Source organism: Accipiter gentilis, chromosome 17 (assembly GCF_929443795.1).
Source record: "Accipiter gentilis chromosome 17, bAccGen1.1, whole genome shotgun sequence".
Lineage (NCBI taxonomy): Eukaryota > Metazoa > Chordata > Aves > Accipitriformes > Accipitridae > Astur > Astur gentilis.
In genome coordinates, this window is record NC_064896.1 from 1656608 (window position 1) to 1933599 (window position 276992).

Here is a 276992-nt window from a genome sequence, read left to right on the forward strand (position 1 = left end):
TTAATTAGTCCTGGGTTTAACTTAACCTGCTTTATCCCCAGCTATGACCGTAGCAGTTGGGAAGGCTCTCCTCGATCGGTTCCTGCCCTGGGAACCATCAGGTGTGCGGTTTGTTCCTCCCCTCATGGTACGACTCAGGGCTCCTCAGCCTGGGGGAAAATCTGCCTTAAGTCTCAGTTTGAAAACTGTAAACAAAGTCTGAAACTGCTTTAAATCCAAAGCAGTTCTGCTGGCAATTTTCTCTTGGCCTGGCTTTAGGACTGGGCTGTAGGTGGGGAAATAGGAAGGTTTCCTGTGTATTTGCCTGTCAAAACCAGCTGATAAATCCAGGTACAGCCAGCGATCCAACTCCCTGCCCTCTGCTGCTCACGCCTCTGGTTCCTGCATTGATGAGGCTTTTGCTCTTTCTTCTCAGTTTTTCAGTTGGAACAAATTCCTGGAGCACGTCAGGATTTCACTATGGGTTTTTAAAGAACAAAACAAAATAAAATTGCACATGACTTGGCTTCCTGCATCCACGATTTAAAAAAAAAAAAAAAAAAAAAAAAAAAAAGGGCAAAACCTAAAAGCCATCAACCTGGCTTATTTTCTCAATCTCATTACGTCCATTAGAGTTGTTTTCTTCTTAAATTCTTTAAATCTTCTTTTTTGTCTTTTCTTTGTTTGCTTTATGAGTTTCATCCCAAGTTCAAATGTAGCAGTACAGAAACAGTGCACTGTATCATCTTTCCCCCCCAGTGCTATCTATCACGACCGGGGAAAGCTCCCACCAGGGAGAGGGAGGGAGACAGCACGTTATTTCCGATGCTTCACTTCTTTTTCTGACGCTTTGGAGTCTCCGGCCGTGTGCCCGTTCCCTGTGCTGTTCATGAACATTTTATCCAGCCCCTTGAGGGACTCCACCAGGTAGTTCTGGAAGGCTGTGAGCGCTGCACAGATGGCTGGGCCCCCAAAGCCGTGGGTTATCAAGCTGAAATGAGTCAAACAGCTCTGGACACCAGGCTCTAAGATGAGTGAGGGGCGGCTGTTCCCCAGCGGCGAGCGATCCTGGGCTATCAAGTCTGCAAACTCTTTACAAATTTGCCTGAAAGGGAGAGGTTTGTGTTACTATAAATGCTGTTGGAAAGCTGCAGGGATGTAGGTGTGTTTGGGGTCGTTTTTCCCGCTCCCCGCCCGAGCAGCGCTGTCCCCTCTGGGAGTTTTTGGCTCCAGCCTGGGGAAAAACCCTGGGTGCAGAGTCGGAGCTGGTGCGGCTGCTGCTGCTCTTCGAAGGGGCACGTGTGGCAGTGCCAAAATGCTCCCTGGGGTGAGGTTAACCTCTCCCGTGTAGGAGCAAGCCCTTCCATCCATGCCAATTATTCACCTTGCTGCACATCTTTCAGACCTGCGTGCAGCCTATGAGGCCATCTCTTCCCCACAGAAGAGTAAGCTTTTGGGGCTAACACTGCCCTTCCAGGCTGTGGGTACCTAACGCAGCGGTGGCTCGTTGCCATCTGTACTCACTTGGTAGCCAGCAGCATGTTTTTCCTGGTGTGGAGCTCCGTGGGGTCGGAGTGCTGTCGGCACAGGTACTCTGCCGCCGCCTTGGCTGGGAACTCTGTTTCACACACGTACCCAAAATCGCGAGCCAGGTGAACGGCTTCACCTACGAGCAGGAGAGATGAACAAGCTGTGTCAACGCCTGCGTGGAAGGGGAGCGCTTTCTGTAGCAACTTCAGCCGTCTCACTGATGTGGCTTGGGCCACTTAGGCACTTCCCTTGCTGCATCTTTCTCTCCCTCCTTCTTCCAAAATTTCCTGCTTGGCCTCCCCAAAATGAGCAGAGATTTAAACAGGGGCTGGAGGGTGAAAAAGTGACCTTAACCCTGTGACCGCTAGACAAAATAGGGATGTGAGAAACGGACAGAAGGAAGGGGTTTACATCCTCCCGCGGTGAGCAGGAGCCCTCGGGCTGGACGCGCAGGCAGCGTATCCATCACCCCGTGGAAATGCCCACCCATTGATGGAATTGATCCATCTCCAGGCGTCCCCGTGGAAATAATCAGAGCTGATGGCAATTGATCATGCCCAACACCCGAAATCCTGGTCGGGCAGGCAGAGCTAATTTGACTTGCCCCCCTGCTGCTCATACGTATTAGGCCATCCATCCTAATAGCATTAACCTAGATCCCATCACAGTCTTCCCAGCTCCCGGAGCTCAGTCTGTGAAGCCATGTTACGGTCAAAGTGTCTGTGCTTCCCATACAACGATAATACTTTCCACTTCATCTCCTCCTCCAAAGAAGGAGCAAATAAGGTAAACCTAGAGAATCAGAACTGCAGTTGGTTGTATGTTAAAAAGCAATCAGAAAGGAATAGCTGCAGAAAAAACAGTTGTTGTGAGAATAAAAAAGGGCTGTGTGACCTCATGGTGGGAGCCAAGGCTGGAGCCAGGATTTATTTCCTCCATGAATGTGTGTGAGTGGCTACACAGCTGAATGCTTTAAAGGCAGTTTGAATGCTGGCTTCGAGAGGTTTCAGCAGAGGGGAGAAGGCAGTCCAGCTTCTGAAAGTGGTGTTAAATCTACCCCAAGCCAGAGCCCAGGGTAGGAGAGAACTCGTGGGGCAGGAGGACACAGCAGGCAAAGGGGCCGCAGGAGCCTGTCTGAATGCACACCACTTTCTGAGAGCTTAAGGATGTTTCTGGAGTTGAACTATAGCCCTGCTGCTCCCTGGGGTCCGTGCTGGAGCTACTCTCACGGAGCAGGTGCCCAGGAGCGGGCAAGTGCTCGGTGTACGTGGCAAAGGCTCCCAAAGAAAGCTGTGTTTCTACCTGCAGCCCTCGTAGTGCTCCCTGGGTTCCCCGGTACCCATTCTCCCCATCTATACAAATGGCTGTGGGTCAGTGTAAGAAAAAGTATATCATTAGCACTCAGAAAAATATCCAGTGGTTTTTTTTTAAAGGAACAGATATTGGGAAGGCAGAGGGGAGAAAACAAATTAAACCAAGACAGCGAATGTCCAAGAAAGGGGATGCCTGGGGCATAGGGGCACAAGCCAGTTTCTGCGTGCTGAGTAATGACGATGCAATAGCACCTTCCTCTGGGTGAAACATCTCCCAATACCATAACACTTATGTGCAGGAGGAAATTATATCTATCAAGCACACATGGCACCGCTCTTTTATTTACTATGAGCTGGTAAGCAGTAACTGAAACATCAGCAGCCACCTGAAATCAAAATGTACATTTCTTCCTTCCTTTCTTTCTTTCATTCTTTTCTTTCTTTTCTTTTAATGGAAATCAGCCTTTCATTCAGCACGAACCAACTGCCCTCAGTAACAACCTCCGCCTAATGAAGCGGGTCATTTAATTTGCTGGCAACAATGGAGATGATTTTCTATTCAGAAACTGCAGGCAGCTGCCTCCAACACGCTGGGTGCAAACACAATGGATTCCAAAGCTCGAAGGGAGTCGGAGCTGTCATTGCATTTGTTTGCGTCCCGTGTCCTTTTCTCCCAAGATGCGGTGGCAACATCATCATTTCCATAGTGCAAAAAGTAGGAGGGAAGCAAATAAACAAGCGGCTTTTAAGCCGGGGCACCTCACACGTCAAGGCAGGTCGCACGCTGCCTGCCAAGGCTGTGCTGCCCGCAGCACATTTTCCATAGCTTAGCCCTTAATGCCACGCTCCGAGGACTGCTACTACGAACTTTACCTCCACCTGCAAGACCTCAGAGCTGTGCCGCATCTCCTTGATGTCTCGCTTGTCCCCTGCTGTCCCGGGGGAGAAGGGCAGGACTCAGATACGGGGCATTGCCTTCGCACGGGAGACAGGACACGGACCTGAGCGCGGTGATGGAGCCTCGACAGAACGGTCGGCAGCACCTGAGTTGTGTCCTAACCTTGCCTACAGTGCTACAGAACAGCTGCTGAATACTTGGCAGCTTTATTCGAGCTTTGTTGTATTTGGTTTCTGTGAACCTGACTAAGAGTTATTAGAACTAGTTCACAGAAATGAACGGTACGCTTAGCTGTAGCCAAAAGGAAAGCTCGCAGCCCCGTTCAGGCTGTGGATGCCTTTTCCCCATGGGCTATGACTGGTCTACAGAAATGTCTCGGTTTCCGAAGACAGACGTGCTTGAATCAGCATGGAGGCTTACACGGGGATAATTCCAGCCTCAGTCGGTGGTGACTGCTGCATACTTGGTTTTAAGTGTTCTCGTTTGTGGAAAGCTGCAAATGAAGGGTATTGAAGTTTCGGCCCTCCTATCCTCCGCAGGAGTGCAGAGCGACTCTTACCTTCCACGAGGGACGTCAGCAGGGTGACGTTGGCAGCTTTGCGCCTTCCCGCAGGTAGATTTAGTCCGATTTTCTCTAACCTTTCCCTTAAACACCGACCCCCGTTTTTTGATTTTGCTCTGAAAAGAGAAAACACGGAGAGGAAAAAAATTATAATTAATGTTAAAATAACTATAACTAATTCCAGTTTAAGCTTTTAGGTTTGAAAGGAAAGAAGAAAAAGCAACAAAAATGCTATTCCCCAATATACCACACACCAGAATTTCTCGTCTCCATTAATCTGAGAGGTAAGAGCTGGTGGTGAAGACAACGCTTGCTTCGGCATTACCCCCTGCATTTCAGCACACAGCACAGCCCTGCGTCCTTGGGCTGTCCCAGGGCTCTTAGGAGCAGCTTACCTGCGGAGGACTCCTCCGAGGAGAGAGGCGTTGAGACACTCAGGGGGCGAGAGTCGCCTCTGCACCTCCCCGACAGTCACCTTGTACTTGGAAGTGGAGCTGAGAAGAGAGAGGCGGCCAGGCACGGAGCAGAAGACCTCGTTGGGATTCGTCACCCCTCCAATCAGGCCATCTTTGTTCATTGACAGGGTGGAAATGGTGGTGCCGTTGGCCTTCGAGGGGATGGGCACTGGGAGAAAAGGAAGGGAGAGAGAAGAGGAGACCATGGCTGAGAGACTCCGGAGCCAGGGATGCTGCTCAGCGACTCTCCTGGAGCTTTCTAGCCCCCAGCACCCGTGCACTGCCGTCTGCAGACATCAGCATGGCTGGCTGGGATATCAGTTAGTTCCTTATTTTCCTCAATAAAAGAAGAGAGGTGGGGTGATGAAACTAAACTAAATAAAGAAAAAAAGAATGGAAGAGGCCTGGACTCTGCTCTCGCCTGCTTTCCCACGCCTCCCAGCTCTACTGTAATTAAACTCAAGGTTTTGGGCTGGTCTCCGGGAAGGCTAAGGACTGTCCGCAGCATCGCTGTCTGGACCTGTGACCAGCTTCCCCTCCCTGTCTGCTCTGGGCATTCTGTGGAGGTGGGGTGGCAGGGCGAAGCGCCGGCTCATCGCGCTGGTCCGGGTGCCATTCCTCTCCTGGCTTTGGGACGGGACCGCAGCTGCAGCCCAGCTCCGCGCAGGCGCACGGCTGCGTCCCGCTGGACAGGATCAGCAGGGCTGAGCCACCACCTTCATACCCTGCATAAAACCCAGGGGATGCTGGAGTGGCCGAGAGCTGCGTTTGCCAGTATGCGCCCACAGGAACCAGTGGAAAGAGTTTCTTTGACTTCAGCTTTGGGATTAGCCCCACAACAAGCCCCAGCCCTGAACTTTCATCATCCCTGGCTTAAAGGAAGCTTGAGGAGATCAAACCCAATTAATCCAGCACAGACTTCCTTTCACTTAATGGGCAAAAGTCAGTTAACACAAGAGGTTAGACAGGCAATGGTGACTGCAGCATCGCATCGGGCCCATGGCATCACAACCAGGGTGAAATGGGCACGGTTTTCCCATACGTCATTCCGGTAAGAAATGTTCTTAGACGCAATAAAGGTTTATAGGTTAAAACTGTGGCTGAAACTTGTGCCAAATCTCTTTGGCTTTTATGTTCTGAAATTAATAACCAATTTAACCCTGGAAAAAAGCAGGTTTTGAAAGAATCCAAAGAGGACTGCAAATGCCATCGCTCCAGATCATTTCAGCCCTGGCATTCTTTGTGGTTCCTCAGTAATGACCATTCCACAAGGCACGTTCAGATGGTTCCTGCAAGTAACGCAGCAACGAATACCAGGGCGAGATGCAGGTTTTATAAAGGAAATACACATGCCCAAAATGAAACAGAAAACCCGAAAATTAATTGGGGAGGGTACATAGACTGGACCTATTAGGGGGCGCTTACAATCAGCATATTGTAAATACAGCTCAACAACTTGTTAGAGTGGCAATAAAAAAGTAGCACATGTTACATAAAAATGGCTAATGTTTTAAGACTAAAAGATTAATGGAAAGGAGCTAAGGTACATTAAGTTTCCTCTCAGCATGAAACTTGTACAAAGTCAGGGGACTGAAGGGCAAGATGCACTGGTGCCAGGCTGGAGTCGGCAGCTGCGGTGTTGGTGTTTGCCACGACTGTAACTGGTTGAGGGATGTTCAGGAAAGAATAAATACGGGAACATCACCGTGAGACGTAGGAAACCAGAGCTATTTCCAGGAAGCAGCAACTTCAAAGCTTTCTTCCACAGTCCCAGAACAGGTTATATTTGTCTCTAGGGGACAGCCTTAAAATAAAAAGTCAGAGCATGTTTTACAAATATCCGTGCATTGCTGCCAAGGTGCGTGTCACTTCGGGGCCAGGTACCCAGCGGATGTGGGTTCTGCTGCACCAAGGGCCACCCCCAAACCAGACACCCCTGGAGAGCAGGTGTTGCTTGTAGTATCATAGCCTTTGTCTGTCCTTGAAGAGCTCTGCGTAATTTATATACTTGCTTATTTGTGCATGCCTGAAATCATGCGGTGGCGTGCATTCAAGCCGCATGCGTGGCTGGGGACACACGAGGGACGGAACAGCCATGCAGGAGAGAGGGGAATCGTGCCTCACCACACAGCTCCATGAAACACGGCGTCTGGGGACGAGGCAAACCCAGCTGGCACCAGCGTGAGTTAACACCGGAGCCTACGGGAAACTGGGCTGGAGATCGGTCCGATACAGCTCTGGCGTGTCTGCGAGTCGCCCCGCACACACCGGCAGCGGGCGGGGAGGGACAGGGCAGGGCGGAGGGAAGGCACGGATGGATGCCGATGCACAGCACGGAGACACCACAACACTTTCGAAACACGTACTAGCGTTTTTAGGAATGATGCTACTGTCAGAAATAAATCCCCTTGAAAGCTGTAAACCCGGAGCCTACTGCTGCGAAGGTTAATGCCCAGAGCAGTCAGGTCAGCCCTGCTGCGTGCCACAAGCAAACCATGCAGGCACCGGGCGCCCGTAACAAAACTTGAATATTGGCATCGCTCTTCCGCCTCGAGGCCTCAGCCGAGGCCAGAGCCCCGTCACATTCGGCACGTGCAGGCGTGGGACGGGGCCGCCCGCGTCGCGGGGAGCTTGTACCCTCAGCAGCGGGGCACCCAGAGTGCGAAGGGAGAAACAGAACGGGTGGCTGGCCCAGCATCACGCAGAGGTTAGCGGCAGCGCTGGAAGCTGAGCCGGTCTCTTGAGTCCTGTAACAGTGCTTCATCCATTAGACAACGTTGCCTCAATACAACAAGAATAAACATAGCCACAATCGCCATTAATCATTAATTATTGTTATTTGGCCTCACCTGCTGCTGTTTGCCTGGTCTGATCTGCAGCTTGTTTGCCCATAAACATGCTGCAGGAAGGAGACAAGCTACCATTAAAGCCTGACAGCTTTGTTTCCTTGGCTTTTGGGGAACCAAAATTGTCTCTTGTCATCTGAGTAAACCAAAAGTCCCCCTCGATCTTCAGTTGCTGCTTTCCTGTTCCCGCAAGCAGCAGGTGATCGGAGCACCTGAGCCAGCCTGCAGACAAGAAGGAAGCATGAGACCATTGCGGCTCGGCACGGCACGCAGCCGACAGCCCAACGCCCCGGCGCGCGAGCACGCCGACCCCCTGCGTCCGCTGCCGCCGCGGGCAGGAGCCGCGGGACCCTTCCAAACCAAGACGGGTGCATGCAGGCGCCCGGCCCCGCTGGGAAGCGCTACGTGCTGCTTCGCACAGCTTCGTGTCGAGGGTTCGTCCGAGCTACGGGGCAGAGACGGGGGTTTCACAACGAGGTTTCTGGGCACCGGGTGCTGAACAGCCGCAATGCGAGTGGGAGGCATTCGGTGCCACCGTGCCCGAGCGGAGGAGCGGCCGGGCAAGCACGGACCTGAGCCCCACACGGCGCTTTGTAGCTGGGAATAAAAATGTCACACCGGTGTCACTGCGCTGGTCACCCCTTCTGAGGTTTCCTGGGTTTGGCCATAGCGGATTCCTGTCCTTGGCACGGGGGCAAGACATTGCCTTTTGCTCACTGAGCCGGCTCTCGCCCTGCTCATCCCCGTGGCAGGGACTTGGGCAAGCTCAGCTCCCACTCATGACCGTGAAGGACGGAGTTTTCAGCAGAAACACACCCCAGAGATGCTCGTTCATACAGTGATGGACCGACGCATTACCAAGGTTGATGAGGAAAGGATTAGATGCTGGTACCCCAATGGCCGGGTGCCCAGGTGCTTGGCCCCCTCCCTCCAGGCCCTGCCTGATGAGTGGGACAGGGCTCAGCTGGGTCACCCCACCCCAGGGAGCTATAAAGGACAGGACACAAGCTGCGTTTTCCTCTGCGAGGCTGTGTTTGCGTTGATTCAGCCAAAGAAAGGGGAGGAAGGGGGCGTTAGGCTTTTAGCAACTGCTCAGAAAACTGGGGAGTGTGAGGTCTTTTTTTTCCTCTTATGCCCATCTTTGCTCTCTGCTCTTATTATTTCCTAACTGGCCCTGCGTGAGCTCTGCAAGCTGCGTGGTAGATGGGTGTAATGGGGGGTGAGCTGGGGAGCCTGCAGCAGTGCTGGGGAAAGGCTGTTCCCAAAAGCTGGGAGCTGCAGCCAGCCCCACGGGTGCTGGTGGCCGCTGATCAGGACCCTCCTGGCAAAGACACAGCTGAATCTGGGGGAGCAAGAGGCTGAATATCCGTGCTGTGCTTCTGGCAGACTTGTTCTCAAGCAAGAAATGCTGTGAGTGCGGGGGACTTTTGAGAAAACGAGCTGCCAAGTGGGTTAGTGTCGCCCAGGGAGCTGGGGCTGGTGGGAGAGGGACCAAAGCCCTGGGCACGGTCCCAGCAGGGTGAGTTACTGGAGAGAATGTAGGTGTGTCTATATGGGGGGGGGGGGGGGGGGGGGGGAAGTAATCTTAGTCTGCTCCCTGAAACCCCTCAGTCATTGAGGCTCAGTTGCTTCACTTTGTCCCCCTAAAGTTTTTTTGCCCTTTCCTTTAGCTGCTAGGTGCTCCTGAGAAGTTTTTTTCCCCTGCGGGAGGGTTGCTTAGTTCAGATTAATCCTGCTACTTCTAATTCAGCAAATCCAAAAGGTCTTGACTGGTTTGGCTGATACTCAGCTTCTCATGCAGAGGTAAGCTTGGCTGCGGATTTCACAAACTAAAGCCCCAGTGAAGCGTTTTGCCCTGGTGAGCCTCCAGTCCTGGGGATGCTGCCGCTGGGCTAGGGAGCAGCAGGGCTGGATGCAGGTAAGCACTGCGGGGCTGTGCAGCACGAGCGTCGGAGGGATCTGATTTGAAAGGGAAAACTGATTTTGAAATAAGGTTATGCTGACAGACCTCAGAGAGCTTCACACGCTGCTAATCCTCAGCCCAGTGCTGGTACACGACCGGCCCCTTAAGTCATTAACTCACTCCCAGTGCCTGTGTGAGCTGGATCATTATTGCAGCTGGGGAGAATCAAGGCACAGAACAAGTTAAATGATTTACCAAAGATCAGGCATCTGGGCATGATCTGAATGCAGGCACTTCTGGTCTGTGGGAATGCTTTTATAAGCAAGCTGGGCTTTACAGCACTTCCTAACACTTGGGCAACAGCTATAGAGAACTGATTAAGTATGGCCTCTGCTTTTATAACTCCAGACTTTTTTTAATGCGGTGAAACATTTGTCACTGCATCGTCTTGTCTCATGATGCTTCTGTATTTTGAAGTTAGCTGTTGAGAACAGCAGCATGTCAATAATAGCCATACGATGTCTTCCTGAAGGTGGGGAGGGAAGCTGTCCTCATTTCTTCTGTATAATGTCACAGGAAGCATTTCCATGAGGCTCAGCATCTCGCTGCCTCCTTTAATGTTGCAGAGCAGGTACCACTTGCAATACATTATACATTTTGCAAGTGCATTGAGCAGCAGTGCAGAGTGACACAAACTCCCATACAAGCCGCCTGTCCTGGTGCTATGCAGCAGGTACATGCGGCTTCGTCTTCCCTTTGAACCCGGGATGCTTGTGATCTCCCATCAGAGATGCTCCTTTTTTTGTGCCGAGTCAGATCTACTTTGTCTTTTAAACATACCTTGGATGTAACTGTCAGATGGCGAAACTCGCACAACTCCATTTGCTGTGGCGTGAAAACCCCTGATTCCGAGAGAGCGAGTGATTTCCAAGCGGGTCCTGGTTTCCAAGAACACCAAAGCCTTTCTCCCTTGACTTTCCTGAGCTGGAGAGCACCCTGCCTGTGTGCCGTTGTCTCCCCATGTCCTGCGCAGCCAGCAGCCCGGGGATAGCGGGGAGCCCGCAGGCTGGGATGGCTGCAGCCGGCTCCCTGGTCTGCTGGGGAATTGTTCTATGACAGTGGGCAGGTCACCTCCCCAGTTTGGGCTTGACTGTCCCTATCAATAAAATGGAGATAATATCTACCTGGGAGGGATGCTGCCGTACCCAATTAAAACTTGCCAAGTGATCCCTGGATGAAAGATTTCTCCAGGTGAGAAGTCCCCAGGAGTTGGTCCAGTGTCTAAGGACAGGACACGGTGATGCTCCTTGGAGAGGCAGACAGGCATGGAAAGGCAATGCCCATGAATGTGATGTCCTGATACCTCCAGTGACGCTGCAGGTGTGATGGGATGCCGTGGCCTTGTTTCTGTGAGGGCTTTTCAGGAGATACCAGGCATCGGAGTGAAAAAGGAGAAACGCCACTGAACTGATGATCGCTCAGTTGTGAATCCAGTGGATGGAGTAAGGAGCCTTGTGCCTTCAAGGTGTCCCAACATAAAGCATCGATTTTCTGACACTTTTGTTCTGGTTTGCAGAGGTGGGTCCCTTGGCTTTTAAGTTCCAGATACAAAGGAGAAGGAGCAAAAGAAACCCATTCTTCAAAGGCTTTTACCCAGGGAGCTAGAAAGCCTTGGAGAGTTTCCTGCTTTTCCCCAGTGAGTTTCAGCCTGGACGGCTCTGCAGCCCTACACCTCTGCTTCTTCTTCATCCCTCTCCTGTTGCGTGGTCCAGGGTGGCGATGCTGCATCCCCAAGCTCCTGCACTCCCTCTCTTTCCTCGCCTGTGTTCACAGACATTTGTGTCTGAAATCACCACTGTGATTCCTGGAAACAGCCACTTTTACGTGCAAATATTCAGTGCAAAAGGCACGTCTGCAGCCCGGGCTTAGGCTCTGTGTGTGGGTGCTGCTGGGAGCAGCTGCCCGTGCTCGGGGGCTGACTGCACACCATCAACTTTTGGTTTGAAGGGAAAAGAGACCTTACCTAGAAAAAGAGAAAAAGTACTGACTCATTTCCATACAAGAAATGCGCTACCTGCTTGCAAAATGATTTGTAAGCAGGAAAATTTGTGGTACTTGGAAACTGAATTGCTTATCGTGGTGTTATTTGTTCAGTTCCATTTCCAGCTGGAGCTCAGGGTACTGCGAGGGGAAAAACAAGTCCAGAGGGAACATGCAAATCGCTGCCCGTCTTACAAGTCTGTTTTCTTCTCTCCTTAGATACATTACAGGTAAACCCTCCTCCTCAGCAGCACCGAATCCCTGGATATTGGAGCTTTTGTTGCAACATCTCTTTCAAAAGTGGGAGTGTGCTACAGCTTAGATCGCATTTTAAAGGGGTATCAGTTAATCCTTGTAGGAGACTACCTGGGACAAAGCAATCTCTCATCTTCAGGCACAGGGCTGTCTCCAGCCACCCCAAAAGCATCTCAGCCCCTGGTCCCTCTCCAGGGCCATGCACCGGTCAGCTCGGCTGCGTCGGGCACCGCTGCAAATCCAGCGCAGCCCAAAAAAAGGCCGCGGGAGGCCCGAGTCAAGCTGCCCTGCAAGGGGACACCTGCACTGTGCAAACCTATTTCGGCCGCTCCTCGCTGCAGCTGCTGAAGTTTTGCTTCTGTGCTCTCGCAGGTCCGGCGACGAGAGCCCTGAGCCCCCTCCCCGGGTTTTGTTCCCTGCAGTAGATGGGGTTTTCCTGCGGCTCTGTCCCGGTCTGGGCAGGCAGCGGTGGGAAGCTCCGGCTGATGGATGTTTGTGCGTAGCCCCTGATGAAAGGTGCTTCGGCAAGGGAAGGGATTACTGCTGTCTTTCAGGAAGAGTGAACTAATCTAACCTTCGTTTGAATGTCTCTGATGTAAATTATAAGACAGAGATACATATATAAAGAAGTATCTGCATGTGGGTGTGAGCCAGAGGCAACTGCTCCTACCATCCCTTTAAAAGCTCTTTTTCACTGAGGAGGTGCTGCAGAGTTCAGCTGCTTCAATTTCCTGGTGTTTCAGCAGAGAGGTATTTATTGATGGGCCAGGGAAGGAGGTCAGTGCCATCAGCTATATTTCAAACCCGCAGTCTGTAATTATCCTTTCTTCCCAGAGGGGTTTATACAGGTATTTTCTTTATCTTGAATGCACAACCTGAACCAAGTCCCCATGTCAAAGAGCCTCTCTAGGAAACGCCGTAATCGGCTCAAAGGCCTTTTCAAATGGAAGGATGGAAAGAATCTCGGTTTTATCTCTGGGCTTTCCAGATTGCTGAGTCCCGATAGGGAATGAATCTCGGACCCTCGGAAGAAGAGAGGGAGCAGGGATACAACTCGGCAGCCTCAAACTATTCCCATGAGAAAGCTAATCAGGAGAGGTCCCATGCCTATGCAAAGCTCCCATACTTAACATTTGGTTTCCCATGCAAATCAATACATTAGGTTACAAGCTAAATGTTAAGGTGCCATGTGATATTAATTGCATTTTTCTTTCTGTGCCTCTCTTTTACCCAGCAAAGTACCTGCCATGTGTCACTGCAGGTGTCTCCTGGGGAGCTTTGGGATGGATCGATGGGGCAGGAAGGTTCAGCCTCCCCGAGACCAGCAGATACAACATCTCGGTTAAGGACAGTACCCTCTTAGTACATTGTGTCTTGATAGGAATGGCCAATCAATGTAATAACAAAATTTACTCAGATCACTGCAAAAGCACCCTGTGCTCCTTCAGGACTGGGAAGGGGATTAGTAAATGGTTTGCAATTAATAATTTCAGCTAATGTGTTTCTCTACCATTTAGGAATGAGTCGGCCTCAAATGAGCTGCTTGCTTAGAATATTTTGCGAATTTTTTTGGAAACTGCTCACAAACAATTTGTTGTGAGTTCCCACGCACTTCCCTGCTGTACTTCATTTAACGGATTGGGCCGTGCTGCCTGGGAAGCCTCTGATGTAGCAGCCTGAACAGTAACCTCAAGAACACCCTGCTGGAAAGCAGCAAATATTAATGATTAAAATGTCCCCCTAACGAGTGACATCCAAGTGCTCGAACCTTTGCAGGAAATGAATGAAAATGGATTTGGATTCTGCTTTTGAACGTCCAAGTGTATTTGCAGCTATTTACTGCGTGGGGTTTTGCTATTCATTGAATGAGCTGCTCAGATAGAGCAGTGCCCCCGTCCCCTCCCCTGACGCTGCCCTTCTCACCCGTACCTCTGCAACTTCATTTCAAAAGTCAATTTAGTGTGGTAATCCAGATTATTTCACTCCCCTTGATTCAAAATTATTTTTTTCTGAATCTGCAGCTAAGCCCCTTCATATTTACATTAGAAAAATAATAACTAATTACATTTCAGTTCAATTACTAATTGCTCTGGATGGACCTATGCAGCTCTGCCTCTGCTTGTACAGAATATGTGTGTTTCGCAGCACAAAACACGCAGGTGTCGGCAAGGCAAGAAACTGAAACGGGAGGCTGGAGAGCCCAAGGATTTAAGCCAAAGGAACTGGAAATCTGCGTTGCTCCGTGCTGACGCCAAGGAAAGTTTCTCATCCAATGTCACCCCCAGCCTGGTTGAGCCGTGCCGCGCGGCAGCGAGCGCTCCCGGACCTGCACACGCTCCACGGCTCTGCCCTGTAGTGTTAACCATCACAGGTTGATTCATTTAGCAGCACAAACTCCCATTACATTTTGGCAACCAGTCTACGGGATCTTTATGTGTTTAAACAGTATAATCCATTTTACAGTAACATGCTTGAGAGGTTTTCCCTGTATTCCCTATAGAAGCGCCTGAATTTGTGTGGCTTGGATCTACATAATCTAAAAAGGGAGAACAAAGATGCAGTGTCTTTTGCGAACGGCGGCGGATCCCGTGTAAGCCATGGTAATGTTGCTATCAATTTGTTAAAATGTATTTAGATTATTGAAGGGCAAAAGACCCTTCAGCGAAGATTAGACATGAATAATAATAGAAAAATACTTCTCTTCATATGGAATTTGCTGCCAATCTGCAGAGCGTGCGGGAGGGTTTCGATCTGAGCCTCAGACCGCAGCAATGTAAATCTGTCGGTTCACCTGCCGTTCTGGAGTCGCCGGCTCGCCCGGGGATCGCTCCGGGGATCGGCACCGCTTGCTCACTATCACAGCGAAACCACTTTTACTTTTCCTTGCTCAGAAGACGCCCTGGGTTTCTAACACCCAAGTATCGGCGGGACATCCAGCAAAGCAGACGTGTCACAGCCCGGCCAGCGCCGTACCCCTGCCAGGGCACACACCGGGCAACGCCTCTGCAGCGGCACGGGACCTGCCCCGGTGCCAGGGAGAAGCCGCGGGGAAGGAGCAAGGTCCACATCTTCCCGCGGGGAAAACATCTCCGACAGCCACAGAAACAGCGTCGGGAGAACCCCGCCAGCTGTGCGGGATGGGGCACATCTGCACACGGGTGACTGCGGCGCAGCTCTTGCAGCGTCTACAAACCCTCTGAAGATGTTTCTTCAGTGACTGCCCCCATCTCTGGCTAACCTGGATCTTGCGCTTGGAGCAACCCTGAATACCCTTGGTCAGATCCTCCGCTCCCACCTCCCCAGCCCCAGGACTGCGGCCCCGCTTTCCCCGGCGCATGGGGCCATCTCGGGGCTCCTAGGGAGCCCTGGGGACGCGCCGTCCCCACGCAGCCACCTTGCTGGGGACACCGCTTGCTCCCTGGGACCTGTCCAACCAGTCCGGAGGGAATAGGGCCTGACCCGATCCCTCGCTCCCTGGCGCCTCGGCAGTTGGGTGACTGATGCCAGATAAATGCCTGAGATAGAGGGTGGGGAGACTCAGCCTGGCTGGAATCCCAAGCACGCACCGCAGAAGCTGTGATGGCTTTTTAGGCTGCAAAGGTGAACCTGCTTGCAGCCCCCCTCGTCCCGCTCCAGAGCCCCTCGCTCCTGAGCTGCAGGCATGCTGTGTTCCGGGATATCCAGCTGCAATGGGTAGCGTGGGTTCAATTCTAGCAATTCCTTCTCACTCCCTTGTGCTTCTCTGCTCTTTTCCACCAAGCCACAACACTTAAAGTCTCTCCAAACCAAAGATGACACCTAGACATGGTAGAGCTGGGTCTGGGACAGGGCATGGAGATGAGAGCTGAGCATGCAGCAGCTCCAAGCATTATATCCACATTTGCTAATTAGTTCTTCCATTAAGAATTAAAATAAACAAACAAATGGAAGGACAGCAAGAATGAGTAATTCCCTAGGATCACACAGGAAAGGGTGGGATAGCTTAGTGGTTAGGGTGCTAGTCTAGGACTTCAGAGAACCTCATTTAGGCTCTTCAAATAATTAAGACAGATTGCAAACATATTTTTTTCTGAAATCACGTATCTTGGAATATTACTAAACAGGGAGGAATGGTCGACGTTTACCTCTGCTCTACGGCAGATTTGGTGTGACGCTGGGCACGTCCCTAGGCTGGAGACGCATGAACAGGTCCCCGTGGGTCTTACCGGCGTCTGCGCTGCTGTGGGTGGGTGCCCCGTGGGACCCCAGGGAGGTACGTGCCTATTGCGTGGCACTGCCTACAAAATTAAGGTCTCGGTGCCGCTTCCTTCATGGGGCTGAACACCGTGGGGTGTATGTCACCTGGCCGAGGCTGCTCCTGCTGGCCCCCCTGCCAACCCACTGGTGGACGAAGCAGCCCCTGTGGGAGCTGGGGCTGTGGCGTGGCAGCGACCTGCTACCCGGGAGGGTGGGAGCACGTGCTGTGCTCTTCCCCGCAAGTTTTCATGCCTTTACACAGTTCTTCAAATTACGGAGGGAGCACACGGGGTGGCTGGGGACAGCCAGCCCCTGGTGACGCTTTCGCCCACGAGCACGGACGGCTGCAGCCCTGCCTGCCCAACGAGCCGGGTCTGCGGCCGCTGAGCACCGGCCGAGCCACCAAGCTGCGAAAGCATCTCACGGCCCCAGAAATGGAGGAAAAGGTGCTCCGGAGCCAGGCCAGCACGTCCATGGTGCCTCGCTCGGTGCTGTCCCATGGAGAAGCCTCACCTGGGGTCCATCTCCTGGAGGAGAAGGGCTGTTGGTTTGACTCACAAGCCACATGCCAAAAAGCAACCCAAGCTGGCTTTTCTGAACCTACCCTTTAAGAAGTGCTTTTTACTTCTAACAAAGAAAAAAATTCATTTAAAAACATCTAATTAAACAGTAAGTCATGACAAGGTACATGAAACTTGGAGATAACACATGCCTGGGAGGCACCAGGGAGGTTGAGACAAAGCCCAGCGCCTTCACCGGTACCCGCGTGTGTTATCTCGCATGAACACACACCTGGTTTTATCCTGGTGCAATTATAGGACATTAAAAATATAATTTTAATGGAGGAATGGTGATCTGGATGCAGTTCAGAGTAAAAACTTTCTTTTAAGTTTCACTGTTTGATTAGTAGGTGTTCCTGCCGCGCACGCGTGTGTGCGTGAGGGAGAAGCGCCCGGATCGGGAGGTGTGACTGTGTTTTGATGAACGCTGTATCTCGTGGTGTGTGCGAGGGCTTGTCTAAACTTTAAAGCCTTTGTGAGCAGCGCTAAGGCAGCAAAGCCTCCAGTCAAGACCCGGCTTGTCCCAGGTGAGCCCCTTTTCCCACTCAGGCAAACTACCGCAGCAGATAAAGCTGCCGAAAGCCAGGAGGGCTCTGCCAGCCGAGCTCAGCACCCTGCAGCTGACTGGAGTCCAAGCACCTCCACCCACGTCCGTGGACAGTCTCATAAAAGACGTGTCTTCGCAGCCCCGGGTGTTTTACAGGATGACCTCATTTATTACCTTGCCCGTCACAGGAAATGATGTTTATCTAATCTACCGTTCTTTCAGGATTTTTTTTCCGGCCACATCTGGCTTCATGCGGCATTTCTTACAGCTCGATCCCTCTCTGCGCTGAAACAAAGGAGAAATGGCACCGCTGCCGCCACGCCAGCACCCCGGTCCCACCGGCAGTCCCACACACGAAGCCCACGGGGAAGATTTTGCTTCAAAACCTGGAGCTCGCGTGCGGTGGCGAGTGGATCTAAGGATCTCGGTCTTAATCTCCCTCCTCTGCTGCATTCTTTAGTAGTGACAGCTACTACTTGCAATATTTCTAAAAGTGGGCTCGGAGCACTCTGAGGCACAGCTTTCCATCCGTCTGTCCAGCATCCAGCCAAACAGGTCCACATTCCTGAGCAGAAACGCTAGCACTGCCACTCGGGAGCAGCTGAAAAGCCTCGGATGGAAATTTAAGCAAGTCACAAACACGCAGGAGAGCACAGCGGCCAAATCCTGCTGCCTCAATGCGAAGCCAGGGGACTTCAGTCCCCACCAGCCATCCAGCACCCATGTGCCACGCACGCCTGGGTGCCAGCGTGAGCCCACGCTGGCTACACCCTGCTCCGTCTGTACTCCGGCTCGTAAAACGCTGCAGCCAAAACGCTTGCCCGCGAGCGGGGTGTGCAGGCCCCTGCGGTTCTCGCCGCTCCCGCGGCTCGCAGGGCCCCGACTCACCCCGGCCCACCGCCGGCAGGACCCCGGGCCGCTCCTGCACCCCAGCCTGCACCCCCAGGTTCCGGGTGCCAGGGAAAGAGATTTGTATTTTTCCTTTGTAATAAAAAGGCTCTATCAGAAGCTTTCCACTGATCCTGAAAGGATGTCAAAGCAGTAAAACCCCTCCTTATTTTACGACCAAGCCGCAGGATTTTTTGCTACCGAGTGCAACGGCGTAATGCTTGATTTCATAAACAGAAAATCACGCTCTCCTTGCCCAGCCGAGGGAAGAACCCGCAGCAGGAGCAACGGCTGCTCGCTGGGTCTCCAGCCGTTTGTCTGGGGGGTTCCACGTCCGGACGTGAGTAGCTGTCCCGGGCATCCAAACACCAGGGCAGCAGGTGAACAGGGCAGAAAATGCCTGTAGCTGCTGTAGCCTAAAGCAGCCAAAGCCCTTGACTAAACTTTTTCGGAATTAATTTTACTGTTCTCAAGCCAAATATCTTCCTGGTCTTATATAAATGCTTGGGAGGAAAAAGGGAAAAAAACCACCCAAACAACCCGAACAAATAAAACAACAACAACTAAAAAAAAAAAAAAAAAAAAGGCAGAGAAACCCATTTCTGAAGTACTTTTGAAAAAGAGGAAGAAGGAACAAACATGAATATAAAAGATATTCCTAAAATCTCTGCTGCCCAATCCAAGATTTTATCCATTAAATTCCCAAACTAAATATCTCCCCTATCTATCACACCAGTACGGGGGGAAGCTCATCCTTCGTTTCTCAGTGCTATTCACGAGGGAAATCCCAGCTCTACCTCCAGCACACACACCATCCCTGCAGCCGAACCGGACCCCCCCCCTCCGCTTCTGTTCCCCCCCCCCCCCCCCCGGGACCCCCGCATCGCCCGGCGGCTGCTCCTCCAGCCTGAGGGGCCGCCCCCGGGAATAACGAACCGGAGCCGATCCCGAGAGCCACGGTGGAAATTGAGCTCTGATCGCCTCTTTTCAGCCCAAATTTGCCTCCCGGTGCTGTCCCCGCCGGTGGGACCCGGCTCCCCCCCCCCGCCTCCCCCGCCTTGCGGGAACCGCTCAGCCCCCACCGGGGCTGCGGGACGGGAACCCCGGGGCCGCCCCCGCCCCGTAATGCTAAAACCGTTAAAGTTTATTTAAGGAAAAAAAGGGGGAAAAAGCAAACTCGCAGCCGGGGTTACTCGGGCACGGGGCTGCGGGGGCCCGTTTTTGCGGGTGGGGGGGACACACACGACATCTGCAATTACAGCCCCTGCGATGGGGACGGGCCCCGGGGCCCCCCCGGGGATGCGGGAGGTGAGAGGCTGCGGGGGCACCGCCGGGGGCTGCGGGCGCTTCCCCCCCCCCTCCTTCCCCGTTTCGTGCTATTTTTGACTGGGGGTCCCTGCGCTTGGCTGGAATTAAAAGCTCCTTCAAGTACAGGAGTTAAAAGGTGGCTTTAGGGATTTGGGGCAGGTGATTAATATTTTGTTGAAGCAGGACAACAGTATCTCGGCAACTAATTAAGGAGAGATTTATCTGTTTTCACATGCACAGATTTATATCAGGTTTCTGTCCGAGGGCCATACCGTGAGGAATTCAAGGATTAATCACCCCCGGTGCGGTATTTGAGATCTCGGCGCGATTTATGCCAAAACTGCGCTTTTTAACGTTTACCCTCACTCCCCACGGAGAGAGGCACCCCGAGAAACCCCCGCTGTCCAGCTGCACACCCCCTCCCCTTCACCGCCTGCCTGGAAAGCGCTCGGGATTTGTCTCTGATATTTTAAATTTTTTTTTTTTTTTTCCTAGGGTGTAATTCGTTCCGCCCGCGGGGTCCGGGGCTTCGCCTCGGGCTCACCTCTTCCCCCCCCCCGCGTCGTGCTCCAAGCAGACAGAACCAGCGAAGTCAGAACGACGCCGTATTACAGATATTTGCAAAAAAAATAAAATTAAATAAAGCAGACTGCCCAGTAACTAATTCGCCCGCTTCGAGCGGAGGACAGCCCCAGCGCCCAGCTTTTCCCCCGACGCGGGGACAAAGCGCCCGGTTACTCGGGGACCCGCACGGCATCGACCACCGCTCCCGGCTGCCGCCCGGGACCTGGTCCGGGGATCCGGGACCCCCCCACCCCGGCTACAGCTTCCATAATTCCCCAGTTTGCTTTTGAGCCGAACTCGCCCCTTTCGGGACATCTCTTCCAGGGCCGCCCCGCAGAGAAGGGCGAGCGCGGCCATCGAAATACGGGCGAACGGGGGACCGGGAGCCCGCTCCGAGCCCCCGACACCGGGTGCAGGATGCGGCCCCGCGGTGCAGCCGTCGCCTCTGCCCCGGGAGGGAACCGCGGTCCCGGTGGAAGACACCCCCCCCCCCTCCCGGCGCCTCTGTCCCGGCCGGTGCCGGGGTCACTGCTGGCCGCTTTGGGGGGGGCCGCCCGCGTCCGTGTGTCCCGTCCCCCCCCCCCCCAACACGCACTTTGCTTTGGATTTTATCGATTTCTCAGCTGCTCCAGCAAATTGGGGGCTTCGAGCTGCCGAGAGGAGACGGGGCCACCCGAGCAGCGCATCGCCCTCACGGCTGCGGGCAAATGGGCGATTCCCCAAAACGTACTTTTGCGTCTTTATTCCAAAGACAGGAGGGAAAAAAATAAGAGAACCGGAGTGGGGAGAGCAAGGGGCCGGAGGCGCAGGCGACCTGCGCCCACAGGCCCCGTTTTTCAGCCAGGGTTCTTTTCTTTTTTTTTTGCTTTTCTTTCTTTTATTTTTTTCCCCCAAGGAGAGACTAGAGGATCTCCGGGCACAAATCTGGCACTAAACAACAACAAATCCTCCCGACGGGAGACGAAAATTTCTAAGTCATGGCGCGTTTTGGAAAAAAAAAAAAAAAAAAAAAAGAGGAAAAAAAATTTAAAAAAAACCCCAAACAAACAAAAAAAAAAAAACCCAACCAAACCACCGTAACTTCAACCGAAGTTCCAGACAAATATTCTGGCTGCAGAGGGGTTTGTGAAGGTACCTCGAGTGCTGCTGGCACCCAGAGAAGAGCGAAGGCGCTGCCGGAGCTGCTGCCCAGCCGGAGCGCACACGCACCCCGCAGCTTGTTGCAACCATTTCTCATGCAAGGCTATTTAATGAAACGCCTCTCGTGTTCTAATTAAAGCTAAAATAATTACGGTCATTAATGCTCCACTGAAATGCCGCGTGTAATAAAGCTGTGTTCTTAGAATGACAATTTTCATGGAAAAGGGGGCTGTAACGCACCGTGAACGCTGCTCCCCCCCCGTGTAACGACCGCCACCGCCCATGGCGGCGGGGAAAGAGCCGCACCATCGGGATATTTTTCCCGAATTGCCGGAGCTGGACAGTTACCGGGGCTTCGGCTGCTGCCGGGCCCCCGGGACACGTCCCCCGAGCCGGGACCGGGGCCGGCACCGAAGCTCGCTGCAGCCCCGAAAGCAGCCGACGACCTAAAAATCTCCCGGTTTTAGCGGCGTTTTGCCCGGGCCCGGGCCGGCCGGAGCCAGCCCCCCCCCCCCCTCTCTGCCCCCGGGGTTCTCGGCGTTTCACCCCACAACCCCGCACCCCGCTGGGCTGCGGGCACCGGCCCGGCCCGGCTTCCCCCCCCCGGCGAGCCCGCACGGACGGCAGCGGTCTCGTTTGCCCGACCGTACCGGGGAGCAGCAGTTAAACACCTCCTTTCCATCGGCATATTTTTGTTTTTAAAAAAAAATAATCGCGGGGAGAAACCAAGAGCAGCGCTTGAATACGGCACCGGAGTTATCGCCCCGAGCGGCCGCACGATCGGCTCCCGTCCCGTCCCGTCCCCCCCCCCCCCCGCTCCCGGCAATGCGCCGGTAAAGTTTTTTAATTCGAAAAATATTTTACGGAGTTGAGCTGTTCTAACCACGGGGCTTTGTTTGGAGGCGGAGGGGCTGTTTAGCAAGTGGGGGAGAATCGGCGGTTAAATTAGGAGAGGCGGCGGGGGACCCCGGGGGCCGTGCGGGGTCCCTGCCCGCAGCCCCGCTTCCCCGCTCCGGCCCCGGGAGGGAACGGCTGTGGCCTCCCCGCCGCTCCCCGGGGCAAAGCCCCGTTTCTGGAGCCGCAGACGGGGAGTCCCCGCGGGCCCCGGCTTGCTGCCGAGGCGGGGGGGGACACCGGCGGCTGCGGTTGCCCGGGGGTCTGCGGGATGTCCCCGGGATGCCCCGGTTCTTACGGCCGCGCCATCTCCTCGCCCCCGTTAAAAGCGTTCTCCCCCATCCCCGCCACTCCCCGGTACGAGCCCCGCCGAACGGGCCCGCTCCGCCGTGGCCCAGCGCTTTCCCCGCCCGAGGCGGTGCGCGGCCCGGGCTGCCTCCCCCGCCGCCGGGCTCAGGGCTCCGGCCCGGGGCGGCTGGACCGGGAGCGGTGGAAGTTGCCGCCGAGCCCCTCCGGGGCAGCCCCGGGGCTTCCCACGCAAACCCTCCGAGGCCCCCGGGGCTCCCCGATAGCCGTGTCCGCCTGTGTCCCGGGCCCCTCGGTTCCCGGTACCGGGAAGAAGCGGCGGCGCCGGTACCGCCCGAGGGAACCCAGCGGGTCGGCGGGCGGACGGACGGACGGACGCGGTGGCCAGCCGGGACCCGCCGCTTTCGTTTTCAGCCTCGGCGGGGACGGCAGCGAGCCCTTCCCGACGGGAGCGGCCCCGCGGGGCGGCTGTCCCGGGTGGCGGGGGGGGACGGGGACCCGACGCGGCGGAGCCCCGAGGGCAGGAGCGGGGTGCGGAGCCCGGCCCGGTGCCGCGTCCCGCGGTGCCGCCGCGTTCTTACCTTTCTTGATCACGGACTGATCGAGCAGGTTCATCCCGCCGTCGTCCACGGCCTGAAAGCACCGAAGCAAGAGCCGTCAGCTCCCGCTGGGGACGGGCACCGGCCCCCCGGGGCGTGGGGGGACAAGACAGCGCGGCCGGGGACCGGTCGACCCGTTGCCGCCGGCCGGGAGGGATCGCTCGGGCACGGACGAGCCCGGGTAACGGGCTTCCCGCTCCGGCGGCCCTCCTCGCCCGGGGGGTACGGAGACCGCGGGGCCCGACCCGGCCCGGCCGGGCCGCCCTCCCCCCCCCCGGCCCGGGGCGCAGAGGCGGCGGGACGGGTCCCCGCCGTGCCGCTCCCTTGTCGTGCGTGTGTTCCCCCCCGTCCCCCCCCGTCCCCGGGCACCCTCCCCGGCCTCCCCTCCGTCCCCCCGGTACCTGGATGTCCTCGATGCCGTGGTGGCCGAGGCCGTGGAGGCCCAGCGGGCCGTCGGCGAGGCCGTGTCCGCCGTCGGGCAGCCCGTGGAGCAGACGGGGCACGGCGGGGTATTCGCGTCGGGGGTCGAGCCCCAGGGCGCGGTGGGTCTGCGAGAGCAGCCCCGCGTCGTCCTGCCGGCCTCGCTGCGGGGGCCAGGCGGGCTGCTGGTGCTGGTGCAGGGGGCTGAGAGCCGCGTAGGGGTCCCCCAGGTGCGGGTAAGCGGGCTCCTGGCCCTGCGGGTAGGGCAGCGGCGGCTGCGGGTACGGCGGGGGGAAGTAGGGCGGCTGGAAGTCGGCGGCGGGCGTGTGGCAGAGCGGCGGGGCCGAGCCGTAGGGCGCCTGGTTGAGAGCGGGCAGCTGCGGCAGGCGGGCCCCGGCCGGCGCCCCGGGCAGCCCCTCGGCGCGGTCCTGCGGCGGCGGGAGACGGGCGAGCCGGTGAGGCGGGGAGCGGACCCCCGGCCCCCTCTACCCACCACCACCACCACCACCAACCAACCACCCCCCCCAACCGGGGCCCCCCCCGCCCCCCCCAACCGCCCCGGCCCGGCCCCGCCCGCGCCCCGGCCCGCACTCACCATGCCCGGGTAGCTGTGCACTAGCATCTGTGCGGGCCCGCGGCGAGCCCCGGGCGGGCCGGGCCCCGGGGGTGCCCCCGTCTCCGCCCCTCTATCCCGCCGGAGCGGCGTCTCCCATCGCCCGCCCGCTCCTCTGCGCCGGCCCCGACTCCATGCACGCCAGTTATAGCGGCGGGGGCGCGCCCGCCGCGCCGGGAGCGCGCGTCAGAGCGCGGGGGACGGGGACGCGCCGCCCGCTCCCGCGGGGCCCCCGACGGCTCCCGACGGCGGCGGCGGCGGCGGCGGCGGGGGGCGGCGGGGGGCGGCCGGGGCTGGGGGGTCAGGGGCGATCGTCGCCCCCCGGGAGCGCGGCCCCGCGCCGTCGGGCGGCCCCGCTCCCGTCGTGTCGCACGGTGCCGCACGCCTCCCCCTCACCCTCCGCCTCCCCCCCCCCCCTCCTCGCCCCGGTACCCGGGACCACCCCCGGATCCCCCCCCCCCCGCCCCACTGCCTGAGAGCCCTGTTGGGGAGCGACCCTCGCCGCACCGGGGACCGAGCCCCCGAGGGCCGGGAGGGCCCGGGGGAGCGGGCGGGCTGCGGGACGGCGGCGATGCCCTACGGTTCGACTTTATTAGCCCGAGCAGGGGAGCGGGCTTCCCCGGCCGGGAGCACGGCGAGGGCTCCGGCGGCAGCTGCCACCTCCGCCCGACGGCGGCCGGAGCGGGACCCGGGGCCGGTGCTGCCGGGAGAGCCCGGGGCTTCTCCCCGGGGTTCTTCCCCCCTCCTCCGCGGTGGGGAGCGGGGAACCCCAGCCCGGGCTCGGGGAGAAAGAGAATTGTCGGGGGGTGCTCCGGGCACCTGGCTCCCTGCCCGAGGGGACGGGCGGGAGGGCGGGCGCCGGCTGAGACAGAGCCGGGGGAAACCGGGGAGCAACGACAGGCAGCGTGCCTGCCTCCCCGCCCTGCCGGCCCTCCTCCTCCCCATCCCTCCCTCCTCCTCCTCCCCATCCCTCCCTCCTCCTCCCCATCCCTCCCTCGCCCTCTGTTTGGATCCTCCCTCCGGGGCCGGGCGGGGCGGGCCCGCAGCACCGGGTCCCTGAGCACGGCACCGGGCACCGGGCACCACCGGCGGGTCGAGCCGGTCGGACGGGGCGGTCCTGCCACCCCCCCCCCCCGCCCCAATCCCCCCCCCTCCCGCCGGTAACCCGCCCACGCAAGCGGCTGCACACGCCCACGCCGGTGCAGTGATGCACCCGCACGGTGATGCACGGGGGTGCGCACCCGCACCGGCACCCACCCACCCCCACCCCCCATACACGCTCGCCGGACACCCCCCACGGACACGGGCGCGTATTCCCACAGCCCCCCCACCCCCCACCCCACGCCCCCCCACGGTGGCCCACGGGCGCCGTGACCGGGCTCGGGGGCGGCCGTGTCCCCGCGGGGTCCCCGCGGTCTCACCGTGCCACCCGGCGGGAGCTGCCCATGGCCGCGCAGGAGTTTCCATGGGTGGCAGCGTGTAATTTGTGTGCGAGCGGAGAACAAACCCTTTACCCCCAACTGTAATACACCGTGATGTGTGATCGACATTAACAAACACAATCCCACATTGCATTTAATTTAATTCCACTCTTCCTGCCCCGAGCTACAGCTCCCTTCATTTTCATTTTTCCTCCGAATTCCCACAACTCAGACCTCTTTGATTTCCAGGTTTAATTAACAATGCTCATTAAATGAATTTTTATTCATTTCTTTTAATATTACCCTGCCACCTGTCTTTAGGAGGCAAGGGCTGATCGTTTATTCTAATGTATTTCTATTAAAGATGGTATTTAAGGGAGGGAGGAGGGATGTGCAGAGGTGTAAGGGGCTGATCTATTCAAATCTCTTCATCCCCCTCAAATGCTGTTCAAGGACGCTGCTCCTGAAAGTTCTGTATTTATTTTCCACCAGATCCGTTTCATTCGCTAGGAAAAATTGGATTGGACATGCTGTATTTTGCAGTTATGTTCCAGTTCATTCTTAACATCCCTTGCTCGTCTAGTCCGTATAATGTCAAGTCTTTATTCGTCTGAAAGAGGTGAAACTGTGCAAAATCCGGGCGCGAAGGGCCGCGAGCCGGCCTGCGTGTGGGACCGCGGGGCGAACGGGAGGATGCTCCCCGGCAGCAGCTCGGAGGGAAGCCGTGGTTCCACCCAAAAATGAGACCGAGCGGAGAAAACCTGCAACACTGACAGACAAAGGGAAGGAAAAACAAAAGGCAAAGCTGCCCCGCTGCCACCAAGCGTGCCAGGCAAACTGGGCTCCTGGCAACGCGGTGGACTGGGGCAGGGGGCCGGGGCAGCCCCAGCCCGGTGGGGCTGCCAGGGGGTGGGCTCGGGGCTTCTCACCCCCCCCCAGCCCAGCGGTGCCCAGGAAGGGGACAAAGGACCTCGCAGGTGACGAGAGCGAGCGGCTGCGACCGCTGCTGGGGGCTGCGTGTGCCCGTGCCAAAGGCGAGCTCCGACCCTTCCTTTGTGCAGCCCCCAGCAGCTCCTCTGCCCTGGCACCCTCTCCGCTGGGAGCACCAGCAGCACCTTCCCAGCCTTTGGGTCCTGCCCAGCAACACAGTCCGAGCCCTGCAAGCACCCGAACGGTCCCTGCAAGATGCCTGAGACCTGCTCGAGTCCCTCACTGCCCCGTCCCCTCCATCCAGCGTTGCTAAGAGTGTTTTTACCCACCTGGTGATGAGGGCGAGCTAAAGCCATGGGCCTCCCATGGGCAGGGAGCAGGCGGTAAGCCACTAATGGTAACGATGAACAATTATTCGCTTTAACCCGCTGTGCTGAGGTCCCAAGCAGGGCCAAGGACTCTCACACCGGGTGCTGCACACATGCTGTCCCAGCAGCTGCCCGGTCCCGTTACTGGTTCAGCATGGCCAGAGCAACTGCTGGGGGTCATCTGAATACAGGATGCTAAAACACAGCTCTCCACTACCTGCTCTTTAGCCCCGCAGTTGAAGGACCACGTGCACATCCAGCTGTGCTCACGTTTTGCTCTGCCAAGTGTCCTTCATGTCTGCTAACAGAATGCCACAATCGTGCGAGGGGCTCAACATGACAGCTGCCCGCTCGCCCCCCAGCTATGGGGAGCGTTCGCTGTCAGTCTGGGCCACCACGTCTCCACCCCAGGGACCACTTGTTGCGTTCACACCCAAGCCAGAAATCTCTGAAAAACTGGTTTTGTAACAAAGGTCCCAGTACTCCTTCCCAGGGAGATCAGTGTCTGTCGGCTCTTCCAGGAGCGTGCGAGGGGCTTGAGGCAGCAACCTCTGCTTTCGGAGGTCAGCCACGAAAATACCGACGGAGCAGGGCAGTAGGGGCATGGAAACAAAAGTATGTGAGCACAGGTCCCTGCCCGAGCCGAAGATGGACTGGTTCTTCCCCAGAAGCCCGGCTCCCATCGACACCTCAGAGAAATGCTGGCTGCTCCTATCATTTCTCACATCTCCCCCCCGCCAGCTATCCAGGTGGGGAAGGAAGCTCCCTGCCGTGGGGCTGGAGAGCCAGGCAGAGCTTTGGGGAGAAGGACAAGGGCCCCGTCGAGGGGTGGGCAGGGAACGGGGCAGCCCCCCCCCCCCCCCGCTGCTCAGGCATCCCACCCTCACCAGCCCTGCTACATCTCGAAGCAAGAGGTTTGTGGGAGGGGGCTGCGCTTGGCTCCTGCAGTGCAGCAGCCGAATAACAACCTTATGAAATATTTAATTTTATTGCCAGTGCTTTTGGGGTGATATGAATAAATGCCGTAAGAAAACGCATGCCATGGTCGGGTTTGCAAAGGCATTATGACATTTAAGCTGTCAAAGCGAAACAGAATGTACGTCTGCTCCTCTGGGGCCTTATTCATCTTGTCCAAGCCATGGTGAATGATCATCTTGTTCCTGGAGAGCTCGCTCTGGTGTTGAAAATGCACTGGGAGATAAAGCACTGTTTGCTCTGGGTGTTGCTGGCTGCAATCCCACTCCATGCTGGGATCTCAAAGCGCTGTGGAAGACGTTAGCTGATGCCATCATCCACCTTTCTTGCGCTAGCGGATCAATGCCCACAGATGCCAGCTGCCGACGGCAGAACCTGCGGTTGGGCTTCCAAAGCTCGTGGTGGCCGAGGAGTCACCCTGCAGCCTTTGAAGCCTCGGCCAGGCTGCTGGGGCACCATCTCCCTCGCGCTGGGCTGAGCCGCCTCGGGCACGCCAGGACCTGCAGACCGGCACAAGCAGAGCCAACGGAGACAGCCGCAAGGCAGGAGGCCTCCGCCAGCTCCTGTGCTCTCCCCTCCTGAAGGTGCTGTGCTCCCTGTTGTCAGAGCCCAGGGGTCTCGGGGAGGAGAACCAACCTTTTAGGGGTGCTCTGTCCAAGAACGTGTTTGGAAGGTGGTGTCGAGGGACAAGAGAGCAGTGATACTTCTCAAGGAGCCCCGGCATCTACACAGAGCATCCCCTCTGGCGTTCAGCCCGGTAACATCCCAGAGCAAGGCTGGTGTCTCACCCCGTCCTCTGTCAGCCCACGGGCAGCCAAGAGGAACGTGTTTCGTGTTGTGCAAAGAAACAAGTATATGATGAGCCATCGGGGTCTCTGGGAGGGTGCAGCTCTGGCAAGGCATGGCTGGTCCTTCTCACACTTGACGGGACTTTCCACCGAAGAGTGAGAGAATGAGGGACAGGTGCTCCTCCCCAGGCACCTGCTGGCGGCCAAAATCCACTGCCCTGGGATGTGGTGAAGGATAAACTGGAGGACTTCCCTGGGTTTGCTCCCAGGTAGCCTGCCTGGGAATTAAACACCGGCAGCCAAAGGCCTGCGGGTCTAGGACTGCTCTGGTCTTGGATGGGGTCCTGCAGGTCCGGACGGGATCTCCGGTCAGGTGTTGTGGAAGCTCCTACCACTGCCCGTGGGGATGAACGACGGCCAAGCCGGTGCCGATAACCACAGTGAGCCCAGTGCAGCGCTGGGGGAGAGAGGAGAGCGCTCTCCTGCTGATACAGGTGCCTATCTCTCATTAGCACTAATGATAGCCTTTCATTAATGGAAAGCCCACACCCTTTGACCAGAGGCAGAAGAGCTTATGAGACTGGGAACAGTCGAAGGTAAAGCATTTGAGTGTTTGGATGTTTTTTCTGACAATCTGAAATGCGTTTCTGACTCGTCCAATGCATTGAAGTTTCCCCGCGGTGCAGGGATGAGGTGTTCTTGGCAGGACGGGGAGACTCTCCCAGCCCACGCTCGAGCAGAGTTATGCTCTTTTCCAAGGCCAGGAGGCTCATTTGCTTGTTTGGCTTGCATCGCTTTCTTCTGGTAGCACCTACCTTTGTTCCAACTTGCATTAACTTTTCAGGGCTGAGCTGGAAAGATCAGAAAGATACTTTTCCTGAGCAACAGCAGACGCCTCCTCTGCAGTTGTGTAAGGCGTTTGCTTTGATAAAGCAGCGAGCTAAAAATATGGTATAGAGCAGGAATACAGCCAGACTCAGCCCTCCTTTTGAGACAGCTCCTCGCTTGATTTTTCCCTCAATCAGACGATTCCCCAGCATGAGTTCTGAGGGCAGCCAGGATCCCTGCCTTGGTCTGGCAGGAGAGCCGCTCCCCGGCGAGGCTGCGGCTCCCAACGAGCTCCTCGGCTGACACCTGGTGGAAAACCCTTCCCGGGCCCGGCTGCAGCCCGAGCAGGGAGCTCTGCTCCGGCCGCAGCCATCCTCCGTCAGAAAAACTCTGGAATACCACCCTGTCCCGGCTGCTCTTTGTGGGAGTTTTTAGGCTCAGGCTCACAGGATACCCGAGAGCTGGCAGCCTAGGCTGCAAAGCCAGTGGTACAAGTGATTTATTCTCACTGTACGTGTGGCCTTTCTCTTCCGAAAAGCAAACTACTCCTTGGTCTGCAGGGAGTCAGCGAGGTGTAATTCACTTATTTCTGCTTTCACAGTCTGTACCCAAAGGCTCTAAAGAGCCCAGGCCTTTGCAGGTTGAATCCCTCGCCTTGCAAGAGTGGAAAAATCCCCTCCATACCTCCCATCCCTGCAGCGAGAGGGAGCCCAAGCAAATAAACATCTCCGTGGCTGTGCCTTGTGTAGGTGTGTCACAGGGCAAAACAGGCAACAGCAAGCGGTGCTGTGATGGGTTTCTAGGCATGAATTTGGGATGGTACCAGTCGTGGAAATGAGCCGGGAGGGGGGGGGGGGGTGTGTGTCATACCACAGCACGGCAAAAGGGCCTTTGTGCATCTTCATACCAGAAGGGGACAGGTCTGTGCCAAGTTACAGAGTTATTCTCACTGCTATCGGTAAATATTAAAGCTTTTCCTGTTCCTGCTTTTTGCAGGCTTCTATGTGTAGTGCCAAGTTACTTTACTAACATGTGCAGGTCTCTGACATAAAATAAGGTGACATCCTAAAGGGCTTACTGTGACAAAATTGGGAGACCATGTTAAAGGGAGAAGCTGGCAACCTCTCAGGGCCCTCGGCAGAAATAAATCCCAACACTCCAGAAGTTTGAAAAACAAAGCAACAGAAAACATCTTTAATAATAAAACAGTCTGGTTTTAAAAAGAAATACTGACAGAAGGTCAAGCAGGTGTACATTGAAATGTTCTGAGGCAGCAATAGTTCTGCACATCAGGTTGTGGACAGTTCAAATCCCGCTGAGCTCTGCTGCATCACTCCAGTTTTATAAAGTTTGGTCATTCAAACGCTTTTTGTCCCCACCTGGCACCAAAGGGCACGTGAGAAATGTTGAACGGATCTTGTGCAGGAGCCTGGCTTCATTTCCCACACCAGGGTGCCGCTAGCTCTTCACTGCTCAGACAGACACTGTTCCAAAGCTGCCATACCATAAAGGTTGGCCCACTCCCTGCCGTGGTGTGACAGGATCACGTCCCTGCATGGCTTGCTGGCTCTGGCCAGCTCTACTAACACGCCCTGGAAAGCAGCAATGAGCTCAAAATCCACTGAGGCTGGAGCAACGCGAGCCAGTAACTCCGAGAGGCCTTCCAGCCACCGTGCCTGGAGGACAGCTTGTGGCAGCCAGGGAAAAAGTGGCACGCAGCCGGCCAAGGCCTGCATCCCCAGGAACCAGAGCTCACTGATGTCAGCCCAGGCACTCGCATAGGCAGGTGACACGGCCGCAGCCAAGCCCTCCCTACCAGGGTCTGCTTGGGCGGTGTGGGCCTGTGATAGGAAGCAAATGGCAGCTCCGAAAAACTCCTTGGCAGACTGCGTCCCCTGAAGAGCTGAAAGGAAAAGGAAATGAATGACTCAATACAGAGCTCGCCTGGCAAAGGAAGGACCCTTTGGTGGGCCCTGCTGAATTTTCTGCATATTCCTTGTTCCTCCAGGTTTTTGGTTTGGTCACTTTTCCAATGACAGAAACTGGACCCGTTTCCCTTGCGTTTGCTTTCTCCAGCCCAACCACGCAGACCTCAGTCTCTGCCCGGGCAGAGCAATGCGCAACTTTGCCAGGGGGAGCTCTTCTTACCTGCTGAACTTGCAAGGATCCTGGCCATCATCAGGCCCAGAGTGGCAATGTTGGCTGCTAGAACCAGGTGATCTTTCTGGGGCAGCAGAAGCGGAAGAGATTTCAGCAACATGTCCATCAAGGACGAAAAGGTTTTGTCTCGCCTAGAGAGAAAGCAAACCCTGAGACACGTTTCCTGAGCAGGGCCAGAAGCACCTGAAAACGTCAAGGTTAAATGCAGCACCAAAAAAGTAATGTAACTGGTGTTGAAAAAGGGATATCCCTTTTTCAGCACAGTGTCTTAAAACATCCTGCAAGCTCATTGCACAATGCGCCCTCTTTCTTTCCACTGACAATCTTAAAGCAAGCTCCTGCAGCTCTGTTACCTGATGAGGTCTGGCGCAGTCACTACCAGGTTAAGGAAAATCCCACACGCAGTCTGTAGACTCATTTCAGTGTTTGTCAGGGGAGTCAGGGACCCGGGCTTGGAGGTCAGCACCTCCCACTGATAGAGGAAGTACTCAGACAGCAGTGCTGGTGCCCCTTCTGAGATGAGGATGTCCCGGGGCCTGTCCTCTGCTGTTAAATGGCAAAAGCCAGGTAGCAGAAATCTGGAAGGGGAAAGAAATTGGGAACATGAGGCAGAACGGGTCTAAGCCCTGCATTTACATCCAACTGGGGGTGGGGGAAAGAGTCACGGAATTGGCACTGCAGGGAGAACAGAAAATAGAAGAAGATTTGAGCAGGTTTGCGCTAAAATGAATCAACTCTGTGCTTAAAATACATACCTCAGGGCATCCTGGGGTACGCCAGAGCCCTCGGTGCTGACCAGCTCTGGCTGGGGAAGACTCACAGCTGGGCTACCCTCTTTGAAAAGCTTCTTGGCATAATGAACAAGGAAAGGCAAAAGTTCACAGATTTCCTGCTTGAGGGAGGACGTCTCTTCTGCCATCCAGGCTCCAAGGATTCGAACAGAAGCAAATATGAAAGGATCTTGTAGCTCCTCCTGTTTAACCTGCATGAATAAGAAAGCAGACAGAAAATGACACGTTAGGGCTGCTGTCCTATTGAGCTACTGCAGGTATGAAAAACACAGTGGGCCAAGAGGCACATGTTGCTCTACACAGCTATGGCCATGAGCTGCTGAGCACCCATGAAGCGTCCCAGAGAACAGCAACCAAAGTCTCCCAGAAAAATCCACAAAAACATGCTCTTTGCTTGAGAGCCCTGCATTACCTGTTTCAAATAGAATATTACAGCTCCAAATGCCTCCTCCATGATCCTCATGAGCTGCATTTTCTGCACCTCTTCTAGCAGCGGTTTCTCTTCTCTCAGGCACTCCTGGATCCCCATCTCAATAAGGACATAGCAGGCCGTTACCACTTCTTTCTTCCCCTCCACCTCCAAGGGGTCTGGCTCCTCTAGGGTCAGGCGGACCTCCACACAAGCCAAGTTCACCAGCAAGGCCAGGAACTTACTTCCAGCACTCCCTGCTGGGATCCACTCTGACCCACAGGCCTGCACAAGGCAGGCAGCAAGCTTCAGAGCAGGGTCCCGCTGTGACTGGCCAAGTTTACTGCCCAAGATGTTAGCCAGCCCTTTGTAAAGTTTATGGAGGCACTCAGAGCCCTGTGAGTCCTGTGCGAGCGGTGGCGACAGGGGGATGAAGCGAGGCAGAACCTCACACAACTCAAATTTGGTCATGTCTTCAGCCTTGAGAAAATCATCAGAGAGCTTGCTCAGCACGGCCAGGAGGTGTGGAGCATCTCTCTGCCAGCACTTCACCTCTGCTACGGCCAACAGCCCCAAGAGCAGCGTCAAGGCACGGTCAGAGCCGTAACTGCAATTCACGTAGGCCTGGCACAGGGCAGACACCGTCCCTTTGGTCACCAACTCTCTGGGGCCCCTGGCAGTGGCCATGACAGCGCTCAGGCACTGGTATACATCATCGATCATGGACGTGCTGTCTGGATTGCAGGGGGAAACCAGGATGTCATTGAAGGTTGGGATTTTGTTCAAGATCTGGGAGTGACCAGCTAACTCTGGATCGGTGCAGAAACATGCCAACAGAGTAAGGCCCAGCGCCCGGAAGGTGTGCTCGGGGCAGCCTGCCGGGGGCTGCCTGGAGGTGAGCAGGCGATTCGGAAACGTGAATCCAATTGCGTCAAAGATCTGGCGACGGGTCTTGGCGTCTACTTCTCCAGCTCTGACCGCTTTGGTCACCTGTAGGGCAAACCAGAGGTGAGCGCGCAGCACAGCAAGGGGCTTTGCTAAATTTACAGAACGGAATGGGGAAAATCAGAAGCCTAAACAACTTCCATGAGTACGGAAAAGTGAACCCCTGACCACTGAGCTGGACACTCAGTCTAAGCGCTAATCCAGAGCTTTACCAGAGTGCTTCAAGCGTGCGGCAACGCCGACTAACCCTCAGCACACCCGAGCCAAGGCCAGGCTCCCTCCATTTGCTGACGGGAACACCGAGGCATCGCAGCACCTTGCCCCGAAGCTCCCAACGCCAGCCAGCCCAGCTACAAACGCCGCTCGGGCTCTCTCCTTTCCAGAAGCGGGTCTCGCCTTCCCCCTCCCCGGCCCGTTCCTGAGGCGATGGCGCCGGCGGCTCCATCCCGCAGCCATTCCTCACCAGGAGCAGGGCTGCGAACTGCTCGCTGTCGTTTCTCGCCTCTCTGAGGACGGCGAGGCACTTCTTCAGCGTCGGGTTTCTGTCTCCGGAGTCCGAGGCCATGGCCGGGCGGGTCGGTTTGGCGGATAGACGCCGCCCCCCCCCTCACTCACTCACTCACTCACTCACTCCCCAGCAACTACCCCGGGTTCTCTCAGGCCCCTTCCCCTCACCGCTGTTCCGCCCGGGGTGGCCTCTCAACCAATCAGCGCGCCGCCACCGCACGGCACGGCCAATAGCCTGCCGCCTTGTTGGGAAGTCCCCGAAGCCACCGCCTCCGCGCGGCTTTACGGGAAAATCACCTGTAGCTGCGAAGCCTCCTCGCTCCGCCGGCTGTGGGGAGGGCGGTGCCGCCCCGCCCCGCCGTGATCCGGGACAGCCGGCTCCGGAGCCCCGGCACTGATCGGAGGGTGTCCGCAGAGCCCGGTCCCGGTTCCGGTCCCGGTGAGGCCGGCCGTTCAGCTTCCGGGTGAGGGGTGAGCGGCTGCCCGCCGAGGCGCCGCCGCCATGGCCGCGGGGCAGGAGGCCGCGCTGCCCCCCGCCCCGCCGCGCTGGAGGCCCGGCCCGGCCCCGCCGCCCGCCTGAGGCCGCCCAGGAGCCGCCGAGCTCGCCTCGCCATGAGCCCCTGGTAGGTACCGGCCGGCGGCCCGCCGCTTCTCCCGCCCGGCCCGGCGGGGCCCTCTCCCGGCCTCGGGGGTACTGACGGGCTGTGGGCCGCTCCGCGCCGGGGCCTGCGCCCTCGGTGTCTCCTCTGCCAAGCCGGGCAGGTGCGGGGAGAGCCCGGCCGGTCGGCGCCCACGGCCCGGCCCCGAGTCACGGCGGTCAGCGTGGAGCGAGGCCGGTCCTCGTCCCGTGTGGACGCCCCCCCCCCCCACTCGCCCTCCGTGGGAGCGAGGGAACGGCGGAGCGGAGACCTGGAGTGGGACGGAAAAGTTTCCTTAAGGACCTGCGGGGTGAAGAACCGCCGTTTTACACCTGCCGCCGTCCAGCTGACCCCCTGCGCCCGTCCCTTCCCGTGCTCCTGCGGCTCGGGGGTCTTGGCTGCCCGGGGGGGGGTCGGGTGGAATCCCCGCCAGGTTTAGGTCAGACAGATCTGTGATGATATTCCTTTTTGGTTCTTCAGAAATGGCAGGTTTAACTCCTTGTGCCTGATGGCGCTTCGTTCCTCTTTGAAAATAGATAGTATTTATTACGTGTGCTATGAAAACATTAATTATCTCACGTCACTTAGAGCTAATTTAAATTTCAGTAACACATGAGGCTGTAAAAGAGCCTTTGGCGTTAGAAAGGCTGAGAAGGAGCATCGGTGCTTTCGTGATCTCTGCTCCACGGAGCAAAACATGAGGCAAAAACGGATCTTTAGCTCCACGTTTCTTAGCACTGTTGTGTTCTCGTTTCTCTTTGTTTCTGGCTGGTACCAGCCAGCACCAACATCTAAGCAATGACATTGTCAGGCAGATGTGCTGGGCTTATCAGTGCCAGTGTTATGCTCGTTGTGCTGGCTGGGCATCCGTTCTCCACGGCATACTTGAAACTGAAATTTCCTCAAACGCTTCTTTGGAGTCCAAAAGACTGTGGTATTAGATACTTTGCCACTGAAACCGGTGGGGTCTGGAGGAGGAAATCACAAGGGTGATGGGAAAGGCCATCGTGGTGGCCCGCTGCAGTTCAGCACTGGAAACTTTGCTACCACAGGTTTTACTTCAGTATCATATATCGATAGTTACTTAGCAGCAGCTGGACTAAGTCACAGCAGATAAGATAAGACATTCCTTTTCCTCCACAAATGCTCCATGCTCTTCATAATGTCAGCTGAATCCATGCAAGAACACATCAATTGCCAGTGGATGTTTTGTGTTTCATATCTTATATGTTTCTAGAACCCCACTGCTGCCCACAAAGGCCATGGAGAAGAGGCTGGAAGCCAAGTTCAGCATTAGCGCCCAATTTCTGTCACGATACTGCCTGGGAAAACCTGCAAGAGAGCTGAGAAGTCTGCAGCTGTTCTACCTGTGCGCTTGCCTGTGTGCCTTGTGCTCCTCAGCAGGTGATTCTTCGGTTCTCTCTGGGACTGTGTCTGAATTTTTTTATGATATTTATCCCTCTCGCTTGTTTAAAATATTCTGAGAGGAAAGTGAAATTATTTGTGGCTAGACATTGTAGCTGGTTTAAAAAACAAACCAACCCTCACCTTTTAATAGTTACTAAATGAGCTGTCAAAAGGGTAGGAGAGATGTGGGGTACAAGAGGGTCCCTTCTTATAACACTGTATTGCTCTGATAACCAGCTGCTATTTTGAGTAAGGAAGTGGTCAGCAGCAGGGTGTCTGTCTGTCCCACAGCTACTGTTGTGCATCTTCACATGCGGTGCTGGCTTTTAGGCGCTTGCCTGTATCTCATAGAGAGCCTTCTCTGAGCTGAGAATCTTTTTTTGTTCTTTTTTTTTTTCCAAAAGGAACAAGTGATAATCTGCAAAATAATTTCATCTAAAGAATACTCAAAGCAAGTTGGGAAGGCAGGGATGTGTTTTTAGCCCTCAGATGTTTAACACTTTCCCCAAATGTGGTATGTCAATAATCTGTTTGCCTACAGGCAATTGTTATGTTTGGTTTTTTATTTCCTGTTCAAACTTGAGTAACCAACCTCCTGCTCAAGGAAATAACCAAGTTAGGTGTTTGTATGGAAGTTTTCATGTAATGGATTGTGTGGGTGGTTTTTTTGTTTTGTTTTTTTTTTAAAGTTCAGATTCTGACTTTTCAGAAAGACTTGTTAAGTTCCTCTGAGTGTTTTGAGGCCACATCTTCGTTTTTTCCCATGCATGCATGTAGCTTTCACCAGATCCTAGTTAAGAAAGTTTATGTGCCTTTTTTCCCCCTCTTTGTTCAAGTTGCAGTAAATTATAGGTTCGAGGCAGTGGTGACCTCAGTATATATCAACCCGTGTGACAGCTGCCAGCAGCTTTCTTTTTGCCGGAAGGTTGCTATGCCTTAATGGTAGCAAGATTTGAGAAGGGGGTTGTTTTGCTTTGTTTCTCGGTTATGTGGACATGTTCGCTAGGCTGCTGCAGCATCTCTGTTGTTTCACTGGGCCTTTCTGGACACTTACTGAATGACAGATTTGATTAAGCTAACGAGCTCTGTGACCTTAATCAGCTAATTTAGAACCAGGAAAGACATATTTGTATTCTTAGTCCTAGCAAAGGGTTCTCAGCACTGTGTGTTTGGATGGTGTGTCAGGTGGATCGCGTGTTTTCTTGTAGACTGGGTTTCCTGCATGGTGTTTCCTGTCTTTAGTAATATCTTAGAAGTCTAGAGCTGGTGCTGTGAATCCTATGTTGCTCTTGGAGGGTGTTCTGGGCAGTGCTGCTGTGTTTGAGGGCTGGTCTGCTTGGGAGAGTTAAAACCACAAAGGCTGATGCATGTGCGGAAATAATTATATGAGACATAGTTATCCTGATGTGGACGCTTTTTCCACTGCAGAGTTTTTGTTCCTCTGGTCTTGTTTGTGTCACTTAGGCAGCAGTTTGTTAAACTGAGGAGGAATTACGGCTGTCTAGAAATTAGTGTGATCCTGCAGAGTTACGTAAGAGGAACTATGTTGACATAATTGCTTACATGTGAGAGATTTTAAAAGTCTATAGAGTCAAGTCTTTAATCATTAATCTGATATCAGGAGGGATTAACTGCCTGAGCAAGTCTGTGAACCTGAGCTTATTAATAGAAACTGTTCTTGTCCCTTCCCTTCCATTCCCCTGCTGTTCAGCAAAGCTGTGAGCTGCATGGCTGGGACAGGAACTCCTGAGAAGAGCAGCGGTTTTTATACTGATATACTAGGGAAGAAAAATATGACAAAAACAATATTGAGAGGTGACTAAGCACACCCACTGTGCAGGCGTCTTGTGATTTGTGTTGTGCTAGGCTGGCTGGGCTGCTGGGGCTTAGGAGGGAACTCGTCCTCAGGGACGTTCCTGCTGACGGGTTTCTCGTGCTTTTCTCTGAAACTGCTGGCATTGATGCTATCAGTGACCAGATCTACTGGCTTGCTGGTCTGACCCACCTACAAGTTCCTGTATACGACTGCTGCATGTGGTTGCGTAGGGTCCAGCACAAGGAACTGGAAGGGACTGAACAGGCTGCTCTCCCAGTAAGCAGGAGTTAGTAGCTCTGCTGGTACTCACAGCTGCCTTCTCTTGTTTGGTGCAGATCCAGGTGCTGCACCAGATTCTGTGGAGGTCCCCATTTGCAAGACTGCGAATAGCAATACGTGGCTTCTCATCACAACAATTTGTTTGGCCCATAGTGTGTTCCTGCAGGACTTGCAGGAAGGAAGTGTTTTATGAACAGGCCGGGTGGATTTTTCCTGGCAGAAAAGTCTTTCCTCTTTCCAGAGATGAAATGCAAGGTAGACCGAGGAGCTCTGCTTTCTGCCATGGCACTTAAGTTGTCTGAATGTGTGATGTCCACCAAAGACCAGGGAACTTGCTTAGATGAAAATCAGTATGGTTCTGTGGAAAATGTACGTCTAGAACGCTGGGCTGGCATGTTGAGTTGCCTGTACGCTATCATTCCTGAGAGTTAACCAAGTTTTAAGCTATTCATGTACAGCAGTTCAGACACCATATTAGCTAATTTCAAATAAACATGTCCTAGGTGGGCATTAGCAGAGTTCTGGAAATGAAATCTGGCCAAAATGTAATTCAGATCTCTGCATCTTGGTTTAGCAGTGGGTTAAAAGGGAAGCAGAATTCTCTCAGCATGGTAGTGTTGTGTCATCTGGGCTAAGTCATGGCTCTGTCATACCTAGGAGGTGTTTATGGGGATTCAGGTTTTACATTTTAGATAAATAAATGTAATACTTGTGTTATGTAGTGATTTTTCACAAGGGATATCTTCCCTGTGAACACTTTTCTCTTAAATATGCCCCATTCTGTTTGTGCCCCAGTTCTAAGCCTGCTACTAGAAAGTTGCTGCTGAATTTCACTGGGTCCTATATCAAGACTTAATTTGAGTGGTATGTATGAGCCAGGGCTGACATCTGGGGAGAGGTGCATGAACACTGGTCGAGGAAGAGGAGGGATTTTAGGGATGTGGGAAGCAGCATGTTTCCCTTTTGCACAGGATGTATTAGGGACAGTGCTTCACCTTTAACATAAAGTTAATTTCTTTTTTTAGGCTAAACTGAGCCTGAATGGATAAGATTCTCTTGAAATTCACAGCAGTAGCGTTATTCTTCCATTTGTTACTTGTTTCCCTAAGTCTGGAGAGTGTGTGTGTACATATGTGCACCTTTTGTGCGTATATGCCTGCCACACCGCATACTCTGTCCTAATTCCAGGTCCATCAGGTTAGTGCCAGGTGCTTGTCCCTGCTTGTGCGCACAGTCGTGTCAGGGTGACTGTCAGTCCAAGCACTTTGGAGTGTAATGAGGTCAGTTGTTGCCCCGGGCAGACAGGCTGCCCGTCTGCTTGCTCTCGAAGGAAGTGCCATGTGTTGATGAAGTGTGACAAGGATGGTGATGATTTTAAAGGTGCTGATGTCAACTTCTCTGTTGAACATATGCAAAGTTTCATTTACACGTTACAAGTGGACATTGCTTGAGTGAAGAGCTGCTTCACCTTCTGCACAGTTGTGGGTTCAGACACCCACAGGGAGCTCTGGTCCCCCATGGCTTGGTCACAGATCTCGAGTGCTTTCTGTTGCAGCTGATGCTAGCTTTCTGGAGCCTCGACTTCAAACTGCCTTTGCTGAGCTTGTTTCACAATAAGCTATAAATAACACCTTTGCTTCCAGCTTTTTGATGTCTCAAAAATAAACCTTTCCTTGTGGTGGTGGGAGTTCCCTTTTTGGATTGAAATTCTTGGTGTAGCAAGAGATTCCACACAAAAGGCGCGTGAATATGGCCATCGTCCTTCGTTTTAAACAAGTGGCTAATCCATTCTGGGTGAGAAAATCATCATATGTGGATAACTTTAATGATCAGGAGTAATAAAGCTGTTACACCTACTGTGCTGTTTGGGATAACTCAATTACAACAAAATATGTTCTCCATCTTCCCCGCTTGCTTTCTTTGGTCATACAAGGTTATAGAAGTGCTGTGATTTTCCCCCTCCTCCTGCACCATCCCCCTGGTGCGGGAGGAAGGGGAAAATCATAGCACTTTGATATCACTAACCTTGTGTATTAGCTGTGATTCAGAGAGTCAGAGTTCCTTGCCATCTCAGTAGTGTGAGGTTAAGTGTCTTTGTGGCAGGAGTTTAAAGTCCTGAAGTCAAATGCTTCAAGTAGCCTAAAACAGCCAGGGTGGAAGACAGCTGCATCTGCCTGTACTGTTCTAGTCTTACAGTTTTCCAGGATTGGTGGTGCTTCAGGAGGTTGAGCCTGACCACTGCTAGTGAGCTCCAGACTTGATCAGAAAAATACTTTCCCCTCCGCACTTCTGTCTGTGTCATGGTTGGCACTTGGAAAGCTTCCTGTGGCTATGTGAGCCTGCTGTGGCTCAGGGCTGTTGGAGTTGTGCTGGGCAGTGGGGACCTCACGTGACTTCTTCCAAGAATCATAAAACGTACTGCTGTGCCATCACCAAATTACTTTTATTTGGTGGATGAGACATGGAGATCTGTGTGGTCTTTTTCCTGTGCCTCAACATATTCGATCTTCAATGTGTTTGTAACTTGGAAGTGACAGGAGAAGTGGTGTGAGAATTCTTCCCAGGGGAGGCAGATAGATGGAGCAGTAGCCTCTACATCCATGCTTATTAATTTTAGTTCCCACTCTAGTGAATTGTGGGTATAATGCAACATGAAGTCTGTATTCATTCAGAGTTACTGAAATAGTAATATGTTACTGAACTGTTTTTTATATGCTGTCAAGAAACGGGGATCAGGGTATTATAATTTAAATTCAGACTTCTTTATTTTAATGGAGAAAAAAGTTTCCCATTTGTGTTGTGTTCAAGAACTGCATTCTTGACACACAGGAAGCCAGATCTGGAGCATATTCTCCAGCTGGACTACTCAGAGTCCAGTGACATAGTTTGTAAAGTTATCTTCCAGTGACCTATTATCCCTTGGATGCTGAACACAGCACAGTGTAACAGTCCCATAGGTCATTAGTCTATTTTTAGGGAGTCCTTAATCTGCAGAGCTCTGAATTTTGGAAGCCTTTAATCCATTGATCCCTGCAAGCACTCTAATTTTTCATGCTAGGAAAAAAAAAAAAATCTATATGCAGAGCAGTTGCTGCTTTACTGCTGATCTGAGATCTGAAGTAACTTGACTTTAAAAAACAAACAAACAAAAAAACCCAACCATGTTTGACACAATTTCTGTTATAGAAAGCACTACAGTGGAGCTGGTGGCGAGGACAGGCGTTGCAAACCTCTGTTCTAGAAGATGTAACAACTTCTCAAGCAGAGCAGTTTCAGTCAAAATAAGTGACTGAACTCAAACATCAGTTTGGAAGAGGAAAAATGCCTTTGTACTATGAACCAAGCCAGTGTCACTGTTTCCAGAATTCTCCTTCAAGGCAAACTATGGGCAGAGAGGCAATGCTGTTTACTGGTTAGAGTAAGAAGCTGCACTCAGGATTCCTGGGCTCAATTTCTGGCTCTTAACTTGCTGTATAACCTTGCTTTCACTGTTCAGTCTGTGCCATAGTCTTTTCTGAAACAGGAACATTTCTGTTTTCACTTATTTTGTTGTAGATGGCTTTAGCTCTATTATTATATAAAAAGAATGGTGGTCCCTTTGGTAGGAGGTGCAGATTGTTGCTAAAAATCTTGTGTAAGTACTGCATACCAAGGCTAGGTATAGATTCTGAGAAGCCCCCATTTTACTGCCCTGTACCCACTCTCCCACATTACTCCTGTGCCCTAAATTAATCTTGACAATAGTGATGAGGATCTGTTGTCCACTGCTTTAAAGGATTGAGAATTGTCTTTATTTGTCTTCCTCCCCTTTTCCAGATGCAAACTGGAACAGATCTAAATGTGAGCCGGGGAAGATCCTATTTGGTGGCCATTTGAGATCGTGGGAAGATCACCATTTACAGCTTCTGGAAGGATTTCATACTCTACGGTCCTGTCAGACTGCTTGCTGCCAGAGCCCCACCTGTGATGCTTTTTGGTTCTTGAAAAAAAGGTGCATCCAGGTGAATTGCACTATGCCTGGCATGTGTCAGGCAAACAGGACTGGCTTTTTTGACTCTGTTTTGGTGTTTTTAAAGAAATCAAGAAGCACAGAGCACTTAAAGTTTCAAGTGGAAGGTGACGTGAAGACCTGGTTTCACAAGTGGTTGGACTGGGGCATTCCTGTCCAGAGGAAAAAAAGACTGCGGAGGTCATTCCAGAATTGGAGCTTGGCGGGTAACAAGGTGGAACTCCTGAAAAGGGATATAGCAGCGAACCCCAGTGGTGAGGCTGCAGCCAGAGCATCAGACAGCAAATCTAGAAGCAGCCGAAGCGAAACAGAGCGCTTGAAGGATCAAGTACTGAGGCTCTTAGTGGCTGACAGGCCTGTTCCTGAAGGCCATCCAAATCAAAAGAAAGACTCACTGAAAAATGGACAGAATCCAAGAGAGCAGAAAACCAAAAGCCTGTTCCCTCCTGAAAGCAATAATGTGAACAGATCAAGTGATGCAGGTGGTGTTGGCTTGTCACAGGTAAGTGTGATTGCTGGAACTGAAATGGGGCTGCCTTGGACAGCTGTCACGCTCCTGCTCAATCTTGCTTTATGTAGACTTTGACTTAAAACTGCCTAAGTGATAGGATACCTTTCTGGATGCCTGTTTTCAGCCTCCTGTTGACAAGGCAAGGCCAAGGGTTGGGTTTTTTGTTTGTTTTTTGGGGGGTAGAGTTTTTCCCTTCCTCCTCCTAGCTGGGATAAACTGTCTTTGCGAAGGTGAGGGGAGATGGAGGTCATGATAATGCTTATCCTCTGTATAATCATACAATGTACTTGCCAGATGAGAAGGAAAGGTGAGATGTGATGTCAGTGGGAAGTGCCTGGGAGTTGAAAACTGTTACCTGTAAAAGTACCTTTAGAACCACAAAAGAAAATAAGCTGTTTTCCTTTGGGTGCTGAATTGAGGCAGTTAAATACATTATTTTATAGACTCATGCATAGAGTTTTCCAGTGTACTTTCAGGTCAGCCTGCTTGCTTGAGTTGGCACCCTAATGCCAGCTTTTTTGTTCTGTTTTTGAAGACTGCTTCAGTTCCTCAAATCCACAAAAGCTTACATTGGCATTGGTTGAATGAAACCAGTTTAGTCTACTCCAAACACGTACAATGTTAAGCTAGTAAATCTAGGTGTTAAAGAGAAATTGACACATTTGAATTGTTAAATAATGTTTGTATTTTTAAATCTGCAAGTAGTTTTTTGAGCCTTATCATACAAAAAAGCCCATGCACTTGGGATGGTGAAATAGAAAGAATTCTACTTGGTGAAACTGTTCCTTAAATACCTTTTGCCTTGTTTCTGGGATTTGGCACTGTTGAAGCCTGATGCCTTTTCCTGTAGTTACGGTCTTGTTCTGGAAACTTGACTGAATTTGTTTCTCTCCCTTGTATTCAAATCTTGGTTCCAGGTAGGGCTGTGACTGGTCTGAGCCACCACCCTGCAGAGCAGGATATGGAGAGCAGCCAAGGGACACTGCTGAGAGTTCTAGGGCAGCCTGGGTGGTGTGTGAAATCATGCACTAAAACTTTACAAATGTTTGATTTTTCCAGAACCCCACAGCATTTAGGGCTGACTCAAGATCTTAGCTTTCTCTCTTCCCTGCAGTATTGCAACGTTTCTACCCTGCCTGTTCTTTCCTTCTCCTAATATTTGAGATCTATACAGTGACCCCATTCTCCCAGTTGTTATGCATGTAGTGTCTGGGGAGACTTCTTCGCAGCCAGTCTTAAATGTCTTCTGTTGTTCTTGGGTAATAGTTGTTGTTATCTCCCTGCTTGCTCAGTTTGCAGCATTGCATTCTGACTTGTCATATTATTACCGTTCGGTGCCTATCCAGTAAACTGGTTGCAAGTATTAAATTCCATGGATTAATCAGCTTCTGAATATTGCCGAGTATCCAGGATTTCCCATCTTTAGGAAGTGCTCCCATTGTCATTAAGGTACACTGTTGGATGTGTGCTGGGGAACATTTTTTTCTTTTCCTTACTGGTTTTTGCTAGTAAGAAAGTCAGTATGTCTTGACAAAATGCAGGTTCATCAAAATAAAAACTTCTTACTAAATATATTGGCTGTGATGTAATTCCTGGCAGTCATGTTTCTGAGGTTTAGGATAGAGTTTTGAGGAGGAGAAAGAATTAAAAAATCCACCTTAACAGGAGTATTGAGCTGAAGCTGATTCTACTCAGCCCTAGGCTAATTCCTTGATTATTGAACCATCCAACTTTCACCTGCAAAATATAAGGCAAGCTATGCAGCTGTCCTTGCATTTCTGATCTTAGAGCAGTTTAATTTAGGCCAAGGATATAACATTCAAGGCTGTGTACCTGGGACATGGCCAGCCTTTCCAGGAGGGAGATGCTAAAGCAGGGAATTTTCCAAGTTGGGTTGGTTATGGGCCAAAAATAAGTAAAGTTACACACATGCTGAAATCAGTAGAATTTCACCTGGGCTAGATTTGGTCCAGTACCTGGAGCGTGTGGCTTCAGTGGGTGAATGCTGGGCATTTAATACTGTATTCTTTAAGAAGGTTTGGCAGGTGGGCTGGAAGGTGGGGAGAATACTGGATCATTTCTGCATACAAAGCAGTTCATACTGGGACCATCAAACATCTGAAGTGAGAAAGGATGTCTGAGGTCAAAGTGGCTCTTAACTCCTTTCTAAAAGGGGAGAAAGAAATTAATGTGCCTATTTTTCTCTTCTGTTGATGAGCACTGAATGTGTGGGAGGCAAATCTTTTCCTTTGCTCCTAGAGACTCAGGGAGAAGTCAAGGGACAGTTTTAGGAAAACATTGCCTCACTGAGTTTTTATTTTCCTCTTGCAGTTCTGATAGCTCCATAGCCATCTGCAATGTCATTTGCTAATGTGCAGCTAGCATTAATTTGTGGTTTTACTGTATTCATGCTATGGAACCAGAGATGGGTGAAGTAGAATGTACCAGGATAAACCACAGTGCACCCTGCTCATCAGTCCTCACCTAAGGAAGAGAAATATGTTTTTCCATTAAAGTGGGTGACATTTTCCAGGCACCAATTTTTTTCTGCCTTGTAGAAATACTTGTCAATTTTAAAATATAGCAGTGCATTTAATAGCCAATCAGGAGAAGTATTTAAGCGCAGCACTGCTGATGAGACGGGCTGCTGCAGCACTGCAGGAGCTCTGCAGGCAGACTGGAAAAGGCTGCAGCCTTTAAAGTGAAGTTGTTAAAACAGAGCCAGAGACCTCATTCCTGCACTCACAATTCTGGCTACTGTTGGCCTTAGCAACCCCAATGTTTGACTCTTGCTGTCATGCTTCCTGCTATTGCTGGGTGCTTTTTACTCTACGAGGAGGGAGGAAAGGTCTTTCTTCACAGCCAGCACTAACTCTGCAATGGTTTGTGACATTACCCACATTTTTGTGTCTTAAGGAACTTCACAGACGTGGCACCTAGTGTGAACAATTAAGGACACAGTCTAAGCTGAAAAGAGCCTATTTTGTAAATTCAGACCAGGCTTAGCAAAGTAGGGCCCATTTAAATTAAAAAAGAAAAGAAAATTCCGGAACACAGGTATTTTTCTTTGAAGTAACTTAGGTTCAGTGCAGATTCTGATGCACATAGTTGTTCTAGTTCCATCTTACAGACATAGGACTCTCAGACAGGGAGACCAGGTCCCTTGTCCCAGGCCAAAGGTGGTTAGGGGTTGGAATCAAAAGTGTCTGACACTTCTACATTCACTCAGGCCAATATGCCACTTCTCTCTATTTTCTAAACTAATCAGATAGGACAGCTGGCAAACTTCTAGTCTCTTCCTCGTTTATCCCCAAGAATGAAATCTTCTGTTTAAAGAATTCAGGGTTATGGAGTAAAGATAAGAAATGTCTCAGCTTGCAAGCATTAGAGGCATTTTTGACTGTTATGTTGCCTCGGGCAAAGCTTATCTAATTCGTGCTCTCCACAGACATTTGGCTGTCAATTCATCCTGAAGACTTCTGGGAGGAAGAGGATCTCTCTTAACTGTAAAGGGGGTTTTTAGGCATTAAAAAGGGAGTCAAGGAAGCATCTGGCTCACTGAAAATATCACCAAGCAAAGTGGAGGCTCGGCTGCTGTGTCCAGCGGGCAGATGCTGGTCTCCTGCATGTTGTTTGTGACAGCTGTTCCTGTGACCTGTCTGCATTGATTTTTTGCTAAGCAAAAAGTGGTTTCCCATAGTGGTGTGAAGTCACGGAGACTTTCTGCTCCTATGCCTTTCCTAAAAAGTCTGTCTCCTGCCTAGCTGTTTCCCTCTCGTGCCAGCATTTTTAACTTTATCTTATTGGCATACTTGGTAAAAGGAAGTCGGTATCTTGAGTTGACCAGAGTTATGAATGGGTGTAAGATGATACTGCCTGGGACAGCCAGCTGTCCTGAGGCCACCGATGAAGAGCAGCACAGAGCAGTACGCCAGATTTTGCGTGCATCTTTGTTCCAAAGAATCTGTAGTTTTGTTAAAGATAAAGGGAGCCCATCAACAAGCAAGCAAATAGAGGAAAACCAACTTGCGTCTGTAACAGTAACAAATAGTGCTTGGTTCTTTGGTCCATAAAGCTCAGATGTTAATCAAACACACAAATTAATTGAGATGTCTTACATTCTGTGATTGAGGGGAAGTTAGCTGAGATATGCAGAGAGGAAACGATTTGCCCAAGATTGCAAAAAAGCCTTCTTGCAGAGGAGCCTTCAATGCCTTCATTGCTACTCCTGGCCTGGCTGGCTGTTGCAGTACGTGCAGGGTGGCTTTATTTTTACAATCGGCATTCAATGTTTTCTGAAGCCCAGCCCACTTACTGACTAGGATGTTGCCCACCATGGTCTAGAGTGTTTTTCCAGTTCTGTTTCCTGGACTGAATGCCAACAGCATAGTATAAAAGCTTGAGAATATTTCCTCCAATATGAGATTTTGATCAGCTCCTCTGGTGGGGAGTAGTGGTGGGCATTTCAGCTCCAAGTCAAAGATGGTAAATTGCTCCATTTTAAATATTTAGCAGATGTTCTCAAAATAGACTTAGCTCAACAAAATGTGCTATACATATGTACTTCACGGTGGAAGGTAAGTTGTCAAGAGTATTGCTTGGCAGGCTAAGAACTGGAATGGGGCTAGGTACTGTAAAAGGAATTTTCTGATGAAAGAAAGGAAATTGTTCTTGCCACTTTGATTATTTTCAATAAAGCAGCTCATCCTACATGGATGTGAGCAAACTTTCTGCCCGCAAGCTCAGCTCCCTGCCCCAGCAGCATCTCCTGTGGCATGCACGCAGGGAGCTGTTTGTGTCAGGTCACTGTGCTTTGAAGAGTGATTCTGAAATAAATTTCCTCTTGCTGCAATGATTTGATTATTACATAAAAATGCCATTGCAATCCTCCAGCTTTGTGCTTGCCAACTGCATGGCTTTAGAAAAAGGAATATGCGGCCAAAATAAATGTCCCAAATGAACCCCAGTTCCCGGTACCTGTTTTATTTTTGCTTCTGTCTTATCCCATCTCTCAGTTCTTTTAGCTCTGCTCACTGAAACTTTGAACCTAGATCGTCTGTCACGTTTGCCACATCAACAGCCATGGTACTTAAGATGCTGTAGTTAAAGCTATGGTCTTAACCAGTGTTAACTGAGCTAGAAATGGCCTATCTGCTGTGGAGTAAGAACATGGAGAAACAATTCAGAAGAGAGAACAGGAAGCAGTAAAATGTCCTGCTTTTGGGAAAAACAAACCAGGGACTTTTCAGCCTCCCAAACTGAAGGATGTGAAGTGCAACTTAAACACAGTAAAACAAAACTGACATTCAATATTCAAGTCAAAGTAAGACAACCTTTTCCTTTACAGATCCACACGGGAACATCTGCACCAGAACCATCAGCGTTGGCTACATTCTCCAGTCCAGTGGCACAGGGCTTGACAGCTACAGGGAAGACTGAGAAGTCTGGGCAGCCAGATGATGCTTTGATCCATCCTCACTCCTCAGATGTGTTGCCCACAGTCAGCCCCATGCTGGCAAAAAGCACAATGAAGATGCAGACAGCTACTTCTGTGCCTAGTGGAGTTCCCACAAATGGCAGTGTTTCTACAATCCAGACTAACACTGCTGCATCACCAAGTACTACTGCCACCACGCCAGGTGAGAACATGCAGTGCTCCAGCAAATGCCATCTATTCAGGTTTTGGTGACAAGTCATTGCAGCATTGAAAAATATGAGATAATTTCAGAAATTATGGTACCCTTGAAAAAATGCTTAGATACATGCTTCAGCACACGTGCCGGTTGGACCCCATTAACTCATGAGGTCTGAGAATGGGACTTTGGCATCATAAATCTGCATGTGACTATTGGATCTATTTCCAAGAACAGCTTGAAAGTAATGGTGGTATCTTAATTCCCAAAGTGAAAGTTGAGATGTGAGGTAAGGCATAATCCCATGAAACATTCTTACAGTAGTCTTGACACACTGCTGTCTATCAAGTTGAGCAGGAATCTTAATGTCAGCTCAAAATGGGGTGTAACTGTTTGGGTTTTTTTTCTTTTCTGTCACTGAAATGTCAATGCACAATTCAACCACGGAGAGCAGTGTACTTGGCTGTTAGCCCGTGCTTTGTTTTGCAGTAAAAAGATGTTTGTATTCACACTGGTATTTCTTAAAACAAACTATTGAAAATGTATAAAAGCCAAAATGCACTTTGGACAGCTTTGTTAACTCACCCAGGCCATTAGCTCACCCTGTAAGGATGCGTACGTACAGTGAACGGTGTATACTGGTTGTGTGATGTCTCAGAATTCAGTTAATCCAGTTTGCTGAAGTATTCACAGCTGAATTTCTTTTGAATTTAGGGTTCCTTTCCCTTACAAGGGAACAAATGGGAAGTGTAAAGGAAATGTTGCATCCAAAGACGTTTTTGGCTGGAAGTTCATTGGATGCTTGTGCTAACAAGCTAGTGTTCTTTTTAAGGGCTTACCCCAGCTGAAACTGAAAAATATATTTTAAACATCTTCAGTGGCTTGTGTTGGAAAAGTAACATAGTCAGGGCCTCCTCGTTTTGCTAAATAATACAAAGATGATGTGAAGGGAAGTTTTTCCAAGCGGTGTTCTGTGGTTTTGTCTGTTTGTTTTTTTTGTTGGGTTTTTTTTTTTTTCCCCTACTGAGATCAGATCCCTTTTGCCTTGGAACTCTTTGCAGCTGAAAGACCAATGGAGTTGTTATATCCCAAGATCAGCAGTAATTGAGAGGGGAAAAAAAATTTGACAAATTTCTTTTCTTTTAGTTAACTGGTTAATTCCAGTAGCTAATAAACAGATGGAAGAAAGGCTAAATGTTTAATGATATTTTCCCATCTTTTTTAACTTGGGATTTTTTGCACATCTCTGAAACACTGTCTTTGACAGGGTCAAACTAAGGTGAAGCAACTTTACTTCTTGTTTTCTATGCATAATTCCCAAGCCCAATAATAAAAAGACAAAAATAAAGCAAATGAGAAGGGAAGAGGAAGATGAGGAGGCCGAGAGGTACTCTTAAGAAACGTGGTCAACTTTCTGGTTACCTTAATGCTAATAACAAGCAGAAAAAAAAGTCACTGGCCATAGTTTTCAAGTCTTTACCCTGTTGTCTTTAACAACAAACTACCTGTCAATTTATATGAAATGGAGTGGCAAGAAAATTCTTAAGCAGAGGTTTAAGAGAAAATATAAATAGAAGGAACAGATTTGTATTTCGAGTTTCCATCAGTGTGGTAGCTATGTGTTGGTTTTTTTAAAAAAAAAAAAATCTCTTAGCCCCCAAGCAGTTTTTCAAAAAGAAATACCGCAGATTCTTCATATATTTGTGAAGATCTGGAATTGCAGTTTGGTAAATAACAGTGTTTGTCTTGCTGTGCCATGAGACTGCAGCTGGGTTCTCTGCCGAATACCTGTCAGGTAAAACCCTTCCCACCCTGCTGGACCTGGATGAATAAATTCCCCTGTACAGGGCCTGAGGGTCACTTTTCAGCTCTTCAGAAAAGGAGTAGAAACTGCATAGTACCTGCAAAGAGGTGACTGAGTGATTTTGGGCTTGCCTTAAAATTGTAAAACCCCATTAGTGCTTTTGCATTAACAATGAGGGCGAAACCTGAAACGGGAGCTATATTGAATGATGGTATGTTTACAAAATACAGCCATTTATAGCTGGTTTTTAGTCAACAGACTGTGAAACCAAGGTGGTTTTTATGTATGTGTATAACTTTTTTCTGTTCCTCTTTTGATTCTGTGTTTCTCCCTCTCAGTTGTGAAGGAGCTGGTAGTTTCTGCTGGAGACAGTGTCGAAGTGACCCTGCCAAAGAATGAAGTTCAGCTGAATGCGTTTGTGCTTCCTGAACCACCACCTCGTAAGGCTTCCCTGGGGTTTTTGCTAAGGGCTTGTGATGGTGAAATGGCAAATAGACATTATATGTTGCATTAATTAAGGACAATCTTGAAAATGTCTTTTGTCACAGAACACTTTCCTGTAGAAATTTTTCATTCTGTGCTATTACTTCATGCTGCCTCTCAGAGAAAATAGCAAGACACAAAAAACATCAAAAGTGCTACAAAGTCATTGGAATTGGGGGATGGCGTATTCTCAAAGTGGTATCTGAGGAAGCAGTGGATCATCAGCATCTATTCGTGGTATTTGCTGATAGGTGACGAGCTGTCTTAGCAAGTGATGTCTCCTTTGGTGGATTGAAATCTGATTTGGGGGGTCGACATGCTGAGAAACACATTTCTATACACTCCTTGTTTCATCATGCAAATTTTCTCAGGTGTTTGTAAAGTTTTTATCTATAGCTCTGTCCACAGTGGTAGTGGGAGACTGCAGAGGAGAGGCAACCATGTTACATGTTATGCAGCAACAAGGATAGATGTGTTCCTGTTCAAAAACTGGCATTATGTTGTGTCTGCAGGATTTGAGGGCATGATAAGACTTTTCTCTATTATTATCCTGGAGCTGTGATTGTTCCAAAGCTCTTTAATGCCTTAGAGGTTGAAGGATGGGTTTTGGCTCCAGAGTAAATGTGTTTAGAAGCACAGATTGTCTCTCTTCCTGGGTATATTCCCAAAAAGCTGCAGCCCAAATTCCAAGCTGTCTCATTTCTCCATAGTGCAGCAGAATGTGCCTTGTAAATGTTTAATACCTTTGCTTTTCTTTAGCATGACAGAAAGGCAGTCTTCTAAAAACAAATGTCTGGACTAATTTTTTTTTTTTAAAGGAACCACTTATTCCTATGAGTGGGAATTGATTACTCATCCAAAAGACTACAGTGGAGAAATGGAAGGGAAACACTCCCAGACCCTTAAGTTATCTAAGGTAAAGCTTTTGCTGCTTCGTATCCTGTTGTGTTAAATCCCAAGTGGAGAAGACGGGGACCCTGGCAGCCAGGAAAGACTTGTATGTGATTTCAGGATGAATAGGAAATTGCATGATGGGCAGGCAGCCAACATTTGACTGCAAGCCTTCTTCTGAGTCTCTTATAAGAAGGAGATTGATCTGGCATGAGGGAAAGAAGAAATTGATTTCAGGATCTAAAAGCTGCCTACAAGCAGTGTGTCAAGCCATACAAATGGCACAATTTAACACTAACAATGGGTTGTGAATATTTCTGCTACTGAAACAGTGTGGTGGTCTGTTTGGGTCTGAAGCCTTCTACTACTCACAGAAAAAGGGACTTGCTGATTCCATTAATGAGAGCTGTGGAGTACCTTGGAGCATGTTCCTGGCCTGCTGCTTTTAGACAAGCTCTAACAGTGAAAGAATTGCCAGTTTCTGCACATGGGGATTCTTAACAAGGAAATGGCTTTAAATATTGCGTGAATATACAGTTTGTATTTGAGACATTCCTCTGAGCATCTTGGATTCTGCTGCACTCGGAAAAAATCTACGGGCTTTTGTCACAATATCATGCAGAGAAAAGCCCTTCGAAAGGAGTGTGTCTATCTCTGTCAGGGTTTCAGCCTTTTGGATATCATGATTGTTGTCCAGCACCTAGTCCTTCGCCCTCTCATCTTGGCTCAGCAGTGAATGATGAGGGGGTGACTTGCCCGACTCATGTCATACTTAGAAGGAAGAGAAGAAATACTTTCCTTTGTAAAAACACACAAGAAGATATTTTTCTTCTCTTACATGCAGCCTTTCTCATCTCAAATGCAATCTGCTAGTACAGATTCCTGTGGCCAGACAACCTGAACTAATCTCTGTTATCTCTGTTCTGTTTGCCTATTGTTGCTAGAAAATAAATCTTGACTGACAATCCTGTGGTAGAAAGAAATATTAGTCTTTGGTTTCAGCATAGCCATTGTAAACTAAAAGATGTAATACCATTTTGTCATGGAAACCCTCCTTTGCTGTGTATGCGTAGGTTGAAGCATAATTGCCTGTGTTTTATGCTGCTAATGTGCTACTGTGCCAAAGCATGGTAACTTGACCTTCTAATAGCTCCTGACAAGGTGCTACCATCCTGAAGGTAAATCTTTTGTGTTTACTTCCAGCTTACTGTTGGTCTGTATGAATTCAAAGTCGTCGTTGATGGGGAAAATGCACATGGAGAGGGTTACGTGAATGTAACAGTGAATCCAAGTGAGTTGGTGGAATTGTCTTTTCTTAACTTCATCTGTCTCTGACAAGCCATGATACCTGTGTCATGGTGTTTTGCTTATTTGACTGGAGCTTCGTTTAACGTAGTGAAAAATTTGTTGTGCTGTGAACTCGGTATATATGTATGTGTATTAAGTCATTTCCTGAGATGTGAAACTATTGCTAATACACATAGCTATTTCTGCTATACTGCATACAGGCCAACCACTCAATAAAAGAGCTGGAATGCTGATACAAAAGTGCTTGGCAAATGCCTCACCCTGGAAGGCCACTGCTTCAATAAAAACTAGCTGTAACCTGGTAAAATGCTTATAGCAGTGTGAGCAAAAAATGAAAGGAAGCCAGGGCTTTGAAGCTCCTTTAGAGGTTCTTTTCTTCCCTGTCCAGTAAAGAATATCATTCCCAACCACGGGCAGGTAAAATCAAATCTCATTCCTTACTGTAAGACAGGGTTTGCAGATGAGCTGGTGTAGATACAGTAGCTTGTGGTGACTGTCTCACCAAGTCTCACTTTTTAGATGCCCTGTATAAAGAGGCAACCACAGATTCTGCATTTCCTTTTATGCAAAAAACCCTTTATTTTGCACACTCCAGCAAGACTCTTTCTACAACCTTGGTGGGCAAGGAAGTGCTCTTGCACTCCCTAAATTAGCAAGGGTGTGTGGCTGGCCTTCTGGATGCTGTTGCCGATCGTTTCCTTATAAGCAGTGAATCTGCAGCTGGCAGCATGCAACAAAATCATTCATTTTTCAGAGCAGCAGCCAAATTTCGGCAAGAAGCTGTAGGTGCTGTGCTGTTAGAATGGTCTGTGCTTGAATGCTTGACCCAGTATGGGACAACTGATGCAGTGCAGACATTTCCAGAGTACTAGTGTGGTGGCAGTTCACCTCCTTTCTTTTTTAAATCCCTTTGGTTAGCACTGTTGCCCCAAATTGGTGCATAACTTGCTGAAAGCATGGATCACTGTTGTTGACTGTGCAGTTATCTGCAGTCAGTCTGATCGGTGGCTGTTTTGGAGCTGTGTGGCGCAGCAATTCCACACTTTGGACTCCTCTCCTGGACTTGATAACTGCAGGGCTGAGGGGGTAGATAGGGCTGGGAAGAGGATGTGCAATATGTATTCTGTTTGCTACTCCAGGCGCACAAAGGCAGAGTAGTTTTGCAGAGTTCCTTGGCCAGGGCTTTTTGTCGTGATCTGCCTGTAGATGTCATTGTAACAGCTCGGTTATTGTTGCAGAGCCTCGGGTGAATCAGCCTCCTGTTGCCATCGTGTCCCCACAGTTCCAGGAGATTTCACTGCCAACCATTTCAACTGTTATTGATGGCAGCCGTGAGTACCTGCAGTTTTATATGCAGTAGTCTAGCAAGCCTGGTTTCTGTGTGTTTGGTTCTGGGCTGGCCCTTTGGATAAAGTTTAAGAGGAACTGGCTGTGATGCTGTCAAACACACTTCAGTGAAAAGAATCAGCCTCTCCTGCCAGGAGAGGGGAATATGCACATGACAGCACCTCTCCATGTTTCCTTCTGAAGGGCACTGGCCTGAGCCAATCTCCTAAAAAAGGAAAAGCTCTAGAGGTTGCTGCTTAGAATAAAAAAAATTACTGTCAGTCAAAATTACGGGCCTCTTGTGTTAAGCTTCAAATGTATTAGTTAGCTAACGTACCACCTTTACTGATCCTGGCCTGCACTAGAGTTTTTCAGGAGTTTCTTTAAATATATTCAGGTTGTCTTACTCCCAACTAGTATTATTTTGTTAGTGTTTTGTTTTGGGTTTTTTTGTCTTCTCCCAGCAAACCTGGGATTAAGGGTGTTTGAGTATGCTTATGAACAGGGTAGAAGAGAACATACAGTTTATGTATCTAAGCATGATGGAGACCTCTGAGCTTGGACCAAAAATGCCTTTGCCCACTAAGCCCAGTACTGAAGTAGGGGACTGAATGTCTGGGGTTTGTGAAGCGGCATTTTCCAACTCCTTGTATGTGCATTTTCTTGTGTGATTGAAACAGAAAGCACTGATGATGATAAAATTGTCAGCTATCACTGGGAAGAACTGAAGGGTCCTTTGCGGGAGGAGAAGGTTTCTAGCGATACTGCCATATTGACGCTGACCAACCTGGTACCTGGGAATTACACATTCAGGTAGGTTACACCTGGAGGAGTTGATCAGTTCTCATCCATTAAGAGTAAAATGTACAAGATTTCTGGATTCCTGAAGTGTTAGTCTGGTTTTAAAAAAACAACAACAAAACACAAACCAAACAAAAACAAACAACAGGGAGAGAACTCTTATTGTGTGATACACTCTTTCTCTCCACTCCTACACTTTCAGGTAGTTTCATAGCTTTTCACTTCAGAAGAGATAAGCTATCAAGCTACTTTTTATTCTTAAGTTGTAGCACTGCTTTAAGATGATGGTTGAAGGGAACAAATCGTCTGCCAGCGCTACAAAATGTCTCTTGAAATGTCAAATCTAAACTGTTTGGGTAAAGGCTTAGGAAGAAATGCAGTCTTTAAATCCAGTTTTTAAATGCAATGTGTTTGTCCCAGATAAGTGAATGAGGTCTAATGGTTTTACGCACATACCTGAGTAATAGATAGTAGCTCATTTTACTTTCATGTTACTTCTATGTTTTTCCTTTTGTATGCCTTTTGGTGTGATGTCCATGCACTGCCTCAGCAGATCTATTTAAAATAAAATGAACCTGAGTACCTATAACTGAACAGTTTTCGTCTTAAGCAGTTGGTATATGAACTAATCTGATCAATCTTCAGATCTAGATTTAGCAAAAAGCAGTTCTATTTTGTGGTCCTAGCCTACCTGAAGAGGCATACTGTGTTCAGGCCACTTGTGGATTAGTAATGAACTTCTGTGTCCATGTTAATGAATGCCTCCTATTGGGAGGCAGTGTCATACTCGGGGAGGTCTTTTCCATACTGTGTACGTGAAAGCTGATGATCTTTCACTAGCTTTATCTTGGAACTAGTTGGTAGATGGATGTTACTATTTAATTTCTTGCATCGCTTTGAGGCTGATAATTGGGCATTTGGGGGGAGATTCTATTCAGGAAGAGGACAGTTGCCTCAAACAATAGGTATTTTTCACTCTGAAAAAAAATTACTATCCTGTCCTTAAAAGTATCTTTATTTTCTAACTCTACTTTTGCATTTCAGTTAACTCCAGTCAGTGTTTTGTATTCAGCTCTGATAATCATGACTCATCACTGCTTTCACTTTTTTTTTTTCCCTTCTTCAGTCTAACAGTAGTGGACTCAGATGGTGCCAGCAACTCAACCACTGCAAACTTGACTGTGAACAAAGCAGTGGATTATCCTCCAGTGGCAAATGCGGGCCCAAACCAAGTGATCACCCTGCCTCAGAACTCCATCACCCTCTACGGGAATCAGAGCACTGATGATCACAGCATTGTCAGCTATGAGTGGCTGCTCAGCCCCAACAGCAAAGGGAAGGTGATGGAGATGCAGGTCAGTGCAGGTGGCTGGTACTTAACCTGGATTACTCTCTAGCTGTTTTTTTTCTATAATCAAACAATTTTTAATTGACTGTTAGCAAATGTTGCCTATAATCGTACAGAGCAAGCACGCGATAACTAAATATATACTTACAACTAAATCCCCATGAAGCTGGTATTGGCTTAGTGGCTGAGCTGGTGCACCGATCTAGCCATAGGTTTTCACTGGCATCCTGTTTTCTTTCTTGAGCAATGCAGTTTTAAATACTGCTGAAGAACAGATGATTGAGAGAGATGGGAACTTCATGGCTTTGGGTTCTGATGTCCCATACAACAGGTCTCAGTACAGCGTGGTCACACCCATGTATCTCACTTTAACTTATGTGGCTGCTAGGGAAGTGTGTTCTTTCTCTGTTCAGTTGCTGACTTCTCAGAACATCAGTGATAGCTAAATCAATGATGATATAGTAGGGATGCTTAAGTGCTATCAGCAGGTATGGAAGCCAGACTGTGTGATCTTTTAGGTAACTATCAGTCAGGATGGCATTTAGATGCACAGGATAACCCATTGTGCCAGGTTGTGCGTTTCCTAAGCTGGGCGGACACAATGGTCTGGATCTTTTGAGTTGGACCTTGGAGTCTAAACTTTGATACTGGCCAGACTCTCCTCAGTCCTAAACAGTAAAAGCTGGAACTTGCTTTCTTTTAAAGATTATTACTACTGTCGCATTTATGGAATAAGAAAGGCCATGAATCAGATTCACAATGTGTACGATTTGCACAGCATTCCCCAGAGGTTTTGCTTGAGTTGCTAATTATTGAATCTCAGAAGGTCTGAACACCTATATGGCATTACGCTTGTTACGTTCCAAAACAGTGTCCTTGTTGCTGTGCATAAATTTAGCTGTAAGTGTCTTGCATGCTTAAGTGGCACAGGCTTCTGGCCCCATAGCAAGAGTTAGTAATAAGCCCCTAGCATCTGCTGATAATACTTGTTTTAGAAGCAGAGTCTTCTGGTTTATCATCATCTGTGTAAGGATGGTTTTTAATACATGAATATGTTTTTCCTCTAAGGGGGTGAGGACACCAGTCTTGCAGCTCTCTGCAATGCAAGAAGGTGATTATACTTACCAGCTAATAGTGACTGATTCTGCTGGGCACCAGTCCACTGCAGAGGTCACTGTGATAGTCCAGCCAGGTAAGCTGCCTTTAGCTGCTTTTGCCACTTCTATTCCAGGGGTTAGAGGTGAGCATCAATCTGTTGACATACTCTAGCCCTTATGGTAGCTGTGTGCTGCTTTCAGAAAAGCTGTTTTAATTTAGGACCGTTCTGGGCTGGTATATTACTGATAAATGAACATAAGAAAGTTTCTAGGCATATTACCTTTCTAGGCTGTTCTCTTATTTTACACAATGTAGTCTAACTGAAGTTATCTCACCATAATGGCAGGATTGTATTTCCAAGCAGCTGTCTCTACCCACAGTGCTAGGTCATGGGACAGGAGCAGGAAAAGCGGAGTAGTACTTAGAGAACAAGAGCAAAAATCAGAACTTCTAGATTTCATTCTCATTTTATTGCAGATGTCTGAATGAAACACTGATCTGAACTCTTAACTGCTTTTAACCTTACTTTGTCTGAGTACAAGGTTGAGACAGTGGGCAAGAAATATAATAGGGACCATGGGGAAAATTCTTCATGCTGGGGTTTTAAGCTCAACCTTTTATGGCATGTGTATAAAAAAATATTGCATCCTTTTTCAGAGAACAATAAACCCCCAAAGGCAGATGCTGGTCCAGATAAAGAGTTAACTCTTCCTGTGGACAGCACCACTCTAGATGGCAGCAAGAGCTCAGATGACCAGAAGATAGTCTCTTTTCTTTGGGAAAAAACACGGTATGTAGCATCTTCCGGACTGTTCTTACGCAAGTATCTGGGTCTTTCATTTAAAACAAGACACACCCCCACATACCTCCCTTGTGTTAAATCCTGGTCACATTGGGCCTGATAAGCTTTACCAGTGACTACAATGAGAGAAGGATTTATGATTTACTAGGGAGATGTGGAGTTTTGTTTGAGCATTAGAAATAGCTTTACCTTCATCGCTAGGCCTGATTCCCATTCTTAGGATGGTTGTAGCTTGTAAAGGAGACCAACCATGTTTGATTCACACGTGGTCTTGGTCTTATGAAGAGAGTGACTCTTGTAATCAAACAACAGCAGGGTCTTCTAACTTGACGTTTTTTCAGTATGTTTGAATGAGGCAGTGTTCTTCTCATTGTCATGCTTCCCTTCAGATTCTAAATTCCCTGAAGTGGTTTAGGGAATTCAGGAAAAAGCCTATGAGCAACTTGCAGTAGCTTTTTCTGTTTGCTAATGCAAAGTCTGTGCAAAGCTCTTATAAATGAAGGAACTATTTTTGCTGTATACCTGTTCTTAAAAAAAATTGGCTTATTGTGCAGTTCACAAGCCAATTTTGCTGAAAGTACCACTTTTTGTAAACCCTACTTAAATGCTGGTATCAGTGCTCCCCTGGTTTAAAAGTAACCAAAATACTAAACCACCAGAAATTATGCTTTTTGTTCTGGATGTTGCACTTCCTCTTCTGATTATCTTGCCATAACTGGAGAAAATTACAATCTTTAAGGTCCCTTCCAACCCAAACCATTCTATGATTCTATGAAAATAATTTTGCTTTTTGTCATGGACTCTGTATTTCCAGGCAACTGTCTGTTTGCATCCCCGTAAACTCTGCTTGAGCTTGAGCCTCCTGTTCGGTGTGAGGCTAGCTCCCATGGTCTATGCAAAATTTAAACTGATCCTCTTGTGCTTTGGTTAGGGGCCCAGGTGGTGTCAAGCTGGAGAATGCCAACAGCAGCATTGCCACTGTAACAGGCCTTCAAGTTGGGACATACGAGTTTACTCTAACAGTTAAAGATGAAAGGAACTTGCAGAGCCAAAGCTCGGTCAACGTCATTGTCAAAGAAGGTATGTCCAGCCATGAGCAGAGTGGCCCGAGACAGGTTATCTCTGAGCAGTTCAGCAAAACCTGTGTTCAGAGGCACAATAAGAGTAAGGAATGGGTGAAAAATAATGTCGATAGCACCAAAATGGCCCTCCTTAAGTCGGGGTTTTAACCTTTTCTGGGGGAACAGTATCTTCAGCTGAATCCCACAGTATGTGATTTCCCTTCTCATCCCCCAGGGTTAGATAGGGATTTCTGGGTTACAGTGGAGACCTAATGCAGTAGTTTTTGATTGGGTGTTACCAGATCTTTCTCCAACTGCTTTCTTTCTGTTTGATTAGAGATAAACAAGCCACCAGTTGCAAAGATTGCTGGTAATGTTGTAATCACCTTGCCCACAAATACAGCTGAGTTGGATGGATCGAAGTCCTCTGATGATAAGGGAATTGTCAGCTACATGTGGACCCGGGATGAGGGGAGCCCTGCAGCTGGGGTGAGGTTTTTTTTTTAAATGGTAGTCTGCAGCATCACAAAAATCAGTGAGAGGTAGCATTGGCAGCTCCTGAGGAAATGTAAAGCTGATCATTGCACCTGTTACCTTTTAGTGATAACCTTAAGTATGATGATATATCGTGCTAGTTTGATCCTTTTGTTTCCTGATACTTATTTTCCTCTGCCTTCCAGGAAGTCTTAAATAATTCAGACCATCATCCTGTACTTCTCCTGTCCAATCTGGTAGAAGGGACCTACACATTCCACCTCAGAGTAACAGATGCTAAAGGAGAGAGTGATGTGGAAAGGACCACAGTGGAAGTCAAACCTGGTGAGGCTGGGTTTTGTGCTGTACCACATTCGCCTACAGTGCACTAGCAAACCGTCTGTTCGTTTGGATACAGTGTACTGAGATAAAGTGTGTAGTCTAGTCCAGCTCAGAACTATAAAAGGTCAAAGGTTTTGGAGGATGTGATCGTGTTTTCATGTGGTTCTGGGGGGCTGACTCTTACTGCTTGCCATTACCTGTGAAAGTCGAGATTCTGTAATTTTGTGTTCAAAGCAGAAACATTCTGAAAGGATACTAGAAACCTGACTCGTACCCAGACTGTTAAAAAGAATTGCTAAAGATCTGCATTATCTACATTCTCACTAGATCCTAGGAAAAATAACCTTGTGGAGATAATTCTGGATGTTAATGTCAGCCAGCTGACTGAGAGGCAGAAGGGTATGTTCATCCGACAAATAGGCGTTCTGTTGGGGGTCCTCGACTCGGACATTACTGTGCAGAAGATCCAGCCGTACACTGAACAAAGGTAGGGTTCTTCTGTGAGTGTACATGGAGGGGGATTGCTTGAGGCTTTAGTAAACCAAGGGCTGTTTTCTTTTGGGAAGCAGATTGGATAATCGGAATGTGTGGAGATGTTGCTTAAAATTGATATTCCTGCTTGCTCGGGTAGGCGAAGGTGTGTTGCCAAGCAGGTCTTGGGTATCTTTCCCCTCTGGAGATGGTGCATTGTCCTCAAAAGCTGTTTGCTGCTGCAAATGTTTTTGCCCCCCAAATCTGTGAAATAAGAACTAATCTTACTTGGTTTTGAAAATTGTGAAGACTATCTGAAGGATGTTCTACAGCTGTCATTTATAACTGGAGAAATAATGGGGCTTGGTACGGGAGTGGTTTGGTAAAACACTGATGCCACACCAAGGGTGGTGCTGTAGCAATCCCCTTAGCAGTAGCCCTGCATGCCAACTTTGTAGTTTTATATTAGCTTTACTGCCTACACAACTGCTTCAATTTAATGTAAAATAAAATGTTGAAAACCAATGTAATTTTTTGTTCGAAGAGATAAGGAGAACTTGGGTTTGATTGCTAGTTAGCTGGTCTCTTCTAAACAAGTGGAAGTTTGCTTATAGGAAGGGCTGTAGGCCAGGGTCATGTTGCCTGCCTGGACAATGTTGCTCAGCTCCAAGTACAGTAATCGGCAAGTCACACAAGGGGTGGTTCAGCCCAGCTGGATCCTGGCCATGCTGCTTTGTCATGAAAGTACCTGGTCGAGTTCAGCTTTCCACCTCTGCAGAAATGGCTGGTCTGGGAAATTCACTGTTCTGCAGAAAACTTCAGTGGCTGGTGCTGTAGCACTGTCACAGCAACAGCTGCACATATCTCCATACTAACAGCAGTCCATCGTTACTGTAGGTGTGTTTGAGGATGCCTGAACATGCATGTGAGTGGCATAGCATGAAGCTTCCCAAGGGCAGAGTAGTAATCTGTTGAAATAAGTGCAATATTGCACTTAATTTTTACTAAAAGTGGAGTAGTTTTAAGGTAGATTAAGCATGTCCCTTAAATCTTTTTCCGTGCTTTAAGTCAGGCAGCAAGTCAGCAATAAATCTGCAGTTATACTTTAGACTTCCCTGAGTTCAGTAATGTATCGATTCCTTCATGTCCATGTTGCCTGCTGTAGCAGTAAAATCAGAATTCATTGTCCGTGCAAACCTAAAGAGCTCAGAACAGAAGAGCCAGCACTTTCTGTTGTAATACCTTTCTATCTCTGCCATGGCCAGGCCAGTTGCCACTGTTCTTCACTGAGTAAGGCAAGTAAAGGATTCTTGTAATTACTGCTTCATCTGTTTATATGTTTATTAAGTAGACAAAAGAGTGGGAAGTGTTATAAAAGAGCAGAGATTATTTTCTGACAGATGGCTTTAAGATCCCATTTTTGCCTCAACTATCAAAGTAACTTGTACTGTTTAAAAAAAGATCTTTTTCCCCCAGCTGCTGGTTTTTTTCCACATACTCTGAGGGCTTCACTAATATGCTGTTGACTCATAGGCTCACTGGTGGTAATAAATCTGAAACATCCATGCATCCTTTCATGCATCTGAAGGATACACAGAGCTCTGCAAGGCTAGCAAGCCTAGGGGAGCAAGTTCTTCTATCATAAAGTTAATGCAATAAAAGATGCAGAATACAGTATCCTCTACACCTGTGCTTTTTTCTGGCTCTAACGCTCTGCGCATTCAAACTAAGCTTTGCAAAAGGCAGTAAACCCTTACTGACTTCTCTGATGCTGGAGGTTTGTGGTGAGCAGTTAAATGAGCCCCCAAGTTCCATGTGTAGTAGTGAGGTCTAAGGATCCCACAGTGAGGAGATTATGAAAATGGTGGGACCTTAAAGTTTGGGGGGGGTTCAAAGATGTGCTTGATATTAGCAAACCATTAGCAAGCTCAAGAACAGTCCAGCCCTAGCTTTGAAAATATGGATAGATCAGATGTCCTGAAGGGGTTTTCTACTGTATGACTGGGTCTACCTTTATTGCTTTCAAGATGGAGCCAGAAGTCTAATCTTACAATAAATTTGGGATTCTAAATAAGTCCCTCTAATGATAGACTGGGGAAAATAGCTCTCTACCTAATGTTTGGAGAAGCAGCAGATAATAACTTTTGTCTGACTTGCAGCACGAAGATGGTGTTTTTTGTGCAGAACCAGCCTCCCCATCAGATATTCAAAGGACGAGAGGTAGCCTGGACGCTAAAAAATGAACTACGGAAACAACAGTCAGACTTCCTCATCTTCCGAGCATTAGAAATTAATACAGTCAGTAAGTAAGAGTCTGTGGTACAAGCTAACATCTTTTCCCTTCTCAGATGCCTCCCAGAATAAGGACCTTCATGTGTGCTTAAAAACATCTGCATGCACACACACATACACTCACTCCAGTAGCTTTCATATGTTAGTAAATGGGAAACAGAAAAATAAGTCTGTTAGACTATATATTAATCAGTTATTTACTAATTGATTCTGTCTGTTCACTATTCAGCTTCATATAAATGGTTACTTGTAATGTTGCTGGGAAGATAAGAATTCACAAAATCAAAAGCGGATTGATACTTAAGACACTAAAATATAGTCTTAATGGAATACAGCCAATGAAATGAGTGTCGTACTGAAAAGAATAAAACTACAGGTCTTGGTAGCTGTGAACATACTCATTTTCTCTGCAGCACGTGCATAAGTGAAGGAAATGTTTCCCTGCTATCATTTTTTTACAATTTTACATTAGCACTGTTTTTCTTCTATGAGCTCCGTCCTGTGAGGAATATTTGCTGATCAGCTAGACATTCTAAACTAGAATTATGTTGTTATTTTAATGACTTCCTGATCTTACGATTTTGTGGCCTTCAAAAGCCAGTCTTTGGTTCTGTTTGGTCCCTCTAAAGGATCTGTTTGTTTCTTGTCTGTCTCGCTGGCTGGGTTTGAATTTGAAAATCAAAACCTTATTTAAAAACGTTTACTTAACAAATACACAAATACCATAACTTCTATGTTAAATTTTGCCTAATAAATCATGTTTTTTCGTAGCATGTTGTGTGTTACGTTCTTAGTGAGGTGGGGCTTCTTAGTTTGGCATGAAGCCTGGGTGCTTACATTTGCACTTCTTACTGCTTGCAATTATGGCTAAGCTATGGATGAACTACAGAGTGACTAGATTCAAGTTAGAGCCTATGGGGGGTTGGCTGTATCGAACTATACTGTCCCATTTTTGCCTCACATGCGAGTTATTTAGTTCACCTTGCTGATTTTGGTCCCTAGCGTGTCAGCTGAACTGCTCTGAGCATGGGCGCTGTGACTCCTTCACCAAGCGTTGTGTCTGTGACCCCTTCTGGATGGAGAACTTCATCAGGGTGCAGATGGGGGACGGCGAAAGCAACTGTGGTACGTGCAACCTCCCTGGGATTGTTCGTCTTCGGAAAGCAGTGTTTGAAACCCAGAGTAGGCAGAGTAACAGGTACCTGCTTTCTCCCAGTATCTCTGATGTGATGCTCACGCAAGGAGATAGTCCCTGCCCTGGTCTCGTTAGACGTACCTTCTAGACAGGCGATATTTGATAGGGGAGTGACTCCTCTTCAGATCCTCTCAGTGAACACTGACAAAGAGTTGAGTCCATTCTTAGTGTATAAATCACACCTCTTTTCTGTCATGCCTCTACAGAGTCTTTCCTGCTACAGGAAAGCAAATTTTATAAATCAACACACATTGAAAAATGCTATTGTGGAGCAAGTCCGCATGCTGGATCTCAAGCCTCTGGCTTTTGTAGGTGAGTTAGTGGTCCTGTCAGTGATGGTTGCTGGCCTCTAATTCTGCAAAGAGTCAGGCCTGCCTTTGTCTTTCCCAAGAATAGTCATCTAAAGCACACACTGTCAACTGTATGAGGTGCCAAAACGTCTTTATCTCTGGGGTGTTTTGCTTTCAGAGTGGAGTGTGCTGTATGTGATCATTGCATCTTTCGTCATTGTGGTTGCCTTTGGAATCTTATCCTGGATGGTGATCTGCTGTTGCAAGAGGTGGGACTGAGGCCATAACCCCCACTGTATCAGTGCTTCAGAGCCAAGTAGCTGCATTAGGAGGTGAAAGGTTCAAACCTGTCATCCCAGCAGGTCATCTGCTTAGCCCTGGGATGTTAGTTTTTGTCACTTGGTGTTTCAAGTGAAACATTGAAGTCCTAGAGCTCTGGGTTTAGTTAAGAAGCAAGATTTGGATTAGCCTATAAATGTGCAACTAAAGCAATGTTTTTAATGTTTTGCTTTGTGATATGAACATAATCTGAAATAAGTACTCTAGCTTTGAAGATCAGAGTTGTTTTTTCTTCTGGCTTTTTTAGAAATGGACTGCCTCTTAATTCCTTTTCTTCCCCTTTAGACGAAAAGGAAAATCCAAAAGAAAAAGCAAATACAAGATTTTGGATGCAACGGATCAAGAAAGCCTGGAGTTAAAACCAAATCCCAAAGCAGGTAAAACATGAGAGGGAAGAGCTCAGCGTTTCCAGAATGCTGACTAAGAATACTCTTCCTCAGTGGACTTAAAATCACAGAGTGAAACAAACGCGATGTTAGGCACTGACAGACGAGTCTCAGAAGATCTAAGAGCTTGTTTCAGATCTGTATACAAGGTATTTAGTCAAGTTATCTAACTGCTTTGATTTAGAAATTGGGACTGAAACTGGCCTGGTCCTGATGTCTCCACTTCGTATCACAGAAGTAGTAAGTGGATGCGTGTAAGCTGTGCAGAGACCTGTCTGATCCAGGAAGCCCCAAACTGGGTCTTTACTATAATTTCTCTTGCTCTAAAGTTTTTTTCCACCGGGTTCTGGTAGTTTGCTTCTTGCCAACGTGCAATTCCTTGGCCATGCTCTACACCAAACATGAATTCAGTGTCACTAAGCATTTCACTAAACTGATCGACTTTGGCTGGTAAGCAAAGGGCCACTTGAAAGCAACCTGAAAATACTCATGGACTGGAGAGAGCGATGTTTATTTCTGCCCCCCCCTACTCTCCCACCCCATGTGACTTGTTCCTAAATTTATTCATTTTTGCCCTTGTGAGCATCAGGCTCTGAAAGTTTCACGCTTTAGCTCATACTCTAATTTTTCCAGGAAGCAGATGCTTATCTTAGGAGGGAGACCCATGAAGTCCTCAGTGCTCTGTGTGGCTACAGGCCTGTTGGCCCATTCCAGAAGGGCAGTCGTTTGTCTTCAGTGTTCTTAGCCAGCATTTTCCTGCATTGCTGTCCTGGAGAGTGCTTGTCAGGTGCTTTGGAAAGATCATTGAGTTATTTCAGGCTGGAGCATTTTTGCTGCGATTGTATCTGATACCTGAACTGAGCTGTGCTCACCTGCTGACTGACCAGGAAAGGAGGGAAATGTGGGAATGTATGTGCAAAGCACAGCCTCACCAAATGCCAGGGAGCACTTCAGCTGCTGAAATACATGTTTCAAATAAGAGTGTACATCCTGGTTTTGTTTAGAGGAGGGGTTATTTTAACTGCGTGTGGAAGATAGTCCCTGATCCTTGTTTGCTAGTGGAAAATAACTGCTCATCCTAGTATTATCCCATTTAGTGGTGTTCCAGCAAAGTGAACAGTGCCTAACAGCAGCATTGGAGGGCATTGCAGCAACAGAGCTGATCAGACAATTCCTCTGAGAACCCAGCCATCCCAACTGCACAAATACAGATACCCTTGAAGAAAAAGCGGGTGTGTTTTCCTCCCTCAGCACCCAACTCTGCTTTAATCTGACCATCTGTCACCTCGAGCAGAAGAGCCCCACTGTTAAAGAAAGGGCTCATTGTTCTGCAGTCTGTAGCAAATGTGCCTCAACCATTTGCTTTCTGGTAACTAAACTCATCTAGCTTCTTCTGAGACTGGCTGCTGACTAAAGTCTTTTTCCCTGCTAGATATGTCCAGTGAGCATTCTGCTAACAGAGGAAATGTTGCATTTCCCCATTAAGGAAAAGCTAAATTTAAATATTTCCTTTGCTGACAATATCAGTAAATGTGTCTCTCCTGTCCTTGTGTATTAATCTAAATTCAGCCCGCTAATTTATCTCTCTTCCCTTGCAGGCAAGAGAAGCAGAGATGGGAGTAGGGAGGGTAGTAAGAACACAGCTATCTTCCCTCTCACACCTGCATATTCTCTTTACTACAGCCGTTAGCCCTCAGAGAGCTTTCTAGGCAATGCCCCGAGCAAGGTCAGGGAGACAAAGCTCCCGTGTATACTCCTAGCCCCTTCTGGTAACATAATTTGCTTTCCTACCTGTTCGTTGTGCTTTGCACTACTTGAAGTGTCTGTGTGACCTCTGTCATGCCAGAGTATCTGAAACAGGATCACTTTGGCTTCAGCATTTGAGGGAATAAGTGACAGACACAGGAAAGTCTGATGAGCCTGCCCCTTTGACATGATAGGAAAAGGAAACTTAAAGAGGGAGTGGAGTAAGGTGAGGTGGTTGACCAGTATTAAAAGTATTTTTAACCTGGGAATCTCTCTCCTCCAAAGGTGGCAGACAGAAAGCCCAGGTCCTCAACACTAGCCTGATGCACTCGGAGTCTGAACTGGACAGCGACGAAGCCATCTTCACGTGGCCTGACCGTGAAAAAGGGAAACTGCTGCGTAGCCAGAATGGCTCCTTGCGCAATGGACAAGTGATGCTCAAACCCAAGAATCAGAGGGAGGAAATCCTATAGCTCCCCTCAGGTGGCCTTTTGCTGGAGCTCAGTGGGAAAGGCCACTCCCGTCCCTATCCTACAAAGGCCTTTGGAGGCCAGTTTGATTAGGACAACGCTGCTAACTCATTTCACAGAAAATAACTTTGTTTTTGTGGGTTTCTTTTCATTCAGTTAAAACTGGTTGTACTTGAATTTGAACTTCAAGGGGAATCTAAGGGAGGAGAAGGCAACTGTGAACCCCAGGCGAAGCATCAGAAAAGGACAGAGCTGGCATCTGGAGAGCGGCAGGACAGAACCACTTGAAGCAACTGTGAATGTGCAGGACCCTCCTAGCCCACCTCAGACTGCAGTGGAGGAAACACCTATGGACCTGCAGCTCACTTGCCTTGGGAGCTCCTCAGAGAAGGAAGGTCAAGGCTGTGCTTTGAGCTGTGCTCCGAGCTCCTTTCAGGCTCCAGTAGCCTACCACGGGCTACTTTTGCTGTCGAACAGCTTTCTTCTCTTTTACTCCCACCTTCCCTAATGGTTTAAGCACTATTTTAATTTAGACTTGTCCTCTCACATGCACTTGGCTGCTTTTGGAGTGTAGAGGAGGGGGAATCTAAACACTGTGGTCACACTCCATCAGCTTGCAGGTAGGAGAGGGTTTTGTAGCTATTCTAAATTACTGTCAGGCTCTTCTCCCTGGGAGTGTTGATGACATGGTGCCTGTTCAGATGTGAAAAGCTGACCTGTCTGTGGTAATTGGCTGGGCTAGGAGACCCCCTCCTGCAGCAAGTTCTCCTGCTGGGTACCAGAGCCGGGAGGGGACACCCACCTTTGGTACCTGTGTCTAATGTCTGGCTTAATTCCAAAGCTGTGAGATGTTGTTCAGTGGCCCCAGCACCTTCTGTTGGTCGCCAAGCCGTCCATGAGTCTGGACATTAACCATATCTCAGTTATGGAATGCTATATACTGTGGGTTGTTGGGTTGGTTTTTTTTCCCTAAAATTTGCACAAACCGGGCAAACAGGGGTTGATATCTTCAGTTCCCAGCAGCTGGCTGCTCCCTCTGGCTGGCAGCTTAGTGGCCTCTTGTTACGGCTGAAGAGCCCTTCGTGCTCCTAACGCAGTGCGAAGTACACACTTGGTGTTCTTTAGTTGGTGGAAAAGGGAACTCTCGGTACCCGAGGGCATCGCATGGTGAGTGCCAGCAGCAAGCAGCTGTGTGTCTCTGCTGCCTGGGCTCTGGGAGGCAGGCGTGTGGTGGTCCTTTCCCATACCCGCTTCTTTACCTCACTTGTGCTGCTTTCATGAGTTGCCCCCCCTGTCCTTGGGCAGAAATCAGCCTCTTGCTGGCATGAAGGATGCCACTGCTCCTCTGTGGATGGGTGGGCAGTTTATTGCCTTTCTTGGTGTTTAATTTAAAAACTGGAAACTTGTTTCATTGGCTTTTTTTTTTTTGAGCTATGAAAGCCAAAAGGCTTTAACCTCCTTGGTTGTATTTATATTGCTGCACTACTGATTTGTGTTGAGCTAGATGAAGATTAAACACTATTGAATGCGAGGGAATGTTCCCTCGCTGAATGTAGTCATGGCTGCTGCTAAGTTTATTTTTCTGGGCAATCAGCTGTCTTCCTCAGGCACCAGCACTGGAGCCTGCTGCTCTCCTGAGTACCGAGGCATTATCCTCATACCCTCTTGACTCCGTGGCAGGCACGGGGCTTGCCTCTCGCTTGCCTGCGTCACAGCACAGGCCACCCTCCGGCTTATCTGTCTCGTGCACAGCCGCTGTTCCGAGCCAGGCTTCCCCTTCCCGGGCTGCTCCTGCACCCGCTCTCCCAACGGCTCCTTCCCTCCAAGCCCGCCTGGGACCACACACTGGGACTGGAAGGGCTGACAGCAGGATATTTCCCGTGTTGTGCCTCAAAGGGGCAGAGCCCAGTGCTGGCTGCAGCTGCTGTTGTGAGCTGTATGATGGCTGGACGCTTAACTCTTGGGTGACGCCACCCTCTGATGCGTTTCCCTTCGTTTGGATGCAAGATGAACAGACTACAAGAAAATGAGGTTTTGAAGCTGCAGGGATGGATCAGACGTGGTCCTGGGACTGTGCCTGAAAGTGGTTTGTGCTGTCAGAGGAGAGCTGTTGGACTCTCGCTGATTCTGGTCCCCGGGGCTTGTGCTTTTTGGGCCTCTTGCTCCTGCCTGTCCTGGGAAAGTCCCCCCTGCGGTAGATAGGGGCTGTGTGCGGTGGTTCAGCCATCGGGCGTTCATTGCTGCAGAGATCGGTACCCCTCTCGGGAGACACAGAGCGTGCTTTCAAGCAAGCCTGGCTTCTTGTTACAGAAGAGGGAATTAAAATTTGTGCAGCTGTTACCACCAGCTTTGTTTAGCTGGGGTAATTTTATCTTTACATTTCACTGAGGGTTAGCAAACGTTTGGGTTGGGGTGCTGTAGTCAGCTGGCAGCACTGCCTGTGAAGGCTGGATTTTGCGGTGGGCTGTGGCATTCCCTCTGCGCTGAGCGGCTCGGTTAGGACGGCTCGTTAGTCATTTGTCATCGCTGAGTGCAGGTTTGTGACAGAGCATAGCGCAAGCTCCCGTTAGACTTCTGGCTCCCATTAGTATTCCCTGGCTGTGCGGCGTTCTTCCTCGCTCCACGTGTTAACCCTTGGTGCCGCTGAGCCCTCGCAGGGCTGCAAGAAACGGGCACGCAGCAACTGCACCCCGGCCTCATGGGAGCACGAGGGCCTGTGAAGCCCTCATGGGGGCACGAGGAGACCTTCCCAGGCAGTAACTCTTGGCCCAGCGTAGGAACCCCCCGGCCCAGACGGGCTGCTTTAGCGCACCATTGATGCAGACCTCTCCCAAGGTGTGTGCACATAGAGCAAACGCGTTATTTCGAAATCCCTTGCCACCGTTTCCTCCTCCCCTGTGGCACCACTAATATCGCTGCTGGTTTGTTACCCGAGCACCATGAGTGGGGCTGACCTTGCTCGGGAAGGTTTCTGCATTGCTATGCATTATGATTTCACAATTAGAGACACTGGCTACAAGTTACCCATGTGTGGAAGTTAAAAGCTGAGACATCTGTTATATGAACCATCAGCTTCACTTGATTTTGTTTTCTTCTTTAACATTGGAACACTGGTTAAGATGTTTGAGGCAAATGTTGCACTCTAGTTTTAAAATAGTTTGCTCTTAAATCTTTTCTTCATTCTTCTCTGTAGCGGGGGCTGCCCAACCTGTCTGAACTTTGGTTTAACAATGTTTGTTGATTGCAGTGTTACTTGGATCAAGACTAAAAGTAATTTTTTTAAACGAAATGTTTCTTGCAAATAAACAGGGAAGATGTTTTGCTGCTGCTCAGCTTGCTTCTTTCTCCAGTTTCAGCTGTGGGACAGTTCCTACTATGACCACTGTGCTCTTTGTGTAAGAATTGGAAGTCCTCCCTCGTTCCTCTCACCCAGGGCCTGGCAGCGGGGTCTCACCGGGTGCTGCTGGACAAGGAACTGCCTTTGCTCCAGCCACTGTAGTGTGCGGTGGGGCTCTGCTGCCAGCGCAGCTATCGGGGCTGCCAAGAGCTTGCTTGACAGACAGCCAAGTCCGCTCCTTGCTCAGCGACCAGTGCAGCAACCTTCATGAGATGCCAAGCCTCATGCTACGGGCCCTGTGCTTGTCTTTTGGCCCCTGGTTTGTTTGCCTGCCCCTGCTTTAGAACAACCATAATTAGCTTCTGCTACTTGAAGTCAACTTTCAGCCTAAGCCCCTAAGGGCTCTTATGCCTCGTCTTCTGCTGACCAGGTACGGAGTTCCCTGACCTGCCCAGGGCTGTTCCCTGACCGCTGAGGCAGGAGCTGACTGTTGATTTCACTGGAAAGCAAAATAGCAGCAGTGTTGGGGCTCAAGCTGCACCCACGCCTGGGCTAACTGTACCTCCTAATGCAGCAGAGGAACACTTATTAATTAGTGGAGTCCTTGAAGGAGATTAAGAAGGCTGCCCAGCTGTCGCTGTGGCTGGCTGCTGTAGGGAACACACTTTAGCACCACGGCAGCCAGAAGGGACCTGATGGCACCACGGGACGTGGATTTTTCAGAGAGGGGAGGAGACTCACCTTCAGCGCTGCCCTTCTGTCCATTCGCATCTCACGTGGTCTATGGGTTGTGCTGGAGCCCTTGGAGTTCATGCTGCTCAATGTCACCTAAGGACACAAGAAGCCAAATCTGCTGGGCTCCCCAGCCTACTGCCTCTGCCTACAAGCGTGGCAGCAGCTGCCTTCAAAATAAAGCCACCTCAACCCTTTCTGGGCATCAAACAGCTGCTGCTGCTGCAGCACGCCTCTCCCTGGCATCAGGGCAGGTGTAGCCCCACACTGTCCCCCAACAGAAACCTGGCTGGGAGCAGCCCTTGTCTCTGGAAATCTGAAGCAGCAGAAGGCTCCTGCCTGCTGCCCCTTCACCTGCTGGCTCCCTTCCCCTTGTGTTCATGCTCTCTGGTTTGTGTCACCCTGCTCTGCTATTTCTTTTTTTCCTTCTCACTCAACTGTCCCTGTGGGAAGCTCTCCGAAGGGCTGCCCTTTCCATTTGCTGTCTGCTCAGCATCACTTAACATTTGCTGGCTCCTTGCAGAGGTGCGGGAGGAAACCCAGCAAGTGCTTGCTCATGGCAAAGGACAGAGGTGGTGGCCATGGCTGAGGGACCCCCATGTCGCCCAGCTGTGGGCTCTCGAGGCTCTGCTTCTGGGGGGGGGAAAGCTTGCACCAGCCCCAGGGCAGGGTGGGGAGAGAAGAGCCAGGATTCCCCACTGCCCCGAGGGCAAAGAGCTGCTCCTGCCTACGGCTGTGTCACCTCCTTGGGTGGGGGAGCTGGGTCTGGTTTGGACCCTCAGAGCAACTCCAGGCTGGTTATTTGAGAGAAATCCCAGAGAAATCGATTTGGTTTGCAGGAATGTCACAGCTTGAGAAACTGAGGCAGGGGGACGCACATGGCAAGAGGTCCCTGCCTGGCTGAGGGAGGGCAGGGACAGGCAGAGCAGCGGTGATCGCAGCTTAAGGACTCTGCCTCCCACTGCTGTGGCGGTCCTGTGGCATTTCAGTGGCTCCGAAGCCCTGGGAAGCCCCGGGGCCCCTCAGGGAAGGGGGTGCGTGGATGCGGCCACTGGCACTGCGGTGCTGCAGCCGGCTGAGGCTGAGACCGTGACCGAGCCAGGGAGCTCAGTGTAATTGCAAATACGATGCCGAGCTCCCTGGCTCCGCTTCTCCCTCCTTAAGCAGCGCCTGTGGCTAGGAGGAGTTAAAAAAGAAAAAGGCTCTTGCTGGAGCCTTGGGAGAGAGCACGGTTTTTTTTCTCTCTGCACATGTTCTCACCCCTCTGCTTGCGCTGTCCTTGCTCCGACCATGTGGATTTGGCACTGCTCCCCAGTGCCTTCCTGTCATTAGGATTCCCTGAATTGCTGCTGCTTTACCTCTTCCAGCTGGGCTCTCCCCAGCCTCCGTGGCCACACTGACAGGAGCTCCCACGCCTCGCCTGGGGCCCCTGCAGCCGCAGGAGTGACACGGTCACGGTAATGATACGTGCTCATTAAGCATCCCTGTGATGATGGGTGCGGGCAGCCCCTGCAAACAAAGGGCGCTGCAGGGATGCTGGTGGCTCCTGGGGACACTGTGGCACTGCTGGCACCCCAACAAGGCCCCTGACCACGGGAGCTGCCCCCGGGGCTGTGCCAGGGTGGCAGAGCCGGGGCAGGAGCGTTCGGTCGCTGCCCTGAGAGAGGCCGGGATTTGCAGGGACTCAGCTGGAGCAGTGACCCCGTGCTGGCTGTGTCCCAGTAGGAACTGGTCGCCCTGCCGCAGCCCACCCTGCTCCCCACAAAAGGCACCCCCGCACATCCCTCCTGGCTGGGCACAGACCCAGCGATCATCCCTGGGTCGCTGCTGGCCCGGTGGGTTAGTTATAGGCATTTTGGGGAGAGCACGGCTGGCTCGGGACGGTGGCTTTGCACAGCATCCCTGCTGCAGGCACCTCCTCTCCTCTCCCACCGCTTGTCCTGCAGAAGCAGGGCCCCGGCGACATCGGGGCGCGATGCAGGTGCTGCGGCGCAGGCCCGTGGGTACCATCACCCTCCGTCCATCCGTCCGTCCGTGCAGGGCCCCGTGCGCCGAGTGAGTCCATCTTTCCATTGTTCAAACAATCTCTTTTCCACACTCGGTGCCAAAGCCTCCCCGCTTGCTCCCGCACGCGCCAGTATATTTAGCTGCCTCTAAGCCTCTACCTTTCCTTATATAGGAGAGGCCAAACGAATTTCGCACTCTCATTATTAATAGCCTGAGAGGAGCTCTTAGGAGGCTGCCAAAAATAGCAGGCAAACAGAGCGCACCCGGGGTGGGGAGGGCGTCGTGGCAGGCAGGGAGCCGCCGGGACCGCCGCGGGAGGGACGCCGCGCTGCTTTTTCTGGCTTTTCCCTTTGGGAACCCCAACAAGGTGTCTCCCGGCATCCTGCCCCCGCCACAGCCCCGAGCGGGGGGTCCCCCTCGCCCCGCCAGCTCTCCGCAGGCAGAGGTAGGACGGGCAGGAGCCCGGGGGCGGCGGGGTCCCAGGGTGGGCACAGCAGCCCCGTACCCCTGGGCTCTGCTGCTCCGGATGCTAGAACAGCCGCTCCGTGGGTGTTGGGGACACCCAGAGCCCGGTGGCCTGGGACAGCCCGGGGATCCCCATCCCCATGGGGTTCCCCCCCCCCCCCCGGCCCAGGGGAGCCCCTGTGGCTGCAGCGGCGACAGGTTTCACCCTCCCAGTCACCCCCCCAGACTCCGCTTCGCCCTCTGAGCTGCCCCCCAGGGCTGCTGCTGGGCCCTGCAAAGCACGTCAGGTCTCCCCGTGGTGTTGCTCTGGGACCCCCACCAGGCACCCGTGGGACGTGGGGCAGGCGGCGGAGGGCAGAGGTGGCCGGCTGGCTGCGTGCCGGTGGCAGCTCTCATCCAGGAGGGAGAGGGTTTCTTCAGCAGACATCACCCACGCAGCATCCCTGGAGCAGGGCACACCGCGAGCCGTGTGCCGGGACACCGAGCCCGGGATGGGATGTACGAGGAAGGGGGCCGCGGGGTTCCCAGCGAGCGGAGGGTCTTCACCTGTGCCTGGAGACGTCCGCATCCCAGTCAGAGTCTGCCTTAAATCCCTCCCTCCCTCCCTCCCTGGCGAGGAACTTCTCCCGCTGAACTGGAGGATGCTGCAAGCTCCTGCGGACGAGCCGGAGGAGTCCTGTGGCAAAGTCAAGGCGAGCGGGGAAGCGGCGTGCTCGTGCCGGTTGTCACCGCAGCCCGCTGCCGCCAACCAAGCTCGTACCCGGCCGGTGTCACCTCCAAGACCGTAAGTGGCCATGCGGGACGAGAGGTTCGGGGTCTGCGGGAGGCAGCGGGGCTTTCCCCGCTGCCGGCGTTTAACCTTCAGCCAGCCCGGCTGGTGCTGAGCCCCGCTCGGGCTGGGGATGCTGCTGCCGCTCTCGCAGCCCCCACGTTTGGCTCCTGGCAGCGGCTCGGCGTGGGCAGGGAGGGGGCAGACCCAGGGCTGGGGGTCACCGCAGCCCCCCACCGCTTTGGGGCAGCCCCGGTGGAGGAGCGGGGACGGCAGCAAACTCTCTGTGGGGTTGGCGGGGGGGGGAGCAATGGGGTACCCCCAGTAGGTCCCAGTTGCAGTGGGGTGGTGGGTGGTGGGTGCTTGGGTCCACGGGCAGCGCAGCGGGGCAGAGCCCGGCCCATCTGCCTGCGGGTGACCCCCCGCAACGGGGCTGGTCGCCCCCTCCCCAGGGAACCGGGGGACCCTCGGCCACGCAAAGAGGGGATGCCCCGCACCGGTGGGATGGGGCGGGAAGGGAAGCCCAACTCTGGGCATCTCGGTATCGTATTTTGGACACGCGTGGGGGGAAGCACTGACCACCGCGGCCGGGTGAACCAGGGCTCCTCGGGCCACGTGCCCGCAGCCCCAAAACGGGCAATGCCCACGGGCGAGGGGGCGGCAGGACGGGGGGCCGGGGTGCTCCCCCGGGCACCCTCTGCCAGCGCTCTCCTTGCACCCACCTCCCTCCTCCTCACTGGGCCTCTTGGTATTTTTTTAAGCCGCTCAGTGGCTGGAGTGGCTGCTGCAGTGGGTTTGCCAGGCATGGATGAGCCGGGGGGGAGCCTGTTGGGGGGGGGGCAGCCCTGAATAGTAAAACTTGGAAAGGCCCCTGCGAGGCAGCGACTGCGGAGCACGGCCGGGCACGCAGTGCTGGGGGGGAGCAGGGAAAAAAGATGCTTCCTTTTATAGACAGGCTGGGGCTGTTGGGTGCTGTGCAAGTGTGTGGGTGCCACCACAGCCAGCCCCCCCCCCCAGCTCCTCCGCCTCTCCACTGCAAGGCTGTGTTTGCCCCCGGTGCCCACGAGCCACCCTGCCTGGAGCAGGGAGCCGCTCTCGGGGCAAGCGATGGACCCGGGGGCTGCCCAGGTTGGGGGGTCCCGGCCGGTCTTGGGGTACAGAGGAGCCATAAAAGAGGGGCTGCCCCCGGGGCAGAGCTCCCTGGAAGGCTTCGGCTCGGACGATGCGTCCGCAGCCGTCAAGGGCAGTGCTGGGGCTGGGGGCTGCCTGCGGCAGTGGGGGCACCCTCAGGGCTGCAGAGGGGCTTTGCGCTGATGACCTGGAATATCTGGGCGCAGAGACGGGCCATGGGGCAGGGCAGGGGTAAGGTGGGGTGGTGGGAGCGACCAGGGGTGGCCAGGGCTAGGGTTGGGGGAGATGAGGCACCCCGGCTGCGGCGAGCATCCTGCGGCGCTTGGCCCTCCAAGGTCACTGGGAGAGCCCAGCCCAGGGCTGCGGGGACCGTGCCGTCGGATGGGGCTGTGTGGCCCCCCCCCCCCCCCCCCCCCCAGGCTGGGCTACCCCTAGTACCGCAGTCCTGGGAGGTTGCCCAAGGTCAGCCGAGGCGGCTGGAGCTGAACTGGGCTGGGGTACGAGAGCCCCGACCCTGTGCCCTGGCTCTGGGGGTTCAGGGTGGGCACAGCCGCCGGCTTTCAGCTCCCACTGCGCCCCGACAGCCTCGCCGGTCCCCGGGGTCCCCTGCACCCCTACAGCGAAACTGTGCGGCAGCAACCCACTGTGCTGCAGGGCCAGCGGAGCCCGAAGGGTTAAGTGGGTGCATCTCTGCAACCTCTGGCCTCGGGACACCCGCACAGTCTGCTTTTTGGGGGGAACAGGGGTGCTGGTCCAGCCGGACAAGCTGTGCCCTACCGCTGCTGCTGGGCTGGGGACTGGGATCCTGGGAGCTGTGTCTCTGGGGTCCCCAGCGCCGGGTCCTTGGGGACCGGCCATGCGGGAGACCCTGGGGTGCTGGTGGAGCATCCTGGGGGGGGGACTGTGGCCATGCTGGCAGCAGCGTTGCACCCTGCAGCAATGGCTGGTGGCTCGGGGGGGGGGGCACCGAGCAGCATTTCTGCTGCCTGGGGGTGCCATGAGCGGGGCCGGTGCGGTGAGCATGTACTTGGCACCCACCGGCTCCTTGCGGAGAGCTGCAGCGCGTGTGGCCACAGCTCCCGGCGCTGAGTCACGGCCGCGCAGGGCCTGGCCAGCGCCACGTCCCTCCTGCCCATGGCCGGGCCCCCCTTGCACTCCTTGTGTCCCCCCCACCATCCTGGGAGGGTGAAAAGCCTGGGACCCCCCGTGAGGGCTCCCTACACTCGCCATCGCACCACTCCAGCCGCCAATTTAGGGGTAGGAAGGTCACCGGGGTCAAGGCACGGATGGGCTGCGGAGTCGTCCCCCCCCACTCTGTTGTGCTCTCAAGCCCCTGAGATGTCAGCTGAACCCCCCCTCCCCTGGGCAAAGGCATCTCTGGCCTCCCCTGCCCAGATCTGGGGGGGGTGGGGGGGGGCCTGGACCCCCAGGTCCTTCTCCCAGCCTTGCAAAGGAGCCAGGCAGGACGAGTGGGGGTGGGGAATGTGGGTCTCCCCCCCCCCGCCAGTGGTGGCCACAGCTGCACCGAGCTGCAACCGCTGCTCTGGCACACGGGCTGCAGCAAGGGAGGGGGACAGGGCGGTGTGTGGGGTGCAGGGGGATCCCGGGGGGGGTGCTGGGGTGCTGCAGGGTTTTGGGGCAGCGTGGGGAGTGTGTGGGGGGGTGCAGCTGGTGCATCCTAAACCAGCGCAGCAGCAGCAACACTGGGGACCTCTGCCAAGAGCCAGGGCCAACGGAGGAGCCTCCGCCATCCGTGCCGGCCAGTGCGGGCTCACGGGACACGGCACTTGGCCACGGCCCCGTCTCCTTGGAGGTGCGGCCCCCCGTGGTCCAAACTGCCGAGCCTCGGACGCATCCTGAGGTGTCCCACCGCCCGCGAAGGGCACCCACCGGCCAAAACACCGGGTGGTGGGTGTGTTACCAGCCCGAGCACCCTGGGGCCGGTGCAGAGACTACGGGTCGCAGGCACGCGCGTTGGCTGCGGCACTGTTTAGCTCTCCGAACACGCAGGAACCTTGCTCTGGCACGGCTGCGGGCGCTACGGGACCGTACGGGCAGTGCCACCGCCGGGATGCACCTGGGACCGGGTGCAGGCAGAGACCAGATCCGGGGGTGGGCAGGAGGTGCCCCCCACAGCCCCTGCCCAGCCTCGGGCTTCACCGCGGCCACCGACTCCTTCCAGGTTCCAACCCTGTGGGAACGCAGTCCCCCATCACCCGCCTCTCCCTCCCAACCCTACATACTTCTTCATATGCCCATATGGAGTCGGCCGGCGTTATGGAATGTTAAGAAGTATGTATTTTTGGGCTGGGACCCCCACGCCGGGACCCACCAGCACTGGCCCAGGTGGCGCCTCTGGAGAAACGGTGCGTCCCTGGGGCTGGTAAAAAGGAACCAGATCAACTTGCAACTGGATTTGGTCCCCTTCAACCAGCTGCAGCGGCGCATGCGCTACGGCACCCGCTGCGCCCTCGCCGCCCCAGCCTGGAGGGGCTGCCGCCGGGTGGGCTGGATGCGTCCTGCCCTGAGGGGGCTCGGGGTGAGGAGTGGGTGCAGGGAGCGGGGGAAAAAGAGGTTTGCAAAATGGGATTTTTGGCTGGTTTTTGAAGTTGCCCGGTGGAGGGGAGGCAGCCAGAGGGGCTGCACCTCCGCTGCTGGCCGGTGGAAATTGCGCTGCCCAGACTGCCCGTGCTGCCCGTAGTCCTCGTCAAAAACCACAGAGCTAAACCAGTCCCCAACCTGGCTGGGAAATGCCCCATAAAGCCCCAGCCACCACGGCACAGGCGTGAGAAGCCTCCCTCCGCCCAGCACATCCCCCAAACCGCAGCCCAGTCACCTCCCGTCCCCACGTCCCCGTGAGGGGGTCGAGGGGAGAGAGGGCTCCCCCGGGGGGGGGGGGGGGGGGCAGCCCCAGGGTCCGACCCCCAGGGACTGGGGATCCCCAGCCCCGCTGCCCGGTCGCCTCCTGCTCCAGCAGAACCAGGCACACCGAGTAAACACCAAGACGGACCAAGAATTTGAGAAACCGAAACTCAGCAGAGCGATTTCTTGGAAATTTGCTGTCCTGACGTCACCCGGGGCCCCTGCTAACGGCGGCAGGCAGCACTGACCCCTTCGTCAGTCGGACAGGTTGGTAGTGCAAGGTGCCGGGGTCCCGCAGTGGGGGTTTGGGGTGCTGGGATCCCACGATGGGGGTTTGGGGACAGCACCCCTTTTCCAAGGGTGGGGGAGGACAAAAGCGGGGCGGGGGCTGCTCAACCCGCTGGGCTGGCAGCCATGGGCTGGGAAAGAAACACGGGGTCTGGAGGGTCTCTGCTGTTGTGGGGTGGCTGGGGGCTCTTGGGGGCAGGATGGGGTGGGAGGGGGGGTGGCTGCGGACACCAGGGCAGGAGAACAAGACCCCACCGGCCCCGCTCACCACCCGCGCCACCCTAAGAAGAAACTTTTGTTCTTACACCCTGAAGGACCAGGCTCAGACCGGACCCGGCACACCTCTTGCTCCGGCAGCTGCCCCCCACGCCAGCCCACCATGGGTAAGCTCATGGGGTCGGGGGCAAGGGTCCCACAGCGGGACAGCGGGGGCGACACGGGGCACCGGCCCCCGGGTGCGCAGCAAACCTCCCTCTGCTTGTGAGCAAAGGGCACAGGGGGGCTCAGGGCTCTCGTGGGACGGGGCCAGGGCTGGCCGCGGGCATCAGGGCTGTGCCGGCAAGGACTCGCTTCCCTGGTATTTTGGAGAGGGAGCAGCCGCTGTCCTGGTGGTGTGAGACTCTGGGATGCTCCTGGCAAGGGACACATGCTGCTCTAGTGGGCAGAAGGGGGCCCTGGGGGTGCGGGCAGGGGATGGAGGAGCCCCTTGCCGTGCTGCCCAGAGCAGCTCGCCTTCGCTTTCAAGCCCTGCCGCCTGACCGCCCTCCATCTCTCCTTTGTTACAGATTTTGTTGGCTCTGCCATCGGGCTGTCCGTAGGGATCGGTAAGGCACTGGTGGGCACAGGGATGGCTGATACCACGTGGAAATAAATCACTTTCTCAGGGCTTCCTACTGCTGCTTTGCACACACAGACCCCTCTCGGGGGGTGCCGCCCCCTCCCCAAAAAGCTGCATCTTGGCCTGTCCCAAGAAGCCCAAGTGGAGGACCCCATCGATGCCCCAGCTAGGGAGGTTCAGCCCCGGGACCCTGCACCAGCCGCTCTGCTCCCGGCCATCCCGGGCCAGCTGGAGCTCTGCCTCCACGCACCCCCCCCCATTTCGGGGCAGGAGGACACGCGTGGCTGAAGAACGACCCAGGGCTGAGGGTTTTGCAGCCTGGGGACACGCAGGAGCGTCACCGCTGCTGCTCTCCGCTGCAGGACTCTCTGCGGTTGCGGTGCCGACAGCCCTGTACGCTCTGGGCTTCACCAAAGCTGGAATTACAGTCGGATCCGTGGCCGCCAGAATGATGTCTCTAGCTGCCAAGGCCAACGGCGGGGGGGTGGCCGCCGAGAGCCTGGTGGCCATAGCCCAGTCGCTCGGTGAGTGCTCGCAGTGGGGTGCCCGTGGGGTCACCACCGTGGACCCCGTGTTTTGGCCTCCCCGGGCGCTACAGGCGGCGTGGCGAGAGCCTGGGGTGGTGGTGGGACTGGGGACCCCCCCCATCCCCGGGGATCCCACTTGCTCTGGGGTGCCTGGGGTGGCCCCGCTGGTTGTGCTGGCCTGGCAGCAAGGGAGGTGAGGTCTGGGGGTTGGGGGGGGGCTGCTCCTCCTCGGGGGGCTCCCCCAGGCTAATGGGGCGCAGTGGGGGCCCCATGCTGCGGCTGGGGGGGGGGGGGGGGGGGGGACTCGGGCTGATTTCTCCTCCTCTTCCTCAGGGGCAGCAGGAGTCCCCGCAGCTGTGAAGGTGGCCGTGTCAGCCATGGGGGCTGCCATCGGGTTTGCTGTGACAGCCCTGCTGTGACCCCCCCCCCCCACCCCGGGACCCTCACTGATGTCTGCCCTGACACTTCCCCCCCCCCCCCCCCCCCACCTCGCTGCGATCCCCTGCATCTCTCCCCTCCCCGCTGTATCTGACCCCCAAATAAAGACTCCCCAAGGAAGATCTCCTCCTCTTCCTCCTCTTCCTCCTCGTCCGGGGCGGGATGCGCCGAGCGGGGGCGGCCCCGGGGCGGGGACGGGGCGGGACGGGGCGGCCCCGGTTCCAGCTCCGGTACCGCTCCGGGTCGGTAGGTAGGGTGGTCACGGTGTGTGGGGGGGTGCCCCCGGGTCCCCCCCCCCCCCCCCCGGCCCGGGAGAAGCGGGGCCGCTCCGGTCGCTTGGCCGCTTACCCCGGGGGGGGGGCTGAAACCGGGGCCCCGGGGGGGGGGGGGGGGGGTTGCGGGCTGGGGGGAGCCGCTGCCGGCCCCTCCGGAGGGAAGGTTTCTTGCCTACCCGCCCTCCTGCCTGCTTTTTTTTCTTTCTTAGAGATGGAAAACACGCTCAAAAGAGCCGCCGTGGGAGCCGCTGTGGGAGTAGGTGAGGGTCTGGCGCTCGGGTTCGCTGCCCGGGGGGGTAGTGGGGGGATCTGGCCGGGCTGGGGGGGGCTGCGAGTGCCGGGGAGACTTGGGGTGCTGCTGCGAGGGAGGGGGCAGCTCTGGAAATCTGTCTGCCATCCGCTGGGGCGGCCCTGGAAATCTGTCTGCATCCACTGCTGCAGCCCTGCATTGCTTCTCCTCTTCCTCTCCCTCTCCCTCTCCTTCCCTCTCCCTCTCCCTCTCCCTCTCCTTCCCTCTCCCTCTCCTTCCCTCTCCCTCTCCTCTCCCTCTCCCTCTCCTTCCCTCTCCCTCTCCTCTCCCTCTCCCTCTCCTCTCCCTCTCCCTCTCCTCCCCTCTTCCTCTCCCTCTCCTCTCCCTCTCCCTCTCCTTCCCTCTCCCCTCCCTCTCCCCTCCCTCTCCTTTCCTCCCCAAGGATGGGGTGTTCCCATCCCTGCACCCCACTGCCCTTGCTCCCCACTCTGACACGTCCATCCTTTTTGGGAGGCCGGATCCGGCGTAGTGGTGGCAGGGATGGGGGGGGGGGGGAACGTGGGGCGCCCACCCTAACACCCCAGTGGCCTGCCTGCAGGAGTGGCACTCGTTGGCATCCCGGCGGGCATCTGGGCGCTGGGGTTTACGGGAACTGGTATCGCCGCCGGGTCCGTGGCTGCCAAGATGATGTCAGCGGCTGCCGTCGCCAACAGCGGAGGAGTGGCTGCCGGCAGCATGGTGTCGGTGCTGCAGTCCGTCGGTGAGCGGGGAGGGCTGCGCTGGGTTCATCCCCGGAGGGTTGCACAGGGTTAACCCGTCATTGGTCTGAATCATCCCCCAAAACCCTAAATCCATGATGCGGTAGGAAGAGTCGGGACTCGCTGGGGTAGGGCACCAAGGCTGGGGACAGCAGGGGCCGTGCAGGTGGGCTTCTGCTCTTCTGGCAAGAACAACGCCTGCGTTCGTCGGAGCCAGAGAGGGACAGCAGAAAGGGGCTGGCTGTGCTCGGGGAGCAGAGCCCACTCCCCGGCACGCTCGGGAGAGGGCCTTGGCTACCTCTGCCCGGTGGTCGGTCCCTCAGCAGGCAGTACCGATGCTCCCCAGGGCATCAGGCCTTTTTCTGTCTTTGCAGGAGCTGCAGGTTTCTCTCTTGGTTCCAAAATTGGGCTGACGACCACCCTGGGGCCGCTCGGTGCTGCAGCTGGTGCCAAGCTCTTCAAGGGGAAGACAACTCCAGGTGACAACCGCAAGTGAAGCCAAGAAGGTGCCTGAGCCCGAGGTTTCTGCCGGGCAGCGTGGCAGGCGCTGGGAAGCCCCTGCAGACCCCCCAGCTACTCGGCCGCCCTCTTAAGATCTGTGGATCGACTTGAGCAATGAGCGCATCGAAACCAATAAAGGTGGTTTGCAGGTGGGACTGTTGTGGTGGCTGGTGTGCGGTCGGGGCCCAGGTATCCACCTCTGGGTTCACGGTGGGCTGGGAACAGACCCAAACTTGCAGTTTTTTCAGTCCTGTACTCTCTCCCCCTGAAAAGCTGAGACGCTGGCAAGGCTGCAGATAGGTTTGTTATAAAATGTGTTTAATTCGCATTGTGCCTGGTGACGGATGACAGACTGGACTGCCATGTGGCACGTGTCCCATACTGTGTCCCAAGCACGGGTGTACAAGGCTCTCCCTGGCAATCAGCTGGGTTTCAGTTACGATACTCTCTGTAACTAATTACCTAAAATAAATGCGTTAAACGATAGCGTTAGTCAACAAGCAGACGCGGTATTTCCCTCCCACTTGTGCACTTCACACGCCATCATTCTTAATCGTATTTCCAATTTTCCTTGTCTCCTGAAGTGAATACCAGCTATCCCTGTGCAAGCCCAGCTCACCTCGAATGATGGTATGAAAGTGTCAGCTGCATAATAATAATAGTAATAATAATAATAATAATGCCTCCATTAAAACAAATACTCTCCCTTGCACCCCCAGACACTCACACGATGCATCCACGATGCCTGCTGGTGATCGTGGCTGCACCAGGGTGTGCATAATTTTGGATGCTCATTCTTCAGGCTGCTGGGAACATTTAATCAGCACTCATGTAATTTTTTTTTGCTTGTGATCGCCTGTATCTGTTTCCTCAGCAGCCTCTTTAAAACCCAAATGCTACACTGGCTTCACAGGCACTCACCTGGCTGTGGGTGCACCAGCACAGTTCAAAATAAGTGTAAACCAGCTGCATGATCAGGACATTAAAAACTGCACTGAGTAAAGGTCTGGTGGCTTCCAACACAGAAGAGCCTCAGGGACCTCACTCAGAAACCCACGAGACTTTCCCTGCCCTTACTGGAAGCCAGACCAAGTGCTGTACGATGAGGCTCTCAGGTGAGCGATGGTGTTTCCTTGTTACTGTGGCTCTTGGGCGATTCTGGCATTTCAGGACAACAGGGCAAAGGCGATGTTCGGTCCCGAGGACTCTCCTGCTGGCTGACAGTGTCGGGCACTGCTTGAGTTCCCCTGCATTTGGGTTGGGGGGAGGCGTCTAAAAAACTCTGCTGGTGATTGATCTAATTACAGCCGCTCCCAGAGGCTTCAAAGAGGAGCAAAACTCAGTGTGAGCTGCTGTAGGGCCATGTGGGAAAGACTAAGCCTTGCTCTGAAGCTATTAAGCTGCTATTTTAATGCTGGCTGAAAAACAACTAAACCACCCCCTCTCCCCCCCCCCCCCCCCCCGCCCCTAAAATCTGTGAGATTCTGCTTTTAAACTTAGATTCCAACATCATACAGGAAATGAGGATGTACTCTTTTATTAAGGTTAAAGGTTTTTAATCACTTTTCCAGAATACAGATACGATTCAAACAAAAACTATTTTTGGGGTCTCAATAATTCACTTATTAATACCATACATTGAACTCTATAAATTCTCATATAAGAAAAAGTCTTTTTAATATAGGTTATGATGCACTGGTGACCTATTTAAATCTTTTAAAGTAACACTTTGCAGTTATATAGCACCTTTCATCACGGGGCTGCAAAGCATCCTACAGAATTTAGCCTCATAATGCCCAAACGAGGTAGGAAAGTCTGGCCAATTTACAGATGGGGACAACCGAGGTACAGATTGGCAAGGGACAAAACATGAGGCATCATCAATACAACGGTAGTGAGGTGACGTGTACGCTGGATCCTGGGCTATCTAATGAGTCAGTGGCTTAATGGGACAAAGTCAAGAGTTGTCACCCACACCCTTCTCTTAAAGGAAGAAGCCTGGCTCCCAGCAGGTTGGAAAGACCTTTTCAAACGGTTCTGGCTTTTTGTGTTATAAATATGTAGAAAAGAGAATAAGAAGTCCAAGACTCGTAGACCTAGGACCCTAGGGATGCCATTTGTTGGTGTATCCAATAGTCGACTATGAACCACAGAATTAAGCGAGCCACAGTTCACGTGGCTGTTGCAGCCTGCATCAATAAGTATGAACACCAGGAAGTTGGACTGGACTTGTGTTAAAATTGTGCACTTGGGATGCCTTCTGAGATTTGGTGTTTGATGCTTTGTTTAGCTTGACTGTTTAATTGTAGTAAATTCCCTCTTTCCCTCCAAGCAGGTGATAATCTAAGATATTTCGGGTTTTGTTTCTTTACTAAAAACTGTATCTCGGCTGAAAAACTCTTAGCTTAGTGAATGTTATGTCCAATGGAAATTTAAGTTCTGTGGCTAGGAGAATTCAAGATGCCCGAGTTCCTTCGAGTCTTTATGACTCTACAAACCATTCTACAACTCTGCAACACTCCCTGGACCAGAGCTAGCACTGATGCCATTGACTGAGTGCTAATGACTTCCACGGCAGCAGCATCTATTGATAAAAATTGAAAAATAAAAAAGCTGTCGCAGATTTTGCAATTTGCCATGAGCCAGCAGAAGAGCTAGCACGCTAGGTGCAGTAACTGAAATGCTTTAAAATTCAGGTCTCTCTAAGTTTGCCCCATCTGTGATCCATGCCCAGATTTGCTAGTTTTTCTTAATAGCATCCAAATGAGATGCTTTGAATATAAAATGATGAAACCTAGACGTTTAATTATTCATATTAGTTTCTTGCCGCGTACAATCACCCACCTGCCCAAAGCACCCTTCCTGGCACCCTGCAACGGCTCCTCTGCCACGGCTTGCTCTGCTACTACTCACTTTTTCTGGCACATCCAAAATAGTTTCCTCATAAAGCACGACACAAAAGAAAAGTTATCGAATGCTTCTTGGAATCAGTGGGGGGAGGAACCCGACGATAAAAATGCAAGATCTTACAGCTCAGCCAGGTGCTATGGGCTTGACATGGGAGCCATGGGATGAAGTTAGAGGGGATCTGTTCATGCCAGTGGTCAGACTAAATGTGTAATTTCCCCCTTAGTTTAAAAAATCCACCTTCTAAAAAAACGGCTGGAGTCAACTTCTTAACAAATACAATAATATTATGCAAAACCACTCTACCCACCCCCCCCACCCACCCCCACCCCCTCCTTCTCAAGCCAATTGTTTGTTCCCGGGGAAGATATAAAAGCAGAGTTAGTCCTACCTGCCCAACAAATCTGCAGCCATCACGCTGGGTGAAAGAGATTTCTCTCAAGCAGCTGACCACCTCAAGACAAGAAAGGAGGTGATCGTGTAGGGACTAGTCTTGCCATTTCATCTCCCAAGGATGAGGGGATGAAAAGCGGTGGCTCACCCTGGCTCCGCTCATGCCAGCCCTCAGTGAGGCAAGACCTGCAACTCTAAGAGCAGAGTACACTCTCATTCAACTTCATGGCTCCTAAAACTCCTTCTAGACTTTCTCCTCAGCAATGGACCGTGATTTTTACACATTTTTGGTGCTCATACTTGGTTACAAAACACCATCCTCAAAACTGGATAGTTTCTCTCGCAAGAGAAGGGAACAACTGCTCAGCAGCTCAACTGCTCAAAGCTTGTTATTTCTTTAAATCTTGCAAGGCTGATGCTGCTACAGAGGACATACTGCAGCTGAGCAGCTGTTTAATAGAAGACAGCAAATCTTAATTTTGCCTCTGCTCTGTTAGGAATGTTTAAAATGGATGACAAATGAAAGAAAAAGAACCTGTTGTGCTGACGGGAGCAAAAAAGTCCAACCTAGACAGCGAACACGGTGCTGGTGGCTTGAGAAGAGCAACATAAGGATTTTATACACGAGCATTTGTTCTGTTTTCTTCTTTTAAGGCAACAGTGAAACTATTGCTCAAGGGACTGAGAAGAGTTACTGTGATTGTTACCAAAAAACAAAGACTTTATTGCACATTCAGAGTCACTCCTGTGACCCTAGCACTAAACCGGCACCAGTGGAGCCTTGCTGTTGTGGGAGCACACCCTGGGGAAATGTGAAATGAGTGACTTTGCTGCCGTTTTATTTCAAGTCTCTGAGGAGCCATCACTCAGATGGAAACTACTGCCAGAGAAGTCCAGGGGTTTCTTCTAGATCAGTAGTTGGCAGAATAATTCATAAGATAGATACATTAACTTCTTTTTGCACCTCATTCTGTGGCATTCAACGTGCCCCTGGTTTCATTCCTTAGTCAACCAAAGCCAGGAGAGAGCAGCAGGTTTGCACCGAGCACCTCTCGCAGTGAGAACTGCCAGGAAACTGTCAGCGCTGTGGAGGTAATAGCCACATTCCAGAAGCATTTTAAACAAAAATCTCTGCAAAATCCAAAGACTTGTGTTAGCAGCCAGAACTGTGAATACTTGGTAACGAGTAACGCGACACACTCACTTCCAAGCTCTCACATGGGTCTGCAGAGCTATGGCATCAACCCTGCACACTGAAAATGAAGGGGAGTTAAACAACATGTGTCTAGCAGTGGGAAGGCATAGCAAGCGATAGAAACCCTGTTAGCAGGAAGCATCGTCTTCTATTTTTCTTTCTCACACTGGTCTTTGTCATTTCTCTGTCCACAATGAGACTACAGCCTTCTCCTTAAAAGAATATTTCAAGTAATAAACATTGTTGCATGGTCAGCAAATGATTCAGGTATGTTTATTATAAACAACTTTGTCTAAGTGTTCAGAACTTTGATCCTATGTGTATAGTCTATAAATAGATTTTAAGCCTTCAAGGTAATCCATCTTGTAAGTCAGTGTGAATTCTAGCCAGGCTGACCAGAAACACCTTGAGAGGCAAAGATAGCCCAGGCACACTCCAGACAAGCACGGCATTGCCAAAGGGCCTCCAAGCAGAAGGTATCTGATCAGAGAAACTGAAACTAAAACTACTTGTTCTGTTAATTGTATCACTGAACTGCACTGAAACCTTTCTCATCTCAGAGCCACTAAGTAAAAGGACTTAGCAGAAGCTTTAACAACTTTCAGCCAGTCAAGCTTAAAGCAATTTAACTTTCCCTGCTGAGAGAATATGAAAGGCAAATATCTTTCATTCCAAGTACCTGCAAAAGATTAACGTACGTGAGTGAAAGTGTTCACAGACAAGAATGAGTGAGGGTCTTCAGAGAAAAAAAAAAAAGAGTACATTACTCATAAGATACAAATATACTACTTTATTCTATGGGAATATTTCTGTAATGTCTATTAAGGGAAAACTCAGATGTGGTATTATTTTTTAGACGACCCCCACATAATGCAAGCCTGCCCTCCCAACAGCTTGTCCTAACTGCTGCCTTGCTTTTTCCCTGGGGGCGGTCAGGGAAGGAGGGAGCAGGCAAAGGCAGCCTGCTGCAGCCAAGAACAGCTGCACTCTTGCAGGGGATACCCAGGAAATACAGAAATTCCTGGATCCTTCCCCTCTCCTACTGACATCGACGTTCTGGGCACACCTGTGTGCCACAGACACAGCTTGGACTTCTTCTACCCTCTACAGACCTACACACTAATCTTTCCAAAAGGATTTTATTTTCCCTGAAATGTTCTATCAACCATCCCAATCCAAAATACCGTGCCTGCTATTTCACTATTTAGTATAACTATGGGGAGGGACAGGTTAGTGTTCACAGAACAAGAAATCAGCCTAGAGAAGCATCCCTGAGCCTCCAAGTGCCGGGTAGTTTCCTGGCAGGGTACGTATTAGGGCCGAAACATCTCCCCGGGGAGTGCTAGGCCAGGACATGGAGAAAGCAGTATCTTTGATCAGAAATGACAGACACAGATGGGCTTTGATCAGACAGAATCAGGGGCAGGTTTACTTTTCACATAGTTTTCTGTATTAAAAAATACATCAGTGAAATCTGTTACAGGCAGGGACAGGACTACCGAGTACACAACGTCAATAGACTACTTTCTGATTTTATTTTTGTTAAATTACTTTTGTTACTGCTAAAAAAATAATTAAAAAATGAAAACAAACAAAACAAAACAAAAAAAGGAAATATAATTCAAGGCTGTTGATTTTCATCTCTTGAAATTTTAGTGACAAGATCAAATATCAGACCCCTGTTACAGAAGATGGATAACTGACCAGAGCTAGATAAAAACCATACAATTCTCTTCTTTAAAAATAGTTTGGGTTTCCAATGAATTTGTGACCACTGGTCATCAGAAACACACATCTATAGCTTGAGAAAACGGAGATACAGACAGTATCTGATAATGTCCTGTCCTCTAAACACAAAGTGGGAGCTTTTCTCTTCAAAAAGACACAGTAACAGCCAAGCCTTAAAAAAATCTCTTTCAATTTCCAGCACTATGACTATATCTCTTTGGGCGGGGTGGGAAAAAACACACATGGTAATTTTCTACCACAGTTCTGTTGTCAAAAGTAATACTGCATCCTTTGTACAACACTGCACGCGTTGCAAAGGTGGAAAGAGAAAGAGTGCATGGATCTTTCATTTGAAATGACAAGGCCCTCCAGATTTGCCTTATAAAATAACCAAAAACATAGGACTAGGGAAAGAGGAGAAAGGAAAGCTGCCTTAAGGGAAAAAAAATTTCCGCGCACCACAGTATTTGCTAGATTATATCGACAGACTGCAGAGCTACTGGGCTAGGTAAGGGATTTTCTGCACATACCCCAGGACAGTCACTCTCCTGTACATACCCCAGAAATGTTCATCCCGTAACATGATCGCTCTGAAGTTTGACCTACAGCACCTCTTCCACATTGAAGACCGAACAGAGCTAGAGTTGGTATCAGCCTGGACCGAGAGCTAGATTCTGGCATCGTGTGACCATTTAACAGCAGCCAGACAGTTGTCCATTTAGATAGCTTCCCTGGCAGACATGCCAGCGGCTTCTGCCTTCCTAACATTTGATCCCAGTTTCAAAAAAATTATAAAAGCATATGTGTACGTATATTTATAACGGAAGGCGTCTGTTTGTCTAAATACCATCACTTTCTCTCCTGTCCTTGTGAAGAGCTCTAGGATCTCCACATGTTCTTTGGCAGCAAGGACTGCCAGCCATCAGGCTGAGAAGCCACGTGAGCCACAGTCTAGCTCTCCATGCCCAACATTGTTATGGTAGATTTTACATAACCATTTTCTTTAAAAATATCTCACAACTTTTTAAAATCCTAAACAGATAAAGGATTTATGCACCACTCAAATAGGTTAGTTCGTCTTGAATTTGTTCAGAGGATTTATCGGTGCCACAGGACGTTGTTTTTTGCAGCTTACACAGCTTGCTTCCTTCCAGTTCCAGTTTGTACATCCACTGTGGTTCAACATATGCCTGTAGGTGATACTATCTTGGCTTATTTGATACACATTTTCCAAAGGCTGGACGTATTCACAGTTTGGTGCTTCTGATGTGTATTCAAAGGAAAATACCCCACTTCAGTTAGTCTGATAACTCAATATCAGAGTCCTCTGATTTGACTTTGGCAAGTTCTTCGTGTACCTCCCTCACCATAAGAATACGTGTTAACATGATGTCCAAGGTTCCTGGGTCTATGGGCAATGTGGAATACCACATGGGGCTATTGGGTACACAGGAGCGCTCAGGTTGAAGGTAAAATACATCACTTCTCTGCTTCACGCTTTCAGAACTGTCAATGTAAAGAAAGGAAGAGCACATTATCGGAAGGCAGCGTTAACATCCCTACTCACAAAAACATTAAGGAGAAACAGCAAAGAAAACGAAAGTTACATTGAGACAACACCATTGTAATTTAAACAGCATAATTCAAATATTTTCTTAGTGACTTGGTTTCCCCCCTTCAACTTAGGGTACAGTTAAGTTACTTCCAGTGGCTTATAAAGAAACCAAGAAAATTAGAGTGACTTCTTTACAGATATGGTTCTTCCGTCATAATATCATCCAATTAATGGTACTAACATTTTGATATGATTGATAGATACATTTAACATTCAATCTCTGAATGAAACTGGTTCTAGTGTTCCAGAATTGCTGTGCACTTTGGCACAAGAAATGTTCAAGAGCTAGCAAAACTAAATTCTAGCTTGCCTGCTCATGGTGAAGAATGGTAAGCCCATCTGCTTGAAAGACTGACCGTCTGACTCTGAGGCAGCTTTCAGGCTCTGGTAGGAAGACACAAAGCCCTCTAGAGCAAGGATCCCTCCTGCCCGGCTTTGGAATATTCACATTAAAAAGGCAAAGTGAATTTTTACTGCTGCTTGCACCACCGCAGGGGCTCAGCTATGATATATGATGAGGAGCATGAAAATGTTTTCCCAGCCCAAGGACAGCTAAAAGTTTCTAATGATAAGCAATTGAAGACAAGGAAGGTATGAAGAGGGAGACAAAGAGTCAGGACAGCTGCTACGCACACCTTTGCCTAAGTAATGGCGCTATTTGTAGTAAGCTCAGTAGGTGCATTTTTGAGGGTTATTTATTTGAGTTTTAGCTGACACTAATGAGATGCTGTTTCATTTTGCATGTGTATTTTCTTTGAAGAGAGAAGAACATCACATTCCACCTGCTCAATGATCTAACTAAAGTTTATATAGAAACAGGAGAGACAAAATGATTTATATCTATGTCCTTGCTATATAGTCTCCTTTCTAACTCCTAAATATAAGTTAATCTCACATCTCAGCAGGCAAAAGCTATCAGCAGTTTTACCTAATTCACACTTTTCCCACCCTCTTTCACAAGGAATATGATGTCAGGGTATTAGTTATAATCTTCTCAAAAGAAGGATCCTGTACAGGAATTAAGGGAGATGAAAATGCCATGGTCACTGTAGTAATGCCCTCTGTTCATATTTACACCCTGTGGATGTGTAAACAGACGTTTAAAGAATACATCTCCCTCTGTAACTCTACTCTTGACTCAGTAACAAATACTACCTATTTGCTGGGTTTAACAGCAGTGCTGATGCTGGAATGCCTATCAGCATGGTTCCATTCACACTGAGGGACCAGGAATTGGAGAGAGGAGCCCATAGCACAGGCACAAAAGGTCTGAGTGGGATCCTTGCTCAAATGCCTGTTCCAGTCTACATACAGATCAAAAATCAAGTTCTGTCACTTACCATTTTGATAAGTAAAATTCATAAAGTCGGACTGGACATCGCAGGGGATTATCCGTATTTTCAGCCATTTCCACTGCTGTTGGAATCTCCTCATCTTCACTGCGTTTCCTTTTGCCTACAGATAATTTATCTGGATACACAAAAATGGCATCACAGAAGTTCAGCAAAAAACAGCGCCTTCAAGAATAAGCCCTAGTCACCTAGCCTAGCATCTAGTGATGGGACTTTGCATCACACGGAAAGACACTACTTGAATTGATTATCTGTCACATGCAAGCCAACTGGTTTGCCCTGCTGGCTGGGCAAAAGATTGCATAGGCTACAGGCTGTCCACAGCCCATTCCTCTTTTAGAAAGCCAACAAGAACTAGTATCTAGCAGAAAAATAGGGAGGATATAATTTTTCTTAATACAGCAGAGTTCATGTAACACAATGGAACTATTAATTGAAGAAGCCAATAGGATCAAATACTTCCCTCTTCCAAATAGCAGAAAATAACTGCAAACAAAAATCTGTCTGTCTTTGCCTCTGAAGTCAAGAGGATAGTCCCTACTCATGTGCAAGCCCCTAGCTTCATCTAAACTGCTGTTCTCCATTTGGGGTGCCTTGTTTATTCACCGCACAGACTGGGATAAATCTGGGAATTAAAAGGGCACGACAAGGGTCTGGACCTCAAGAATATGAAGTCCTGAGAAGAGGACTTCAGAAAAGGCCTTAACTCATGCAGTAGTTAGTGAAGCTTTATGCAAGCCTAGGACGTTATAAAAGACTATTAAACAAATTTGCAACCAAATGCGCGGCACCTCTTTTCTAAGTTTCGACTGGATGCCTTGGCTCATGCACAATTTCTCTTTAAACCTTACTGGAGTGAAACAAATTTTGAAAATGTACAGGATAATAGCATATTCATAGCTCTGCTTACTGCAGAACATATTTTTCTCCCCAGTCTTTTTTAAAAAAAGGAGCAGACACTACAAATATGATTGCCAAAATTCAGATGATCAGAAAGCACTCACCTGATTCTACCTCTTGTTTTTGAAAGGGTGGGAAAAAACGTAAATATGTCATCTTAGTATTATACTTCAGAGTTCGGGTGCGTCTCCTAACATGGGCAAAGGATAGTTTCAGGTGCTCACTGACATTCTTTAGTTGGAAGTATTTGGTGTTGAAGAATAGAAGTGTGTTCAATAAAACAATAGGGGAATATGCACCCAGCTGTTTACATTCCCACAAGTGTTCCTCTTCAATTCTTGAGAACATATAACCTAGAAACAATGGGCAAAGAAAAAAGACATTTATGCAATTTTAGGGCTGTCTCCACGTTCAGTTACAAATGAACAGCTTTTACAGGCTGCATCTAACCTAGCAGATTTTCAGAATTTTCCAAAAGCAATGAAAACATCATACATGAGCAGGGTGGGAAGGCAGAAATGAGTAAAATTAATTAGGCAAATTTTGCTAGAGATGCATGTAAGTCCTCTTTCAGCTAACCTTCTATATTAATGAACCGCATATCAGATCAAATTCGGACCCATCATAAGCAATTCTAAATCCAATAAAACCAAAAACATTGCATGCACGAACATAAGAGGGAGCATGGAGAACCAAGCTGTGGAACAGCATGATCTTCCAATACCTGAAGAATGGAGAGAAGGATATAAAAGAAGACTGCAGACACCAGCAGAATCTCACTAAGTTCTAATTTCACTGTATTAAACCACAGTCAGCCAACTGCAAAAATGTGTAATTCCTAAGACATGGAGCATGAGTTTAAAACATACCATCTTTATATACAAATACCCCATTGTGATTATCATAAGTCAGCTAGGAAAAGGAGATATGGGGGGTTATAAGAGGTTTGTTGTGAAAAAAAACCACCCCCAAAACCCCAACCCAAACCATCACTGTATGCAGCAGTCTCTAAGTAATTGGATTATTTCTGTATTAAATAAAAAGTTCATTTTCTAACCGAAAAGCTAGTCACAGATACATGCATGGAGTTGCCAACATCACTCAAGTTTTGCTGATATTCTGAAAAAGATCTTATGTACTAAAACAGCTGGTGTCCAGCTTTATAAACTGCATGATCATACTTGAAGACCAATTAAAAATATCTGCAGAATTTGGGAACTCTTCGTTTGGAAGTGACTGAGGTGAGAAGAACTTGGAATTGAGGAGTTGAGACAAGACTCCAATGATTTGCTAATGTGATCCTTGGATTTATCAGAAGGAGTATTTCCAGTACTACTAGGGAAATACCAGTGCAACTGTACATGGTATTTGCAGTAACTCATCTCAAATACTAGATACAATTCTGGCTACTTGTATTCAAAAAAGATTAGCCAAAACTTGAGGGAAGAGAAGACCTAGCATGTTGACTACTGGAATGGGAAACCTTTCTTTCAAAGGAGTTGAGAGATTGATCAGAGGCAAAAATATATTTAAGTGTAATCTGTAACTGGCAGAGACAGACATAAAATCCATGATGCTAGTCTACCACAAACAATTACATGGTGGAGAAAGAGGAGACTAATGTGAATGCCTCAGATCACATTCTTCCTCAAGGCATTGAGAAAATATATTTATAATACAGCTTTTTCATGCAGCTACACAAAACAAAATAATTGTCCTACCGTTTGGAAGAATTGTAGGTTCCCAGATTTTCAAAAGTTTTGTAAGTTCAATCATAAACCTGGAATAGGGCTCGGTAAAAATGTTATCTATTCTACCATTCTCAAACAGGTACTACAAGAGAAAAAAATGAAGACACAGTTTGTGATTATGTAACACTGCAGAGAAGATACAGGACATCAGATTCTTTTCCTTTCTTATGTCCCAGTGTCTTATGGTCCAAAAGACTGTGTTGAAATCTTCAGTGAGTCACCAAACAAACTTTTCTGCAGGGACTGGGACCTCCTCAGTATGAAATGAGATATCTAGGCAAGAATTACTGTTCATATTCCAAGCTCTAGAGCTGTTTGCTGAAAAATCATCATCCTCTAAGTGTTGAATATTATCGTAAAAAGTCTGCCTATAAAAAGCAGAAGAGTTATTGAGTATTTTTCTGTTGAAAAGAACTTCACATGCTTCCTGACAACAGATACAGGCCCAGCACTAGGCTGCTGAAGTAGCTCAACTTACAGCATCAGTGTAAAAGTCCCTTAAATTCTTGTAAAGCAGCAGTTACAAAAAGTTTTCTGCAAGTCAGGTGTGTGTATCAATAAATAAGTCAAAACTGGAACACACAAGAATTGCTGATACTCCTAGAACTTATCAATGGCACTTTGAATTTTAACCCTTTCTACATTTTTTTCAAGCATAGCCAGGAAAAAAAAAAAAACAACAAAAAAACCCCAACTCCATGCCTAGTCAAATGACAGCTACTTCTGTAGCTTTTTATTCCTTACCTCCAAATGACTGTCTAAGGAAAGGAACAAGCAGGCTATTCTAAAAAGAAAAAAAAAGCCCCCCTAACAGAAATATACTGAACATTGACATTTAAACAGAAGTTAATACTATACTAGTCTTGTACTGCAACGGTTTCAAGGCAGGTAGCAAGGCAGCTAGCAAGGACTTAATACATTACTCTTAGCATTCATTAAATACGATGCTATTATTCCCACTGTATTTTTTCTGTAAATATTGCCAACACAACAGGTATCTGTCCAGCCACTGAAGGAGCTCAGACTTTGCTGAGTAACGTCTTCCATGTAAACTTGTCTATTAGAAGAGCATTGTGCAACTGTTTTAGATCTAAAACATTCCATCATAAAGCAAATATTTCTGAGGAGCAAATCATTCCTATACATGAAAAAGGATCAAAAAGGTACCAAACCCAAAGATTTGAGTCTAGGTAGAAACACTTAGCCCTCCATGCCACATTCCTCCCAAGTACAGAACAAGCCTATTCACTCTGATCGTAAAAAGGTCCAGACAAATTACTCAAACATGGGATTAAGACAGACTAAGAATAAAGCACAAAAAATGATACATTCTTGCTTCTTCTACAAAACCCAAGCAGCTATATGGGACTATGGATAGAAAGCATAAATAACAAGAGCAAGTTTTGTATGTTCTCAGCAATGCCCTAATTCTCTTGAGTTACCTGCTGAATTCCAAGGCACAAATATAAGATGCTGTCAGGATCATATTTTTCTCCATTTGGTCTCCGCACCTCTTGAATAAACTGGCACAAGCCAAAACTCAGCTCAGCAAAAGTGCATGAGAGAATGTCCTCCTTGAGTTTCACAGGACGAACTGTGGCCAAGAAAATTATTAGAAAATTAACTTAATTCAACAGATTAAATCGTCACACATTCCTTATCATTTCATGCAGGCAGAAATATTAAATCTTCTATCTCATACATGAAGCACCCTGTATGACTGAACTTGTGAACTCTTTCTTATCTGTTGGCTAACAATTAAATGAGGATTTGGCCAATAAAAACCAAACCACCTGCATGTGCAACCAGTACAAATGCTGCAACTGAGTAATAAGGCTGCAGGTATTTAAAGTTAAGACATCTGAATGTTAGAGAGTCTGCTGACCCCAAAGATGTGGCATGGCAATGGTTGCGTGTACTCAAGGCTGGCAGCACTGAGTTCGTAAATAGGTTTCACCTCTACAGCTGGACTCACGGAAATCCTGAGTGAGGGAAAGATCTCATATATTTCCTAATAGTTCTGGACATGAGTTGAGCGCAGCATATTCGACTCCTTAAAGGGAGAAGGAATAAGGAGTTTAATGGGACATGCATGGGATTTGGAAAGGGAAGCAGAGCAACCAGGGAATTGATTGATCAAATGATCTGCAATGAAATTACCAGGCTTGGCTGCTCCACACCTCACAAAAGTGCCTCCCTGGGACTAAGCAGGGAACCTTTCTGGGAGGGGTGGGGATAGACACAGTTTCCTGGAACTGACTGTAATATTTGCTTCCTTAGCCACAAGAACAAAACACAGTAACTCATGTGATTACTCTTCTTCCAGGAGACAAAAGCCAGCTGTTCTCATGTAATGACAACAAAAATTCCAAATAAGAGAGGAAAAAGCAGATCTCGTTCTACCTAGAATTTTTCTCTTTGAGATCTTTCTTATACAAGCCCTGGCACTCTTATTTCTTTACATTGCAGAAGTATTTAATATGGTTTGCTCTCTTCCCCACCATCCCCCAAATAGCTCAGTTATATTCCTAACTTAAATTCTCTGCTTGATTCTGAAGATTTGCCCACAAAACTCTCAGTGCAAGCATGTAAGACAGATTTGAGACCAGGGAAAAGGGGAGTAAGACACTGCCAAATCCCAGGACTGCTGTGTTTTTGTAAAAAAAATAAAACAATCCATAATTAGAAAAACAAACAAAAGTGACATTTATATTGTCAGTATTATCTATCATGCTTTTAAAGCTAGTTTCAGGCAGGGTGCAGCACAGAATGGGTAGACTTTTGGAAGGTTTCTTTCCAGCTGTGAAGCCTAGAAATAAGGTGTTAAGATTTTAATGTTGTAGCACACAATTTTTTTTACAGCAAACAGTTATGCTGACAAACATATACTTTGTGAATGCGTTAGCTACAGACAAAAAAGATGGGGCCAATTTAGTGTTGTCAACTTAGAATTCTGGCCTGATAATAGCTCAGTAAAGGCCCTGCAGCTGCATAAAGCATCTCTTCTACAAATGAAGAATTACTACATGCAAATGAACGCAAAGCGGAGGTTAGAAGACTAACATTTCTAATGTTGAAAAGAAATTTGGTATTTTAGAGCCGGTTTTTATAGGTAATAGATCAATTAAGAAGGTAATAGCTATGATTTTTAAATGCATGAAAAGATGTAAGACAGTATTCCATAAAATCTTTTCTCCACTCATGGATATTTTAAAACTCAGTAGTATCTGATCCTAATTTTTATCTGAACAACATATCACGCCAATTGCTCTTCAACTAAGTATTTCTATTTCACCTGAGAGAGAAAAAAAATTACCCGAAAACTTCAGGTCCCCTTGTTCCTCCTGTGCGTTTTTCCATTGGACCCAGTTTTTCCAGGCGTTTACCCCGTACATATACTTTAGGGTCATCCCAGAAACAGAGCATCCTGGGTAGGAGCCCTGCATCAGGTTCCGGGGCTCTACAGAAACTACAGACTTCTTCCGTCCCTACAGGCAAACAAACAAATAAACATTTAATAAGCTCTTCATCTATGGGTGCTTAACTTGATCTCACATAAAAAGGCCATTATACTGACATGATAACAAAATCCTACTCCCATGACAGAATCTGAGTGGATATATATGTATTTTTAATACATAGACAAGTATTAACCACATTTTACAGAAAAGGTGCAATAAAATACAATAAATCTCTCTGTGATAAATATGCACAGAAATATATTCCTCTCTAGCCACACAAGGAAAGTTTTATTCTTTCCTGTACATTATGACACTACTTAAAAGACATCTCTTTTGGAGTTTTTTGAAACGATACACATTTTAAAAATGTTCTACACTAAAAAGAGCATTTATTCTACCTAGTTGCAGAGGGGCACGAAAGAAAATCTTATCTCATATAGCAGAACAGGAAAAAATATATAGTGTAGTTAAATCGAATTCTCATTTTCACCCTGGAGCAGTATTTTTTTACTTCTTAGAATAAGCATGCACATAATGTTATTATTTGAAATGCAAGGAACTTGTGTTCCAGAAGTACTTTCTTACCCGTCTTTTTGGCTGTGGGAAGCCATCTCTATGTCTCCGTCTCGCTCGTGAACGTGAATGCAAACCCAGTCCTTTACTGAGAGGGTCAAATGAGTCTGAAGTCAAATCAACACCATTAAGAGTTTAATTATATGAATTAACAGCCCAGGTAGAAGTGTCACTTAGATACTATGGATACCTTACAGTTGGCAATCACACCTGTATATTGCTTTACCTTTGAATAATTAGGCAATGTATATACCTTCTGTATAAAGAAAGTAAATTCTCAGATGAGGAAAAAAGCCTACGCCCCAAACAGTGGCTGTACTTATTCAGGCAAGCTTACATTCTTCTGCACCACTCGCATGGATTATACCTAGGGACACAGAAGTGATAAATTCAAAGGAGCCAAGCAAGACTACCTGCTACTCCTGGGGTTCTGTAGAATGCTGTCTTTAAAGACAGCAATAATATTTTTAAAATAGTAATTTTTAGTAGAGCTGATACATTTCTGCAGCTTTAAATATCCAGTTTTACTAAATGAAAACACATACCCTTCATAAGCAGACTGCTGGTACTATGCTTAGTCAGAAAATTGTGTGTACTTTTATACCACAATGCATTTTTCTTCACATTATACAGACCTGATGGAAAATCTGCCTCCAGGTCCTGTTCCACATCACCTTTGGAGAACTGCTTCAGTTCTGGATCTGGTTCTGGCAGGGCATTTGATCGTAAGGCATAGTGATTTAACTCATCCTCCCAGCTATGTGGAGTGGACACTGCTTCTGATTCTAGATCTCCACTGTAAGTGCTACCTTGGTCTGTAATGAGAGTGATCAGATATACCATGTGCTATAGGAAAGGGCAGAAAAAAGAGTTTGCAAGAAAAGATGCAGCAGGATCAAAATACATTTGCAAAAAAAAAAAAATAATCTAACTGACCTTTCTCAAATATCTTGGGATCCAGGAAGAGCTCATGCTCAGACGTTTGAGATCCTTTAGAAAAAGGAGAAAATCTGTATGTATAAATGTCTGACAGCTTACATAACTAACATAAAATACTCTGAACACCTAACACACGTGATATGTCTTCTCCTCCACTAGAGATCTCCTAACAGCTTTCTACCTTGGTCCTGCTGTTATGGGAGAAACAGAAATGCAAAACTAACCCGTGTTTGCTTTTCCAAATGTTTCCATCCCTCTGTGTTTGAGTCATTGGTAGACAAGTAAGATATTTTGTTCTTTTCAGCTTGTTTCACTTTCATTACTCGGGATGATCACTACCCAACACACTCTAACCTGCAACACCCTCCAAGAATCCATCATAAAAAGCCTGATAGGAAAATATTCTTGTACAGCAGCTGCTCTGTCTTCTTGACTTTGACCCCTTCTGCTAATGCATAATGTACTGATCTGGAGATTACCACCTCTAGTAACCTGTTACTGTCAACAAAAGTCAAATCAGCACCTAGGATCAGGGGAAGGGAACGCAAAGACATTTTAACCACTGTCAGTGCTCAGTATCTAATGTGGGTTCTATGTTAAGCACAGCTCTACTGAATGCTGGCTCAAACCTCTGCGAGATTACAAAAGCTTCAGAAAGGTGCAACTATAACCAGCACCTGAGACAGGAATGATGGAGGAATAATGAATTAATCTTAAAAGAAAATAGGTTTTCAAAACAAAGAATAGTATATTGTACACAGAGGCAAAATTATCTCCAAATATACTGTTCAGCTGAATTCTCAGAAGGCCTCCTCATTTTAAAAGCATAAGTAATCACAATTGCTAACACATGACATAAACATTATAGTTCTTTCTAGGTTAGCACTTTACCTGCATGAACACTTTCACTGTGGAAAATAAATGTTGGTAAGACAACAGGACCATTTAACTTGGTGTGCATACTTGGGAAGCAGCCAATATAGGCCCTACATCTATTTCTCTGTCTTCCATGATGAGAGGACCTTCATCTCACTGCATTTAGTTTCCTTTTTAAAAACACCACATACCACCGTGAGAGTGTGTCTTTTCCTTCTCCTCATCTTCAGCAATCATTTCTGCCATCTGAAGCAGATCAGCTTCAAATGGATTTGTGGGAATCTTTTCCTTGATATCCTGAATAGTTTCAATGATCTTATCAGCATTATCCAGGGTAGTTGGGAAGAGCATGGGAACTGGTACCTACAGAACACATGATTAGAGCATATTTGGGGGTGAAGGGAAACAGCAAATACACAAAGGAGATTTCCCCTCATTTAACCTTACATATATTTTAGGACTACTAATTTTAAAGTAACTCCAGACTGGACAACGTGTTTCATTTCTGCAATAATCTTAAAATTTAGTAGTTTTGTGTGATGATGCTTAACCAAACATGATGCGATAAGGAAAGAAATGGCTTCAACAACTCCATACCACTTGCATGGCTCATCACAAAACCCAATGACACTGCCCTGCGTCCTGTTCAGAAACAAGACTGTAAACCACTTCTCTAGTGAACTGAAGTATAACTTACAGGTACTGGCATTCCAAGTGGAACTGGTGTGTATTGAGTGTAGAGGTGAAGGGGCACTGGCACAAACACTGGTACAGGAACAGGTACCACAATGATCTGGGGTTGAACTTCTTCTTCTTCTTCTGTAATACCAAAGATAGAACAAAACAAAAAATGTTTAACTGTATGACTATCCAGTACACTCCAGATTGTCCTTGATAATTGTTTGGACTTCTGCTTGTAACTCAGTGTGCACAGTACCGTGTCTTGGTTCATAGTCATCTTTCACTTTAGCACTGTTGTAGCAAGTATTAATACTACAGTTTGGAAATAAACAGCACTGTGACTACATACACGATACTGGAAGGGAAGAGAGTGGAAGTAAGTATTAAATACTAAGGTCTGCACCCAAGTAAATGGCATGTTATTGCAATTATCTCACAACTAACTACAAGACCACAAGAAGGTACCATTAAAAAACCAACTACAATCTTCCCACTTAACTTCATTTTCCTCACTAAGAGGCTTACATCAAGGCTAAAAACCCCAAGCTCTTTATTTAGTAACAATGATGAAAAAAGCACTCCTCAATGGCAATCTGGACTATGTAATAGCCTTTGAAGGTGCTTCTGTTTCCTCCTAGGCCTCCCACAGAGGGAGCTTAGAGCAACTATGAATCTAATGAAATGATCTTAGAAATAGGGACTTAATTTTCAGAGATTCTTAGTATCTGTATCTAATAACTAAAAGAAAGTGAGAGTTGAAATAATCTTTGAAAAAATCATGCACTTTATCAAAGTGAGCCTGCTCTTGTGGCTTGAGCTGTGAGAGCTAAGAACTCACAAATTCTGTTGTCAGGAAGACAAGTTCCCCCCATAGACTTTTGCATGTCACTTAACCATTGCACTTCATTCCCCACAGTTAAGATGACTGCAGAATGCTAAAGATGATCTAAAGAAAATCTCAAGATTCATCACACATGAAGCTTTACAGATTTCAAAGAATAGCAAATATCTTACATCTGTAAGGCAAGCTGCTACTTGGAAAATACCATACAGTAACCTGAAAACTATTTAAGGTTTTAAAATATATTAAAAAATATTCTCTTTTACACAAATCATGCATTACTCTCTCAACTGCAATATAGACTTTTATAAAATGGGTAGGAGATTAGAGACATACCTGTCTGGCATTCTTTGTTTTGTGTGTGAGGTTTGCAGGAGGTGGCCTTAGTCTGTGTGATTGGCTTGCACAATAATGCTTTGTTTTTTAGAAGCCTAGGTGGTTGTGATGGTGGTAGCTTTAGGGCATCTGTCTGAGTACTAGCCTGTTTGGAAAAATACAAACGAGGGCAGAGACAGTATTGGTTTGAAGGATATTGTAAGATTAGTATTTGTTCTCTGCTATGGGAGGTTGAACAATTTAAAACCCTCCTTGCAGATAAAAACGATCATTTAGAAACTATTGCAAAAACAGCTTGCTAATATATTTGGCGCTTTCTGGTCTTCACCTCAATTTATTTTAATCAAACAATAGGCATTTTTTTTTATTAAGTGCAGTGAACAGATCTGCAAGAATGTTTGGTTTCTGTAATCAAATAACCTCTATAAACTTTTGACCTTGGAATCTTACTTACAGAAAAGATATAAAGAGGAGTTACATTAAGATACTTTTGATGACTAAAAGTCTGGCTGATACAGATACCCAAAAAACTTAGTAAACTGATGTGAAACCACTGAAAGGAAATAAAAGTAAAAAATGAACACAAATGCTGGCAGTATCAGTATCACTTCCTGATTACACACAGACTGACTATTCGTGCTTGTACTAATTTAATGTCCTGCTAACTGTAATTTTCAGTCATGCAGTCATTCAGTCATTCAAATAAAAGGATCTATTTCATTAGGGAAAATTTATACCATAATCCATAAATGACAGTTCAGCTAAATGCAAGGATGACAGTCTTCAAGAACCTAAGAGCTACATAATAAAATCTTCATATTTTAAGAGAGTTGCAACACGTATATCACATACCTCAAAGAGCTCAATAATAGGAACTCTAGGAGTTATTCACAGATAAGTGGTGACAATGGTTCCCCACAGCTCTGCTACCACACTACTAGGGAGTGGGGAAGGAAAGCTAAGCTGCAAGAGCTTGGTTATGTCAGCCCCAGCAGCCCATGCTGGTCCCTTTCCTCCCATGCTAGTCCTTTTGACATCACATCCCACTTCTGGGCACAGAAAGTAGCCTCAAGTACAGAAGCCACACATGAATTGCTTGAGAAATACAGCCATCTCAACAGCTACAATTTGACAAGCTTTGCCTTAAAACATCTTATCAATCTGCCAGTGGACACAAAAAGACTTTTATACCACACAAGTTCTATTCATTTTAAAAAAAGCATCTGCAAGCTGGATGAATTTTAAATCCCAATGACAACCAGGAAAAGCAGTTACAAAATGACGGTGCAAAATTCTTGGATACTTTACTTGTTATTGATACAATCTGGACGAAAGTGAGAAAAAGAGTCTCTCGTAAAACTTACATCTCCTATTATTTTTGCTGTCACAGTAGGGACTGCACCTGTGAAGAAAGAAACCATACAATAGCCTGTGTACTTATCATCAAGGACCATAGCCCATACTCTACCAAGGTCAATAAAAATAATTCCCATTAAACCTCATTCCCTGGTGTATGTACACAAATTTAAGTCATTATTTTTACCTATGTAAAAGGAAGGACAAAACTGCAACCATCTGCACTGATGTGAAGCATAATGAAGAAGTGGCTGTTGTCCTCAGTGGAAAAGATCCCTGAACAAATATAAATGTTCAGGAATAGAGATTTAAAAATACAGGCATCATATTCAGCAGTCTTACCCTGTAAAACATTGTTGGAGTTAACCGTAGGTTGGGCAGCAGGGGTGCTTGCAAGGGACACCACATTTGCTATGACAGGGGTTGAGTCCTTTCTCAAAGAAGGAGGGCCTGATGAGGAAGCTGGTGCCATAGAAAGGTTTGCTGGACAGAGTGAACAGAAGAAAACTAAAATAAGCAATAAGATAATTTATAAAACAGCATTTCTCAAACAAGACCCACCCTCCAGATTTATCTTCAAATGAAAAAGCCTGCTGTACAAGAAGGGAATGTAGGTGTCAAACTGCAGCGTTTTAGTTTAAATAGGAGCTGGTTCCACAAGCAAACTTAAGATGTTTCCCAGTCACTGAAACATTTCACAAGTTCACCATAGTATGAAAGGCAGCTTTCTCTTTCTAACAGTATATGTATTACAGCAGCACTCAGGAGACAAGAGGACTGGATGCCTCACTGTGCTTGGTACCAAACATATGTAGTATAGGAGACAGCTGAGATCCTGACAAATAATGAATGAGGTGGATTTTATGAGGCTCTCACAGTTAGAGGAATTCTTAGGTTCTTTCCACTTGAAAGCACCATTCCTTACCACATCACCATGAATTACCACATTTCATCAGAAAATACTGTTGTGAGGCACTCCATTATCCTGGCAGCCCCCAGTTCAGAGATATGCCTGGAGACCAGTTTTGCAAAGGCATTGCACTTGCCTCAGCTGAAGTTCCAGGCACACTTCTGGAGAAGCAGGCCCACCATACATTTTGCTATCCTTACCAACAGCCAAATGTGCTGACGAGACCAGGAATGTCACGTGGTATAGTTATGGCCTGAAAGTATGAAGTTACTTATGTATTACTCTTTATCAGGGAAAACAGCTCCTACCAATGTAAGCAGCAGATGTGCACAAAGTTGAAGAGTTGAATATGGCCTGGTGCATACTATAAACTTTCAGTTAATATTCTTTATTGCTTGTTGGGTACCTTACTGTTGCAGTCACCATCACTCAGTGGGAGATTATGCCCCTCTTTAGGATCAGTGCTATTTCTGCCCTTTGTTTCGTTTCCTCTTCCTGTCTTTGTGGGCCTTTCTTCCTTTCTTCCCTTTGCATTTCATTCCCTACAGAAACTCACAGTTCCTATTCCTGTAGGCTTCATTCCCACCCTCCTTCCCATTCCAGCTGCTAAAATAATAAGCAAGGAAACAGCTACAGCGCACATTAATCTTGGCATTGAAACTTCAAGGATCAACACTTGATGACATAGAAATGGTAACTCTTCGTATGCCTACAGACTACACAGAACTGGCTATTTTAAGTGCATATTTGGAAGTCTGTATTTACAACCAGTAAGTCTACTAATTTCACCACTTGATTTTTTTTGTTAAATGAACATTAACATTCTACCGTATCTGGCTATGAGTTATCAAGTACAGGAGACAAGCTAGGTATTTAACATGTCTTCAATAGATACCAGTACATTTTACCCCTACAAAATGGGCCTTTGTTTTATCAAAGTGATTGAAAAGCAAGTGCTTTTGTTTCATCTTCTTTAAAACCACTATCTAGGTTTGGTATATGAAGCAATCTCATTTCATACCTGCAGAACTTTGAGACTGTCTGAAGTAAGAGAGAGATCTAAAACTGAGCCCATTCAATGGCAATAGGCAAGCCCCCCAGTAGAAGATACATCTTTAAAAGTTCACTGAATCGAGTTTCCAAATAAATGTTCATATCACTATCATGCACACCAAAAGGTAATACTATTCCCAGCCTATTTTACCTGTGTTGTTTGGGGGTGGAGGGTCAGAAACACTTTGCTGATTACAGAACAACAGAATACAAAGCAGATTGCAAAAATGCTTGATCTCCCCTTGCCATTTCATGGACTCACTGAGTTTACCTTGTCTCTTACAACCATCACACTTTGCCATCTAGGAAAACAGAGTGAGGGAGAAATTAAACACACTTGTAAACAGCAACAAAGAGTATGTGTATAAAAACCTCTTTGCACCCTGCTCAGCAAATACAGCATAAAGAAATCTGTAAGGGCACATCATTTTTGCAGTGTAACACAAAGCAGCAGAACATTCAGTGTCTGTTTTCCCATGACCCTTATTAGGTTTTCTTTATATAGAATACTGGTACTCAAAAGTTAAGAAGGATTTACTCATCTCTCACGTATATGCAATATATTCCATGGACACAGAAGTCAACTACAGGCAGTCCACATAGCTCCTAATGTACAAAGGTTCTTTTGCTAACACGTTTGTGTACTAGAGGATGCTATATGAGAATATTGCTTACCTGGTAAAACAAAACTGTGAATTTAGACATGCACTCCTCTGAGCAAAATTCCTCCATTTTCCCCCCAAAGTGATTCTGGACCAGTTTGGGGGAAGCCTGTAAACAGTAACTGCACATTTTACAGTGGTTTCCCCAGCGCTTAGCCAAGTCATGTTTATAGAGCAGTTTACAACCTAAAATAAGAAAAAATAGCAAAAAACGGAAAACATCCTTCAATATCAAAATGACATTTGCTTGGCACTTCTAGTATTCAGTTATGTCTGTAATAATTTGTTGAAACATACCATTAAAATGTAAAGTGTGAACAAAGTTCTGTTTTTCTGAACCTAAAAAATGGTTTTCTTAACCTAGAAAGATTAGGTTTCTCTTAGTATCACCAGTAATTTTAAGGGAAAACACTTCTGACTTGATTTGTCTGAGAAACAGTCTTGCCCTTTCTTACCTTCACTACAGAATGGTTTGTCTATGCCTGAGAATCGCACTGTCTCCTTGATAATTTTCTCAATTTTGCAGTATTCACACATTGCAATTACACTGCTCCTCTTCTTATATTCATCACAGCAGGTCTTCCCACAGAACTGGAACGTTTTACCCTGCAACACAGCCAGAATGTTTTGGTTTCAATGTTTCAAATCCCAGATAATATGTTTTAATTGTTAATAAAAACTCAGAAGCGTATTTATGCCCTTGGAAATCAACAACAGACAGCACTAGCAAATAAGTCTCCCCATTTAGCTTTATTAACAGACAGCATAATTTTCTGCAGAAAGCCCTCACCCATGTGCTTTGTCCTGGAATTAAAAGGATCATCTCTGTGACCAAGAATCAGGAATGCGCTTACCTAGCCAGGAAATCATAGGATTTGGGGGTTTTTTGAGTTTGTTTTTTTTTTCTGGTTTTAAGATCAAAGAGCTACTATCAGTATTAATTTTGATAATGGTTAAATGATACACTGACAGACCATTGCATATAAGCTACAATTTCTTGGGTTTCTGTTGAGAAACATGAGCTTGAAAAGCCCTAACCTTTATTACCTTGTAGTCAAGCAGTTCTGGCTTGGTTGCAAACAATCTGTTGCAGTGCTGACACCTGAGTTTTACAACAGGGCGGGCAAAAGTGACTTGCTGGGACTGGGCAGCCAGCCTTTGTAGACCAGCTGCAGCTGAACTGCTCATGGAGCTGGGGGACACAGTCGAGGTGGTGCCACCTGCCGATACCGTTGCCCCCGAGGGAATGCTTACAATGACTTGACCTTGCGACAGAGGTACCACTGAGGAGTTCATTCCTGCAGGCTTGTTGAACAAATTCTGAAGGAAAGCAAATTGAGGAATAGACTTTATTTTACAATATTACATATTTTACCCGACATCCCAGATATTTACACCATCAATTTATTATTCTGTTAATTCAGCTAAGAAGAAATCCTAGATGTCACACCTGAAAAGCTACTACACAACTGTAGCTGCAAAAATTGCGTATGCTCCCATCTGACATAGCCAAGTGATACTGAGGGTTTGATGAAGTTTTACAGCTGTTGCACTGAACTTGAACACCTGAGGGTGAAACAGAGAAGAAAAAGTGATTTTTGCAACATCAAGTTGTATTGCAGATAATTTTGCACTGTGCATACAAAAACAGAGAATCTGAATGACAAGCCAAGGTACACACAGAAGCCCAAGAGGAAGTTTCTACAGATTCAGAAGCAGACACTGCAGCTGTGGTGCCTGTTGCTTGCCAGATCCTTTAATTCATCTCCCAGTATCCCTAGGATGTCAGTAAGCATTCTTCTATTTTACAAGAAAAATAGCTGAGAATATGTTTGCCTAGCTCAACGCAACATTAGGCAGAGGTAACTAAGCTAATCACCCTGGAGAACAACGGGCAGAATAGTCACAGCAGTGGTATGGCATATGTCCACAGAAGTGGATTTGTCTAGCTGGGAAACCCACCAGATGCACTTCCAAGAGCAGAAAATAGATTAAGGTTTATTATCATGTTTAAGCTCTCTAAAAACAAAGCTGAAATGGCTGTATTGTCACTGTTAGGTTTATCTATGGTAGGAAGTCCTTATGCTCCCATCTCAGCACCTCCCTTTAAAAAGATACAGCCACTTCCCACCCTCCCAAAAGAGAGCCTTAACTTTCAAGACAAATTAAGTCTGGAGATGAGCTACATAAAATTATGGTTCTAAAGAAGTAAAAGGATAAACTTACCTGCAGAAGTAACCATTTTTACTCTATATGCTGACAAGCAGTTAACAGAGCAAAACAGTTCAGTTTTTCCCAAGTTATTTGTGCTCTCTATCATCTCAGCTGAAGATCTCAAAGATTTACACAGTGTGCAAGGTGTAATTTTAGCTGACTTCTGTGGAAACATAGAAATCCGGTCATTCATTTGAAACTTAATATTTTTATTAACCTGGAAATAAATTGCTAACATATAAAATGTGTATAAAAGTGACTGCCAGTGCACTTGAAACACCACTTATTTTACAGCTGTAGTATTTATGATGCAGGTACACTTAATTGAGTTCTCCAGTATGTTTGCTATATTCACACTTTGACCACCTGAGGCTTGGGCTATCTCTCATTCAGGTAAGTGCTACCTTTGCAGGCCAGTTTAAACAGTACCCAGGCTGTCAGGGCGAAGGCCTACAAGTGCAATCAGCACTACGTGTTGTAATAGCAAGTATCAAGCACCTTGTATCAGACAACTTCAATATTTTTACTGCGAAGTAACATTTTGCTTATGATTTTTAATACATCAGCTATGTATGCAAGCAATATTCCTGTTTAATAGATGAGAAAACAAGAAACAGAGAGAAGCAGGTTCCCTGAAGATGTATTTGGTAGCAAAATACGGGAGAGATGTATCTCCTAGTAATAATCACAGTTTGCAAACTATGGTCTACAGACTACTTTTAAAAAGAGACACAAAAAGAAGCCTACCTTACATAGACACGTTTCCTGTGTTTACAACACTGAAAGGTTTTGAAGGTCTTTAAGTTTGGAAAAAACTTTGAGAACCAGTGCACGAGATCATTTTATTATGACAGCCTTAAAAATGCACTTTATTCTATCAACAGCTATTCTAGATCTTCACAGAAGGACAGAACAGAGTATATGTTTCTAAGGATTTAAAAACACCCACAAGCCCCCAGAAATTATCAGAATGTATCTGACAATTGAGTTGAATGGTGTTTAAAAATCAATTAAAAAATAGATTAGACTTAACCTTATAAGCTTTGAATGTCCTGTATTTTCAGAAAGAGTAACATATATGAGGTTCTGATTAGAGATGCAAAAGCAGCATGAAATCCCTCTCCTTTCCAGCTTATTTAATTTAATTTCCAGATTTGTTTCAGAGGACACCTAATGTTGTAGATAATTTTCTGGATGAAATACTTTAACCAGATTTTTTTTTTTAATTCATTAGGCCTTTCTTGGCCTAAGTGGACTGAATAATGGGGCAGCAGAGGCAAGTCACAAAATGAAGTTACACTGTCTGATCAGAGGGCAATTTTTCCTAAAGTAATTGCATTAAAATAAGTCAGTCAAAAATAATTGAGCCATTATAATAAATTAAGGTTCTCTCAACTGCTCAGCTCTTTAAGAGGCTCCATTATAATAAAAATTAAAATATTAAAAATAAAAATCAAAATTATCAACTAATTATTACTTTTCTTCTCCACTTAATTCTAATCCTACAATTTAATAGAGAACACTCAAACAGGGACATCTCAAAGGCTGAAAAAAAGTGAGTGAACTGCTGCTGAGTGGTCCCACTGTGTCTTCTCTCACACTGGAATACTCTGGTAATCACTTTAGTGGTAAGGGAAACACAGCAACATGTTTGGGCAAAGATTAAGCAGCAAAAGGAGTTATCTTAGACCAAGACAGTAACTGAAATCAACTAATAGATTGGGCATTTCTTAAAACACCCAAAATCTAATCAAAGACATATTTTTAATATTCAGTCAAAATATACCTGCTTGTATGCTGTCACACATGTTGAACTGCAGAACTTTTTTGACTGTCCTTCTATCTGAAGCATGTGACATTGGCCAGAGCCACTGTAGCAGTATCCTCCGCAATTCTCACAGCAGTTCATGGTCAAGTTGTTAGCCGAGCGGAACTTGGAGAAGCAGGCATCGCTGCAGAGCTTGTGTACAACATTCTGGTAATTCACTTCGTGCCTAATCTGGAAGAAAAGAAAAAAATATATAACAAGAATAGAAAGAATATGTATGTTCATCTCTGAGATGGCAAGTTGTCCTGATATAAAGGAAATTCAAATGACAGTTGGCAATTACCACTGCATTCTTCTGGCACATGCTGCACTTGGTTGAAATGCTGTTAGTATGAATAGTAATAACAGGTTTCCTTTTCAGTTCATATGTAGAAAGACAAGACTGGCTGCAGAAGTCCTTACTGGAGTTTGTGTTGTCAAACTGGGCAGTGATTACATCCTTTGGATTTAGAATGTCTCTATGGAAAAAAGAAAAACAAACAAACAAAGAGAGAAAGAATTAATGTTGGTTTCATGTCAACTTGCTGTCCTTTCTTTTTCTGCAGACTAAACATTCTCCAGAATAGGGTGGATTCACTTAATTTAAAGCTTTTCCTTTTGCTGATCTAAGTACCTGACTTCATTTTTCTTTTCCTATTAGGAAAAAAGAAGTACAATTCTCAGGCAGATATTTTGTGAAACATTTTGCACCTGGACTTAGGAGTGGCCTATAAATATATCAAGCTGTATCATTAAACCTTTTCAAAAGGAACTCGGAAAAGATAACTGTTCTGTACAGTCTTTACTAAAAAAAAAAAATTTAGAAAGCAGGATATGTGGAATAATTCCCTTTAACAATGAAAATACCAATCAGAATGGGGTAGGGAAAAAAAAAGGGAAAAACCAAAGGTCACAATTTCTAATCCCTATGTAGTTCAGTCCAAAACAATCTGACTAGTATTGTAACTTTCCATCTGTTACCTCCATCTACGGTTTTGTTTATTTGTTGCTGGATTTAACAAACTGAACTTTCTCCTTGTATTTTCTCTCTTTTGAAACAGTCATTCACAGAAAAGTTTCAAAGCCCTTAAGTCAAAAAAATAGGAGGAAGTATTTATATAATTTTCTTGGTTGGAAGGATGCCTCCTTCTTACTTGTCTTGCCAGAGGTAAACCATTTTTCAACAGAATAAATACAAATTACAGCCAAGACTGCTAAACTTTCTTACAAGGCCTTTTCACACTGAGACAGCAAGTGAAAAGAATAATTAATTGAAGTCTCAAGTTTAAAGTCAGTTGACCTTGTAAAACTGAAAGTAATAAATTTGTTGTTGAAGAAATGATGAACAAAGCAGCATTCCTTTTGCAAAGTAACTTTCATAACTAAAAATAATATATATGAATAATTCTCCTCTATAAACAGACTGCAGCACAATCACTCTGCAAAGTTATTTGCCTCAAGTTAATGGTATATTAATATGACGTCTTAAAGAGCCAGCCACAAAGATCTCCGTTTGCTAATTTGGACATAATAATACAAATGAACACAAAATAAGTAGGCTCAGAAAAGCAAACCTCACCTTTCCACTCTAGGCCTAGGTAGAAAGTAACTGATTGGGATGGTGAAACCCCAACTACCAAAAAACCTCAATTCTTAATAAGTTTAATCTCTCTACATCTTATGAAAGCAGCAGTGACATATTCTGAAGACCTAAGAACTACAGAAACCTAAGCTCACAGAATGGAGCCAGACTGAAAAGTTAGGGGTTTTTTTTAATAATCTAAGGAAATATCCTGCCTCAAATATATTAATTTACCTATGTTTTATTTCATTTCAGGGATTCAGTAAATCTATCTTTATCTAGAAGGAATAACACATAACATACATTTTTTTAAAATGTACTCACTAGTAGTTTTGAGAGTGCAATGACATTTTTAAATGGCAGAAAAATGTAGTACCTTTTAAAACACGGTTTTTCATATTTGGCTTATTTAAATAAAAAAAAAGACAGGATGCACACTTCACAACTAAGGCTTTTAAATCTATGTGAATGTAAAATCTGATTAATGAAATGGAACTGAAAGTGGACAGACCAATTAACAAGTAACAGTATCGGCCACGATTTTTTGAAGGGAAGCATAACAGAAGCGGACATTACAGAAACAGCGTGTTGTGTAAAAACAGAACTGACGCCTTTCATTATCTGCTTGAATATCAATTATTCCTAGAACAAATTAAAACACTGTCCTACTTTGAGCAGCTTGAGCAGGTTTTCTTGGTAGTAGCTGGTGGGCGAGAAGCTGGAACAGTGTATCCAGTGAGGCACAGTGTGGAGCAGAAGAGCTGGGTAGAGCCTTTCCTCTGGTATGCAGTTTGCCCCTTCTGCAGGATTTTTTTACAGCCAGAACAGGAAACCCGAACAGCTGTGGTTGGAACTGAAGGAAGCATTTTACTCATGCCAGAGGATGCCACAGCAGGCTGGAAACCTGATGACAGCTGTGGAGCTAAAAAAAAAAAAAACAAACCACAGAGAAAACATAGAGTAACTGTTATATATGTATTATACCTAATTCACTTCTGTGCAGGGGGCAAGCACAAAGCTTATGACTTCACTGGGTTGTCAGGGTCTAAGGGAGAATTAAGTAGCAGATGAACTCGCCACAAATACATGCCCTGTGCTGGTTTTCTGCATAGATTGTTTAAACCACTCTTAAGACTGAGAATGCACTTTTAACATCCCTTTCACATTCAATTTTCCTTTGCCTCAAAAATACAATTATTTTTCAATCTCTGAATTTCATTGTCTCTAACACAGACTATTTTTTTCCTACTGGGGTCAGACATGGCAAACGAAATGCAGAATAAACTGCAAGACTATTTGCAAAGGTGATATATTTTACAGATTTAAATAAAGTTAGTCTTGCCTATTCCTTACCAAGAGGACTGCCACTGACTGAAAATACAGCACTGATTTTCAGCTCCCCTTCCTGAGTTTTTGGCTGTTGGCCGTACTCCTAAAACAAAGGGAAAGGAAAAGGAGAACAAATACACACATGTAATAACAGGTTACATGATTTCCATTCTTTCATAATGCTGTATTGAATCTTAAGGAAGAGAGAGTCTCCTACACCTGCTCCAGAGGCCAGGTTTACAGATGTTGCTGTATAAGCACCAAACACAGAACCTGGTCAGACGTTGACAGCAAAGTACAATGGAGGATGTCATGTAGAAATGGAAAAGTGTGGCTGCCTAGTGCATTCCCCTCTCCAGCAAGACACCTCAGAATTCAGCCAGACAAAGTTTAAGAGAAATCTCTGCTTTCCTCTCACACAAACTTTCCATCTTGAAGTGCTTTGCAGTCCTTGCCCCAGTTGTGTGAAACAAGCTTTATCTTCACATTCATAGATGATAATAATGAAATAAAGACTGGGACCTAGATGGTGAGAAGCATTCTGTACTTAACCATGAGTTAAGTACCTTGGAGGAGCCTAAGGTGAAGCTTCGCAGCAGATCAAAGCTGGCACTACTAGAGCCAGACCATCACAGTCCCTGCTTAGACTGGCTTCAGTGAGAGGGGAATAACCTCACACTTTCTACAGGACGAGAAAATCCCTACAGACAGTCGCTTGTAGAATAGCTGACATACTATAAATTACTAGCTTACTATAAATTACTAGCAGCTATTCATACTTTGACACCATGCTTCCTGCCCATGCTGTCCCTAGAAATCTGAACCATAAAGCAGCTTCTAACACTCTACATGTAAATCTTAGTAGGCTGAAAAGCATAATCTCTTGGAACTACAGAGATGATAAGATTTAACCTACTTACAGTCATTTGAGAGTAGTGAGGGCATGATGTCATGTTATGATTGAGCTAAATTCACAGCTGCTGTCTGGCTGCAAGGTAAGCCAATTCAAAATCACTAAGCAAAATTAAGCTCTTACTTCTCAGGGGCAGTGAATTGCTCCCTCACCTTAAGCCATCCCTTAAAATCACACACTAACATCCACATAATGTGTGCTTAAACTTAACACTTCTCTTACTCCTGTGGCAAAATTAAAAGTTTCTATACTAAGACAACCGAACTATTTCTCAACAGGTTTCCCAGGAGAACAGGCAATGGTATTTGTTCATCCTATGAACCATCAGACTGAAGCATTCAAATCTCAAGTAAGAGAAGCTTTTAAGCTGTGTATGGGCATGCTGTGATGACGGGGTTTAAAGCACCATTTGAAAAAAATATTACTATTTTAAAACTAGTTATTTGCAGACATACAGTTTTTTTAAGCATTTTAACTGCAGTTTTATCCTTTGACAATACTAGTAAGAGAAATGGAGGCAAACCCTGACATCAACTGTGCACAGTTTCACAGCAGTGTAACAGTGTTGAAAGCCAAGCACCTTCAGCTCCCACTATCGGTTACAGCAAGAAATGCTCTTATCTTTCAGGATGCATGAAAAAAACAAAAAAACCCCACATTAATTCCAATCTAAAGCAAAACAAAATGAACGTTCATCAGTTCTCATACTTTTGCAGTATCAGGCAGAGTTGATAATTACGGGATTTTACTCCAAGAATTGATATTTTGAACAATACAATATTAGATATTTAAATTCTTCAAGTCTTTACTTTTATTTATTAATATGATCTTTGATAACCACAGACATCTTGCATTGCATTCCACACAAATCCACACAGCAGATGCCATCTTGGGAGGACAAAAGAATAGACAGATTTAACTAACCTACACATGGTTTGACATTATATATGCTTAAGGAAAAATAAAACCAAACAATCTCACAGACACTGAACAAATCAGAAGGGCAGTGAAATCTGAATAGTTTCAAACACTTAGTTTACTTCTTTATTTTATTAAACCAACAGTATTTTGGGGAAAAAAAGAAAAATTGTTGGGAAGAGAGGCCCAGAGAGAAGAGGAGGTTTAGCACAAGTACACAGAATGATGCTAGAAAAACTAATGCCTGCATAAGAACACCAGCACTCTCGTGTCGCTCCAAGTGCGATGAATCACCTTGGGAAGCTTTGCACACCTTTAACTGCATGTAAAGTTTGGCATGTAACCCAAATGCACGTAACACAAATATTAGCAGTGAGGAGACACGAATTGCAACACAGATTATTTCCCTGGTGTCACATGGCAAACCAGTGGCAAGGAGACCAGTTAGAGCTCAGCAATCCTTGCCCCAGCACTGCTCAATCCATAGATCAGACTTTCTCCATTTTGCAATTACTGAACTTTTTACCTGTATCATCATAAAAACTGTCAGTCTCAAATGAGAAAGTCACTTTAACACATGCTTAAATTGACTTCACTGACATGTACGTATTTAAATATTTTGCTAACGTAAGACCTCTAAGTGTTAATTTAAACCAAGAACAAACAACGAACCACTGTACTCGCAAAGATAACCTTTAAGAGGGAAGTAGCAGGAATAGCACTGTTTCAACTACACATCTCTAACTGTGACTACGCACAAAGTATTCCATAAAACACGATTTACATTTTACTTCCTAGTGCGACCAAGCTGAGATAAAGTGTCTATATTGCCACAGATTTAATAATGAAAGTTTCACAGCACTTTGCTTTGTCTCTAACTGAAAAGCAGAACATTTTCAGTGACATGGTAATATGACATCAAAAAGTTGGGGGTTTGGGTTTCGTGGTAGTAAAAGAGGGAAAAATCCTTCTACTAAACTATGTTCTTCAAGTTAAATTTCGGTCAACAAACCAAATAAACTGCTGAATTTACGTCCAGCTTATGCGGTCAGCTGTCAGACCAAAATGAGAAATGCAATGGGAAACTTACCTCAGAATTATCAGGTTCATCTTTAATTTTGTCTAATAGTCCCTGCTGTGGGGCCATAGCTTTATCATATTCGTCATCCAAAGGCTCCTCCTTAATTCTAATATTTGGTGCAAAGGAATTCCCCAGCTCTTGTCCAATAGATTCCTTACTAGAAAATAGGTAGCTAGACTCCTGAAACAATAATATGAAAAAGAATTCACCCTCCTGCATCTGCCATTAGGAGTTGGGCTGCTGCCAAGGGGAGTTTCTGTTGCAGACCAAAAGAAATGGGTCCTGCCACTGGAAGGTGGGAGAAATGATGGGCAGCAGCTGCTGCCTCTACGTCCCTGCAGCACCCTCTGCCATCCCACCCCCAATCCTTTTCACTCCTCTGGACAAAGCAGAAGCCACCCAGCTCTCTAAGTTGGTTGTCAGTAGGGGCATTCGGTTGTTTGGGCAGTGTCTCCTGTTGATACAGCTGTTCCCTGTCTCATCTGGAAAAAAGGCAGCAGGTCAGATGGATGCATCCAGGTCTAGATTCGGCTCACCAGTCAGTCAGACCATGCTGAACATGAAAGTGGCTATCAAAAGAATCCTCAATCCAAAGAGAGGGTCAGCAAAATTTTACAAAATTATATGCACTGTATAAGTAGCAAAGATGTCTAAGAGTCAGAAGATCAGTTTTCTTGATACTCAAATTTACACTCAAATACAAAATACGTATTTTGAATTATTCCAGTATATTGCTGCACTTGCAAAAGTGTTTGAAAGATCTATAGCTTACCCTGAAGTTAGTTTCTGGAGTTTGTGGCGCTAACTGCGTCCGTAATGTTTCTTCTACTTGATTATGAACTGAGGAAAACATATACATTAAATATAAATGAATACAGAGTCCAACGCATTTCCTTTAAAACTATCTAGAGTCTCATACTGATCCCCAACCCAATAGTCCGATAGCACCTCAGAAGTATTAAACTACTCCCTTTCTCCTCCCTGCAAATAAAATGGTAATCCTTAAACAGAATTGACATTTTTTTATTATTCTATTGGGTCATTATTTTCCCATTCCATCAAAATGGTTGTAAAATTCTGAGGTGAATTGTTCATTCAGAATTTTCTACACCCCAGTGGGTTCTGAACTCTCCCGTGTTCCGACATTTAAATCAGAAAATATTTTTCAGAGCAACGACTTTCAACCTTTTCTTTGCTGTTCTGGTCTTTTGCCTTTTCCCCCCTTCTCAGGAAATAGTAGCTTATGCTTTTTTAGCATGTATCTTTTTAAAATTCTGGATTTTCCTGGATACTGGATGCTGCCTGTGAACATTTACTATTGCTGTTTCAATTACTGGCTACTCTACCTGAGGCTGCATAGCTTTCAGCCACAATCTTATAACTGTAAGTATTTACAATTTTCTGAAATATGTCTTTTGCACAGAAATATTCTTCACTTCATTTCTACCTGAAGGTAAAAGTAAAGATTCATCTTTAACTCTTCTTTATTTCAAAAACACCTGTATTGCTTCTCTATCATTTGTGCAACCTGGAAACACTGATTTAACATGCTGTTACTAAACATACAAAGTTTAAATACCAGAACTGTAAGCTGTGAATCTGAACGAGTAGCCAGGAGGCTCTCACTTGCTGGCCAACCCTCTCTCCATACAGTCTTCTGAATAAAATTAAATCGCATGTTCCAGCCTGGTTATTCTTAATTCCTTCATTCACTGTTCTACTATAATTTTCAGAGCTTGGGAAGTCAAAAACAAGTGTGTGGGCAGCAAGAACTACTGGTGACTGTCAGGCTCCCTCAAATGAGAAATGGATTACAGGCATCTTTGGTTCTCTCCATGTTGGCTGGACAAAGTCCAAGACACAAGTATCTGAGGAAGAAGGAGAGGAGTCTCCCAGGAAAAGCACATCTCAAGTTACTCTCTGGCTTACTTCCTGCAGACACTAATACATTTCTAGCAAGACTTTCCATGATGTTACTATCAAATGTGTACTGCTTTAAATACATATACATTAATGAAGAATTGGTACTTTGCTCAAAAAAATCTTTCCTGGTCATCAACTTAACCTGAACTTCATCATCATTTCTTCTAAGGAGTTCCAAGGTCTATAAAAAACAGTGAGAAAAAACAAAAGGAAGCTTCAATTGTCACCCAGCTTGGTTTAGAAAAACCACAACAACAAAGGATATGTTGAGGCTTTGAAACAAGCTGTGGAGGAGACATCCCCTAATGCTGCCAGGGCCTTTTGCAAATCCTAGTCCTAACACAGAGTTCATTTTATTTCAGGGTTCTTTATAAAATGCTTCCCTAAGTACAGCTATGCATATTCTCTTCAACAAGGTAATGTTTTTAATAACTAGCCTGATTGCTAACTTCTGTCTAGTTCTTTCTTCCTCTTTCCTGGGTAGCCAGGTCTACAATGTCAACAGTTACCTGCTTTGTCAAGAAAACTGCTTTTCAATCTAGAATCCGTATCTTTAGGGACTTTTTCCAACCGTTTTTCACGTTCTTGAAAATGTCCTTCTCTATTCTTGTCCTTTGCTGAAAAAGTCTCTTTGCCATTATCTCTTGTTATGCTAAAATCTTTTCGAATTGATTTAAATACAGGGCCCTGCTCAAATGGTGAAGTGAGATCCTTTTGGATTGCATTCTGAATCTGAATTTCTTTTTCACTGTCCAATTCATGTTCTGTAACTCTCTTGCCCTCTTCCAGATGGTCTTCATCATGAATCGCTGAAGAAAGAGTGTCTTTTGGAGTGAAATTTTGATCATCTTCATTGTCACTCCCAACAACAGGTATGCCTGCAAGATCCCCAGAGTTCAGAAAATAATCATCATCATCGTCATCCAGCAGTGAGTTTTCAGATCCTGTTCGATTCTGTATTCCATAAGATATGCCGTCAAGGGCAGGTGTTAAGTTGTGGTCAGTGTCCTCAGACATTTCTGCATCCAGAATTTCACCACCTAGGGAGAAAAAAAAAACATAACCAGTCAGAAAATTCACCAACTTCATGTGTAACAAAGGGCAAGTGTTAAGTGTCCTTTGCTATTCTGTCTGATGCTGCAGTTCCTTGAATACTCTAAGCCTTCTTGGGCCAACATTACTGATAAAACACTGCTGATGTAAGAAATGGTTCTGTCCCACTCACCACACAGTGAAGCAGTAGTTAAACTGAGTAAAACTAACCTTAGTAAAACTAACCAAAGAAAGAAAAAACATTAACTTCCATTCATCTCATTTGTAACACTTGTGGAGAAGGCAATGCAGGGAGGGAATGAGGAGCAGGGGCTAGGAGAAGGGCAAAAGAGTCTTTTTCAGCAGCAATGATACTTCTAAGAAATGTTTTGTGAAATTATGGCCTTATATAAATAAATAAGAATACTTACATTTTTCTGTAATATCAAATACCGCATCAGATTTATCTTCAAACTGTAAAAAGGAAAGCACTATATCATTATCTTGGTCAGCTGCCATGTACTTTGCTAAAAAGTATCCGATCAAAACCAAAACCAACAAGAAGGATCATAATTCCTCCTCCTTCCCTTCTTGCCCCATGCAAAGTTCTACAAATTAAGACTGTTTCATTAGTGGGAAGTCACATTTACCCTAACAAGTTCAGAAGTATATAGAAAAAGCACACAAGGACAATTTAGAATTAGCGCTGCTTCCCAGAGAAGGTGGAAGAGAGAGGGGAGGGAAGGGAATGTCAAAATTTTCACTTCTACGTGAGATACTTGTACCAGGTCAAGGTCATAGATTCTGCCCTCTTTGACACTCTACGAGCCTTCATTTCCTCTGAAGGTTATAAATGGAAAAATAGCAGCATATACAGCTTCCAGTGACGTGGGCTAAACAGATCCAAAGGTTTCACCTCTCTAACAGGGAATGTCCCCTTTCCAGGAACAGTGAAATGTAATGCTTAGCTTCCTAACAGTAACAAGACAATGAGTGTCAGTATGAACGTAACCAAAGAAGAACCAGATGATGACTCTGAGTGCTGTACAAAACATCTGTTTACATTAAGCATTCTCTGACAGACATTGAAGTTGACGGCATGCTTGAATGCTGTCTGAAGAAGTATGTGCATTCAGCATAATTAAAGTTTCCTTTGGAATGTCCAACTCATTAGCATCCCTCCTTTCTGCCTAAAAGATAACAGCAATTCGTTTAAGTCATCTCTCCTTTCTCTACATCTCCAGCTCTACGCTTCCTTTTCTGGTAGATCCTGCTCACACTTCAATTCTTAAGCCATCTTAAGGAAAGTAATGGGATTTGATAGCAAAGGGATGATCTCTAATTTCATTTAACTCAAGTCATTTAGTTGATAAATCCGATATTCCACAGGACTGTGGTGGGAACTATCAGTTTAGTAGCAGCCAGCTTCAGGAAAGGATGACAACATACTGTCCCAGGGTTCATCTGATGGCAAAAAGTCCATCAGTTTGTTTCCAGCATCACTTGCTAGTCTACAAAGACAAGTTAGCTCCTTCAGCTTAATTTGACACACATGGAATAGTGAGGACCTGTCCAGCGCTATGAATATCAAGACAAATGATACTGCACCAAAACTTTCCAGCTTCTCTGAGCAGATAGTTGAGGCTGGAAAAGTGAAATACAGAACCAAAAGAAAAAAAAAAGTTACACTTTTCCACAAGGCTGATGCAAGTCTCTTCACTGTAATTTTCTAGAGGAAAAAAGAGTACAGAAACACACTCCAGGAAGGTTTTCAAGGCCTAAGTTCTGCTACTGCTATAATGCTCCTAGGAATGTCTCAAGTTTAATGTTGATCTAGAAGTCCACTTGTAGCCAACTAGGTTTACACTAGTGTAAAGTTAATTCCCATAAATATTGGATACACTTAGTGCTGATACCAGATGCTGAGGACAAAGATAGCGGTGGTGTACTGTTTTTACAAAGTAACAGAAAAAGAAACTTGTTGCCCTTTGATAGTAATATCAGAGTATGAAGCCTTGGGAGGCAAGAACAATAGTTACTTCAAATTAGCACCCTGTATTATAGTGTAAACAGTGTCCTTCCAGGTTAGCACTTCGGATGTAACACTGTTCCCCACGAGTCTAATATGCAATTATAAAAAACCAGCCATATACCTAGTGGATTTTTAGAGAAAATGAACTAGGTCCTTTTCTCTACGCTGACTTTCCTTGATCCCTTTCTTGCTTCCTGTCAGTAATGCTCTTCTCCAAAAATGTCTCAGGCAATTTGCTGGTCGGGTAAGAGAAATTTTCAGTTGATATAAAGCATTAGACCATCCTTTTCTCAAAGTAGGTTTGTATCAAAGCAGTTCTTTTACTCTTTTGAGATCCAGAGTACCTGTAGGAAAGTATTCTGGGTTCTACCACAATCCTGGTTACCTTATACATCCAAACCCTAGGTATTCCTCCTCCTCTCGTGATAACAAATCTTTTAATAACGGGTGCCAAAACAGAAATGCTGTTATTAGGAAGAGAATACATTTTGCAGTCTAGACCTCTCTAACTGTTTCATTCAAAGAAATTACAACATGCAAGTCAGCACAAGGGGCCATCTGCGAGAGCACATTAGGGACTACCATAAATATTTTGGACAAGTTGGAAAACATTTACAATCTACCTGGAAGGAATCCAAGACACTTCTCAAGTACAAGGTCTTCCTAGGAAAAAAACCCCTCTACTTCTTTTCTCTTTCTTTTGTGAGGCTATCAAAATAAGAGATCATCTTGAGTATTTTCTTCCTTTAAAAGGCTTTAGGGTACAGAGGAAGATCTGTGTTTGTGGTCAAAAGCTCCCATTGGAAATGTTTATAAAACAGGAACTTCAGCATCTGATAATACTAGCAGTCTCATTTAAGCCACCATCTAGTTTCTGATGGTGAACAGCATCACGACTCCCACACGGTGTAAATCCAAAGAGAGAAAACTAGAGGAAGTGTTTGTATGCTTGTGTGTGTGCATACATATCTATCTACATACATATAAAAATACCTATATATCCCCAATAAATTACTAATTCCATAACAATCTATAACTGGACTATGCCCTGAACTGAGGGCTCATGTACTTTTTTTTCTGAATTAGTGTGGGGTATTCTCTCAATTATATACACTTCTATTCCCTTCCTGAATCCTATTACAGTCTTGTTTAATGGCATCTCAGGAGGAAATTTTGTATATCAACAGTTACATAAAAACATATCACCTTAAGCAGTCATATAAAATGGCTTTCACTGGATTATGGTCTTGTATCACACAGAAATGTAAGTAATAATGCCCAACTGAACTATTTCTATATTATTCTATTACATTTCTGCAAGGCAATTCCCTCTCTTACCAGTCCTCATACTTCCTCCTTTGATTAGCTGTCATCACTCTTAATTCCCTTTATTTCTTCTGCTCAGATTTTTTCAGATTTGGTGATTAGTGGAACAAAAGTACTCTAGAGGCAAACATGAAACTGATTCATCAGATGGCATTTCATATGGGTCATTTTTGACAGATCTAAGAAGAGGCACCTCAATATCCCAGATTAAGTCCTAGATAACTACAGAATGGAAAGTACCAGGAACAGAAAGCTTTCTGTTAAAATTCTCTTGGCTTCAACTCCTCAACACAGTCCTCAAAATGTACTTGCAGTTGTTAAACAACACTCAAAAATATCATATTTTAAAACACCTTCACTCAATCACTTTGGCTAATATTTTGCCAGAGAATAACTTAATGATACTTAGTGCTTTTAAGTAGTGAACATTAGCCAAGAGTTTAAGACAGAACAGTTTAAGTTTGATATTAGCAAAATTAAATGTTTTAGGATATATCTTTCTTAGTGACTGTCTCATTAGCTAGCATTGTACACAAAGCAGTGCTCTGCCTACTCAGGTTGTAATAAATACATAAATGAAACAAGAATACAGAAATGGTGACAAAACAATTAGGTATTCCTAGAAGCAATGTGTTCTGCTTTAAATTAACTACTCTTTACATAAAGACAGTACTCCTTTTATTAAAAAGAAAAAATCCACTAGGTATATGGCTGGTTTTTTATAATTGCATATTAGACTCCTGGGGAACAGTGTTACATCCGAAGTGCTAACCTGGAAGGACGCTGTTTACACTATAATACAATGTGCTAATTTGAAGTAACTAAAAACCTGTTCAATACTTTAATGGCGTTCAAAGTTACCATAGCATCCATAAATCAAATAATTAAGAGATGATTTTTGTGCAATATAAAGAGAGAAGCTGCCTATGGCTACAACCTTGTTTTGTATGCAGAACAGAGAATTTCTTTAAAAAAAAAAAAAACCTAACAGCTTTGCATATACAGGCACATATCTTTCTAACAAGCCTTCTGAAGTTTGATCCTAGGTTTTACTGCAGCCATAAGCAAACTGTGGAAAGGAAGCAGATGCTAAGAAAACTGCAATTAAAAATAGTCACAGAAGATTCTCAGTTTCTTGTCTGTACAGTTCCCTTGTCCCTATATACACAGCATAACCCCCCACTTCAGAATTCATCAAACTGATAAGGAAGACACCATTTTTTAAAAAAAGAAGTAATTTAAATTGTAATTGCTATTCTTGAACCAGGTGCGGGGAGCTCAGGAAGCATCCCCTGACCTTTTACACATGACATCCCTGGAAGGGATGCCAGGCAGCCAGCCAACCGCGCTGCACCTCTGCGACGGGAAAACTCCGCGGCACGAGCAGAATTAAGCAGCGGGCCTCTCCCAGAGCTGCTTTCCACCGAAACACAGACAGACCTATCGATTCATACCTTCGGAGCACCTGGGGAGGGAAGAGCAGAGGGTAACAAAGAGCCAGCCTGCTGCAGATACCTGCTACAGGAAAAGAACCGCTGCAGCAGGAAGAGAACCCGGCGGGGTCAGGCGAGCCATAGAGCTTGGCGTGCGGTGCTGGGCCTGCAGAGCCCCCTAGCCGCCCCGGCTCCGCGCCGGACCTCCGTGCCGGACAGCTGCCCGCTCCGGCCAACGAGTGGCCTGACACCCCAGGAACCCCTGCGGTTCGCTGGTGGGCGGCCGCGCGTTGCTCTTTGTAGGGGAGAACGAGTTCAGAGGCGTGCGTGGGGAGAGGGAGTGCGTGAGCTTGGCAGATTTTGCGAGGTATGTCCTTGAGGGTGGCTAAACCACGCTCCAGACTCTCTTTTATCACTGTTCTAGTCTAAGGGTAATTAAAGGGATACTATGGTGCGTATTTTTAAAGGCACATCCCAAACAATCGTCTGTACGTGTAAAAAGACAAAGGCAGGCATGTTCCAGCTTCTTGTGGCTCCCTATCTTTCTGTTCAAGAAACACAGTTTTACCTTGCATCTCGCCTACATCTTCGATTTTTAAGTTTCAAGAAAGAAGATTTAGTGAAACATGCTGCTGCCGTTTCATTTGTGCATTTTTAGAATTCTGAACGATTCACTAGAAATCCTGGGGAGCGGTTCAGCACATAAGTGTATCGCCCCTTTCTGTCCCCAGGTTTTTCTGACATTCCCGAGTTTTCTGAATATTCTCACACCAATTCCAAGCAAAGGCCCTGTCGACCTTATGGTTTCCATATCCACGAAAGACGCACACATAAGCTGCATACTGCTACCAACCTATATGGTGCCAAGTAGATGAGACTGTCAAACACACAGAAAGTCACAGTGTGCTTTACTTTTTTTCTGAATGATTGAACGAATGACAGAAGAGGATCCAAGCCCTTCTCCCATCTGCCCACAAAAAAGTGGATTTGAGAAGGAAGCAGCTCCTCACAGGAAGGCTTCACCTTGCAACAGTTCTTGCAAAGACACCAGTTTGATGTGCTCATCTGAAGACTGCTAGACATGTGGGCTTTGCAAATTAAGAGACACACACAGACACAAAACACACATCAAGCAAACAAACCACGACATCCACAATAAAGGCTTTCTTTTAAAAACAAGAACTTCTCCCCTCAAAACCTCACCCCTGACTATGCACTAAACTTTCCTATTGCTGGTTAAGACACTCTGCAAACAACTGTTGACACTGGGATTTTGGTTACACTAAATCTGTAAGTCAGCTGAAAACATAAAAATTCCTATTTCGCACAGCGTAAGTTGGAAAATCTAAACTGAACTTACATGGATGTAAAAATCTCCAAAATCAGAGCAGGGTCCGTATCATAACAACGTATGTTTCTGCTGTGATACTCAGCAAGCAATTATTCCAAACCAGGTATTCCAGTTCAGTTACATATTTTAGCATCCCAAAAGAAAGACAGCATTTTCCAGATTACAAATGTATACTTTTGGCCAAAACTTTCAAAAGCATATCAGTTCAGAGATTATGTTCTGCAAATCACGCAATCCCCTTAATTCCACTTAACTCAGAAGCAGAGTAGCTCATTAAGAGAGCACCACTGCGATGTCTTTTAAGGGAAAGCCAGTCCATACAATACAACTAAGAAGCAATGAGGGTAACAATCTGGGGTGGAGGACCAGCACTATAACCTCAGAAAGATCCCTCTACTCAATGTCTCCCCCAAAAGGATAATTAACCATGTTAGTAATTGCTTGCTACTAGTTATGTTACTAATAGGAAAAAAAAACCCCTCTGTAAATTAACCTTTAAAGAAAGTGAAACATGTATAAAACCTAAGTCATCTGCTTTTCATTATAATTTGTTCTCAAATAAGAAGCCTACAAGATGGCTTTGCATGCAAATCAGGAGAATTTACAAATGTAGCACCTTCTGCTTGTTGATAAACACAGCAGGGATTATCAGCCCTCCTTCACAGAATGGTTTATATGTTAATAGGCCCACACTGGTGAATCATGCCATCTACCATTAGGTACTGTAAGTCTTTTCCCTTCTCATAAGAGTTCGGTGCCAACAACAACAATCGGTGGTGAAAACTGGGGAGCCTGTATGTATATTCAGTTCTCTCTATTTCAGTATTTCTGTTCTTAAAAAAGAGAAAAGCAATCATGTGATCTACTTTATTCTTCAAAGTGCCTTCCTAACTCAGGCTTCCTTTTTGCCTGTTCCACTTCTCTTTCACACTCCTGTATAGTTCTACAATTTCCTCCTCTCCTCTTCTTACAAAAACTGGTATCTCTCTCTTTCAGGTGGCTACAATTCCAGTTGGCTTCTACTTTCTCTTTTCCTATGAAGAAGTGGTTCTTAAAACAGGCAGCTTAGTTGTATGTTCCACCTTCTTTGCAGATATTATTATAAGTATCCAAGGCTCTTCAGAATGAAATGCCTGAACACCTGTAAAAACAGGCAGAAAAAACACTAGTACTATGTGATCACAGCTTTCAGCAAAGCTTCTATGATTGCTTCATGGAACACTCGAGAACTGCCCTGTTACACGAACAAACAAGACTGTCTGCACAAAACGCTTGGCAAGGACAGGAACAACTATCACAGCAAGACAGTAAAAAATACTGACCCATGTCTGCTTGATTCTTCCGCCTGCAAGTAAGTGATGGAGGTAAAACTTGCCTTATATAGGGATCCTTCTCCCAATGGAACTTTCTTAAAATGTATTTAACCAATCAATTTGCTAAGTTTCTTAGATAGCAGAAATTTTGCCAAAAAACACAAAAAAGTGTAATTTTTTCATAGAGCACTGTAACAACTCTTACCAGGCAATATTAAACATAATAAAGACCTGTTAATTGCCTGTATTAACTAAACTGTATTTCATAAAAGCTTTCTTGAGCAAATAGCACCATTTAATTAAGATGGAATCTTTCCACTTTTAGCCTGCTTTAACAAGTATCAAGATTCCAAAAACTACACAAATAACTTATTCAAAAAAATAATAAAAGAAAGCAAGTACTCCAAAATTTCTCCTCTAGGAAAAACTCTGTACAGATGTGCTAATACCGTCTCAGGTTCTCCTCACCTAAACTTAGACAACTAAACATTAGTCTATTAGGCTAGTGATTCAGGTTTCCACTCTTTCCAATGGAAATTAAGAGATTCCTGCAGCAGCAATTCATCCTACCCTGGGACTGGGCAGATGATCTCTCAGAGATTCCCATCTCTTAACACTGATGGCAGAAAGAGCCCAGAGAACATGGGCGAGACCAGACAGATAACTATTTTGTGGGTACAGCTCATAGTGTAAAGACTGCAAATGGAAAACATTTATTTCTACACTCTCCTTTACACTGCTAAGGAAGCAAAAACAAGAATCTCAACTAATCACAACTATTTGTCCTGTATTTTTCACCTACAATACAACACAGTCTGCAAAGACTGTTTCAGCACAGACACAGCAGACTGACACACAAAGGCAACTTCACAGTGTTTGTTGGTTCAGAAGAGTCCAGGATTCTTGCATCTTGCTTGTGCTCTCCTTTGCCATCTTGATGGCTCTCAGATCCAAATACTTAGCTAACTCAGGACCAAGACTCAGATTTTTGATGCTAAACTACTCCAAGCTCTTAGAAGACTTCAAATATTTTTCTTAATCTGGACCAGCTATCCAAAGGGAAAAGGACCAAATATAAAATTTAAGTTTTGGTTTTGTTACCAAAAATCTGATGTAATAAACTTTGGTTATAACGGTAATTGATTATCATACATTTTTTACTAAAAACTTCAAAGGTATTAGACACAGCACACTTTAAAACTATCATCTAATGTATATGTAAGCCCCATAATACTTAAAGCTACTTTTAAAATTAAACAGATAGATCTAAAGCAGACAGCAAATATGGTAACCAAAACTAAATACATTACCATTATTCTTCAATCAGTATTTACAGAAAGGACAGAATATATCATGCAATTTTTGGATCAGTACCAGCTCGGTAAAGCAAAGTTACAGTCTTTTAAACTTTTTATTTCCCTTGAAATTTCTGAGTGGCACTTCCACAGAGTCAGAGTTAATGGAAAAGAGTATGGCGATACAGGTCATCTATGCTAGGTCATAAGGTTAGCACCAATCTGCAGCCTACTCGACATTTGTATCGGTCTCCCTTTTCCTGATAAGGTTCAAGGGCAGCTCGTGATAGCAGATTTCAATCTCTTTCAAACTCAGCTGTCACATGGCTTTTGCTTCAGCCTGGTATGAGCTTCTAGAAATAAAGTAACCGCTCCTGGGATCAGCAACATGCAAGGATTAGTCTATCACAGCCTCACACCTACAGTATTCGTGAAACACTCTACTGGTCCTTTCCAATAACAGAGTTCATTTTATCCTCAAGTTATTTTCCCAGACTGACTCTTGCTCACTCTCTTTTTTATGTTTCTGCTGGACAACTAATTGAAAAAAACCAACTTTGCGGGTGTGCTCTACCCACCTCCCTCTTTTGCCCCTGCAGAAACACAACTTTTTCTATCAAAGAACGTAAGGCAGAACATAGGCTAAGATGATAGACACTGAGAGCACACACGATTCTGCTAACATGCCTTTGATCAAATATTCACTGCTGGAGAAGCCTTATTTTGAAGAGCTTAGATGATCGCAGAGAATAAGTGTTAGGAGCAAAAGCAGGAGTGAGATACAAGAGCACTGCTTTTATGCCGTTAGAACGCTTATAAAATGGATGATGGAAATCACCTGAACAGAGTCAGTCATTGACAGAAAACCTTGAAGAAAATTCACTAGATAAAACTTGCTACAAGACCTGTTTAAGGAAAGGCCCACGTGAATTGGAATGTCTGGAAGGAATGACAGGATACAGCACTCATTAAATGAGAGAAAAGTTGAGATAACCTCTTCAAGAACATTGGGAGTGATTTCAGAACTAATTTCCACTATCCTAATCATGCAAGGGGCCTTGAAGTGGGCATAAAGAGCTTACTTAACTTTCCTGTATTTTATACAAAGTGAAAAGTCCTAATGTAAAAGACTGAGATCCATTATGCTTATTTTCAGATGGTGAATTCAAAGATTATGACATCAAAGCATCCTTTGAAAAGTGCACAAGCCTTTGCAGCAAAATGTTTTCATCGTCTTTGTACCATTCAAGAGTAGTTCAGTAGCAAAACTTTCTAAATGAGACGATCTCCTTCAATTTTTAATTAAAGCCATGCAAAATTAAAAATCTTTTCCGAACATCTGTCTTATTGATGTAGACACCCAGGTGTTCACCTATTCACACCAAATTGATTTCCAAGAGCCCAAGTGTCAAATTTCAGTAGTTAGCACTGTACAGCCCAAATTGTCCTGTCTAGTTCAATGGGTTGAGAGAGTATTGTCGTAAATAAATGATCATGCTATTCAAAATATAAAGACAATGGTATTATATACAAATTACATACAAATTAAAGTTGAACTACTACAAATCTTTTTATAAACTAAATTAAAAATACATACAAGCAGTTGATCTTGATACTACTCAGTACGTATGAAAAGTTAAATATGTTGATACATTTTCCTTAGAAAATACAACAGGTTTGATTTGGGGCAGAAATGAACCTTCTCTAAAATAACACTTTAGCCATAAAAAATCTACAGGTACTATTAAAAATCAAAATTAGACAAACTTCTATGTCAGCCTGGCAAAACCTTTCTTTTTTAGTTTGCTGCTCATTATCATGGATTGACCTAAAAGATGGCAACTGCTTATCAATGGGTTTTGCAAAATGCCAGTTTCAGTATATATGCTTCTGGAATAATAATATCTGCAAAAGATTTTAATCTTGAAAAGAACAATTCTGAATACACAAGCACTTGCTAAGTTCCTCTCTGAGGAAATTATTAAATTAGTCTTTATTTTTTTCCATACGAAGGAAAACAATTCTTTATAAGAAATGCTCATTATTCCTTATGCACAGGATTTGGAAGAGTTCATCATCATGACCTCCTGTAAAATGGGAACTGGACCACTGTGCGCAGGAGAAATGGTATACGCAGGTCTTCCAAGACCTCATTAATTACGGCTTTAATGGAAGATATGTAAGCGTGCTGTATTTATGGTATGCTAATCTCATTCTTCACAGGTTCCATCAGTCAGCAGCCAGGAGGTATTCACTTCTCTCCACATTCCTCAAGAACATCTTGGTGTATAAACTGGTTTTGGGATAGGAGGGGAGATGAAGAAATTCACCTCTCGGACTTGGAAGATTACAAACTGATAGAATGCAGTGCACTGGTGCTACAATTTCTTTTTAAAATATCACGGAAGCCTTTCTGGCACAATTAAGATTAACCTCGCTGTCAGACTTGGGACCAGGAAGGTATTTTCCTTCAAGCTAGACTCGCAAGTTGTGTTTCCCCTTTCCTTACTTACTTGCCTCGGACAACTCCACTTTTCTGGATCATCCCTAAATTTTACCAAACAAGTTCTCTGCTTCTGCAGGAGCGGAGAATGTTGTCAATGCCAACAGCATGGGGGGCTTTCCATAATGTACAGGGACGTGTGGAGCAATAATTGATGGAGACTTGTGGACTTACAACCTAGTGGATAATTAGCCAACTGACAGAGAAATCATTTCTCCTGAGACCAATGAAGATGACACTAACTGGACAATACTTTTTTGTTATTCCTTAGCAGGTAACTGGCAAGCTTAAGAAGAAAAAAGGCAATCTTCTTTTTTTTTTTCTGCTGATAATACCAGGTGACTCAACAGATAAATTGAGCATATCCAGGCAATGAGCATGAAGAGACTACTAGACACCAGGATAGAGACTGCACAACCTCTCTGAGCAACCTGTTCCAATGCTTCACTGTCTGCATGGTGCAAAGGTATTTTCTTATGTCCACTAGCATTTCAAGTACTGGGAATGAAGTTTAATTTAAGATTTCTTAAGCTGTTGCCCTACATACAGCCACTTCCCTTTAAACTTCTTGCAGGTAGCCAAAATCTTGATCCCCCAAAGACTTACACATTTATGTAACGTCTGTGAGCAATTCCGCAAAATTCCTTGAGTTTGCTCGTAAATAAGCGCAAGTGTCTGAAAGACATGGGTCTGAGACAATTCAGTGATGATGTTCATTTCCCTAACTGCAGAGCAGCCAAACAACGTCTGCACAACTCCTCCAATTAGACCTTGGAAGGTCAACTGTTCTCTTTAGCAACACTTAGTTCCACCGCAATCACAAGCTTCATGTTCCCCGAAATAAATTCAGCGAATTGAACTTCTCTCACACAGAGGAATGAAAAACTTGAGCCTCGTGTTCTTGTCTTTCTCAAGGCTGGAGAATGGAAAAACTTCTTTGTCTTTGGGAGAAGGGAACTGGACAGCTCAGAGTCTTGTAGTGGACTATGGACTCTTCCACACAACTGCAAATGTGACTTAACCTCATTCCTATCAGAAAGCTTTCCATCAAACGTTACACACACGCAGGAAAAAGGACGTGACTTGTTCCAAGACTATTTTGAGCACTGCTTAAAAAGTTATTCTCCCTCAGTTACTTCGCAGGCTACAAGGCGTGGTCCACAAAGAACCTTCCACTCGTTTAAAAGACGAAGTATTTCTTCAAGTAGATGAGCGTGCCCAGTGTACTTACAGACCAAGCCGTGAAAATGAAGGACCAAGTCTCAGGATTGGCGTGGCTAACGGTACTCACGCCGCGGTTACGGCCCGAGTACCTAAGAACTGGATGAAACTGCCATCTTGACTCGCTACGGTTTGACACGGACAATTGAAATAAATTTAAAGAGAGCAGCAAGAACACTGTGTTTTAAACAAGGAGACAGACGGCGACGACAGGCCCTAGTTAGCAGTGAGTTTATTACCTAAGTGATGCCAAGACGCTTCCGAGAACGACACCCGGACGCTCTCCTGAAGGAGAACTAAGCGAAAACTGAAGAAACCCAGAGTGGCAGCGTGGCTCCGACGCCAGAGGGGCCAGCACCGCTCGCCGGCCTGAAGCCAGCGGGCAGCTGCAACGCACCGGCCGGGGGCCGCCTGTCCGCGGGCTGGAGGGGGGGCCCCGCACACCGGCTCCGGCCGTTCGGCGCCCGGGGGACCGCCGGGACCGCCTGTCAGGGCCCTGGACAGCGGCGGCAGCCGCCGCGCCTCGCACGCCGCATCCTCGCGGCCGGCGGCGATGCCCCGGTCGCCCCGGTGTCCCCCCCCCACCTCCCGCCCCCTGACCCCTCCCCTTTGACCTCCCCTCACGCCCCCCCACTCACCCTGGCGCGGGGGCCGGGCCCCTCCTCCTTGGCCTCCGCCATGTTGCGCCCCCCCCCCTCAGCTGTCCCAGCCCGGGGCGAGGGGCCGGGGGTCACTCCCTCTCAGCCTTTCCCCCCCCCCCCCCTTCGGGGGGCGCCGGGGAGAGGGTCGGCGGGGTGCCGGGGCCGGCCCCGCGCCGTGCTGCGGCAGGAGGGGGCTGGCGCGGGGGGGGAGGGGGGGGGGCCCGGCGGCTCCCTCAGGGCGGCGGGGGGGGGGTCGGACCCGCCAGGCCGCGAGCCCTCTTAAAGCTGCAACGACAAGCCCAGCGCGGGGCCCCAGCGCGCATGCGCCGCGCGCCTGCGCACGGCGGCGCGTCCCCGCCTCCCGGCTCCCCCCTCCCTCCTCTCCGCGCAGGCGCAGTGTGAGTGTGTTGGGAGGGGGGGCGCCTCCTCAGGGCCAGGCTGGGTGGCTCCCCCAGAGCGCCAGGGCCCGGGGGGGGGCCCGGGGAGCGGCCCAGCACCGGCACCCCTGGGCGGTGCTCGGGGCAGGAGGCGCGAGGTTCGCCCTGGGAGGCTCCCGGTCCTGGCGGGCCTCGACTGGCCCCATGGTGGCCACAGGGCCCGTGACCTCATGGCGTGGCCACCGCGTCTGGTTCGTGGTCGGCGGCTGGCGGCGGTGACCCGCTGCGGGCCCGTGGGCCTCACCTCTCCTCACCTTGCTTCGCCTCACCTCGCGCTCCAGCAGGCCGAGGTTCTCTGGCGGGCCTGGCCATGACACCGTGCTCCCGCCTCGGCGCCGCCATGCCGCAGCACTCGCTTCACGGCGTGACGCCTCCATGGCGCCGTGCTCCCACTGTGCTCACCAGCATCCTGGGAGCTCGGCCCCGGGACACCCCGCCTCGTACCCAGCACCGGTGGTGAGGCTGCCCTGGGAGATGGATCCGGTGGTGCGGGGTAGATGAGGATCGTTGCGACTTCCGTTGAGGAAAGCTCCAGAAGTTGACACGTTGGACTCGCGGCCTTCCTGCTGGAGAGGGTATGTATTTGTTTATTCGACAGGGTGCCCAACACAGTACAAACCATAATTTAACAAAGTAATTGTGTTCCAGACCCAAAGCAATGAAAGGTTTTAACGTACCTTTCAGCCCAACTCTATTCACTTCTAATTTTGTACTGCCGTGGAGTCTAGGAGCGCTTCCTTCCTGTGCAGAATCCACTGCACAGTGGTTCTGAAGACAGCATGGAGTATTTGCAGGACATTCGGCTTGTTCCCTTTATTGGAATCAGCCTGAGAACATAGATAGACCTTTCTGGGTTTCATTTGTTGCGCCTGTGCTGTATCACTCATGAATGAACCGTTATGTAAGTTTTTAGTTAATTCAACATTTGTCAGTACAACTGTAAAAGAGCCATGTTTTTAATGTTGGAATGGGTGGTTTATATTTGACCACATTTTTCCTCATCTGCTGTTGATCAAAAGGTTGTTCCTACAGACTCTGAGGACTTAATCCCATGAAGATTTGCATATCTGTTTAACCTGAAATACCTGCGAGGTCATATTTCGGCTGCAGAAATCAGTGTAACCTTTCAAGGTTAAAACCTAAATATTTAAAGCTTTGTAATGTTGCCTGTCATTTTCATGCTTTCCAATAATTAAGACACTCAAAATGTTAGCAAGACATAGGCCTATTAGGAAGAAAATTGAAACTGTGTGTAAGATAAAGATTTTTGCCTTTTTTATTGTGAACAATGTCAAACATTACCAGCACCCACAAGCAGTTGATAAGAACAATGTGTTCCCTTCTCCTTACTACTTAAATAATCTAACTGCTAATTAAAACTTTGTCTTAAAGAGAAATCTCCGCTTCCTAGCTTTATCTGATTTGCACAATTAAAGGGTGGTATTAAGCAGCAGCTGCATTTCAGTGGTGAATGAAGTGATCCTTATATAAACACTGTCTTTCATCTGGCCTAGAATGCTAGGTACATAATATTGGGATTCATTTAGGAAGTCCTGTCGAGCCTCTCTTTAGAAATGACTGCATTCCAAGGACAGTGACATAATTAATGTAATAATTTAATAACTTATGAATAATGCTTTTCATTTATACATTAATCCTCATCCTCAAGTATAAAATAATTCTAGCTGATAAGTTATTTTGTGAAATTTCTTAAAGGATTTGGGATTTTTTGGTGACAAAAGATCTTATGTGTAAACTGTGAGCTTGATATGAAATTTAATAATTACTCAAAAAATACTGTTATCCTTAGATAGCTACAGATGAAAAGAATGAATATTTTAATATTTTTAATGGGCACAAAGTATAGCGACAATAAAAGATGTTAATACGACTTAATATTTATATTGGTATTGGGTTTTGAATAGCTAGAAATTCTAATATAGTCTAAATATAGGGCTGCCACATGTCAAGGTTCCCTTGGACACATCCACTAGTGCCCTGAGCAGACAGCAGGGCATGTCGATATTGTGCATAAAAGGCCACTGTGCACGCACAGATTTCCCAAAAGCACGTGTGTGACAGCACAGATGTGCTGTACGTGTGCAGATCATCTGAATGCTGAAAATGCACATATTTCTGAATGGGATTTTCTAGGAAGGCAGAAAACACAGAGAGAGAGAGAGAAAAAAAGAGGCAATAGCCCTCTTAGAATATAAATATTTATAAAGTACCCAAACAATTAGTAATGATGTTGAGAAATCCAAGTATTCAGAAGTCAGGAGGAAGACCTTAAAAGACGAGGTTGGTTTATGAATTAAGATCTTAAGGATAACAAACTTGCTTTTTCTTTTTGACCTGTGGTTTCTGAGTCATTATAGTGCACTGCCTTCACATTTTCAGGCTTAAATTTAGAAAGTATGTGTGTATGTGGGGAGTTGTTTGGTTGGTTGGTTTAATTAAACCTATATTTTCATGTAATCACAACTCCAAATGCTCAGGCATTCAGAATAACCTCAAACACCATGAGACTTCCAGTAACGTCACAAGACTTGACAAAACTGTTCTAACGTCTTGGGGCTACATTGTAAATTTCCATAGTGTTTTATAAAATGAAAATTTTATATAACTTGTTCAAGCATGCTAACGGGAACGAACATTTTTATTTCATTGCATGGTTCTCATAAGTAAATTAGAGAGTTGGTGGAAATATTTGAACTTTAAACATGCAGCTGAAAATGCGTTCAGACCACTAAACAAAATATTTTGTTAGAAATAGATCCTGTCATTAAAATAGATCCTAATACAACCATATGCTGTTGAGTCTATGCCTGATGGAAGGTTTTCTTCAGCTGATACTATGGGCAGATGAGAGGGTGACAGTAAGCATGGACCATTTAAAATTAGATCAACCCTGGTGTGTTCTGTAGACATCTCTCAGCCCGTTCTCTGAATAGGGCATTTGAACTAGAGCAGGATGTTTTCCAGCTTGTTCAGACCTGACTTTTGATTCTAAATGAACTGTATATGTACTAATGTAGGTACAAAAGACAGTGTATAATATGTAGATAATATGGTGATGACTAGTGCAGAACAGACCTAGATAAATGCCTGGATAAGGTAGGGAAAAGATAAGATTGTTCCACAGTATTGTTTTTGAATTGCTTTTTAATTTACCCCTGGAGTGCCCATATTATAATCTGCTGCACAATTCTGCATGAGACTGTTCGTCTTTAAAACAGTGACATTTAAAAAAGAAACCATGAAACTCCTTTCACGTGCAGGCTGCAATTCAATGAACTGGATGAATGATCTTTCCACATACCCACGGGCATGCACAGCTGAATATAGATCACCCAGAAAACCTGCCAGCCGTACATATTGAGATCCAGGCACTCCTTCCTCTGTTCCAGCTCAGGTTCTCTTCAGAGAATTGCAGTTGCTTACAATACTGCTGCGTGTTTCAGGCCAAACACAAATTAATAACAACGAATAAACTTGTTTCCTTGCCAGTGAGCTCAGTGAGCATCCAAATAGGACAGGCTTTGTAAGGTAGGCTGAGAAACACCGCTGTTGCATATGTTGTATCTGCATCTGGGGCCCAAAGAGAGACTCAGAAGAACAATGTAGGATGTTCTGTATAAAAGTATGGGACTTCGGAGTTAGCACAGCGTTATCTCTCCTGACTTCCAAGATACTGCATTGAGAAGGGTTGAACCAGCGCAGATTAGACTAGCATAGCTATACTGGCAAGTCACTCCTGTACAAACATGCTTTGTGCTACTAACAATGTGCTATTGCCAGTGGAGTTTCCTAAGCAAAATCCAGAGATTCTTTCAGGTTTTCCTCAGGCCTTCTGCAAATTCCACTTTTACCAGGTCAGCGTTTGGCCTCTGGTGTACACCATGGCACAAGTACAAGCATCTAGTCCAGACTACAGGCATGAGACTTGTTAAGAGTAGCGTGCCAGTTCACTTGGCATGTGACACCAAGAATTGAACCTGCACAGTGCCGTGTGGCTGTGGGATAAGATGGCCTGAGAGAAGGGACAGAGTGATGAGAAAACTGAGGAAACAGACCTTGGAGAGTTGAGGGAACAGAAGAGATGAAGGAAAGGAAGGCTTAGAGTTGAAATGTGGTGCTTTGGGCACTTCTTTGTCCCTGTTGTTGTGGGGAACTGAGATTGGATGTGATGAAAGGCCAATTCTACATCGAGCATGGAGAGATGCACTAGGAAGTGCTAATGGGAGCTGGAGCTACAGCCTCCCTAAATACCAGTCCTCAGCACATCTGGCCTGGGTGCACAGAGAAGACTGTTTAAAGCTCAGAGGAGGCTCTGTTGGGGAACGAGGTTGAGTCTGGTCTAGGCGAGACAAACTGGAGCCTGGCAGCTTTATTTCCTACTCTCCCTACTGGTCCCTTGAACCTAGAGGCACCTCCCCAGCAGAGCAGTAGTGACAACTCTGGAGGAGATGAGCAGCCAGCAGCCTTTTCTCTCCCAGAGCTGAGCAGAACTGCTGAAACTTCTTTGTTTTAGGTGGCCCTGTACTGCAGACACTTCCAAGGCAGGGTCATAATGACCTAAGCAAACCCAGTGAATATTTCAGTGGAAAAACAATTGCTAGTGGAGTCTCCTCTTGGGGCCTGAGCAGACGGGGGAGGTGAGGGGAGGACAGACAGTCCCAGGGGCAGCAGCGAGGTGGGTTTTTCTCCCAGCTCTGGAGCTGCTCTGGCTTTGTCCCCGGCACCAGGCGCATGGGGTGGCCGGCAGCAGGGCTGGCTCACCAGACGGGATTTGCATTTCCCTGGCACTGGTGATGTCAGGGGCCTGCCTCTGCGAGGTCCCTGGGGCTGTGAGGACAAAGGGGAGCAGGAGGCTTGGAAACAACAAAGATGAAGAAAAGAGAGAAGCCAAGTTTTTAAAAGCGATGCATTCAGCGTGTTTAGTCATAGATACACAAACGCAGGAGGGCCGGCAGGGGCCTATTTTCATCCTGAAACTCCCCCTCACGTCCCAGACTTGCTGGGCTGTGTTTGCTGTTGAGATAACATCCCCTTCCCCCACCACCCACAGATTACTGAAGGAGCAGCCGTTGCAAAAGGGAAAAAAAAAAAAAAAAAAAAGGCAGTTGCCTTGCTCTGCCTGCAGGAGAAATGTCAGGAAGTGTCTGGTGGTGGGTGGGATGAAAGGAGGAAGCTGAACTCTAAAGAGAATATTCTAGCTCTGCTCGTGCAAACAAATGCCCCTCTGTATTTTGCTTGATAAGAACAACCAGGAGCAGGTCTTGCTGCGTGTGTGCAGGCAGGACAAGAGTGGAGTAGTCACTTACACATCTCTGAGGGATTTATTTGTATATGCTGCGTTATCCACAGCGCTCCATGAACTGGAGGGTGAAAAGATGTAAACAGCTAGGAAGAAATACAAGCGTCATCAATAATTAATAGTGTCTTTTTGTAATGGGAATGATCCAGTATTAATTATGAAGTTAATTTCTATTTGGATGGATTTGTGGGTTTATATGAAATTTGGACCAGCATTTAAGTTCAGTGCAATCATGCTTTATTCTAATTACAATAATTATAAATCTATTCTGCATCTTCTTTTTAAGTCTAAATAACATGGGCTTTTGTTTCCAAACATGCCAGACATCAGTTTTTGTGCACCAAATATGGCAGTTCTCAGATCCCCAACGTGAATCTAGTTATAAATACAAAGGAAATTGTTTTCATTCATTGTCACTGTGCAACCCTGTGGAAATGCAAAAATAAGCCCAGAACATAGATAATGATAAGTACACTGGATTTCTAAAATCACAGAGGCAACAGTGATGAAGGAACTTAATTGCATACATCATGAAATATTTAAACAGATAGTGACCAACATGTGCCAATGTGGTATCTAGACTTTTACACCTAATTCTGTATTATAAACAGCTGATGCTACTCTGCGTCAGAGACTCTCAATCTTTTTTATTCTGTGTCTTTAAAAATTGTCAGTATGCCATCCACAAGTCACTGTTTCTTGTACTTTTGAAGCTTATTTTTTGTACCGGGTGATCAATTGTGAAAAAGTCTATGGCAGAAGCACAAAACTCAGAGGGAGGAGAGAGCTGGGTTTCTTATTTAACTATAGACCATCAGCTAGTTACATCCTTGAGACATTGATGCATCTAGTCATAGCAGATTGCGGGTGGAGGGTAGCATAGGGAGGAAGCAGAAAACTCATCTTTGCTGCAGTAAGGTGTTCTTACATGGTCATTAACTATTTTCTAACTATGTTTATGCCTTGCTTGTGCAACCAGTATAGATTTATTGGCAAGTTTTTCTAATGGAGATCCAGTTTATAGCAACAGAAGTTTTGTACCAGGCGCTTAGCAGATTCTTGTGTCAAGGCACAAGAGAGGAAATACAAATTTTCTCTTTGCTTTTGTGTCTTTGCTTTTGTTTTTACATCTGCTATTCTCTCCTTGCTGAAAATCTAAACTCCCATGCCACGTAGACTTCCTTCCTGCTTCATAGCCCTGTGTTTCTTTGATCAGCAGTGGAAGAGTTAGCGTTGGCAACAAGCTGTCATCTTTGAGCACCCAGAGTAAGATACGGTGAGATTAGGAAGACCTCAATGAGACATTGTTTCAGACTGCTTGCAGGCTCTGCTAGGCATTGTGGTACAATGGTGTTCAGAGAGTATTACTTGCCGTAGTAAGATGCCAAAGCTAATTAAAAAAAAAAAAAAGTCAACTATTAGACTTCTGCAAAATCTGAGTGTGTTCAAGGTCACAAATTTTGCCTGGGATAGGTGTCAGGTTGTCAGACCTATAATCCTCTGGGAAGTCTATTCAACTGCCTGATGCTACAGCAGTGTTAATTTTATCCTTGTCTTCTGAGAGTTACTGAAAAATGACACGAATAATCTAAGGGGTTGTTTGGCCATTTCTGTTGTTTGGAGACCTCCTCTTTATTGCAAGTTATGCAGGAGTGCCCGCTTACAAACTCTGGTTGCTGCTTTTTAACATCATCCTGAATTTCGTGCTGTGACCACATCACTTTTCCCAAATGCAGAATAAAACTGTTTATTTGAATACTTCTACCATTTTCTTGTTATGAAAAAAAGGTTTTCTAATTTTCTTATGGATATCTCTTGTATCTTTCCAATGTTCCCCCTTTTGTGTGAGTTTATGTTTTGGAAATAACAGTAGATTAAAAAAAATACACAGAGAAGACATTGCCAGTCTTTATATTTTTGAGAAAGTCATGGCAGTCTGACGAAATACAGCATTGTGAGTCTACTCATTTTTTCTGCCCCACTTACATTCTTTGCATAGCCAAACATTAACCAGAACTGCAGTTCAGAACTGCTGGTATTTTTGCAGAGCTGATGTATCTGTTTCCTGTTGAGTGCTTGTCTCGTCTGTAAGAATGAAGACCAGGATTCTCTTTAACAGCTACCTCCCATTCTTGTCACATATTTATTGTCAGTGACAAAATTTTAAATTCTCTTAATAGAAGAAATAGAAGCTGCTAACTGTCGGGCAGCAGGATGAATTTTAGTTACACGTATCTTGTTTCTCTCCATAGCTCAGGGAAATGTATAGATTGATGGCTTTGTCGTACAACTGTTCTGAGTGCGTCTGCAAGGCAGTAAGCATCCTTAACTCCAATTGACTTCGTTGAAAGAGGAGGGCTCTTAGAGCCTCTTGGAAGACGGACTTGGCATGCTCAAGTGTGCCTTCAGCAGGCACGCATGGTGTGTACAAGCATCGCTCTGCCCACTGGCAGAACACAGCCACTGCTGAGAGAGGAGAAAACAGGCAGCCAGGGGAAGGAGAGACCAGTTGTTCCAGTGCTCAAGACACCAGATTCCTCTTCCTGCTTTTCTGTGGATTGTGTGATCTTGGACAAGTCACAGGACTTCCCCATCTCGGAGGTCTCTATTTTTAAGCCAGGGTATGAAGTTAAACATGTTAAAGGTAATGAGATGGCCAGATACAATGGCAGTGGGAATTGCATGAGTATGAATGAGAAGTAGTTGCACTTCTCAGGTTATAGTAGTGGTGTATAACATTTCCTTCTTGGTTTCAACAATTCCACCGATTCTTTTTTCAGGCCCAGTGATTGTCTTACCCATCCAGTCTCACCAACCAAGCCCTCCCTCACAAACACTAGAACACAAAGCAGTGTCAGAAAAACCACTGAGGAGTAAAGCAGTGTTCTTGGATCTGCTAAGCAATGCAAAGTAATTGAAAACAGGCTAGAGATTCCTCCTGTGACCTTCCTTGCACATCATGGGAAGGGTAGGGAGAAGAGGCAAAGGGAAAAGAGGGGACACAACTGGGGAAGTTTCCTGTTGCACTGCTTTACTGCTCTGCTGAACATTTCTTTCACAGAAGACCTTATTTTTCTCTTATCTGACTTTGATCCTAGTTTGATTTCTGACAGAGGACTCAAAACTACTGCTACTTAAGACATTTCAGTAACTTAACTCAGTTGACAGAAATGAGAAATGGAAAATCCTGAACTTTAACCCTTGCAGGTTGAGAAAACACAGTCTCCAGCAGAACTGTGAACTTTTCGTGTCAGTGGTGTTCAGGTAGCAGACTTCCCTGCAGATCCAATATTACATTTTTTGTAGACTCTTGAGCCTGATTCAGATCTCTTTTTTCCCATCAGGAATCAAGATTATATCCACTGAAATCAATGATGTTACTGTGCAAGGACAATCAACCCCTCCTTCCCTTCTTTCAGTCTCTAAATTTGCTTAACTATCAGTGTAATCTCTTGTCTGGCCCTGCATTACTTTCACTCATCTGGGTTAAGAAATGGCCTACAGGCATATTTGTCATGGTATACAGGAAAAACCTCTTGGAGAGCAGATTTAATTTGTGCTCAAGGAGGGAGTGAAAGCCGTGCAGGAGGCAGAGGAGAACTCTCATCATCAAGTGCCACTGGGAAGTTGCTGAGAGCTCTGCTGTGCAGCTGAATAGCCGTTACAGCAGCTGTTAGCCACTCCTTTCATCCTGCCTCTCAGCTTTATCTACCAGATGTTGCTGTAGGCATTTTACTTCCTCCTTTATTCTATAAGGTGACGCTGTTAGTCATGAAACTGTGTTGAGCCCTAGAATAATGAAACTATTCTGCAGAAATCCTTGTTCCAGACGGGTTTATCTGAGTGCACTACAAACTTGACTAGCAGAGCCTGCAGCAGGGTAAGGATGCTAGCCTGCACCTTCTGGGTGCCTCACTGCTCTGATCTCCCTGTGCAGTCCTTCTTTTGCTTCCTGATGTTTTAAATTTAAAATTCCCGAGTACGTCTAGTTCTGTGACATACTTGAATTTGTGCAAACAGCCATTAAACTGTTTCCTTCTTGATCAAAAATGCCCTGCAAACACCCAGGGAATGCAGACACAGCAGCTCCTCACAACATTTAATTGCTTCTTTAGCGGTGGTACACGTTACTGTGATTCATGCAATTTTACTGTTTGTACATGGGACACTTACAGAACCTCATGGGGTAATTACTCTTAATTAGCAGGTTGGACACATGCTGCTCTTTCCTCCTGCAATCTGCAATTAATAATATAGAGATAATGCAGATTTCTTCTTGTCAGTCTTTTGTTGATGTTTATAGGAGGAGGAAAAGGTTTAGGGAAAAATGATTTAAATCAACCACCTGCTGAGATTCATGACTTTCCTACCTGAAGATTACCTTGTGCTTGATGGCAGCTGAGATGTTCATAACTTCAGACACCTCAGTGTCAGCCTGATTCCTTCTTTCAAATATTCCTCTAAGGCCAGCTGCAGGTCTTTTTCTCTTCAGTCATGAACTGCTGCTTACCATGGCTCAATTCACTTTTGTAGATCAGTTGTACAGTATGAAAAATCTTTGGAAGTCATAACGCTGGTGTTATCTTTTAAGTAGCTATTAATATTTTGGAGGAGGGAAGCATCTTCTCCTTTTTTTTGCTTCTCCCAACAGCCCCTTTTAAACTAAACTAATGTACGTCTGCACTAAACATCCCAATAACCAGATCAATATGAAGATGGAGAAATACTACAGAGCCACTTCAAATGTTATCGCAGTTGTCATAAAGAGTTTCCAGTCTCAGACACAATGTTTATTTACAGTGGGACATACTGGGGAGAACATCTCAAGCTTTCTTCCTCAGTGTTTGTTTTTCTATGAAAACGGCAAGCTCCCTAGTGTGAGTATTTACAAAATAGGTGATTGTTACCGGAGGTCATTTTTATTTCAAAGTCCTCATAGGGACATCAATGTTTCTTTGATTTCAAGTCCAGGATAAATAGTTACAAAACATGTAATCATATCCTGGTCTCTGCTAGATGTGTGGAAATTCAAAGCTACTTTGTAGACTTCAGATAAGTTGTACAGATTTATGCAGCACTAGGAGCAGAATTATACTCTTTATTTCTTTCAAAGGATGCTAAAAATTAACAGCTCCCTAAAATACAGTTTGCTTACACTTAGGACACAGCAAAGGTGAAACCTTTTACACTCAAGATTTTTTGTTGCTTCCTGAACAGAGATAACCAGGTGTGACAGCAAGGCAGTGCCAGTTGTTTGCATGCAGGAAGAGCCAGTCCCAAATTTCTTCTTCCAGCGCTTTAACCTCTGAGACACCTCGTGGTGGAAGCATTTACTGCTCGCAAAGAGGGGCTGACATCTCGGAGAGAATCCATTTTAAAACAACTTGGGGCTTCCATTCTGCTGCACATGGAAGTGGTCGAAGTCATACAGCCAGTACAATACCGATTTGGGGAAAAGATTGATCTATAGCAGATTTTTATTTAAAAAACGTAAAGCCACGGGAAAATTAGTTTTGTTAAGAACAAAGTCAGCCTTTGGCTGCCCAGGGCTTCACAAATACTTATGAGATCGATTGATAGTATTTTATCACAGCAATGCAACAGTTACAGTTTCCGTGCAAATAAAAAAAAAAGTGGCTTTCGCTTGGGTTTCACGTGGGGTTTGGTTCTTCAGACCTGAAACTGAATGTGAAACATCAGTGGGAGCTTGAGGGATTGAAACCTTCATGAAGTGAAAGTATAAAAACGCCATGTTGTTCTAACGTTAGCATGTCTCCAGCGCAACGCCGCTGAAACCAGTGACGTTAAATAGATGGAAAGCGCTCTCGGCCTATTTTCTGTATTGGAATGTGGAATTTAGTGACCACAACCATTGTGAATTTTTACAGCTGCTTTATTTTTCCTACATTTTGGGGACCTGACGCCCTCTTTTTCGTCAGCAGAGGAGACAGAGCCCAGAGCCCTGTCCTGCGTCCGTTGTGCGTTGCCGTTCGCCGGCTGTCCGGCTTTTCAAAGGAAATGGAGTGAAAGCAACCTCCCACGCCAGAGCTGCGATTCCACTACCACCCTTGAATGAATAAATAAGAAACTTTTTGCATCAAATTTGCTTTCAAAGCACAACAGAAGGCTGCCGACCGCGCGAAAAGTAGCCAGCCGTATTTATTTGATAAAACACACGCATTGGAGATTTTCCCAGATGACGCCTGCAGCCGCTCGGCCGGGGGTGCCACAAGGCCCCGCGGCTCTGCTCTCTCTGCGGGCAAGCGGCTTCCCGAAGCCGGCGGCCGGCCGGAGCCGCCCCGCCCGGGCCGCGAGGCTGGGCCGGGGCCGCGGCCTGCGCAACGCGTGGCCGACCCGGGCCGGCGGCCGGGCCGGCGAGTTCCCCTCCGACTGACTCCCCAGGCAGCCAATGGCAAGCCGGGCTTTTTTCGTGATTTCGCCTCCCGCCGATCAAACTGCCCAATCAGCACGCAGGAGGCTAACGGATCGTCCCGTGCGAACGTCGGCGGTCAAAGGAGCCAATCGGCAGAGGGCAGGTTCCTTACCAATGAGATCAAAGAGTTAGCGGAATGGGAACGTGCCATTGGCGACTCCACCTATCTGTCAGCGCCGTCGAGGCCGGTGGTTGGCTGGTGGGGCGGAGAGGCGGTTTCCGGGGGCGGGGAAACTATATTAGGGGCGGACAAAGGCGGCGGCGAGGCCGTTTAGCTCGCCGCCATTTTGAGCAGCGGGCTCTGAGGAGCAGCAGTCGCGGCCGGAGCGCTTCTCCTCCTCCTCCTTCCTCCATCACCACCATGTCGCGGGATCGGTTCCGTAGCCGTGGCGGCGGGGGAGGCGGCTTCCACCGGCGCGGCGGCGGCGGTGGCCGCGGCGGCCCCAACCACGATTTCCGCTCTCCGCCGCCCGGCATGGGCATGGGCCAGAACCGCGGCCCCATGGGGGGCGGCCCGCAAGGCCCGGGCGGCCCACCGGGCGGAGGCCCGAAGCCCGAGCCTCCGAAGCCGCCCGCGTCGACCTCTGCTCCGCCTTCTTCGTCCTCTTCAGCCGCCGCCACCACGGCGGGGCCTGCCGGCAGCCAGGCCGGCCCGGGAGCGCCTCCGCCGTCCGCGCTGCCCGCCGGGCAGCCGCAGCAGCAGCAGACCCCGGTGTCGGCGGCCTCCTCGGCTCCCTCCGGCCCGGGGGGACAGCCGCAGCCCAAGCCGAGCCCCAGCCCCACCCCAGCTGGCGGCCCTAAGAAAGGACAAGGACAGTCGCCCGGCGGCGGGCCCAAGGGACCGGGCGGCCCCCAGCAGGGGCCCGGCGGGCCGCACAAGGGCGGACCGGGGCACCGCGGCGGGCCGGGCGGAGAGCCGCGCGGCCGCGGGCAACAGCACCAGGGACAGCAGAGCCTGTCCGCGCAGCAGGGCTCGGCCGGCGGCGGCGGCGGCGGCAGCGGCGGCGAGAAGCTCTCGGATGAGGTGAGTCATGGCGCCCTCCCCCTCCCCGAGCCACAAGATGGCGGCGGCTGCGGCCGGGCACAGCGGTTCTGCGCGCCCTCGCCGCCATTTTGAGGGGAGGAGCGCGGCGGCGGGGGGCCCGGGAGAAGGGCGAGGCGAGAGGGGCGGCGGCGCTGGGCGCAGGCGGCCTGCGGGGACGCCTCGACATAATGTGCGTGTTCCCTAGGTGCCTAGGCAGTTCCCGACTGCAGCCTGAGGGGCTCTGTGGCAGCACGGGTTTGTATTCGCTTGTGGTGCCCTGGAGGTGCTCTGGGCTTCCTGGCGGGAGAAGGCCGCAGCTTGGCGGTGCGGGCGGCGGGGCTGCACGCAGTGATGGCTCGAACCGGTCTGTTTCTTTGTAGGGATTCAAAGCAAACCTCTCTCTTCTGAGGCGACCCGGGGAGAAGACCTATACTCAGCGTTGCCGTTTGTTTGTTGGGAATTTGCCTGCTGACATAACAGACGAAGACTTTAAAAGACTGTTTGCCAAATATGGGGAGCCGGGAGAGGTTTTTATCAACAAGGGGAAAGGCTTTGGATTCATTAAATTGGTAGGCTTTCACACTGTATGTCCATCCGTTTAATTCTCACGAAATAATAAGTTACAGCTTGGTTTTCTAAAATTGGATCTTAAACTTTCCTCAGGAATCTAGAGCTCTTGCAGAAATTGCAAAGGCAGAACTGGATGATACCCCCATGAGGGGTCGACAGCTTCGTGTTCGGTTTGCCACACATGCTGCTGCTCTTTCAGTGCGTAATCTTTCACCCTACGTGTCCAACGAGTTGCTGGAGGAAGCTTTTTCCCAGTTTGGTCCAGTGGAAAGAGCTGTTGTGATTGTAGATGATCGAGGTAGATCGACAGGAAAAGGCATTGTTGAATTTGCATCAAAGCCAGCTGCAAGAAAAGCGTTTGAACGGTGTACTGAAGGAGTGTTTTTGTTGACAACGTAAGTATTTTGCTGCTTAGGATTTTTCGTTTTAAGGTGAATAATTGGTCGGCTTCTAGTTTTTCAGAATGGACATTCTTATGGAAAAGTGAAATGAGTATTCTTTTGTTCAGCACTCCTAGGCCAGTTATTGTGGAACCATTGGAACAACTGGATGATGAAGATGGTCTTCCAGAAAAGCTTGCTCAGAAGAATCCGATGTATCAAAAGTAGGCACTATCTTTTGGTATAAAGAGTATATAGATGATGTGCATAGTATTGTCCCTGACTCTGAAGGAGATGGAGTAATTTTTCAGAAACAGGCTTTGAATTTTGAGTAGTATTTTCAGTTCTTGGGGGTTTTTCTTTTTGAAGAGTGTGTTTGTAGATAATATACTGATTTGCTCAGTATATTCACTAAGTGTTACACAAGCAGTTTTCTACTTTGTATCACAAAGAAACAGTAAAGCCTAAATAGCAGCCCATTAACAGATTATTTTTTTATAGACGTAGAAGCTCTTGAAAATCAGACCTCAACTGTTTGCTCATCCTGTTGAGAACTGTCATCGCACTTAAGGTGTATCTCATGTTGATGATCCCATAGGGAACTTACAAACTGATGTTTTTTTAACTCATTGCATGACTAATAAAAACTCGTTGCCTTTGGATTTGCCTTCTGAAGCTGACTGATGGGCATAAAAGAGTAGATAAAAGTCTATAGGAGTCTTTTCCTAAGTAGCCATTTGAGGTTAGAATCTGCATATTAAACCTCTTTGTTGTAGAACTGTTGTGTTTTCCCAGATCACAAAAGGGAGTGCAGAGGGGAAATCCAGTCAGTCCTGTTTGTGTGAGAAAGTGTTCAAAGTTACTTGCTTTGATCAAAAGCTATGAACAGTTTAGAGGCAGTGTCTTTGAAGCAGTGTAGATTAGTATAGTGTTTCTAAAATGTATGGAAAGCTTTTGAACTTTCCTAGTTTTGTTCCATTAATTACTGAATCTTCGGCTTCAGTTTCTTTATAGGACAGCATAAGCTGTTGGCCCTTAGGCATTTTGCAAATTATTTAAGTTAGTGAAGATTATTACTTGCCTTTAACATGCAGTGCTTTGGGTAAGTCAGCACTGAAAAAAATCCATCTTTCCATATGCTGTTGTTTTGAGCAGCTGTACCTACTTGGGCAAAGGCCTGTCTTGTTTGAGGATTTTGCACCTGGCAGTTGCCAGCAATGGAGTGTCTAAGGAAGAAGTTAAGAACAAGATAAACATGCAGTAGAACTGTAAGTGGGAAGATTTGCTTGGATGTGTTAGTGCAGGGGTCTCCATATTTGTTACGGTAGTCGTAGAGTTTATTTATATTAAATGCTGCTGTTTAAGCGTGTAAAATGCTGTACTGTTAGCAGCAGTGTGTCACAGCAAGTTTTCTATCACATAGTTGTGAGGTAGTGTTTTCAGGACTCCTTTGATGTTCCCTGGTAATTCTGCTGTTTTGCTTGTGATCTTTTATTGACCTTCAGTTTCCAGGTTTGCCCAGTCTGAATGAGCATCTTCCTTTCTGCAGGGAAAGAGAGACTCCTCCCCGTTTCGCTCAGCCTGGCAGTTTTGAATTTGAATATTCCCAGAGGTGGAAATCTTTAGATGAAATGGAGAAACAGCAGAGAGAGCAAGTGGCAAAAAACATGAAAGATGCTAAGGACAAACTTGAAAGTGAGATGGAAGATGCTTATCATGAACATCAGGCAAACCTCTTGCGTCAAGGTAATTGGCTCTGAATTTTGTATCTTTTTGCTTTAAATGCTAGCTTAAATGTATAGCTGTTTTGATGGTTTAATGAATAAATTCATGCTTCCTAGTGCTAACTTAAGAATTTCAGGCTTAAGAAAGAGCAACTGGTAGTTTTTAAGTTTTTATTTAATTGAAATGTTGTTAAGAATAGTAGTGCTCAGAAGGTAGCTGTCTGACATACTGCAGATGAGGTTGATCTAATTCTGATCTGAGTTTAAATATGAGTTTGTGAAATAGCTGCTGACAGGCTTCATTTCTGCAGACCTTATGAGGCGTCAGGAAGAACTGAGGCGTATGGAAGAACTCCATAATCAAGAAATGCAGAAACGCAAGGAAATTCAGCTGAGGTTGGTTTGGCTTTCATGGGATTTTTTTCAATGTTACATTTGTTTCTTTTTAAAATGACTTACGTATGAAAGTTTTTATTTTTCAAGAAATACCATTGCCGCTTCAGTTTGTGTATGAGAAATTGAACTGCAGTGTAAGTTTTTCCTTGAGTACTTGAGGATCATAAAGTATCTTTTTTTCCTTAAGTGTTACCATTCAGTGCCTTTTGAATTGCTTGTGCAAGTGATGTTCATGAGATAAGTGGATGTGTCATACTCCTGGGGTTTAACAGTCTGCTTTGGGATGATCAGGCAGGAGGAGGAGCGTCGCAGGCGGGAAGAGGAAATGATGATACGTCAGCGGGAGATGGAAGAACAAATGAGAAGACAGAGGGAAGAGAATTACAGTAGAATGGGTTACATGGATCCAGTAAGTGAAATCATGATGTTTTTTGGATACATTACCATGTTCAGGAATTTTTTTATCTGTTTTCAAGATCGATGCGTTTGGCTTCCTTTATGTTACATAATGGGATGTCTTTGTGTAGGTGAAATGGTAGTAGTTAGCTGTACGTATGCTTTATCTCCTGAAAGGTATGGGTTTCAGTAGTTGATGATCTGTGCTAAAAGTTGTTTCTTCTATGCAGAGGGAGAGAGACATGAGAATGGGTGGTGCTACCACAATGAACATGGGAGGTAAAGAATTTTTAAATAATTACTTTATGTGGTTACCTTAGAAATTGTCAGAATATGATTATATATTTTTCTTTCTTAGATCCTTATGCTTCTGCAGCCCAGAAATTTCCACCTCTCGGGGGTGGTGGCGGCATAGGTTATGAAGCTAATCCAGGAGTTGGCCAAGCAGCCATGAGTGGTTCTATGATGGGAAGTGACATGGTAATGTATCCTGTGGTGGCTTTAGTTTAGCACAGGGGAAATGTTGTGGTTGGGAATTGAGTTCTCTACCAGTTTTCGGATGGTTGTGTAAATTTCACTGTTAACTGCTGACTTTCTTGTCAGGTGTTTAACATGAAGACTAGTGTGGCAGTATGTAGTACTAGATTAGTTCTTAACCATTATGGTAGCTTACACAGTCGGAAGTTGTTTGTAAGTGAATTCAAATGTGCTGTTAAGCATATTTGCAATTAACTCTGACTTTATTGGACTTTGGAAATTCTGCGTCACTGTTAGGCTTGGAAGGATTTTTTTATAAATTCTAGAGTATCTGACAAATTTCATAATCAAAATACATAATGTAGTAGCTTTTCAGTGATTTGACATTCTGTATTTATGGACAAGAGAGATTTTTGTTCTCCTTTCCAATGTGTAACATTGTATTTATTTTGGCCCTTCCAAGCCTAGTTAGGGTTGATGCATGTTGGTATGGGTATGCTGTTAATTCAAAAATCTGCGCTCATGACTATTTAAGCAGCAGATTAACTTAAGTAATCAATGGTAAACAGCATATCACTTACTCTGTATGCTGATGTTTGCCATAGAAGAGCAGAAATGCTGTTTTTTAGCTTTAGGCATGTTCCAGTGATCCTTGACGGTAGCCATTTTGTGGTTCCTATCTCACAAAGGAATGATAGCCTGTTCTTGTTTTCCCGTGCTGGGCATGACTATATAGGTAGAGTTTGTTAAAGCTACGGCATATCTCATCTTCTGAGGTATGTTTCCAAACTGTACTATTTTTGGCACACTATATGTGTGAATGGGCTTTGAGCCTGCTTGGTGTTATCACACTGAAGCAATATGGATGTAGATTAAAGAAATGCTTAATGGGTAGGATGGAAATCTATGTTGGCTTAGGTGGCAATATTAGTGTGCTTTCACCCTCCTGAAAGGGTGTACACTCTGTAGCACAAGCTGAACTAAATGATTTTTGGGTGGGTTTAGGCCTCTGGCTTAATGTGGTGAGCTACCATAGTAGCTTGTCAGGTATCTTCTGTTTTTTTTGGGGGAACCATATCTTTGCAATGATAACTTTGCAACCATCATTGATTCAGTAGACAGTGCCGTTGGCCTTAATGTATCTATATAATCTACTGATATTTAAGCAGTTCCTAAGTTTCCCGTGAACAGTTAGGCAGTCTGTGGTGAATGCTGTGTACATTTTTCTCCTGAAAATCATGGTACAGGTGCATGCTGAACTTGTGTAATACTTGAAAATGTGATATGGTCAGACGGTGTGACAGTAAGACGGTTTAACTGCCTTGAGTTTCTTAGCATGGGGATCTCTGTCACACAGTGCTGTCACAGTTACTGGGCTGATATCTTTTAAACAGAATTGGAGATAAGCTTAAGCTGCCATGAATTAGGCAGAAAAGAACCTAGGTAATCTTTCTGAAATTCCTTTCTTGGAAGGATTGAAACTGACTTTCAGCAGTCAAGAACTTGAAGTGTGAATTTTCAGTTGCAGATACCTTTTGTAACAAGCAACTTACTATTGTTCTGTTACTCGGTAGTGGCAAACTTGCTTGAAATGAAAGTTTAAAGCTATCTTTGACTTTATAATTTGTCAGTTCTGTAGATTGAATGCTGATCACACCTACTGATACAGTAACTGAATGAAGTATATGCAACTAGAGGTACTAGTAAAAATACCTGAAGTCTCTGCTTTATTGCAGGGTAATTTAGCTTTTACATCTTGGTGTGAAACCTTTCAACGCTGTGAAGTTGTGAATTTTCCAAGAGCTTGTTGTGAAGGTGGGGTGGGAAGGGAGATATTGACTAGATGCACACAACCCTTTGTGCATAGTTCTAACTTGAAACACTGAATAAATTGTAGTTCTTTGAAGACATTTTGCATATTATACAGCAGCAGTTCCGGAGTACGTGGGATTTTAACAAATGCAAGTCTTTTGATCGAGCAATTGCGTTGGTTAGGTAAATCACTGGTCATTAGCCTTTTTCACATTTTTTTTTTCTTCTTGCAATCCAGTAGTGCTCACAATCAGTTTTGGTTACTGCCTAAGGCCTCTGCAGTTTAGTCAGCAGACCGTAGTCTTAACCCCATCTTGAAAAGCACATGGTCTCTATTGCAGCACATGCCATTAACTGGTGAGTAGGCATTCTGTTTACAATGACATTTTATGAATGTCAGCTCATACTTCAGTGAACTGAAGATTCGTTCTCTGGCTAGGCTTATTTGGAAATGACAGTGATGTAATCTAAGCTTTTACTGCACTAAAGGTGAGAAGTTTGCAAGCTATTTGCATTAACTTGGTTGAAAATTGCTAGAGCTCATTTGGAAAAGTTGTTAATTCACATCTGCACTAATGCTTACATTTCTAGCACTGCAGGGAGGATCTGTTCTTTGTAACAGATGTATGAGAATGCATCAAGTGGGAACATACCTCAAGGCATGTATTACAATAAACTAATTTTTAAATTACCCTTTTTTCCTTTCTATGTTCCCGGTACCTGTGGATCGGCTCAATGGTGATTGTATCGACGAACCTTGACTACGGAACCTTCTAAAAATATATACTTAACACACATGGACATCAACTACATATAATGAACTGTTAATTCTGTTCCAATAGCGTCCTGAACGCTTTGGGCAGGGAGGTGCGGGGCCTGTGGGTGGCCAGGGTCCTAGAGGAATGGGGCCTGGAACACCAACAGGATATGGTAGAGGGAGAGAAGAATATGAAGGCCCAAACAAAAAGCCCCGATTTTAGATGTGACCTGTAGTTTCATTCCAGTTTGTTTTTGTCTGTCTTGTTTAGACACCAACTTTTTAATTCTTGCATTTTAGTAAGAAAGCTACGTTTTTATGGATGTTAGAAACTTACTGACCTAATATTTGTAAGTGGTCTGTTTGGGCGAGTACAATTTAATTATGTAATGCAGTGTTTCAAAACAAATTTAGCTGTTTTTTTGATGTATAACGTCCCTAACTTGATGGCAGTGTACCTTGTGCCACTGAATTCCCAAAGTGTACCAACTTTTTTTTACTGTGCTTCAAATAAATAGAAAACTAAATGTAGTAACTCTTCTTGCCATTCGTGGTTAAACATAACGAGGCTAAATACCACACCTTCTGCAGTAAACCAAGAATCTTGAGTAGAGGTCAAACTAGACCAGGGTGTGGAACTGTAGTGAAGAGTGAGATCTCTTCCCGTAATGCCTCTAGCTTAAGATTGGGTCAAATAGTAGCCTAACTTTCCAGTAGGTGCAGATTTTTTGAGCATTAATTGTGCTGCAATAAGGAAGCAAATTGAAATCTTGCAAGTGCTGTAAGATACAATAATTAAAGCTGCACTGCAAGCAGTGCAGTATGTAATGAATTTCCTATTTTAGCTACGGATAATGGGTGGTGGGATGGTAGCTCTTACCACCTTGGCAGTTACTGCTTGGAATCTTTTAAAGACTTTAAGCAGAAGACTAGCAATGGTTATTTTAAAATAAATTCATAGAATGACTTGTATTGGCTGACTTCCTAACTAAAGGATTGTTAATGCGATATTTATATGCTCTTAAGCTGTCTGAGATTACAGGATCTGGCCTTGCTCCGTATTGTATACTTACCTGAAATTGCTTGGCAAAAAGACCAGAAGTGTTACTTGAGTGATTACGGTTAACTTGCTTATGTCCTCATGCTAATTGAGTGGACTAATTTGCATAGTTCAGAATACAATCATTTGTATTATTGGGACTGCAGGAACTATTCTTAAATCGTGTAGCTGGTGGGCAAATCCTAAAAACCTGTATGTAAAATACAGAAATTAGCTTGCTTGCATGATGGTTATCGCTCTTTTATTATTGATGTTTGGAGATAATGCATCAAAAGTAGTATCTGAATCTGGAGTTTAATAGTTAATACTACACAGTACAAATAAACTCCCTTTAAGGTTCTTTTGTAGAAGATTTGATGAATTCGTTAGCTTGCTGTTCATTTTATTAAGCCCCAGAAGAATTTTAAAGCATTCTGGACTCATTGATAAGGTAGTTGCTTTGCTTATTATTACATTGTACCAGATAAGCTGGGAACATGACTTCCCAGTGTAAAATACCTTGGTGTTAATGCAGGATATGTCAACCTGCTTGGCACGAAGTAGGTAAACTTATTTTGGCTGTACCTTCACACGATTCCCCAACTACCGAGCATTCTGTGAGTAGCTTTAATCTTCCAAAGATCTTTCCATTCCTTGTGTTAAGCATTGGCTAATCCTAAATTCTATGCTAAATTTTCTCTGCGGTTAAAACTTTAGTGTCAGATTGTAGTATTCTAGAGTGCAGATGATCCCTCTTGAAGTACTCACTGTAAGTGCTGTTACTCCTTAAATGAAAAAATAGCATGCTGTGAAATGCTGATACCAGGTAACACTGACTTGGAATATTAAGCGCACTAAATAGCGACTCAGCTTGTTTGGTGAACGCTTCTTATTTTCCCAGAAAAGTTTGGGGGTTGTTAACATGCTACAACAATGAATTGCTATTCAGGAAATTCCGAATTGGCAGTTTGTAAACTGTGGACCAAGTATTTGGGAGTACTTGTATTGGATACTTAGTTTAAAAATCAGCAGTACCGATGCAATTTGCTTTATTGAAGTAGTATTAAATAATGCATATGTTTTCTGGAGGGTGTTCGTGGGACACCCGCAAAAGGTGAAGGTGTCCTAGATGGGGAATTCTGAACGTGAACATTAAATTAATTTTTTCAGTTTATTTTTCAGATTACATGTCATTCTTTATTAAAGAGATGCTGGTGCATATCCTAAAGTATGTTCTTTTGTAGTTCTGTAACTTGGAAGAGTGAAGGATGCTGATGTCCTTGTACCTTACAGAGGTTGTCTTTTGCTACCCCTGTTTTGTATGTAAGCTACCGTTGCTAGGTATTAAAAGTAGCTGAGTTGCAAACCCATGATTAGTAAATATATTGAAAGATTTGGCAGTTTTCAAAACATCTGAAAGTTTGGTTAAATCTAGCTTTGTTGTAGCTGCATAAGCAGAATTTCTAAAACAAGTTCTGCTTTTGAGTTGCATGTATTAAACAGGCATACAATTAACTAGCCAACTTCTTTTCAAGACCTTTTAAAGGTGGTGTCTTAAAAGCTGGCAAACATGTCAACTTTAAAATCTGATGAAGTTGCTAAATGTGGGAGGCGAGACAGTTATGTTCCTTTGATCTGTTCCTATGAGGTTTTGGACTTTTTTCATAAAATCAGATTTATATAACTGAATCTTTAAAACCATTTAGAAAAGTGCTTTGTTGGTCAGACCTGTTTTTGGATGGTCTGGATCACATAACACATTTTTGTACTGGACTTGGAGGACATTGGCTGTTGCAATTTAGCTTGCTTTATCAAAATTGAGCCCATTTTGACACTTGGATCTCTAAAAACTGCAGCATGTAGAAACTGGTATCGTTACACATAAATCTTCACGCTTTCTCAGAAATGAATACAGAATAATCTTGTCTTCTGGTGTAGACACATGACACTAATCATTTATACAGCTGATGAGAAACTGAAACTGCTTTTGAGATTTTGTGGTATTTTTGTGGTAGAAAAATTCTTGGCTTCTCCTTGGCAACCATTTACTGTGGCAGCAAGTTTTTGCTGGAGTTTGAGACTGCAATTTACACTTAAAACTAGTGGCCTGCTACATAACTGCACTTAGCCAGCATTTCTGCAGTTCATAACTGTGAGGAACGTAGTACCACAAATGGCAATGGACATTAGGACCCGGATGTAGTATTCCTGCTTGCTCCAAGATTCTCATTGCCGACTGCATACAGGTAGGTAACAAGCAATATAATATAACTTGGTGACTTTCTATGTAATCTTATACTGTGGGTATTCTGACATCACACTTCTGACTGTGGAATTACAGTGCAGCACTCTTGATACCTGTATGTTAAGCTTGCATCAAAGCTGCGTGGTTTTCGGTTTTAAGCTTTGTCTTGTTCAGAGTCAATAAGCAACTTACTGTGATTCTTAGATAAGTACTTTCAGACCCGATTCCTTTGTACATATGACTCGGCTTGTGTGGATTTTTCTTAGTTCCGATGTAACGAAGATATTCTTAGAATGAGCTCTGTGGGGAAGAGGGAATGTGATCTTACACTCGCTTAAGTCAACTAGGTGCTATCGGTGCCTGGAAAAGGACTATTTAAACTTTCTGTAGTGACAAAATGGCCCATCTGCAGCGCATCCCTTTGTAGAGTCTTGGCTCAGTAGGAAATGCATTAGCAATTGCTGTTCTAGCCTTGTGTGCACTATGTGATAGTCACTTAAAGCTTGCTAATACAGTCAGCTTTGAGACTGATGTGGAATATTTTTGAGGACATACAAATGAGTGCTTGAATGAATATCCCCGCGAGTAGTTCCATAGAGCTTATTGGACATTTCAGTTGTCTTTTTTTAATCTTCGATTGACAAGCATAATACATTCCTCTGCCTTTAATTGACAGTGATGAGATTCTGTATTTCTGCCTCGTAGAGTCATCTTGGTAGTGTAATGCTCAATTTCATTTTTCATCAGTCTTGGGGATGTAATTCTAAACTCTTCCATTACTAGAAATACTGAATGTAGTGTTTCAGGATTAACATGCTTACATTTCCAGACATCCAGACATGCTGATCTCCAGCTCTTTTGCATTAGCTCTTGAATTTTAAGGTCCCTTGTTTCAGCACATGATCTAGCTCTTGTCTGATACTCAGTTTATTTCAGAGGTGTTGTAACGTGTTTTCCCGCTTGTTCTGCAAAGTTCTGCTTTGCATACTTGTTTCTGGTATTGTCACATTTGGACCATTCTGTGTTATCTTTCAGGCAAGACTCCTGCTGGTGAACAGGGGATCTGCTGGATGGCCTTGCCCTCTGCTGTAGCTATCTTCTCATGTTCCATTGAAAGCTTGAAGTAGCAGCTGCACCTTAAGATCATAATAACAGGTCTTTGGTTACACCACAGTGAGTGTAGCCGAACTCTAGCTAGTCAAGCAGTGACACCACTTGTCACAAAGTCAGTTTGGCTTTTCGTGATGGCTTACTCTTACCTGTGACGAGAATTCAGTAGCAAAACTGGTGGCAGTACGCGCACTGTCGTGTAGCAAAACTGAATTAATCTTTAAACCAGCGCTCAGATCTGACTAGTTTTTCCAGTGTGCTCTGGATACTTGACTTGACCTGCAGGAATGTCGTGGAGGGGTTATTGGCACATCTGCCTCGTTCTACATACTTGAACTAGCAGGTTTTTGACACTCTTGGAGCAAGCAATTTGTGACTGAACCATGGGTCTCATACCAGCTCTGACTGCAGTAATGAAACTTGGTGTGGTAGCTAACTTAAAAGCAAATAGTCATGTCTGCTCTAAGTCAGTCTGTAACAAGTGGGTACAAGTAATGACATTAAGTGCTTGCATTGTGTTTCATCTTGGGTTTTATCTGTGTGTGAAATACACTTTTTCTCAAAAGCTTATCTGAAGCTCAGAAGTGTGGTGTCAGAATACATATGCGTACCTGCTAGGCCCTCAGATTCAGATACTGGTGCTGTCAGGAGAGAGCACAGCATAGTGTGTATGGGGGCTTTACTGTAACATTAAGCATACAAAGTGTTGATTTGCTTGCAGTTTTCCCCATAGCTAAACACTGAGGCCTGTGAGTAGTTTTAGGACTTGAGCAGTAAATGGGGTTGCATGTCTCTGTTAATCATTGCCAGCTGCAGTGACATGATCAGGAAGGCCAGTGTTTGTTCCATTATGTTAAATGAGGCTAAGCATGTTGGAAAGGATGCATAAAAAGTATGCTGTTCTGGGTAATTACTTGGCTTCTTCCACTACTAGCAAGTTTGGAATCAGCTAATTAGCTTCAGATTTTTTTTCTCTCCATACCAGCTAGTGGGGCTGTTAAATAGCTGCTTACTGGAAAAGGAAAAAAAGGGAGGATTGGCCTTCTCCCACCTCTGTCATTGCTGCTAGATAATGATTGACACGTTAGGACTTGGCTGTGCAATCCCGCAGTGGTCTGTGAATACCCCATCTCTATAAATGTTGCTTCTGAACACCAGTACTGAAGAGCTAACTGGGGAGGGTTGGGAGGAGTGTGGCTATAAGTGAATCTGGAGTGTTAAAAGGATGCACAAAGATATAGTATCCCTTATGCATGGTGTTTGTTGCTATGGCATAGAAAACAAAACGTGCATACTATACTTCTGCTCCTGAGGGCCATGATAAAACCCAGGTGGTGGGTTTGAGACTAAACTTGAACTTTGCCCTGCCTGGTCAGATCACATTGTGACCACGGTGTGATTTGCCTCCCAACTAGAGGTGTGCACAGAACCTTGTACTACATCCCTAGCTGCTGACCATTGCAGTTTGCCCTCAACTTAGCTATAGTAAAAGGGTGGGTCTTCAGAAGGGAAGAACCTGTTGCCGAGAATAAAAGCAGTAGACTGATAATGCTAACCTCTAGTGTCTTCCTTTGGCTTTTGAAGCACTTCTAGGACTATTGAACCTGAGGGCTGCTAGGAGTCAGGAACATGGCACTCCTTCATGAAGGGGAAGAAAGGGCATTGCTACAGGAGACAAACTAGGGTAAAATAGTTGAAGTAGCTTGACAAAATTGTTAATGCCTTCACATAAGGGATAGTATACCTCTGGCTGCAATCAAACTTCATTGTACTCAGACTGGTGATTTACGGTTTGTGCTCAGACAAGGTGCAGTTCTTCAGTCAACTACCTGCATATTCCTTCATCTCTTTACAAGTGTTTAGGCTAGCCTATTTTTGCCCCTTATTCTTCCACTTAATATTTTGGAATAATTTGTAAATTCCCCCTCATAACTAATCAGTCCATGTATCTTAAAACCTTATTTTTAAGTTAGTTTTGAAATGGTCAGAATTTTGTGTGTATTACTATAATAACTTCAGTTGTTATCCTTTAGGTGAAGATGAAAGCTGAGTGAAACCGGAGTGCTCATCCATGGGAAGTAAGCATAACTTCTAGTCTTGTTCTGAATGGGTGAAATAATAAAGGCTTCTTGATGTTCAGTCACTGACTACCTTTGAATTGGTGAATATTGAGAAATCGGTAGAAGTGAATACATGAAATGTGTAGGGTAGGACTTAGTACCTGCTGTCAAGCTGTGGGGTTAAGCACCCAGACTCCATCTGGGCTTGATATCTTGACAGCAGTCGTTAAAAATACCTTTCTAGACATGGGTTTGTACAAAAGATTTAAAAAATCACTGTGGGTGTAACTTCTGAATATTTCTCCAGTTCAGGAGCCGAGCATGAGCACATCCAACACGATGCCCAGTGATAGATGGAGGGACCAAGATAACAAGTGAACAAGTGAGTAGTTGGTGTCCTTATACTGCTCTCAGAGCTCGGTAGTCCATCACCCTGTGATGTATTATGTAGTTTCTGCCTGAAATTTGCCATTGATTAATCTCAATTTTATATAAAATTTCTGAATCTTTCTTTTGTAGACCCAAGGTATAACCATTGTTTGAGGCTTTTCAGCCCTGCAGGATCAAATAAACGCTGTCCTCTGAATGCTATAGGTGGTCAAACGAGAAAAATAACCATTTCTACATTCAGGCTCCTGTGAATAGGGTGGGTGATTGTCAGCAAGGAAAAAGGGGAACAATAGAGCAGCTGCTTCTCAAATGTTACCCAACTAAAAGTTGTTAAAAAGCTACTTTCCTGAAATACTTTAATGAACATTGAACTTTCAAAATAACCTCAAATATAAATTAGCACATACAAGAGCACAAGCAGATAGTGATTTAGGGAAATAACTTGCAGAGCTGGAATTAATGAAATTTTCCCTCTAATTTACCACTTAAACTACAAGGGGGAACTTCAGATATTTAAAATCTTGTGTGAGGAGGAACATGGAAAGTGCCTTAACTCACAGGTGATGGGTGAGTAATGGCTTAGATATGCCACAAATGAACCTGTAAGATGTGAAGCCAGTGAGATTCAATCGGTGAATTCCTATTGAATCGTGTGTGGTTTGTCACTGCTGCTCTTGTTTCTAGGGTAGTAAAACACAAAGCCATTTCAGATCTTTGAAATGTATAAAGTAGATGAAAATGTGAATGCTGCTCGTTTCATCTCGAGTCTGACATGAGAACATGTGATCCTAGAGAACATATGACAGGTGCATGGCCTGTTGCAATGCACCGATTCCCTTTCTGTGTCATTATTTGTGACTTCTGCTGGCGTTTTTAATGTTCTTGCTAACTACGTGCTTTGCACTTGCAGAAGAAGAAGAATGCAGTGAAGAGGAGCCAGGAACATAACATTTTTTAAAATAAAATATTTAAATTTTTTTATAAATGACTTCTGTTTTGTTCCAGACTGTATTCAGTGAGTAAGCGATCTGTTCAGCGTAATGTGGTACGGATGAATTTGAGAAACACTGCCACAAATGAGGCTGTAGACAGGGACACAGAATATGCTTGGAGGGCTGGAGGGAGAAGGGCTTGGGTCGTTGTGTCCTGCTCTACACTGTCACAAGCATATGGAAGATAACCACTCATAACCAGTAAAAAACCTGACATACATAATACAGTATTTTTTCCTGCTGGGATTGTGCTGTGGGCTTCCTCTTGTAGTTAAAATGCTCTAGTTTTCAGGCTGGCTGTATTCCTGACCAATGTGCAGCCATAGGTGCTCTTGCTAAATGACTACCTTAATTATTTTTTTCTTTTTTTATAAATTACACTTGCACCTAAGGCACTTTAAGTAGTTGCTGGTGGCTTCACCTGTTCTTCCCCCATCTCGAGTCCTGTGTTACTGCTGTGGTTTTTAGGTCATAGAATTTTAAATGTTTACATGTGCCTGATTGGTTTTTAATAGTTTTCTTGGTGGTGACCCACCACAGTAATTAAGCCTGAGGTGCCAAAATTCGAGTTCTTCGGAAGCCAGAAAAGTGAAAAATTGCCATGGTTCATGTTGCTTCATTAGAATCTCTGGACAGCTGTACTGTGCACATATGTAGTTCATGCTGTCATTTATTAAATATAATCCTTTGTTTAAATATCAAGTAGTTTAATGTGTTAAAATACATCAGCAGTAGTCTCTGTTCATACAGCTGTGCTGTAACAAGGTTTTCCCCTACAGTGGCATCAAGAGTCATGAACATTTGGCTGGGAGCTGCCTTGCCAGACTAGAAAGAACAAAATAAATTGGATTTAATGTGGCAAAGTCATATGAAATACTTGAGACGTGTCTGGGTGTCCAGTGGTGCTGGCTGGAACACAACTCGCCCGTGCTTTAAATCCCGGCCAGGGATGTGTGTTGCTTTGGCCAAAATACAGTTTGTTTACTTCCCTTGGAAAGTTTTGTTAACAAAACAGAGCAAGGCTGGTCAGAACTGCTGTAGCAGTTTCCGATGTATGTTTCTGTTGTTGACTCAATTTTATTTTACAGCAGTAAGGGCAGATAAGCTGTGCCGGTGCCCACCCCGACGCCCCTGGCGTGGTGGGGTTGGCCAGAGAAGAGCAGCTGCTTTTTTGGGGGGGTGGTCAGGCCTGTGGCCTCACCCCTGTCCTGAGTGTCACCGGGACTTGGGTGGAGGGAAGGGACCCTGGCAGCCAGCCGCAGTGGGTGGGGGGGTCACAGCGGCTGAGCAGTTTTACAATGGAGAAGGTTGGTGCTGCATTAAAAGCTTCTGAGTGCTGCTGTTCACTGTCTTGTGCAATCAAGTAATTGGGTACAGGGTAATCTGAGGTATTTCACTCTCTGATTTGACTTCTTTGTGGTATTGTCCGGGGTCTGAAAAGGCTTCAGCAAGAAGAGGTTTTGTGGTTTCTCAATAGCCGCACTGCAAGGGGCTGGGTTTCGATGTCTTTGTCTCCACAGCTATTGCAGACTTACGCAGCCTTTTTTTCCCTCAAATTCTGTTATTTTCCAGTAACTTGTCCCAGTTTCTTTTTCCACTGTTGCAGCATGGACTGCTTCCTATGTGAAACTGTTCCAACCTGAACGTGAGTCCAGCATTCAACCAATGTGCTGAACTTCACCTCCTACAACTCCCTTCATAAGCCAACTGTGATTTGCTTTCTGTATTGAGATGGGATGTGTTTTGGAGGATGGCAAAAAGCCCCCTCAGCTGTTCTCATCGCCTGGTAGAGGACCGGCAAGGAGGTTTTTCCTCCAAAGGCTGGGCACCATGCCAGTGGGTTGTTGTCCTCTAGCTGGCAAAGCTGATCACCTGGTTCTACCAAATGTTTCATTGCTTTTGAGTAGCTCCTATAATTAAAAAAAAATAAATCAGAGACCGAGGGCAGGCATGAGATCCCATGTGGATGCTGTTAGAGTCCCATCCCACCCAGGCAGCAGCATTTATCTGCCATCGTGTCCTCCTGGCATGGGGGCTTCTCTGAGCTGTGCTGCTCTGCCAGGGCTTGGGAATGGTGTGGGGGCTGTGACCCCCACCCAGGCAGGATGGTGACCGGGTGCCCCATCAGTGGTGCTGGGACAGCCCTGGGCTTAGCCCCGGCTGCCTGGGAAGAGCAAACATGCTGAAATGGTTTCACAATGTTTGCACAAAAAAAAAAAAGCAGCAACCTTTGTCCTGGCTGTGAGCGGGCTCTGCTCTGGGGCGGGGGTGAAACCCCGCTATTGGAGAAGGGAGCTGCTGCTTTCTAAGCTGCAGGAGGATGATTTCTGCGGGTGGGTGTCTCCCTGGCTTGCTTGAACAACAAACCTGGGAGCAGTGACAAATGCTTCCTGCGGTAACGCCAGCGCGCTGAAGCCACGACCCCCGCGCTGCGGTTCTGAGGGTGCTGAGCTGCTGCAATCCAGTGTTCAGGACAGGAGGGGTTTTTCTGTTGTTGTTTTGGGTTTTTTAATAGTTCCCCCCCCCCCCCCCCCCGAGGGGCTTTCTGGCACAAGAAGGGCTGGAGCCTGCCCTGGCCTGTTGCTGTTTATCATCCCTCAGCTCGCAAGACGGAGCAGGGAGAAGCTCCAACTCCTCATGAGCAGCTCCTTGGCTGCGCTCGCTGCAGCTTCTCCCAGCAGAGCCGGGCAACGATGTGCTGCCAAGTGTAAAAATAGTGCCGCCGCACTGCCATAAAGCCAAGTGGCCGCGGCAGCCCCTGCAAGGCGGCAACGCAGGGCCACCGCGGCTGCTCCGGGGTCAGTGCCGGCGCAGGCCGGCCGTGCCCTCCATGCCATGCAGTGCTTCCCGGTGCCCGGAAAGCAGTTCCTCCTTGTTTGTGATTTATTGGCATTAAAACCAAATATTTCCACTTGAACCACGCTAACACCAGTGCCCCTGCGGCTCCTCTGGGCCCTGGCTCTTGCCCATCCAAGGCTGCCTTTTCCAGGAGCCTCGGTGCGTGCCAGCGGCCGAGACACGACGCGAGCGGCGCTGGCGCAGGCGGTGACGCAGGTCCCGGGGATGGCGGCAGCCGCTTCCTTCACCCCAACCAGGCCTCCTCCTTGGTGCCAGAAGAAAATCCTTGCTGCGGCTGCCTCGGTAACCAGCTCGCTGCCTGACCCCGCAGAGCTGCGGGCAGGCGGCTCGCCCGGAGCCAGCGGCCGTTTGCGGGTGCTGGCGTGGAGCTCGACGCGCCCACGGCACCCACAAAGCCGCAGCTGCGGGTTTGGGGTTGGTTTGGGGTTTTTTTTCCCCACTTTTTAATTTTTTTTTATTTTTTTTTTCACTCCACTCTGGTTTGGTGGGAAGATGGTGTGGGGAGTGGGGGGGGGGGGGGGGGATAACAGCTTCGGGGGGGGTGAAGCTGCAGATTTAAGCACCCCCTGCCCCAGCAGCACCCCACGGCTCGGGGGGGGGGGGAGGTCGCTGCTCCTGCCTGCCCCAGCCAGGACGGGCCGGGGAGGGCACGGAGCAGCCCCGGGCCGTTCCGAGCCGGGCCGATCCGCCGCTGGCCCCGCCCGCCCGGCCGCCGCCGCCGTCCCCGCCCGTCCCCGCCATGGCGGCGGCCTTCACCGCCCTCCGCGTCCTACTCGGGCTCTTCTTCCTCCTGACGGGCGCCCTGAAGCTCTCGGACCAGCTCTCGGCCGACCTGCACCGGCACATGGTGAGCGCGGCGGCGGGGGGGGGCAGGAGCGAGCCTTTGGGGTGCTGGGCTGAGCGCTTTGGGGTGCAGGGGTGAGCCCCTTGGGGTGCAGGGTAGAGCCTTTCCGGGAAAATCTCCGGATTTTATTTATATAAAAATGGACCCTGAGCCCATTGGGGTGCAGGGTAGAGCCTTTCTGGGGAAGGGGCTGAGCCCGTTGGGGTGCTGGGGCGCGGGGCTGAGCCCTTTTTTGGGGGGGTGAGCAGGTTGGGGTGCTGCATGCGGGGCAGAGCCCTTCGGGGTGAGCAAGCCTGAGCCCCTTGGGGTGCAGGGTAGAGCCTTTCCGGGAAAATCTCCGGATTTTATTTATATAAAAATGGACCCTGAGCCCATTGGGGTGCTGGGGCAGAGGGCTGAGCCCTTGCGGGGGGCGAGCAGATTGGGATGCTGGGTGGGGGGCAGAGCCCTTTGGGGTGAGCAAGCCCCTTGGGGTGCAGGGCAGAGCCTTTCTGGGGAAGGGGCTGAGCCCGTTGGGGCGCAGGGCTGAGCCGAGCAGACCCCGCCGGAGGGCCTGTGCCCCCCAACCCAGGGCTCAGGGCAGCTCCGCTCCCCTCCCGCCCTTCCCAGAAGTCGCAGTTCGTGCGGTTCGCCGAAGTCTTTCCCCTGAAGGAATTCGGGTTTGTCCCCGAGCCGGAACTGTACCTGGAGGTGGTGGGCTGGGTGGAGGTGGTGACCGGGCTGCTGCTGGCGTTCGGGCCCCAGCTCCTGCAGGAGATCAGCAACTTCATCCTCAGCGTCATCATGATCGGTGAGAGCGAACGGGCGCCCGCCGCCCTGCGCGGGGTCTCGGGGGACCCTCAGGCAAGGACCCCGGTTCCCACACTCTGCTCCTCGCCCAGGTGCCATCTACACGCTGCTGGTGCTGCGGGAGCCCCTGGCCATGTGCGCCCCTGCCACCCTCTGCCTCGGCCTCCTCTTGCTGCTCAACATCCGTGGGCACGCGGACCCCCCCAAGCCCAAATTCGAGTGACCGGAGGTGGGAAGGGTGGACGGCTCGGCCGGCGGGGAGCAACGCCCTTACGGTATTTTCAGGGCCGGCATCGCATCCTGCGAGGTAAATTGTCGCTGGTGCACGGTGTGTCCTCTCCTGCCGCTGCCGAGGACAGTCGTGCTGGTTGTCCCCACGCCGCAGGATCCGGGCTGGTGCTGTGGGACGGTGGCTGTGGCACCGCCACCGCTCCGGCAGTTCTGTTGCTAAACTCGCACAAAGTGTCCGGCTCTTCTCAGCATTTGGCCATGCTGGGCTGGGGCTGGCTCTGCTCTCCTGGAGGCTTTCATATTTTGGAATAAAGCCTCTTGTTTTTCATATTTTGCCTCCCCTCTTTATTTCTGCCTCCCCCCACGCTGAGCCACAGGGGCTGAGGGGACGTCCTGGGGCTGGAGGTCCTGGTCCCCTGGAGCAGTGCCCGGGGACGAGGTCTGGGGACAGGCAGGAGCCGGTGGCAGCTGGAGCAGAGGCAGACAGCCGGTGGGGAGAGCCCGCACGCAGGCGGGAACCCCCCGGCCGCCCGGAGACACCCAGCAACGTGCCACACCGCTTGCTGCACATCCAGAGGGAGTGACAGCATGACCGTCCAAACCCTGTGCCCGGGCAGGCACGTGCTTTTTGGGCATCTTGCTCCAGTCGGGCCCCCCACCCACAGGGACCCCTCTGCCAACTCGGATGGGCAGGGTCAACGCGGTCCACTCGGGATGAACCCCAAGACCACGTTTGAACCCGGTGCGTCTCCCAGCAAGGCGGCTGGGATGGCTGTGGGGGTAGACTGGCTGTCTTGGGATGAGCAGAGGGGGTACAACACCCCCATACCCCCAGCGGGACCTGAACCACCTTGGGCTGGCACCTTTGGTGTTCCAAAGGAATATCCACAAATTGCAGGACCACACAAAGCAGCGAGTCGGATGCTCACAGAGCCGGTGTGTGTGTGTGTGTGTGTGTGTGTGCTGCTCCCCCTAAATCCAGCTTTGAAGCCAACAAAAGCACTAAGAGCCGGGAGGAGGCAGATTCCAGCTTTGATCCCTTTCAGGGCATCCCTCTTTTTCCCCAGCTGCTGGGTGCAGAAACTTGACCCTCTGCCACTTTCATCCCAGCGTGGGTGGGAAAAAGGCCCTGGGAAGTGGTCCTAGATGGGGCTGGGGCTACGCGGGGGGGCCCCCCCCTGCGTAGCCCCAGCCCCGTCAGCCGGCGCAGGGGGTCTTAGCATGGCTCCAGTGGGGAATCCCCCATTACATACACACGCAGGTGCTCACCCCACTCCAGCTGCTGTCCCGCAGGCACTAACCCCTATGGGGGCTTGGGGTGGCGGGGGGGTTCAGGCAGCCCCTGCCTCCCCCCAGCACTTAAAGCCTTCCCCAGCCCCGTTGGATTAGACAGCGAGGAGCAGCCGGAGGGGACGCAGCCCGACGCGGTGGGGTAAGTAACCAGCTCGGCACGTGTGAGATGGAGCATCCCCTGTGCAAACAGGGGTGGGGGAAGGAAGAGGAAAGGGGGACCGCTGAGGGAGCTGGGGGGCCTTGGGGGTCCGCGCTGGCTCTGCAGAACAACTAAAGCCCATCGGGATGAGCCCTGAATCCCACCCCCAGGCTCGGCAGCTCATGTCCTCCGTGCCTCGGCCTGGTGCTGGGTGCTGCGTGTGCCGAATCCGGCCCTGCCATGCTGGAAAACACCCGCTGGGTGACTCAGTGCCGTTGGCAAGGTGTGGGCAGGTGGTGATGGGAGGTGAAGTAGCTGCAGCCCAGGGATACAGCCGTTGCGGCACAGTGGGGTTTTCCATGGCCAGGACTAGCAAACAGCGGGGTTGGCAGGACTGGGGAGCACGGGGGGGGGGGCTGCCGGCCCCGTGCTCGTACCCCCTCCCCACGCTGGGGTCTCTCCGCTCCACTTCACGCTGAGCCAGTGGGCGACTTCCCCATGGGCGGGCTCCGTGGGGGGATTTGGGGTGCTGGGAGCAGCATGGGGGCTGTGTGGCCCCAGCAGGCACGCGGCTGCGTGGGAGGTGTTAAGCCCCCCCAGCTGCCAGCTGGAGCCGGCGCAGCACCTCCGGGTGCCGCCGGCCACGGCTCTGCCCTTCGGCCGCGGTGCAGCTGCGCCTGCCGATCCCCGGGGAGCCCCAGCTGGGTGGCTAGCGGTGGCCTCCGGGCTCCCTCGGGGCGTGGGGGGACATGACTGGGGTTGGGATGGGAGGGGATCTTGGAGCCCCTCATCTCCTGCCAGGAGCTGTTGGAGGCTGAGCCCCTCCGACAGGCGATGGCATGTCCGCCGGGAGGGCTCTGCCTCCGGTGCCCGTGGGTGCCAGCCAGACAAGTCATCCTGTCCGTGTCGATGTCCCTTCCCTGTCGCCCAAGGGCTGTGTTCAGGGCTGTGCCACTGACCGTCACCCCGTCTTTGCAGGAGCCTGGGATGAACAGCTCGGCACCGGGACCGCTGCCGGCGGGGCACCCCGGCGAGTGCGTGTCCAGCGACCCCGTGCAGTTCGTGCTGGTGCCCGCTGTCTACTGTCTGGTGCTGTGCGTGGGGCTGCCTGGCAACCTGGTGGCCTTACTGGTCTTCCTCCAGAGTGGCAAGGTGAGGAAGGCCATCCGCATCTACCTCATCAACCTCACGCTGGCCGACATCCTCTTCAACCTCACCCTGCCCCTCTGGATCCCCTACTATCTGGCCGGGGGGGACTGGCTGCTCTCGGAGGCTGCCTGCCGCCTGGCCGGGGCCGCCTACTACCTGGCGACCTACAGCGCCGTCACCTTCATGGCGCTCATCAGCTTCAACCGGTACTGTGCGGTGCGGGCGACGCGGCGGGAGCTGCCGCTGACGGGGCGCCGGGGGGCCGCGCTGGCTTGTGCCTTGGCCTGGCTCCTGGGGCTGGGCTGCTCCGTGCCCACCTTGGCCACGTGGCAGACCTTCCCTGCCCGCGCCGGGGCCACCGCCTGCTTCGAGCAGCACGGCCGGCAGCGGGCGTACGCTTATGCCATGGTGGGTTTCTTCACCGTCGCCTTCCTAGTTGTGCTGGGCACCTACGCCTCCATCGCCCGGGCGCTCTCGGTGCCCGCTGCCGCCTCCTCGCCGGGTTCCCACCGGCAGCAGGCGCGCGCCATGGTGCTGGGGATGCTGCTAGTCTTCGTGGTCTGCGTGGCCCCCTACCACCTCACGCTGGCCCCCTGGGTGGGCAGCCGGCCCCCCGTGCCGCTCTGCAGGACCCCCGCCACCCTGGACGTGCTGCACGCGCTGAGCGTGGCCCTGCTCAGCCTCAACAGCTGCCTCGACCCCCTCATCTACTGCTTCTCCATCCGCCGCTTCCGCGCCGACCTGGGACGGACCCTGCGCAAGATCGGCCGGTGCCTCCCGCTCTCCCCGCCGGCCCCCACCGGGCCCGTGCCCAGCGTCCGTGCGTCCTCCTTCGCCTCCTCGTAGCGGCGCGGGCACCGGGGTCCTGCCCCCCAGGTGCCCCGGTGCCACGGTCTCGGTGGGACGGGGTCCCTGGCACCCGGCTGGGGATGGGGAGCAGCGTGGGGGGAGCTCTGGCTTTGTGTGCACCCTCCTCCTCCTCCTCCTCCTCCTTCTCCCACCCCCGCTCTGCTCTCTGCGCATCCCCACGCGCTCACGAGCCCACGGTTTCCGTTCACGCACGGATCCTGCCCTTTGCATTCGCAGGCACCGGGATGACAGCTTGCCTGGCAAGGGCGGGGGGGGGGGGGGCTGAGGCGCTGTGAGAAGAGGCTGAGCCGTGGTGGGACCTGGTGAGACAGGACGGGGAGGGATGCCCAAGGTTTGCTGTCCCCTCCCGGGGGGTCTCCATCCCGTGGGGACATGTATGATCAAAACCACCCATGGCATGAGCTGGGCTGCCCAGGGAGGGGGGGCTGTTAAGTGCGGTCGGTCCCATTCTGCAGCGTGCCCAAGCCTCGCACCCGCATCCCTCCTGCTCTCGGCCAGGATTAAAAACAAATGAGCCAAAGGCTTCCCCAGTCTCTTTGCTGGCAGGCGCCTGTGCTGCACACTGAGCGGTGCCAGCTGCTCCCGTGCCCCAGGAGGGAGCTGGGTGCCGGGCAGCCCCCGGTCCCCCAAGCGCCAGCCCCCCATCCTCATCCTCCCAGCCCCGCTCCCGCAGCAGGAGCCTGCGCTGGGGCAGCTCCTGCTCCGGGGGCTGCAGGACCCTGCTCCCCCCCCTACCCCATCCCCTACCCTGCCCACGGGTGGGTGGCCACGGTGGGCACAGCGCAGCCTCCAAATGCAGCGCCTGCCGCCCACCTTCCCGGCGAGCCCTGGCGTGCGGCGGGGGCGGCGAAGCCGGCACAGGGCCGTGGGCGGCTGCGTGGGCGGAAGATGGTGTTTTCCCAGCCCTGGCTCATTCCTGCTGCCACCGCAGCCCCGCTTCCCAGCGCTGCATGGACGGGAGTAGCGGGTGCTGCGCAGCCGCATGGGCTCTGGGGCACGTGGCGGGGGCCGGGGTCCATCAGCTGCCCCCTGACCGGGGGTCTCGCCCCCCCCCCACCACCCCCAGCACAGGGCTGCTTTCCAGCATGCTCCAACCCACCGGTGCCTGGGAAAGAAGCGTGAAGCATCGGGCGGGAGGAGACGGGCTGCATGGGGCACCACCGGCACGGCACAGGCAGCGTGGCGGCCGGGCACCGGGACGGCTGGGTGATGCTGTGCCTGTCGGCGGTGGGTTATCAAAGGCTGCTCAGCTGCCGAGGGGGGAGGCAAAGGTACGGGGCAAGGCCAGGCCCCAGGGGGACGGAGTCGCCATGTGCCGTGGGAATCGTGCACCGTCGTGACTCGGGGAGACCACGGCACAGTTAACCCAGCGCAGGCTCGCGGGACACCTGGGTGCCCGTGGTGCCCGGGCACTTTGCTCTGGCCCCATGCAGCCGTGCCCACGGGCCAGGCTGGACGGAGCTGGGCTCTACACGCCGCAGTGCCGGGACGTGACCGAGGGTGCCTCAGCTCCGCACCTGGCCCTGGCCCAGCCGTCCTCGACCACCCAGTTGTTCCCCTTTTGAAGTTCATATTAAATTTTAATCCTTTTATATAACTGCTCAGGGAGGTGGGCAGAGCTCCTCTCCCTGCACGCAGCAGGAGCAGCCATGCCGGCGGCAATGCGGTGCGCCGCAGGGCCTGGCGAGGGCTGGGGCTGGGGCTGGGGCTCCCCTCCCTGGGGGCAGCAGGACTTTTGGGGGGTCTATCTGCATGCCAAGGGTGGGGGCAGCCCCAGCTCCAGCTCTGGCTCTGGCGGGGTATCCTGGGGAAGGGACTGTTCGGTGGCAGGGGGAGCAGTGACAGGGACCACAGGGGTGCTGAGCAGAGTGCCCTGAGATGGGGGGTGGCTCTGCAGAGCCGCAGCACCGGGAGCAAGGCCTGGATCCGGCCCCGTGCCATCCGGCAGAAACACTCGTGTCCTCCAGCCCCGGCCGTCCCGCTGGGTGGGTGATGCTGTGACCGCTGGGGACAGCCCTGCCCGCTGACGCAGCCGGCCTGGCTAAGGACCACAGCGCTGAGACGTGGACACAAAACACCAGGACACGGTTGCTTAAAAACCCGCTCCAGGCATTTGCCTGGGCCTCGTCCCTCTGCTCTTCGGGCACGCGGCGTGGCGGGCGCCTTCGGGACCGGCACGGTGCCAAGGCCGGGCACGTGCCCGCGGTGCGGCTCCCGCCACCGCGCGCAGCGAGGCGTTAACCGGCTCATTGTTCCGCCGCGCTTCTAACCCACGCGTGCCGTAATTATTATTATTAGCAAATTACACGGCGTGGTGCGAGGGGCTCGCCGGGTGGGTGGCAGCCGGTGGTCTCTGGGGGGGCCGCACCGGCTGTACCCCGGGCACGTCCCGGGCAGGCAGCGTGGGCCACGGACAGGAGTGGGTGAGGGGTCCCGGGGTGCCCCCGCCGCCCCGGGGGGATGCTCACGGGTGGGTACCACCTCTCCCCCTGCCAGCCCAGCACCGTGGCGGCAGCTCCCCCGGCCCCACGCGTGGATCCCCCGCCCGCTTCCCTCCGGTGCTCTGGCCCGGTGGGTCCCGGTGCGCCGGGAGGCGGCGGCAGAGCCGCACCGGAGCCATCTTGCGCCTCCGCCGCCACCTCCCGCTCTGACTCCCGGGGAAAATCCACCGCCGTGTCTTGGCTGCGCCGCGGCGGCGGCCCCGCTCCGCACCGCACCGCTCCGCACCGCTCCGCACCGCTCCGCGCCCATCCGCGCTGCACTGCGGGGCCGCCGCCACTCGCATGCTGCCGCCCACCCCGCGCCGGGATCATCCCAACCGGGATCAACCTCATCTAACCCAATCGTTCCGGTACCAGCCGGGTCGGGAACAACCGGACCGGGTCGCCGGGGAACCGCCCGGCAGCGGCCGGAGGATGTAGGCGGCGGGAGCGGGGTAAGAGCGGCGGGAGCCGGGGCTGGGGGGGGACACGGGTGCCACCGTGGGGCACCGTCCCGGGGGATCCGGGGTGCCCAGCGTGAGTGGGGGGGGGAAGGGGGTTCTCCCCAAGCCGTGCGGGACAGGCTCCGGGGGGGACGACGACGAGACGTGTCGCCCAGGGACCCATCCAGCCCCGGCGAGCGGGTGCTGGGCGAGGGGGGGGGTGGGAAGAGCCGGCAAGATGGCTGGGGGCATCTCACCGGCCCCGAGGGGCTCGGCTCAGCCAGCGGAGCGGGTCAGGATCCCCCGGCGGGGGCGGGAGGAGGGGTGCGGGCATCCCCCCCCATCTCCTGCTGCCGGAGGCTTTGGGGAAGGGGCTGAAGCTCTCGGCCCCTCCAGCCTCTCCCCCCGAAGGCGATACCAGCCATCCCGGCGCTCTCCTGCTGCGGAGGGCTCGGGCCGGGGCTGGGCAGGCCCAGGACCCTTCCCCAGCCCGGTGGTCTCCCCTCTCGCCAGCTTGTGGGCATGGGGGGGGGTTGGTGCTGGGTGCGGGAGCCGTGTGCCGGCTGGGCCGGTGCGGGTCCGGGGTTGCCGGTAGGTGCTGGGAGCTGCTGCAGAGCGTGAGCCGAGCTGTGACTCTCGCCGCACATCCAGGCTTCGTGGTACAACCCCGCCTGGCAGGCAAGAAGGGGAGCTTTTCGGGGGGCCTGGGTCTGGGGGTCCGTCTCCTCTCGTCGCCTTCCTTCTCCCGGACGGTTGGGTTTTGTTGGGAGAGCCAGTGTGGTCCCTCCACCCTGTGCCAAACCTGCAGAGCAAGTTGGCGCTGGGACCGCTCGTCTCTCTCCATCCCGTGACATCCAGCCCTGCACGTCACCTCCTTCGCAGGGTGCGGGGCCACGCTGCCCACAGGGGCTCCCTGCCTGCTCCCCGGGGCCGGGCACAAAGCTCCGAGCGGGCAGAAAGGGACAGAGCAGGGCTCTTGGGTGCCGGCTGCCCCCGTGGGAGCCCGGGCTGGGAGCAGGTGGCCTCCCTCGGTGTAAAATCGGTGCTGGATCTGGCCAGCAGCGCAGATTCTCCTTTAGGAAAAGGATGTCATTTCCCATCTATCTGGGTTCCTCGCCCCTGTGCTCCCACTGTCATCCCACACACGTCCGTGGCTCCCAGACCTTGAGGACCCCGTCTGCTGGGGGATGGAGTGGGGGGATGGCCACAGGGAGACGGCCACAGCCACGCTCAGGAGGTTGGAAGGAGGCATGTCAGCCCTTCCAAAGCATTATTTGAGCGCCGGCAGGGCTGAGAGGGGAAAAAATAGCCATCAAAGTGACCGTGGAGCATCTGAGCTGGAGGGGCCCCTCTTGGCTGCGGGGGCAGCGAGAGCACCGGTGTGGGGCGGCACAGCCGTGAGCTGTGTTTGGGGCTGCCTTGGGTGTTGTTACCCCACCGAGCCTGGGCACCAGGACCGGCTCTGGGCATCCCTGCTGCAGAGAATGGGGTGACAAAACCACGGCATCCCCACCCAGCCTGGGCGAGTTGGTGCCAAGCCCTCGGTGCCCAAACCTCCCTCCTGAGAGCCAGGGCTTGTGCTGTGTGGGCTGGAGGAGCAGCACCCAGCCCTCCTGCTGCCTGGCCCCTGCCAGCCTAGGCAAGGCACGGGGAGGGAGCGGAGGGCAATGGGGAGCCCAGGCTGGGGGGTCCGGGGGAGGACATTTCCTTCAGCCTCTCCATCACTAGCTTGGAGGCAGAGCCGTGCCGGGACTTGCGGGACACAGGGCCCGTGCGGGAGCCCCGAGGCTGGTGGCCGTGCTGCTGCGTTAAGTCTCCATGGGTCTGCCCACCTGCGAGGGCAGGATCAGGCCCCGCGCTGGGGCCTCATGCCCAGGTGGTGCTGCTGAGGCTGGGGCTGGGGCTCCAGATCCAGGTTTTGCAGACGCTTGTGTCTCTCCGACAAGCTGATCCGAAACCCTGGATCCCACCCAGCCAGAAATTTGGATCTGGAGCCAAAGGTGACTCTTGGCCCTTATTGCCATCATGGGCGAAGCTAAAATCTGGATCTGAGCGGCGACACGAGGAGCCTGGATCCTGCTCAGGAGCTGAATGTGTGGCTCGTGCTCCTTCTGCCCAACAAATTGGATTTCCTGAAATAGCCTGTTGAAGACCAGAGCTCGGCAGGGACCGAATGACAGGTCACCAGGGGTGTGGAAGCCCCACCACGATCCTGGCTGCCTGCTTCAAGACGTTGGCAGCCAGCAATAATAGTAATATACGGTGCCATTGCCGGGAGAGCGCAGCGCTGGAGAGCTAAGAATAGCAGGCGAGACGTGCCGGCAGCCGGGGGACTCGCAGGGAGGGCCGGGGGCCGGGGTTGCGCGGTCGGACGTGTGCCGGCGGACATCCCGGTGATGGGGTGGCTGGAGGTGGCAGCCTCCCTCCCTCGCAGGGGGGAGGACATCCCCGCGGTGCAGGTGGCACGGAGCACGGCAGGTGCCAGCGGAAGGCGAGGGGACGGGGACATGCCGAGCGGCGCCCGGTGCCGCCGACCCTGCGTAGCGCCCTTCAGCGTGGCCTCGGGGCTCTGCCGTCCCCGAGAGCCGGGTGTAATGCCTGTGCTGCCAAAGTGGCCTCGGGATTGTGGCCCTCTCGATGGCCCTGTGATGCCCGGTCCCCCTACGAGCAGCAGCGTAGGGGGGGGGGTCACCTGGGATCCAAGGAGGGGGCAAGGCTCTGATCTCACCCCACGCTCACCTCCCCCAAGTTGGGCAGGATCGAGCTCCTTCTGCTCCCTCTGCCCTGCCCAGCGCCCAGCAGCTCGTCCCCAGGGCCGTACGGTGTCGGCTGCGGGGGAACGGAGAGGACACGGCTGCCATGGGCACACGAGCCGAGCCACGGGGAGGTTGGGCTGCTCTCTGCCAGCCATGGCGGTGGCACATGGCAGCAGAGCAAGTGGCCATCAGATTAAAGAGAATTAATTTGTACTTTCCCCATTTCCGTGGGGCTGGGGGTGCTGCAGTTGCCCAGTGTCCCCCTCCCATGAGCCGCTGTGCTCCCACAGCTCCTGTGTCAGCGCCTCTACAACCTGCCCTCAATCCTAATTAGATTTTCCCCGTTCCCCCCCCCCCCCCCCCCCCCCCCCCTGCAGCTCACTCTTCCCCAAATGCTGGAGCGGGAAGGAGCCATGACATGGTTTCTAATCAGCTTCTGAATCCAGATATCTCTTGGCTGTTGTTAGAGGAGGCTTTTCACAGCCTTTGTCTGGTGCTGCCCGAGCAGGGTGCTGCTCTGTGGTTCCCCTTGAAGCCGTGGCGGCAGGCGATGCCGGCGCCCTGGGGAGCGAGCCGCTCAGCGCGATGCACGGAGGCAGCCGGGAGACCCTACAGAAACATGGCGCTGTTTGGAGCCGGACACTTGCAAGAGCATCACCAGCACCCACAGATCCTGCCACGCGCGGCCGGGTGGGAGCCAAAGCAGGCAGCCTCCCCGCCGCAACCTGGGGCCGGTGGGCGCTGGGGCTGCCACGTGGTGCAACGGTGCTGTGCCGGTGGTGCTGTGCCGGCGGTGCCAACCGCTCCTGGCAAGCACGGAGTGCCGCTGCTGCTGTTTTCCTGGGGCTGGTTCTGCTTTGGTCCCACGGGGCTGGGCGGCGGGTGCGGGAGCTGGGCACCGTGCCCTGCGTGCCTGTCCTGGCGCAGCTCCGCTGCGGCCGGTGCGTTGCTGGGTTTGGCTCCTTCCCCGGCACATGGACCTCGTCAGCAGCGAGTTGTGGCTCTGAGTGAAGCCAGGGGATGCAAACACTTCCCAGCGCTGCCAAGCCCCAATTAATAGCCTGTGAATCATGATGCTGTTGGAAGAGCAGATGTTTGTGGCATGGTTGCCAGCGCTCGGCGTTTCACCGAGGGTCTGTTTGGCCTTAAACCAGCAGCTTCGGGTGGCAGGCGGCGGTGGTAGGAGTCTCGCTGCCTGCCTGGCCCTCTCCCCCAGCAGGGCCGGGAGCTGTTTGGGCTGGGAATTAGCTGAAGTTTTTGGTGGGCAGAGCAGAGCGGGAGAACAGCCTGTCTGTGGGCGTGTGGGGGTGCCGCTTCAGAGCGAGAGGACTGTGAAGGCTGAAGGTACCGAATCCCAGCATGACTCCCAGTGGGGGACCTGCTGGTGTCCCATCCCCAGTGCTGTGGCATCAGCCTGGGACACCCCCCTGTCTCCCCAAGGGGCTGGAGGGGCTGTGGTGAGAATGGGAGCCCTGGGCCCATCGGTTTGGGGATGGCGAACTTGTTGTTACTGGGGAAACACTGCGTGTCTTGGACGTGGCAGCCCCCGCCGTGGTGATGCAGCTCAGCTGGGTCGGTGTCCCCAGCCGGTGGGTCGGGGGGAGACCCAGCGGCGGTTGATGCACCCCAGGTCGGTGCCGTCGGTGCCACGGGTGCAGCCGAGCCGAGAGACGGTCTTGGTGTTCCATGTCACGACACGCATCTGCCCCGGGGTCCCCCGGGCTCTCGCTGAGTGGGGGGGAGTTGGGGACAGCCCCGTGCCAGGGGAGCCGCGGTGGGTGCCGGGGGGGTGCGGGTGTGCGGGGGGCCGGCGGGGGCGAGGGCTGTGCGCAGGTGCCTGCGGGGTGCAGAAGAGCGCGTGGGCGGGGGGGGGGGTGGGGACGCGGTGGGGTGGGAGCAGCGAGGGTGTGGGGTGCGCGGCACCGCAGCGGTGCAGGAGCAGCGGGGCACGCGTGGCCGTCCAGGTGCACGGGGATGCAGCGGTGCGGAGCATCCGTCCGGGGCTGTGTGTCCGTCTGGGCGCGCGGGGCTGCGTGTCCGTCCGTCCGCGCGTGGTGATGCGGCGGTGCGGTGCGTGGGCGTACGGGCGCTGCTGGCGTAGGCAGCCCCCTTCCCCGGGGGTGCGTGGCTGTGTGCGGGGGTGGCCGGAGCGCGCCGGGGAGCGCGCGTGGGTGTGTCCCAAGCGTGCAGGGGCGCCGGCTCCGCCACCGCCTCTCGCCGGCTGGAAGGTGCCGGTGTTGGCCCAGGCGCTGGGAGCGTGGCCACCGCCACGCTGCCGTGGGTGGCCGTGATCCCGGGGATGCCTCCGGCCGAGCCAGCGGCCGCACGCTGCGCGGCCTAACCTGGGCATGGGAAGCTCGCGGGGATTTCGCAGAAAGAGAGCGAAGCCAGCCACCGCGCTGCTTCCGTCCTCCGGCGACTGCCGAGCCCAGGCGGGCAACTTCATGGCTTAGCAGCAGCGGCAGGGTGAGTGGGGCGGTGGGGGCAAGAGAAGGGGCTGCTGAGCGGGAGGGGAGAGGGCCTGGCTCCGTACAGGGGGGGTTCCATGCTTTGCAGAGCCCCTCTCCAGGGAGAGCCCCGCGGTGCTGGTGCAGCCAAGTCCCCCCAGCCCGGGCAGAACGGGAGCCCCCTCAGGCAGCCCGCACCCCCGTGCAGAGCCTCTCCTAACCCTTTCCTGGCCGAATCCTCCTCCCTGGAAGCCACCTCCTCGTCTCGGTGTGCAGCGTATGGCTCCCAGCCAGCCCTTGCCCAGGCAAGCCTCGGCACAGCCTTGAAGCTCGCCCGGCCGGGATGGGGAGCTCCCAGCCCAGAAGTCTCCCCTCCCTTTCCCTGCAGCCCTGAGCTGGACTGGGGGCTGTGTCTGCTGGGGCGGGGGGCTGTGCACGTTGCGGGGTGCGTGCTGGGGCTGGGGGCCAGGGGCTGTGTACATCGGGGTCAGGGGCTGCGCGCGCTGCGGATGGCAGCCTGGGCTGTGCCTGAGCTGAGCTCACCCTTGGGGTCCAGCCAGGGTCAACCCACCCCACACCTTCAGCCCTGGGGTGGTCTCAGTTCGGGCATTTGCTCAGGATGAGGGGGGTGAGACCCTGTTGCTCCAGGCCCAGCTCTGAACGGGGCCACGCTGCGCTGGCTGTCCCCAAGTCGTGCAGCGCTGGGGTCCATGGCTGGCTGCAGGGAAAGGGAGGAGGGAGTGGGCTCTGTGTGGGGGAGGCTTTGCTGCATGCTCAGAGCTGGGGGGCCGTGCTGGCCTTGCCCGAGCCCCCTGTGGGGTGGGTGTTCATTTGCCTGCCCGTTGCATTCCAGACAGCAGAGCAGGGAGCAGAGTCCCAGGGTGACTGGGCTGAGCGTGTCCCAGCAGCGTGGGGAGCGGGGCAGGGCTGCACCTCCATGTGTGCGAGAGACGGGGTCCCCTCTGCGGTGTCTGTGTGTGGGGCCACGGATGGAACCAGGGAGCCCCGGGTCTGCCTGCCTGCCTGCCTGCCAGACGGCTCCGCTGCCAGGGAGCGGCACAGCTGGTGCTGACATCTGTGCGTCGAGGCCTGCCTGTCTTCGGTTCACTCCTTGGCACAGTCGCAGTGGCAGTCGGGTCCCTCTGTGCCTTTCCATGGTTTTCCCTCACCACCTTGCCTCTCCACGAGACAAACCTGTATTCTTCGCTGTGTTTTCATGGAGGGGAAACTGAGGCAGGAGGGAGGGAATTAGCAGAGCCCTCTCCCGATCCCCGTCATCCTCAGGCTCAATCCCACGCCTCACCCTGGGTTGTTTTCTCCTGCCAAGTGATGCCAAGAGCCAGGTGGAAGCAAGGGCATCCCGGGACACAGCTCCTGGCCGTGTCTGCCCGGGGCCCTGGAGCCGCCCGGCTCCTCCTGCCGCCGCCTGGCGCGTCCCTGGCCTGGGGCTGTGAGAGGGGCTGGTGGCGGGGCTGCGGGGCGGCTGTCTGTGGTGTGTGCTGCCGGGCGGTGTGATGGCAGTTGTGGTCATGGTGGCTGTGGCGGCCGTGGTGGCTGTGGCAGTAGTGGCCACTGTGGCAGTGGTGGCCATGGTGGCCGCGGTGGCCATGGAGGCAGTGGCAGTGGTGGCCATGGTGGCCGTGGTGGCCATTGTGGCAGTGGTGGCCATGGTGGCAGTGGTGGCCATTGTGGCTACAGTGGCCATTGTGGCTACAGTGGCCATTGTGGCCGTGGTGGCCATTGTGGCTGCGGTGACCATGGTGGCCATTGTGGCCATGGTGGCCACAGTGGCCATTGTAGCAGTGGTGGCCGTGGCAGCAGTGGTAGCCATGGTGGCCGCAGTGGCCATGGTGGCAGTGGTGGCCATGGTGGCCATGATGGCAGTGGTGGCCATTGTGGCCATGGTGGCCGTGGTAGCAGTGGTAGCCATGGTGGGTGCGGTGGCCATGATGGCAGTGGTGGCCATGGTGGCCATGGTGGCCATGGTGGCAGTGGTGGCCGTTGTGGCCATGGTGGCCGTGGTAGCAGTGGTAGCCATGGTGGGTGCGGTGGCCATGATGGCAGTGGTGGCCATGGTGGCCATGGTGGCCATGGTGGCAGTGGTGGCCATGGTGGCCATGGTGGCAGTGGCCGCGGTGGCCGCGGCGGGCGGGCGCTGTCCGCGGTGCTGATCGCGGCGGCGCCGCCCGCCCGGCCGGTTGCAGGGGCAGCGCGTCCCGACCCCTCCTCGCTTCCCCCCCGGGGGTCCCGCCGGGCGCGCTGGGGGGCTCGGGGTCCCCCCCCCTCCGCTGGGGACGTCCCGGCCTGCCCCTGCCCTTTGATGTGCGGCAGCGGCAGACGGGGCCGGCGGGACGCGGCAGCCACCCCGCTCCCTGCCTGCCGGGCCGGGCAGGGCCCGCCCGCCGCCGGGCGCTGCCGGTTGCCCCCGCTGCGCTGGTCGGACGGGGTCGGGGTGGAGAGCGGGGCACCCGGGGACGTGGGCCAGCGAGGCTCCATCACGCCCTGCCGGGTTTAGGGCAGGCCGGAGAGGTGCTGCCGGCTCTGCTGGGTGAGCCCGGGTCGATGCGGCGCCCCCCCCCGGGCAGCGCTGCTGGCTGGGGACCCTGCGCCCCCCACCCCTGCACCCCCCACCCCCGAGCCGTGTCCCCCCACCACGGTGCCGGTGTCGGCGCTCCCAGAACAAAATGTCAAACCATGCAAATGAGGCTGCGGGAGCAGCTGATTGAAGGGCCCTGCCCCGCCTCGGAGTTGCAATCAAATATGCAAATGGCTCCCGAGGAGGCTAGTGAAGGCTATTAATAGCGGGGAATGAGGCTGTGAGAAAGCGTGGCGTTCCTTCAGAGGATGAGGCTGGGGGGCTGAGCCGGCTCGGCTTCTCCCTCCGTCCGGCACGTGCCACCCAGGCAGGCACCCGTCTCTCTGCCGATGCCCCGGACGGGGTGGCGGGTGGTCTCTGCGGGGACCCCGTGGACTGCAGGTATCGCTTTGGCCGCCGTGGCCCTTTGCAGGGTGGGTGCTGCCCGTGGCCTGCGCTCTTGCCCGGCGTCCTGTGCGAACGGTGCGTGTCTCTGCTCCGAACAGCCGGGAAGCCCCGTGGGGAAATCGCATTTGTTGAAAACGCTGGGCTGAGATTTTCCCCTTGGGGAGCCTAACCTCAAACGAAGAGGAATTAGGTACCCGGGGGGACCTGGGTGCTGCTGGGGGGGGTTTACTGTGGCTCAGTCTGGTGGGGGGAGCTCAGCCTGAAGCAGGCATCACCGTTTCAGTGTAGGGAGGGAGGAGGGGGCTGGGGAGGGCTCCTCCCGGCCCTCCATCCTTCACCCTCTGCCTTCATCTCCTCCTCTCTCTCCTGGTTTCCTTTTGTTGCCGTCGAGGCAGAGGATGTCCCTCTCCTGCCAGCTCCAGTGTGACCATGAGGTGGGTTCCCACCACGGTGCTGGTGGGGACTGTGCCGTCCCCAGTGTCCCCAGCCAGCATGGGGGGCTCGGTGAACTTGGGCCCCCACTGCAGACCCTCTGCCCCATCTCGTGGCTTTCGGGAGCCTGGATCCACCAGACCTTTTTAGAAAACTGTGGAATTAAGGCTGGAGACAACAGTAACTAATTATTTAAAATCTGAAACTGGAATAATTAGCCCAATTAACAGTCTCAGGTGACGTCTTATTCCATCTGATAACAGCCTGAGGAAGAGGGAAATTAATTAACGCATCAGCCTGACATTTGTAGGTCACCACCAGCCCCTCGTGCCCGTCCGGGCAGGAGCAGGGACGGCTCAGGACTGCCCGTCCCACTTGGTGCAAGGGGTCTGCATTTTTGGGGGTCTCGGTGCAGGAGGGGGGCTACGGGTGAGCCCAGAAGCCAGCTGGGGAAGACGGGTTGGGGGCTGGTGGGTGGGGGGAGAGGGTGCCATGGTCCAAGGCTGGGGTGATGAGCAGGGGGACGGTGCTCGGTGTCCCCCGGGGAACGCTACCAGTGCAGGTTCGTTAGCGAGGCAGCAGCTGTAGGCCTTTAAGGTTGCTGTGGAAACGGTGGTGCTCGTTACCGGGAGGAGCCTCCTGCTTTCCAGGCAGGGCCCCCCCATCACTGAGGGAGGGGGACCCCCACCCCGGACACCTGGGACATGGTGGCACAGACCCCCACCCGTGTCTGGGGAGGGACATGGCGAGGGTACGGCCGTGTACATGCAGGCGGGTGGTGTTGGGCGTGCAGCTCCCCGTGGGCCAGACCCCCTCCGGCACGGACACCCCCCCCCCCCAAGCCCCAGCTTGTCCTTGGCATGTCCGGTGGTGCCAGGCAGGGCTGCACACGCATGGACACACATGCACGCATCCCTGCACAGCGTGGGATGCCAGCGTGCACACCTCCCCGGGGCAGCGCGGCCGTGCCCCCGCACCCCCTCGGGACCCTGTCCTCGCACCTCCGCCGGCACACGGCCGTGCATGCTGCCGCCACGGGAGCGTGCGCATGTGCACGTGTACCTGCCTGTGCCCCAGCCTGGTAGTTCTGCCCAGCCTGGCATCGCGGCCGCAGTGCCGTGCCGCCTACCCTCCCCGGCACGGCACGGGGCCCACGGGGTGCAGAGCGTGCTGAGGCAGAGCCCCCGGCTGCAGCCCCGCGGACGGCTTGTTGAGGCCTCGGTGCTGCTCTCGGCTCTTGGAGTTTTAATGAGGTAAATTGTATAAAAAGCTCCGTTTGCCCTAAATGCCCATCCCTGCGTGAAGCTGCTGTGGCGCAGCCTGGGCCCACCCTGGGAGCTGGGCAGGGGGCTATGGGGCTGGGCACATGCTCCTGGGCTGGGCACGTGGCAGCGGCAGGAGGAGGAGGAGGAGGATGAAGGCGTTTTAGCACATTTGCAATAATTTCCCTCCTCCCCCCCCAAGTTTACAGCTTACCTCAGCGGCTTATCAGCCTCCAATCTCATTAAATCAGGCAAATTGTAGCATCTGATATTTTATGGAGATTAAGGTGTGCGCCCAGACTCTATAATTATCGGCAAAGATGTATTTACAATACCTTGTTGCTAGTAAACAAAAAATAACTTCAGATCAAAGCGCTTTTACAGGGAAATAAATCTGCCGATAGAGCCCCACTGCGGCGCGCAGCACGGAGACGTCGGTGCTGCCCGGGGCGGGTGGGCATTGTGGGGGGATGCGTGAGGGGCGGTTCAGGGATGTCCCTGGTCCCACGTGGCTGCTGCGGGTCCCATGTGCTGCTGCTATCCCCAGGCTGGTGCTCTGTTCCTGGGTCTCCCTTGTTGGCATCTCCCACGGGTGCCCAGTGGCACCCACTCCCCCGGCTCCGCCAGGGATTTCCACCCCGGAGACCTCCCAGTGCCCCTGCTGACACAGGACCGGGATTTATTGGCACAAGCGTGTGAGCAGCGGCAGTAGCACCTTGCCCCTCGATTTTTCACCACAGTGGGAACGCTGCAGATTACCGATGCGGTGATGCTGGTTTATTGCTGCCTGAAGTGGATTTATCTGCGTGGCGGGGCCCGGGCTTGCCGCCGGTGTAAATCACTGCAGGGCGGCCAGCATGAGTCCGAGCACGGTGGCTGCCTCCCGCCGGGCCAGGGCGTTCCAGCCTCCCCGGGGGTTTTCATGGCCGGGCTCCCCATGGGGCCGTACACTGCACACCCCGACTCGGCTGCCTGGCAGCAGGGATGGCCGTCCCTTCTCTGTCTCGCTCTCCTGCCCACTGAAACGAGAATAAAATGGTGATAATGCCACAGACGTCCTCTGGAAAGGGCTCTGAGGCAGATGAAAAGCCCTACTTAAGAGTGAGGCCATTATTATTAATAACTCGGAGCGAAGCTGTAAATTCAGCTGACACAGCTATTACGGGAAATGAACCTGCTCCCGTGCTGGATCCAAGGCTGCCCAGGCACGGGATGGGGATGGGGACAGGAGAGCCGGGCTGGGTGGCCGTGGGGCTGCTGGCTGGGTCATGTCCACAGCCATTGGTGCAGCATGGCTGGAGGGGGCAAAACCTCTTGGCAGACACTGGCTCTATCTGGGCTTGCTGGGATTTCTTGGCTTTTCTGGGAAGGTTGGAAGTTTGAGGGAGGGGACCCGGAGCACGGGTCTCCCCTCAGCGGTGGCTGAGGTTTGTGACAAGGCTGAGACCTGGCTGAAGCTCAGGACAGGGGTGACGCAGGCTGCGAGGAGCGTGGCCGGGGCTGGGTGCGGGAAAAGGGGCCGCGGTGCCGCAGCCGGCACCGGGCTGAGCTGGGCAGGACCTGCCGTGATCATCCTGGCGCAGGCTGGTTGTGCCCATTTGGGGAGCATCCGCGGGAATATTCTGCCTCGGCAAAGGTTACATTAAAATAAAAATAACCCAGTACCATTCATCGCCAGGCGCCTGCAGCCAGGTCAGCCAAAGGCGAAGAGCTGCCGCGGCTCCTGCTCCGTCGGGATAACATCACCTCCGGCATTGCCACCCCATGAGCGGTGCAGCCGGGGCACCCACTGGCGTCGCCACCCTGGGGCTGGTGGGCTGTGGGTACCCGGGATGGCAGAGCTGGGTGTGGGGCCGGGCAGGGGGTCCTGTGGGGGTGTGGGGTACCGCGGGGTGCTGGGGCCACGGTCTCGGGCTCGCGGTGCTGCCTGTGCCCAGCTCGGGAGCTTCTGCGGGGGAACGAGCTTTGATATAAATATCTTTTTGCTCAGCACACGACCTACTTTCCAGACAATGCCATTAGCCTCCCGACTCCCTCATTCATCTTCCACCATCCTCCCCCAGCCCGCCCCGTGGTGGCACCCGCGCCGGCGCTGCGTGCCCGGCCGTGGTGTGGCGAGGCAGGACGGGCACCTGGCTCGGTGGCACCGTGGGGACCCCCCGTGCTGGGGCTCAGGGCCAGCCGGTAGCCCCGTCCCCACGGCAGGCTGGGGGCTCTTGCTGCCTGGCCCCTGCCCCTGCTCTGGCCTTGCAGGGGGTGGCCGGGTGACCTTTGGGGTTTCTCCACCCCGTCCCAGAGAGTGCTCAGCTCCATCATCCCTTCCTGCTGCTTCCAGCCCCATTCTTTGGCACAGTCCGTGCCCTGGCTGGCAAACGGCCTCATCCAGGGACATCCTCATCCAGGGACAGCCTCGTTGGGGACATTCTCATCAGGGCAGGGGAGAAGTACAGCGAAGCAAGCAGCAGTCGAGCGTTGGCTCCGGGCTGGCCCATGGGCAGCATGCGGGGCCCAGGGCCCCTCCTGAGCACCCCCCCCCCACCCCCCGGAGCATCCCTGGCACTGGGGCCACACGTGGCAGCGGAGGCTGTGCTGCACATTGGCAGCTGGCGAGCGGCTGCTGGGATTAGGGGCAGGTTGGGCAGAGGGTGTCCGGTCCCACCAGCGTGGAGCTGCCCGGTCCCTGGTGTCGGCTCTGGCATCGGTTTTCCCCTGAGTGCTGGAAATGCCTCCCCAGGAGGCAGGGCAGCCCCTGGACCCACCGCCCGCACACCTCCACGTGCCCCTGGGGCTGAGCCCCCACTCCTCCCCTGCAGCTAAAATTAAATATTCAATTTGTATTGCTGGTAAATCCTGTAAATCTCTTTTATCTCTAAGCTCTTGTAGCAGGAATATCGGTGGTGTAATCTTTGCAGGGGCCTGTCCCACCACCCTTTGCAGCTCCCTGGCTCGGACCGTGCTCCCCTTTCCCCACATCTCCCTGTGGGACGCTTTGGAGGCTGGTGGCGGAGCAGGACCCCGGTGCCCATGGCAGAGTAACCCGTGGCCAGAGCACCCCATGGCACCCACCCTGCCTGCGCTGCCCGCTGCGGGGGTGAGGGCGTGCGCTTGTCCCCGTGCTGTGCGTGATGGGGATGCCAGTACGTGGGTGACCGACGTGGTCCCACCAGAATGCCCCCCATCCCCGCCGTGCCCCTGGCTCACCAGCCGTGTACCCTCCCTCTCTCTGCCCCTGCGCCAGGCCTGCGCTAAGAGCATTGTGCAGAATTATGTATTTAAATATTTAGGTTTTCATCAGCTTTGCAAATTAAGCCCATCCATTAAAGCAGCAGTTTGGGTCCTCCACTGGTGAGCTGGGCTGTGCCGAGCCCTGGGCTCGCTGTGCCTGTCCCAGCCCCGGCCCCAGGGGTGGGATGCAGCCTGGGAATGGGGCATGGTGGCCCGGAGCATCCCTGCCGGCACGGGGAACCAAGGGCTCTGCTTCCTCGCCGTTCCCAGGTCCTGCTTGCTGGAAACCCTGGCCCCTGCGGCCACGTTGTGGGAAGAGCTGTGGGACGGGACGGTGCTGCAAAGGGAACCGGTTGGGATGGGTGTTATTTGAGGTTGGAGCGGAGGGTGCCGCGTGCTGGGGAAAGCGGGGCACGGAGAAACACCAGTGGCAGGTGAGAGCCCTGGCATGACTGAGCGCCCGGCAGGATCGGAGCCAGGGATGGAAGGGCCAGCCCGCCCGAGGGCTCGGCAGGGACGGGCAGGGGACGGCCAGAGATCGTCTCCACTGCCGCGCTCGGCGCTAACACTGTGCCGCCGCGACCTCCCCAAAGCAGCTTTGGCGTGATCCCTGGCTTAAGTCATTACACCGTGTGGCTGGGGAGATAAGTGGCTTTTTAAGCCCAGGGAGCAGGGCCCGTCCTGCTCCAACAGTGTGCTGCGTGCAGGTGGGGAGGGTGAAATGGCACAGCCGGGGAGGTGGTGGGGAAATGGGGTTCAGCCAGCTGGGGACCCTGGCACAGCCCGCAGCACCTGGGGGGGCTGCCATGGCCCCCAGATGCCTGGAAAGGGTCCTCCGGTGGCAGCAGATCTAACTCCTGGGGGATCCCTGGACCCCACCACCCTCCCGGGGCTCTGCTGGGCACTGGAGCAGGGTGCCCGGTGGGGATGTGGGCAGAGCCCCCAGGGTGAGCGTGATGCGGGGGGATGCCCCTGCTTATCCCCTCCTTTTGCCGCAGGTGAACGTCCAGCGCCCTGGTCTCACGTCGGCTCTCTGTCCCGCCGGGCTCCCCGGGGTCACCTGCACGTCCCCCCTTTCCACCAAGCACTGGAGGGGCACTGGGGGAGCGTCCCGGCTGCTGCCGGCCCCAGGCACCACGAGCAGATGTCAAGTGCCTCTGTGGGAGGGAAGCTGTCCGTGGGCATAAGCGGTGATGGGTGCTTATCCGTGCGGCATGGTGCCCGTGAACCCTGTGCCATCTGGCGTGGGCTGGGGTCCCCGGGGCCCTGCCTGGCCTGGGGGTCCCTCCAGGGTGGTTTCCCAACTCGCCGTCCCTGCTGCACTGGCCGTGGGGTCCCACCTCTGGCAGTTGGCTCCCCGTGTGCCGTGTCCCAGCTCCCATGGGCAGGATGAGCATCGCTGGGGGGCCGAGGGGGCCGGAGGTGCCTGTGCCTTGGGGCAGCTCACCCCTGCCACCCCTGCCTCTGCCCGTGCCCACCCGGGCATGCTGGCACAGCCCCTTCCCCGTGCCACCTCTTTCCTCCTCGGCCAACTTCTTCACGGGCGCTGGCTGCCAGCCCCGGCCGCTCCACACTTGTCCGGGGCTTTTGAAGAAGTGGCTCATCCGCCAAGATCCAGGTTTGGGCTTTGCAAGGATGGAGCACCAGGCTCCCTTCTCCGCTGGCAGATTCTCCGGGATGCTCTGGCTCCCTCGCACGCCCTGGCGCAGGAGCGTGGCTCTTGCCCCGGGGGTATCGGCTCTGGGGACGAGGGTGTCCGGGCGGGTGATGCTGGGCTGTGCGGGACAGGGGGTCCCGCTCCCCCCGCGGCGGCGGCAGCTGGAGGCACCTGCGTTGTGGCGGGGAGTCCCGGTGCCGGCGGCCGTGCCGGGATCCCTGGCAGCTGGGGCGCGTCGTGGCCGTATTTCCTCGCTCTGCTCCAGGAGTAATTGCTCAGATGGGGACTTGGGGTAACTCCCATCCCTCTCACGGCATGGTAATGAGTCAAGAAGACTCAAAGACAAATGGCTCATTAAGAAGCAGTGCTGCATTGCAGGATTTTTCATCCCACCAACCGCTGCATCAGCAGAGGCAGCACCTCTCGCGCTCGCTCTCCCCAGCCCTGGAGAAGGAGCTGTCAGGCAGCCGGTGCCGGTGCCAAAATTAATCATGTGCTTAATAACCTGCCCCTCCTGTAGAACAGCCTGTCCTCAGCCTCCCGGCACACGGAGCGGGGTGGCAGCGCTGGGCCTGGGCCCCGGGGTGCCGTGGGTTTCGTGCCCGGGAAGCGCCCGTGCTCGGCGAGGAGGGATGTGCCGGGGCAGGGCTGAGCCAGGGGAGATGCCCCCTGGCTTCGGGGTGCCAGGGCCCCCCCAGCCCGGCTGCGTCAGGGTGCCGGCCAGCCGCGCTGGGCAGCACGATGCCGCCGGCCCCTCTTGGCGGCCTCGGTAAACACTTCTTACTCCGCTCACATTTGCAATTCTTCAGCTGGTATTTGTCCTTCATGACTTTTTAAAAATCTTGCCTCATCCCTTATTTACAGCAGCGGCCGGTTGGTTCCTGCCGCTCGCAACCCTCTCCAGGCAGGGCCCACCTGCAGCCTGCTCGGTTTTCTTTCGGTAACAGTAATTGAGCGCGTTTGCTGGGATCTTTGCATCCCGCTCGCTCCCTTTGCCCGTCCCCTTCCCCTTTCCCCTTCCCCTGGCCAGCCCTTACCTACCGGGGTGACGAACCTCTCCTTAATGACACTCTTCCCTCCCTGACACAACTAATGAACCGTCGGTGAGCTGCTTTCAGCTAATTCAACTTTTAAGAAAATAATGACTCGTCGCAGAATTATATACTAAATTAGGCGATCTCTTACTAAGCCCCTCTTTTTTTTTTTTCAGGCTGAGTAAATTTTACTAATACAGCCTAATAAAATAACAGAGCAATTAGTAATAAAATAAAATGTTTGCTTTCTACAATCCTTCTCGCTTACGACGAGTTGGGAAAAAGTAAATAGATTAAAAGCGTGGTGGAAACGACCTGGCAGTATTCCATATTTATTTTCTTCCGTCGACTGTAGATCAAATTTGCTCAGCTCCTAAGTGGGAAGACCACTTTTTTTTTTTTTTTTTTTTTTTTTTTCCCAGGCTCCAGCTTGCACGCGGTGCCGGGTGCTCACGCTGCGTGTTTGTTCTCTCCTGCTTTCATCCCCAGCTATAAAGATCCCCAGCAGGACCCGCGCTGGCAAAACCTCGCGCTAATTTGCAAAGCGCAACGGGCCGAGCTCGTGCCTCTGCCGGGCCGGCGGCTGGAAAAAATCGCTTTGCTCACGCCAGAAAGCCGGGGTGGCGGGAGGAGGCTTTGTGGAGCATATGGCCGGATCCGGAGCAAATCAAAGTCGACGGCGAGGTGGCCGCTGGGCCGGCTCCGGCGCCCGCTGGCAGGGAATTGCATAAGAGGATGGGGCTGGGGATGGTTTTGGGGCTAAGCTGGGCGAAACACGTGTCGGCGGCCGTGCGGAGCCATCCCCGTCGCTGCCGGTACAGGCAGCGCTGCCTACGGGGCGGCCTCGGGGGAGGAGGGAAGGTTGAGCTGCTGAAAAAATACACGGGGAGTTGGGGCAGGCTGTTCTTGGGGAGGAAAACCCTTGCTTTTCCTCCCTGGGCTTCATCCCCCTTGTGTCACTCCCCCCAGAGCCTGCTGCCCCCGGGAGACCCAGCGTGGAGGAGCTGCCGCCGGCCGGGGCCATGAGGACAGCATCCCCCTGAGCGCCGGGCGGTAAGTGCTACCGACGGGCTTCGCCGGGACCCCGGCACACACTGCCCGCGGCTGGGGCTGCTCGGGAAGGGCAGGGGGCTGGGACACCCCCCGGGCGCAGGACCGCCAACCCCAGCTCTCGAGGTTTGACCTGGAAACGTTGGAAAACCCAGTCTTGCCCTGCGCCGGGGCGGTTTGCCGGACCCAGACGTTGTGGTGAGGTTTTTGCTGTCCCGTCGCCTCTCCGCCAGTGGTCCCCGAGCTGGAGGAAAGGTGGGGGGACCCTGGGGTCCCAGGCAAGTTCAGGTTCCCGCTGGCGCTGACCCCGGTCTCCGCAGCCCTGGGCCTCGTCACGGCGCTGCCTAGAAGGCAGAGATCTCACCGGGCGGCTGCTGGGAAGCAGAACCGCCTCTGCCAAGTGCCCCTATGGGAAATTAAGCGGGAGGGTGAATTTCGGCGTGGCCCGCAGCGCCGGGGGGCTATGGGCCCCTCTCCTCCCTGCGCTGACCCTCGTGGCAGGGAGAGACGCGGCGGGACCCGACGTCAGAGGGAACGTGGCGGTGGGGGAATCGCCGGTGGGAGTTTCTCCAGGCTTTGGATGCAATAAAGGCAAGAAGTGAGTTATTTGTAATGGTAATTATGCTCTTCCAGTTTATCCTAGCACATAATTGTGTGGGCGGTAGGTTCCCACTGGTGGTAATTACCCTGGTGTTAAATGGCACAAAATTCAGCCGGGCTGGGGTTTTTTTTCCCCCCTCCTTTTTGAGTCTGCGGTTCGGTGGCGCAAATCCCCTCCTTCCCGAGGGGTGCGCGGCGTGAGCGGCCTTCAGCGGCACACGGCTCCGGCTCTCGGCCGCGGCCGTCTGCCCACGAGCCGCGCTCCGACCGGTTCCCACTACCCCTGTGGCAGCCTCCTGCCTGCGCTGCCCACCCTGGATGGGGGAGAGGAGCGGGCTCGGCGGCTTCTCCTGCCCTCTGCGTGTGGCCAGGACGCGGGGACGGGCACCTTGGGCTGCACAGCCTGTGCTGAGACCCACAGGATCGGTCCCGACCCCTTCCCCATCCCCAGGGTACCCGCGGGGGGACCGACTGGTCCCTGGCCAGGGCGCAGGCGCCCGCGTGGCTTTGCTGAGCTGGTACTGGCGGGGATGGAGCATCCTTCACCGTGGCACGTCCCCATCCATTGCCCCTGCTCCGCCGATGCCCTCGGCTGCGGGAGAGCTGCGGCGCTGCCTCGCCGGCGCGGCGGCAGAACCCAGCTTTGTTTAATTCCTGCACCTGCTGAGCGCAAAAGCCCGCCGGGCTCGTGGTGACGGGCTGCTCAGCTATTTTGACTCTTTCTTCTCGCCGCAGCGGCAATATTTGGATCAGCTGAGAGCTTCCCTCCCCGAGCAGGAGATGTTAGCTCAGCCTGCGGAGGCAGAGCAGGGGCTGGGAGCCCGTCTGTCTGTCTGTCCGTCCTGCTGCCAATTGCCGGCTCCATCCCAGGGCAGAGGAGGCAGCCCCCTCCCACACCGCTGTGCCCGCTCCTTGTAGCAGCTCTCCCAGGAGGGGAGGCATTTCTTTTTGTAACAGGCTGCAGCATCCTTCAGTTAAGATGCAGCAATTAGGGAGCCTCATTAGAGCAGGAGCGTGATGGTGAGGGTGGGGGGAGAGGCACAGGACTGAGCCATCCAGCCTTGAAGCTGGGAATAAAGGTGACGGTGGCGGCTTATTAGGGCAGACACGTTCCCCAGGTGCTGCCGTGGCCCCATCTGCCACTCGCCACCAACACCCGCTTCCCGGCCACCCCTGCACCCCTCGGGGACCTCCAGCCCCTCCTGGGGCTCCTTGGGGTACATGGCCCCCCCCCTTCCCACACCCCACCAGTCCTCCCAGTGTCCCTTGTTTCCAGTCCCCACAGGTCTAACAGACCCCATGTGTGGCGGGGACCGTCCCACGGTCACCTTTCTGGGCAGCCGGTCTCGCAGCCGGGCTGCCTTGCAGCACCCTGCCCAAATATGGATAACGAGAGCATTAACGATGCCTGTTAATTAGCCGAGCTACACTGGAGAATAAGTAATTTCCTCATTTACAGTCACACCAAAGGCAGAGCCTTTGAGGGACTGTAAGGAAGACAAATCCCCACGGGTGCAGGCAGCTCCAGCGTCCCGGTGGCCGGTGCGGGGCTCAGCCTGGCTCGACGCCGTCTGTCCTCCTGCTTCGGCGTGGGGATGCCCCACACGCAGCATAGACATCTCTGCTCCCTGGCTTTCCATCCGGGGGGGCCGGCGGGGCGGCCGGTCGTGGGTGTCCATCCCACGGCCGGGGCCGTGCGAGGAGGATGGGCTGGATGGAGACATCAGAGCGCGGCCCCCCCCAGCGCCCCGCGGCAGCTCATTAACGGCTCCGTGAATCGCAACGGCTGAAAAACTCAGCCAGAACGGTTTTCCTAATGGAGAAACACTTCATAATATTTGGTGTCGGAGAAGAAAACAAGTTTCTGATGATGGCAGCGTGTCCTCCCTCGCCGTCTGCAGGCCCCGTGCTGCCTCCATCGCTGCCGGCAGCGCCTTCTCCTTCCCGCTCCCCCCTTAGCGCTGCCCCCTCCGAGCAGCCGAGCCGGGGGTGACCCTGGGTGCCCGGCCCCGTGCCCCCCTTTGCCCCACGGAGAGCCGGGTTTATGGCACTCCAGCCCAGCTTCCCAGGGGCTCAGCCAGGGCTGGATCCTGCCCTGGGAGCTTCCAAACCCCCTCGGTCGGTTCCCGCGGGACGGCCCCAACGTTTCGCCGGCGGTGGGGCGCAGAGGGGAGCGTGATGCCGTGCCTGTCCCTGTCCCCACAGATGAGCCCGCAGGGATGACCCTGCAAGATGCCGAGGCTATGGGGTGGGTGCTGACACGATGAAGGGCTACCATGGGGAGCGTAGCCAGGCACAGCCCTCCTCCGGCCACCGCTGCCGCTGCATCCCAGAGGACTGCGAGCACCCCGCCGACTACGTCCAGCACGGCCCCGAGGGCCGGCCGCCGTACCTCCTCAGCCCCAGCGAGCCCTGTTCCCTGGAGCATCCCTACTGCCCGGCGCGGAGCCCCGGCGCGGCCGGCGAGTGCCCGGGCGGTCCCCTGAGCGAGCCGCCCTCCGCCAGCGCCAGCAGCACCTTCCCGAGGATGCACCACGCGCAGCAGCAGCAGCAGCAGCAGCAGCAGCCCTACGACTCTTGCGACGAATGCATGGCGACCGCCCACCCCGCCAGCAAGATCAACCGCCTGCCCCCCACGCTGCTGGACCAGTTCGAGAAGCAGCTGCCGCTGCACCACGACGGCTTCCACACGCTGCAGTACCCCCGGGCCGGCGGCGCCGAGCCCCGCAGCGAGAGCCCCAGCCGCATCCGCCACCTCGTCCACTCCGTCCAGAAGCTCTTCGCCAAGTCCCACTCCCTGGAGGCGCCGGCCAAGCGGGACTACAACGGCGCCAAGATGGACGGCCGCGGGGACGGCTACCACCACCACCACCACCACCACCACCATCATCACCACCACCAGTCCCGCCACGGCAAGCGCAGCAAGAGCAAGGACCGCAAGGTGGACTCCCGGCACCGGTCCAAGATGATGGGCTGGTGGAGCTCCGACGACAACCTGGACAGCGACAGCAGCTACATGGTGTCCGGCCGGCACGCTGCCGAGCAGGGCACCCAGTACTGCGTGGACGCTCCCGAAAGTGCCTTCAGAGACTTGACCTTGAAGAGTCTAAAGGGCGGCGGGGAAGGAAAATGCCTGGCCTGTGCCGGCATGTCCATGTCTCTGGACGGCCAGACGCTCAAGAGGAGCGCCTGGCACACCATGACCGTCAGCCAGGCCCGCGAAGCCTACCCCAGCGCCGGCGGCACCGAGAAGACCTTGATGCTTCAGGAAGCAAAGGCCAAAGACCGAGCGTACCAGTACCTGCAGGTGAGGGGCCAGGCAGGTCGGGGGGGCTGCCACCGCGGGGACCACAGCCGGCGATGCTGTGGGGCGAGCTGGGGCTGGCACCCTCCATCCCAGCACCTCAAGGCGCTGTGGGGATGCTCCAGCTCTGCTCCACGTCCCCAGCACCCGTGCCCCGTCCCCCGGGGTCCCGTGCCGGTCCCCGCTGTCCCCTCGCCAGTGGCGTGAAGCCCCGTCTGCCATCTCCTGCCCCGTGCCCGCTGGACCTGGGGTGGGACCAGCTCTGTCGGCTCGGGACTGTCGGCAGCCCCGCTCCCGCTCCCTCCTGGCGGCTTTTATCCCGCTTGCGCCTGGCCGGGTGCCACCGCCTGCCTCGTCACCGGGCTCCCTTCTAGGTCACCACCCCCCCGCCCCCCTTCCAATTAAAAAACTAATTAACTCTTCTCTCCCTTTCCCGGGGGAAGGAGACGGGGAGCGGCAATGCCGCGTTGGTTGGGGGCTGGGGGCGGCCGGGGCCTCTCTCTGCCGGCAGTGGGGGCATCAGGGCAGGGTACCGTCCCCACCGCCCTCCCTGTGGGGGCCGGGGGACACCGTCCCCCTGCTGCAGCCCGGTAAGGACCCCGTAGTGCTAGCGTCAGCGGCGCGTGGCGGGACCAGCGGCCGCTACGTCAGCCGGGGTGGCTGCACCGGCATGGGTGGGATTTGGCCCAGCCGTGCCTGCCGGGCAGGGGGCTATGAGGTGGGAGCGCCTGCACCGCCGTGTGTTTTAGGATCGGCCCCCCCCATGGGGCACGGGGAGCTGTGGCTGTTAGGAGGGATCAGCTCTCCTGGATTTAGGGTTTTTTCCAGGGGCTCAGAACCCCCGGGGTCTGTCTCTGCAGCACTGGGGTGCTGAGGGGAGGGCAGGGGAGCCATGCAGGGCACGCACTGGCCCTGGGCCATGCACACGTGCTGGGTTTGGGCCATGCATGCATGCCAGGCTGGGGCTGGCACGTGCCATGTGGCAGGCGCGGGGCTCGGCCGTGCGTCCCGACCGCGGGACCGCGGCCACCGCGTCCTCCCACGCTTGCCTCCTGCTCCAGGTGCCGCAGGACGAGTGGAGCGGGTACCCAGCGGTGGGCAAGGACGGGGAGATTCCCTGCCGGCGGATGCGCAGCGGCAGCTACATCAAGGCCATGGGCGATGAAGACAGCGCCGACTCGGACGCCAGCGCCAAAATATCGCCCAGGGCAGCCACGCGGCGAGACAGCTACCGCCGCTCCTCCAGCGCCGACCAGGCCAGGACCAAGTAAGGGCTGTCGCCTCCCGGCCCCCTCTCAGCACCGCGGGCAGCAGTGGGACCGTGGGCTGGGGCTCCCCAGGAGGATGAGGGGCATCGTCCTCGCTCACGGCCGCGCTCCCCAGCGCAGCAGCACCGAGCCCTGCCCTTTGGCGAGCACCGGAGGGGACGTGGCTGTGCTGGGCTTCGGGGTGGGACCCACTGCTGCAGCCACGTGCAGAGGTTGGGGAGAAGATGCACGTTGCAAAGGAGATGACTGGGATGCGCCCCAGTCCTGGTGGGTGACAGGCTGGCTCCTCGTCCCCGACGCCACGGCTCCGTACCCCCAGGACAGCTTTTTGGGGCAGTTAGGAGTGGGGACAGCGGCGGTGGCCGGCGGGAGCATCGCCGCGGCTGCGTTTCCAAATGCTCTGCTTGAATGTGTTGCTTTTGGTGCGATCCCTTCTATTCCCACTGTCTCTCATTAGGTTTGCAAGTAGGCACTATTCTGATTCATATATCTGTAACTGTCCCAGCTGCTGCACGCCACCGCGAATGCTCCCGCGGGGACAGGGCTACGGGCGTTCCTTCACCACCGGCCAGGTAGGGTCCCATGTCACGGGCGCTGTGGGGCAGGTTGGGGCATGGGGTGGGGGGCAGCAGATGTCCCTCTGAGCATCTCCTGCCCCGCTCGACCCCGGCTCACCGCCCCCAGCCTCACCCGCCGCTCTCCCCAGATCAACGACGAGCTCAACCACCAGTTCGAGGCCGTCTGCGAGTCGGTTTTCGGCGAGGTGGAGTCGCAGGCCGTGGAGGCGCTGGACCTGCCCGGCTGCTTTCGCATGCGGAGCCACAGCTACCTGCGGGCCATCCAGGCGGGCTGCTCCCAGGACGACGACTGCCTCTCGCTCTTTTCCATGTCGGCCCCCGCCGGGCCGCCCATCACCAGCAGCATCCTGAAGCCCAGCACTTGTGAGTCCCGGGGGTTGGCGGGGGCTCGGCCACGTGAGGGACCCCCGCATCTCCCTGCCTGCAAACCTGGGCACCTGCCAAGGGCTGCCAGTGCCCCCCCATCCTGCCCCGTGCAGCCCCCTGGCACAAGGCGTGAGCATCCCGCTCAGGGCACGAGCATCCCGCTCAGGGCACGAGCATCCTGCTCCCAGCTCAGCACCGGCACAGGGCACGAGCATCCTGCCTGCGGCTCAGTCCCGCTCAGGGGGCCGCTCTGTGGTCCCAGCACCCATCTGCCTTTCCCTCCTTCCCTCCACTTCTGTCCCCATCTCTGTCCCTTGCTGGGTGCTGCAGCGGCATGGCCAGCGTGGGTCTGGGGTGGTTTCCGATCCGTTTCTGGGGATAAACCGGCCAAAAAGTCCCTCTGAGCTCCAGCCGGGATCTCAGCCAGTTGAGGTGCAAACCCCGCGGGGCTGCGAGCCCTGCGCTGCGGGAGGAGGCGGGCAGCGTTCCCCGGGGGCCCCCGTTCGTGGCGGAAAATGAGCAAGTGTCTGTGTTTTCACGTGCCTTTTCATCCTGCGCCTCTCCCACAACAGCCTTCAGTTACAGAAAAGCTCCACCTCCCATCCCTCCAGGAACCAAAGCCAAACCCCTCATCTCCGTCACGGCGCAGAGCAGCACCGAGTCCACCCACGAGACCTACCTGCCCGGCGAGGTCGCCCGCAGCCCCGCCTGGTCCAAAGATGCCGCGGCCCGCTGCAACTCGGCCGAGAGCCTGGAGAGCTCCAAGGTGACGGCCGTGGCCCTCGACCTGCCTCCGGTCCAGCCCCGCGCCGCTCCCAAGCCCTCCACGCTCATCATCAAGGCCATCCCCGGCCGGGAAGAGCTGAGGAGCTTGGCTCGGCAGAGGAAGTGGCGCCCGTCCATCGGCGTTCAGGTGGGCTTCCCTGCGGGCTCCGAGCCGGCTCTGAGCCCACCCGAGTGGCGTGGGCGACGGTGAGCCGCTGCGCCGCGTCTCGGGGCTGCCCTCCAGCGCTCTCCCTCTGCCCCTCGGCAGGTCGAGGCCATCTCCGACTCGGATACGGAGAGCCGGAGCCAGAGGGAGTTCCACTCCATCGGAGTGCAGGTGGAGGAGGACAAAAGGTACCGCGCGGCTGGGCTGGGCTGAGACCTGCCACGCTCGCTGCGCTGGGGGATTGGGTCCCCTCGGGACAAACTGAGCTCTGCTCGCTGCCACTGCCCAAAGCATCTTTTCTCTCTCTCCTCCGGCTGAGACCCCCAGAGCTCCGCGTCGTCCCCATCCCAGGCCGGTTGCCCCCACCTGGGGCAGGATCTGGCCTTCCCTTTGCCCCTGCACCTCGCTGCTGCAAACTGGCTGCCCCGGGGAAGGGGGTCCCTTGCTTGGGTCTCCTCCGCTGGGGCTCAGCCCTGAGCTTTGAGCCTGGCCCAGGCACAGATGAAACCTTTGGGCTTTTCTGCAGCTAAACATGACATTTTGGCTGGGGTGGGAATGCCACGTGCCGGGACCTGCACGGCCCGCCGGAGGGGAACTCCGGCAACGTGCCCACGCAGCTCCGGTGCACGCTTCTCTCCATCCTCGGTCCAGCACCGGTAGCCATGGAAACGGGCTAAGAGCAGAGGAGATGAGGGACTGGCAGGTTGCGGCTGCTCAGGGCTGTCCCCACGGCCCCAAATGCTCCGGGATCCAGACCAGCATCCCCAGCCCCATCCTACCTGCGGGCATCCCTCACGCTGCCCCTGCCCGCCATGGTACCCGGTGGGGAGACGGGGCACCGGGGCTGCCCTCGCTGGCTGCGAGGGTCCCCACGCGCTCTCGCTCTCCGCAGGCGAGCACGTTTCAAGCGCTCCAACAGCGTGACGGCGGGCGTGCAGGCGGACCTGGAGCTGGAGGGCTTCACCGGCCTGGCCGTGGCCACCGAGGACAAAGCCCTGCAGTTCGGGCGCCCTTTCCAGCGGCATTCCTCGGAGCCTGAGTCCGGCCGTCAGTACGCGGTGTACAAGACGGTGCACACGCAGGGGCAGTGGGCGTACCGGGAGGATTACCAGCTCCAGTACGATACGGTGGAGGTGCCCCGGCGGGATGCCTGGATGGAGCGGGGCTCCCGCAGCCTCCCCGACTCCGGCCGTGCCTCCCCCTGCCACCGCGACGGGGAATGGTTCATCAAACTGCTGCAGGCGGAGGTGGAGAAGATGGAGGGCTGGTGCCAGCAGATGGAGAGGGAGGCCGAGGACTACGACCTGCCGGAGGAGAGTGAGTCGGGGAGGTCTGCGGGCTTGGGAGGGACTGGGGGTCCTGTAGAGCTGGGGGGGGGGGGGGAGGGGGGGCACAGCCATGGTCCTGCGGTGCTCCCACCTTGGAGCATCTCCCCTGCCAAGTTTAAAGAGGTTGGGTGGGGGCAAGAAACACCGGGAAACCCTCTGGGACTAGTGGGATCTGGAGATGCCACACGGTTTGGGGGGCATCCGAGCTGCCCAGGCTGTCCCGCTGACCCCAAGGGGATGCAGGTTCCCCTCGTGCAGGGGAGAGGCTCCGTGCCCCATGGGAGGGCTGACTGTCTCCTCTCCCCCACCAGTCCTGGAGAAGATCCGGAGCGCCGTGGGCAGCGCCCAGCTCCTCATGTCCCAGAAGGTGCAGCAGTTTTACCGCCTCTGCCAGCAGAACATGGTGAGTGCCAGGGACAGCCATGGCGGGTGGGGGGTCTCGTATCCTTAGCCAGTGGAAAAGGGACTTTGTAACGCCGTGGGGGAGAGCTGGACAAAGAGCTGCCCCAGCAGCGTGGAGGTGGGATGGCCACGCGGGCAGCAGAGCCGAGGTCCCGCAGGCGGACGTGGATGATGCTCTGCCCCTCTGTCCCCATAGGATCCCAACGCGTTCCCCGTGCCCACCTTCCAAGACCTGGCCGGCTTCTGGGACCTCCTGCAGCTCTCCATTGAGGACGTCAGCATGAAGTTTGCAGAGCTCCAGCAGCTCAAGGCCAATGGGTGGAAGATCGTGGAGCCCAAGGTAAGGGCAGGGCTCCGCCGCTGGCACTTGTCCCCTGTCACCTCTCCCTCCTTCCTCCTCCCCAAGCACATCTGCGCCCAAACCGCCGCTGCTGGGCTGTCGCCGGCAGCTGCTTTTAGCAAACACTTGAAAAACAGAGCTGGAAAAAACCCCAAGGCTAAAGAAGCCCCCGCCGCGGTCTCGCGGATGGCTCGCTGGGCATTTCTGGGCAGCGCTGCCCGCAAAGGGCCGGGCAGGGTCTCGGCACGGGCAAGGGGCATCACGCTGCGGACACCTTCACGCCTGTGCAGACAGACGAAGGGACGCGCAGCCCTGCTTCGCGGCGCAGGACGGGCACGGGGCCGTCTCGCCGTGGCTTCGGCTTCGCCCCCCGCGGCAGCTCCACGCGCGGAGCCCACCGGGGACGCCTGTTCCCCGGAGGTCCTGGCCCCCGTGCCCGCCCTGAAGCCCCCCGTTATCTGTGCAGGAGGAGAAGAAGGTGCCTCCCCCGATACCAAAGAAGCCGCCACGCTCCAAGGTGCACCCGGTGAAGGAGCGCTCCTTAGACTCGGTGGACCGGCAGCGGCAGGAGGCCCGCAAGCGGCTCCTGGCAGCCAAACGAGCTGCTTCTTTCCGCCAGAGCTCGGCCACCGAAAGCGCGGACAGCATTGAGATCTACATCCCCGAGGCGCAGACCCGGCTGTGACCGCAGCCTCCGCTTTTCTACCCGGACTGGACGGCGCGGCCGTAGCTCACTGTGATGGGGGGCCGCGGGGACACCCTGGGGCAGCTCTTGGCCCCACTCACAGCTTCTCTCTTTTCTATCTTAGACCTTTCGTGGATCCGACGGCGGGTGAACACAAGCCCGGTTCTGCCCCGTCCCGTTGCCTCCCCCCCCCCCCCCCCCCCCCGCCCGCATGCCCCTGCCAGCCTCTCCCGGGGTCTGGGGCTCTCCCTCCCTCTGCCCTCCCTGGGGCCGTGTCCCAGCTCTCTGTCCCCCCCCAGCCCTTCTGCACCCCCCCCCCCACCCCCACCCCAGCCTGCGTCCCAACCGAAAGAGAGGTGACCCTCAGCCCCCGGCCCCACCGGGCTGGAGGGGAGGGGGCTGCAGGCAAGCCCCCCCCCCCCCCCCCCCACCTCTCTGTACTCAGTGCAATCCCCCAGCCTGTGGTGGGGACGGGCCCCCCCCTCGAGTCCCCATCTGGCCAGAGCCCCCCCCCAGCCCCGCTCCCCGGCCCTGCCGGCACGAGGCTTTGGGACGCGGTGGGGACAAGGGGCTCCCCCGTGCTGCCCCTGCCTGCCTCTGGCTCGGGTGCCACGGGGCTCCTTCCCCTCTCTACATATATAAATATAACCTGAGGAATAAACCAGAAACTACACGTGCCCAGCGCTGTGTTCTGGCTGGTGGGACCGACCAGAGCAGCAGAAACTGCCCCCCCCCAGGTCACGGCGAGCCGCCCCGCTTCCCTCGCACGGAGCATCGCGACGTTCTTCTCCCCGCTCGGCCCCTTCCTTCTTCCCCATCGGTCTGTCCCTCCATCCGTCTGTCCTTCCCTCCTGCCAGCCTGGGAGGCTGGGAGCGCATCTGCAGCGTGGCATTAGCCGGGGATGGGGGGCTACGGGCCCCCTGTGCCTCGTCGCCCGGGGGGGAAGACGCTTCCCTGGTGTGCGAGCGGGGCGGTAGCGGTGGGGAGACCTGACCGCAACTTTTTTGCACCCACGGTGCCAGGGACCGTGGCGGCTTTGGCCCGGGCTTGGCACCGGTGGGTGGGATGGGAGCGTGGACACGGCCAGCAGCTGCCCCTTGAGTGTGGGGCCGCTAGAGATCACCCTGGGGGGGTGGGGGGTCCCCCTTTTCCCTTGAGCTCCTGGTGCCCCGCGGGGATGGGACACCCCGGGATGGGGCTGTCGTGCGCCTGGTTCCCTTACGGGGCCAAGGGACACGCCGGGATGCTGCTCATCCCAGCTCCTCCGTCGCTGCGCACAGACCCGGGAGCGGGGTGGGGGGGGGGGGGTCCCCAAAGGTCCCCTCCAGGGCAGAGCAGCGTGGCGGGGCAGGAGGCCGCATCTGCCCCGTCCCTGTCCCTGTCCCCATTCCCGGTCCCAGTCCAAGCCTCCTGTCCCCCCCCGCAGTGTCCCTTTTGGTGGCAGAAGTGTGGGGTGGGGAAGACCCCATCCTGTCCCCCACCCCGCTAACGCCAACAGCCCCACACAGCATCACCAGCCACCCCCCAGGCAGGGCCAGTGGGTACCGGGGAGCTCCCAAAATCCAGGGCCCTCGGGCAGGGCGGTGGGATCGGAGGCAGCTGGGGGGGGGGGCCCAGCTTGTGCCCCCCATGTAGCAGGGGAGGCCGGGGCCAAGCAGGCGGACGCCTCGCTGGGGGTCCCTCGCTCCGGGGGGGCCTGTTGGTGCTAAACACCTCCGGGACGGCAGCACCCACTCAGCCACCCAAAGCCTTTTCCCACCCCGCTCTCCCCCCCCCACCCCAAACACCCCGGATTTAGGGATGTGCCTGGGAAGGGCCCCCCCCCCCACCCCCCCGGGCCCCCAACCCGGCCAGCGCCGTGCAGTGACCGTGACATGTGGCTCCCTTTTTATTGTAACGAACCGCCGCAATTAATAAAGATGATTTTGGTTACTCCGGGCCAGCGGCCACCTCCCCGAGGGGACACGGCCGGTGCCGGGCTCGCCTTTCCCCCGTCTACAGCCCCTTCGTGTCCGTGGGGTGGGAGGGGGTTTCGGTGGGGTGGGAGGGGGTGTCTGTGGGTGGGAGGGGGTTTCAGTGGGGTGGGAGAGGGTGTCTGTGGGGTGGGAGGGGGTGTCTGTGGGTGGGAGAGGGGTGTCTGTGGGTGGGAGGGGGTTTCAGTGGGGTGGGAGGGGGTGTCTGTGGGTGGGAGAGGGGTGTCTGTGGGTGGGAGGGGGTTTCGGTGGGGTGGGAGAGGGTGTCTATGGGTGGGAGGGGGTTTCAGTGGGGTGGGAGGGGGTGTCTGTGGGTGGGAGAGGGTGTCTATGGGTGGGAGGGGGTGTCTGTGGGGTGGGAGAGGGGTGTCTGTGGGTGGGAGGGGGTTTCGGTGGGGTGGGAGGGGGTGTCTATGGGTGGGAGGGGCTGTCTGTGGGTGGGAGAGGGTGTCTGTGGGGTGGTAGGGGGTGTCTGTGGGTGGAGAGGGTGTCTATGGGTGGGAGGGGGTGTCTGTGGGTGGGAGAGGGTGTCTATGGGTGGGAGGGGGTGTCTGTGGGTGGGAGAGGGGTGTCTGTGGGTGGGAAGGGGTTTCTGTGGGGTGGAAGGGGGTGTCTGTGAGTGGGAGGGGGTTTCCGTGGGGCGGAAGAGGGTCTCTCGCTGGCGCAGGAGCAGATCTCCCTGGAGGGTGACTGGGCGGGTGTCCGCAGGTCTCCCCGTGGGTCTCCCCCCGTGGGTGTCCCCGTGGCCCTTTCCCTCTGCACCTCCCCGTGGCTGCCTCCAGGTGGCTCTCTCCCCGGGGGTCTCTCTCCGTGGGTCACGCCCTGGCTGTCTCCCCGTGCCCCCCGTGGGTCCGTCTCTCCCCCCACCCCCCACCCCCGCCCTTTCCGTGGGTCTCCCCGCGGGGCGGCCTCAGCCGGGGCCGCTCCTCCAAGCGCCGCCGATCCCGCGCTGTCCGCCAGGGGGCAGCACCGCCCCGCCGGCCTTCGGGGGCGCCTGGCTGGGCCGCGCTACCGCTGACCGGAAGAGGCGGGGCGGCGGCGGCGGCGGCGGCGGCGGCGGCGGCCGGGCCCAGGTGAGCGGTGGCCGCCGAGGGGCTCGGTCCGGGTCCGGGTCCGGGTCCGGCGGCAGGGAAGCCCCGCGGGGACCGGGCGGGGGTCTCGGTGTCGGCCCAGGCGGGTCCCGGTTCCCTGTGGGTCAGTACTGAGGCCCCGGTGCGGCCCGCCCCGGTGCGGCCTTGCCCGCCCGCCCCTCTCCCGGGCGTTAACCGGCCCGCAGGCCTCCGGGGGGTCCGGGCCCGGCTTGTGACGGCCACGTTTCGCCCCCTGCCAGGCGCAGCCCCCGGCACCATGTGGTCCGTGCTGTGGGCGGCCGTGCGCTCCAAGGCCCCGTACGTCACCTTCCCGGTGGCCTTCGTGGTGGGGCTGGTGGGTTATCACCTGGAGTGGTTCCTCCGTGGGGACCCCCCGCCCTCGGCCGAGGAGGAGAAGAGCATCTCGGAGCAGCGGGAGGACCGCAAGCTGCAAGAGATCGCGGGCAAGGACCTGACCAAGGTGGTGAGCCTGAAGGAGAAGCTCGAGTTCGCCCCTCGGGCCGTGCTGAACAGGAACCGCCCGGAAAAAAGTTAATAAAGTTGTTTGGGCAAACGCAGCGCCCTGGAGCGACTGTTCCTGGGGCTGGGGCCGGCTGCCGGAGGGCTGGGGCCTGCAGCACCATGCTGGGGACTCCCCTGTCGCCTGCACATCTTCCAGCAGCGTCCTTCCTGCACCGGGCCGTATCTGGGCAGTACGCTGTGCCCACTGCTGCTCTTCACTCCCCCAGGGCCCTCCAGAGGGCCAGGGTTTGCCCAGCCCACGGATGCACTCGAGACACAGCACCCAAACCTCTTCCTTTGTGGCAAAGCAGGCAGGGAACCATGCTTTGGAGGTGGAACGTGTCTGAAACTCGTCAGCTCTCGGCCTGTCCTGGCCCCTGAACCACAAAACCCTCTCAGCCTGGTTCCACCCACGTCTCTTTAGGTTTGGTTTCTTCCATGGCGTGAAGATAGAAGAAACTTGGACCTGAGTGACGTGGGGTTGGGGTCAGGCTAACCGCCTGGAGCGGGAGGACCTGCTGTCCTGCTTACAGCTCTCCCCTGGCTCTTTGTGAACCCTGACCACAGCACCACGCTACCGCGTTACGCCCACGGGAGCCTGAGCAGCGGTGGAAATCTCTCGGGAAGCCCTCTCTGCATCACCCCCGGGCTTTGCAGCGAGGAAGAGGGACAGGAGGAGGTGGAAGTCCTGGCCTTGCTTCCCTCATGGAGCTCAGAGCGTGGTGGTGGCTCTGGGCTGGCATGTAGAGAGCGGGGAGATCTCTGCCTTGTACGGGAACAGCCAGAATAAACTTCTGTCAGTCCTTGGCCCTCTGTGTCGTCTGCATCAGCACCTGGCCCCAGCCCTGGCTCAGCATGTTTCTGCTCCCCATGTTTTCAAGAAGCAACCCCTTCTACAATGGGAGAAATGCCATCGTTGTCCCTGGCTGGGCACTGACCTTGGGGCTTGGCAACAGGGTGGCAGGCAGGAAGGAGGGGGAGGCACCGAAATCCCAGCCCGTGCTCTGCTTGTGCCTCCCTCCTGGCTCCCCCAGCCACGTCATTTACTTCCCTTTGACCTCCTTATCTAGACAAGAAGGGCTGTGGCAGCGCCGGGTGGGGTCCCAGCGGACAGGGAGGGTCCCACTGGGCTGCTGAGCAGGGCAGCCCATGGCAGGAGAGACTGGCAGTGAGCACTGGGGACCAGTGGCTGGTGTCCCATCCAGCCTCGGGCATCACCGGCACAGCAGGACCAAACCCTGGTGAGAACTGCCTGAGCGGGGCCAGCCGGTAACCGTGCCGCCACTTGCTGCCGGCAGCATGCCAGGGCCGTAGCTGGGGTTATCGCTGCCTCCCGGCTTGTTTTTTCCCCTGGTGCCTGAGCGAGGCCTCGCTGCTGCCCCGGCCCGGCCTTCCCCTCCCGGGGACGATAAATCTGTCGTGCCTGGTGCGAAGCCCTGAGGTCAGCAGCCAATTCAGCGTTTCGCATCGCTCTGTCCCGCTTCCTCGGGGCCAGCTTCTGCCCCGCTGACAGCTTTACTGCTGTCGCTGCCTGGCTGTGTTTACCTCCCAACCTGCTGTCCTCAGGCTGGATCGCTGCCCTCCGGCCAGGCTGATGGCCCGGCACTGCTGGGAACTCACAGGCCTTCGCCGTTGTGGTGTGTGAGGGCAGCTGAGGCTGGGTTAGAAGGTGCAGGAGGAGTCTGGGGGCAATGCAAAGGCTGTTGCAGCCCTGCCCCACTGCTGCCTCCCACTCTGGGGCTCACAGCACCTTTCATGTCATCACCCTGGTCCCCCTGACAGGCTGGCACTGGCCCCTGAGCTAGCCCTTGGCCTCTTGCTTTCCCAGCCTGGCTGTGGGGTGATGCTGGGCGCCGACTGGTCCCTATTGTGCACCAGGGTGGGAACGGTCCCGTCCCTTTCCCCAGCCAGGACCCGCCAGACCCAGCTCGGAAACGTCTTCTGAAATGCCTTTGTTCACCCCGCGACAGAGTGGCTCCCCTGGCTGTTTATAGCCCATTGATCTGCCTGTTCCCAGGGCCGGCTGGGCACAATTGGGCTTTGTCGGGGCCTCTCTGCCCTGTTTCCTCCCCTGGGCCCACACCGTGTCGGTTGGGGGGGGCTGCTCCGGCGCGGTGCTGGAGCAAAGCCCTCGGGAAGGACTGAGCCCCAGCGGTGGCTGCACAGGCACCAACAGCACCTGGCTGGGCAGCCCCAGCCCCTGCCCTGCTCCCGCCACGGCTGCCTTGCTGGTCCCACCGTGTTTCCAGCTGGTTTCCGTGTGTCTGGGGACTCTTGTCCGTCCCCACAGCAGATGCTGGTGTTGCTGCAGGGCCATGGTTCCCTGCAGGCGCTGGGGAAGGGGTGAAGCCGCTTCCCAAAGACCAGTCACAGTGCGGGAAAGTGCCGCTTTTCTCCTATAACTCTTGGTGCTGTAAACCCACCCTTCCTCCCATTGAATCCCAACAATGTGCTGCCTGGGAAGTACCGGCTGTACAAGAATAGGAGCCGGCAAGCACTCAGGGCTGGGGTGAGCAGCCGCGGTGGCTCACGAAGAGCAAGAGGAAGCTTTGTTGAATAAACCATTACAGCAAAAAACTGGCTTCCCGAGCTTGCAACACAACTGCCCGAGCGCAAGTCCTTGGTCTGACCCAGCGCGTTTGTAATCCAGCTGTTCCCAGCATGGCACAGCCGGGCGCTGCAGCTGGAGTGTGGCAAGAAGCCGTGCCAGCAGCATGTCCAGGGCCATGTGAGGCCGAGGGGGAGTCCTGTGTCTGGCCTGGAGGCTGGTGTTTTGCAGGCGAGCATCCTCCCGGGGTTTGCCTGGCTTTGGGGAAGTCCCTGCGGCCGCGACCGACTGCGGCTGCTCTGTGCCACAGGGCAGGGATCGAATCCGGCAGCTGCAGAAGTGCTGCCTGTCCCTGCCCAGCATGTGGTGACTGTGCCCTTGGCTTGGTGGGGGCAAAAAGGCTGCAGTAATCTTGGCATGGCCCTGCTGCCTTGCTGCTTCCTCCCTGCGGGCTCCGAGGGTGGCTATGACCCCCGGGCTGACCCTCTGCCCTGCTTGGGGTCGGGTTTGCTCCCGGGGGTCCATCACGAACAGCTCGTGAGAGGAGCAGGTTGTAGTTTCCGGAGGCAGGATGCAGGGAGCGAGCCGGGGCTGTGTGTTGGGGGGGACACGACAAGTTGTGCCCCAGCTCACTGGGGGTTGGCCCAGGGGACTGGGACAGCTGCTATGCAGGCAGGGACAGTGAGAGCCCCCCCCCGGCCGCTCGGCACAGCTCGGCACACCTGGACAGCTGCGGCGGACGTCCGGTTAGATCAGAGCAGGGATGCACCAGCTGCACGGGGCTATGGATGCTGTGACCCCGTGCTGGCACAAGAGCAGCTCGGAGCCATCGGTCCCTTTCCCGCAAGGCCCTGAGTGACGATGCTTTGGGGAGGAGAGGAGAGGCACTGGGGGGCTGGAGCGGGGAGGGAGCTGGGGGCCCACAGGCACTCATGGTCCTGTGTCCCATTCTGGAGCAGCACGGTCACTCTGGACACCCAGGACCCGTGCACAGTGCGGTGTCCCTGCAGCCCCAGGGACGTGGAGGGTCCTCACCCCAACTGCGCTGGAGAGCAAGTGGTGCATCCCCCGCAGCCCCTGAGGACGCCTGCTCCCTCCCCTGCCCGGGCCAGCTGAGGCTGTTTTCCCAGGCTCCCGTTTTGCCCTTTCCCCAAGTGCAGCCAAGTCCTTTCCCAGCCTCCCTGTCTCGCTTGCCTCTTCCTGCCATGGTCCCATGGCACAGGCGCAATGTGCCATGTCCAACGGCTCCTTTCTGCCACCAGGAAAAACCCTGAAGTGCTATGGGAGAGGAGCAAATCCGCTCTGCACTGAGACGCATTCCTCGAGGCCTGGCCAAGGACAGCTGCAGTGGGATGTTTTCCCTTCCCACTCCGCATTGCCTCTTGCAGCCGCAGCTCACGGCTGACTCCCCATCCCCAGCACCCCAGGGCTACCGCAGCTCCTTGCTTTTAGACCACATCATAGCTCCCCATGCCAGAAAAAGCCCCCGGCTATGCAGGCAGCAGCCCCTGCCCTCCTGGTGCTCCACTGGGATGATGCCCTGAGTTGCTGGGGGGGTGCAGGACCCATCCTGGGATGGACATGGGTGCCGGCTTCTGCAGTCCCGTTGCCTCGGCACAAGGAAGCGGCTGGAGGGGAGCGACAATGTCAGGATGCGGGAAGTCGTCGGGGCTATTGAGCCCGTTTCCTCCTGCCTGCGGTTCTCACACGGGGCCGCATTGTCTGCTGTGCCCACGCGTGGAGGGCTAAATATAACCCCGCGCTAGGGATGGGCCAGGGGGAGGAAAGGAACTCTTTGGGGTTTGCTTTTTCTTCATTGTGCGCTGTTGGCAGCCGCGCTGAGAAGGGCAAGATTGTACCTGGTTTGGTTATTGCCTCCGTGGTGGGTCCTGTGGGCATGGGGTGCTGGGGTTCAGGGGTGCTGGGGTTCAGGGGTCCAGGAGGTTGCTCCTGCCTGAGCCCGCTCCCCCCGAGGGGCTGCGGGAAATGGGGCACTGGTAAACTGCAGGCAGAGCCCTGGGCAAGGATGGGGCCCCAGGGGGACGGGGGGCTGTGCTGTGGCCCCAGCTGGCATCCCCCTGCCCAGCCCTCTGCCCTTCCTCCCGTCTCAGCTGCAATTTTGCTCCCGCCGCGGCTCTTCCTGCGAGCAGGTCGGATTTAGACACTTGCTATTTTCTGTACGCTGGGAAAGCTTAAAAATAAACTCCTTGGTGCTCGGCCAGCGCCTTGGGCAGAGCCTTGCAGGTGGGATACGCTGCAGTAGCCCTCATGGCTCCTTTCCCCCAGCCCAGGGCAAGATAGTGCAGAGGGAGCCCAGCACAGACTGGTCCTAACTGGGAGGAGGACAGGAATCTCTGTCCAAACCCATGGCTGTGGGGCAGTCACTGGCGCGAGCTCCTGGGGGGCTGCATTAAGCCTATGGTCCCCAGCAGGAATTGGGGTCCCAGGACTGTCAGAGCTGCCCCAAAGCCTTTCCAGACTCAGGGGGTGCTCCAAGTGGCCAACCTCCCCCCCCACCCCAGCATCCTCCTGAACCGCTGGTGAGCAGCCGAGGGGGTGCACAGCGCTGCTGGCCATGCACCCAAGGGACACCCCACGCCTGTACACCCCCAGCCTCAGGCTGTTGGCGGTCAGGTGCGCATCCGTCTGTCTGTCCACCTCTCTGCCTCTTCCTTTTGCTCCTTCGGCCACGTCACATCCCTCTTTGGACGCTCGCGTTCTTCCAGGAGCTGAGGATGCGGGAGCAGCCCCACGGTGCTGCCTGCACCCTGCTGAGGAAGACAGCCTGGCTCCTGCACCACGGCACAGCGCAGGCAGGCAGCTCTCTCTCCCCCAGATAGTTCTGGAAGGCTGTGGCTGTGGCCTGGGTTGGGATAAAGCCCACAAGGCTCTTAGGTGAGGGGGTCACAGCCTGTGAGCGGCCGTGGGAACAGTCCCCTGATGCTCCCACCCCATGGCGATGCCCAGGGCTCTCCGCCGTCCCGGCTGGGCAGCTGCGGTGGGTCCCGGTGCATCATGGCACACACTCGGGGCTCTGCTTGCTGCCCGTTATCCCAGAGCTGGACCCAGAGCTGGGTCTTGGGGGTGCCCATGGGGAGCCCCTCACCGCAGCCCCCAGGCTGCCCGTGCCACCGCGGGGCTCAGCATCATGGTACAGGGCTGGGTGTTGTGGGAGCAAGTGCCGTTCCCAGAAAGGGACCGGAGGGACCTGTTTACTCAGGAGGGAGCGCGGAGGTGTGAGAAAGGCCATACGTGTCCGTCCGGCTGCTATCTGTCCCCAGGCTGTGCCAAAGGGCTTCACCGGGCCAGCCCCGAGCCCTTATCAGCTCCAAACTTTTATTTGCCTAAGGGCCTCCTGCCCGCCTTCTGGGGGGCTGCTGCCAGCACCGGCCCCCGCTGTCACCCCCTCCACAGCCCTGCCGCGCAGGTGAACCCCTCGCTGTTGTTGTTGGCGTGTGCCGTGGGCAGGTCCCGGCGGCGTGGGGGTCACGCCGGCAGCCCCCGAGCCGCCTTGTCACAACACGGGAACAATAGCGGGACGTGGAGCTGTGTTTGCTCAGCGCCCACGGCCGGGCACCGTGTCCAGGCAAGGGGGGGGGGTGGGGGTGGTCTCGGCCGTCTTGTTTACCACCTTGCAGGGCCGTTCGGAAAATGCGTGATGCTCCCCCGGTGCCAACAAAAATATCAGCCCAGGAGAGGGGAGGCGAGCGGGGGAGCGCTGCCGGCGGGTAAACACACGGCACGGCTGCACCGTTACCTTTCACACGGGCATTTCCTCCTGGCCGAGCGCGCCAGCCTGCTCTTCCCAGAAAGCCACAGTGCTTCGGGGCTTTGCAGCTCTGCTGATGCCCGGTGAGCATTGGGCTGTGGTCCCCCATTACACTGGGGTGCCCCTGGGGGGTCCCCACTGGGTAACAGGGAGAGCAGGGTCCCTCCAGAGGCGGTGGGAGCAGGACAGGGTCCCTCCAGAGGGGATCTGTCCCAGCATCCTCATGGAGGGCGCAGGCGAGGGCTGATAGCGTGCACCCCAGAATCCCACCCCAGGGGATTTTTGCCCCCCACCCCATCCCCAGCAGGGAGGGGAGCCAAGGGCAGGCTCAGCCGCCAGCCCAGGCTCTGCCCCAAGGGCAGCCCAGCTGGGTGCCTCCCTCTTTGCTTCCTCCAGTAGCCGATGGCAGCGATATCACCCCGTATCACCCATATTTCATTTTCTCCAGGGTATTTTTAGCCTGTCCCACCCTTGCTGAAGAGGCCCTCGGCCGAGAGCAGGCTCTGCCCAGGACTGGCTTGGCTGTACAAACTAAACAACAGCCCCAGCCGCATTGTGTGCCTTTATCTGCTGCTCATTTCCACCTATTATGCAGCCACGAGCAGCTCCGCAGATTCCACTGGATTTATCTGCAGCAGAGCCAGAGCATGGGGAGAGGGAATGAGTCCTGCTTTGGGTCACCCAGAGCCTGCACCACCCCTGGGCCAAGGCTGGGCTCAAGGGGACAGGACACTATAGCAGGGAGGTTTGTGCTTTCAGGGGGTGAGCGGCACCAGCAGCACAACTGGAGCTCAGAGGGTGCCCGTGCTCCCCTTCAGCCCAGCCCCATCGCCCATGGGACAGCAGCTTCGCTCTCCTTCGGCCCCAAACCCTTACCCACCCTCCCCAAGGCAGCTGCATGAAGCACAGTCACACCACACTTTACCTTTTTCATTCATCCGACTTTATTCAACAAGATGCAACACTGAGTCTGCCAAGGGGGGGAAGGAAACAGCATTGAGGAATAACGTCTGCATTCCACACTTGTGTCTGGGTCACGCAGGACCCACAGCCCCTCAGTAATGGCAGGACCTTCCCCTTTCACAGCACCAGTGGGCTGGGGAAGTCGGGGCAACTGCTCTCGCTGTGGCAGTTGGTTCTTCCACCCCGAACCTCAGCCCACAGCAGGAGAGGACTAGTGCAAAGTAATAAAACCAATAACCCCCCAAACCAGCAGTTGCTAGGCTAATTCTTCCCCCAAAACCACAGAGCTGGAGGGCGCGTGGCCCAGGCTGGACCCAGCTCCCCAAATCCCCCGCACAACTGCACCTTTAAGGCAGAAAGCTCCACGCTCAGGCCAGCAGGTTAAAAATAACTTAGAGACACACACACCACATGGGAAAGGATCCAGGGCCAGGAGGCGGGGGGGGGTGGGGGGGTGGGGGGGGTGGCTTCACACTCCCAGGGCACCGGAGCGGTGACCCTGCAGCCATCGGGATCAGCCGCAGAGCCCCGACTGAGATCTGCCCCTGGCTTAATCCCCCCCCTCCATGCTCTGCAGAGAAGGGGCAGCTCCTGCCACAAACCCCAGGCAGGAGCCGCTGGCCCTGCTGGCTCCCTGCCGGGGTCAGAGGAACAGGACAGGGCTGGTGGCCAGGACCCATCAAGCCCAGCTCCCCCCAGGCTCAGCCCATTCCATGTGGGTGCCGGAGGCGAGTGGATTCCCACGGCCGCACGCCCGGCTCTCACGCCGGCGGGGGCTCCGGCAAGCTTCGGGGTCCGGCCGAGCCGCAGGTCCCGAGGGGCAGCAGCCTCCCGCCACGGTCCCAGGGACAGCCCGTTCCCAGCCGCGTGGCTCCAGAGATTTCTCCCTTTCCCACGGCGAGGCACGCGGGACGCGACGTCCCGGGGAACTTTCTGCGGTTTCCTTCCTTGCAGGGTCTGTGGGGAAAACAGGAGAGAGCGAAGGCTCCGCTCCAGGGTGACACTCAGCCCCGCTCCCGAGCATCGCATCCCGGAGCAGGCAGGTCTCCGCGGGCACAGCCTCCGGAGCGGGGCCCATCCGTACGGCACAGCACCAGGCAGGAGGCAGCTGCCTGCCTGCGGCCAGCACCTTTGCGGGCACGAGGGACCAAGGAAGGTCCCCTCGGCCGGCCGGGGCCAGCCCCGGCACTAGACATACTGCTTTTTGGAGGCTGAGCTCCCGGGCCGGCTACATAGCTTCTCCTCTGGGGTGGGGGCTTCGGCAGCCCTGGGGGCATAGGGGTCCGACAGGGGTCTGCTGCTGCTGCCCAGTGCCAGGTTCTCCTCGTTGTGGAAGTTGGCCCAGTTCTGCTCGCTGGAGAGCTTGTTGTAGGCCTGGTAGGAAGGCGTGTGGCTCTCGGCCATGGGCAAGAAAGGGTAATGCTTGGGTGCGTAGGGACCCGAGACCATGTCATCGGCAAAGGCATCCCGGCTGGGGCCGGCCGGCCCCGACACCTTCTTGATATTGCTAAGCAGGTTCTTGCAGCAGAGGTGGAAGAGCTCCAGGAGGTTCAGGATTAAGGAGATCAGGCCCATTACCAGCATGAAGATGATGAAGATGCTCTTCTCGGTAGGGCGGGAGATGAAGCAGTCTACCTGATGAGGGCAGGGGTCCCTCTTGCACACGTAGCGGGGCACCATGGAGAAGCCGTACAGGTACCACTGGCCAACGAGGAAGCCAGCCTCAAAGATGCTTTTGCAGATCACACTGATGATGTACGTCCACATCAGCGCCCCTCGGATCTTGAGCCGCCCATCCTCCGTCACGTAGATCTTGGACATCTTCTTCTCCACGGCTGCCAGGGCCTGCTCGATCTTCGGGTCCTTGCTGTGGATAGCCCGAAGCTCGCTCTCCTGTTGCTTCAGCTTCTCCTCCTTCCGGGAGAGATAGACAACGTGGCCGAGGTAAATCAGGGTTGGGGTGCTGACAAAGAGGAACTGGAGCACCCAGTAGCGGATGTGGGAGATGGGGAAGGCTTTGTCATAGCAGACGTTGGTGCAGCCCGGCTGCTTGGTGTTACACACGAAATCCGACTGCTCGTCCCCCCATACAGACTCCCCGGCCAAGCCCAGGATGAGGATGCGGAAGATGAAGAGCACGGTGAGCCAGATCTTCCCGATCACCGTCGAGTGCTCCTGGACTTGGTCCAGCAGTTTCTCCAGGAAACCCCAGTCGCCCATCTTCTAGGGAGCCTCGTGCCTCTGCCAATAGAGAAGGACGGGGAGCCAAGTCAATTCTGTTTCCATGCTGGAGACCACAGGGTGGATGGGGCCACCTACGCCCCGTACTTTCTCGGGACATGGCTGCTCTGCAGAGGGTCCCAGCAAACCCCCTGAGAAACATCCCACACCTGAGGGGGGGGGGAGCCAGGCAGCATTTCTGAGCGCAGGAACGCACTGGTGGGGAAACATGGGGCTGGGGGAGAAGAGGCAGCGCAGGGATTCACCTCCCCCCACAGCACCCACGGCCCGTGGCTGTCCCGGCATCCCAGGACAGATCCCGCAGCGAAGAGCTCAGGGACCAGCAGGTTTGGGGCTGCCTTGGGAGATCAGGGTCACGGCAGCCAGAGCTGGGGCACGGTGGGGGCTCGCAGGAGCAGCCCAGATTTGCCTCTCCTACAGCCCGCTGCCCCAAAGGAGAGAGCAGCAGGGTCGTGGCGAGGGGATTGCAGACCCCCGGGGTACAGCAGCCACCCCGACACCCATTCAGGGCTCACCCCAAACCGACGGGACAGTCTCCAGCCGGCTCCCTCGCCGTGGGGTGATGGCACCCCAGCCCCAGCACCTTCCCCCTCACCCAGGATTTTTCCCCAACCTGGGGACCCCCGAGACCACTCACCGCACACAGACCCGAGATGCCGCTCCGGGGACCCCTCAAGCCTCACCCCCAACGAACCCAGCCCGCATCCCCCCCCCCACCCCAACGGGAGCTCAGCCCCGCAGCCCAGCTGGGAGAGAGGAAGCAGCCGCAGCCCTGGCCGCTAATTAACCTCTGCCAATTAAGCGGGCGGAGGTGCCAGCTGGGCCGTTAAAGGGACACCCAGCCGCCGTGGGGGCGAAAGGGGTGTTCCTCTAGGGGTGCCAGCGGTGTCCCCCCCACCCCGCTGTCCCCAAGCGGGGTGTCCCCGGGGAAGCCGCAGCCTCCGGGGGTCCCGGGGACCCCTCACTCACCTCCGCCTGGCTCGGGCCGCGCTGGGTGTGAGCGGCCCGGGTCGGACCGAGCGGCTTTGGCCGTGCGGGACCCGGGGGAACCGGGGGAGGAGCGCGGGCAGGAAACCGGGGGCCGGGGCTTAGCGCCGTCCCGCAGGTGTGGGGGGCGGCCCCGTCCCGCTGCCCCCGGCCGAGGGGGCGGCCCCGAGGGGGGTGGGTCCATGGAAGCACCCCCCGCCCGGGACCCCCGGGGACGGCCGGGACACCCCCCCCCCCCCCCTCCACCCCCGCCCCGGGACAGCCGGGCTCCCCCCCCGTGGACAGCGGGGACCGTAAGCCGGGGTGGGAAACCCGATTTTCCCTGCCCGCTCGTCCCCGGCTGCGGCTCCGCTACCGCTGAGCGGGAAAGGGACCCACCCGGGGTGGGTATAGGGAGCCTTGTCCACGCGTGGGACCCTGAGCAAGTCACCCCACCTAAAACCGCCGCGATTTTAGTGCCCTGCATCGCGGGGGGGGGGGGGGGGGGGCAGCGGGGGGGGCCGGGGCCAGATGCCCCGGGGGTGTGCGGTGGGGTGGGCCCGGGGATGCTCCGTCCCCTGCCCGCTCCGCTGCTCGGCGGGTCCCGTCGTCCCCCACCCCCGCGGGTCCGTGCGGCGCGACGGGCGCTGGGTGGTGCTGGAGCCACACCGGAGCCCTGGAACCGCACCGGAGCCCTGGAACGGCACCGGAGCCCTGGAACCGCACCGGAGCCCGGCGCTGCCCCGGCCCCGGGTCCCCCGCCGGCTCCCGGGCCGAGCTGCACCGGGGATCCGGGGGTCGCGACCCCCCACCGGGTTTTAAGCAGAGCTTTGCTGTCGGGGGGGCTCAGACGGGGAGTTGCGGGGGGCAGCAGGGGCACCGCAACAAGGAGGGGGGGGGGGGGGGGCAGATGCTGATATTTTATGCAGAGGCTTAAGTCCTGCTGGCTTCGGGGGAGGGGGGGCAAAACCCTTGTGCGTGTCCCCAGTCACCGTCCTGTGGTGGGCGCGAAGGGCTGGCACGCTTGGCATGGGCTGCGTGGGGTCAGCCAGGGCCGGGGGGCTTCCGAAAAACCAGAAACTAGCCCAGTCCGCACACACAACTGGGAGACGTGGCATTTTCTCCTCACTGACAGTGCCGGGGCTGAGCGGAGGGCAGAGCCAGAACAGCGTTGTTATGTTTAATGTAAAATAATTGCCGTGCTTCAGGTAACACCCATGTGCTGCCCAAGGCCGTGGCACCAGGGTGCTGCGGAGTCTGGTGCCCATCTCCCAGCCGGCCCACCGTGAATACCGCTTCCCACTGCCTCTGGGTTGTGCCCGCTGCTACAGCGAGCCCCCCCTTGGTGCCTGTCCCAAGGGCTGCTCTGCACCCCACCAGCCCTCGACGGGTGGAAGTGATCGCCTCTGCGGAGCTGCTCCAAAACTACAAAGGAACCAGAGCTGCCCTCACCTGTGGCGGCTCCCACATTCCTTTACCCACCAGGAAGACCGTGCCCAGCGTGGGCTTCACCCACACCAGCCACAGGTCCCCGGTGAGCCGTGCAGGTGTCCCAGAGCAGACCCCCACGCTGGAGCCACAGCCGCTTCCCAGTCAGAGACCTTGTGCTGTTTGACCTTCTGGAGCATCTTTCCTCTGGCACAGGGTGCCCCGTGCCCAGGGCTAGCGCCACGGGTGACAGAGGTGACGCGGTGCTGCCCAAAGGCGCAGCCCATGCTGGAAGCACTTTTTCTGTGTCCTGGCACAGAGACATGTCACCCTCCCGACAGCGTGGGCATCGCCGTCACAGCCTTTCACAGCGGCACGAGCCCCGGCTGTGGTGGCATGCACGGCGACACACTCATGGCTCTGGGGAAGCGCAGGTGGGTGAGCCGAGCAGAGCTGGAAACTCGGCTGGCCAGAGCGCCAGCAGACCCTCCACGTAGTGCTGCTTAAGGAGAGATTAAATGGAAATCATTTCTATTTATTGTAATATTTATCAAAGTTTAGTAAATAATTGATGCTGATCCGTCCTTGATTTCCTTGGGGGCCAGCATGCGGTTCTGGCGAATTAAAGTTTAACGATGCGTGACAAGGCAGGAGGAGGTGGAGCGGGCGAACGCTGGGCACGCCGGCCCTGGGGCTCGACCCGCGCTGCCCCGGTGAGGAGCACCCGGCCAGGGATCCTGGGGAACCTCTGCAAATCCATTTCTTCTGCCCTCACCAGTCCCCCCGATTTACAGCGTGCAGAGCAGATCCCAGTGTCTACAAACAACGTGGCGTTTATTGGCCTTTTGGATCTGTAGCTCGTGCTGTGCGTGATGTCCATCCAAGGCAAGGTGGGATGCAAAGGCACTGAGGGAAGCAGCAGAGCCAGCAAGGGCATTTCGGCAGGACACCGGCACGGTGCTTGCATGAGCAAAGGCAGAAAGCTGCTCCTGACCCGGTACTGGCAAACCGGGCCAACCAAGCAGTTGGCAACAGCCTGGAGCCCTGCTCCTCTGTAATTACTTTGGATGCATGAAGAGGGCTCCGGCCACAGCACTGGGCCCAGCATTTCTTTGGAAAGGAAGATGAAACAGTGCTTGGGACTGTGCATGTGCAAGGCACAGGGAGCCAGGACGACTGTTGCTACGCTGGGTGACACCAGCCCTGACTGGGCACCAGCCGATGCATTCATACCCAGCGTGGGAGCAGCAGAGCTGGAGGACCCAAGAGAAGCTGTTGGGACACGGGAGCCCCCATGCTCCCTCCCGCCAGCCCCAGTCCCGTGTACCCTCCCACCTCGATGGCTTCATCCCTGCAGCTCTTGGCTGGGCTCGCTGCCCGGCCGGACAGCGCTGGCTGCGGCGGCGGGGCTGGCTGCTCGGCAGAGTCGTGCACGGCGTCTGCGTTGGTGCGATGTACAAGCCCTGCGGCAACGCTGTGTGCAGCCGGCAGAGCTCCGGGGCTGCCCTCGCCTTACCTGCATCTGCTCGGGCACCTACGGCCCTCTCTCGGGGGACTTTAGTTGGTTGGGTTTAGTCATTTTTCACACGGGTTGACTCTCGAGGGTTGGGGGACTTGGCAGGCTTGAAAAGCTGGTGGGCCAAGGGGGAGGCGAGCCAGCTGGGATGGGTGAGCTCACAGCTCCTCTCCTCTGTGGAAAGAACAGACACCCTCAGGCGTGCCCGTGGGCAGCCAGCACCCACCTGCCACTGAGCGTGCCCATGCCGTTGGGACAGCTGGGGACACCCCTAAGGCCCCAAGCAGGAGAGTTCCCATGGATGTGTCCCACTCCCCTTTAGAGCCGTTGAGGTCCTGGATGAAGAGTCTGGTGGTGGCATCACCAGCGGCCACCTCTGGGGCCAGCCATCCCCGGACACGTCTCCCTCCCTCTTCCCCTCCCAGCACCCTGTCAGACTGCGCTCAGATTGGGAGCTGAGGCCCGCAGAGCTCCCACACACCTAGTCTGGGACATGTCCTTCTCCTCCGTCTTGAGGTGGCACTGGCAGGTGGAGGCCTTGCTGTAGCTGACGGAGCGCTTGGTGGACTTCTTCCACTTCCGCGCACTCCGCACAACCCGCTTGAAGATGAGGTAGAAGATCTCACAGACGGTGAGAACGATGCAGATGGAGGAGGCTCCAACCATGAAATAGGTGAAGACTCTTTTCTCGGTTGGCCGAGCGATGTAGCAGTCTACAGTGTTAGGGCAGGGCTCCACGTTGGAGCACTTGACCAGCCTTGGCAAGTCGAAGCTGTCCCACATCTTGTGGAGGAGGTAGAGGAACAGGATCTCTATGATAAGCTTGAAGAAGAGACTGAACAGGTAGGTCCACCACAGCCCACCATGCTTCTTGCCCGTGTTGCTGTAGAGCTTAGGGCAATTCTCCCCATTCTTCTCCCGATTCTTCTTTTCGCGGTCCTCCCGGTAGGCCACATGCATGATGACCAGGAGGGAAGGGCAAGTGACAAAGATCAGCTGCAGGGCCCAGAGGCGAATGTGGGAGACGGGGAAGAAGTGGTCGTAGCAGACGTTGGTGCAGCCTGGCTGCCGCGTGTTGCAGTCAAAGTCTTTCTGCTCATCTCCCCATACACGCTCCGCCGCCACCACGTAGACCAGCACGCGGAAGACGAAGACCACGGAGAGCCAGATGCGGCCGAAGGCTGTGGAGTACTTGTTGACCCCGCTGAGCAGCGCCTGCAGCGTTTTCCAATCCATGGCGGCCGGTGGAGACCAGAGTCACCCGACCTGGAGAAACAGCAGCAGAAGCAGCAGGTGGAGAGATGCAATGGGAGACAGCAACGGGGCAGCTCATCTCTTGCTGCGCTTAATCTCATTGACCTGCCAGAATCCCTCCCTCACCACATTATACTCATTTGCGGTAGAGGGACCATCCCATTCGTGGCCAGTAAAGCCCAGCCCCGCACTCTCCTGGTGACAGTCAGGGGTGACTCAACCTCTCTGCGCTTCCTTCTGATGGAGGCTTTATCATCAGGAATGAGCCTCCCGGTCAAGTCCCTGCCACCAAGTCCCCGGCCTGATTGTGCACGTCGGTGTAAATTGGCAGCACAATCTGCTGGAGTGGGCCAGGATCAACAGCGGGAGGCCGTGCCCGGACGGCAGACTGGGATGGCTGTGCAAGGCGGTTGGCATGTCAGCAAAGCAAAGGCTTGTGTGGACACCAGCCCTCGAGCTGGCACATCCCTTGGGATGGGGGCGGGAGGGCACCCCGCGGAGCATTTCCATCCCCAACCGCATCTTCCTTCTGCCCCGCTGCCCACAGGACACATGCTGACGGATGCCGGGATGGATCCCCAGGACCCTGCCAGCTCCCCCTTGGCTGCCGAGGTGCTGGCTCCCCGCGGGGCACAGCACCAGACCAGCACAGATCCCGACCTGCGCTCCCCAGGCTTGTCCTCTTTCCTCCCCAGGGTTTCACGCGGCTCAGCCAGGCTCCCCTGCGTGCCCTGCACCAGCACGTTTTGGGGATGGATGGGGACCTTTACCATTAGGGAGATCCCAGGGGATCTCGGGCTTGGTCCCAGCCTTCCCTGAGCCTGTTTCTACATCGATAAAATGGGCTAAACCGGCTGCCATACTTTGCTAATGCCAAGAGCCGAAGGGGAAGCGCTGCTGCAGAGCTGGGATGCCGGGACACGCCGGGGACCGGTTTTTCTCTCTCGCAGGTGATGCCCGAGGCGGCCCAAGCAGAGGCGAGAGCTGGGCTGCTGAAAGCGAGAGTCCGTGCGCGTCGCCGGCACGTCGCCCTGGCTGGCACCCCGCTCCCGGCAGCGCTGCCGGCAACCCCGAGGACCTGTGCCGGCCAAACCGGCTCCGCAGCTCAGCCTGGGGCTGCCCTGATGCGAGGAGGGTGGCACGCTAAGCCCGACCCAGAGCTTTACTGCTGCCTGGATTTACAAACCCCGGGCGATTTTTACCCAGAGGTGAGTTGGCAGCTGTCGACTCGGTGCTGTAAAGGTGTCTCGTCTGACCAAAGGTTTCACAGGACGGTGGGGTGGGTCTGTCCCCACACCGTTGGCTCTTAAGGAGTTGCTTTGAGTAATGCACACCGCCGCTGACGTGAGCACGGCGCGGTTTGCAGCGTGCGGGTGAAGATCAGAGCCCTCGAAGGACAGAGCCGAGCACCATGGAGACTTTTTGCAGCCTCTTTGCCTTCACAAGAATTAGTCCGGTTTTGCAAGGAACTGCCAAATTTGTGGGTCTGTGCCTGACGGCGAGGAGACGCTGCGGGCCAGCTCCTTGCATGCCGCAGGAATGCTCCCGCTGCACCCGCAGGAATGCTCCCGCTGCACCCGCAGAGCTGCCGCGGGTCTGCAGCGCCTGGTGCTTGCACGGCTCTGGCAGAAGGAATGTGCCGAAGCCCCACGGGAGCCGCGACTGGCCCAGCAGGTTGGGGCTGGGGCCGGAGAGGCAGCACCGTGGCTGGCAAATACTTCCAGGAGGAACACGTCCCAAATAGCACCAGCCCCAACATTTTACTTCTGCGTTTTCTAAAAGAGACTTTTTTGTGTAAGAAAAAGATGGTGTTTTTTTCAGAGAAATGCTTTGTTTCTGGCTGTTGAAGAGCCCGCCTGGGGAGTACAGGACAGCCCAGGAGCCAAGGGGCAGCTCCAGTTTCAGGCCAGATCGAAAGCTACGTTCAACCCCAAGCACGAATTCCTTCTTTCCAGCTACTCGGGTCAATCAGCACCGTGCACTCGCATTCCCACTCCCAAGGAGCCGCTGCCCGTTGCCGACCCAGCACCCTCTGAGACGTACCTGGAGGAGGCTCGGGCTCCTTCCCCGCTCACCGGGGGCTGCGGGGTGGGAAGTCCCCAGCTTGGGGCATGGCCGGGGATGTGATGGCACACGGGCGATCAGGGTCCCCTCGTCCAGGGAGGGCTGCGTGGCACGGCGAGGCGTCCGGAGACTACAAGGAAGGAACAGAGCCTGGAGCGCTGCCCGGAGCCCACTGGGATCCCTGGCCGGGGATACCCCACAGCAAGCCCCGAACCCACCGTTACGCTCCCACGCTGCTGACCCGGGGACGCACCGAGAAGAGTGTCTGAGCCAAGCGGGGCCAAGCTGGGGTCCCCGTGCCAACGTGCGCCCAGTGCCAGGGCAGTGCCTCTGCCTGCACCCACGCACCTTCTTCGCTCACCGCCCCATCTGAAACCAGGAGATCCTCCTCCCCGGCAAACCCGCGGCAGCGAGCCAGGGTGGGGAGCAATTCACCGCGCTCCCTCCCGCCCATTCGCTTTGAAATCGGAAGAGAGGACCTGCTGCTTTCCCCTCCTCAGCCGAAAGCTGGTGCCGATGGCTGGAGCCTGGAGCCCTTGCATGACCCCAGGGGCAGTGCTGCTCACCACCCTGCCAATTCGCCCATGCCCCCATCCTTGCCGGCAATGCTACCCACCTGCCTGGCACTCACATGCCTGGCTCAGTCCAGTGCCAACTCCAGCCATGGACCCATGGCAGGGCGGGATGGGGATGTGAGCTCCGTGCTGAGACCCGTGCCGGGGTGCGATGTGCGGTGCCGTAGGAGCCCCGTAGCCCGGCCGGTGCTGGCCGGCAGCCAGGCAGAGCAGGGGCGATGCTCCAGGTGTGCTCGGCTCTGCCTTCAGCTCCGGTTTGCCTTCCGTGAAACCCTGCACCCTTGCCAGCCCCTGGCATGCCAGCCCGCTGTGTCACCACCGGGTCCTGCCCCACGTGGGTGCAGGGCGTTGGGCCCGAAAGCGCCCAGCTTCTGGGGTGCAAATGCAGCAGAGCGGGGCTGTGCACTTTCTCGGGGGGGGGGGCTCAGCCTCTTTTGGACCCTAGGGAGGGCGGTGGGACATAGGAGCAGAGCCTGGGGTGGCCATTCCTGCTGCTCGGGGTGCCACGCCGTGCCAGCCCCCTGCATCACCCCCCCCCCCGGGGTGCGCAGCCTGTGGAGTCCCGACGTGGCACTGCGCGATGTCGGGGTCCCCACCTTCGGCCACCGCAGGCACAGCAGCCCCAGCTGTAACACATCTCCCACCTGCACCCCATTAGCACCACGGGGTCCGTCCCCCCACAATCTGCAGGTCCCCAGCAAACCCCGTGACACCCCGCACCTCTGCCCCGGTGTGCTGGAGGTACCTGCCCAGGCGAAAAAAGGGCCAGAGGAAGGTGGCCGGATCCGGGCAGCTTTCAGGGTAGGGAAGCTCTTTCCTGGCTGTGCTGTCTGCAGCCCTCCTGCGTGCCCAGGTTTTGTCTGCAGCGCTGAGTGTGTGTGGGGAGGGGAAGGGTAGTTTGTTCTGTTGCCAGTCACTGGGTGAGTCTGGGAAACAGCTCCTGTAGAGGTTCTTGTCTGCGCACATGCACACACATGCTCGGGTTGAACAACAAAGGCGGGTCAAATTCTGCAGTGAGATCAACAGAGCTGGATTCCTCTGCAGGCAACACCAGCGGCTCCTGCCAGGTGATGCTCCGTCCCCTGCACGGGTGGCTCTGGGCACTGCAAACCTGGCAGCAAATCCTGGGCAAGTCCAGGGTTGGCCAGGGACCACCAGCACGGGGCTCACACCATCCCGCCAGCTATGGGTCAGCCAGCAACCATTGCTAAGAATCACAAATTACGCAATTATAACCCACTTTTTAAATAGTTTTGCAACAGCTCATCGGTATCTCCAACCTACAGCGACCTGCAGCCACCGCCCTGCCGACGCCGGGGCGTCCCGGACGAGACCTTTCCCAAAATATGGCACAGACCGGGTGCCAGAGCACGGTAGCCATGTCCCCACGCAGTGGGACCCTGCCCTGCCGGCTGCCTCCACTCCTGTCCTCGTGGGACCTGGGATGTGTCCCTAAGGGGACCGTCCCTCTCCCCAGAGCACCGGTGGCATCCAGGGAGGCTGAGTCAGCCCTTCCCTTCCCCGGGCAGCCGGGTGTCCTGCTCAGCCTCCCCCCGCAGAGCAACCCCATTTCATGCCTCTGCAGACGTGGCCCGGGCAGGAATGCGTTTCCGCTTGCTCGGGGTTTATCCAGCTTCTCGGCTGCCCGGAGGCTTTCCCGGCATCGCTCCAGCACACCCCAGGGCCAAAAGCACCGAAGCGTTTTCCCATGCGGCACCTCACCGGAGCCAGCCCTCCCGTGGGGACACACTTGAAGAGCCCCGCCGGGTGCTCGATGCTCCGAGAGGTTCGCTCCCAGCACTTGTGGCAGACAAGGAGCCGCTCACCCAGCAGCTTTTTGGCTCCAGGAGGTCAAATAATAAAGTGGGGGGGGGGCTTGCCAGGCTGGGGACACAGAGGGGAGAGGCCACGGGAATGGGAGCCCAAGGGACCCAAAGCAAACCCTTGTGGGAGCCTGGGGGTGCGGAGTGGGGTGAGCTTGGAGGAGGGAGCAGACACGGGCACCCACATTCCAGACAAGAGCAAAGCGAGGGCTCCGGAGCAGATGGGAGCCTCCCCTCACCCAGGAGCTGCCTTTGCACCCTCCTATCAGCAGGATCAAGAATTTCAGCTATGTTGTAGAGAGCCGGAGTAGCAGGAGCTCCGGCAGGAATCTGGGGGCTGTGGCCTTCAAGATGAAAAACCCAGGAGAGAGGCAAGACCGTGAGAAGCACTGGCAGGTCTGATTCTTGCAAAAGGCAGCAGCTCCCTGCCCCATGATGAAACCCTATAAGGGCCAGGTGAAGAGTGGGGCCAGATCCCCCCAGCAGCATCTTGCCTGAAGTTTTGGAATTTCAGGAGAGGCCACGCAGCCACGGCGAGAAAGTTCAGGTGCCTTTTGGCACGGGCAGAAGATTTTCCCTAAGGCAGTTGGGTGGGGAATGGAAACACCCCGTGTTTTGCAGTGTCCTCCATAAAGGAAAAACCCAAGCAGCGGAGCAGGCGGCTGCCAAGCCAGCAGGATCAGACCTCAAAGTCTCTTTAAAAGGGTCTTAAATGGGCCATCACAGGAGGCAGCACCCGGCCGCCTGCCGGGGCTGGGACTCAGCCCTGCTTTATCTCCAGCTCCCTGCCTGCCAACAGCATCCCGGCCATCCCGGCTGTCCCACTCCGGGGCCACGTCCCTGGGGACGAGACCTCCCCTGCAAGCGCTGGGGCACGGGAGTCACGGGAGCCTGGGAGCCGGCAGTTGGGGCAGCCGCTCGCTCCGGCACGCTGGACGTACATCAGAGAGTTTCTCTTCAATTCCCAGCAAACAGGCGAGTTTCGGGCAGGGAAGAAACAAGACCTCGACCTGTGCCATGATGCACGTGAGCCCCTCCACATCCCTGGCCGGGCTGGAGTTAGCGATGGGTTTGTTTTAAGTGCCCTCTCCCCCAAATTCAGGGGGCCTTCTGGGCACCCCACAAGCAAATACAATTCCCTGTATGATGATGCAAAGTCTGGGAAATATTCGTCATTTATTATGACGTTCCCCCAGTTTATTTGCTTTCCCACTGACACCGGTCCTCTCTCTTAACCCAGCACTCTGCGCCCCAGGAGGCAGGTCCCCCCCCCATTTCTGCAGCACCAACCGGGGCAACCTCAGCCCCCCTTGGTGCAGAGCACAGAAGCACATCGGAAAGTACAAGACAAACATTCCCATTTGCCCAGCCAGCCGCCGCTGATCCCAAGCCTGGATGGTGCAAGACGCTCAGAGTTTTGCGGAGCGGCTGCAATGCTCGCTCCGGGCGAGATAAAGCAGCACAACAACAAATGGCAACTGGATGGTCAGGTCTCTCTCACCGGGCAGAAGCTTTGGCTGCCACTTTGATGTGCAGAAGTGGGGCAGGTGGGCAGGGTGGTTGCTCTGGGTCTCATCTTTGCCACGATTAGTGCTTGCAGCTGGGGAACACCTCCGGGTTTTGCTAATCGAGGATAGCCTTGATCAAGAGCGGCCAACCTTGCTTGAAAACAAACAGCCCAGCCCTAGCTCTTTAAATCAGAGGTGATGGCTTGCACACAAAGAACAGCTTGTATCCTCTGACGTTAAAGGCTTCAGTAAAGTAAATTTTCAGGTGGATAATCCAGCAAGCACAGCAACGAGAGCGGACAGAAGGAAGGCAGAGATCGGCGCAGCTTCACTTAAGAAGAGATGGAAGAAATCCACCTGTATTTCACCGTCTGCCTCTCTTACCCCAAAGGTCTCCGAACTCACCGGTGTCAGTGCAAGGAGCCCTTGCACTGACAGTCCTGGGCTGGTGGCAGGGATCCCTCCAAAGGCTCTTCCACCATCCCCACCCTCGTGGGACGGCCGGTCCGGTCCCTGCCCTCCCGGCCTGCCCTCGGCATCCCTCCGGCCACAGCGGTCCCTCTGCCTCCCCCTTTAGCGCACCCACGCTGGTCCCTTTCCCCAGGGTGGGCTGTGGGAGGGAGCTCAGCTTTGCCCACCGAGGGTCTGAGGTGGGAGCGGGTTCATCGGGTCAGGCGTGCTGCAAAGTGGCAGTAACTGCAGTGACCTGACACGGAGAACGGCCCCGGTCCGAAAAGACACGGCAACGGCATCCCCGCCCCGTGCCGCTTCTTTCGCAGCAGAGCCACCGAGTGCGGGGGCTATTGGTGCTCACGGAAAAAATAATAATCACACCCTCTAAATAAAGCGAAACCAGTAACAGATCGAGCTGCATGTTCAATGTTAATGTTACTTATGAGTGCATTTGCCATGAAATTATTGTTAATTATTCATCCCGGCTAATGCTCAGTTACCGTTGATGGCCTTAGAAATTGCAGTGCTGCCTGAGTCACGGCAGAACGGGACATATTACAGCAATAAACAAGATCATATTCTGCCATTTAATGTTATTGTTTAATCAATGGTTGGGGTGTTTTTCCTCTCCTTTATTCAGTTGTTTTGCTTGGGTGTTTTTCTCGGGCCGGGCAGGAAGAGCTGGCAGCCCACAGCGGGCTCTGCCTGCCCGGCCGGATCCTCACCCCCGTGCTTCGCCAAGGTGGCTGCTGCATCAAGCACATGCTCTTGTCCCCACTCAGCTAATGACTGTTATTAATGACGATCACATCAGTCTGAAATGGCCCTGACACTTGTGGTGCAGCTTACGTAGGGTGAGGGATAGGAAGAGGGGTTTCCTGGGGGGGCTCAAGGGTGCCCGTCCTGGCTGGTCCCTCTCCCCTGCCACCTCCAGGCTGGTTTGAAAATTTGTGACATTTTTAAATTGCTCCAGCCTGTCCCTGGCAGCCCACGGCTGCAAAGAGCTCTGCCACCTCTGTGTCCCCGGGGACGTTCACACGTCTGGGTGTGCCTGCCTGTGCCCAGTAGCCTATCTTAAATCAAGAATTTCTTTTTTTAAAGCCTGGGATTACAGGGAGAGAATTAAGCTGTCCTCCTTCCTCGCCTGCATCCAGTGCCTGGTGAATGCAGCAGGAGTTTTGCTGTTGACTTGCTGGGTGCAAGGACAAGCCCTTCTCCGGGCAGCGCAGACCTCGTAACATCCCGTGCGTCCCAAAAACCACCCGCCGAGCCGCAGCACTCCCCCTCTCTGGCCAAAGCCATCCCTCCTGCCCAGCTCCAGGGACTTCTCCAATTTTCAGTGGCTTTTCTCCAGCAGACCCGAGCCAGCAGCCAGCTGTTTGTCACCGCGGCTGGTCCAAACCCAGCCCGGAGCTGCCCGTGGGAGCGATGCCTTTCCAGGGGTGATGCAGCCCTTGCTCCCCTCTTGGCAGTGTTGTGCCCAAGAAGCAGGAGAACAACCAATCTGGCCATCATTTCTGAGGGACAGAAATTTTTATTCATGGCAAGGATACCCTCAGGACCAGCTAAGCCAGACCGGCTGGGACAGGCTCGACCTCAGGGCACCACTGGCAGTTCACAGCCACCACGGAGCTGCTTGTCCCTGTCGGCTCTCGGGGACCGCATGTGTCCTGCAGCACCCGGGTTTACCCCAAATTCGGCAGAATGATGTAACGTGCCTTCCCCAGGATGGGAGAGGCAGAGAGCCTTTGAGCACAGCCTGACTCCGAGGTTCTGCCACCCCCAGGGCTCCTGCACCGGGGGGGATGTGGGAGGAAGAAGAGGAGGAGGAGGGTGCAGGGCAGATGAGCGGCTCCTTCTTTCCCCCAGGCACCTCTAGGGAAGAGCCTCCTCCTCCTCCTCCTCGGACAGCGTGCTGGGGCTGGAGGCCGTGGGGGGGATGGAGACCGTGGGAGGTTTGTAATCCGCCCCGTGGAAAACCTGCCCCACCATGCCCACGGGCTCGGTGTGGGAGAGCGCGCAGTCCTGGCCGTGCTGATGGCCGTCCCCGCTGCCGGCCAGGAGGCACTCGCGGCACCGCTTGCCGATCAGGTAGGCGGCTTCGACGAGGCTCAGCATGACACAGACGCAGGCAGTGACCACCATGAAGAGGGTGAAGATGTTCTTCTCGGTAGGCCGGGAGATGAAGCAGTCCACCATGTTGGGGCAGGGAGGCAGCTCACACTTCACCAGCCGGGGCAGGGTGTAGTTCTTGTAGAGGTGGTAGAAGATGTAGAGGAAGACCACGTCCACGCCAGCCTTGAAGATGAGGCTGAGCAGGTAGGTCCACCACAGCCCCCCCCGCTTCTTGCCGGGGTTGGGGTAGATGCAGCGGCCGTCACCCCCGCCGGCGGCACGGTGCCTCTGCTCCTTGGCCTCCCGGTAGGCCACGTGCATGATGACCAGGAGGGATGGACAGGTCACCAGGATGAGCTGCAGGGCCCAGAGGCGAATGTGGGAGACGGGGAAGAAGTGGTCGTAGCAGACGTTGGTGCAGCCTGGCTGCCGCGTGTTGCAGTCAAAGTCCTTGTGGTTGTCGCTCCAGACCTGCTCGGCCGCCACCACGTAGACCAGCAGGCGGAAGATGAAGACCACGGAGAGCCAGATGCGGCCGAAGGCTGTGGAGTACTTGTTGACCCCACTGAGGAGCCCTTCGAACACCCCCCAGTTCATGGTCCCCCGATCCTGTTAGCTAGCCTGGGAGGAGAGAGAAGACACAGTGACACCAAAGAAGCAGCGAGAGGTCCCCATCGGACCACCTGTGTGCCCCAAAGCACCGAGATGCGCTCCTTGGGGACCGTCTCTGACCTTTGCTCGCATGTGGGGACACGCACCGACACGTACCCCAGCACAGAACTGGTCCGGGCGACGCGTCTTCGCAGACCACCGTCCCCCTCCATGGGGGTCACGGGGACCCGGCAAAGCGTGCCGGTTCTGCCACGGCAAAAGCATCCTTCAACCACCACCCGCTACCGTCCGCGGCTCAGCCCTCTGCCATCCCGCCCCATCTCTCGCCTCGTTGCCCAGGTATTTGTTTTTAATTTTCCTTACGTTGCCAGGCCTGGCCCAGGCAGAAAACAAACAGGAGCAGCCGGGGCATGACTCACCCGGCAGCTCCGTCCTCTCCCATCGCTGGAATCTGCCGTCGCCTCCGTTCTCCCACCGGGGAAGCGTGGGAGAAGCCCTGCGCCAACCGCACCGTGCCCATGCGCCGGAGGGAGGCCGTGCCGGACACAGCACGGCGTGGCGAGTGGACACCAGTAAGCCGAGGCTGCAGGCGAGCTGGGGGGGCTGCACGGCCCCAGGCAATGCCGAGGCGCTGACCCAGGGCTGGGCGGCCACAACAACCGCTTGTCATCCGCTGATCTCAGCCCGTACCAGCCCCAGGACCCTGAGCAGCTGATTTCACCCCAGATTGCGTCGTGCCGGATAAACGCATCCCACGCGGCATGGGGCCGCAGACGAGCAGGACTCCCCGGGGCTGCGTTTGGCACCGACTCTCCTTAAACATTGTACCTATCAGTAAAATAACAAGATTCCCTCTCTCTGGCAGAGCTCTTGGGGGTGAATGCATCCCACCGCTCTGCACAGCCTGGCCCATGCAACACGCTTGCTTGCAGGGCTGGGGCAGCCACACACGCTCCCCGGGCACATACTTCCCATGGGAGCCGGCAGCTCCCATCTCACCCGGTTGATCCCCAGGGACGCGCTCACAACCCTCAATTTCTCCTTCCCCGTGCACGCTTCCAGCAGCAGCCCAGAATGCGCCCATCACCCCGGCGTCAGGTCGGGCTCTGCGACATGCACCCTGCAGCAGATGCACCTTCCCCAGCCTCAGCACCATCTTACCAAGGGCCGGGGGCTGCAGAAGAGGAGTATTTTCATGCCGCTTACCTACGGGGCGTCCCTCTGCCGAGGCCGGCGCTGGTGCCGGTCGGTGCTTGCCCACGGCAGGAGCGCATCGCCCGGTGTGAGAGGTGCCGGCGCCACGTGAGTCATCCCTGGGTTCCTGGGAGCGAGGAGGAGATTCCCAGGGGGAAGGAATGGGGTTCAAGGCAGATCCCCACATGTCCCATAGGCTGCCAGATTACCTTGGGGCGAAGGCTGCCCCGCAGCGTGGGGGGGCCCAATCCTGCTGCCGTGCAGGGAAGGGCTGCATCAGTTGCCTGACGGTGGGCAAGGGCGGGTGCTTGGGGACATCTTGCCCTCAGCTGCTGCAGGGATGCCAGGGTGCCCAGCACAGTCTGGGATCCCTTCACCCCCTCCCTGCGCCCATCTTCCCTCGGTCGGAGTTGCAGAGGTGACGTGGCCGAAGCCCTGGGAGCCCCCATCCGAGGCACCGAGAGCCGCTCAGCCAAACACCTCCCTTTATAATCCCTTTTTTACTCAAAACTTTGCACCGTGGCAATAACTTAAAAAAGAGCCTTCCCCCCTCCCCACCTTCCGACGAGCGGGCGGCAGTTGATTCTTTCACTGGGAATTCATTAACCACTTTTCCTGTGCTCCCCTCACCTGCAAGCTGACGCAAGTCTCTTCCCCATCACCCCCTCCCCGTTGCCAGAGCCCGGGAGCCCTCCCAAGATGATGCCCCCCGGTTCAGAGAACCCCTGTGCAAGGTTTGACCGCTGGCTCGCAGCTCCGGGGTGCTGCAGGGAGCACGGAGCAGGGCGCAGGGGTGAGGGTCGGCTGGGTGGGAGTTCAAGGAGCGGGTGCTGCTGCGTGGGGTGCAAGAGCTCAGGTACGGCTGGAGTCGTTTGAGGAGCTTACACACGTTTCATTTGCAATTCTGCTGGGTTTAAAAAAAAAAAAAAAAAAGGTAGAGAAACAAATCTAAACAGCTGTAAAGTAAATTACCACTGTTTGCGGATGGCTCCAGGGAAGAGTTCTGCAGTTTGAAATCAAACAAGCCCATTTTTATATTTTTTTTAACATGCCTGTGTGGTGGCTGTGCTGGGAAAGGGGTTCCTGGGGGCTACGTCCCCCAGCAGGCAGGCAGGGAGGGCACGGAGCAGCACCCATCCTGCCAGCACCCAGCGGTGGGCAGGGGGACATTCTGCCCCAGGCCCCCCCCAGCCTTGTGGATGTCTGAAGGAGCTCTCGTGGCTTGCGGCTTTCTGGGTTAAAATCCCCTCTTTTGGGGAGCTGCCAGATGTGATAGGCAGTTTCTGCTGGCGTTGGGCTCCAGGCAGAGCACACCTCCACCCCTCTACAGCACTCGACGGCCGTCCTGGGAGCGTGGCCACGGCCGCCGTGCCCCCCACCCCGTCCCCCTGCCTTGCTTTGATGGCAGGAGGAGAAGGTGAGTGGCCGCACAGCTTCCCTCTGCAACCCGCTCGGTGGGACTGTCCGGCTGAGCCGGAGCAGAGCTCAGCCCCATCTGCCTGGCAAATACCTGGTGGAGGGACAAAAAAAAAAAATAAAAATAATAGGGTGAGAGAAAACCACAGAGTGAGGTGAAGCAAGAGGCAGGAGCTGCTCTGCTGCCGTCTTTCCCTCCCAAGCAGCAGACGGGGCTGACACCGGCCAGCGAGAGCCACAGCGGACAGTGGTGCATCCATCCTCTGCCTTTGGGCTGGCGGAGACCGAGCTCCCGCAGCCAGAGCTGCTGTCCCACTGCTTAAATTTGCTGGAAATTTCAGTTTCCCAGAGGCCGAAGGGGGATGCCAAAGGCTGCACCCTCTGCCAGCCAAAAGCAGCCAGCCCGCACGAGTCCGCGGTGCTGGGGACACGGAGGTGTATTAATGGCATCACTTTATCTTCCAGGAACAAGCCCCATTAGTACATTTTCACTACAACATGAAATATTAATAACACTTTGCATTTATATAGCGTCATTCATCCAGGAGTCACCAGCCGAGCTCCTGACATGAATCAAACACCACAGCCAGCTCCAGATGAGGCAGGTAAATAGGATTATACCCATTTTCCTGCTGCACACACCGAGGCACAGGGTTTCCTCCAGGGCACCAGTGCTTTGTGCTGATGTCTGTTGTGGATGAGACCACTGGCGCTACTCTGCCTGCCGTCTGAGGATGCCACAGCTCAAAAAACCCATGGGAGTACGTACCATGCATGGGACATCTCTGTCCGATCTGCCCACTTTGCAGGGAGTTCTGCTGCTGTCAGACAGAAGTTGCTGCAGAAAAGCAAAACGCTTCCTTGGGCCACCGGCACGTTGTTTTTCCTTGAAGGTTTTGGAATTGCAAGAAAAGTTTTTCCACTTTGTAAAATAACAGCAGTAATATTCAGAGCTTTTTTGGTCCTTTTGGTCCCTTCCTTGACAGATTTTGCAGACGTGAAGCACAGCAAACCTTGCGCCTGTTACTTCTCCCCCTCAGCAGAGCTGGAAGCTGCTCCGCTCCCCGGGAAGCTAAGGGCATTGGTGGGTGAGATTTCAAAACATCTCCCGTCCCTCCACCAGCAGCTCCTGCAGCTTTGGCTGCCCAACACCATGCAGGTGACACGATCCCACTTTCTCCAGCCCATCTCCAGGATCGGGTGCCTTTGCTGAGGATGCCAGCAGCCAGGCTGGGGCGTGCCGGGTGGCCAGCACATGTTTGGGGGTTATTGGCTTGGATTAAAAATAATAGTCAAGGAAAGAAATGTGTTTTACTTTTGTGCTGTGAAGAGTGAGCTGTCTGGGTCCTGTCTTTGGAGAAGGACCCCATGGGCGTGTGGCCGTTCTCCAGGACCATCTGCCGAGCTTCACCAGCTCCAGGGACTCGCAGGGTCCCAGAAAACCCTTTTCTCGGGCACCACAATGACCAGGCAGGTCCCGAGGTCTCTGCTTCACTTCTACACAGGTGAAACCACCAGGGACAGCTGGGTTTTCTGCTGAAAAGTTTGATTTTTTTTTATTAAAAAAAGTCCAACTGAGGAAGTTTTGGATGCCATAGCCCAAACACACAGCAGCACTGGCCGGCGCTGAGCTGCTGCCTCCTCCAGCTGCTGCAGCGTTACTAATATTGTGCTGATGGCGCAGGGAGGGGAGTTGTTTGGTGCAGTTAGGAAACCTGTCAGCCCACAGACAGCCGAGCCCTGACACAACCAGGCAGCTCCTGCGGCATGAAAGAGCAAGCAGAAAACCAGTGGGGAAAGGGCTATTTTCATCTTATTAAAGAGCCTTATATTTAAACCCTCCTTCAGGTCTGTAGCGCAAGATGATCGCAAAGGCTTTTACACACTAACTCAGGAGGAATCGCTTCTGCTTTCAGTGCTGTTGCATGCAGATGCTGGTTAGCAGGGTGGAATCCCATTATTGACGCTGGATAAATACAGAAAAATAGGTCCTGGGTGCAGGTACAGAGTGGGTGGTGAGCGGCAGGGAAGCACCGTTTGCACAGACCGGTCGCCCACTGCTCCCTTTACCCAGCATCATCATTATTCAAAGAAGGCGGCACCTTGTTTGCAGATAATTTAAAAAAACCCAAACAGATTAGTGAAAACAATACACGGAGCAGGTCAGATGTTGGCTAAACCACTGGGAAAGTCCTGTGAGCACCCGTCGCTGTGGTGGCCAAACTGCTCCAGCCCTGGGTGAGCCCTGGTGTTCCCCCCGCAACTTCCCTGGCCCCATCCAGTGGCCCATGGGTCCCCACTGTGCTGCAACCTGCAGCCCCCCCAATCCTGGGGCTCACGCGGGCTATCACCACTTTCCCACGCTGCCAACACCTTGGGAGACTTGGAAAAATCCCAAGGATTTCCCAAGGGGGGGCTCCCACACCTTTTTGGCCTCCACCTTTGGCGGGGGTGGGGCAGCAAAGGGTGGTGAAAGGTCCTGAGGATGCTGGTGGCTCAGGGACACGTGCCACGGGACTGACCTCCCATCTCCCAGTACACATGGGAAGAGCTGGTCCAGCCCCAGCACCGCAGCCGGGCGCTCAGGAGGAAGGGAGAGGGGCATGAGGGGCTTCAAACCCTGTTTTTAATAAGTTCCACAGGGTCCTGGGGAGGTTCTCACCCAAACCACTTCGTGCAGCGCTGCTGGGGAAGGAGGGAGGCTACAATTAAAGGAGGCTGGTGAGAAGGCGGCACTGCTATCGAGGCTGACAGCAATTAAACCGCCCTGCTGGGCAGTGTGCTAATGAGGAGGGGGCCGCGGCACCCCAGGAGAGCCTGGCGAAGGCGTCTGGATCCAGCATCACCAAACAGCCGCTGCAGCGGTGCAGGGACCGAGGTTCTGCTGCGGCTGGACCTGCGGGTACCGCGGGGCAAGGGGAGCTGCAGCCCAGAGCAGCCCGTACCCCACGGCCCCCAGAGTGCCCATACCCCACGGCACCCACCAGCACCGGCCCCCAGCACCCACCGGCACCGGCTCCCAGCACAGAGATGTAGGAAAGGATCTTTCGCTGCCTCGTGTTCAGCATCAACCCCGAGCTGCCCTAAGAGCTGCTGATATTAAGGCTTCGCCCGGCGCAGGTTTCCTTCACGTGGCCAGGACGGTGGTTTGCTGGGTCTGTTCAGAAGCTCTCCTATGGGAAACCTGTTCTCAAGGACTGTCTGGATGAGAGCAGGCAAACCCTCCACAGCCCAGCCTGGTAGTGGCCATCTAACATGGCCAGCACCCATTAATCTGCTAACATTTATAAGCGAGACTGCAGGGAGTAACTTCATTTCGAGGGAGAGCTTAATTAATCATGGAATCAAACTGACTTGATGAGATTGTTTGCTACTGAGGAGATAAATTCACACGGTCAGTGGTGGCTGAGGATGGGGACGAAGTTAGCAGGGACCTAAATCATGGCAGTTGATGGTGGTGAGCAGAAAAGGGGACAGGGGGAGCAGGGTGGCAGGGCACGCCTGTCCTGCAAAACCTTTTTCTGCACTGGGAAGCAAATGAGTGGGGCACAGAGGGGAGATGCTGCTGTGGCACTCTGCCCCTAAGAGGGCAGAAATAAGAGCGTTCCCAATCTGTACAGATCATGCCCCTGCAATGATGGGAAGGGAATAATGTAGAGGGCAAAGTCATAAGCTGGAGGGGACTGTGGGCAGTCACAGGGTCCCAGAACCCAGGCGGGGAGGGGTTGGGGTCCCGGGATGCTCTGAAAGAGGGAGCAGAGTCCAACCCAGCCCTCAGCCCCTGCTGACTGCCACCAAGGGACCCGGCTACGCCTGTATCGGGTTGTTTGGCCAAATAATCATCGTGCAAATGACATCTTTGCCCTTGCCGCTGACCTTGGCAGCATTCAAATGGGCAACCCACAGGTCAAAGTCTTTATATCCTATTACCAGTCTCCTGAGTCATGCCTGTCCCCTGGCACGTTATATTATTTTGAAATGGCAGCTAAATGGGAAAGAGGTCGTGCTCCCAATACGGCGACAATAGGACATGACAGCACTTTTCTGAGTGATTAAGCCTCAGGTGATGTCAGGGCTACAAGACAAGTGGCTGAAGGCTGAAAGACTTTAATCACCCCGGACATGTCATCGCACCCTCACGCTCCATCCTGCCGGGGTGGGCTTTTAGTGCGAAACGGGAGTGACAGAAAAAAATAATCAAGCCCAACCTGTGCACCCACCAGTTAGTTATCTGTGCTGCAGGTACCGCTGTTAATAATCAGCCCAAGCTGCCTGTTGGCCCTCAAAGATCATTCCGTAATAAATAAGCTTTGATGCCTTCAAATAACTGTCTGGGGCCGCCGGAGCAGACACTAGATGGCATTGGGAGAACGCGCCGTGCGGCGCCGGCCGCCTTCCCTGGAACAGTCTGGCAAAGCAGAGCAGAAAACTCAGGATGACAGAGCAGAAAATGTCTCTGCCAGGGAAGGGCTGCCAACTCACCTTCAGCCCCGCACCAACCTTGCGGCGGGATGGCTTCCCGGGGGTGAGCGCGGTGGCATGGTGCAGCTCATGGCGCTTAGCCTCTTTGCTGAGCTAATAAAAGAGTTTTGCCCAATATACATATATATATGTGTATATATATAATTTTTAATAAGGAGCTGGGGCCTGGACTTCACATGGCTTCTCGTTGCTCCCTGGAGCCCAGCTGCTCCCGCCGGCACCGGCACGGCTGTTCAGGGGCTGCACGGGTGCCTGCCTGGCCGGGGTAGCCAGCACCCAGCCACCCCGCACAAGGGATGGCTACAAGGAGCGGGGCTTTAAAGTGAGTTCAAAGCTGAACCCTGCTGCTGACCCATCCCTCCCCTGCTGACACCAGAAACCTGCCGGCTCCCTTCGCATGAAAAGGAGGATTTTTCTCCTGCGGACCGGGCACGTGCTTTCCCAGCCACTGGCAGACAGAGGGGTCCGTGGGGATCTGCCGTGAGGATTTGGGGGCTGCAGCTCCATAGCCAGCCAGAGGCTTCAGGCACTGGAAAGCGGCTGAGGATTAACCCTGGAGAGGGCAGGGGACCGGCAGGTTTGCTCACACAGGAGAAGGCAGAACAGCAGCAGGCAGAACATGTCGCGATGCACCCCAACTTGGTGTCCTCGGTAACCCCAAAAAGGCACATTCTGCCTGCCACCCACCATCCCTCTGGCCTGAAATCTCCAGTCATGGGATGGTTTGCTTCGGGAGGTCTCTGCCAGGGACAGGCTCTGCATCCCAGCGCCTGGCATTTCGCCTCAGGGCAGCGTCTGCAGCTGTAGCCTCCGGCCAGCTCGGGGCTGTGACAGCAATAGGGCATCTGCACCGAGATGGCTGAGCCTTTCAAACCTCTGTGCCCGGAGGGGATGCTCAGGGCCAGCTCCCCTCAACACCACAGATCTCACCCACGGGATCCATCCCTGCGTGTGCCCCTCGCAGCCCGGTGGGACCCACTCACCCTGCTCCCGTCCCGGGGATTGGGGTGTCCCTCTGCCTCCCCAGGCACAGCCTGCTGGTGGGCGAGGGCAAACTGGTGTCACTGGACCCACTCTGGTGGGGACACCGACCCCCAGCAGTGCCCACACAAGCTCCTTCGTGTCCAGAGCGAGGGGGAGCACCGTCAGCCCTGCGGCAGCCCCTGGACCGTGCTGTTCAGCGGGGTGCTTCCCCCCCTATTCCCATCATCTATTTCTCCCGTGTCCTAATGAAGCCCTCCCTCCAGATGAACCTACTAAGATCTGTTTATCTGTCTGTCCATCCACGCTCTGCATCTCGCTCTACCCCTCGCCTGGGTGCATCAGTATCCCAAGGGCTGGTGCGGATGGGCCCCTCCTGGGAACAAGCCTGGGGATATTCTTAACCGGGCAGCGTGCTCAGCCTCCCCCGGACCTGCCACACTGGGTTGGAGCCAGAAACTGTTTGCAGCAGCTGGGATCAGTCAGGCTCTTTCCCCTTTCGCCCGCTCCCCATCACCTGCCAGCCTCCTCCCACCAGCGTCTCCTTCCCCCAAATCACCTCCCGCATCCCCGCTGAGCCGAGCCGACTTTTGCGCTTTGTCTCCTAAATGCTGCATCGCGCAGGCAGCCCAACAGCCACAATACATCTCTTGATTGCAGCTCGCTCCCTTCCAGCCAGCCCCGGCCTCGCAGCCCGCGTCTCCCCTCCGCGTTGTCAGCGGCAGACGGCACGGCACGGCACGGCACGGCACATGGCTCGGCACTGCAGCAGCCCACCCGCTCCTCCCGTCCTGGGGATAACCCAAAAGCCTCCGGCCTCTGGAAAATGGCATGGCCAGACTTTGGGCTGAGACCGCCCCGTCCCCTGTTCTCCCTGCCCGAGCAGGGTTAACACAGAGCAGAGCTGAAACTCGAACGTCTTCACAGGCGCCTCTGCCACAGAGCTCGGCTTTTTTTGGAGAGCTCTGCCCAGGCAGCCTGACATTACAGCATTCTTCCAAGGGCTAAAAACTCGCTCACATCCTAAGAAAAATACAACATCAAAACCAACCCATCACCCCTCTTAATTTGTTCACGCTGCTCCTGGGGACTCTGGGCAGCAAATGCATGAACTGAACTCTGAAAAGGGCCCAGACTTGGCTCAAAGCAAGAGATTTTGCATCATCGTGTCTTAAAATGTCAGCACTTTAATTAGCTGCCATCTGAAGCTGGAGCGGGGTCTGCCTGGAAAACAGCTAGCAAACTGTTTTGCCCCTCTCTGTTTTCAGTTCAGGTTGAGAAATTTGTTCAGGCTGACCTTTTCCCTCCCAGACCCAAAAAAAGTTCCCAATCCATATTGGCATTTCCTAAAAATAGGACAAAATAGCCCCCCAAAAATACCAACCAGCTGTAGGGATGATGTTGTGCTCAGCTAAACCGCATCACGCCGACGCAGGGAGAAGCCGTGCATCAAAGGACTTCAGCGGCGAGATTTCTGCCCGGTGAGAGACAAGGCGATCCTCCCAGGGCTCCCACGGTCACCCACGACCTGGCATCTCTCCAGGGCTCCCACCACGTCTCATCGCCTCTTCCTTAACACGGAGGGCTCCGTGACATTCATTAGGTGCCAGTCTGGGACATGCAGCCAAAACACAACGGGACGCTTAATGAGCTGGAGATTCAGTCGCTCCGTCAGCCTGCCCGTGCGGCTGCCTGTGCCTGGCTGAGTGGGTTCGGCGGCACCCTGCTCCCCACGCACGCTGCCATCGACCCCCGAGGAGAGCCAGGGACGGGCTGGCAGGGCAAACGAAGCGAGCAGGGTGAAGTCTGGGGGGGTGCAGGGGTCTTTTGAGGGGAAGACAGTCCCTGCTGTCGCCCACGGCTGTAACCCATCCTTGGGATCCAGGCTTTCCCGGCATCCCCCTTGAACAGCACCCGGCACCTCTCTAACCCTCGGTGAGCTGGACCTGAGGGCAGGGATGACAGGGAGGTGATCAGCACCGTCCCCCAGACCCCAGGAACCCCCCGACCCACTGCTGAAGGGGACGGAGCTGCAGGGCATCACCCCCTGCAAGCAACCTCCCAAGGCGATGCAGGCTTCCCCGTTGTTCTTCTACCTCCAGCCCCATTTGTTGTTACCACCAGCGTCAGGATTTTCCCTTTCGCCTCCTTCGGACACTGCTGCCAGGTCCCTTTCATCTGAAAGGAAACCCCCAGTTCATTTATCTCAGATCAAGGTGTCACCTGCTCAGAGTTTTCATTTAAATCTCCATCTCACCCACCCTTTTCATTTTGTTTTTTGTACCTGTAAGGCTGCCAGAGTCATAAATTACACTCCAGGATAATTTCTTGCTCTAAAGGATACAGTGAACTTCTTCACCATTTGCCGACCAGCCGAGAATGCTTCTCCAGGTGGGTTACGTGGGGTAATTATTGGATTTCAGCTGCTGGAGATGGAGGTTCAAGCCCACTTATGTTCTTTGTGTGTGTGTGTTAAATTAATGAAAGCAAAGCCAGAGGCAGCACCTGAAAAAAACACAGGAAAGTGGGAGGCCACGATGCCCCACCGCAGCTGCCGGTTTTGGAAATCTCGGTGCCGAGGTGGCACACCACCTCAAAGGGCTCTGGTGCCCCAGACGAGGCTGTTTCCACCACAACCCCTAAAAGCAGAAGCCACCAAAATCCAGGGACCGCCATCAGGAAGAGCCGCAGAAGCGTCCACCATCGTGATGGCTGGGGACCGCAAAGGGCTCCGGGATGTTGGGTTTGGGTCTGAACTTAGCCCGGAGCCCAGCGAGCATCTTCCACGAGGTCGGCTGGTGCTGCGCAGGCCACCGGCACAGCCCGGCACCGCGGGCTGCTCTGCCCTCACGAAATGGCAGAGCAGCAGTTGGTCTCCTTTGCAGAGCAAGGGAAAGCTCAAGCCGGAGAAATACCTTCCTCAGAGCCTAATAATTCTTCAGCATGTCAGAGGAAGAAGAGCGGGATCAAAAGCATCCTCCCTGCCTCCCCGCTCATTGACGGAGAGCCTGGAGTCCTGGCCTTGCGGTGCTCCGGCTTTGGTGGAGTGCGACACTCATCTGCGGCGTGGCATGCAATTACGGCTCGAAAAAAGAAGGGGCAGATCGCCCCGGGCGTGGGAAGAATAAGAGCCAGCCGCCTTTTATCCGCACCCCACCGTCCGCCGCCTGCCGCTCGCTATTCTTATCCCTCCTGATCAAGGCGAAGCGTTTCCTCCTCCTGCAATTGAAGCCCGGAGCCCCGGCATCGCGCGGGTGGCACGGGGAACCGTCCGGCTGCGCCGAGCGAGAGATGGAGCCGCTCCCGGCCCCACACTGCGGGGCATGACCCCGCGAAGATGGCTTTCAAGCTCAGAGACCGCCTCGTGGAGACAGGTATTTATGTATAGATATACATACGTACAGCTCCGCCGCTTCTCGCACGGGGAGGAAGGTCAGCCTTGGTTCACGCTTGATGTGGGAAATGCTGTAGCTCAGATGATGGCAGGCAGCGGAGGGACAGTTCATGCACCTGTGTTGGTCCTAAACAGAGGTTGTGCCCTAGGGAAGGGGAGAAAAGGGGTTCTAGGAGGAAACTTTGGTCATTGGGATTTAAAAATCCCCTCGCGTTCTCACGAGAGAGACTCTGACTTTAGGTTTCTGCTTGGGCAACTTTGCCCCAAACTCTAGTCCTCGTGAGAAAAACAAGATCCCATGAATTACGATGGCAAGCGGTCACCCGTGGGTTGTGCCCCGCTGCCCTAGAAGAAGATGGGAGTTACTACTCGCACCATCCATGAGTAGAAAGCAGAGCTGCCTTGCTGGCAAGAAAAAAAAACCTCCCCAAGAGCCTGGGTCCGTTCGGCCCCCACGGCAAAGGCTGATGCCCAGGGCAGACAGGGTAACGTGAGTTCAGCAAGTGCTTGATGCAAGGTGGCTGGGTCCATCTGTTCTGATGTGAAACCAAGTCAGCAGAGCTATCCCAGGGACCAAGAACGCTTGAGGAACTACCAAGGAGACACCAAACTCGCCTGGTGGTGCTCACAGCTCCCATCCGCTACAAGAATTTCCTTGTGCAGCAGACAGGCTTTGCTGACGCTTCCAGGCTGCCTTTGCCACTCGTCTCCAACTTGCCTGTCTCTGGTTCTTATTCCAGGAATTAACCAAGCCCAGGGTTTCTGGAGATGCTGGAAGAGCGCACCAGGGAGCACTGGGCAGGTCTCCAGGAGGAGGCTCTAAACGCGTCCAGCTGCCCATACCCTCAGGAGCAGAGCCAAGCCAGGACTGCAGCCCCCAAACAGCCCCAGGGCTGGGCCGGTGGGACCCCACCGGAGTCAACTTGCTCCACCACCGTGTCAGGACCTCACCTCTCCCCCTGCCCGGCTGGAAAAGGGGCTCTGGGCAGCCTGCCCTCCCTCTCCTGCCGCTCTGTCTGGACTCCTGTCACCGCAAGGATCTCATCACTGAAACCACCAGTGCCGGGGAGAAGGACAAACCGCCTGTTCTCTGCCAAGCTCCCACCATTTCAGGTGGAGCTGGATCCCACCCCTGGTCTCCTGCACAGCGGGCAGCCCAGCCCACCGTGGCTGAAGCCGGGATCACAGGCAGCCGGCTATGTGTATTAATTGGCTGGGAGAGGCATCGTTATTCCCAGGCTCCTTCCTAGCATGTTCTTTATGCCGATACAGCTGCAGGAAATCAGCTTCATTATCTTGAAGGATCCACAGGCTCTTCCCAGATGTCAAACACAGAAGCAGCCCTGAGGGCTCTTGCAGAGAAATAAAAGTCCAGTAAAAGTTCACTCCTTCCTTTACTCCCAGGGAACTTCTCGATACTGATCCCAAGCTCAGCGGTGACTCACGTGCTGATGGATGAAGCCTCGTGTTTCGGGAGCCAGGACCGCTCTCTCCCAAGCACCAGGGCTCGCACGTGCTGGGTCCTCTCACTCACCCCTTGCAGTTAAGGATTTATGGTGCGTTGCACTGAGGATGCCTCAGCGTCCTGGGGAGATGCTGAAGTGAAATGGCCCCGTGGAGAGGAGAGCAGCTCGCTCCCCCATCTGCACAGCATGGGGTGGGGAATTGCGTAGGGCTCCTTGCTGCAGGTTCATGCCTGACAGCAATCAATATCACCTTTTAAAATTAGTCTACTTTCTCTTCTCTTTTGCACACAAATACAGTTGCTGAAATTCCTCCATTTCCATGACATTTGGGAAAAAATTCTGCCTCAGTGGAATACTTTCTTTACACTATAGACTTTATTACTTTAGAGGGAAATTAAAATGAAGGCTATTTTTTTTTTTTGTCTATGATATTGGGAAATAAAGGTTCTTTGTCCCACCTAATCACTGCACTGCTGTATGTGCAAGCAACTGCCAAGCAGAAAGAGCAGAGCAGTCAGGACAGCTGGGGTCCGCTCCCAGTCATCCTGCTTTAAAACTGGGGGAAAACAGCTGCCAAAAGTTCATGGGCAAAGAGCTGCGCCCCAGGTCGGACACTGGAGAGCCGGGGCAGCCGCCCAGCATGGCTGTGGGCAGCCCCAGCATGAACACAGGGAGCTTCTGCGTTTTGCTCTTGCTCCTGATTTCTAAATATCTGAACGACATCGGCAGCGACGGCCGTTGGGCTCTCGATCACCCGCAGCCTGGACAGGGAAGGGCAGCTGAACCTGAGCTGAGGAATTGACAAGGAAAGGATGACAGACCCAATTTACACATCGCCCTGCTTTTTTTTTTTTTTTGCTTAAAATAAAATAAAAAAAAAAGCAAGGTTTCTTCCTTGTTTCCCAAAAGCAAAGCCCACGTTCCCCCGTGGCCCGGGCTGTGCCTGGGGGCTGCGGGGCGGCAGGAGGGTGAGGAGGGGGAGGCGAGGAGCTGCCTCTGCACCCTGCTTGTCCCAGGAGCTCTGGACTGTGACCCAAAGGGACACCTTGTCAACCAGCTTATTCCCACGGCTGCATCTGTAAAATTAAGTCACGGAATCGAGCAAAGGGGAAGGGTCTTCACCCATGCTCGTGTGGTGGGAGATGGCTCCTCTATGAGTGAGCTTGCAGAGACAAAAATGAACCCCCGGGTACAGCGGACGTGTTGTGCTTCAGGACAGCAGCCAGACCTCCAGCTGCCTCGGGGAGGGAAGGAAAAGGGTTTAAACAGCTAATTCAGGTTTTGCGTTTTCCTCAGGCTCTCTGGGTGCAGAAGGGGTGCTGATGCAGCTCACCCTCCACCTCAAATTTCTCACAATTGCTGGGCTGTAGCCTGCTGTGCTGGGGGGTTGTGCTCTGCATCCCTGCCCCAAACAACCCTGCTCCCACGGAGCCACATCTGCCAGACCTACCAGGCACACCGCCATCCCAGGTAACGTGTTTCTCCGCACAGATATCCTATTTCTGTGCATCCAACGATGCAGGTGTTTGGGCAGAGAACAGCAGCAGTGGCAGCAGGACCCCCGTGGACCACACGACCCCCTGGCAGCGCCGCTCCCCTGGGAGGCTGATGGGAGAGCTGGAAAAGCCAGGGCAGGACGGTGGCCAGGCAAAGCGAGGGGTTACTGGTGTCACACAAACTCCCCGGTCCCCCGGTGCCACTGCCCGTGACAGCCCTCCGGCCATCCCTCCCTCCTGACGTCCCCGGCTGCGGAAGACAGGGCAGGATTGCCTGGAACAAACCCAGCAGCTTGCTCCTTCTCTTTCCCAGGCTATTTTTATCCTCCTCCCAATGACAGATTGAGGGCTTCAAAAACAGCCCTGTGAACTCTCTCCTGCTTCCCCGCCATGGAAATTACTGCACAGCGGTTCAAAATGGGAGAGCAATTTGCAAAACAAATAAGTCTCCGATTAGCTAACAAGCGGCAGGCTGACCTTACAGGGACCCTTTCATTAGGAGACACTTATTTCCTGATACTTCTCTATAGAGCACCGATTAACTGCATTGGGATGGAGGGAGCTACTTCATACTGTTTTAATGAATTAAATATATGCTCCTATTTGGCTCTTAATGTTAAAAAAATATTAAGTACAGTAATTGTCACATTCCCAAACCCAGTCATCTCTTTACCTAGCAGTTCATCTCTACTTTCCCCTTCCCACCACAAAGTTTAATCTGTTAATGGGCTCCTCGTGTCACGGTATTTTCCTCCATTAACACGAGCCCATCAAAGTGTCCTGCACAGGGAGCTCCGGAGCCCTCTCCTCTGGGTTCCCTCCCGCTCTCTAAGCTCTGTCCTGGCCATTAGCTCCTGCTGGGGCTTTATCTTCTCCTCCCCTCTTTCTCCTCTTCCTTCTCCCGGCATCTGCAAACGCAGAAGCAGGAGATGTGCCTCCAGCAACGCGGCTCCCGAGGGATGCCGGGAGGGTTTGGGAGCGGGTGAGAGGGCTCAAGAAAAAACATCTTCTCCTGGGACGTTCCTCAGCCTGCTCTGCTGAGGTGATACCCACCTTTGACTTTCTAGAAACACAAGCCCTCCCAGGATCTCCGAGGGGTTGGGAAAAAGAAGAGGAAAAAATAACGACAAGGAAACAGCAGAAGAAGCAAGCGACCCAACGTCCCGGCCACGTGGCTGTGGCTGTCCCGAAGCTCTCCCCCGCTGCCCACGGGGCTGCAAACCTCACGTGTTACGTTGATGTGCCTCTGACTGGCATGTAATTTAATTACCGCACGCTTAAAAGATTAAATCCATGATTAAAAGAATTTATATGGATTAGCACAGGATGATTTTAAATCACTGCCAGCTCACGGCAAAGCAAACCAGCAATCTGCAAACCCGCAGCAAAAGCACCGGCGATGCGGAGGGCTGCCGTGTGCCGGCCGGACCCACTGCTCCTCGGGGAGCCGAGAGCCCGAGCCCGTTCCTGGTGCAGCCCCGTTCTCTGTGCCGACGGCAGCACGGGCACTGCCGCAGAGACGGGAGTGATTTCACCTCCCCGGCACGCTTCTCTCCCAATCCGACATTCCATCGCACACAGCGCTGCTTGAGAGCATTCCTCTCTGAGTCCCCAGTCATGAATTTTGGGAAGTTGTTAAGCCCCTCTGTTCTTACTCTTAAGTCACTTATTAGATGTCCCTTTACGGGGGAAAGAAAGAAGCTGGATGGGAGGAAAAATAAAGCATGCAAACTGGGAAGATTTACAAAATAAACTGGTTTAAATCAAATTCACAGGTCTCCAGCTAAAGCTGTGCCCCAGAAAGTGTTATTGTTTCCCTCTCAGGGGTGAGAAGGAGAATGTGAAATTCGTTTTCCTGTGCTGGGAGGGAAAGGCAGGATCAAGGGCAGCATTTTCATCAAACTGCTTCTTCCAACACAGCTATTTACAAATCTCCATCCCTTTACCCAAGCAGCCTCCTCACCTGGCTGCCGTGCTCATCCCCAGCCCAGGCAGGGACAGAGACCGAGCAGGTCCAGGGCCAGCCCAGCGAAACGGCTCCGTTGGCTGAAGCAAACATTTTGCAGCATCTCTGAAAAAATTCCGCTCTCCTGAACAGCGACCGGAGCAGCAACCTCGCTCCTCTCCCCTACCCCCCCAAAAAAAACCCACGACAGCTAACGCCGATGGCCAGGTTTGCCCTTGCTCCTTCGGCGACACGTGCCTCGCTCGGCTCGCGGGCTGCACGCACCGACGTGTGCAGCCGCAGCGCCGTCTCCTGCAAATCCCCGACGGCTGGCCGTGGTTTGAGACGCCGGCCAAGGACACTCATCCAGCCACCCGCTAACAGCACGGCTGCGCGAGGATGCCGGGAACGGCTTCCCGACCTCCGGACCTCCGCACCGCTGCTGCGTTAGGATATATGTGGGATTTTTGTTTGCAGCGTTGCAGTGCGATACCGGGCCCTGGGCAATCTGTTTGATTTGAAATATTAGTGAAGAGATTAGAAACAGTGCTCATGATTTTGTGATGCATATGGTAATTAAAGTGTTACATTGCAATTATGATGTAATTAAACTGTGGGATGCTCTTCAAGATGCAATTGCCACTCATTTGCATAACTGACGGATTTGCTTATTATCACCCTTTTAATATATGTATTAAAAAGAGCATCAAGAGCGTCGGCTGTGGAAGCTTGCAGCAGCTCTACCCAGCACTCAGCCTTCCTCCAGCACACTGCAGGGCCCGCGCCGTCATTCCCCAGCTCCGACCGCTGCCGATTCACCTCCCCTGGCCAGGGGTCCCCCCGCCAGGACTCGAGAGCGGCTCCGCTGACCAGCAGCCCCCCTAAAGCCCAGCCCTTGGCAAACACCCCAGTTAGAGCAGACGTACCTTCACTCACATCCATCCTCCGGCAGTCGGCAGAGCCTTGGTGCAGCCAGGTCCCCCCCAGGCAGCCGCTAAACAGCCTCTGGGTGACCTCCCCCCCTGCACAAAACGCTGCCAAAGTCTCCTTTGCTCCGTAGCCACCGGGCTCTTATTTCAGAGAAAGAGGTTTTCCCCTATTCCAGCCTCCCTAAGCCAGTTCTCCGTTACTCACCCTTTCAAGGATGCTGTTTGGGGGTCCCTGTCCGGAAAGCCCCAGGAACCCACCAGACTTGACCCTGCCAAGCAATTAATGCAACTCCCTACACCCTGCTATACCCTCCAGATGCACACATCTGGCACGGTTCAGGCACCAAAAGGCATATGCTGTGTGTGCAACAACTATTCTCAGTCACCCAAAGACCTTTCTGGCTCTGTAGATTTCTATAGGCATTGGAAAAAAAAAAACCCTTTACAAACCAAACCTGATTTTCTCCTTTTTAAACTCATCAGAACTTCCTCAGAGGAGCTAAAATAAAAATACCCTCAGAACTGGGCTGTCTATAACCTTGTCCTGATCAGACGGCTGTGAGTGGGTGTAACGCGCAGCAGGGACGTGGGTACACGCTGGGGCAGCCTGGGAGTAACGGCTCAGGGAGAGAAATCTTCCCTGAAAGCCAAATCCTGTGTCTGGACTTTACTTTTATTCAGAGAAAGCCAAGCCTTAAAACATCCCTGACAGCTGGTAATGCCTCAACCAGACTCACTGAAGAGCGCACAAGAAAAGGAGAAAGGACTTTTCAAATGGTTCCTTTTATCTGCTGTTTTAACCTGCGCCAAGAAACACGAGATTCCTAAAAAACGTGATGTCTGGCATTCTGCAGAAATAGATCTATCAGGAAAATAATGGTGCTGCTTTGAGAGGACGACAGGTTGGGCTCTGTGAGGTGTAGAGTGTTTCATCCCCTCTCCGGTGAGACCCCAGAGAACATGTCCAGGTTTAACGCTCCGCAGTGCAGCGGGGCACCGGGCACGGTGTTTTGGCAGCACGTGGGCAGGACACGGAGCAACTCGCACCATCGAACCTCAGTGAGACACATGGCTATACACCAGTGATCTGCCAGGCTTGCTGCTCAAAATGTTCTGCATCTTCTTAAAAATACATTTGTCTTTGCATAATTGCCTTCCCAAACGTTCTTTCCTTTCATTACAGATTCCGTTAGCCTGCCTGGAAAAAAAAAAAGAAAAAAAAAAAGAATATTGATTTAGGCAAATAAGTCTATCTCTGTTTAGACTCTGAACACGTGGTCCGGGATCGGACCCCCGGCTGCAGCAGGACCGGGTACTGCTCAGCGCTGAGCTAACTGGGCTCTTCTGCTGCTGCGGGAAGGCGGTCGGCTTCCTCCTCGCCCGAAAGTGCTCTTCAGGAAAAACAGAAAACATTTTGCTATATGCATTGGTGAAATTCCAGCTGCGCTCCTGGGGGCGTTTGCAGCAGTCAGCAAGTCTTACAAAACAGGTACAAAATGAGCACGGCCGCTCCGGTTTCGAGGCGTTTTGGGGAATTGTGCTGCAGGAGAAATTTCAGCTTTGCTTTTCACCCCCTTCCGAGAAGAGCTGACCTGAAAAATCACAGCCTGGCTCGCAGCCTGACCAGGCTGGCAGGCATGGTTCCGCGCCGGCCGCCCCAGCTCGCTGCGAAGCCGGCGCTGGCTCTGCTGGAAAGCGGGGGGGACCCTTGGGGTGCTCGCGCTTTGGGTGCACGTGGGCTCTCGTTCGTCTTCAGGGGAATACAATCACTGCAGGCCTAACTTGCTGAAGATTTAATACAGCTGGAGCTTAATTTCAGTTATATAAGAACTTGTCAAAGTTAGGAATGTAAGTCAGCAGTGAAAAGATTTAGATGTATGGCTCTGTGCTTCTTTTTTTTCATTATTTTTTTTTTTTTTTCTTCCCCCTCCCTTAAAAAGCTGCCATCACGAGGCAGCAGCACTGCCTGCAGGGCACCGGTTGGGCTGCGGGGCTGGAGTCAGGACGGTCTTTCTCCAGCGCGGCAGCGAGCAACGATGCTGTGAGGATGCCCGTTGGGTGGTTGGTACCCAGGGACCTCTTGTGCGGGATCCAGGGACGGTTTCTGGGCTCTGCCGACGGCCACGACCGTGGCGAGGGAGGAGAGCGCTGCTGCCCTTCCAAACCATGCCGCGTGGTGCAGCGGGCTCGGGAGGTGGCAGGTGATGGAGGTCTCCATCAATCAGGTCAAACACCAGCTCATCAATTGCCTGCCCCCTGTGAGCCATGATCTCCGAGAAAAAAAACATTTATAGTCATTTAGAGGCAGGTAGAGGAAAAGCTTTTTTCCTTTCCCTCTAAGCTACAACAGATCTATGATAGGGCTTTTCAAACTTCAGCATCCCCATGGTAGCCAGTGTGTTAGGCCTGGAGGTGTAAATAAATGACTCCTCACCAGATTAAAAGATGTATGTGACAGCCAAGAAGTGCTGTTGGTGAGCCACGTGCGAGGGACCACTGAGTAGAAGCCGGGCCGTAGACCGCTGGTGCCGGGAGGGCACCCGTGGGGTTCGCTCGCTCCGGCAGAACTGCCTGGGACCCCCATGCCCCGGGAAGGTGCTGGGAAGCTGAGCTCCCAAAACAAGCCCTGAGCAGCCTGCAGCAGTGCCCCCACGGCACCCTCCCTTTCCCCATTTATTTTGGTTTAGTTGGGAAACTGTAGAAGCTTGCTAATTAAAATTGATGTCATGTTCACCAGAGTCCAATTCTGCATCGAACTCCTGTTGCTTCCTTCTGCACGAGAGCAGGTCTGCCATATTTAGCCAACTTTTAAACTCATTAGCAAAAGCAGATGCTTAGATCCGCAGTCCCTAATGACTGTAAATGAGAGTATTAGTTTATTGATTGATGGCCTAATTGTCACCACCATGACCACAAGTGATAGCTTTAAGCCCAAGTGCTCTGTGCTGAAGGATACCCGCCCCGCGGGGGGAGAGGGAGAAAGGGAAAATGCTGCCGAGGCTGGGAGCCAGGCGAGCGGGACGGGCCAGCCAGCAGCACCCGTGATGAGACCCACATGCAGCTTTCCAAATTATTCCAGCGTGTGAACAGTCGAGCAAAAGTTAATTAAACTCCACTTTACCCAACAGAGGTCAAAGCCTTTGAGTGTGCCATGATGCGTAACCTCTTGCAGGGTGCCTTGACTTGCCCGTGCTCTTTGCATGGTAATGAAGAGACTGCTGGGGCCTGTAAACAGCAGTGTACGCTATCCTTCCTTCCCTCCTTCCTCCGCTTGTCCACGAAAATGTAAATAAATGGAAGGAAGGGAAAGTTGGAGCTTGGTCCCTGTGCAGCCCTGCAATGGCTGGGAGATGTGCCTGGGTGACCTTCAATTCAGCCCCGCTCCTGTGCCAGACCCGTGATGGACGGTCCACAGAGAGCTCGCCGGCGTGATTAACTGTGCCTCTGCTTTAATAAAAGCATCTGCAACCTGGGTTTGACCCAGATCGACACAAACGCCCCCGAAATTAAGAGGTCCCGAGCGTGCGCCTGAATGGCTCATAGAGCAGGAACCGACTTAAGCCACGGGAAGACATCGCTGCCCCGGGATGCTGTTGGGGAGACGAGATGCGTTGCTAACAGGAGCTGGCTTTGGCCAGTGTCTTACTGGAAACAAGATCGAGAGCTGCCACGCAGACCCGCGGAGGCTGTGCAAGGCAGCGGTGCCCTGCCAGGTTTGGCAGGCAGCAGCCGCGGGAGCTGCTGCACCACATACCCAAACGCCCAAAACACTGACACGGCATCGTGTCTATCCAGCAGGCTTTGGGGAAGAGAAACAGCTGTGAAGCAAGCAGTCTCTGCCTTCAGAGTTTGGTTGATGTTTCTCCAACATCTAAAACTCAACAGAAAAAAACAGATTTGCAAGAGGATTTAAAAGGCATCAAGTTGCCTGGTTACCAGATCCTGTAAGTACCCAAAAAGTAATTATAAAGCAAGAAATCTGTCTCAGCTAAGCAGGTGGACGGGAAATTGGAAATCCATTTGTGAGAGACTTTCTGCTTTCTAACAAGACAGGTTACAGCTCACCCCTGTTCGCAGCCGCAGCGCGCTCTCGCTCCCGACCCTCCCCGCCTGCACCCGAGCAGAAGGATGCCGCGTTTCCCCGGCGGTGCCGGCGCTGCATCGCTCTCGCGCCACGTTCGCAGCTCTCCCTGTTCACGCTCCTGAGCGCAAAAGCCGCGGCGGCGACGGCAGCCGATTTCCAAACCGGCTCAACCTCCTCTCCAAGGTGAAGGCTCGCGCAACCCGACTCACCAACTCGGTGTTTGCTCCCGAGCTTCGCCGGCTGCTAACGACCCCTCCAGATGGCTGGCGCACGCGCGTCCCTCGAGTCCCTAATTAGCTGCGTGGGCTCTGCTCTCCCCTGGCAGCCGCACCGCTCCTGCTCTCGGGCCAGGGCTGTGTTTAGAGCTGCCCGGCAAACGCTCTCCTGCACGGCGGCGAGGCGCGGGGAAGCTGGCAGTACGGCTCCGGGCTCGCTGGAGCCACTTCCCTCAACCTCCTCCCCTGCGATGTTTTGGGGTCTGGCCGATGGAGCCAGCTGGGCACTGCCACACCAATTAAAATAAAAACCTGATGGCCCTGCCAACGAGAAACCCACTTTGAAACCTGCAGGCCTGGTGTTTTCCTCTTGGGGAAAGGTTAAGAAAAATTACGAAAAATAAAAAAATCCCCCTCTACAATCACAAGATCCAAATTCCTTTGCAAGGACTCACTTCAAGCTCAGCAGAGCAGGCTCACGTCAGCTGATAATGAGTTCGCAGTCCAAGAGCAAGGACTCCTCGGGGACGTTTTTGGACCAGAGCGGTCAACCTCATGGATCATCCAACAGAAGTCCCCCGTGGCCTCCCCAAATGTTTCTGCTCTGTGTCCCAGCTCTAAAGCAAATATTGCTGCCAGAAATAACTGAGAGTAATAAAATAACTTGTTTCATATCAGTAGAGTTTAGGTGCTTTTGAGGGATAAACTCCAAACATTTACTTATATAAGAGTGAATACATTTACACACGCACACATAAACCTAAGATCAGTACCTCACACGCAAGGACACCAAGGTTCAAGGGAGCACCACTTTTACAGACCAATTTCCGTAGCGTGTCACAAATAGTTCCATTTTAATAATCGCCAAAACAATAGTTTTTCAAATCCTATTTTCTTCTTAATGCTTGTTCCCACTTTCTGCATTGCACTCAATCAAACATAACTACTCAATTTCCCTTTGCTCTCCTCCTGCTTCTCACCACTTCCAGCTTTCGGCCCCGACGCACCAGGGCATGGCAAGCCTGGTGCGGCCGCAGTCTCTGTTTGAAGAAAAATCACATTTCCCAGCGCAGATCTCTCTAGGTGCACTTCCCTGGATACAACCCACTTAAATCCTCGATAATAGGTGCAGTATTTCAAAAGGCGGGTGCCAGGAAGGATTTGAGGCTCGCTCAGATCACATCCCTCCGCAGGCGTAGGCTGTGAGGGACCAGGAGAGGTAGAGAATGAGCAGAAAAAACTCTCTCCTCCCTGGTCTCCCCACCTCAAAGACAGCCCCCCAGTGACCCCACGTTGCTGCAACTTGGCCGTGCCCCTTTAGGTACTTTGAAGACAGAGGTGCAGGGGAGCTTCAAACGCTTTGAAGGAAAGCGTTCCGGACGAACAGGCTGATCTCAGCCCCACGCTCTGCCAGCCTGAGCGGGCTGTCTGCTAAACGGTGCAAATTCCTAGGCTACAAGTAATATAATTTCGGCACTGCGGGAAAGGACCGGCGTACGACAGAGCCCCTGCACTGGCAGCAGTTCCCCAGCCGGGAAGCGCAGACCCCGCTGCAGCGGGAGATGTTATTCCGAGCAGCGCTGTAGCTATTACTGCACCAAACATCGCCTTGGGAAACACGCGGGGCACGATTCACCGTTTCCCACGGCTCCGTGCACCCGAAGCCCATCGTCTGCGGCACACGCCGGGCGCTCCGGCAGCAGCGGGTGCCTGGACAGAAGAGGCGGCCGCAGCCGCTTCTCCGGGGATTTCTAACCACCACCCAAAGCCATCTCCCTTTCCGGAGCACAGCCTGCCGGTGCATTGCAAGGAAGTCTAATTATGACTATAGAAGCCTTTTGCTGCTGTAAATGTTCCTGTGTGGCCTGGGAGGAGATGGGTTGTGCTGGAAGCAAGAGAGATTTTGCTGAAGCGTGAAAAGAAAAGCCATTTAGTTTAGGTAACAGCTCCAGAGCTCTAGGGGTCAACAAACTGAGAACTCCAGGAATATACTTTTCAGGACAGTCTGGAGACAGGAGAGGAGAAAGGACTTGAGACAATGCATTTATTAAGTGGCCAACTTCCTCCCTCCCAGTCTCTGTCTGCTCCTGTTCAGCAGCAAAATAGGAGCCACCAAGAAGGATTAGCAGCATCACTGGCAACCTACAGGGTCGTCATAGTGGGAGGAAAAATAAAGACAGGGGAATGCAATAGCAGCAGTGAGATTGAACTCCAAGAAATTGCAAAAAGAAGGCAAAAAGGATGGGTGGGGAGGGGAAACTGGGAGAAAAAGCCTGGTGGCAGCGATATCCTGGCTTGGGAACGCTGTTCTGCTCCAAGCCATACAGAGACACACAGGCTCCTTCTCCCTCTCATTCGCTCAGGAAACTTCCATTCAGGGATTCCTTCTTTCCATGTAATATTTCTTTCTATAGCGAGTCTCATAATTCTGTATTGCTGAAGTCAATATTTTTGACAAGATAAAGGGCAGGTTGGGAACACTCCCTGTGTAAATCAGCTCATTAATACCATGATACGACGGGCTTCGCTGTCTCGCTCCAGCCAGGGAACTGCAGACAAAGGTACGTGAAATATCTGTCACTGTGGAATTAAAGGCAACGTTGTCCTGTGCGATGGGGCTGGCTGAGATATCAAGGAGGACGTCAGGGATGCGGTAGGTGTAGGAGTAACCCTACAGCAAGAGGTGACCTTGACCTAGAAGATTTCTTCTTTGTTTTTTCTTTTCACCTCTCCACAGCACGGGCAACGTTTCTGTTTTTCAAAGGCAAATTCCGGCTCCAAAGAAAGGAATTGCTAAACATTTATCACAACTTGCCTGGAGGTATGTAAAATACAAGAGGAAATCTCTCCCCCTTGCCTCCCACTGCACCCTACCCTGAATACAGGAGGAAAAGTCATTTGAGTGATCTTAGCAGAATCAGAACAAGCATTTAGTGGTCTTTAAGGACCCATAAAATACTTCAGTAGTTTGCTGTTTTATATCTGACTATCTTCTACATTAGCCATTTAAATTAAAACATTTATAATTAATTGAACAAATCATTTCCTCTCGCCCCCTTTGGGGACTGGAGCGCGTAAGTCTTCAGTAAATTTTAGTCTCTTAAGCAACGGGGGTATCCATTTCTTTTATAGGGCTTATTTTCCTGCAGGGTGGGAATCAAGGGCAGGCAGAGAGCAGTTTTAACTGGAAAATCAATTGATAGGAGAGACAAATTAACACATATTTTTTCAAAAGGGGAAATGAAAAAGAGAGCTCGGCACTAGGAACTTGCCCGACGGGCAGCCGCCCGCCCTCCCCTGTGCCCGTGGGAGCCGGCTCCGCCGCAGGCAGCCTTCGTGGCATCGCCGCGCGCAGGAGCCACGGCCCGGCTCCGGGGAACCACTCGGGAAAACTGCCCCTAAATTTTGGGATCACAATGGTGTTGGGAAGCCCGGGGCGGTGTGACCTGCCGGGGGTCCCAGCTTCCCACTGCGGTGCCGGAGCTGCAGCGGGGCAGCCCCGAGAGCAGTGATGAAGAAGAGGGAGAGGAAGGACTGTGAGTGGGGGCTCGCCAGGAGAAAGGGGGGGCCTGGAGCTGAGCGGGGACCTGGCGGCACGGTCCTGCCCCAGCCTCGTGCAAGGAGAAGGGCACGCACAGCACCTTCAGGTGGGACAACGCGTCTTCTTCGCTGATGCGCTGGGTTATCCCAGCTGGGAACTCTGCCTGCAGTGCACAGAAGATGCAGGTCGAGGGCTAATTCTGCCTATCGTTTCCAAAGAGCCACTTTCAGATAAGAAGCTTAAACAGCAGGATTATCTGGGCAGCATGATCTGACCCATCCTACAACTGCTGCCGAACACAACATCAGCAAGACCAGGCGATGCCGGGAACCAGGGCATTCCCCGGAAAAAGATGGTCCAAACAATCCTACCTGAGGCAGCTCAGCGAGGGGGTCTCTGTGGCAAAGCCCCCCCCCCTCAGAAGAGGCACCCTGTCCCCAAGCCACAGCGGGACCCGGGGCCGAGGCGGGTGCTGCACCGGAGCTGCCTGTTGGGGCAGGGATGCATTTGCAAATCAAGTGCTGGCAAAGGGAATCGGAGAAATGCACCAGGATAGAAAAAACCCAACAAAGTAAAATCAGACCAAGGCTCAGAAATGCTGTAACAAAGAGGACCGAGAGCAGACAGGCTCTGGCAAGGCAGGTCGGATGCTCTGGTGTGGGAAAAAGGCAGAAGTATCTATGACCTTTTAAGTCATATTGAGGGAACTCTCAAATAATGAGTAAATGGTGGGAGTATCTATGAGTCTCTTAAAGACCCCGCTTTGACCAGCACCTAACAGCGTGAATAGAATGGGTGCGAGCCAGGGGTATCCAACTCTTTAACACAAAGCATCGCGAAGGCCCGGGTTGGGTGTTGAGATGATGCTAATTGCTCAGTGCTCTGAATGTCAAAGTGAAGAAATACAATGAAGCATGGGAAAAAGGCAGAAATATCGATGACTTTTTAAGTCATAGTAACTCTTAAAATACGAGTAAAAGGTGGGAGTATCTCTGACTCTCTTAAGACCCCACCTTGGCCAGCTCCTAGCATCGTCACGTAGAGCTAGGGCGGGCCAGGGGTATCTGACAACTCTTGGCATCGATTTCTTAGATGAGCAGAGGGACCAGGAGCAAGGAGGGACAAAACTGACCCCAGATACACCACGCACGGGACGGCTCCACGTGGGTGACAGATGGGCTAACCCCCGATCGGGTTCCGGAGCCAGGGCTGAGTGTCCCAGGGGTGGCGGGTCTGGGTGGCTGCTCTCAGCTGGGCTGCCTGCAGAGGAGAAGGAGCTCTGGAAGAACCCTGGTCTTTGCAGAAAATACAGTTTATTTTGATGCCCTGGAAATGCCTTTGTCAGCAGATCTATTCTTTCATTGTGAAAAAGCCTATTAGCTTCTGCTTTCTACTTCTATGGGAATTTATTCCTCCATCAGATCTTCAATATAAAAGTGCTTCCCTTACGGAGATTGATACCGTGTATATGAAAAGCTCCGTGTGCCTCTGGGCAAGGCAGTCCCTTCCCTCAGGAAGGATGAAGGATGGCTTTGAGAGCAAAGCACTGAACAGCTCGAGAAGATGAAATCTCAATTCCAAGGTCTGCTGCGACATCCTGGTGACCTTGGGCTGTCACCGAGCTGCCCGTGCAGCGCAGGACGTGCTGAGCTTTCAGCAGGAGAGCAGTCCGTGGGCTTCGCTGAAACCTCACCGCACGCATGCCCCGCATAGACCCCGCACGGGAACGTCCCCCAGCGAGGGACGAGCGTGCCGGTAAAGCTTTACAACCCCATCCCTTGCTGCTCAGCAGGCCCAAGAGCAAGGACAAATCTGGGGGTCATTCACTCAGCTCTACGGGGTCCGGCGCTGCCCTGCGCAGCTGGAGCCGGCTCCCAGCCGGCGTCGGAGGGAACACGACAGGCGGCGATGGGAAGCAGAGCTCCGAGCAGGGCTCTGCACAGCGCTGACACGATGATCTTTAAATTCAGCCCAAGCCAAGCAGGATTCAAGCCCCTTCTCTCTGTTCACCTGTTAATCGGGAGGTAACGCCACTCGGGGCATTCGGCGCAGATTTTGTCCCTTCGCTTGCAACACAAATAGCACCAACACGTGCAACTCCTCTTGAAGCCCCCCCAGGTCCCTCTGCCTGTACCTCCGGACACGCTGGGCTGCCCGTGACTGCTCCGGTATCAACAAATGAACAACAGCAGGAGGAGAAATGTGCTCAACCAGCTGCGTGCGTCTCCTGAGCCTGGCAGAGCGAGCAGCAGGCTGGAGACAGAGCGCTCGTACCGTGCACAGAGACAAACTTCTCTAGCGGCCTGAAACCAGGTGGAAGGAGCTCACGCCTGCCTTCAAACAGGTCTGGCATCCCCCGTGCCGGGCAGCACTGGCACAGCACGCAGCGTGATGTCCAGGCATTGCCTGGGGGGGCAAGGGTCCTCCTCTGGGCTCTGGTACCCCCTCGAGCATCCAGAGGTCAGCTTGGTCCCATCCCTGCCCATCCAGCCTTCTGCCACCACTGGTCCTCTCCGACCAAAAGACGGTGCTGCTGTGGACATCAACCCCCCCTGGTCCTCCTGCACCCAGACCCACTCATCTCTCCACCCGTCTCCGCTCCGTGCCCAGCGGCAGCCCCCACGCTCCCGGCTCGCAGGGAGCCACGGCCTCGCAGCGCTCCGGCTCCTGCAGCAGGGGCCGGGGTGAGATTAAAATAATAAACAACAATAATCATCCGCTCGGGCCATTACGGAACCGCATTGCCATGGCAACCGCCTGCTGGCAGCGATGCTGCCTCGCCGATGGGAAGTATTTTCTTGGGACGGATGCAAATTCCTCCGACGTGACCCCAGCGCCGCGTGTCGCTGCTCGGGGAAAGGCCAGCGTGCAGGGAGAAGGTGACGAGGACAGGCAGTGACAAGGACACGAGCGAGCCCCGACTGCCCGTGCAGAGGGAGGCAATCGCAAACAGCCCCACCGGAGCGCTCCAGCAGCTCTGGTGAGCACAGCCCAGACCCCAACATATAACACTGCCTGGCAAGGTGGCTTCTTTAAGGCCAGGTGACAGAATAAATTTTCACCAGCAAAGAGCCATCGTGTTGCTTTTCATTATCAGGAAAGGTCCCGAAGCATCGCAGTCTAACTTGGGCTGATGGAAACAGATTTGTCATGACTCTTTTTTTTTTTTTTTTTTTCCTTCCTGCAGGTTTTTTCTCTGAGCAAACCAGCTGGAGAGACAAACCCCCATGGGGCTGGGCTGGAGCAGACAGGGTGTGCTGACCCTGGACAACTAACCTGCACTCCGGCTGCAGCTCTGCCCGCCGTGTCCTGCTGCTGAGCCAGGACTCTGGCAGGCTCTGGGGTGCAGAACATGACAAAAAACACTAAGTGGGAACCTCTCCTGGCTCTGCCTGTGCCTGCATGAAACATGGGATTCACATTAAAAAAAACCCCAACTCCTCAAGAATTATTTAAACTCTAAGATGCTGAGGCTGAGAGTGCTCCTCCGAAACATGGTGCCCTGGAGAAGAGGGCCACATCACTGCTGCCTCCCTTTTTATCTGCCCAGAGTCAAATTTAATATGCTACAGCTTTATACCAGGCACTCTCAATTTAATAATCAAAATACCTTGCAGGGGATTAACTGCCAGTTTCCTCTCTTAATCACTATTGATATAATGAGATGACAGCTTCACAAGGAGGGGGGGAACATTTGTCAGGAGGGCTTTTGCTGCTACGGTGGCTTGCTCTCCCTTTGGCAGAGGCTTAGATGCTCATCTGAGACAGAGGAGATTCAGACGCGGAGGGGACGGGAGCAGGTTTGCAGGGGCAGGTTTCCAACCATCCTCTTGCCCACAGCTCCGGCCAGTGCGAGGATGACGACTCCAGCCTCAATCCCTTGAACTGCATCAAGTACCGGGACCTGGGAGCAACGCCGGGGACCGCGTACCAGCAGGCCAGCCTCGACGGCAGGGCACACTTGCCAATTAGAAAGCCACACTTGTGTCCTCAGAGTTGAAGCAAGAAAGGTGAGGTAGAGATAAAAAATAAAATAAAATAATAAAAAAAAATCTCTAAAAAACATCTGCCCTGGGAAAAACTTCACTCGGCTGCGGGAGCATCTGCTGCCTGCTGGGACCGTGCTCCTCCGAGGGGATGGGGACCACGGGCACATCCAGCTAGAGGCAGGTGGACCATTGCCAGAAGGTTTGGGGCTCAGGGCTACTTCAAACATGGGGGTTTCAGTCGTGCCTTCTCCTGGGTGAGGCCCAAGCCCCGCCAGCAAGAGAAGTTAGCACCGAACCCTGCCTGGGAGCTCCTGCTCTTTGTGCGTGAACCCAAAAGAAAGCAAGGGCAGAGCATCCCCCCTTGGGCAGCTCTGCCCCCCCCCGGCTGCCACCCCCCTGCCCAGCACACAGAGGACCCTGCTCTAATGAAAATGCTGGAGGACCCCGAGAGCCTGCCGGGTGGGCTGCCCTCCCCCTCCCTTCCAATCCCTTTCAGCTTCCAAAATAAAAAATAGGAAATTAAAAATTTATTTCGCCAAGCCATAAATCCCTCGATAAAAGAAACGCTCAGGCGGCAGGAGAGCGCCAGACTTAATCCTCCGACAGTTTCATTCCTTTTGTTCCAGCGGGATGATGACTTACGGAGATGACGGCTTCCCGTGGGAAGGCTCCCGCCCCAGCTCACCTCCCCGTCCTGCGAACACCTGAGCCCACAGACATCACCTCAAATCCCAGCCCCAAGATGGCTCTTGCCACCCATAAGGAGCCAGCAAAGGCTGTCAGCTCCGGGCAACATTTACCCCCTTCCTGCTGGCAGAAGCCGGGTGGCTGACACCGAGACGATAGCCCTGCCTATAAATCATATTTTGCCCAGATTTAGAGGAGAAAGGAGCTATTATGAGAAATAGATCAGAAGTGACACAGCTCATTATTACGAGGCGAGTCCGAGTTGCAGACAAGGGCAAAGTTAATAGAAAACGTATCCAATCCACAATGGTAACTTTAATTGTTACCACTAATGAAGCCTATTTAGGATGGATTATGTATCTGGCACTTCAGATGCAGCCCTCAATTCATCTTCCGCGTCAGATGTCTCATTGCATCAGATCCAGAGGCAGAGGGAGGCTTTTCCCCTTCTGCCGAACAACTGGGGTTGAAAAACAAGTTCTGCGGAATCCGTCAGCCGAGAGGACCAGCTCTGCAGCCCAGGGCAGGGACTTTGTGGAGATGCTCCCAGGGGACAACTCACCTCCCCACCGCAGCCGGGAGCTGCTGAAGGACCAGCGGCTGCAGCATCTGCACTGCAGGACCTGCTCGAGGGCAGGCACCTCCCCACCTTTCCGTCACCCTCCTTACACTATTTCCAGCTACAACAGCCACCAAGGCGGCCGCTCGGGAGCCCGGGAGGTGGCAGAGGGCTGCGGCTCTGCCATGGCCCTGCCCTGGACCAGTCCCCTCCTCCCCAGCCTCCTCCCGGCTGGTTTTCTAGGCACACTTCTGGAATTAAGGACAAATTGTAATTACTTTCCTCGGTAACAAAACCTTTGGAGGAAAGGGCTGGTGATAGATTTCAGGTTTTATCAGAGCTGACAAGGAGCATTACTCACGCTGCACGAGAACTGGCACCTCGTCAGACATGGAGGTCTGTGGTGACCATCCCCTGGGGCACCAGCAGACACCGAGATTTTTTTTTCTTAATATGGGAATTAAGCACGTTGTCTTGTTCAGTTCCCTCAGCCCTGCTGAGCAGCGAGCCCGGCCCTGGCACATCGGGCCATGTGGCACGAGGAGCCATCTCCTCCTGCCCCAGAGCAGGAGCTGTGCTACGGGGAAACACCCAGCTCCGCTCCAGCTCCTCTCCAGCCACCGCAAGGAGAGACAAGTGACCTTCACAAAGAGCAGACAAAGTTTTCTAACGCTGAATATAACGACACACCAGCCTACGGCACCCAGGGAGGAGGTAGAGCCTGTCACTGCAGCTTGATCCCATTTGGGGGCAAGAGCTGTGAATTTCGGGATCCCTTCTCCCCGTTTTCTACAGCCACATCAACAAGGCTTCCCCACACAAAGCAGTTGAGGCTGCACCGGTCTGCCAAAACCAGGAATGCCCCATCCCTGTGTACAAGGCAAGCAGGAGGGATGCTGTGCTCCTGCCCGGACGCAGCACCTTCCCACTGGCAGGGGCACGTCCCGCAGCCTCCGCTCGGCTGCTGCCACACCGCTGCCTTCAGAGCAGGTTTGCGTGACTTCTGTTGATTAAGGCTATAATCAATCAATGAGCTAATTGAGCTTGTTCGGTTTGATCTCTTAAGCCTAGCTTTAAAGACTATCTCTTCCCATGAGTCACCTGCACACGTTAACCACAGCTTTTCCCATGCACACAGTATTTCTGGTCCAGCTTTTTTTCCCCTCATTTAGCTGTTACTTGAAGCCATTTATTGAAAGTGTTGATTGCTTACAAGGAAGGGAGGTCGCGGGTCCATTTCAGCCCTGTGCAGCGAGACTCTTTCCAAACTATTAGCTTGAAAGGTCACTGCAACCCAAATATCAGACAGAGGAAACTGCAAAGCAAGGAGAAAAGCGAGCTAGAGCTTTAGTGTTAAAACTCCCCACAGAAATGGGGCGCTGCTTGGGTACGCCCAAGCCAAACCCAGCCGAAGGAGCTGCCGGCTCCCTGGTCAGGGGTTTGCCTCTCCCCACGATGAGGCATGGCACCACGCTGCCGCATCCCTGGTGACAACCCAGGAATCAGCAGCGAGATGCTCTCAGATGTGGACAATGTCAACACAACCTGCTCTGAAAGGTGAGAGCAACCTTTCCCGCACTGACCTCCTGTTTACTCCTGGGTTTGCATTAGCCCTTGCCTCAAGTGTCAGTAATTCACTCCTATTTAGTCTCAATTTAACTGGATGTAGTCATGAATTATAATTTATGACTGCTGCAGCCTCCCCCGGAGCAGGGAGCCATTAGTCACCCAGCCTCAAATGGGATCATTCCCCCTTTTGTCCCCATTTTCCCTTCTCAGCAGCAAATATCTTTTCAGCGTGCTCAGCATTTTCTGCAAGGCCTATCAGGGCAGAGGAATGAATTGTGAAGATGACTACTTGGCATTCAGGTGGGTGCCACAACCATGCCCCGAGGAATTATCCCATTACCCTTTAGCAGGACACAATTGCAGCTGGCACAGGGAAACGGGGGGGGGCTGGCAGCCCCGAGGACCCCCACCCCTTCCCAGCAGGAGCGTGGGGAAGGTGCGTTGAACCTCCCATGCTGTGCCTGAACCTGAGCATCCCACTGTCCTCCAGCTTTGCTCATCCTGAAAACAGGAGACTGAAATCAAGTGAGTAATGGGAGCCATTGGAAGTCTGAGATGGATGGATCCATCTCATCTTCCATCCATTGTATCCATCATACCACTGTATTTTATCTCTGTGTCCCTTTAAATAATGCTGCTTACTTTCCACTGGCGAGGGAAAAGAAGGAAAAAAAATCGATTAAAAAGAAAAGGAGGTAAGCAGGGGAAAAGGATAATTATATTCCACAAAAATTAAGGAAAAGAAAAATGATGTAAAGAAATTACTTCTCATATAAAAGGGTATTTTATAATGGACCTTTAAAGCATTCTATCAAGTAAAACCAACACATTTATTTGAAGTCTTAAAGAGGAACCTTCAATCAATCAGAGAACTTCATTTTTACACTGTAATGAATTCAATTGACCTTTGCGTTGCAAAGATATGGTGATTGAGGCAAGGGGGAAGCCTGCTCCAAGACACCGTGTTATCGCTGTGGGTGTCTGCCTGCCGATTCCAGGCCACAATCCCCCCTGGGCAGCGGGGTCGGCCAGAGGAGATGCCCTTCACAGCCGTGGGACCTGCAGCCCTTCTCTGGGGCTCTGGATTTAAGGAGTCTTTAAGGAGACTTCAGATGCGGCACTCGGGGAAGGGACCGGCCACCGTGGTGAGAACAGACATTACTGGAAACTCGCTTGGAGAGCGACGCTTCTGTATGAAATCCTGAGATTAAACCTCTGCTCTCAAAGCAATTATTACCAGCTAATGGGAGCTGGGAAATTGCCTCTCCCTTCCCACTGATTGAAATCCCATTTTGTCCCCCCACATCGCAAATGGAAGGGCATTCACTTAGTAACCCATGAAAATTAGAGATGAAGTCTGTGGCTTGAGTTTCCCCATCCACAAGCATTTTGGATGCACCATAAGCCCACACAGAAGCAGAACCAGAGGGATTTTGGAGGTTACATCGCTTAGGGATGGAAGGATCTCAGATCTGCAAGCTTTTTGGGAGCATGTGTCCATCTCTCCTGCACGGATACAGCAGAGTGCCAGCGCAAGAGCGGGCTGCTCCGGGAGAGCAGCCCCTGCCCCAGGCGAGGCACCCCATTTTCCATTCCGGGTCCCTAAATCACCCAGTGACATTAAAGAGTCCAACCCCACCATCAGCAGCCGCTGGTCCCAGTTTCGGGGAGGTTCTCTCGGAGGTGCAGCAGCTCCTGCAGCAGCCGGACACCTTCCCCAAAACTCCCGAGCCTCTGCTGCTCTGGGGGGGCAAACTGCAGCCCCCACCAGCCTTTTCTCTCAAGTCATCTCCTGGATAAACAGCAGAGTGAGTACTAATAAAAATGGTGGCTAAAAATACAGAAAAAGCATTTATTATTGAGGGAAGAATTCCTTGAATTGCACCCGGGCTAATTAACATTTATACAAAGTGCACTCATCACAAACATATATTAACCTTTGAAGCATATATAAGAGCAATTGGAAAGCATATAATGAGAGCGGAGAGACACCAGAGCACTAGACTTCCCTACTGAAAATGCCACCCTTGCCTCCTCTTGGTTGAATTTTGAAGCAGTTTCCCCATAATTACCAGTTTTTCAGCACTCCCGAGGTAGGTCCTTGACACCCCCCTGGCTCCCCCCTCCTCGCTCAGAGCCCGGGGGGGAATCGCCCACCCTGCCTGGGGGTCACGGCTGTGCCTGGATGCTGCCCAAGGCTCTTCATCCCTCTCACCTGCTATTCCACTGCGCTACGCCCCCAGGAAAAGGCGATCGGTTCTCACAGCAAGCCACGTCGGAGAACTCCAAAGAAAAATGAAGGATTTTGTCCAAGATTTAAATTAAAACAGCAATCAATATTGCTCCTGAAAGCAGAGAAAAGAGCAGCCATGATGCTGAGATGTCCTTAATGATTCCAATCAGCAAAGTCATTAGCAAAGTTAGTTCCCTGGCATTTTTTTGTTTTTTTTTTTTTGTTTTTTTTTTTTTTTTAATTGGGAAAAGTGTGAGAGACCCAGCATCGTCAAGGAAAGATCTTCACAGAGAAATGTGAAAGACATCTGGGCAGCGCTCAAGCTGGAAAGATAAGATGTGGTGCCGATCTGTATGTGCCAGTTGGGCTGGGAGGGAGAAAGGGAGGAAAAGCAAAAAACTTCAGAATGAAAAATTCTGTATTTCTTCACACCACTTAACTGTGCGGTAAGAAAATGGGCAAGTGGTCAATCTCCTTCCTCATTTAACAAGAAACTAATAATGATCAATCCCTGCTCCTTAGCCTCCCCTGCCCCTACTTTGTTACTCAAACTGGCACCTTCCCACGACAGGTCATTAACACATGAATATGGCAAAGCCAAATGGATGAATGGCCATTTGTGTTCAAAGACTGCAGAAATAATGCTATCCTGTGGGGCAAGGCATAAACCTGGGTCCTCCAAACAGCCTGCATTTCTTAATTTTTATATATAGTATTTTGGTTTTATATACAGTATAGTAAATATATATACATCTATACACAGACACATATATACTTGTGCTCATGGGGAGGTTCAGGGTTCTTTGCGAGAGGGCACTGCTCCACCATGGGCAGTACGGAGCAGGTCTCCCCGCGGTACCCAAGCAGCTCAACCTACTGCCGAATCCAGCGAGGGGTTGGGGAGGGATTCATTTCAAGAGCCACCACCGAAACGAGGGCTTTTGTTTGCTCAGCAACCAAGAAGCACTTCTGCTTTCAGTTGTGTGCAACTCCTCATAAATCGTCCCAGAGTCAACAAAAGTGAAAGTCATTTAACTCTGCGCTAATATAAAAGCGAGTAGGAAGGAGCTCGTGCATGGCAGCGAGCACAAGACTTTCCAGAGGAACAGCGAGGAGCAGTTATGCTTATTGGGAGCTGGGGTGGGATCCGGCACGTCTGCAGGCTGGTGCCAGTAATCACAGTTAATTTTACAAAGTCTGGATGACATATAGGGAAGATTTAGATGTTCTAATTACTCCGCTGAATACCAGGGGTGCTGCTGATGAGGGAGGCAGGCACATGCACATCCACACATATGCACTCAAAGCCAATTAAGAAAGAAAAAGAGCAACAGGGAGCCTGCAGGCTCACAAGCTCTTTGTAAAAAAAGAGGTCTAAGCTGACCTACCCCTTGCTGTACAACACAGCAACCACAAACAAGCTAGAAGATTTCTGATAGCCAATTCCCAGCAGTGAGGACCTGAAAGCTTTGCACAGGGCAGGAGAGGATTCAAGTCATCACAGCCAAGCTACAAAGCTTAATTTGTAGCTAACAGCATCACGGTACCCAACAGCATCACGTATGGGGTCCTCCACCCAGCAGGGACCTGGGACAGCAGTGAGATGCTGCTGATCGGTAAAATCCTACCTCTCCAGCCCACTGTTTCCTTAGCTCTCCCTGGGTGCCTGCAGCACGCATCACCTCTGATGGAAAAAAAAAAAAAAAAAAAAAAAAGAGAGCTCAGCAGACAGCGCCGGGGAAGGGGCTGAGCCACACAAAAATGTTATCTCCATACTCTTCTTTCTAACTTAGGACCATAACGGCTCCATTAAAACCCCCATTTGGGGTTGTGTGTGTGTCCGGATCAGTCGGACTCTCCAATTTCCCCAGCAGCACCCCCACACCCTCCTGGGCTCTTCCAGGGCAGCTGCTTCATGGCCAACATCCTCCTGCCCACCAACCCTGCGAGCACGGCAGAGAAACTGCCCCCAGCAGCACTCTCACCAAGTACCAGGTGGAACAACTCATTTGCTTGTTATTAGAGCCTTGAACCAGATGCAGCTGCTGATTTAACCACAACCTTTTCTCCTGACTAGTCTGAAACCCACCTGTAGGCTCAAGGGAAGACCAGAAAGTTGTTAATAGGATACAGGTGCCTCTCTCTGTCCTCTCCTTGAGCCTCCGTTGGTTGCCAGTCCCCTGCAGAGGAATACAGAATGAAGAACTTAAGGCTATAAAACCAAAGAGGACCCTTGATCCTGGCTGGAGGCATGGGAATTACCCAGGAAATCCAGCAGCAGACATTCAGAGATGCCTCAGTCCCGAGAGCGATGAGATGCTGTGCTGAGCATCCTCTGCGAGGGGACGCCTGTTAGCCAGGGGGCAGGGGATGCTGGCTGGACAAAAAGTGCAAGGAGCAGGTTTTAAACAATCCCTGAGAAGCAATGCTATTATAAATGTTATTTATTGCAGAAAGTGGCATTAATATTACTACACTTATTAATACATAAAGCTGTAGCATTATTACTGAAACAGCTGAAAAACACTGCATTACTATTAATGCTGACATTAATATATTAATAATACATTATTACTGGTTTGTTTTGCAGCTTACGCTTCCCTGAAATAATTTTTTTTTGCTCTAACTTTTGTTCAAGTTTGTTCAATATTTCAGCAAGTAGTTAGGTCTAATCAGTAATCAGGGCCCAATTTTCTTAGATAGCAGACAAAAAGCATTTGCCTGAAAAAGTTGGAAGCTTTAAACGTGGCCCAAATTCAGTGCTGGGAGACAAGCTGGCTGATGAGGCCAAATCCTGATGCTTAGAGATGGGCTTTTCAACACAGCTTTCAAAAAGGGCACAGGTAAGAGGGTTACCCCAAAGGAGAGGCTGCGAGCGCTGCCCTGGGGTGGGTGCCACCACCTCAACCCCCTCTTTTGCGAGCCCCAGCTCGCTGCTCGGCGCAGCGGAGTCCGAGTCTGCCCCGGGCACGGTGACCAAGCCCAGAGCAACACAGGCCACCGAGACGCGGCAGCCTGGCACACAGGCTCCAGGAGAAGAGCATCGTAAATCCTGGCACCGGCTAAGTGACGTTCTGCTGGGCTTTCTCCCAAATCGCACTCATTCCTCACGCTGAAATCCTACCCTGTTTTGGCAGCAAATCTGCAAAAACGAGCAGGCACGGTTCTGCATGCTTGTGCAGGAGGAAAGTCAGCGCGACAGAGAGTAAATGAGGCAGCACCAGGCTTTCAAGGCATCTCAAGATTTCTTTGCAAGCAAAGTCAGGCGTGATTGAGTTTAAAGTTACCTAAGGAGGAACTCGACCCTTTGAACAGCACGAGCCATTTGTCTTCCCACCCTGGCCCAGGAGCAGAGCCTCACCGGCAGAGCAGCAGCAAAGCAGCCATATAAAATTATCCAACCTCCAGCCAGTGCTGTGCTCATCCCAGGACGGTCACCAACCCTCCCCCTCCACTAGCTGCAGTCCGCAGGGCTGCCGAAAAACTCCCTATGCGGTTTAGTCTTCACCCATGGAGTCAGAAATCAGCTGCGCCATCTCAGTCTCGCTGGATTTAATTACTAAAAAGCAGGATTGCCACAGCCACGCTTGTAAAACAGCCCGTGCTGGCTGATGCTTCCTCCTTTGGCACCAGCTTCTGGAGTCGGGTGATGGTGCAGAAATCTCAGCTGGTTTTCCAGTGACGCTTACGTGTGTGGATGATTGCTAGAAAGCACGGTCTGAAAGACTTCAACAAACATAACGTCAGTATTTCCTTTTTCAGTCTTGTCAGTTATATCCCAAGCTGTTGATTTATTCTGGGAGCAGGGAGGGCTTGTAATTAGTAAGGGCTGCTGGCCCTGTAATCCCTCACTGGAGGTTACGGTGCAGAAAGGGAGACATCGGCAAAGGAAAAGGACTTTGTCATGGAGGAAATGGCATGGTTGAAATGCGGATTTAGCTCATATCTTGGAGTAATACAGGTAACCTCTTGCCCCCCTCTCCTTGTCTTCTAGTATTTAGAAAACATCTTTTTAAAACCGATAAATACATAATGGAGAAACTTTTCATTTCCTCTGTGGTCAGGGGCAAATATTTGCATTGACAGAGATAAGAATTGGATGTTCCGGATAAGTGCAGACTTCTGCTGTCCAGAAAGGAGACATTAATGCAAATTCCTGTCCACTTCCACGTTTAATAAAAGTATCACTGCTTTCATCTTGTTTCAGAAAGTCCTCCCATCAAACATCAATGCAGTGAGCGTCCCTCCTGCGCCGGTGGGACGGATGGACGGGTGGGATGTGGGGGGCTGGCAGCGTTACCCCGCTGCCCAGCTCGGCCGTCAGCCCAGCTGCTCCCGCTGCGAGGGTACCGAATCCCGGCTGGGCTGATCCCCATCCCAACATTGCTCTAGGTGCATTACAAGTGGAAGCTCACAACTCCTAAATCACTTGAGAACCATTTGAAAATGTTGGTTGTTGCAAAATGGGGTGGGTATGAAAAATGGAGGCCTGGCAACTGCTGGGAGGGACAGACAGACAGACTCCGCTGAGCCCGAGGGCCGGGGCAGCACAGCAAAAACTGGCACGGGGCTGCACCTCCACCTCCGGCACTGGCTCCTTGGTGCAACGTGCTTCTGCCCGTGCCTGCTCCTCTTTCCTGTACAAAGAAAATAGCACCTATGTAGTAAGAGCTTTAAAGATATACGGCAGCAAACTCTAGACAGTAAGAAAGCTAAATGCTCACATCTTAAATATAAATGATCAAAAACCTCCTAAAAAAATCCGGAAAACATAAAGAAAATTCTAAAAGTACACAGCTGAGTTTTAACCTTGATGCCATACAGTCTATGAAGAAATCTCTGTTGCTATTGATTTACGTGGCAAACGCTCTGATAAGCTGCGGATGGACAGCGGGATGAAACATGAAGATAGAGGCAGAGATCATGACCCCACGGCCTTCCACGTTTCATGAATGCCCAGCAAAAGCAAGCAGAGTGGGAGTTACTTTGAAATTCATTTTGGTCTCAAACAAGCCAGGACCCAGGGTGCTCCTACCCACAGCTTCTTTGATTCCGAGGTTTTTGCAGCTGGAGAGGGGGGAACAGGCAGAGGAAAAGCTGTGTGGCTGCTGCAGCGGGCAGAGCTTTCCTCTGCCCCCCCTGCCTGTGCTGCCTGGCTCAGAGGGACCCAGCTCCTCGCAGCTGGCAAAGTGTAGATACTGCAAGTTTCAAATAAAACCCTTACTTATCTTGCTGGGGAGAAAGCACTGGCTTTTAAATGCTACATGCTCAAACAGAAAATATTAATCTCAGCCTCTGAAGAGCTTTACACAGAACACAGCCCCGTTTTTTCTTCGGGTGTTTTTCCTCCCTCACAATAAAAAGCATCCACTATCAATATTCTTTTAGGAATTTCTTTCCTTAATGCATACACACGTTTCCTCTTTCTTTCCCTTCTGTAGCTGTGCCATTGCCAAGACTTTGACCTTTCGGAGCCCGCTGGGGCTGGGGAAGCCCTGCGGCAGAGACGGCCGGGCAGCGTGGCCAGAATCTGTGATCCCCTGGACCTGTGGAGACAAAAGCAAGCGCAGCTTTATTTGTACAGCTAATTGCGATATTGTTGGCTACTCACAACTGCTGCACGTAACCGCCGCTGGTCCTGGTGCTCCCTGTGAGTGCCGAGGATCTGTACTGACTGGACTAATGGGGCACTGGTGGGTGCTGTAACCTTGGGCTGGTGGCAGGACAGGATCTAGTTTGCCTTCCTAGATCAGCCACTAGTTTACTGAGAACAAGTAAAAGAATTCTGCCATGCCTTTGTTCTCCCATCGGGATGTCAAAACCTTCCTTAGCATTAGGTGTAATTAAGGCCACTGGCTGCATAGGTCCAAAATGCATCTGCTGCAGGGAGCAAGTTCACCCGGGCAGGGCTGCGTGCTGGCCAATAGCCTCTACAGAACATCACACCCTGTAAGATCCATCCCCAGCTCCACTTCTTCAATCTGCATCGTGATTTCAAAGCACTTAGCGGTGCAAAGCACGCGGAACAGCTCTGTATTTCACTGCAGATCAGCAGTGGGGTTTTTGAAGATACAACATGTTTAAAGTAACTCAACCTGGAACTCACACAGGATGTGAGTGGCAAATCCAGCGGTCAGTCCCTACCCACCAGGAACAGTGGCTGTCTTGAAATAAGCCTACCTGCAGGACAGCTTGGCTGTTGCTCTGGGAAAGGCAGCGGGGCACTGAGGGGTACCACAATTTCACCTCCAGCAGGCAGAGCCCCAAGCGAGCTCTGCCTTGGGGCAGGGAGCTCACCAGCTGTGAACAGAAGGTGCTTAATTTCCTTTGCATGTCTCTGTTTATGGGGATGTTTTATTTATTTCTGTATTCACTTGGTAATTGCCTAGTGGGTAGGAAGAGAAGGTGGTGAAACTGTTTTTTCCCAGGTATTTTGTAATGCATTTTTATCATTCCTACAGGCCCTGAACCAGCAAAGGATCAATTTAACTTCGAACGCACCGAGATGACTCCTTCTAAGGCACGGAGAGGCTGAGGCCCCAATCCCCCACGGACCGGTGAGACCCCAACCAGCAAAGCCCCCACTCCAGCTCCATGAGCATGTCACAAATGTCCTCGCAGAAGCCAACAGCACGGCAGTGGACCTGCACATGGGACTGAGGGCAAATTGGCCACCCTGGAGCGCTGCTGGCCCAGTCCCCAGCTGGCAAACACAGCTCAGCCCCAGGCTGGACCCCCTGTCCCAGCAGCGCAGGCTCCTCTCGCTGCCTTTGCCCCGGGTGCACGGCTGGCACTGGCTGCGGGACACAGCAGGGACACGGGCTGTTCTTCTCCCGGCCCAAGGGGCAGGAGTCACTGTGCCGAGAGCGATCTGTGATTTCTCTCCTCCTGAAAAGAGCTGAAAAGCCTTAGCGGTATTTTCACAGAGAGTTCAGGGGAGAAAGAAATTAACACCGCTGTAAAATCATCGGGGTTAAGAAACCGATTTCCCTTCTAGCTCTACCACTGAATACGAGGAGAATCCAGTCATTAATGACTTACAAAAGTTTAGGGTGAGAATGCACTAGAGCTGAGAGGAGAACAAAGCCCAGACCTCCTGCAAGCCGGTCCCCACCTCACAGGCACATCTGCAGCCACTCTCCTCCCTGAAGAACACTTGGCGCTTTCTATTTTTATCCTCTTGTCAGAGCACTTCCCTACCTGTGCCAGAAAGGAAGAAAGAGGAAAGAAAGTTCAGCTCATGTTGAGAGTCAAAGGGAAGATAAATAAAAGCCCCGTTTGCTCGGAGGCAGCCCTTCAGGATCTCAAAAGCTGTTTTTTCTCTGGTGCTGCCAGTCCGGAGCGGCACCGGACACAGCTCTGTCATCTCACCTGGCCCAAAGGCAGCAATCCATCCCCACCTTCACGGGCATCGGCAGCCTCTTTCAAAGGTCAGGAGACAGGATTTTGTCCAGTGTGTACATTGTGATCCTTGCCTTCTGCTTTCTCTTACTTCCACTCCTTTCCTTTGGCCCCGGGGCGGTGGGAACGGGCCGCTCTGCGGGTTAGTGCCACGAATCAGCGCCCAACCTGGGTCGCGGAGGGGAGGAGGGAGCGGAGGAAGAAGGAAGGATGCGCACATAAGCACAGTCCCCATCCAGGGATGAGTGTGCCTGTTGGGATAAAAGCAGGGCACTGCCGATTCAAATCCTTCTACCACCCATTTTAGAAAGTCCGGCATCTTCCAGGCTTTAACACCTGTATATGTAGGTCATTCTCTCACTCTGGGAGGAAGATAAGCGCGCAATAAAACATATATATGAATGTGCACCTTTGAAATGATGATAGGGAAGACAAGCTGAGAAACTGTGCTTGGCACAGCAGAGCAGAGGAAGCACCCGGAGCCCCTGCAGCCACTGTCCGTCCCCAGGAGAGCTCCAGGAGCTCTGCTCCCCGGCAGTCCGGGGGCCGCAGGCAGGGCTGGCCAGCTCTTCACAGCCCAGACCTTCACCCTGCCTGCACTCATGCACTGAGTGAGCCAGGGATGAGGACTGACGCTCCTTCACTCAAGTAAATTAAAGATAATATCTGAAAATGCCAAAACTTGCATTGAAATTAATGGGACTTAGATGCCAAAATACCTTTGTGTATGTGGCCCTCTAGGTCTTTATCTTGATTCAATATTCTCTGGAAGTCAGTGTAGAGTGAAGAATAGGTTTTCATCTAAGATTTTGCTGACTAGAAGTCATGGGCTGTAGGTAAATCTCACCTGGTAATATCTTACCCGTCAGAGCCCTTTCAAAACTCTGGGTAGCACAAGCATCCATCAGGGCTGACACATTAATTCAAACGGCATTATTTTCACATCATTTAAGGTGTCTCTTCCCACTTTTGTTTTGCAATTGAAAATATTTTTGAGGCATAACACAACTGCCATCCTCACCCTGCTGTCTGGAACCACTGCCGTGGTCCGCGGGGACTATTTGCATTCCAGTCAGAATTAAGCATTTGAAGGGGTTTAGATTTAATCCCATTCAAATATGCATTTTGCTTAGGATAAAAGAAAAAGTAGCGCTCTCTTGCTGAAACAAATCAAGCCCAGGTGATGCTGACGGTGGCAGGGGTTGCTTTACACCTCATTGCATATGCAGGGAATAAAGATAAATCACAGGGGCTGGGAGCAGAATTAGGCTCTGGTTACAAGTAACGCAGCCTCAGCCTCAGGTGCCACAGCAGGATTAATGCAGCCATTTAAAATAGATCACAGTGCGTGTGTGTGTTCGGACAACACCGTATCATCACGTAGGAGTGGGGACTGGGAAGAGGCAGTATCTGCTCTTCACTATGGGGAGATCTGTTCTGGAGGCACGTTAAACCTAGAAGGAAATCAGTGGCTAACGTGGACCTGACGAGCCCCAAGCACCCTGCGTGGTCATGCTGGGTCCTAGCAAGGTCTGTGACCCTGCGCTGGACCAGTGTAGGTGAGAGAGGATTATCTGCATGTCTCGTCCTTCTAACGGTGGCATAAATGATGCCAAGACTCAGGGCATGGGGTGAGCAGAGCTGGAGAGGCTGGTGCACTGCCTTGCAGCAGCATGCCCAGGCAGCCGAGCTCCCCAGACTTGTGCCGTTCAGCTGCTGCTCCCTGGAAGAGACGATTCTCGGCTGTCGCTGCAAGGCCGTGCCCAAGGGAGAATTCCTCACGGAACCTCCGCCCGCCAGCACACGAAACTGCTGCCCCCCAAAATCAGATCTCAAACAAGAAGCGCCGCAAAGACCCGGCCGCCAGCCGTGGCACGGGGAGCCGATGTTGACTTTGAAGTGACTCGCTCGCCCATTCCAGCGCCCAGCAGGTCGCCCTCTGCAAGAAGCTCAACTCCACTGACTTTGAAAAGCAAACTGGCTGCGTCCTCGCCGGCTAAAATCCTGCTTCCCCCCATTTATACCAAGCGGAGAGGCAGCTGCCTCCCCTCCGGAGCCCCTTGCTGAAGACCAAACGGTAGCTGCAAGATGATGTGCTGGGAACCCATTAACCTTCAAAGGCCACAGGGAGACCTCAAAGCCAGCGCTGTTAAAAATGCAAATTGGCCTCTGCCTCCGCGCCTTCCCCTCTAATTACTTTGGAGAGGATTTCGTGGCATCGGCTGGACTTCAAGGGGGGGCTCTCGCCAGCCAGGTGCTGAGCCGTCCCCCTTGCTGCCCCCCGGGCTGTGCAGAGCACCCAGCAAAGTCACCGGCCTCCTGCGCCCCCCCGCACGCCAGCCCAGCCTGGGGATGGGAGACCTGGCTCGAGGGACCCCCCCTGCCCTCTCCGGCTGCTCTTGGGGTGCATGGCTATGCCACAGCACTCCTGCCCTCCCCCCAGTTATTAAAAGGCTTATTCCAAACCTCCCCTCACTTTCTGTTTTTTTGTTTCTGAGCCATATCCCTCTTCTGCAAGGTTTAATTCAGTTTTCCTCAGTTTCAGCCAGATTTGGAATAACCTAAAAAACAACATGGCTTTGAGGATCTCCTTCCCTTTCCCAGCTTCAGGCAGAGAGACGCAAAATGGGTCCCAGATGGAAGAAATTCAGGGGTGGGTGACACAGAATGCTGCTTCCCTCATGGGGAGAAGACATGGGCATCCAACAGTCGTGGACTGAGGTTTTTCTCATTCTGTCTCCTTGGTGAAGCTGGGAAATATCCTACTCTGGAGCTGCTACCTCCCTCCCAAGCACAGTGAGAGACAGAGACACCAACATGGGCTTCCCAGCCAGAGAGACAGTCTGATACAGCTTGTTTGTGACAGGCAGAAAAGTCAAATTACTGAAAATGTAATCTGGAAGTTAAAAAATGGGGACATGTTAAATGAAAAATTAAGCATTTATTTTTGTAACATTGATTTTTTCATCAGTTTAAAAAAATGTTCATTTTGAAGGCTTTTTTTTTCCAGCAGAGCAAAAAAAAAAAAGCACAGTATATAATAAACACTTCCCTGTTAAAAAAGTTGATTTTGATATAGCTCCATATTTCATTTGTTCAGCAGTAACTCCTCTGCCATCTATTTGGATGAACATTTAAGGAAAAATAGTTTGCTGAGTTTTTTCTACTCCTGTGAAGGACTCGGGTCACATCCACTCTGTATTTAGGGAAGAAGCAGGACTAATTTGCCTCCATGCAAATTTACCATTTGGCACAGAGCGTTCTCCTTTGAACAGACATGAACAGCTCGACATGGGCACTGCTGCATCTGCTCACTGCTTGGTAACCAGACACAATTTACAGCTGCCCTGATCGTACCCAGCTACAAATGACCACACAGCCAAAATACCTCTTCTGTCCGCTAACTATAAAATTAACTTAAATAAGCATAAAAGAAAGGCTATCAACCTGAACCACTGGACAAATAGGAGGAGAGAGGAAATTAAGGTATAGCCAATCCTTTGGGGCACACAGCTCTGGCCTGGAAGATGGGTTACTTGGTGCTCACAGGCTTCTAGTGTGGGAAAACTCCCTGACTGTGCCTCAGTTTCCCCTTGGCCATGAACCCCAACAACATCCAGCAGCATTTGGCTCGGGTGTGTGTACCAAGTGGTAAGCAGTGCAGAAATGTTCTTACACACTGATGAAGGAGGCTCCTCTCCCGCACGATGGCTGCTGCTTTCACAGTTGCCTGTTCTTGGAAGGGCACACGCATCACCGCTCAGCAAATACATGCCTGCAAATAGGCATTTTATTAAGGGTTTTTTGCTTATACATTGTAATTTAATACAAAGCATTTTTTTTTGTCTTAAGAACAAGAAAGGAGCTCTCCGATCCACTCACTTTCTCATCCCTTTGTGTGATAAATCATGGCAGCATTATTCTGGCCTCAAACATTTCCAATGAGAGGGGATATCAAAGTGGGCTCGGTTTCCTGTGTGAGCTTTTAAACGCCTTGTGGTTTCTCAGCACATTTTCTTCTCTTTGTGTGGTGCATCTACCTCCCTCCTCTTCTTTTCTTCTCTCCAGGAAGGCTAAGATTTCTTTTTAAGCAAAGAAAAAAGATATTTTTTTTCCTTCTTTGTTCTGCTGCTACTTCCTCAATGATTCCTCCTTCCTCTCCTGGGCCCCTGCTGCCCTCTCCCCGAGGCAGCACGAAGGGTGAAGCTCCCAAGGCCTCCCAGGATCTCGAGAGTCCTTCCCACAGGCTGGCAGCATGTCGTGTGGTAGGCAGGGCTGGCACAGACAGAGGTGACCAACTCCATCCAGCACAGGAGCATCCGCAGGCAGAAACTGGGGAGACTAGCGGGGATGCAATGGCAGAAGTTCCCTGGCTCCGCACTCGGGGCAAAAGAGCTGAAGCTCCCAGGTTAGTCCACACAAACACGTCTCCCCTGGTCCTGCCCGTACGTTGTTAGCCATCAGCATTCTCAGCTGTGGAGGGAGAGGACTGCCAGCCCGGGCACGAGAGCTGCCCCTCGGGCTTGGTCTCTCTCCTGCTGCCCCAGGGCATGGGCAGACCTGCACCGCGGTGTGGGTGCTGGCTGGGTGCTGGGTGTCTCTGGCCGTGCAGTTCCTCTCACGGCTCTGCCGTGTCACCTAACATGGCAAGGCTACGATCTCTGCCAGCTACAATAAAGCAATTAAGAAATAATTTCCAAGAGCACGGTGTCAGTAGCATCTCATACTTCGTAACCCCAGCAGCAAATCGAGGTTTAGTGCATTGTCTCAAGTCAGGCTGATCTACTCTGACAGTGATCAAATGATCTCAATGATTTGTCAGGCAGCTGTCATATCCAAATCTGTTTATGATGGGGACCAGGAAGCAAAAGCAATTCATTTAGTTTGTTTACCATCAGGACAGGCCTGGACACCCCAGAGTCATTAAAAGAAGAAAAGGCATCTCAGAAAAGCTAGAGCTATTTGATTACAACAGGCACCACGAGCGGGCTTTCTCCAGCACAGCAAAAGACTTTCAAAGTGCATAAATCAAAAACTACAGCAGCGTGAAATTTGACCAAAGCAAGCCAAATTAGGTGTCCAAAGCCCTGGGCACGAGGGTTTTTCTTTAATAGCTTTGGTGACCTTTAGGGGTGGGTAACCTCTCGGCATGAAATGAGAATTTCTCCGATTTGCATGGCTTATCTGTAGATAAGCTGCATGTGTAAGCGGGCCGGGAGAAAGGGAATGAGGGGGTGCTAGAAATGGGAATCACACTTTGAATCAAAACACCCAGGAGAACTGGAGTGCCATGGACACATGCTGAAAAAGCTGATGGCCTTCAAACCACCCTGCACGCAGGTCCTGTGGGACCTTGGGAAGTCCAGAGTGAAGACAGAGGCAGTGGTTAAGGGGGAAGAGGATGGCAGCAGAGCAGAGGTCCTTGAAGCCCCTTACCGAAGGTGCCAAGGTCCAGCTTTGCTCCTGGTTCCAGTGCCCTGGGAATCGGTGCAATGCCACTTACCAAAGCCTTGGGGCTCTCTTTTTTCCAGACTGGCACTGTCACACAGACGCATCAGGCATTGCATCTATCTAACCTTGTGCCAAAGAAGTTTTGGTGTCATGTTCCCGTGAACAACGCCCTTTCTGACAAACTGGCGTGTCCTGAGGAAGCTCAGCTTTGCTGGAGTGCTCCCAGCCAGCTCTCTATGAGAGCTAAAGCAGTTTGCAAATCCGCACCTCATCTTCTATTCCATTTAAATGATCTACCATCTTTAGCAGGGCTGAGCCTCTCCAGAGCCTGTATCCAAGGCAACAAGAGCTACCAGGGAAAAAATGGATCCAAGAAGTTATTAAAATCACAATATCCTTTCTGAGCAAGGCAGAGATAATGAGTGCGCGTTACGCCGGTTCCCTGCACCATGGCTGGCTACAAGCCACCTGCTGGGTGAAGCTCCCTGGCTGGTTACCAAACACCAGCTTTGTGGAGGTGTTTAAGGTCCTAAAGATATCGAGCAGCACCTCTGTACCTCTAAACCTCAGCCCAAACCCACAAAAACCCAGAATTTATTCACTACCTGTGGAATCAGTCTTCAGCGCAGGACAGCAGCATTTCTAAGCTTTAGGAAGGGACCCATATTTCAAATTTACAGACATTTGGAGAATTTCAAGATGTTGAGGAATCAGTAGTTTTGCAAAGAGGAAAAGGTGAATTGCTGCCCTGGCTTCCACGCAGCGCTCGTAGCACCCCAGGACCCGTGTGCCACGGATGAGGCTGGGACCCCAGGGTTGCTCCTGGGTCCATCTCGTCACACATTCTTCCCTTTTCCATACAGCAAGAGAGAGCATGGAGATGTGGTGAGCCCAGACCTGGAGGCACTGATGGTCCTGAAGCTTCTGCGTTGGGCAATACCCTGAGCACCCCCCAGAAACAACCCTAAAAAGCAGTGGCTTTGCATGAGCATCAGCGCTGGGGTGTTAGAGGTGAGGGGCCGTGGCAGACAGCCACCGATTGCTCTCCCTGCTTTGCATACGAGGCTACACGATGCTGCTGCAGTAATGAATCACTTCTGTGTGTGTCGCTAAGCGCTTTATAAATCCCAGGATTAGGAGAACATGTCAAAACGCTCACACTCTGCGTGCGCTTGGCACGAGACGAAACCTCCTGGAGTCAGACTGAGAAAAAGATCGCAGTGTAATTTGTTTTGATGTCTCAGGACTCCAGATCCTCCGGTTCCATCGCAGGACAAACTCCCACTGATTTTACAATGAAGGACAGCTTTGCCTTGCAAGCTCAAAGTCAAAATCTGGGATTATCTTTCCTCTCCGCCTCTCCAGAGCAATGCACGACGTTAAAGATTTGATTTGCAAAGAGATTGTGCAAACATTTCTCTTTATCCATCCCTCTGTTTGAGCTGCTCAAAGATTTTAAAGCAAAATGCTGATCTCTCCTGGGATTTATACTGAAACCAAAGGAATCGGCTGAGCATCAGTTCCATAAACTGAATTCATATTTGCTCAAAAAAGGGAGCGGATTCTCTTCAAAATAAGCCCATGAGCAGCAGACAGCCAGAGAACTGAGGCAATCCTTGGAAAGGCTGCCAGTGACTTCAGCAAACCCACAGCAAGTCTTAGAGAACAAGGTCTGAATTTCCAAGAACCAAGAGATTTTTTTGTGGATGTTGAATTTTGTCGCAAATATTTACAGAGTCGCAGTGAGCGGGTTCCAAACAGATCCAGGTAATTAATGCCTGGCATTAATGTGCAAATGCAAGCTGACATCTAAACCACCTCCCTGGTCAAAACTGCGACAGCTCCACCAAAACCACCCCCCGGCTGCGCATCTGCCGCGGTGGTGGATGTTCAGTCTTACGGTACGCACGTGCTTATGCTGGCACGGCTCCGGGTTGGGAACCAGAGCAATTTGTACCAGCACAGTGCACCCATGTACCAGAACAACTGCATCTGTGCAGTGTCTGTCTTGTATAATTACGACAGCAAAGCAACTGAAACATTGTATGATATACCTCAGCTTGCAAAATTATACCAGTAGAGCTTTTAAAATGACGCTTAACCAAAATTCACAGCCTCAATCGCTGAATCATTAATTCAGTGGGTTTTAGTGTATTCTTCAAATGAAATGTTCAGCAAAGAGTATTTATTCATTCTTCATTGCTTTCTAGCAGTAAAAATAATCAAATTAAATTTCACTCTCAAATTCAAACAAAACTTTAGAGGTAGAGGCAGTCAAAACAAGCGCAGGAGAATGACAAAAATGTTCACAACATTTGCCCACCCTTTCTGGATCAAAACTCAAGGCTTTGATCACTGGTTTAGTTTGGCAAATCCCGGTTGAATAATAGGAGCAAAACCCCCTCAACAGAAACATTTGACCTTTTTTCTTGGTTTTTCCTCTCTCCAAAATAAAAATTTTGATGGAAATACTTGTCAGAAAATGAATAAACTGGGTTTAGAGTTAGGCTTTTTGTGTGCGTTTCTGCTATAAGTAGCCCTTTTAACTATGGCTACTTCACTGCAGCACTCGCCCAGCTCTGACGGCAGCTGTGGCGGGGATGCTCGGGACCCACATCACGGCAGGACCCGGGCTCTGCCTGCGTCAGCCGCTTCCCCGTCACGCCACAGCCACGCTCCCCCACGCTCTGCAGAGCCAAGTACCAGCGTAACAACTGTTTCTCTAAAGAGATGATCACAGCAATGCCCCAAAAGCCCAAACCTATATTTATTTGTCTTCCTTTCATCCTCCCCAAGTTAAAATATTTATGAGGTTTCTCTAAACCGCAGGCCTGGAGCACTTACATATGCTGGGTTAAACACCCACACACCCGTTCTGAGCCAGGCTTTGGGCTTGGCTTCACCTCCAGCCTCGCTGTCCAGCTGGATTGCCCCTGTGCTTTCCCCTTCCCATGCTCCCTTCCCAGTGCCCAGCACCCAGGGCCGGACTCTGCACTCCTCTGGCACAAGGAGCATCAATCACCCCAGCACCACCCGGGGTGCCCCTGGCCATGTCCTGGGCAGGTCAGTGCAGTGACAGGGGGTAAACCTGGAGAAGTGGGAGGTAAAGGCAAACCTGCAGCATGCTGCTATCGAGGGCATCTTCCAAGAAGCCCCTTGTGCTGAGCTGTTCAGAGACACAGCCGGCATAGACATCCGTGTGGCTGATCCACAGTGGACTCACTCCCCTGCCCCACCTCCCCTCTGGAAAGACTCGGACGTGATTCAGCCTGAAAAAAGTTGGCCCAGTGCACGTCCCTGGGTCTCTGCTGTGATTTCCCTGGGGTGTCTGTGTTTGCAGCTCTGAGCTTGGAAAAGAAACAAAGGCCGGCACTGATTCCCACGCACAGCGAAGAAGAGCCCACCGGCGCGGTGTCACCTGGCTGCCCCCTGCTCCTGCCTTCCCAGCTGTGCTCTCTGAGCTGAATTTACTGGAAAGTGAATAAAGAGAAACAAAGTGAGGTGACACGTCCCTACACCGCCCACAGTTCGCCACTGCATGGGGGAGCAGCATTTGCAGCCCAAGCTTTGCAGAGGGGACACGTGGTTTTGGGGTGCTCAGCGATGTGTCTGTGACAGAGGAAAGTAATTTCCTCTGCTCTCAGATGCTGACAAGGCTCGTAAGGAATCGGGAGAGATCTCCTTTGCAAGGGGCAGGAGGCAGATTGTCTTTTTCCTTTTCCTTTTCTTAAAGAGATGTAAATAAGGGAAGCAGCAGCAATCAGGCTGCCGTCCCTAGGACAGCATCTCTGGAGCTTATTCTTTTCACCATGGGGGTTTGATGAAGGCAAACTTTCCCGACTCACTGCAGCACATGCAGAAAGAACCCGTTTCCAAGGAAACAGGGATCTTTTGCATGTCCAGCATGTGGTCAGAGATGGGGAAAGGTTGTGAAGACAGAGCCTGCCTTCCTACATGGCTGCTGCTGCCCTCCCTCCCTCCCAGACAGAGATGGAGCATCCCCAACACACACCATCACATCCCAGTCAGGCAGCATCTGTTTGGAGAGGAGGGCTGGTGCAGCCGCAGTTTCTAACTGCCAATAGCAAGGTTCCATGCAGTATTGGGGTCCTTGTTTTAATCTGGAGAAGTAGGAGATGGGCAGTTTTCATCTCTGCATCGCCTGTAAATTTTAGGGACCAGAGCATCCCCCAAAAGAGTAACATGGACAACCATAAGGAGAGTAATAATCCAGGCAGGACTTGGTTACTCATCCTCTGCCTTGCCTAGCTAGAGCAAATTGCCCCAAACCAGGAGCTAACCCCCAAAGCTTATCACCTCTCCAGCCAGGAATAGGAACCAGGTGCCTTTTACTGGTCCAGGACTGAGACGTAGGAAGATATCACACTTTGCCACGCAGAGGCTGAAGCACAAAGGAACACGCCACCTGGTACGCTACCGCATTACCTACCACCAGCCTCCTTTTAGGTGGGGAGATGTCAATAAACCGATGCGAAGCAAGCCTGTACCGCAGCACCCGGAGGGGCACCCGCCCGAGCCGCGGTCCCGCTGTGCCTGTGATGTGTTTACAGGTACACACGGGTCAGAGGTTGTCTCTTTAATCACCTTTCGGGGCCACCTCCTTGCAGCTGCCAGCCCCAGCAGGTAATGGCAGCCCAAAGCAGCTCTGCCCGCAGAGGGGCTGCAGCAGATGTAATTTGTGCTCTCGCACGCTGCGAGACTCCTGGCTAAAAGCTGTGTGCGTGGCTCTGAAGCCGTGTGCATCTGCAGCTATACATTTGCAGACACTGTCTGTGTCTATAATTAATTAATGTTTGTACAGTGCTTTTAAGATAAAGTGGCATATAAGTACCAACTATCATTATTATTAGACCCATCCTGATTTAAACCCATCAAAAGCCAGGAAATTGGGGTTTAAGAGCCTGGCAGCCTGGTCACACAGCACTGCTAAAACTCCTGTCTTTATGCTCTGCATTTTACTCAGCAGAGTAAGTTAAGTCACAAACGTCAGCTAGGGATTTGCAGACTTAGCCCAGAATTTACTGGCTTTTGTATCTTGAAGGGAGAAATCTCTCACGAAAGGGACCTTTGTCAGGGAGTCGGGGAAAAAAAAAAAAATCCCCTTAATGCATCAATTCAAGGCACCTTCATGGCCCCTTCCCAGGCTTTAGCCATCAGGGCTGGGTGTCGGGAGCGCTTGCCCTGCTCCAGCCAGCGCTGCCCCGTGCGTGGAGCAGGAGCGAGGACAGCCGGCTTCTCCACAGCCCCTTCCCTGGCTGCCCTCTAAGTCAGGGTTGGGTTTTTTTCCCTTCTGTGTTCCTATTATCAGCACTGAAAACCCTGGTTACAAAAATACTCATTTTAGCTGAGTTCATTTTAAATGTCAACATCTAAGAGTTGGGGAGGGCTAATTAGTAAAGGGAAAGGGAATGG

At 52.1% G+C, this 276992-nt stretch overlaps 14 protein-coding genes across 31 annotated transcripts; 8 read left to right on the forward strand and 6 right to left on the reverse strand.

Annotated features, from left to right (window-relative positions):
- Nucleotides 1-561: 561 nt before the first annotated feature.
- Nucleotides 562-23965, reverse strand: TFAP2E (transcription factor AP-2 epsilon). 3 transcript variants are annotated; one of them, XM_049821067.1, is made up of 8 exons: nt 23839-23965; nt 23225-23602; nt 22806-22857; nt 7587-7805; nt 4678-4906; nt 4280-4398; nt 1504-1645; nt 562-1084 (listed from the first exon to the last, which is right to left on the reverse strand). In XM_049821067.1, exons 1-8 carry the CDS (start codon nt 23863-23865, stop codon nt 796-798), a joined length of 1455 nt encoding a protein of 484 aa, XP_049677024.1. In that variant the 5' UTR covers nt 23866-23965; the 3' UTR covers nt 562-795. The 3 variants fall into 3 exon arrangements, with proteins under 3 accessions (XP_049677024.1, XP_049677023.1, XP_049677025.1); XM_049821066.1 differs by having other exon boundaries at nt 23225-23671; XM_049821068.1 differs by lacking the exon at nt 7587-7805 and having other exon boundaries at nt 23225-23671.
- Nucleotides 23966-30354: 6389 nt separating this feature from the next.
- On the reverse strand, nt 30355-34074 carry NCDN (neurochondrin). Its single transcript, XM_049821230.1, has 6 exons — nt 33935-34074; nt 32530-33516; nt 32082-32308; nt 31680-31904; nt 31315-31457; nt 30355-31069 (listed from the first exon to the last, which is right to left on the reverse strand). The coding sequence occupies exons 1-6, from the start codon at nt 34034-34036 to the stop codon at nt 30633-30635; spliced, it is 2121 nt and encodes a 706-aa protein (XP_049677187.1). The 5' UTR covers nt 34037-34074; the 3' UTR covers nt 30355-30632.
- A 234-nt stretch (nt 34075-34308) lies between these two features.
- On the forward strand, nt 34309-68753 carry KIAA0319L (KIAA0319 like). The gene is made up of 21 exons (XM_049821228.1): nt 34309-34601; nt 35854-36020; nt 41935-42629; nt 47986-48277; nt 50414-50515; nt 51377-51474; nt 52653-52740; nt 53996-54088; nt 54764-54896; nt 56011-56239; nt 57301-57424; nt 57988-58120; nt 59064-59212; nt 59531-59682; nt 59874-60012; nt 60337-60496; nt 62640-62782; nt 63775-63897; nt 64436-64526; nt 64882-64973; nt 67014-68753. The coding sequence occupies exons 2-21, from the start codon at nt 35879-35881 to the stop codon at nt 67199-67201; spliced, it is 3366 nt and encodes a 1121-aa protein (XP_049677185.1). The 5' UTR covers nt 34309-34601; nt 35854-35878; the 3' UTR covers nt 67202-68753.
- A 9847-nt stretch (nt 68754-78600) lies between these two features.
- On the forward strand, nt 78601-80643 carry LOC126047495 (interferon alpha-inducible protein 27-like protein 2A). The gene is made up of 5 exons (XM_049821232.1): nt 78601-78768; nt 79104-79172; nt 79575-79613; nt 79990-80151; nt 80488-80643. Exons 2-5 carry the CDS (start codon nt 79169-79171, stop codon nt 80571-80573), a joined length of 291 nt encoding a protein of 96 aa, XP_049677189.1. The 5' UTR covers nt 78601-78768; nt 79104-79168; the 3' UTR covers nt 80574-80643.
- Nucleotides 80644-80740: 97 nt separating this feature from the next.
- LOC126047494 (interferon alpha-inducible protein 27-like protein 2A) lies at nt 80741-82529 on the forward strand. Its single transcript, XM_049821231.1, has 4 exons — nt 80741-80838; nt 81077-81127; nt 81716-81877; nt 82250-82529. The coding sequence occupies exons 2-4, from the start codon at nt 81079-81081 to the stop codon at nt 82369-82371; spliced, it is 333 nt and encodes a 110-aa protein (XP_049677188.1). The 5' UTR covers nt 80741-80838; nt 81077-81078; the 3' UTR covers nt 82372-82529.
- A 3301-nt stretch (nt 82530-85830) lies between these two features.
- Nucleotides 85831-132143, reverse strand: ZMYM4 (zinc finger MYM-type containing 4). Of its 5 annotated transcripts, none has more exons than XM_049821223.1 (29): nt 131817-132142; nt 119136-119178; nt 118182-118712; nt 116522-116589; nt 115759-115929; nt 112862-112940; nt 112178-112430; nt 110231-110405; nt 109906-110118; nt 108132-108282; nt 107356-107471; nt 106953-107225; nt 106361-106511; nt 105919-106091; nt 105395-105545; nt 103623-103763; nt 103289-103326; nt 101925-102069; nt 100764-100885; nt 100258-100429; nt 99188-99241; nt 98887-99066; nt 98264-98358; nt 97534-97705; nt 95660-95811; nt 94188-94299; nt 92571-92819; nt 91555-91684; nt 85831-90105 (listed from the first exon to the last, which is right to left on the reverse strand). In XM_049821223.1, exons 1-29 carry the CDS (start codon nt 131856-131858, stop codon nt 89898-89900), a joined length of 4560 nt encoding a protein of 1519 aa, XP_049677180.1. In that variant the 5' UTR covers nt 131859-132142; the 3' UTR covers nt 85831-89897. The 5 variants fall into 5 exon arrangements, with proteins under 5 accessions (XP_049677180.1, XP_049677181.1, XP_049677182.1 ...); XM_049821224.1 differs by having other exon boundaries at nt 108132-108279; nt 131817-132141; XM_049821225.1 differs by lacking the exon at nt 131817-132142 and adding an exon at nt 123517-123534.
- Nucleotides 132144-144256: 12113 nt separating this feature from the next.
- SFPQ (splicing factor proline and glutamine rich) lies at nt 144257-160244 on the forward strand. Of its 7 annotated transcripts, none has more exons than XR_007508475.1 (12): nt 144257-145033; nt 145414-145602; nt 145697-145998; nt 146112-146207; nt 147533-147729; nt 148019-148103; nt 148395-148512; nt 148730-148778; nt 148858-148979; nt 151631-158017; nt 158307-158381; nt 158887-160244. XR_007508475.1 is itself a non-coding variant. In XM_049819955.1 (11 exons), the coding sequence occupies exons 1-10, from the start codon at nt 144371-144373 to the stop codon at nt 157991-157993; spliced, it is 1842 nt and encodes a 613-aa protein (XP_049675912.1). In that variant the 5' UTR covers nt 144257-144370; the 3' UTR covers nt 157994-158017; nt 158307-160244. The 7 variants fall into 7 exon arrangements, 1 of the variants encoding a protein (XP_049675912.1); XR_007508474.1 differs by having other exon boundaries at nt 159300-160244; XR_007508476.1 differs by having other exon boundaries at nt 151631-154830; nt 157973-158017; nt 158307-160244.
- A 2657-nt stretch (nt 160245-162901) lies between these two features.
- On the forward strand, nt 162902-164432 carry TMEM35B (transmembrane protein 35B). The gene is made up of 3 exons (XM_049820152.1): nt 162902-163087; nt 163694-163874; nt 163966-164432. Exons 1-3 carry the CDS (start codon nt 162980-162982, stop codon nt 164094-164096), a joined length of 420 nt encoding a protein of 139 aa, XP_049676109.1. The 5' UTR covers nt 162902-162979; the 3' UTR covers nt 164097-164432.
- A 386-nt stretch (nt 164433-164818) lies between these two features.
- LOC126047248 (platelet-activating factor receptor-like) lies at nt 164819-167531 on the forward strand. The gene is made up of 3 exons (XM_049820628.1): nt 164819-164846; nt 165461-165536; nt 166469-167531. Exons 1-3 carry the CDS (start codon nt 164819-164821, stop codon nt 167529-167531), a joined length of 1167 nt encoding a protein of 388 aa, XP_049676585.1.
- Nucleotides 167532-170198: 2667 nt separating this feature from the next.
- On the forward strand, nt 170199-198691 carry DLGAP3 (DLG associated protein 3). 5 transcript variants are annotated; one of them, XM_049820805.1, is made up of 12 exons: nt 170199-170490; nt 186697-187327; nt 190130-191231; nt 192290-192495; nt 193002-193068; nt 193203-193437; nt 194013-194353; nt 194474-194559; nt 195264-195688; nt 196011-196102; nt 196298-196441; nt 196908-198691. In XM_049820805.1, exons 3-12 carry the CDS (start codon nt 190188-190190, stop codon nt 197124-197126), a joined length of 2859 nt encoding a protein of 952 aa, XP_049676762.1. In that variant the 5' UTR covers nt 170199-170490; nt 186697-187327; nt 190130-190187; the 3' UTR covers nt 197127-198691. The 5 variants fall into 5 exon arrangements, with proteins under 5 accessions (XP_049676762.1, XP_049676758.1, XP_049676759.1 ...); XM_049820801.1 differs by having other exon boundaries at nt 170200-170490; nt 192954-193068; XM_049820802.1 differs by having other exon boundaries at nt 170200-170490; nt 187244-187327; nt 192954-193068.
- Nucleotides 198692-200134: 1443 nt separating this feature from the next.
- Nucleotides 200135-203254, forward strand: SMIM12 (small integral membrane protein 12). The gene is made up of 2 exons (XM_049821069.1): nt 200135-200173; nt 200431-203254. Exon 2 carries the CDS (start codon nt 200448-200450, stop codon nt 200724-200726), a length of 279 nt encoding a protein of 92 aa, XP_049677026.1. The 5' UTR covers nt 200135-200173; nt 200431-200447; the 3' UTR covers nt 200727-203254.
- Nucleotides 203255-208537: 5283 nt separating this feature from the next.
- On the reverse strand, nt 208538-210899 carry GJA4 (gap junction protein alpha 4). Its single transcript, XM_049820087.1, has 2 exons — nt 210851-210899; nt 208538-210213 (listed from the first exon to the last, which is right to left on the reverse strand). The coding sequence occupies exon 2, from the start codon at nt 210190-210192 to the stop codon at nt 209161-209163; it is 1032 nt and encodes a 343-aa protein (XP_049676044.1). The 5' UTR covers nt 210193-210213; nt 210851-210899; the 3' UTR covers nt 208538-209160.
- A 3099-nt stretch (nt 210900-213998) lies between these two features.
- GJB3 (gap junction protein beta 3) lies at nt 213999-217504 on the reverse strand. Of its 2 annotated transcripts, XM_049820157.1 has the most exons (3): nt 217421-217504; nt 214605-215389; nt 213999-214297 (listed from the first exon to the last, which is right to left on the reverse strand). In XM_049820157.1, the coding sequence occupies exons 2-3, from the start codon at nt 215357-215359 to the stop codon at nt 214282-214284; spliced, it is 771 nt and encodes a 256-aa protein (XP_049676114.1). In that variant the 5' UTR covers nt 215360-215389; nt 217421-217504; the 3' UTR covers nt 213999-214281. The 2 variants fall into 2 exon arrangements, with proteins under 2 accessions (XP_049676114.1, XP_049676113.1); XM_049820156.1 differs by lacking the exon at nt 213999-214297 and having other exon boundaries at nt 214556-215389.
- Nucleotides 217505-223675: 6171 nt separating this feature from the next.
- LOC126047254 (gap junction beta-5 protein-like) lies at nt 223676-224512 on the reverse strand. Its single transcript, XM_049820652.1, has one exon. It carries the CDS (start codon nt 224510-224512, stop codon nt 223676-223678), a length of 837 nt encoding a protein of 278 aa, XP_049676609.1.
- Nucleotides 224513-276992: the final 52480 nt, after the last annotated feature.

Excerpts from the sequence above, each read along its gene's own strand:
- TFAP2E (XM_049821066.1), bottom strand. The coding sequence starts at position 23,865 with ATGCTAGTGCACAGCTACCCGGGCATG. Across the intron at positions 7,806-22,805 it reads TCAGTCCGTGATCAAGAAAG|GCTGGCTCAGGTGCTCCGAT; the intron begins GTAAGAACGCGG and ends TCTTGTCTGCAG. Across the intron at positions 4,907-7,586 it reads GACCAGGCAAACAGCAGCAG|TGCCCATCCCCTCGAAGGCC; the intron begins GTGAGGCCAAAT and ends CTTTTCTCCCAG.
- NCDN (XM_049821230.1), bottom strand. The coding sequence starts at position 34,036 with ATGGCCTCGGACTCCGGAGACAGAAACCCGACGCTGAAGAAGTGCCTC. Across the intron at positions 33,517-33,934 it reads AGTTCGCAGCCCTGCTCCTG|GTGACCAAAGCGGTCAGAGC; the intron begins GTGAGGAATGGC and ends TTTGCCCTACAG. Across the intron at positions 31,458-31,679 it reads ACTGCGCCAGACCTCATCAG|GCGAGACAAAACCTTTTCGT; the intron begins GTAACAGAGCTG and ends CTTTCTCTCTAG.
- KIAA0319L (XM_049821228.1), top strand. The coding sequence starts at position 35,879 with ATGGAGAAGAGGCTGGAAGCCAAGTTCAGCATTAGCGCCCAATTTCTG. Across the intron at positions 36,021-41,934 it reads TGCCTTGTGCTCCTCAGCAG|ATGCAAACTGGAACAGATCT; the intron begins GTGATTCTTCGG and ends CCCCTTTTCCAG. Across the intron at positions 58,121-59,063 it reads TTTCTTTGGGAAAAAACACG|GGGCCCAGGTGGTGTCAAGC; the intron begins GTATGTAGCATC and ends TGCTTTGGTTAG.
- LOC126047495 (XM_049821232.1), top strand. Across the intron at positions 79,614-79,989 it reads CGGGCTGTCCGTAGGGATCG|GACTCTCTGCGGTTGCGGTG; the intron begins GTAAGGCACTGG and ends TCTCCGCTGCAG. Across the intron at positions 80,152-80,487 it reads GGCCATAGCCCAGTCGCTCG|GGGCAGCAGGAGTCCCCGCA; the intron begins GTGAGTGCTCGC and ends CCTCTTCCTCAG.
- LOC126047494 (XM_049821231.1), top strand. The coding sequence starts at position 81,079 with ATGGAAAACACGCTCAAAAGAGCCGCCGTGGGAGCCGCTGTGGGAGTA. Across the intron at positions 81,128-81,715 it reads GGGAGCCGCTGTGGGAGTAG|GAGTGGCACTCGTTGGCATC; the intron begins GTGAGGGTCTGG and ends GCCTGCCTGCAG. Across the intron at positions 81,878-82,249 it reads GTCGGTGCTGCAGTCCGTCG|GAGCTGCAGGTTTCTCTCTT; the intron begins GTGAGCGGGGAG and ends CTGTCTTTGCAG.
- ZMYM4 (XM_049821223.1), bottom strand. The coding sequence starts at position 131,858 with ATGGCGGAGGCCAAGGAGGAGGGGCCCGGCCCCCGCGCCAGG. Across the intron at positions 98,359-98,886 it reads GGAGGCAGATTTTCCATCAG|ACTCATTTGACCCTCTCAGT; the intron begins GTCTGTATAATG and ends ATTTGACTTCAG. Across the intron at positions 90,106-91,554 it reads GAATTTTACTTATCAAAATG|TTCTGAAAGCGTGAAGCAGA; the intron begins GTAAGTGACAGA and ends TTACATTGACAG.
- SFPQ (XM_049819955.1), top strand. The coding sequence starts at position 144,371 with ATGTCGCGGGATCGGTTCCGTAGCCGTGGCGGCGGGGGAGGCGGCTTC. Across the intron at positions 148,513-148,729 it reads GAATGGGTTACATGGATCCA|AGGGAGAGAGACATGAGAAT; the intron begins GTAAGTGAAATC and ends TCTTCTATGCAG. Across the intron at positions 148,779-148,857 it reads TACCACAATGAACATGGGAG|ATCCTTATGCTTCTGCAGCC; the intron begins GTAAAGAATTTT and ends TTTCTTTCTTAG.
- TMEM35B (XM_049820152.1), top strand. The coding sequence starts at position 162,980 with ATGGCGGCGGCCTTCACCGCCCTCCGCGTCCTACTCGGGCTCTTCTTC. Across the intron at positions 163,088-163,693 it reads CCGACCTGCACCGGCACATG|AAGTCGCAGTTCGTGCGGTT; the intron begins GTGAGCGCGGCG and ends CGCCCTTCCCAG. Across the intron at positions 163,875-163,965 it reads CCTCAGCGTCATCATGATCG|GTGCCATCTACACGCTGCTG; the intron begins GTGAGAGCGAAC and ends CTCCTCGCCCAG.
- LOC126047248 (XM_049820628.1), top strand. The coding sequence starts at position 164,819 with ATGAACCCCAAGACCACGTTTGAACCCG. Across the intron at positions 164,847-165,460 it reads CAAGACCACGTTTGAACCCG|CACTTAAAGCCTTCCCCAGC; the intron begins GTGCGTCTCCCA and ends GCCTCCCCCCAG. Across the intron at positions 165,537-166,468 it reads ACGCAGCCCGACGCGGTGGG|GGCTGTGTTCAGGGCTGTGC; the intron begins GTAAGTAACCAG and ends CTGTCGCCCAAG.
- DLGAP3 (XM_049820801.1), top strand. The coding sequence starts at position 190,188 with ATGAAGGGCTACCATGGGGAGCGTAGCCAGGCACAGCCCTCCTCCGGC. Across the intron at positions 194,560-195,263 it reads CAGGTGGAGGAGGACAAAAG|GCGAGCACGTTTCAAGCGCT; the intron begins GTACCGCGCGGC and ends CGCTCTCCGCAG. Across the intron at positions 196,442-196,907 it reads GGAAGATCGTGGAGCCCAAG|GAGGAGAAGAAGGTGCCTCC; the intron begins GTAAGGGCAGGG and ends TTATCTGTGCAG.
- SMIM12 (XM_049821069.1), top strand. The coding sequence starts at position 200,448 with ATGTGGTCCGTGCTGTGGGCGGCCGTGCGCTCCAAGGCCCCGTACGTC.
- GJA4 (XM_049820087.1), bottom strand. The coding sequence starts at position 210,192 with ATGGGCGACTGGGGTTTCCTGGAGAAACTGCTGGACCAAGTCCAGGAG.
- GJB3 (XM_049820156.1), bottom strand. The coding sequence starts at position 215,359 with ATGGATTGGAAAACGCTGCAGGCGCTGCTCAGCGGGGTCAACAAGTAC.
- LOC126047254 (XM_049820652.1), bottom strand. The coding sequence starts at position 224,512 with ATGAACTGGGGGGTGTTCGAAGGGCTCCTCAGTGGGGTCAACAAGTAC.